Source organism: Loxodonta africana, chromosome 21, assembly GCF_030014295.1.
Source record: "Loxodonta africana isolate mLoxAfr1 chromosome 21, mLoxAfr1.hap2, whole genome shotgun sequence".
Classification (NCBI taxonomy): domain Eukaryota; kingdom Metazoa; phylum Chordata; class Mammalia; order Proboscidea; family Elephantidae; genus Loxodonta; species Loxodonta africana.
In genome coordinates, this window is record NC_087362.1 from 52,208,766 (window position 1) to 52,497,123 (window position 288,358).

Here is a 288,358-nt window from a genome sequence, read left to right on the forward strand (position 1 = left end):
GAAATAAGGAGTCTCTGGTGGAATATTGGAATCAACATGTTTCTGGAATTGTATCCAGCAAAATAGAGGGGGAGAACCTTTAAAAAAAAGTGATGCTCCCGGAAAGATGAAAGGTAAGCATTTACGTACAAGTGTATGTTTGCACACATGTTCAATCATTGCATCTACCCATTCACGCGTGTACCACTCATGACACACATTTCCAGTGAAGCCAAAGCACCATACCATGAAAGTGAGGTCTACTCATCTTAAAAATACAGTATACAAAAAAAAAAAACAAAAAAAAAACCCTCAAAACTCATTGCCTTAGAGTCAATTCCAACTCATAGTGACTCTATAGAACAGAGTAGAACTGCCCTATAGGGTTTCCATGGAGCGACTGGTGGCTTCAAACCACCGAACTTTCAGTTATCAAGCCAATGCTTTAACCACTGTGCCACCAGGGCTCCAAAAATATAGTATAGATGTAGCAAATTGCATGAGGAAAAAAAAAAAAGTTAAAGCAATTCAGAAAGGCAGTAGAACAGAAAAGTAGTAGTTAATTGTGATTTATAAACTTATTAACTTGCGATGCATTGTAACGAACCAAAGAACAAATTTAATTTTAAATAACATTAAAGTAGCAAAGTTGCTTAGATGAAAATACCAGCCAAGGGAATGTACTTAACAAGACTGAAAAATCACATTTTTTTAGGAAATAACCCAAATGTCACCTTTTAATCTGGCTTCCATCCATTTAGCATGAACACAAGTAGAACTAATACAGAATAATAACGATTCAATGTTTCGATAATTGTTATTAAGTGAAATAATGTGTGTATGTTTTTCATTCTTTGACACAGGTTGCATATTATTTGCAAAAACAAGTTACCACGGCAGCTCTGAACTGTAATGTTTTTCATGCACCTACTGTGTGCAAATACAGTCTATGTAATGGTCTATATAATGCCTCATGTAAAATTAAGCAGAAGAAAGCATCATATTCTCTACTTTGAAAGCAGAAAATATATATAAAATCATACAGAAATTGTGATACCAACACGAAAGAAATTGTGATATCTAAGAAATAACCTCATAAAATGAAATGACAAAAATAACTTGGTTATATTTAATATGTAATGAATATATAATGTATACATAAACCAAAAACCTGTTGCCTTCCAGTCAATTCTGACTCACAGCGACCCTATAGTGCAGAGTAGAAACGCCCCCTAGGGTTCCCAAGGCTGTAAATCTTTATGTAAGCAGACTGCCACAATTTTCTCCCACTGAGCGGTCAGTGGGTTTGAACTGCTGACCTTTCAGTTAGCAGCCAAGTACCTTAATTACTATCACCACCAGGGATCCTAATGTATATAAACCAAAACCAAACTCGTTGCCACTGAGTGGATTCCAACTCATGGCAACTCTAAACAGAGTAGAACTGTCCCATAAGTTTACCAAGGAGCAGCTGGTGGAATCGAACTGTGGGTGTTTTGGTTAGCAGCCGAGCTCTTAACCACTGTGCCATGAGGGCTCCCCTAACGTATATATAAGTGTATAACTTTAAAATTTAATATATAATAAATAGCTTATATATATTTAAGCTGAATTATAACTCTGAACATCTCTGGTTTTGCCTGCTAGCATGTGAAACAAGAGGAAAATTGTAAAAAAAAAAAAAAATTGTAGCAGGGAATAAATCAAAATGTACTTATTCAGGCACACCCTGCTTGCTAATGCTTTAGCACCTGGGAATCGGTTCTGTTCCTGGGCCAGTCACTCTACTGTTAATGTGGATTGATGATCAGACACAAAAGGAAGCAATGGTGTGTCTCATACACTTAAAAGTTTCAAGGGTACAAAATCTGTACATACCTTTGCTCTTTTTTTAATGATGAATAAAAAAGCTCTAGTACAGAGCACCTAGGCTGTAGGGTCACTTCCTCTTTGTTTTTCAGAACTCCCCAGGCACAGCTCATCTGTGCCCCAATTGATTCTAGCTCATTTTCTATAATAAAGTTATAAATGTATTCATCATTTTCTCTATCTGCATAAAGGGTTTTACAGAGATTCCCTAATTCCTCAAAAGAACCCGTTGAGATATTATTATCCATTTCACAGATGGAGAAACTGAGGGGTAGAAGAGTAGGAAGTTTTCCTAAACTCGGCAGGATTAAACAGTTGAGTTGGGAGTAGATCTAAAGCAGTCTGGCCCTGTAGAGTGTTTTCAGTCCTACCCATTTAACGTAATGGAAACTATTTGGTGGATTGTTGGTTGGCTGATAGGTTGGTTTGTTTTTTGGTTCATTGGTTGGTTGATTGGTTTTCATGCAAAAATCTTTTATGTCCTCACATTTTTCCACCATATCAAAGATTCTGCTTCTAGGTATGGCTGGCATCTGTCTTTCTCCCAATCCCACAGAACCTTCCTACAGAATCAAAATCCCCGACAGGGACAGATAACCCAGTAAGCAGGTAAGCACGGACTTACATGCGCTCACTTACTAATCTGTAGTGAACAATTTCACGTTTTTCACTATATGAAAACAGGGATTACAACTTCTTCATTCATTCTGGAAGCATTGATTGCCTAGTGCCTGCCAGGCAATGTTCTGAGTAACTGGGGCATAAGAACAAATCTGGAGCTTACTTTCTGGTGATGGAAGAAAGACAGATACAAATTTACAAATATATAGTGTAAAACCCTATGGGGCAGTTCTACTCTGTCTTATAGGGTCACTATGAGTTGGAATTGACTCAAGGGCAACGGGTTTGGGTTTTTTTTTTTTTTTTGCTGGAAAGTGCTATGCAGAAAAAATAGCCCAGGGAAGTGAAACAGGGAGTGCTAGGGGTTAGAAGGCGGGGGGTATATTTCATAAATGGTGGTCAAGAGAGGCTTCAAAATAAGGTTATATTAATTCCAGGCAAAGTAGCAGGAGTTAAAAAGGGCATGAAGCACAAATATACATGTATGCTATAGGAACATCAGCAAGAACAGGAGGGCCGGAGCCAGGTGGGCTTGTGCGCAGTGGTACCAAACAAGGTCAGAGATGGAGCAGGATGTGGAAGTACCCATCAAATAGGGCTGGCAGGCCACTGTAAGACCTTTGGCTTCGGTATCCAGCACCACGTATGGTTCCCATTCGATACATGATTGTTTTTATAAATATTTGGCCTTGATCTTGATCAGGTCATTCCTCTTCTCATTAATGTAAAATCATCACCAGATAAATGATAGGGCTGGTGATGGATTCCTTAACCTCTGAAAAGCTGACTTTAAGTTTCATAAGTAAATTCATTTTAGTTTAAATACATATTCCTTAATGACTTGTTAAAATAATTAATTTTCAACTAAGATCAATAAAGTCCTGAGACAGAGGTGGCCCTGGTCTAATTCTAGATGAACTCCCTTCAGGGCTGTGATTTTTAAGAATCCAGCTTTTTATGGGATAATTTAATGTGTTACATGAGGAATTATGCTTACTCAGTTGGCACTGGCTGCAAGGAACTCAGAGCCAAAGTATGTGTCAGTGAGAGAGAATGAGAGGAAGAATGAGAGAGCGAGACAGAGACAGAGAGAGACTGAGAATTCAATTTTCTCCATCAAATCCTTTTTCTTTTAACTTTAATGTAAAACTCTCCAATCCAGGGCTGTCCAATAGATATATATAATAATACAAGCCACACATGAGAGCCACATATGTGATCTAAAATTTTCTAGTAGCTCCAAAAAAAAAAAAAAAGTTGACATTATTTTTTAGTAATATATTTTATTTAGCTCAATATATATAAAATATTAAGGAGCCCTGGTGGCTCAGTGGTTAAGTGCTTGACTGCCAACTAAGGTAAGCAATTAGAACCCTCCAGTTCCCCTGCGGGAGAAAGATGTGGCAGTCAGCTTCTGTAAAAATTACTGCCTTGGAAACCCAATGGGGCGGTTCTACTCTGTCCAATAGTGTTACTATGAGTCAGAATTGACATGACAGCAATGGGTTTTTTATACAAAATATTATGGCACATAATCAATGTAGAATTAATTGGGTATTTTGCACTCTTTTTCCATTTTAAGTCTTTGGAATCTTGCATACATTTTACACTTACAATACATCTCAAATTTGACTACTTTTCAGTCCTTCTCCTTGGGGAAGAAAGATGATTGGTTGCCTACCTGCAGACATTTCTGCTCCCCATCTTCCTATCTAACCTTGATCTCACCCTTATTTTCTTCTAAATGGCTGTGTCCTTGGGGAGATTGAACCCACCTCAGCCTTACGATCTGAAACTTTCTTGGTCTAAGGCCATATCATGGTGGTCTTATTTAACTTGCCAACTGAGTGGATTAGAAGTGGGTAGAATTAAAACATAGCTAATGAGCCTACAGTCAGGATCTGCACAAGCTTCTGGGAAGGTTTTCCTTGTTCTTAAAGGGACACAGGGTAGGCTCTTCCCATAGTTCAGCCTATGTGCCAAGCTGCCTTATTGGGACAAGGTACAAGTTAAAAGTGACAAAAAGTGAAGCTGGATTAAGCCTACCTAAATTTTTTTTTTTTTTATAGGGATGTTGTTGAGCTATTGAATTAACCTGTATCAGATGTGATACAATACCATTTAAATTTAAGTCACTTTTAGGTGGGCTTTGTTCGTTGCAACTGAAAGTCAACTAAGTAATAAAATTCACAAGATACGTGATGTTCTTTCATCCACCAAAGACATAGTAAATGCTATGAACAATTCAATGAGTAGAGAGGACAATGGTGATCAAATTTCTCAATCTCATTGTCTACATGTAAAATGATGTTACTAATATGACCTCATACTCTTGCTATGAGGTCAGATTATTATTACTAATTTTGAATTAAGGAAACTTCAGGAAATCAGCTAAGGGATTACTATTGTGTTAAGCCCAATGGAGGCCTCTGACTAATAAAAAAAGGTTTCCATACAAGCTTCAGTAAATTAAAGGTGACCTCTCTTCAGAATATTAACACTAAATGAAGATGTCTAAAATGTATATGCATTTTTTACCCTGAAGATGTTAGGCAAGACCACATCAATGTCATGGAAAGAACACACTTTGGAATCTGGAATCCAGAGGGTTCCCTTATTTACTGCTATGTGAACTAGGGAAGAGATGTTGTTTGGTGCCACTGAGTCTCTTCTGACTCATAGCAACCCCATGCATAACAGAATGAAAACACTGCCTGGTCCTGCACCACCCTCGCTATCATTACGTGGGAGTCCATTGTTGCAACCAAGGTGTCAATTCATCTTGTTCAGGGTCTTCCTCTTTTTTGCTGACCTTTTGCTTTACCAAGCATGATGTCCTTCTCCAGGGACTGATTCCTCCTGAGAAGAGATCCAAAGTAAGTGAGACAAAGTCTCGTTATCCTCACTTTCAAGGAGTATTCTGGCTATACTTCTTTCAAGACAGATTTGTTCCTTCTCGCAGTCCATGGTATATTCAACATTTTTCAGCAACACCATAATTCAAAGACATCAATTCTTCTTTGGTCTTCCTTATTCATTGTCCAGCTTTCACATACATATGATGCAATTGAAAATACCATGGCTTAAGTTGGCATGCTTTAGTCCTCAAAGTGACATCTTTGCTTTTGAACACTTTAAAGAGGTATTTTGCAGCAGATTTGCCAATGCAATACATCGTTTGATTTCTTGACTGCTGCTTCCATGGGCATTGATTGTGGATCCAAGTAAAATGAAATCCTTAAAAGCTTCAATATTATCTTCGTTTATCATGATGTTGCTTACTGGTCCAGTTGTGAGGATTTTTGTTTTCTTTGTAGCTCTTCAGGTCCTTCTTCCCAGTCTGTCTTAGTCTGAAAGCTCTGCTGAATTCTGTCACCATGGGTGACCTTGCTGATATTTGAAATACCAGTGGCATAGCTTCCAACATCACATAATTTCTCTTAATTCACTTAGAAAATATAAGCAATATCAGAAGGAAGTTCCACTTGCTCCCATAACCAAATATACCAAAGTTCCTGCATCTATATCCACAAGCTGTGATTTGGCTCCTGTTATGATAAATGAACTCACCTTCTTTCAAAGGCCAATTGATGTACTTCCTTCATCTTGAAATACTTATCTTGTTTCTAGGACAACACTCTCTCAACTCTCTCCCTACCTCATTGGTCATCCCTTTTCAGTTATTTTCTCTGGTTTCCTCTCATTTCCCTACCTCTAAATCCTCACAACTGGACCAATAAGCCACATAATGATAAACAGAGAAAAGATTGAGCTTGTCAACGACTTCATTTTACTTGGATCCACAATCAACACCCATGGAAGCAGCAGTCAAGAAATCAAAAGACGCATTACATTGGGCAAATCGGTTGCAAAAGACATCTTTAAGGTATTGAAAAGCAAAGATGTCACCTTGAGGGCTAAGGTGCACCTGACCCAAGGTATGGTGTTTTCAATTGCCCTTTATGCATGGGAAAGCTGGACAATGAATAAAGAAGACCGAAGAAGAATTGACGCCTTTGGATTGTGGTGTTGGCGAAGAATATTGAATATACCATGGACTGCCAAAAGAACGAACAAATCTGTCTTGGAAGAAGTACAACCAGAATGCTCCTTAGAAGCAAGGATGGCAAGACTATGACTCACATACTTTGGACATGTTATCAGGAGGAATCAGTCCCTGGAGAAGGACATGATGCTTGGTAAAATAGAGGGTCACTGAAAAAGAGGAAGACCCTCACTGAGATGGATTGACACAGTGGCTGCGGTGATGGGCTCAAGCATAGCAACGAATGTGAGGAATACACAGGACCAGGCAGTGTTTTGTTCTGTTGTGCATGGGGTCACTATGACTCAAAAGCAACTAAAAAAGCAACTAGGTGGCACCTAACCTAACAAAAATAGTGAAGTGCCCCAGGACTGAGTTCTTTGACTTCATTCTTCTCTAAGTATACTTAATCCCTAGGTTATCTCCTTCAGTCCCCTGAATATTGACTCATATATTTATCTTTTTGACTAACCACCTCAAAATTATTCCATTCCAAACCAAATGCCTGATTTCTTCCCACCCCTCCCCAAACCAGCTCTTTCCACAGTCTTCTCTTCCTCACTAAATGGAAATTCTGTCTGTGAGTTTGTCAGTTCACAAACCTGGGAGTCATGATTGAGTTCTCTTCTTTTCTCATACCCCATTTCCAATTCATAAGCAAACACTGTCAGATTCATCTCTGAAATATTTAAAAACCAAACAAGCCTCACTTTTTCCACTGCTATTGCTGTAATCCCAGCCACTGGAATTTCTCACCTGCATCTGATTTGCCTACCCTGCACATTCCCCACGCAGCAGTCAGAATGATCCTTTTAAGATAGATCTTGTTGCTTCTTGGCTCAGAATCTTCCAATGGTTCTTATCTTCATCAGTTAAAAACCCAGAGCCCTAAAAATGACCTACAAGGCTTCCATGGCTCTCCTCTGCCACCAACCACCACCTCTCTGACCTTCTCTCACACCATCTTCCACTTCCTCAATTCATTCAAGTTCACATTTGCTTTATCCCTTGAAGACTCCAAGCAGGAACCGACCCCAGGGCCTTCCCATCCGGTCTTCTTTAGGCTCAAATGTTTGACCCCTGTTACCCACCTGGATAGCTTCCCCATTTCCTTCAGACCTCTGCTCAGCTATCGTCTTTACATAGAGGCCTTCTCTGACCAACATATATAAAATAACCTCTCCTCAACAGCCCCTTATTCCCTTATCTTATGTAATTTTCTCCAAAGAAGTTTTCACCAACTAACATATGTTATTGTGTATCTGCTTCTTGCATGCCTTCCTCCCATTATAACATAAGCAGCATGAGGCAGTAAGTAGCCTGGTTGATTTTATTCACTGTTTTGTCTAGAACTGTGTCTAAGATGTTACAGACTCTCCGTAAATATTTACTGGATGAATAAATGAATGAATTTAATAATCATCTATGCTCAGACTACATATACAAGTACTAACACCATATATGAGTAGATTTAGCATTTGTATACATAGATTTCATACATATTCCTACATAGACATTATGTTTGTTTGTTCTTATCTTTGTCTTATAGAGAGGAGTCCCTGGGTGGTGTAAATGGTTGAGAACTCAGCTACTAACCAAAAGGTTGGCAGTTGGAGCCCACTCAGAGGCAACTCTGTAGAAAGGCCTGTCAATCTACTTCCAAAAACTCGTAGCCATTGAAAACTCTATGGAGCATAGACACGGAATTACCAGGAGCTGGAATTGACTCAATGACAACTGGTTTGGATTTTCATTTGATCTTGGAGCTCTGGTGGTACAGTGGTTAACAGCTACAGCTGTAACCAAAATGTTGGCAGTTCGAATCCACCAGCAGCTCCTTGGAAACCCTATGGGGCAATTCTACTCTGTCCTATAGGGTCTTACAGAGTGGAAACTATATACTATATTCCATTTTTTATTCTAGCTGTTTCACTTAATATCAAAGCCAAATCATCTTCACACGTTATCTTGAATGTGTCTTTTGACAGTGGGGAACCCCTTCTTCAGACAGATAAGTCAGACTTTACTTCATTTCCCTATAACTAGACATACACGATCTTCCCTTTTTTTCCACTCTTCTTATTAACGGCATGATAAGTATTTATACCAAATTATTATTATTGTTTTTTGCTATTTCAAATAATATCCTTAGGATAGGGTAAAAACAAGATAGGACTGGAGGTTGAGTTCTCTGAGTGAGATGTTAAAGATTGTGTATACAGCCTTCCAGAAGGGTTAAACCTACCTGCACTCCCACACTGGATTTCCTTGGCTGGCCTGTGCCTTCATGCTGATATGAATGCATTGCCTTGGTAAAGTCTTTTTCTTGTATTATTAATGAATTTACTCTTATCAATTCTCTACTTCTAGACATTTCCAGAAATAAATGCTTTGGTTCTACTTTTAATGCTCCAGAAATGTCTTCCTTTTAAATTTTCTGTCTTGGAGGAGTTCGATCGTCCATTTTTTCATGGTCAGTGAGGCTCATGTGCTTCTACATGTGGAAAACGTGTGCTGTGGGGTAGTTTGGCTACTGCTGGCCATTCTGCCTCTGGAAGAACCCAACCGTTTCCACCAAGCCTTCTATCTGCCTAATCGAGTAAAATGTGTGTTTATACTGGGTTGTCTCCTTGAAAAAAACAGCTTGCACAAGAAATGCTTTAGGCATCACTTTGTCCACGTGTCAGTGTGAGAGTCATGATGTTGTCTTGGGAAGAGCAGCATGGGCTTTGAGTTAGTTGGGCCTATATCTAAACTCCAGGTTTAACATATACTAACTCTGTGATCTCAGGCATGTTACTGAGCCAGCCTGAAACCAGCTTTTTCATCTGTAAAAGCAAATACAACGGTGACTGAAACCCACCAGCCACTCAGCAGAAGAAAGATGTGGCGGTCTGCTTCTATAAAGATTTGTAGCCTTGGAAACCCTATGGGGCAGTTTTCCTCTGTCCTATAGGGAGGGTTGCAATGGGTCCAAATGGACTCGATGGCAATGGGTTTTTATGGTTGGTATCAAGACTACATGAGAATAATATATATAATATATAACATAATATATATAAATATATATCCCCAAAACCCCAGTGCCATAGATATAATAATATATAAAGTTCTTGGCAAACTGAAGAAACATTAGTGCTCTTTTCTTCCTTCAACCACCTGTACATTATATTCTTCTTTCCCAAATATTCCAGTTGGTGTTGTTGTTATGGGGGGTGGGGGGTGTGTGGAAAGGCTCTCTCCCTGCAGGAAGATTACAGAAACATACTCCATACTCTGTTGAACTTGAAGGATCCTGTGACTTGCACTGGCCAATGAAACATGGATAAAAGCGATGTATAACTTCCAAGTAGAAGAAGCCGTCTCACCATACCTTTTCGTGCTGTCAAGACAACCAGAGGAAGGTTGTCCTATCACACGGGTTCCAGGGTGAAGGTGGCAGGCAGAAAGGCTGACGTGCAATGGACAAGTAGTATGAGAGAAAGGAAACTCAATTTGAGCATTTGAGAGATGTTTATTGTCACAGCTTAATCTGAGCACCCTGGCCGATACTCACTCATACACACCCCTCACTAAAGAAGCATCTACTGTGTCTAAGTGAGAGAAAACATAAGACAAAGAAACAGAAAATCCAAGCTTATTTAGAACCTCTTATGGCCAAGTCTCTTTGAGAGTTCTTAAAATTATTTATAGATGCTGTCTGCCCTCAAAGAGATCACAGTCCATTATTTCAGCATATGTTGTCATAAATTATCTCTGCTCCATTCATGCGAGGGAGGATGTTCTCTGACCCAGAAACATGAAGGAGATGTCACAAAATGTCCTTCTGCCAAGAAGGTGTGGGGTGAAGAGAGATTTTCTCATTGTATCAACATCGGATGCCATATATGTCCCAAAGTGACTAGCTCACTGCAGTATCTGTTATTGTAGAAGGGCAAAAAGCAATTCCACAAGCTATTTTAGTTTTCCTAATGGAAAATCTAGATGCTGCAGATGAAAGAGTTATTAGAAAAATAATTCTTAGCTTTCCTGTAAAAGCACCCAAAATGTACTGCACGTCTTGACCAGCCCATCAGCAGCATCGTGACGGTGTGCGTTAGCAGGCTGGATTCCTAATAGCAATAAATCTCACACGTAAAGACTTTTTTTTTCCCTAGAAAGTTGCCAAAGAAGAAGTGCCAGAAAAGATACCTGAAGTTGAATGAACATGATTTGTGCCCCACTTGTTGATGACTTTTCTGCCTTTAAAAGGGTGTGGTCCACTGACACAGCCTTTTTTCCCATGACAGGTAAAATCCCTGCAGCTGGTCACCCAGCCACTCACCCAGTGCTCCACCTTCTCCTCTCTTTCCTAGCGTTCCAGCTCTCCAATTCTGCTTTTGACGACCTGCTTCTCTGTCCCTGGCACTTTGTACTTCTTCCTCTCAACTTTGTGTAGAATCTCAACTGAAGACAAAAGGAGTTTGCTCTTCCATCCACAGTCACATGTGGCCAGGGCAGAGAGGGATCAAAGAACAGCCAGAACTGGAGCGAGGGAGTGAAGGTATTCACCTCAGCACAAAATTTAAGAAATACCAAAACCTCAACAATCAATGTAAATAATATTTAAAGCACTCTTTTAAAATATCAGTATTAATGCAAAACTTCAAGATGAAAGAAATACCAAAATTTTAAATAAAGATCAATACTAGGTAGAGCCAGATTGGAGACTGAGAAAAAAAAAAAGGCAGTAACACTGATCCTGTTTACTAAAATTTTTGATATTTTGTTCATCATGTAATTTTTGCAATAATTGGGAGCTTTTAAAATATTGCATTAAAATATTTTATATTTGATTACTGAGCTTTTTAGAAGCCCATTAAATGTTGCACCTGTAATGAGTGCCTCACTCTCCTCACCCTAGCCCCAGCCCTGTTAAATAGATTAGAGTTAAGTGCTTATGGTTCCCATTGGCTTTTGAAAATCAGATGAGACCAAACAATAGCTCTATCACTATCTTTCTAAAACATAAAAAGCCTGCAAATCCCATAGCTTAAGTTCCTATCAATCCTGTCCTTGATTCTGCCTTATACATCATTCTTTAAACAATTAAACAACAACAACAACAAAAAACCCAAACATGTTGCCGTTGAGTAAATTCTGACACATGGCAACCCCATGGGTTAAAGAACAGAACTGAGCCCCACTGGGTTTTCTTGGCTGTAATCTTTATGGAAGCAGATCACCCATTCCTTCTTCCGTGGAGCCACTTGGTGGGCTCAAGCCACCAACCTTTCAGTTAGTTGTTGTTAGGTGCTGTCGAGTTGGGTCCAACTCATAGCTACCCTATGTACAACAGAATGAAACACTGCCTAGTCTTGTGCCATCCTCACGATCATTGTTATGCTTGAGCCCAGTGTTGCACCCACTGTGTCAATCCATCTCATTGAGGGTCTTCCTCTTTTTTGCTGGTCCAGTTAGTAGTCAAGAGCAAATTGTGTGTCATCCAGGGACTTATCATTCTTTAGAACACCCTTTTTTGTGAAAATAAATTTTCCACAGCCAAATTCATTTGGGAAATGGTCAGTTGAAGAACTCTGAACAGGACTGTTTACTTTAGGGTGTCCAGGAATATATGTTGAATGTACTAATGTACGGTGATATGCCAATGTATATTATATACAGTGGTTGGTGGTATTGTCATATTTCAGCAAGAGCTCCCCACCCACTTCTAGGAAAATCTTGCTGGATTCAGATCCCATGCAACATGTCCAGGGAAATGCCTAGAAAATCTTGAGGAAGAGCTCTCAATAAACTCTCCTTGAGAAGAATCCACACAGATTGTGAAAAGGTAAATTGATAATAGGTCTGCTGACACAACCTAAAGAATGGTGTCAACACAGAAAGCTGAAAATAGCTCCTTTGCTACTCTGGGGGAAGACAGTTTACGTCGTCACAGGATTGAACAGCCTTCTGTTGTTAGATAACACACAGCCTCGTGTAGGAGAGAGGAGGGGAGACATAAATATAGTTCACAACCCCCCGATGGCTGCCAGGCTTCCACTGACAGAAAAATGTCATTTTTCCTAATTGTATTTTAACTTCCATAAAATCATCATTCGGAGTTGAAAAATAGGGTCAAAGCTGGCTTTACAAGAAAGTGGGGAAATGAATTGAAATTGATTAATTTGAAGGCAAGGAAAAAGGTCTCTTGCTCAGCATAGAGCGGTAAAATCCATTTCTCTGGGCGAGGCAATGCAGGCATTTCTTTTTCTTACATATTGGCAGATCAGCAGTCTTAAAGACATCCCATTATAAAAAGTAGACAGAGTTGACTGTTGCTTTCCATATGCCAGACCCTGTGCTAAGCACTTACATGGATTCTCATTTTTAGTACTTAAGAAGGCCCCATGAGGTAGATACTATAATTACCCCTATTTTATTCAAAAGGAAATTAGGTTCAGAGAGGTTAAGTCACTTACCACACATACACACTTAGTAAATGATGGAGCTTGGATTGGAAGCCAGGCAGACCCATTCTGGAATCTACTCATAAACTCTAGAGCTTTATACCTTAAAACCTTTACCTTCTAATATCTTGGCAGGTGTTAAGTTAGAGTCTAGCTAACGGAAAGTTTAGCTGGGATGCTAACCATTCTGGCTAGGACCAACTTAATCCTTTTACGTTCCAAGTATTTCCTGCTTTGAATTTTTTGTTGATACTGTGTGTTTTCATTAACGGAAGCATGCTGAATAGTTAAGTGTGCCTGAATTTTGTGGATTGTTTTGTTCTTGCCCCCTTCCACAAGCCTACCCTAAGTGTTTAGTGGTACACATGAAGTACTACTGTTTATACCCCAGAGCCCCCAGCAGGGTCTGTTAGCATGTATGTGTAACAAATAAAAATTTTCAAAATTTCTATTTTTCCTACCAAAAATTCAGACACCTCATACAATACCCTGTAATCTGCAGCACACGCCCAATTTCCAGTTTCAGTCATAAAGGCTCCTGTCTTGTGGTGGCATGCACTATCAGTGGTACAGCAGCTTCCCAATAAACTTTTAGAGGCAGAAAAAGTACTTGGTCCATAGAGGTAACCATGAGCATGAAAAGGTTAAATAATGTTAACTAGAAGATATTAAGGAACCACCAACGGAAGTGGTGGCAAGGTGTCCAGCATCAATATAATAGCATCACACTTTGGATGCCAATATCACAGTAGCTAAAAGGAAGACAAGGAAAAGTACTGCATGGAAAAATAGAGTTATTCCCACGAAGGTGTTACTGCCTAGGAAAACAGAAGATGAAATCTGTTTATACCACAAGGAATCTGTAAACTTCCAGAGAAAGAAAGAAACTGTGAGGTACGTGATTCTCAAAGCTTGACTATGGCAAAGACATTCAATCTTCCCCAAATACAATGCCTCCTCCACATTTCTCAGCTCCTTTTCAAGAGATAGGGCCATGTGATGAGTTCTCAGGAGTGAGTTTTGCAAAGATTTAAGAGCTAGCGCATGACCTTCAGCTCTTCTCCTTTTCTGCTACACATATATGAACATTTCGATGGCAGAACCACAGACAGAGCATCTTAGTTTAATACTGCAAAGAGACAGCTTTTCTGGAGAGACCCAAGCAATGGATTTCTAAGTAAGAATGAACTTTAATGTGTTAAGTTTCCAATATTTCCTGATTAACTTGTTATCAAACATTACAGAGCCTATCCTGATTAATACACTCTGAGTATCAGGACCACTGAAAGAATATACGAAAAAATACAGATTAAAAGTCCACACTCCAGTCTACTAAACTAAATTTCCAAGATGGAGCTTGTGAATTTCTATCCTTACAAATCCATGGTATGACAATGATTAGTAGTTTTGTAAAACATTGTTGGAGGTCAGCTAGTTCCATGTAGCCTCTCATTCTGCTTCTTTTCCAAACTCTGACGTTATAGATATGAAAAACAAAAGAAAATCTACAGACGTTGAAACGAAGCCTTGAGAGACCCAGCATGGTATAGTGATCAGGAGCATGGGTTTGACTACCAGCTTTGCTATTTACTACTTGTATAGCTTTGGGGCAAATTATTTAATTCTACTGAGCCCAATTTTTTTTTATCTAGAAACTAGGGCTAAAATTAATATCTACTTCCAGAACGATGAAAATGTTCTGTATCTTGACTGGAGCACTGGATACACAAATGTATACATTTGTCAAAAAGTATGAAATTATACATCAAAGATAGGTGCCCCCCATACGTCTGTCAGTTTGTTGTACTGTAGGGGTTTGCACCTTGCTGTGATGCTGGAAGCTATGCTACTGGTATTCAAATACAAGCAGGGTCACCCATGGGGGACAGGTTTCAGAGCTTCCAGACTAAGACAGACTAGGAAGAAGAGCAGAGTGGTCTACTTCTGAAAAGATTTAGCCAGTGAAAACCTTATGAATGGCAGCTGAACACTGTCTGATATAGTGCCAGAATATGGGCTCCTCAGGTTGGAATGCACTCAAAATACGACCAGGGAAGAAGTGCCTCCTTAAAGTAGAGTCAGCTTAATGACATGGATGGAGTCAAGCCTTCAGAACCTTCATCTGCTGATGTGGCATGACTCAAAATGAGAAGAAACAGATGCAAATATCCATAAATAATCGGAACGTGGCACGTACTAAGTATGAATCTAGGAAAATTGGAAATCGTCAAAAATGAAATGGAACTCATAAACATTGATATCCTAGGCATTAGTGAGCGGAAATGGACTGATATCGGCCATTTAGAATTGGACAATTATATGGTCTACTATGCTGGAAATGAGAAGTTGAAGAGGAATGGCTTTGCAATCATTGTCACAAAGAACATTTCGAGATCTATCCTGAAGTACAACACTGTCAGCGATAGGATGATACCCATCTGCCCACAAGGAAGACCAGTTAATATGACTATTATTCAAATTTATGCACCAACCACTAAGGCCAATGTTGAAGAAACTGAAGAATTTACCAACTCTACAGTCTAAAATTGATCAAATATGCAATCAGGATGCACTGATAATTACTGGTGATGGGAATGTGAAAGTGGAAGACAAAGAAGAAGGACTGGTAATTGGAAAATATGGCCTTGGTGATAGAAATGATGCCAGAGATCACATGATAGAATTTTGCAAGACCAATGACTTCTTCGTTTCAAATACAGTATTTCACCAACATAAGCCATAACTATACACATGGACCTTGCCAGATGGAATACAGAGGAATCAAATTGACTACATCTGTGGAAAGAGATGGTGGAAAAGCTCAATATCATCAGTCAGAACAAGCCCAGGGGTCGACTGTGGAACAGATCATTAATTGCTCATATGCAAGTTCAAGTTGAAACTGAAGAAAATTAGAACAAGTCCACGAGAGCCAAAGTACGACCTTGAGAATATCCCACCTGAATTTAGAGGCCATCTCAAGAATAGATTTGAACGCGAATGACTGAAGACCAGAGAAGTCGTGGAATGACATCAAAGATATCATACATGAAGAAAGCAAGAGGTCATTAAAAAAGACAGGAAAGAAAGAAAAGACCAAAATGGATGTTAGGAGAGACTCTGAACCTTGTTCTTGAACTTGGAGTAGCTAAAGCAAAAGGAAGAAATGATGAAGTAAAAGAGCTGAACAGAAGATTTCAAAGAGTGGCTCAAGAAGACAAAGTAAAGTATTACAATGGCATGTGCAAAGACCTGGAGGTAGAAAACCAAAAGGGAAAAACACACTCAGCATTTCTCAAGCTGAAAGAACTGAAGAAAAAATTCAAGCCTCGAGTTGCAATATTGAAGGATTCTGCAGGGAAAGTATTAAATGATGCAGGAAGCACTAAAAGAAGATGGAAGGAATGCAGAGAGTCACTATACCAAAAAGAATTGGTCGATATTCAACCGTTTCAGGAGGTAACGTATGATCAGGAACCAATGGCACTCAAGGAAGAAGTCCATGCTGCAGTGAAGGCATTGGGAAAAAACAAGCTTCAGGAATTGACGGACTACCAAGTGAGATGTTTCAACATATGGACGCAGCACTAGAAGTGCTCACTTGTCAATACGAAGAAATTCGGAAGACAGCTACCTGTCCAATTGATTGGAGAAGATCTGTATTTGTGCCTATTCAAAAGAAAGGTGATACAACTGAATGTGGAAATTATTGAACAATATCATTAATATCACATGCAAGTCAATGTTTGCTGAAGATCATTCAAATGTGACAGGGAACTGCCTGAAATTCAAGCTGGACTCAGAAGAGGATGTGGAACCAGGGATTTCATTGCTGATGTCAGATGGATCCAGGGTAAAAGAAGAGAATACCAGAAAGATGTTTACTTGTGTTTTATTGACTATGCAAAGACATTTGACTGTGCGGATCATAACAAATTATGGATAACGTTGTGAAGAATGGAATTCTGGAACACTTAATTGTGCTCATGAGGAACCTGTACATAGACCGAGGCAGTTGTTCAAACAGAACAAGGAGATACTGCGTGGTTTAAAGCAAGAAAGGTGTGTGTCAGGGTTGTATTCATTCACCATATTTATTCAATCTGTATGCTGAGAAAATCATCCGAGGAACTGGACTATATGAAGAAGAACTCGGCATGTGGATTGGAGGGAGACTCATAATAAACTAGGATATGCAAATGATACAACCTTGCTTGCTGAAAGTGAAGAGGACTAGAAATGCTTACTGATGAAGATCAAAAACCACAGCCTTCGGTATGGATTGCACCTCAACAAAAAGAAAACAAAAATCCTCACAATTGGACCAATAAGCAACACCATGATAAGTGGGGAAAAGATTGAAATTGTCAAGAATTTCATTTTTCTTGGATGCACAATCAACATCCATGGAAGCAGCAGTCAAGAAGTCAAAAGACGCATTGCATTGGGCAAATGTGCTGCAGAAGACTTCTCTGAAGTGTTGAAAAGCAAAGATGTCACCTTGAAGACTGAGGTGCGCCTGACCCAAGCCGTGGTGCTTTCGATTGCCTCATACGCATGTGCAAGCTAGACAATGAATAAGGAAGACCAAATAAGTGTTGACGCCTTTGAATTGTGGTGTGGGTGAAGAGTACTGAATATACCAGTGAAAAAGAGGAAGACCCTTAACGAGATGGATCAACACAGTGGCTGCAAAATGGGCTCAAGTGTAACAACAATTGTGAGGATGGTGCAGGACTGGGCAGTGTTTCCCTCTGTTGTTCACAGGGTCACTATGAGAACAATCAGAAGGTAGGTGCATCTTACTGATTGTCAGTTTTACCTTCATAATAATAGAAATTAATAATAAAACAGTGCCTACTTTGCAGAGTTGTTTTGCAGATTAAATCAGAGAAAAATGGAGAACACCTAGCATGATTTCAGGCACAAAGAAAGCCCTGAGAAAACAGCAGCTATCATTATGTATTATATTAAGTATTGTGTATTATTTATTGTGTATTATTTATTATGTATCACCATCAGAATCAATTCCAAGGTTACACATACCTAAAGCCATGGCAGATTTGGGAAGCTGGGAGAAGATTCCAGGCTATTTTAAATTGTGAATTGTTTTCTCAAGGTGTGCTTCTTTATGTTTTAAGGGAGTAAATTATCTTTACCAAAAGCATTGCAAACAAAAAACAAAAAACCTCTATTTTCCCTGAGAGTTTCTTCCAGAATGTTTTGGATTCGTACCTCAGCTTACGTGTGACTCATAATTCCTGCAAATGGTGAATGCTCCAACACCAAATATACATTTTGTTATGCCTTTGCTATAATTAATCAAGCAAAAAATGAGTATTATATTTCCTAATGACAACTTTCTGCCTGTAAAGAAAAACCTTGCCAAAAGTTAATATGTCTATATGGTCTCCAGCATCAAAATGTACAATCCTTAATTTTAATTTCAAGCTTTAATTGCTATAGGCCACAATAATGAAAGGATTTTGGTTTTATAAAAAATACCTTTCCAGTAGGTTTTCTCTTTCAGAACTGCAACATAGTATAATGATCTATGGCACACACAGAGCAACAGGATAAAGAAGAGCAAGCGTTACAAATGCGTTTAAAAGACACAGAATTAAGTTGCTACCCATTTTAATTTATTGGAACCCAAGAAAGCACACTTAACAATAATAGACTTTAAGAATAAAGCAAAAGCTTTTGTTTTAAGAAATGGGTTAAATATAACATATCCTCCTCCATCAAGACGACCCCAGGAAAGGTCTGAGTGTTCTATTCTGTGCCTTGTTCTATGCTGAAAATTCTGAGCAATGAGAAAAACAATACTCCTTTCCTAAGAAACACACACTTTGTGTTGGGGATGCTGTCTATAGTTGGGGTTTTAATACTTTGCCAGCCTCCTGTCTCTGGGACACAGAAAAATAATAACAACAAGCTCTGATATCAAAAGTCATAAAATAAGCGATAAATATGCAACGTCGCCTTACAGAGACAAATGGCTCCTGGGCAACAGAAAGATTTAGGTGCAGAAAAATTGCTTATATTAACACATATGAAGAAATGTGTGACTACCAAAAGAGTGAGGAGCAGGAGATGAGAGAGATAGATTTACAGTGTGTCCCAGCAAGGTCTGGGGAAGGAGAGGTAGGACGTGCCCATGTGGGGCTCTCTCCCCATGGGCAGGGTTAGTCCTAGTGCAGGGATGATGCCCAAGCCCATCAGTCTGAGGCCACTGATATCTTGATCATCCCGAAACTCTCCTCCCTCATTTAGGAGCCCTTCCCAAACCTTATAACTGTTCTTTTCTGGAAGTCCCAACAGACATGTATGTGTACGTGGGCACAAACACACATCCACACACTCAGGCGTCTCATTGTTACCAACTTCATCAACATTTTTAGTCTCTCATGAGTAGTCTATGTAAGTTGGTTGTTCCATAACAAGATAGTAAGCACTTGTTATATATCTATCATTTCCATATACACATAGTCCCCAACTTACGACAAGCCTCGTTTACGACTGTCCGTTATTTTTTTGTACATCATATTGTTGGTAATATGTACTACATGCAGTGTTGCAGTGCATATTTGGCTGTTGTGATCATTCTCAGATGTTCACTTGCAGATGTTCAAAGATCGGCTATATAGGTACTGATAAAAGGCAACAACAATGAAAACCAAAAAATGGTATTGGACTTACAATGGAACTGCTGAAAACAGCACTCTGTACTAAGTCAAGGACTACCTGTAGTTCACACTTTATTTTTGTTTAGCCCTCTTAAGAATCCCTAAAGTTAGATATCAGTATCACAATTACACGTAACATAAATGTTCTCTCCTCCAGTTTATAAGCTGCAGGAAAAGTACTCTATTTCACCCACGGCAACCCAGATGCAGAGCTCAGCTCCCTTTTAATATCTCATCCCCCAAAACAATCCCGTGTCAAAAAATAACCACCAAATGTGATAAAACTTGCCAAAGGTGGTTGGTAGGAAAATAGAGGAGGCCTGCACTGAACCTATATGAAAAAGAAAAGTCTTCATTAGACATTCCTGAAATTTCAGGTACCACCTGAAACTGTGCAATATAACTCTAACTTGACTCCAGCTCCCAAGTTTTCATCCCCAACTGATCTACTGTATTTTACACAAATAACACACACCTTCTATGTTTGTTTGCCAACGGTTCCCTCCCCATCTGGAAGTGTTTTTGTAAGTGCTGCTATGTCAATTGTTTTTACATATTGCTGTTAAAAAAAAAAAAAAGCGTATCGGTGCTTATAAAAATGCCTTCCAGTGGGAGGGAGCGGCTGGCAAACAAATGTCGAAGGCTCGTATTATTTGCGTAAAAATATAGTAGGTGCTCAGTCAAAGCAAAGAATTCTCCTGGAGCTATGGTTTCCTTGTGAAGGCAATTTGGGAGCCATTTCTCTCCACTGGAGTGTCCTCTTGCTGCCTTGTCATCCACTCCACCTATCATATATTTCTTCAAAACATGAGGCTCCACTTAAGTATGAATTCTGGTACGTGACGTTGTCTTCATTGCCTTGCAAGTAGTTGGAATAGTGAGCTTCTGTTCTGTCCAGATCGCTGCCCCTTAACATGGGGGCAACACAAGCGTTAGGAAAATACACTAAATGCTCTCATCAGTCCAATTTCTGGGACTCAGGAAAGACTGAGTCCTTGGACTTGCAAAGCTAAAGGCCAGGCATTGTAATTTAGTGCATTCTTCAAAGTTGGGTTACCTTGTAAAGCCTCCTGAAGACCTCCAGCTGGCACTTCCCTCGTGATACTTTAACTCAACAAGTGCATTTCTTTCTACTTTCATAGGAGAGCATACGAAGAAGAAAAAAATACATATAGACAGTAGATCAATGCTTCCCACAATTTAGAATCTAATTTTGTGTGGAGGGGATAGCTTCTACAGGAGTTTAAGAGAGCCCCAGAAATTTGAGAAGTAAATGAAAGTTTCCTAGTTGTGTTAGGTCTTGAAGAAAGATGGATGGAGAATGTGTGCCATGTAGACGGAATGTCGTAAGAGAAGGGATAGGCATGAGCACTCTTTATACCCTTTCCGTGCATTTACTCCACTGAGACTGGCGTGTTTGTTTGAATCAGATCACCCAACCTGGGTTTTTCAATCCCTGGAGGGAAGAGACTATCTTCATCAAAATTGCTTAGAATCATCTCCTTTCAGATAATTTTTAATTTCATTATATTTGATATGCTAATGATATCTGCAAACCTTCTCACTATCTTTGGTCTTCTAATTACTATTAAAGTTCCTCTACTTACCCCGCCTAAGTCCTTCCAGATTTCTCTTCTTTGCCTGAAGCCATACACATAAATTGATCTGATTTCACACAATTGTGAGGCAGCTCCTCCTGTGAAAGGTGCAGTGGCCACAGGGTAAGATGGGTTCAGCTGAGAGAGAATCAAACAAAGGAATCCATTGTCAGTAATCAAAACCTATTCAATCAGTGATATAAAGATAGATGCACAGAAAGTTGGAACATTCCAGCAACTGAGTATTTTCTTTTCCAAATATAAATCAGCCATAAGCCTAGAACTATCTAGATTGTCTATTATACTTTGTTCCTCCCCTTCTCCTCTACTGCATCTTCCTTCTTCTCCTTCTCCTCCTCTTAATTCTTCTCCTTCTCCTCCTTTCTCCTTCCTCCTCCTTCTTCCTTCCTCTTCCTCCTCCTCCTTCTCTTTCTCCCTGTCTCATACTCACATATCAAAAGTACCAATTTTGTGGTCAGACAGACATGGGTTTGAGTGTTACCATGTGGCTACCTGTAAGGAGGTTGCTTCATTGTCCAGAGCTCAGTTCTTTATAACTGAAAAATGGGGTTGATAACGTCAACTATTCTGGATCTTTGTGTAGGTTAAATGACATGATCTTTGCAAGTGTCTAGCAGAGGAAATATGCACCTGTAATGTACAGCTGCCTTGCAAATAGTACCTATTATATGATTAGTAATAATAATAGTAGTAGTTATGGTGGTGGTGGTGGTGGTTTCAATATTAATAGAAAGCAGTTCACCCGCAGCCAAAGATTAGACAGGCCCATAAAACAAACAATACATGCAGCTCAACCACACGTATGAGACTAAATTGGCACACCAGCCCAGGGGCAAGGACTAGGAGACAGGAGAGGACAGGAAAGCCAGATGAATAGAAATGGGGGACCCAATGTCAAGAAGGGGAGAGCGTTGGCTTTTCATGGGGTTGGCAGCTAATGTCACAAAACAATACATACATACATTGGTTAATGAGAAGCTAGTTTGTTCTGTAAACCTTCATCTAAAGCACGATTAAAAAAATAATTCTACCACGGGGGAGGGGGAGGGTAGATATTAGGATAAAGAAACTTTTGTCTAAGGCATAGGCTACTCTAACTAGGTTTGTTACCGTTTTCACTAATATTTAGACTTAGAAGAGATCATGGTGGTCCTGTAATACCCTCTTGTATCCAGAGCAGAAGTATTCTGTGAAATATGACAATGCCTGTCAGAGGGACATATAGTCTATGTTCCTATACCTGAAGCGACCCCACGTTCCCTATTCCCAGGAGCATAAGGTCTAGTGGTGCAAATCTTTCTTGACAGAAATCTTTGCTTAGGCTGAGCAGCAATCTCCCTCCCTGGAGCTTCCATTCATCAGTCCCAGTTCTGCACCCCTGGGGCCAGGCAAAATGAACCTAATCACTCTTCCTCATGACAGCCCTTTAGATACTTGAGCAAAGTGATCACCATCCCCCAGAGCATTCTCTTTTCCAAGCTATACATCCTCAAATATTTCTATCCTTCTCCATGCAGCTTACATTCCAGACACTTCAATGCCCTGGATGTCAATGCAACACCCAGGGCTGAAAACTCCAACCCAGACCATCACAGAGTACAGAGGGCACAGAGCCACCTAGAAGCTGCATCTTATGTTGTGTCTAAATAAGTAACCCATTTCTTTGTGTTGAAACTTTCCAAGTTTACCATTAAGTGAAATATCCAGATCTAAAAAAAAAAAAAAATTATTATTTTTTTTATGATGTGTGTGTGTTTGGTACAGGTAAGTGGTATATGTACTTGTATTCAAATTATTGTCTTTCTCGTTGTCTTTTTCTCTCTGTCTCTGGGAAAAGGTCTTTAGCAATAGTTTATATCTCACATGTGTGTTGTGAGAATTAATGAGTCTACATGTAAGCTTCTTAAAATGATGCCTGCCCCACGTAAGCACTAAATAGACTCCATTATTTTTATTCTATCTTAACATGCGCTGATACAGTTCATTTGCCAAGGGTTGTGATAGATTCTGGGGATATACCGATATGTAAAATGTGGCCCCTATCCTTAAATAAATAAGAGCTTTGGGAGGGGAAAAATGTGGGTCAAGTATTGTATTAGAATTAGGCACAGGATACTGAAGCCACAAAGGTGGCACATTAAGTCCAGACTGGTGGGGGATGGCGGGGGGAAGGGGTATCATGGAAATCTTTCTGGAGGATAGGACACTTGAGCATGGAAGTTCTGAAGAGTAAGCTGGAATTAGCCAGGGCATGAAGCGGGAATCTTGTTTTAGGCAAAGGAAACGGCCTACAAAAAGATAATGATGTTATGCACTTGGGCATTTGAAGACAGGCAATTTGATAGATTTCCATTATTATGGCTTCAGGATATAGATACATTATAAGCTGTTAAATGTCCCGCTTACAGAAAGGTATCATCCCATCAGACTGAAAGCTTATCAGTTGACATCTGAGAACTATCAGGGGATACTGGAATCAGAAAGCTATATGTAGATACTCAAGCTCCACAATGTCTAAGCCATATGGACTTGGACTGACAACTTGTCACCTAGCGCTGTAATTTCTTCATCGATAAAATGGGCGTCATGATACTTGGCAATAATATTTGTGTATTTGTGAAGGCACCTGCCTTATAGTAACTGATTAGGATGCTGCTGGTGTTTTCAATTTATGACATGATATTTAAGACAGACATTGGCCAAACGAAGAAACAACATATATGTGTCAAGAAGCCACATTGTTAACAAGAGGAAAATTAAAGGTGTTTATCACAGAAAAGCAATTACTGGGTGATGGGCATAGGGGTGAAGAATAGGGTTAGGAGGAAGAGGATGGAAAGGGCAGGACTAATTTATATTTTCAGCTGCCTTTACGCAATGAAATCCTACCTCCTTTTAAGGGATGGTTTGGCAAAATGTCTTTATTTCTTCCACCAGAATCCTTTGTGAATACACAAACTTTTAGCTCAAAAAAGAGTTTTACTTCATTTTATAAATCTGCCACATCCAAAACAGTTTTATCTGATGATTGATCATTTTGTAGCGTATCTCCCAAGGCTTGCTTCTGTGACTCATCGGACTTAAAGGAATTAGACTGTCTGGGTGCATTTTTCTCCTCCCGTTGATGTAAGCACGGCTAAAGAAGCAGTCCATTTCAGACTGTACATACACATGATAACTTCTGCTTCTTTTGATAAACATTTCTTAGTCAATCAAGGATTGCTTGTACTAAAAACCAAATAATGACTATATGTCACATCCCAGTGCCGTTGACACATAGTGGAGAACTATTAATACAGTTTGGGCCAGTTAACAGATTCTGTTTTTATCCAAAGTTTCCTTTATACTCTACACCAACATCTCTTTTAAGGCGCTGGCATAACATATGTGATTTTTTTTTTTTTTCTCCTTTTTCCCATCTGTCTCCATTCCTCCTCCCCCAGGGTTCTGTCTTTGAGTATCCTCTTTGGCAGAAAAGTTTAGCAGACATTTATTGAACACCTATTGTATGCCTGCATGCTTAAGATACAGCAATGACATGACAAAAATTATTATCCTCTAGTTGTCTCTTAAGGAGAACTGGTGGTGCAATGGTTAAGCACTCGGCTGCTAACTGAAAAGTTAGCTGTGTGAAACCACCAGTTTCTCTTCAGGAGAAAGATGTGGCAGTCTCTTTCCATAAAGATTATAGCCTTAGAAAACCTGTGGGGGAATTTTACTCTGTCCTATAGGGTCACTATGAGTCAGAATCAACTCGACAGCAATGGGTTTTTGGTTGCATTTAGCTACATTTATACCTAAGTCTTTGTGTGTGTGTGTGTGTGTGTGTGTGTGTGCTATTGTAAATGTTATTTTTTTTATTTCTAAATTTCTAATTCCAGTTGTTCATTGTTGATATATATGGAATGCACCTGACTTTTCCATATTAACCTTGTATTCTCAAACCTTGCTATACATGCCTACTAGTTTCAGGAGTTGTTTTGCCAATTTGAGGAGATTTTCTGCACAGACAGAAAAGGAAGAGGAGGAAGAGTAGGGTGGGGGCAGGCGGGCAAACATTCACTGAGTATTTACTATATTCCAGGCCCTGTGGCTTATCACCTTTTTTTGTTGTTAGTTGTTAGTTGCTGTTGACTCTGACTCATGAAGACTCCATGGACAACAGAAGGAAACACTGCCTAGTCCTGCACCATCTTCATGATTGTTGGCATACTCAAGTCCATAGTTGAGGCCGCTGTGTATTTTGAGTGGCTTCCAAGCTAGGGGACTCATCTTCCAGTACTATATCAGACAATATTCTGTTATGATCCATAGGGTTTTTATTGGCTAATCTTCAGAAATAGATCACCAGGTCTCCCTAGTTTGTCTTGGTCTGGAAACCCTGGTGGCATAGTGGCTAAGAGCTATGGCTGTTAACCAAAAGGTCAGTAGTTCAAATCCATCAGACACTCCTTGGAAACCCTGTGGGGCAGTTCTACTCTGTCCTATAGGGTCGCCATGAGTTAGGGTCGCCATGAGTTGGAATCGAATCGACAGCAATGGGTTGTTGTTGGAAGCTCCACTGAAACCTGTCTATTGTGGGTGACTCTGCTAGTATCTGAAATACTGGCAGTATAGCTTCCAGCGTCATAGAAACATGCAAGCCACCACAGTAGGACAAATTGATAGATGAGTGGTGAATCACCTTTTTAACTCACAGCAATTCTCTGAAGTAGGTATAGATATTATGCCATTTTACAGACATGGAAAATGAGGCTTGCAGAGGTAAGTGTTTTTCCCACAGCAAATAAGGGACACAAAGGATTTAAACTTGGGTAGCTCAGTTTCCAAGCCTCAGCTATGTGTCACAGCACTCTGCTCCTTCCCTTGATAGGAGTAGAGAAACAGGATATAGGATGAGTGATGCTACAGACCTTTTAGGTAGGGCAGAGGTCAGTTGAAAATTCTTCGATGCCATGAGCAGCAACAAATCACTGACAAATGGCTCTGAGTGGCAACATTATGGGACCTAGCTGACCTCAGCACCGAGCCTTGGACAAATGGAATGTCTCTGTGTGTCTTCTGGCCATTACCACAGCCTACATCACCTGTGCCTACCTGTGCCTCGGGACAGGACTCCAACTGACACGGAATCAATATAAATGTATCCTTTGGATATAGTTTTGAAAAACTGTGCCCGAAGTGATCATAATCAGTAATCATGGGCTTTTAGAGGGATACTGGAACACAGAAGTCCTTTGGGCATACCTCCTCATTTTAGACAAGAAGAAATTATTGCTCAGAGAGAGGGAAGCACTTGCCCAAAATGAAGGTCCAGAATCCAGGTCTCCCGCCTTGCAGGTCACAGTGATTTCTATCTCTAACTTATTAAATGTGAGGTGACACTGTCTTCCTGACTCAGGAGGGCATCTCTGGGTGCGGGAAGGTATATACCCTAGTGTGCAACACAGAAGCCAAGTCCAAAATAATTTCATAAAACAACACGTTTGAGTAGATCCTCACCTTCCAATTCTCCCATACTCACTTGATCTTTCTCCCAGACTTCCCCAAGTCAATAATAATCATCTATATGTACCCTATTGTTTGAGTCACTCATATAAGGATCATCCTTGGCATCTTTCTGTCCCTAACCTGCTCCAAACAATTCAACACAATATCCTACTTCTATCTCCAAAACACAGCAAGGACCTACCTGTCCACTTCTTTGCTGCCACTGCCTTAGCCCAAGTCAGCACCCTCTCTCACCTGGTCACCTGTAACAGTTACACAAATGACTAAAAAAAAAGACTGAAATATTCACAACCCATGCTGGGCAAGTTAGGCTAACTTAAACTGGGGACATTCAACAAGAAAATTAAAAAAAAAAAAGTTTTTAGCTTGGGCAAGAATGATTTCTGCCTTCCCCTTCCCAGTACTGATAGTTAACCGTCATAGAAATCAGAACACGGCGCTCTCTTAAACCCTGTTGGCCAAATTGTAGACAATTTGCAAAGCAAGCCTGTACCAATCTTGAATATATTTCCAATGGTTCTCCTGGAGTGCAAACACATTTAAATGTGACTATTCACAAGTTTAAAAAAGGATGTAAATGTATGCACATACGAACATTGAAATAGCCTTCTGTGATGTGTTTTAATAAGCCAATCTCTTAGTCCATACAGTAAACAATCTAGAACTAGCAATCAGAAGCACAACTGCCATTACACATACCAGTATACTTCAGTTCAGGAAATTCACACGTTCTGGAAGATCTGTCCACATACCACCATTTTGTAAACTGGGTTATATTTTTAAAACAGTGAAGGAGGTAGCTATCCAAACTACCTTCGGGATGAAACCTTTGGTAAAGAGAAGAATCATTTTTGTAATGTGACTAACTGGCATCATTAAATTCACTTTGTCAACAAGGGACGCTTGCACCACGTTTAGATTCAAGGCTTTCTTGGATGATCCATCTACTCTTGGTTCTGGGTTTCATTCATTCCGCTAGCATTTATCAACCATTTACCACTCATGTATTCATTCTGCAAGTATTTACTGACTGCCTACAATATGCCTGTCACTGGGTTAGCCCAAGATTCAGAAGTGAACAACAGGGATTATACACTTTGCCCTCCTGAAGTTTGTATCCTAGTGGGGCGAGATGGCCAGCAAATAAGTAAACAAAAATAGGCAATACAATTTCAAGTATATACACACATACACAAACTATATATGTACACTGTTGTACTGTTGTTGTTGCATGCTGTCAGTTGATTCTGACTCATAGTGACCCTATACGACAGGTGAGAATTGCCCCATGGGGTTTCCTAGGCTGTAATCTTTATGGGAGCAGATCACCAGGTCTTTTCTCCTGCAGAGCAGCTGGTGGGTTCTAACTGTTGACCTTTCGGTTAGCAGCTGAGTGCTTAAACGTTGCATCTTTGGGGCTCTCTCTCTGTCTGTCTCTATATATGTATATACACACTCATACATACATATACATATGTGTATGTCCATGAGTGTGCGTGTGTGCATGTGTGTGTCTGTATATACACACACACACACATATATACATATACACCCATTGCCATTCGGTCTATTCTGACTCAGTGACCCAATAGGACTGAGTAGAACTGCCCCTTAGGGTTTCAAAGAATGGCTGGTGGATTTGAACTGCAGACCTTTAGATTAGCAGCCAACCTTTTGGTTAGGAACTGTAGCTCTTAACTACTGTGCCACTACTACAGGACAGATTAGAATCACCCCATAGGGTTTCCAAGGAGCGGCTGGTGGATGCAAAGTGTCAGCTTTTTCGTTACCAGCTGACCTTTTGGTTAGCTACTGTAGCTTGTAACCACGGTGCCATCAGGGCTCCATACATACATGTATGTATATGTTGTTGTTAGGTGCCGTCTAGTCGGTTCCGACTCAGCAACCCACAGAATGAAATACTGCTCAGTCCTTTGTCATGCTTACAATTGTCGTTATGCTTGAGCCCATTATTGCAACCACTGGGTCAATCCATCTCATCCAGGGTCTTCTTCTCTTCCACTGACCCTGTACTTTACCAAACATAATGTCCTTCTCCAGGGAATGATCCCTCCTGACAACATGTCCAAAGTATGTAAGACGCAGTCTCACCATCCTTGCTTCTAAGGAGCATTCTGGTTATACTTCTTCTAAGACAGATTTGTTTGTTCTTTTGGCACTCCATGGTATATTCAATATTCTTCGACAACACCACAATTCAAAGGCGTCAATTCTTTGGTCTTCCTTATTCATTGTCCAGCTTTCACGTGCATATGATGTGATTGAAAATACCATGGGCTGGGTCAGGCGCGCCTTAGTCTTCAAGGTGACATCTTTGCTTTTCAACACTTTAAAGAGGTCCTTTGCAGCAGATTTGCCCAATACAATGAGTCTTTTGATTTCTTGACTGCTGCTTCCATGGCTGTTGATTGTGGATCCAAGTAAAATGAAATCCTTGCCAACTTCAATCTCTTCTCCACTTAACGTGATGTTGCTTATTGGTGCAGCTGTGAGGGTTTTTGTTTTCTTGATGTTGAGATGTAATCCATACTGAAGACTGTGGTCTTTGACCTTCATTAGTAAATGCTTCAAGTCCTCTTCACGTTCAGCAAGCAAGGTTGTGTCATCTGCATAACACAGGTTGTTTATGAGTCTTCCTCCAATCCTGATGTCCCGTTTTTCTTCACATAGCCCAGCTTCTCGGATTATTTCCTCAGCATACAGATTGGATAGGTATGGTAAAAGGATACACCCCTGACGCACAACTTTCCTGACTTTAAACCACTCAATATCCCCTTGTTCTGTCTGAACAATATATAATATATATATATATACATATATATACACACACACAGACATATATAGCAAAAACCAAACCCGTTGCCGTTGAGTCAATTCCGACTCATAGTTACTCTACAGAACAGAGTAGAACTGCCCCACAGAATTTCCAAGGCTGTAAATCTTTACGGAATCAGACTGCCAGCTCCTGTTGCCCCTTCTAGGCTACAGAGAGGAGGTATGTGCAAGGCAATCGCTTTTAGCACCAGTAGGGAACAGGGAATGAGTAATAGTGTCCACGTCCTCAGCGAGTAAAAGGGATACAGCAAGAGCAATGAAGGAGCTGAGGAAATGTATAAGAACAAGTGAATGAAGCTTAGCTGATGGGGTGGGTGACGTTTGAGATGGGATAAGAAATATTGTATAGAATATATAATATTTTGGTGGAATGAAAAATTTACATGATTATAATGTATTACTAAGTACCTAAGAAATAATAAAGTTTCTGTGCAGGTTGGTCGTTACTCCCCTTTCCTAATATGTTTGTACTGATAGCAGTCCCCAACTTACAACAGGGTTCCGTTCCCATGACTCCATCTGCACTGGTGTAAGTCAAATGCCTCTTTTTTTTTTTTTTAATAATTTTTCATTATTATTATTTTTAATATCAGTGTTTTTATAAATCTGATCTTTGTCTTTGGGGGTTGGAAACATTACATATAAACTTAAGGATATGATGACATCGGCAAATTACGTGCTGCAGCACTGTACGTAGTACATATTACTAAAGATAAGATGCACAAAAAGACAGCAACAAAATGGAAGGTCGTAAATATGGTTCCTCGTAACTTGAATATGTCGTAAGTTGGGGGCTACCTGTATTACAGAGTTAAAACCTCCTTCTTCTCAAGACACTGCACCAGGAATAAAGGTTAACACATACTGAGTGCTTCTTACCTGGCAGATGCTGTGTCACGGCCTTTACAAATATTAGCCCACTTGGTGTTGACTACCCTATAAAGCAACTACTCTAATTACCCTCATTTGATAGGTGAGAAAACTGGGGCTTAGCAAAGTAATTTTCTAAAGTTACCAGTCAGTAATATAACCCAAATAACTGTGTGTATACATGTGTTTTCTGAAGTCGATACTCATTTTAACAATTAGGTTTTCTTTTTTAATTCCAGAGGGATATATTCATCATTTGAAAACAAAACAAAATTGAACACCTATTTGCCGGAACCTGAGCTGTGCACCAGGAATCTACTGATGGATAAACCATCTTCCCCGTTCCCTTTCCTGGAGGAACTTGGAGCCTGGAGACACTAATGTGAATATGAGTCTTTTAAAAAGCAAGGCTGGCTTAAAAGGGAAGGAGGGATTAGAAGTGATACACCAGAGTGCTTGCAACTAAGAACATGTAAGTGGGCCCCTGGGGCTTTTGGCCGGTAGATAGCTATCCCTTCCCCCAGTAATACCCCATTGTGCACCTTGAACAGGGAGGAAACTCTGAGAAGCTGGGCAAAGCCTCCAGAATTAAGGCTGAGAGGATCGTTGTTTCCCTTTGAGCAGGTGGTCTCAGTGATTGGGCCCCCATGTGCTGGACCTCGATCACTGCCCCCCCTCAACCCACTGTTGGACAAGTGGCTTTTAGGGAAAGCAAGTCTCGGAAACCTTGGCAAAGTGTCACTTTTTCTTCAATGTGTCTTCATCTCATGGCCCTTGGAATACACAAAGTTCTGGCCACCAGGTTGGTTTCCAAACAGAGCAATAGGCTTATATCTTCTTTCTTGCAGTCCTGCTAGGACCCCTCCCTCTTTTTCTCCCTTTCTTCCTTTCATCTTCCACCCTTCCACGGATGTGTGCCAGGCACTGTGCCTAAAGCAGGGCAGATTAACCAGTAAGCAAGTTATGCACGGGCTTACTTGTGTTTATTTACTAATCTGTCGTGCACAATTTTAAGCGGTTAATCTGTCTGTGGCCTGGGGCTCTGATGTGTGCTCCTCTGCCTTGGGTGGGGAGGAAAGCTCGCTCTTCTCTCCCCTGCTCACCCTAAACTATATCAAGACTGGATTGTGTGGCGTGCTCTTCTCCACTGAAAAGCAGGATAGCGGGAGAATTCATGAGTCAAACACACATACATTGGAATCCCAGCTCCACTACTTACCAGCTATACAATATTAGGCAGTGTGTATAATTTTCTTGTTGTCTTGAGTCTCTTACCTTAAAACTGGCATACTAATACAGAGTTTGCAGCAATGTTTTAAGGGTTATTAGTCACATATATAAAAGCTTCTGAAATATTTTTAAAAAAGACTGAATGATCTTTATTACTTTATTATTTCTACTTTTCTGCCTTTTGAAGTTGACTCTCAATATAGAGAAAGGGCATATTTACAATAACTTGGCATGAGGCTGAAATCAATGCCTAATTCTCTGCCCCACTAATGTTCTAAAATATTCTATCCACGATTATAGGATGTAACCCATGGGACCTGAAAACCCAAGCTGGCCCAGAATGGAGGCTTGATTGAAACCTGCTTCTGCCGGCTGGAGAATTCACTGATGTCCTCAACAATTCACCCTTCCCTGTATCTTCACCTTCTGCCATGCAGCTCTGAAGTTTCTCCCACTAAAAAGGCAGACTGTATTTCTCCACCTCATGGAGCATGCTCTGGCCAACAGAACGAGGTAGAAGTCACAGCTTCTAGTTTGGAGCCTAGGCCTCAAGGAGCCATATATGTTTCTGCTCGACTTCTGTGTCACTGTCGTCACCATGAGAACATGCCAGGCTAGTCATAGGAGATGGGTAAGAAATACGGAGAGCTGAGCTGAGTTGCTTCAGCCTGACCCAGTCTAGACCAAGCAACCCCTGCCAACTCACCAATCTGTGAGAATAAACAATGCTTTAAAGCTACTGTTTTCAGTGCTAGGGTCATTCATAGCATAGTGTTATCATGGTGATCTTTGACTTATCTTGGATTCCATTTACTCAAAAATATTTATTGGATCTCTATGGCTGATGTGGAAACCCTGGTGGCGTAGTGGTTAAGTGCTACAGCTGCTAACCAAAAGGTCAGCAGTTCGAATCTGCCAGGCGCTCCCTGGAAACCCTACAGGGCAGTTCTACTCTGTCCTATAGGTTTGCCGTGAGTTGGAATCGACTTGACGGCAGTGGATGGGTTTATGGTTGATGTGTCAGGCACTGCACCAGATGCCAGGGATGCAGACATAAACCAGAAGAGTAGCACCCCTGCCCTTCGGTAGTTCAGAGTCTAGGTGATGGGGAAAGACAAAGAAATGCCACTGAGAGAGGTGAAGAGGATGTATTTCATAGACAGGTAATCTCAGAGTCAAATCTTAGCCTGAGAGAATTGTTTGGTTACTCCTAGTGGCAGAAAGGGGAATTGCGCCTCTGTGATGCTTTCTTTTTGATGAAAAAACAACTCGTAGCGACCCCATGTGGTACATAACAGAACTGCGCTCCATAGGATTTTCAATGGCTGTGACCTTTTGGAAGTAGATCACCAGGCTTTTCTTTTGAGAATTTGAACTGCCAAACTTTTGGTCAGTAGTTGAGTTCTTAACAGCTTGTGCCAATCAGGAACTTAATATTTACGCAGATCCGAGGTCTTCTCTGGTGCCACTGAGTGGGTCTGAACCACCAACCTTTCCACTAGTAGATGAGCACAAACACTTTGCACCACCCCAAATCAAAACCAAACCCCCTACTGTTGAGTCAATTCCAACCCATAGTGACCGTATAGGACACAGCAGAACTACCCCATAGGGCTTCCAAGGAGCAGATGGTGGATTTGAACTGCTAACCTTCTGGTTAGCAGCTGTAGCACTTAACCACCAGGCCACCAGGCCTCCTTGCACTACCCAGGGCCCTTTTAATGAAGAAAGCAGTACTTAAAAATTCTAGAATTTCAGCTCTGGAAGGATCCTTCCCAGAGCTCATCTTAGGTGAGCTCTCCCTTTGCAGCTAAGGAGCTTAGGCTCAGAGCAAGGGGATGACTTACCTGAGGTGACTCATTGAACTTGCAGCTAATCTTGAAAATAACCTAGGGCCTCTGCCTCTGAGACTGGCACATCTCATTCCATGTGACCTTGAACACGTCTTACAGTGTCAGGAAATTGTGAATTGTCATACCATTCTTAGCCAGAAGTTTTATTACTAATCCTATTTAAGATTAATCTTCATAATTATCATAATTCATAATTATAACATGACTTGTCTCTTGCTCAGGTCTTTTAAGATGTGTTAATAATCAGACCTAATAATTACTAATAGTAATTAATAACTTTCATTCATTGAGCCTATGTTCCAAGCTCAGTGCTTTTTGCTGTAGGTACGTGGACACATTTAATCCTTGCAACAATCTAGGCACAGGTCATAACCTCCACTCTACAGAATTGGAAACTCACGGAGATCAAGTCTTTGTCTAGTGCAGCTATAACAGAAATTTATTTCCTTACAGTTAGGAGGCTAGACCAGCACGCATGTGTCAGTTCGTCGTACTGTGGTGGCTTGTATGTTGCTGTGATGCTGGAAGCTATGTCACCGGTATTTCAAATACCAGCAGGGTCACCCATGGTCCACAGTTTTCAGCGGAGCTTCCAGACTAAGCCAGACTAGGAAGGAAGAACCTGGCCGTCTATTCCTTCACCTCACATGCATGCGAAAGAATAAAGAGACCGAAGAAGAACTGATGCCTTTGAATTATGGTGTTGGTGAAGAATACTGAATATACCATGGACTGCCAGAAGAATGAACAAATCTGTCTTGGGAGAAGTACAGCCAGAGTGCTCCCTGGAAGTGAAGATGGCACGACTTTGTCTCATGTACTTTGGGAATGTTATCAGGAGGGACTAGTCCCTGGAGAAGGACATCATGGTTGGTAAGGTAAAGGGTCAGTGGAAAAGAGGATGACCTTCAATGAGACGGACTGACACAGTGGCTCCAACAATGGGCTCACCTAACAAGGATTGTAAGGATGGTGCAGGGCCTGGCAGTATTTCATTCTGTTGTCCTTGGAGTTGCTATGAGTGAGAACCAATTTGATGGCACCTAACGACAAGAACAAAAACAAGGAGGCTAGAAGTCTGAATTCAGGTGATGAGCTCTAGGGGAAGGCACGCTGGTACTGTGTTCATTCTCGGGGAAGATCCTTGTCTCAGCTTTTCTAGAGCCCTTCTCACTGTTCCTTGGAGATCTCCAGGTGGCATCTACCTTTCCCCAACTCCTCTTGCTTGTCTCTGTGCCTACTCTTCTCTTTTTATATCTAAGAGTGATTAGGTCTAAGACACACCCTACACTGATTATGGCCTCATTAACAAACAAAGACAACTCCATTCCCAGATGGATTGCATCCACAGATGGAGGGTTAGAATTCTAACACGTACTTTGGGAGAATACTATTCAATCCATAACAGCTAGTAGGTGCCAAACCAGGAATCAGACACAGGTTAAAGGCCCGCGGTCACCCCACTTTTCTTGGCAGAGGCAGCTGTGGGAGTGTTCCCCTGAAGTGACTGAGTCTGAAAGTGTGTCCTTGTTCCATCGTTCCCAATGTCTTTCTTTTGCCTGGGGAAGGCATGCTGGGAGGTCACCGCAGTGTGATGAAACCCACTACCTGCTTGGATCTTGCCTGCCCTTTACACCACTCACCAAAGGACGCCTCTGGAGCAGGATGCTTTGAGATGGCCTGGGGAGCCTGGAGTTTCTAAGTGTAAACAAGGAACTGACTCAGCAGGGCCTGGTTATCTTCAGAGTCTAAGACAGGGCACATCAAATGGATGAAAGCCTGGTAACTTTGATGAGGGAACCTACAGGAAATTATCAGCCTAGTGCTACAAGGACAAAGGCAACAAAGGGTCCCTTTGGGTCTCATCTTTGTCTGGATTTGGAAGCAGCAGGAAGTAGAAGGGGCTGTTTAATCCCCACTCCAGAGCAACTGTGAACCCTGGCTCCTTCTCTGAAAGAAGAACAAGGTGAAGGAAAGGTGAGGCAAGTTAAGATAAACACCCAAACTTTTGGCTGCCTGGTGGAACTGAATCTTTCAACTTAAGCTGTCAGTGGGATCTTTTTTTCTTTTCCTTTTTTAATCTAAACTGTAATCACACAGTACCCCACCCATAGTGCTTGATATGGATTTCTAAGACAGAGCCTAACATAGTCATAAAAAAAATCCCCTCTGAAATGTGCACTTTGTACTGTGTCTCTGTGTAGGTGTGTTTAAAATGTCACTAACTAGAATGCCTAACTCTAGTTCCCAGGAATTAATCACTTAGAAGAATGAAAGGAGGGAATTAACTTGCTTTAACACTTCCAAGACTCTCCAAAGCAGTTGCCAAAATAGAACTTGGTTATCGTTCCATAACAACCTGAACCCTTCCCCCCCCTCCATTTTTCTCTTTTTATACCTGCCTTGCAAAAATCTCGCCCTCCCTCTCCCCCAGGGCTTAGCTTCAGGTCCTGATACCCTGGGAATTAAAAAAAAAAAAAAAAACCTGGGAATAAAGTAAAAGGAATTTTTTTTTTTTGGTGCAATTTAATGATTTTTAGTAAATTTACAGATTCGTGCAACCATCGCCTGTATGCATTTTAGAACATCCCCACCACGCTACAAAGTTCCTTCATACCCATTTGTAGTCAATTCCTGTTCAAACCCCCAGCCCTAGGCCACCACTGATTTGCTTCCTGTATCTATAACTGTGTCTTTTCTGGACATTTCCGAGAGATGGAATCATACGATGTGTGGTTTTGTATATGGCTTCTTTCACTTACCAAATGTCTTTGAGGTTTATGTTATAACACGCATCAACACTTCTGTCTTTTTCATTGCCGAATAGTATTCCATTATATGAATATGCCATGTTTTGTGTATCCACTCATTTGGATTTGGGTTATTATGAATAATGCTGTTACGAACAAGCAGGTACATGTCTTTGTTTGGGCAGATGTTTTCGGTTCTCTTGGTTGGGTAGAACTCCAGGCTCAAAACTGCTGGATGTGCAAAGGAATAGAGCGGTGCTACCCGCTGGATGTACAATATCAGTAGAAAGCTTCCAAACAATTAACTCTTTTTTTTAAATTACCTAATGCTATCGTTTACAAACGAATGGTCCAAAAAAATTTGTTGCCATTCGATAAATTTTGAACAGAAAGCAAAGAGAAAATTCAAGACCAGATCATATGTTACCAGGCTTACCTCCACGATGGAATGAATGGAACTTTTTCTCAGGCATCAAGAGATGTCCTGAACATCACAGATCCTGGGCATCTTTGTGTCTGTGTAGTTACACTGGCGGTGGCTTCATGTTGCCCTTATGTCCACGTGGAAAGGACGAGAAAATCCAGACAACAGTGTGTAGCCAAACAAGAGCAAGTGACTGGAGTGTCTGAGCAACAGTCGGACTCTGTTCCCTCCTCTCCTGTGTAACTTCATCACAAGCGGAAATGGAGCGGTCCCAGTACCCCATCACCATCACTATGCCCCATTAGAGTGGGAACTTTCAGCAGTGGCCTGGGACACACCCAAAGTGGGAGTTTTCAGCTTTCAGCAGACGGAGGTAGCAGATGAAGAGACAAAGATTTTGAGAGGAAGCAAGGCGAAGGTGTGGAAAGGGCTGGGCCAAGGACCAACCCGCGGAGTCAGAAGAACGAGGCAGGCCCTGCGAGCAGCACACTGGGCTCTCCCGGGAACCCTCGGCGTTGGCGACCCCGAGCGTCCCCCGTCCCAGACTGCTGTGACTGGGGTGGGGGTTCGGGGGCCCAGAGGCCTGTCACACTGGAGGCCGGTGTTGGGGGCGGTGGGGAGAGGCAGGAGGTGGTGGAGGAGCCAGGGAACTGGGCATACGCAACTTGCTCCCTCCTCTCCTGGCAGAAGTAAAGCCTTGGCCACAGGGAGGGTGGCAGGCGCGTCTGGGCCGCCCGGTCCTCGTGCTGGGGCGCCGCAGGGTCCCGGGAGTCCCCAAAATAAGCTCCGACAGCAGGGCTTGGGGTGGCGGCGTAGCCCCGCCCCCCGCCCCCGCGCACGTTCCCCTGCGCGGCTCACAAGCAGGGGAAGCGCTGGCCGCAGGATATCCCGGGGCTGGCGGCGAGGGGCGCAGGGCGGGGTGGGGCGCCCTTCTCCTCTACCGCGCTCAGCACCCCTTCCGCCTTCGCGCCCCGTCCCAGGCTTTCTCTTCTTTCCTGGGCCTCTTTTCCGTTAACTCCTCAGCCCTCTCCTCCCCTCACGCTAGTGCCGAATGCTGCGCTCCAGCGCCCTCCTGCCCCTCCGCGCCCTCTTTCCACTTCTTCAGCCCGGCCCTGGCACTCACCCTCCTCCCTTCTCATCCCGGTCCTGATTTCTCTTGGCGGCCTGGCCTTTTCACACTTAACCCATTTGCTGCTTCACCTCCCCTCCGTGTCTTCTCTTTCCGCTACTCCTCCCACTCCCCGGAAACTTGGCCCAGCCCGGGTCCCCACGCGGGTCACAGTTGTTTCTCCATCTCTGGGACCGTGATGTGTGCGGGTCTGCCCCGCCCCCCGCCCCAACACATACACCACGAGCACCTCGTCCAGCCCCTGGCATAATTTCGAAGCCATGTCCCCTCCTGCCGTTTCCCAGCGGCCTCACGAAGGCACAGAGCGGGCCCGGGGCTCCTTCTCTGCAGTGGGTCCCCGATGGAAGAGTAACCGGGAGGACAGAGGAGGATGCAGGCACTGCGCCCCTCAGACCCTCCCTTCCGTACAAGGGCCTCCACACCCCGGGGTTGGTGATGGGTCTATGGTGAGGGGGTTTGGGGAGGCAACAAGTGACGCTGCCCGCGGGGGCCACCGGTACTTGTGTGAGGCAGCCACCAAGGCACCCCCGGGGAATCGCAGAGGCCGACCCTGACGAGGCCCCCTGCGCCCTTCTCCGTACGCTAGGCTTTTTTTCGGGGGGCGGGGGGAAGCAGGAGAGAACAGAGACTTAGCTGTTCCCAAGTTCTAAGTCCCCATCACGCCGGCTTAGCCATCGCGTCGCAAGCAGAGTTCGCAAGGGGTTGGGGGTAGGGCAGCCGCCGCCGACGTGGAGGGATTTTCGGAACGTGGGGTGAGATGAAATAGGATGCGCTTGCGAATTCTCGATTGCCACCCCCGCTGGGACAATCCTTTATCCCAACCCACTATCCGGGCCGGCAGGGCCAAGGCCCAGCCTGACCAGCTGGAGCGGGTTTGGGGGGAAGGAGGAAAAACGGGGTTCCAGCCCCTCCCCAGCCCCTCCGCTCCCCTCCCTGATTGGCTGTGCGTCCCTGGAGGCCAACTTCAGTCGCTCCAGACTCTGTCTGAGCCCCCGGCCAGCCGGAGCTCAGCGACCCGGGGCGGGAGGGGAGGCCTGGAATCCAGGGGTTGGCACCGCTGGGGCCCCGGGGGAGGAGCGTGGACCGGGTCGGCCTCCACAGCCTCCTCGCGGCCCAGCTTGCCGCCTCTCGCTGCCTCCGCTCCCTCCGACCCCCGCCCTTGCCTTCCCTCCTGGCGGCGGCCTCCCTCTTCCTCCGCCCCCCCTCCGCCAGCCCGCCACCTCCCCCCGGTTTCTCATTCCTGCCACTAGCGCGCTCCGCGGCTCATTCCGCGGCCGCCGCCAGCCGAGGGGAGCGTCGCAGGCCGAGGAGCAGATGCCGCGGGGGCCGCTCGCAGCCGCCGCCGACTTGTGAATGGGACCCGGACTGGGGCCAGGGCTGACACCGCTGCGCTCGCCCTGCGCCAAGGACCGACGGCCCAGTGTCGCGCCCACTCGCAACGGCCCCAGGTGAGCCGCGCCACCAGTCCCTTCCTCTCGCCTGGATGGGGTTTTGCGGGGGGGGGGGTCCCCTGGAAGGGAATGCCGGGGGAGGGAGGCTTGCTGACTGGAGAGGCTTCTCCATCCGAAACTGAAGGGGGTGGGGGGTGTAAGAGAAGATTTGTTTAAAAATCAGGGAAAAGGGAGCCAGCTGTGGGTGCGGGCAGCGCAGGGAGCAGAGGCGCCAGATGTGCGCTCTAACCTCTCGCCCGCTCGGGCCTTGACTGAGGTCTGCGCCAAGGCCGCTGAAGAGGAGTTCGTACCTGGGTGGGGCAAGGGGCTGCAGAGCTGAGCCCCGACACGCCGACTGCCCGCGGGCATGTCTCTGGGGAAAGTCGCCCCCGGCGCCGTGCCCGCCAGCCCGCCTGCGCTGCCTCTTTTCCCAAAAGCAGCGGCACGACCGCGCTCTGCAGGGGTTCTACCTCTTCCTCCCGCGCCCCACTGAGGGCTCCCCAGGGCTGGGTCCTCCGGTTGAGACCTCCGGGGAAGTCCCGGGAAACCGAAGAACCTGAGCTCTGGGCGGCAATCCCCCGCACTTTGATAGCGTGGGTTGGAGTCCGCCGACTGCGGCTCTGGGGCTGCCAACTGCGGCGCGCGCGCCAGCCTTCCAGCCCGAGTGTCTCCGAGATCCGGGGACCGCCTCCAGCTCCCGCCAGCCGTGGGGTAGGTCCGCGAGCGGCTCAGACTAGGGCTCGACTCGGCTTAGGCTCAGTGAAGCTGCCAGGGTCAGCGTTAACTTTGCGGACCAACCCCTCCCTGAAGCCTGCGCCTCCTCTCGGAGCGCGCCAGCCGCTCAGCTCCCCGCGCGCACGGCCTCTCTCCCTGAGCTTTGCCCCTGAACTCGAGCCGGGAGGTGGGAAGCGTGGAGAACCCGTCATATTGGGGAGGGTGCCAAGGTGGGCACCCCTTTCCCCTGCAACGCGGGCGGAACTGTAGGAGAGCCAGCGTCGCACAGAGAATCCGAGTCCCCAGAGAAAGTGGGGTGGGGGAGCCTAGCGGGTCCGGGCTCCTTGTCCCTTTCTTGCCTAGGCCCTGCTTTCGCCGGGGGCTCCGCGCGCTCCCTCTCCCCGGTGAAAGGTTTTCTAGATGCTCGAAGCCCTGTTGCTTTTGCTGGTAATGCAGGAGGAATTTCACGGACCGTCGTACTGCTGTGAAGAATTTTCACCTCTTAATTGTTTAATCCTGCCATCTCCGCGTGACGGTGGGTCGTCCCAAAGGACTGGGCGATTCCTCCTGAAACCCTGATGTATCCGGGCATAGATTCCCTAAAGTCTTTCTCCCGTTTCCCCCTAAAGAAATCTTGTTCTGATGGCTCTGCAATCTTGCTTTCTTTTCCTCTATCATTCTGGCTTAATACGGGGCAGTAAGTTTTCGGTTGAATCACAGAGATGTCACGATAATTAATCCGGAGAGCAGATACAGATCAATTTGTTTATCACTTGGGTTTGCAGCAGACATCGATGGTTTTGCGGGGTGTCTGGATTTCCCGGGGAGGGGGATGCAGATGTGTTCTCAGGAGCGGGAATCCGCTAGCATCGCATCACCATATTGGCGAGGCTGGGCTCCTAGCGCTAGAGCCTAATGCGAGGGGAGAGAAGGGAAGGGGCTGACCTGCATTTAATTAATCCTGGCATCCTTTTCCCTACAAATACGAAGGTACAGGCACCAGACCACAGAAGTAGTCGCTGCCCAACCCCAGCTGCAGGGAGTCTAGGCTTCTTCCAGTAGAACAAAGGGGTAAAAGTTCCCAAACAAAGGCACAGAGTTGTGGCCCATACCAGTGGGGCCCTGAAGCTCCCTCACTAAAGTCCCTTAATTGTAGCTCTGATTAAAAGTTTGAGAGTTGGCCAGTGAGCCCTGGAATTCGAACCTCTGCAAAACTGAAATCCTGCCTAACACAAAGGAATGTGAGTAGTTTTCAGTATAGACCGGCAAAGGGCATCTGAGATGCCAGGAGACTTTGCTTGAGTGAGAATTCTCTTTATTTGTGCTTTTGAAACATGGCAGATCAATAGATGAAGATGGCTGGCATTCATGCTTTAATATTAATAATAATTATTGTCATTATTTTAGTTATTATTTCGGAGGCTTCGTAAGCTGATCATTTCATTACATTGTTTAAAATAAAGAAATACGCCCAAACCACCACCCCCCACTCCCATTGCCTGGGGAAGGAAAGAATGAAGAGATGGTTTGAAAGGACCCAGATAGGTTAATCTATTGAGGCCTGGACATGTAGATTTGCTCAAACTGAGTTTATTGCTTACTAGAAAAAAGGCTTTCAGAATAGTTCTAATTGAAGCAGTGGACCATCTTGATAGCACTTTAGAACTTTCATTACGTTCAGTGTTCTTATCAGAACACTAGGCAGTAAAATTGCTAGGAACTCAAATTCTCTTTTCAATTAAGATCCAATCTTTTGTTAATTTGAGAATTAAAAAAAAAAAGTTATGACTCTTTTTTTTTTTCTTTTTTATGACCCAGAACTCCTATTTCCCCTTTGTAGTGGCGGCTTTGTATATGTTTGTTTGTTTATTCATGGGAGGAGGGGGGAGGGTTGGACAGCCATGCCATGATTTGGGGGAATACAGATCAATTTTCATGCTCCTTTGATGCACTTGTCTTCATAATTCATGGTTTTTCTTCCACTTTAAATAGAATTTCATGGCTGCTTTGTAAAGATTCTGGTTTGGGGACAGTCATATGGGACACGCCGTGACTTTGACCTGAAGGCCTGATTTACAACCCCCAAATGCACTCCCATGAGCATGGTGTGCCTGGAAACCTTGCCTGGGAATGCCTGTGTCCTAGGAAGTCAATGGTTCACATAAACTTAGATTTGTTATTTTCAAATCTATTTTTAGAATCGTCTAAAGAGATCTGCAATCCCATTTTAGGCTTTCGTCATTTTCAATACCTTTATGTAGGCAGCAGCTCAAGAAACAGAATTTTATGTAAGTTTATTTTCAATATTTTTCCTTTTGATCATAGGCATACCAAATCGTTAAATAATAGTTAAACGGCTGTGGTCTATATGGTTTGAAAGTAGGTACCAAATCTTCTTTCTTGACCTATCAAATTTACAGAATGACTACGAAAGCCTACACTTTTTTTTTCTGTTGATTTAAGGAATTGAAGTGAGTTGGGGATGATTCTTCCCCTTGTGATACTGGCCATCGTTCCATTAAAAAGTTAATTTGTCAAGTACCTCATTCTAGATTTATTAAGTATTGTGAGTTGTCAACCTTTCCAATACAAAGTTATTACTCCTGACGTGTATAAGGGTGGTTGATCTGTGTAAATGACTGATTTGATCGATTGGGGGAAAAAAAAATCAACAGGTCTGTTAAAAAGAAAAAAAAAAACTGGACAAAGTTGGACAAACCTGCGAACCACTAGGAGCAGGGATCAGCGTCTCCGTCAGGATTAACTGCGATAGCCATCCACAGCCTCCTCTGTGAGCAGGAAGGAGAAAGCAAACACTCAAGAAGGGTAATTAGGCATCTTTCAGCCATCATTTTATCCTGACATAGAGAGCCTTGTGCATTTCTGGAAATGGGCTCGGTCGCGGAAGATTGCACTTCTGGCCACTAGAGGGCAATGACGCCCTTCTCCAGCTTTGTGCATGGGGCCCATCTGCTTTTGAGGGCACCATGAAAAGCCGTTTTGTTACCACCAGCCTTGTCTGGCTCTCTCGGGAGAGACGAATTCAATCTAGCTGTGGCTCAGGCTACCGCTCGAGCAGTTTGTCAGGATTTAACATCTTTCAAGTCAGTGGATCCTCTTACCTTCAGCCTCTTCTTCCCACCTCGGAATTTACAAGAAAGTTGGGAAACCTTGCAACTTGAGATTGTCTGAGGAGAAGCAGGGATGGGAGCCCGGGCTGCACAACAAACAAGGTCAGCTCTCACCAAGCCGGTGATCTGGGTAGGATTTTCTGGCCCTTTTTTTTTTTTTTTTTTCTGGCAGAAAGAGCATCATTTCAGATTCCAAGGGGAAGGGAATGAATAAATAAGAGAATTACTAGTGAGACGACTGTGCTATCATTGCCTATACTGTGAAGAGGTTTTGAAGACGTCTGCCACGCATTTCTGATTTGTCCAAAAGAATAGCAGTTCGATCTTCGGTAAACACTTTGGAGCATGGAGCTTTAATGAACAGTAACTGTTTTACAATTACCTTTAAGCCATTCTTGATATTGCTGCATAAAACATAACTTTAGCAGAGAGTAAAATTTAATTCAAGATTGGTCCTCACGCGCTGGAGTTTAATCATTTGATTTTTTTTTTCCTCCTCGGTGATATGGAAATTACCGCTTATGATTAAATTGCATAGTTCAGGCTGCACACATTCGTATTTGTTACTGTTTGATAGTGTCATTATGGAAGTTCAGAACAAGAATTAAAAAAAACTAACAGTATATTATAATTAAGAGGAAAGCTCTATTAAAGAAAATAACTACTGTCTTAAGTGGGTACTTATTTGTATCTTTTTTTTGCACACTGAATACGGTTGCCTCCCTGGTGAATCAGCAGTGGTGTCCGTTCCTGTTCTTGCAACTCTGAGCTGCGTTGGAATGCATAGACAGTTGATAAAGAAGGAATCAATGCAAATAGATTACAGGAGAGTATTAAGTAACTCAGTGGAAAATAAGACAAAGTGTTTTGTAAACTGATGCTCGCTCACTGGACAGTGTATTTAACTTAGAAAAAGGAAGCCGCTTTCAAATTTTAAGTGCTTGTGAATAATACACGTTCTTGGAACTGGAGGCAAAATCTCACTGTTATTTGGTTTAATTAGTTGTCAGACAGTTGCAGAGTTCTGAGATTCTTATTGAGATAAAGGGTTGTTCTTCTCTCTTGCCCAGGTTTCTACTCAGGCTGAGAGTCTGGTACACCAAAATATTTGGATAGGAATATGTGAGAGAGAGAGAGAGAGGAACCCTGGTGGCTCAGTGATTAAAGCGCTTAGCTGCTAATTGGAAGGTCAGCGACTCGAACCTACCGGTCGCTTTGCAGGCGAAAGCTGTGGCAGCCTGCCTCCATAAAGACTTACAGCCTTGGAAACTCAGAGGGGCAGTCCCACGTTGTCCTGTAGGGTTGCTAAGTGTCGGAGTTGACTCAGTGGCAATGGGTTATGGTTTCACTTTATGAGAGAGAGGAGAAAATGGCGGGGGAGAGGAAAAAAAGACAGGCGAATGATGCTCTTTCTCATGGCAGGCAAAATAGTGGTCTCTCTTTCTCCCTGTTTTTTTGTTTATTATCCTTATTTAGGCCATGAGAGGTACAGGATCCAGAAGTGGGTATATATACACAGCTTTACAGGCCACAGAAAAGTGTGGCAGGCTCCTGTTGTGTACCTTCTGGCACAGCGCCATCCTTAAACAGTGGTTGTGAATAAACGTCATTCTGAGTTTTTCCTGGTTGCTGCAGGTAAAGGGAAACCTTCATTCTCTCTAAAAACAAAAAAGCCAAAAAACCAGCTGTTGCCAAGTCAGTTCCGACTGATGACAACCCCATGTGTGTCAGAGTAGAGCTGTGCTCCATAGAGTTTTGGATGCCTGATTTTTTGGAAATAGATTGCCAGGTCTTTCTTCTGAGGTGCCTCTGGGTAGACTCAAACCACCAACCTGTAAGTTAGCAGCCTAGCACTTTAACTGATTGCACCACCCAGGAGACTCCCTCATTTATTATTGTTGTAGGATTCCAACTCCTAGTGACCCTGTAAGGTAGAGTAAAACTGCCCCATAGGGCTTTCTAGACTGTAATCTTTACAGGAACAGATCGCCAGGTCTTTTCTTGTGTGGAGCCTCTGGTGGGTTCGAACTACCAACCTTCCAGTTAGCAGAGGGGCGCTTAACTATCGCACCGCCAGGTCTCCTTTCACTTCCTCTAAACCAAACCGAACTTGTTACGGTCGAGTTGATTCCAACTCCTTCTCCCAAACCGAAACCCACTGCTATCAAGTCAATTTCGACTCACAGCGCCCTTATAGGACAGGGTAGAACTGCCTCACGGGGTTTCCAAGGCTGTAATCTTTACAGAAGCAGACTGCCACACCCTTCACCCGACGGGCAACTGATGGGTTCGAATAGCTGACCTCTTGGTAAGCAGCCAAGTATTTAACCAACTATGCACCAGGGTCCTTATTGACTACCTCCACCACCCCTTTATTTGCCAGCCATTCTCCTGATGTGGTCCTTTGCACTGGTATGACTTTCTCAAATTGATGTACCTTTCCATATTTGGTTCTATTTGAAGAAAATGGCTTTGGCCCCGGGCTTGTCCCCTGCTTTGATCATCACCTGACAAACAGAGTGGTGGGTAGACTCCTCCTGGTGTTTGTTTAAGAGAAGTAGAGGTCTCTTTTCATCCTTCATTGCCTCCAGCAGTGGGAGCAAACAATGAGAATTTAGAGTCCCTGCTGTCTGTGCCTTTCATCCTTCTTCATAAGAATAAGTGCGAAGGAAGTCAAGGATAGGCACATTGGGTCAAATTATTATATAAGCCATTCATGGGTCTCTGGGAATGTCTTACCCACAGACACATCCCGGAATGTTCGCACCTGTTGCCACCATCCCTGAGGCTTGGATCAGTTATTTAAACTCAGAGTCAGTGCTGTCCCAGGGCTGGAATGAGGGTCAGGCAAGTAGGGCAGAGGGGTAGGTTGGATTCTGTATTTAAAATTTTGATATTTTGCTCATCATGAATTTTTTTTACCATTAATTTTGAATTTTAGGATGCTGCATTAGATCTTATTTATCTTGATTACTAAGTTTTTGGTTCCTCAAATTTTGCCTTCTAGGCCAGGTCCTCACCCATCTCACCCTAGAGCCAGCCCTACCCAGCAAGGCTTCTAACTTCCTTCTAAAATCCAGCTCCGATGCTTACAAAGCGTGTGACCAAGACTGAGTCCTATAACCTCTCTCAGATTCAGATGTCTTATCTGTAAAATGGATGTAATCGTAACGTTTGTGTTGGATGTGGGATGGCTGTAAAGCTTAAATGAGGGCACTGCTTGGTTCATGATATCAAAAAACCCATTGCTGGTAAGTCAGTTCTAACACATGACGACCCCATGTGTTACAGAGTAGAATTGTTCCATAGGGTTTGCATGGTTGTAATTTTTTTTTTAGCCAATTTGTTTTATTTGTTGTTGTTGAGACTATACACAGCATAATATATGCCATCTCAACAATTTCTATGTGTATAATTCAGTCACATTGATTACATCCTTCAAGTTGTACAACCATTGTCATTTTCCAAGTTGTTCCTCCCCAATTAACATAAACTCACTGCCTCCTCAGTTTCCTATCTGTCGAGTTGCTGTTGTCAATTTGATTTTATATAGATAATTCTTAAAAGAGCACAACGCTCAAGGTGGACATTCTCCACTAATTAGGCTAAACTGTTGGTTTTCGTGAGAATCTTAATGGAAGCAGAACTCCAGGTCTTTCTTGCATGGTAGCTCCGGGTGGGTCCGAACTGCCAACTTTTAGATTAGTAATTGAACACAAACCCTTTGTATGACCCAGGGACCTTGATTCATCACTCAATAAATGCTTGGACCGTTTGCCGTCTCTGAAACAGATATGGAGTTGTTTTATGGACTAATAGTAGCAGGTTGTTGCTCAGAAGAATTAGGCCAAAATCCTGTCTAAAACCTTTGCTTTGGGTTGGGGCCTCTCCCAATTAGTGAGGAATTGTTTATTAGTGTCTGCCAATTTTTTAATTATTTCCTAAGTTTAAGTGTTCCATCCCTCTTTCATGTAAAATATGCAAGAGCTAGTTGAGGTTTTAGAGATAATTATTGCCTTTGAAAGATGCCTGCCTCGTTCCTATCTGTGTTTCTTTTCCCTCTGTGCGTTTTACATCTGGGTGGCTGTGGTAAGTTACCCTCAAATCTTAATATCTGACTGGGGATGTTCTCTAAGCATTCGATGTTGAGATATTCATCACTGGTTTGCTTTCGTTCAAAAGGGGCTCATTGCCATTCCAGGCTAGCTTAAATGATAGTCTCTTGGTAAATCTCTATTTCAAGACTTTTCCTGTTTGTTTTTTCAGGTAAATGTACTTGGAGATTTTAAGGGGGCAGAGCAGTGACAATTTTAAGTCATGTGAGGACACAATTGAAGAAACCTCTCTTTCTCTTCTCTTGCGTTCTTCCTGAGGCCCAGGCAAAAGCACAGTGATTTGGCATCATGTTAAAAATAACAGTAACCCTGACCCTTGCACAGCCCATAATGGTTTTCCAACCCGACCTCGCTGGCAGGCTGGCCTTTCCAAGGCTCCTGGACCTTCCAGGTTGTCCTGCTGCTTCCCATCTGCAGCTCTGTCGTATCATCTGCTTCTGCCCCAGGCTGCCGCTCCCTCCGGAGTGCGTCTGCGACGAAAGGAAATGTCTGCCCGTAGTAGCTTGGGTAAGGGAAGAGGAGAGAGCCTACTTTTTGAGATTCTACCATGTGCCGGAGTCCCTGGGTGGCACAAACAGTTAAGCGCTCAACTACTGGCTGAAGGTTGGTGGTTCAAATCCACTCAGAGATGCCTTGGAAGACAGGCCTGGCAATCTGCTCCCGAAAACCCTATGGAGCCGTTTTACTCTGCACACATGGGGTCGGCCGCCATGAGTCTGGGCAACTAACAACAATCATACGCTGAGTTCTGTTCCAAAAACCAAACCTCTTCTGAGGTGCATCTGGGTGGGCTTGAACCTCCAACCTCTAGGCAGCAGCTAAGTGCATTATGCATTTGCACCACACAGGGACTCCAGTGCTGTACCAGGTACCCATTCATTCTCTACAACTACACCGTGAGGACAGTGTCATCATCTCCACTTTCCAAGTGGGAAAATGATTCTCAGGGATGATTCAAGACACTTGTCTAAGCTCCCAAGGCTGGGAAGAAGATCTCTACACCTTTTTGGACTTCACATGCTCCACAGTTTTCCACTGTCTGCAACACAGTGGTCTTGGGCCTCCCTACCTTCCGGGACAGAAGAGCTGAGCTGACTGTTCAACCTTGTACCCCTAAACCCATTGCCATCAAGTCAATCCCAACTCATAGCGACCCTATAAGACAGAGTAGAACTTCCCCATAGGGTTTCTAAGGCTGTAATCTTTACGAAAGCAGGCTGCCACATCTTTCTCCCACAGAGTGGCTGGTAGGTTTGAACTCTGACCTTTCAGTTAACAGCCAAGCGCTTAACCATTGCATCACCAGGGCTCCTTGTGTCCCTACAAGATCCCAATCTGGTCCACAAAAGGAGCCTCTGAGGTGTTCTGGTCCAGTGTCCCACTCAGCAGGTTGTGTCTTTGACAGTAATCCTACAGCTTCTTAAATGTCCTGATGACAGGCTGCTAACTACTTCTCAGGGACCCATGCCAAGGCGTATTCATTAACTCTGTTCATTAAAATGCCACATTGTGTGAGGAGCTAAAATGCCCCTCTTTTGTAACTTTCAGTGGTTCCTCTTTCCTCCCCGACCCCCACCATCACTTTTTCCTTCTCTTGACAGTCCTACAAATATTTGAAAACGGCTACCAGATGATAACCCAGCATTTATTGTGCACTTAGCTTTTTTCAGGCACTGTGCTAAGAACATTCTGTATAATATGGGACTTATCCACAACAACCCTAGGAGCTGATAAGATTGCTGTCAGCATCTTATAAACCAGCTGCCTGTGGAGCTGACTCTGACTCATGACAACCCCATGTGTGACAGAGTAGAAGTGTGCTCCATAAGGTTTTCAAGGGCTGATTTTTCTAAAGTACACTGTCAGACTTTTCTTCCGAGGTACCTCTGGGTAAACTTGAACCTCCAACTTTTAGAATAGCAGCTGAGCATGTTAACCAATTGCAACACCCAGGGAGTCCTGTAATTACATTAAACCAAAAAAAGGAAAACAAAAGGACGAAAAACTCACTGCTGTCAAGTTGATTCTGATTCACAGTGACCCTATAAGACAGAGTAGAACTGCCCCATAGGGTTTCCAAGGCTGTAAATCTTTACAGAAGCAGACTGCCACCTCTTTCTCCTGTGGAGCAGTTGGTGGGTTCGAACTGCCGACCTTTTGGTTCACAGCTGAGTGCTTTAACCACTTTGCCACATGGAGGGGGAGGAAACAGACATGACCAGTGTTCCACAGGTGGTGACTGGCAAAGCTGGGATTCAAACCCAGGCATCTGAACCAAAGCTTAATCAGCTGCTTCAGGCCGTTCCTACCATTCGGTTCACCACCTAATTTGATGAAATAGGTTTTTCTAGGCCTCTCACAATCCTGATCACTCTCTTCTGCTGCCCCTCCATTGTGTCATTACCCCATGTAACTTACGGCGTCTTACGTCAAATACCCTATTGGAGAGAGAGTCTGACAACTGTGCAGCAATTTGGAACCACTGTAATGAAGACCAGGGGCTCCGTTTTACACAACAGAACATCCAGGTATCAGATGTATAAAGTCATTAACTGGGGCATCAGATATGCCAGTCCACTTTGCTTAGAGATGAGGGCCCAGGGACCCAGAAGGAAACCACAGCTTGCCTAAGATCACATGGTAGTGTGGGGCCAGATGGAATGAGAACTGAGTGTCTTGGCTCTTGACCAATCTCTTTCCACTATCTTCAAGCCAAAGTGCTTTTTGTTTTTTTTTTAGTAGATATATCTGTGGCTCGATTTTTACTTAAACATCTCATTAAACTAAGTATATATATTAAACTAAACCCTGTTATGTCCTTGGGCGGTTAAATTTTGAGGTTTTTGTTTTTTTAAGTGCAGAGCTTTACTTGAATCCCTGTTATTTGGGAGTCCATATTCAGCCCATTTCGCGCTATTTGATAATATTTTGCGAGAGTGTGCCATTTAAGCCTGTCTTCAGCCCTATCTTACTTTATAGTCATCTACACCTTTCCATTCTGAGGTTCAATAGGTAACAATGTAGGGATGGTATTGACATCTTGCTCTTTCCAAGCCTTCCTGGAGGATTCAGTTTGAACTCCTTTTGTCCATTCCTTTATCATCTGTTCTATGAAAAACCCTGGGCTGGGCACACAGAAATGGCCAAACCACAGGACCTTGCCTTGGAGAGCTGACAGCATTAGCAGAGTGGAAAATACTAGGTCTGTCTGTAAAAAATTCACATCTGCAGACAGAAAGTTATTCATTGGAAGTATAACCAAATATGGTGGTGGAGGGGCACCGGGAGGAGAAGCCACATGGAGTTTAATAATCGACAGTGGTTTGGGGAAGGAATAAGAGAATTCCGTTCCTGCATGGCTAGTAGAGATCCTAGAGGCCAGACATTTAGACCAACGCCACCAGGTGCTGGAATCCTTGCTACCATGTCTTGTGATGGCTTGAGCAACACTGGTGACATGGAACTCATTACCCCTTTATGCACACCACTGAGGCCATGGAAACGTTCACTGTTTGAAATGCTTCTCATAGGTTGAGTCAAACTCTCTCTCCCCAAAGCTTGTGTTGCTTGATCCAAGTGCTTGATACCGTGCAGAAGAGATGTAATCCCGCCTCCACATTGCAGTTATTCAATAACTTCCGGGATGCCTTCTCCCCAGTCTCAATACCCCAGAGGGAACACCCCACCCATTTTTGCTTCAGCCCTCCTCAGGGGGAAGCACCAACGGCAGAAATCTAGGCAGCCAGACTCTCGAATACCAACTCCCTTCCATAGACTTCTTTTATTGCAGCCCAAGGCTACATTACATTAGCTTTTATTGCCAGCCACATCACCCAGAGGACTTCTGCTCCAGTTTATTTGTTTATTTGTTTTTCCTTATGTGCTGCCGTTAAGTCGTTTCCCCACCTGTCCCTGAGCACAGAAGACATAATAGGGCACCTTCAGTGGTGTTAGTACAGGCTCTAGAGGCCCCCTGTGTGGCTTCAAAGCTCCGCCCTGCCACTTACGGGCCCTGTGTGCCACTTTTTCTCTTTCTCCGTTTCCCCATCTACAACACAGTGTTAACAATAATATCTACCTTACAGGGTGACTCCGATACGAAATAATACTAACACATATAAAATGCTACAGCTACAGTGCAGGGCATGGACTTACTGCTGTCATTATCTGTTATGTTTCATAGTCTTAGGGTCAGTCGGTCTATTGATCTGATTTTCCAAAATGTTTTTAGATTTAAATCTTACTCTGTTATCCAGAATATGAGCCATCCCTTCTAGCCTCGAGTTATGGGTTGGTTTACTCAGTCACCCACCTTGTTGGGGAAAAACAAAACAACAACAGCAACAAAAATACCCAGAATAGGAGCAGGGCAGAGCCTTGTTAAACCATACAGGATTCTTCCATTCGGGTGGATCAACACCTTGAAAGACAACATTCTACACATGACTTATTCCTTGTGGTGCATGTTTGTCGTATTGTTTGATGGTTTGTTCATTTCTTTATTTGGCTGCGCAACATCAGATCTCCTTCTTGTGTTTGGGAAATAAGCCACCCTAAGATTCTCTACAGAAAGAGGAGCCTTCCTTATACTCCAGAGGGCTGAAGTTGCTTCCCCAGCTTGCCTGGAAGCTGGAACACCAATTCAATGCCACCGTCCCAGTGTGCTTTAAATTTGGATTCTTGGTGCTCCTTGGAAACTCTATGAGGCAGTTCTACTCTGTCCTGTAGCGTCACTAGGAGTTGGAATTGACTCAATGGCAACAGGTTTTTATATTACACACACACACACACACACACACAACCATTGACCATGGAAATCTTACTCTGAGGATGTGGCAGTGCCTGGAGAGCATCTGATTTCCAGGGGCCTCAGGATGTGGAGTAAGCCTTAGCCACCTACTCCCAGTGGGGCAACCACCTGGTGCCATGGTAGGATCTGGTCTGGTTCTGACTGCCCGGCCTCTTGTGGTCCCTGTTGGGCTTCCAAGCCTGTTTCTATGGCCTTCCTGCAAGTACTGGGCTACCCAGTAGCTTTCCAACAAATTGCTCCTTGGTTTCAATCAGCCAGACCCTGTTTCTGTTGCTTTCAACTAAGAAATCCGAAAGTCTCCATTTGCCCCCAAGTCCTTGCAAGACTGTCAGGAGAGATCTTATCATGTTTGACTCTGAGTGAAGTACTCGGCTTTTGCGTTCCTCTTGAAGGCTGAATAGAATGTCAGTCTTGAGATAGTCAGAACTTGGGGTGTGACATGCGGCAGAGGGAGCCTTGTTGAAACACGGAAGAGTCTAGTTTGGGTTGAGGAAGAACTGAGCGGGGTGCCAGGACTGGGGGCAGAAGCCTGGTGGTATACGGCTCAATATAAATCAAAAGGAAAAGTCAAACCTGTTGCTGTCAAGTCAATTTCGACTCGTGACAGCCATGTTTACCAGGGAGAACTGCCCCATAGGGTTTTCTTGGCTGAAATCCTTATGCAAGCAGATCACCAGGCCTTCCTTCTACAGCACCACTGGGTGGGTTTGAACTGCCACCCTTCAGGTTAGTAGTTGAGCACAAACTATTTGTGTCACTTAGTATAGGAGGGGAAACTGGTATCACAGTGGCTAAGAACGATAGCTGCTAGCCAAAAGATCAGTAGTTCCAATCCACCAGGCACTCCTTGGAAACTCCACGGGGCAGTTCTGCTCTGTCCTGTCGGGTCGCTATGAGCCGGAATCAACTCGAGGGCAGTGGGTAGCGTGGGAGGTGGGATTACAGGGCAGCTGTGGCAGGCAGCATAACAATTAGGCTAGTGGATGGCAAGTCGTCTCTTGCAAGGGACAAGGCAGGTTGTGGAGAACAGTGGCCCATGGATGCTAGCCGTGGAGCCAATGGAAACATCCCAAATGTCTTTTCCAGAGGAACCTAAGGGCAGATTCAGGGACAAAAGTCCAGATTGGATCCCTGATCCAAGGGGAGCTAGATAAAAAGTGTTCTGGATTGGAGAAGCCAGGAGCCTTGGAGGGAATACACAGGAATTCACCAGGCATTCATGGACCCATGAAGCATGCCCCCATGAGAATGCACAAAGGGCCCCAACTTTTCCAAGTCACATCCCAACTTCTGCGTAAGACAGCCCCATACCTTCTCCTGGTAGATTGGCTTCTGTGTTGGTCCAGGGACTGGGTGAGCAGGTGAAAGTTGTCAGTGCTTACAGCTGGGTGGGTTGGGGCAGCAGGAACTGACAGAAGCAACCATCCCCTAAAGCGGTCCCATATCATTCCAGTGCAGCTTTCCTTAAAAGGAATCGGCATCACCCTTCCAGAGAGCAAAGACTGTAGGGGAAGCTCAGGATTTCAAAGCTTCTGTGGACCAGGGAGTTCAACCATATGGGGACTTTGGTTTGGGGACTGACAGAGCTCCTTGCCTAGACCTGATCCAGTTGTTACTGAGCCACACAGGACTCCTGGAGCCGTGCCTTTCAGTGCCTTTGTGATATTCTTTGCCTGGTCACCATGGACACAAATCCAGACCACAAAGCAAGGCTGACTACCCAAACACAGGTGAGGCTGGCTGGGCAGCTTCAGGAAATACCAGCAGTGATCAGCTTTTCATTGTGTATGTATTAAAGGCAAATATCTGAAAGTTTTAAAAAAAACTTTCATTGTCAGTAGCAGCAAAACTGTACTTAAATCTCAAAGCCAAATTGAAAATAGGAGTTTACTTATGCAAACAATTCTGATTTGCAATACGTTCTCCTGAAATATCCTGATATTAGAGATCTCCCTTGAACTGCCTCAGTATAGACACAGCTGTAGTATAAGATACAATTTTCATTTGATTGTTATTTTGGGGAACCTAAAAGCACTGTATAAATGAAGTGTCACTATTAGCATTATTATCTTAGAGTAGGAATTGCGATCTAGCAGTTAGAGCTGGGCACTCTCGCCTTCAAAGTCGTGCATGGATGATTCTTGTGTTTTATTCATCACTGTTCCTACTGCAAACATCGCCAAGAACGCTCAACTTCAGCAAATCTGGGCAGTGCATTTGAAAACATTAGCCAGGAGACTAATGCAGCCTGAGAGGCCACGTCTTTGAAGTGAGGGGTGGTTTGTGCAGATGGATTTTAGCTACCCCCTCCTCAGCCCTCCGCTCCACCATGCTCTGCGTGGCAAGCCAGAAAAGCACCTGGCTTCCGTTTACTGAGAGGCGCGTCTTGTGTCCTTTCCTTGTTGGTTGCCTAACTTCTGTCCCACTTCTCATGAGTGGCGAAAGATCACCCGTCAGCAAGTCTGTGGTCAATTGCTGACAAATTTTCCTAAATAGGCTGCCCTGTAGCTCCCTCCCTTTGGGCAGAGCAGCCCCGTGCAGTGCTGGCTTTGATGATAAATAGCGTTGTGGCCTTGGGCAAGTAATTAACCTCAGTTTCCTCCTCTGTAAAGTGGGCTCTTGGGTCCTTTCCAGCTCTAAAATGGTCTGGCTTGCAAATCTTCCACCAATCACTTGGCATGGTGCTTTCCGACTGTCCAATCTAAGCACTTGGGAGAAGGAGCAGTGCAGCTCAGAACATCCGAATGTGAGTGCACAGATTCGGTTTGCCCGAGCACAGTACGTCTTCTAGGGATGTTGTTGTTAGTTGTCGCTGAGTGGGTCCCTCCTTATGGTGACCTTATGCACCACAGAACGAAATAGTCCCTGGTCCCGCAACATCTTCGTGATCGATCATTGGTATGCTTGCGTCCGTTGTTTCAGCTGTTTCGTCAGTCCATCTCATTGAAGGTTTCTCTTGTTTTCTCTGATCTTCTACCAAACGTTGTGTCCTTTTCCAATGATTGATCCTTCCTGATGACGTGTTCAAAGTAAGCGAGCCAAAGTCTCACTATCCTCGTGTCTTAAGGAGCGTTCTAGTTATCTCTTCTAGGACTGACTTGCTTTTTTTTTTCTGGCAGTCTGTGGTATATTCAGTATTCTTCGCCAACACCACAATTTGAATGCATTAATTCTTTTTAGGTCTTCCTTTTCCATTGCCCAGTTTTTGCATGTATATGAGGCAATTGAAAAGGCCATGGCTTGGATCAGGCACACCTTAGTCATCCAAAAGACATCTTTGCTTTTTAAAACTTTAAAGAGATCTATTGCAGCAGATCTGCCCAATGCAATATGTTGTTTGATTTCTTGACTGCTGCTTCCGTGGACAGCAGTCAAATCCTACTGCAGGTGGTAAAAAAAAAAAAAGGGGTCTCAAATTTGTGCCTGCTACCACCACCCACTGCAGGTGGGGTAAAAAAATAAATAAATTTGGGACCCTTTGAGGAACATCTTCAATGCCAAGCTCAGGAGTTCAGAATTCATCCCATTTCATTTCAGCCTTTGAAAGGTTTGGAGCAGGGGGAATGGTATGTTCAAAGCTTTATTAAAAGATTGCTGGACTAGCCTTGAAAAGAACTGATAGAAAGAGGCAGAAGCTCTAAGCTGGGGAAGCAACAGGGAGAAGAGTTATTATGGTAGAGATGATGAATCCAGGACTAGAGTAGTATCATTATTGCAATAGCTGATGTGTACTGAGTGTTTACTATGTGCACACACTGTGCTCAGCACTTTCTATGAATTATCTCAATCCATCCTCAAAACAACCTCAATGAGGTAGGCACTATAATTATCCCCCCTTATAAAATGTGGAAACCAGGACTCTGAGTAGTTAAATGTCTCCCAATGTTATATAGTTAATAAATGGACTAGCAGGGATTTGAACACAGAGAGAGCCTATGTTCTCCCCAAGCCCAGTGCTGTCAAGTCGATTCTGACTCATAGCGACCCTATAGGACAGAGTAGGACTGCCCCATAGAGTTTCCAAGGAGCACCTGGTGGATTCGAACTGCCGACCCTTTGATTAGCAGCCATAGCACTTAACCACTACACCAGCAGGGTTTCCGTGTTATATATAGGGAGACAGTTTTAAGAGGCTTCAAGGACTAGAATAATGGGATTTACTACTTGTTGATGAAAAGTGGGATACTTGTGAACTGACTACTAAGTGACTGTGATCGCGCCTTCCATAGATGCTCTTATTTTATCTTCCTGACCCAATAAATGGAGTCCCTGGGTGGTGCAAACTGTTAGGCGCTCTATTGCTAGCTGAAAGGTTGGCCATTCAAACGTACCCAGAGGCGCCTTGGAAGACAAGCCTGGCGGTCTGCTTCCTAAAGTCTCGAATGCCCTATGGAGCGATTCTACTCTGCACACATGGGGTCACCATGAGCTGGAATCGACCCGACAACAACCCAATAAATAGGAGACCAAGATTATATAGGTAGACAGTGGCAAAGGATTGAACTCAGAGTCTGAAAGATCCAGAAAGCTTTTTCTGTGAACCTCCTGCTGCATTCAAGATGGATGAATTCTTGGCGTTCCCCCTACCCGGGATGATTTAAGGATGACACAGAGTGTTATGTTTTCTGTCATGTGCTCGTACAACTTAAATATTTAAAAAGATGTGTCAGGCAGAAAGAGGTTGTGTTTCCAAGATCCATGGTCTCTCTTGAAATGTTGGATTCTGCCCAGCTCTGGCATAAATGAAGGGAAGATGCCACCAAGAGTGTCACATCCAAACATTTATTTTGCACCCAGGATTTGCAGTGTGATTCTAAGGGTTGTTGAGAGAAGGCAAGTAAGGCCAGTCTTTGTCCTTCCACAGGAAGTGTCCATTTTCTCTTGAGCAGCACCACAAGCTTGCATGGTGCCTGTAAAAGGTGGGAGAAGAGAGTCACTTTTAGCTGTGAAAATGCATGTTATTGAGGACCAAGGCTTCTGAGAGATAAATTGGTAATCTGCTTTGAATTCTAGGATGTTATCAAAAAACAAACCAGTTCCTACTGATTCTATTCCAACTCATGGCAACCCCATGTGTTGCAGAGTAGAACTGTGCTCCCTAGGGTTTTTAAAGTTGTGACCTTTCAGAAGCAGATTGCCAGGCCATTATTCCCAGATTAGTGGCATCACTGGGGAGTGCAGGGGGTGCAGACCACACCAGGTGACCCTGCTGGGGGGTGATACCAAAGTGACTGTGTATAAAATTTTTGTGCAGTGTTTCAGCAGAAATTTAGTATTTTTGTAAAATACTGTAGTTATAACAGCACAAACATTTTTTGTAAGCCCAGCTTACATGTATCAGTATAACTACAAGGATAAAGCTCTATGCTGATTTACCTTTTGAACCTTCTAATGTGCTCCAATCAGAGCTGTCATTATTACCCAATTACGATGACGCTTCGAATCACGCGGTTTTGTCTGTACGCACTACAAGCACCTGCTGTTTTTATTGCTGCGAGTGTGTATTGGTCACTGATTTTTTTTCAGATTTTCTGGAGTTTTAGCTACAATACTGTGGCAATTAGTATCTGTGGAACCTGTATCAATAACTTTTTTGAGGATGAAGTAGTAATTAAAGGAAAAGAAGAAGTGATATATGGGGCTTATGATTTAAGAGTTTATTAGTACAGAAAAACATTACTAAGGATTCTGTATGGTCTGGTATGAGAGGTGGTTCATGGGGGCAGTGACACCATGAGTTGCTGCACTGGGTGATACCAACCCTAGTGAAGCCAACGTCCAAGGTGCCTCCGGGTAGGTTCAAACCACCAACCTCTGGGTTAGTTGTTGAGTATGTAGCCATTTAGAGGCCTCAAATTTGATACTCCAAGCTAAGATAAAAACAAATTTAATTGTAAATACCAACATGGCAAGGTTTTGTTCATAGAGAGGTCACCAAGGTATCTGTGCTTTGTGTTTCTTTCTCAGCTCCAGGATTCTTGGATCACTTGGATCTGCATGCTCCATGACACATCCTTTCTTATTTTAACCAGGGCTTGGAGCTGGTTCATTCTGGTTTGAACCCTTGCTGAGAATTTGCATTTCTAACAAGTTGCCACGCGATGCTATTGCTGCTGGTTATGAAGCAATTCTGAGAACCACTAGTAGAGCAGTGGTTCTCAAAATTTGTCATACATAGAGAATCACCTGGGGAATCTTGTTAAAAATGTAGATTCTGGTTCAGTATATCTAGGGTGGAAATACAATATCTCAACAGGGGCTTGAACCAGAATGAGCCAGTTCGAAGCCCTGATTTCAACAAACTAACCGTGTGACCAGACTGAAGTCACTTCCCTTCTTTGGACTAACGTTTCTTCTTTTGTAGAATAAGGAGGTTAGGAAGGAAAATTGCCTCCCCACAGGAGAGATCTGGAAGAACAACTGAGGTCTTATTAAAAAGTCCAAGAAGTATTTCTGGTCACCCTACTTGACCCAGAGAATTCATGTATTATTCTCGTCCGAACCTAATTCCATGGGGGAAAAGATCTGGCGACATCCCCCTGTAAAGATCTCAGCCTAGAAAACCCTATGGGGCAGTTCTACTCTGTCCCATAGGGTCACTATGAGTCATAATTGACTTGAGGGTGCACAACACCCACCACAACAACAACCCAACTCCTGGGGTTCAGTTTTTTATTTTTAACGTGAGAACCAAATTGAGGGTAGACTCTCGGAACTCAGAACCTAGTTCTCAGTTCTGGCAAAAAACCTTTACAACCAGTTCCCCAACTCATTTAAATTAGCAATTATGGAAACAAAGCAAGTAAGAAAAGCTTGATGGGTAAGAATGTGAATTGATTAAATGCAGGGAAATAGCATCACTCTTCTTAATGTTGAAAATATTGATACCATCTTTCGTTTTGTTTCCCCTATTATTACATTTGAATGGGGAACAATTCGATTAGCGTTTTTCTGAAGCTGGTTTCCTTCTGAGAAAGTGACATTGATTGTGTCGCCTTGGCCCACTGAGCATGACTGCCCATACGGGACTGATTTGGATGCAAAGCTGAGCTATTTTGGAAACAGTAACTTTGCCTGCATTGTCCCACCTCCTTTTGAGGCTCAGTTGGGTTTCCTCTAAGGCTGCATTGAGGATGAAGTTCACATGCTCTCAAATGTGAAAAATTGTGCTAATACAACTTTAATTTTCATATCAAATTGAACAAGAAATGAGTTTGTCGGAAATAATCATGTCTATGGCAGAAGTGCCGGGTTGGATAGTAACTTATATGTGACTGTGGCTCGGTGATGTGACCTTGTATTGTGAGGATGTGTAGATGGAGGTCATCTAGCTTGCTGGGCCCAGTTACACCCCCTGGGAAACTTCTAGGGACAATTCTTGTCAGCAGCTTGTCCCAGTGGGGAACAGCCCCCAATCTCACTCTGCACCTGGCTCAGCCTCAGCCCAATTTCTAGTGCTCTGCTGGGCCTCTTAGCACAAACACACACACACACACAATTATTTATATAAATAGTTCACTTTATGAAAATTATAGTTTCCTTTAAATGAAGATATTGTGAGTTGATGTTGGCGCCACAGAAGTGGGCCTTGAGATTCAATGTATTTTGGGAAAAACTGTGAAGACACTGATTACATTAAACATGCAGGAACTAATTTTAAACTTATTAGTTATATGTGAGGCCAGAATTCTTTGACTTCATATTTCATAAATTAACTTTTTAAATAGATTTCCCCAACACACTGAACAATTGCTACAGGATCCAGGACAGTATTAATACATTCACAAAGTCAACTTAAGTTCATCCTAAGAGGGCACAGAATTATTTAAACCCTGTATTTTTTCAATGCCCTTTTAATGCATCCTCAACAAAAATGATAAAATTATTAGGGTCACTATGAGTCGGAATCGACTCGACGGCAGTGAGTTACCCTTCCTTGACGATCTTGGTATACGCTTTAAGTTCATTGTTTCATTTCATTCTCTCAACAGCAAAAGTCTGATCTGAGTACAGAACAATGGTTAAAAACTCAAGTGCTGAAGGGTTCAGACTGAAAGGGTCCAAATCCCACTGCCACCCTTTTTAACTGTGTATCCGTGTGTAAGTTCCTTGTCCATTATTGCCCTCCATTTCTTCATGAGTACTCTTGGGATGGTATAAGCATTTACAAAAATCCAGGCACATAGCCAGTACTCAATAAATGTTAGCAATAATCCTGTGAGATAGAAGCGTATTACTATTTCTGTTGTACAGAGAGGAAATATAGGTCCAGTGAGTTTATACATCTTTCATTGAGTCATCAGGCATTGAGTAGCATGGTAGGATTTGTATCCAAGTTCCCTCCATTTCCTTTTACTAAAATTTACCAAGCTCTTCTTCCACTCTTCCGCCCCAAACCCTCACCTAGATTTGATGAGGACTGGCTTTCTGTTATTGATGAAAGTTTCATGCTTTACTTTGGAAAGGAATTGACCAAAAAAATGCTCTTTTCAGCATGAACCCTATTTGTATAATTCTGAAGATGCTGAAAACTCAATTTTCCTCACCAAATCCTTTGTTTTTGAGCTTTTACATATTTATAATTGAAATTTTAGGATGCTAACTTTCTTTTTTAACTTTCTGATCCAGTGGTGTCCAATGGAAATATAATGCAGGCTGCAAATGAGAAACACATACGTAATCCAAAAGTTTCTGGTAGCCACGTTAAAAAAAAAAGTAAAAAAGGAATAAGTGACATTAATTATATTTCACTTAAACCAAAATAGCCAAAGTATCACAACATGTAATCGATATAAAATTATTAATGTAATTATTTTCCAGTTTTTGCATGTTGTCCTAGTCGTCTAGTGCTACTAGAACAGAAATACCACAAGTGGATGGCTTTAACAAAGAGAAGTTTATCTTCTCACAGTAAAGTAGGCTAAAAGTCCAAATTCAGGGCAACAGCTCCAGGGGAAGGCTTTCTCTTTGTCGGCTCTGGAGGAAGGTCCTTGTCATCAGTTTTCCTCTGGTCAAGGAGCTTTTCAGGCTCAGGAACACTGGGTCCAAAGGACCTGCTCTGCTCTTGGTGCTGCTTTCTTGGTGGTATGAGGTCCCCAACTCTCTGCTTGTTTCCCATTGCTTTTATCTCTTGGGAGATAAAAGGTGGTGCAGGCCCCACCCGGGGAAACTCCCTTTACATTGGATCAGGGAAGTGACCTGAGTAAGGGTGATGTTACAATCCCACCCTAATCTTCCCCAGCAGAAGATTACAATCACAAAATAGAGAACAACCACACAATACTGGGAATCATGGCCTAACGAAATAGACACATTATTTTGGGAGACACGTGCTAAGTCTTTGAAACAATGTAGTGTGTATTTTGTATTTATGTTGCTGTTGTTAGGTGCCATCGACTCGATTCCAACTCATAGTGACCCCATGTGACAGAGCAGAACTGCCATATAGGGTTTTCTAGGCAGCGATCTTTACAATTCTTCTTCCACCTTCCTTATTCCTTGTCCAACTTTCGCGTGCATATAAGGCGATTGAAAATACCATGGCGTGGTTCAGGCACGCTCTAGTCTTCAAGGTGACATCTTTGCTTTTCAACACTTTAAAGAGGTCTTTTGCAGCAGATTTTCCCAGTTGATGCCTTTGTATTGTGGTGTTGCCGAAGAATATCGAATATACCATAGACTGCCAAATGAACGAACAAATCTGTCTTGGAAGAAGTACAACCAGAATGCTCCTTAGAAGCAAGAATGGTGAGACAACGTCTCACATACTTTAGACATGTTATCAGGAGGAATCAGTCCCTGGAGAAAGACATAATGTTTGGTAAACTAGAAGGTCAGCAAAAAAGAGGAAGACTGTCAACGAGATGGATTGACACAGTGGCTGCTGCGATGGGCACAAGCATAGCAACGATTGTGAGGATGTCATCTAATTTCATTCTCAAAACAACCCTGCATGTTCACCCTTATTTTTCAGACAAGGAAACTTAAAACACAGTTCATTAAAATATATAGTTATGTCCTAAATGAGTCCCAACAGGATGCAGGTTATAAGGTTCCAAGCTAACCAACAAGATTTGATAACGCAATAAACTAAAATCCTTACAAACCCAAGTTTATCCAGGAAATCACATCTGAGGATCATACAAATTATGAACGATAGGGAGGTATGGTGGGTGTGTAGGTCATGATGATTGTGTATTTGTGTGCAAGAATGCACGTGCACAGGCCCTGGGGGGATGGAGAGAGGGCGCAGGCATGGAGCAGTGGGCTTATGGCCACATCTCATCCTCAGCTCCGTTAAGTCACAACTAATGGAGCCACCTTCTTTCACTCCTCTTAACTCCATAGTTGCTCTCTATACAAAGTTGGGTCTCAGCAGAGGGACCCTCACAGAGGGGCATGACAAAGACAGGATACTTCTTACCTGTAATCAGGGATAACAGTGACTTTCAGAGGTATAGGTGAGCTAACACTGACACAGCTTCACATTTGTGACCTGACGTTCAAACGTGGCACTTTTTTGACCAGCAAGTGCTTCCATTTCTTTTCATATTTAAAACAGGAAGAAAGGATGCAGAAAGGGAAAAATGTGATTCATGCATCTCAATCTCTCTCTCTCTCTTTTTCTCTTTGTGTCTTCTGTGCTTTCTTTAAGAGTTTCATGGAAATTTTATAATCCAATAGAGTCTGTTGTGTATGAAGAGCTATAAACAAACAAAGAATTGTAAAATATGCAAATATGTGTTAGGCAAACGATCATTTATTGTCAGATAAAACATTTAGTTCTTCAATATTTTATATCTCTGTAGGAAAATTAATATTGATGTCAGAATTCAGTTAGCAAATATTAGGCACCTATTTTTATAGTGTCAAAAAAAAATTTTTTTTTTTTTATAGTGTCTGGTGGTGTAGTGGTTAAGAGCTACGGCTGCTAACCAAAAGGTCGGCAGTTCTGATCCACCAGGCACTCCTTGGAAACCGTATGGGGCACTTCTACTCTGTCCTATAGGGTTGTTATGAGTCGGAATTAACTCAACACAGTGGGTTTGGTTTTAGTTTTTTTACAGTATATCAGGAGCCCTGGGGGCACAGTGGTTAAGAGCGCAGGCTGTTAACCAAAAGGTTAGCAGTTCAAATCCACCGGCTGCTCCTTGGAAACCCTATGGGTCACTTTTACTTATATAAGTATATGAATAATGAAGACTGAAGAGAAATTGATGCCTTTGACTTATGGTGTTGCTAAAGAATATTGAATATACCGTGGACTGCCAGAAGAATGAACAAATCTGTCGTGGAAGAAGTACAACCAGAATGCTCCTTAGAAGCCGGGACAGCGAGACTTCTCTTCATGTACTTTGGACATGTTATTAGGAGAGACTAGTTCCTGGACATGGATACCAGAATAGGCAAAATAGAGGGTCAGTGAAAAAGAGGAAGACCCTCAGTGAGATAGATTGACACAGTGGCTGCAACAATGGGCTCAAACATAGCAACAATTGTGAGATTGGTGCAGGACCACACAGTGTTTCATTCTGTTGTACATAGGAATGCTAGGAGTCAGAACCAGCTCGAGCTGGCTTGATGTCATCCAACAACAACAACCTAGAATATGAAGGGAGCCATGGTTGTACAGTGTTTAAGTTCTCTGCTGCTAACCAAAAGTTCGAGAGTTTGAACTCACTAGCCACTCTGTGGAAGAAATATATGGCAGTTGCTTTCATAAAGATTACAGCCTTGGAAACCCTCTGGGAGCAGTCCTACTCTGTTCTACAAGGTCACTATGATTCAGGATTGACTCAACAGTAGTGGGGTTGCTTTTTCGGGTTGAATAGTGTCTCAGTTATTTAGTGCTGCTATAACAGAAATACCACAAGTGGATGGCTTTAACAGGGAGAAATTTATTCTCTCACAGTCTAGGAGGCTAGAAGTCCAAATTCGGGATGTCAGCTCCAGGCGAAGGCTTTCTCTCTCTGTAGGACCTGGGGGAAGGACCATGTCATCTGTCTTCCCCTGGTCAAGGAGCTTCTCAGCACAGGGACCCTGAGTCCAAAGGACATGCTATGTTGCCGGTGCTTCTTTCTTGGTGGTGTGAGTACTCCTGGTGCTTCTTTCTTGATGGTGTGAAGTCCCCATGTCTCTCTGCTCACTTCTCTCTTTTATATCTCAAAAGAGATTGGCTCAAGACACAATCCAATCTTGTAGACTGAATCCTACTTCATTAACATAACTGCTGCTAATCCTACCTCATGAACATCATAGAAAAATAGGGTTTATATAATACATATGAAAATCACATCAGATGACAAAATGGTGAACAATCACACAATCCTGGGAATCATGGCCCAGCTAAGTTGACAGATGTTTTGGGGGGACACATTCAATCCATGACAGATAGTGTATGAAGCCTTCTACTAAAAATGGAGAGGTTTGATATACAAAAGATGTGAGAGGCATGATACCACCTACTAAGTGTATGGAAGCACAATTAGATTCCTGCTGAATAATTAAAAATATAAAGCATAAGTGTTGAAATTTGTCAAGGTATTTTGGCTATCTATTACTGTGTGGAAACCCTGGTGGTGGTATGGTTAAGAGTTATGACTGCTTACCAAAAGATCGGCAGTTTGAATCCACCAGGCACCCCTCAGAAACTCTATGGGGCAGTTCTACTGTGTCCTATAGGGCCACTACATGTCGGAATCGACTTGATGGTTTGGGCTTTTTGAGTTTATTACTACTGTATAACAACCCACCCCAAACTCTGTGGCTTAAAACAGCAACCACTTATTTGCTTATCATTATGCAGTTAAGGCAGAGCTTGGTGGAGACAGGATTCCAGTTCCAGAATGGCTTCATCATTAATGGCAAGCTAGTGCTGGTTCACAGTGGGAGATCTGGTGAAACTGAACAGGAAGTTCAGATTCCCCTCCACATGGCCATGGGACTAGGCTTGATTTCTCATAACATGGTGGTTGGCTTCTGAGAACACACATCCCAAGTTTTCCCAAAGGACATGCTCAATGTGCTTATGGCTCTGGTTGTGTCACACTGCCAATGACCATTGCCAAAGGCAGTCCCATTACCTGGACTAATACTTATGCAACCTCTGGTAGAACATATCTTGTGTCAGGGAGCTTATTACTCACCAAGGCACTCTTTTTGTCTCCAGATGTTCTAGACGTGTCTGTCTGCCAAAATCTGCCTGTCTGTAATATCCACCCATGAGTCCTAGTTATAGTCTTCAAACCTCCCAGAACAAATCCATTTCCTATTTTAACTAGCCTCATTTCAGACATTTCAAAACGATAGCCACCATCTCTGTCCATGGCAGCTGAGGAGTACTGATGAGGAAGGTGATTATAGAGATGATATTTACCATTATTGAGGCCCTGCAAAGTGATGAGTAGGGAGGGAAGAAGGAAGACAGAAGGAAAAATAAAGAGCAGTAAGAAATGAAGGGAGAAAGGAAGGTAGGGAAGAAAGGAAAGGAAAAAAGAAGAAAGAACAGATGAGATACTAATATCATGGTTGGCATTTTTCATTAATGATGACGAGGAATTTCTGCAATGGTCCAGAGAGCTGGATTCCCTGATGTTGAAGGAGAACCACAGGGAGGAAAAGGAACTTGACCAGCATTACAGTAAGGTCAGGGCTCTGCCCAGAGTTTTATTTGGGCCTTTTAGTCATACCACCTGCTCGTGCATGCTCAGCCCTCCTTACAGGTGTTATGTGCCTTTATGCCAGTGAAGGCCCATCTAGTGATGATGTATTTCTTAGAAGCCTTCGCTTCTCTTGGGGTTCTGGAAGGTCGATGAGTGTGGAGAATATGTTTTTGCAAGTAAGTAGTTGAAATGGGTAAAATATTAGTACATAGTTCCTTTGAGTAATGGATAAAAACTTCAAGATGATGCCTGGAAGAGTACAGCCCACACATACTTGAGGGATTGCTTTGAGGGAGGAAATTATCAGATTGCCATTTTTGGCAATATCAAAAAAAGCAACTATGTGTAAGTCTCAGGACGAGGCATTTAGATTAAATCTGAAATGCTTCCTCAGTGAGAGGTGTTAGCTGTAAGTGGAAGGGCGTGGGATTGTTTCCTCAGGGGGAATTAAACATAGCAATTGTCCACCTATCTTGGATATCACTAATAAATGCCGTTCTGGTGGGAGATACCTCTACTGCCCGCTCACTCCTGCTTCCTCAATTTCATCCTTCTCTTTGTTTTACTTCAGATGCTTCTCTTTCTTGGAAAGATAAACTTTTTCTTGGTTCTTTGATTGGCTTCTCAAAGAATATTGGTGATACATATATATTTTTTTCTTCCTTAGTATTTTCTTCTAGGCATCTTCTCTTCACCTATTACACTTGCTCCCTGGGACAATTTATGAACTCCCCTGACATCATCTACCACCCTAACTTTGGCTAATCCTCAGACGCATCCTGAACTGAACTTAGCAAACCCTTACCTAGGATCCTTGTCCTATGACCCATATTTCAGTGATGCCAACACCATCCACCCAGTTACCTAACCAGAGGCGAATGAACCAAAAAACATAAAGCTTTGTGGAGCCATCTTTTGAGACCGTATAAACAGTTCAATACCAGTTCTTATGGATTCTGTTTGACATTTCTCTCATTGTATGTCCCTTTCTCCAGTTCCACTGCCATTGACTCAGTTTGGTCCCTCATCATTCCTCTCCTGAGACTTGTTATTATTCTTTTGAAGTGGTTTCCCTGTATCATTTTTTGTTGTTAGAGCCCTCTGACCTTCCTCATCTCTAAGGCTTAACCTATTCTTCTCTACTTGAGTGTGAGCCTCATGATGACAGTGGCTTGGCAGGTCATGTTACTCCTGCTTCTTCAGTGTCTGGCACAGGTAGGCTGTGGTAGTTAGAGATTACAAAAACACAGCCCCAAATAGTTTCAGTAAAAAAGGGAAGTTTTCAGCCTTACAATTGGACAGTGTAGTAGTGGTCTAGCTTATAATCCAGGGTTTTAACAAAATCCTGTGAACTCTGTCTTTTTACATTTCCATGACATCTAGACATCCCCATCTCCTTCTCTCTGCTTCTGTTTGAATGTTGGCCTCGTGCTCTGTTGTTACAGAGAGGCTTTGCTGTGTGACAAGGACAATGCCACAGTTACCACTGGAAGTCTTCAGCATAGATCTTTTGTGAGTTAAGATTGCAAAAGCAAGAAAGAACTATCCTCCTGTCTCTATATCAGAATACTCCAAGTAAGAACTGAGATGGCCTTACTTGAGTCACAAGCCCATCCCTGGGGCTATTTGCTGTGGCCTAAGAGTACGGTGAAGAGCCCACTTAGGTTCATGTCCTCACCCCTGTGTTTGACAGTGAGGTTAGGGAGAAAAGCAAAATCTATCTACTAAGTGCTCGGAATTGTTGGATGGATGGACGGATGGACAGACGGATGGATGGATATTCAGTTTCTCCTAAACCTTTCATGTTTTTCAATTTTCTCTGTCTTCATTTGTTGTTCACTTTCTTTGGGAGAAGGAATTCATGGCACCCTCCCCACCCCCAACATAGAATTTAGTATGGTACATCTTTCTATGTGCCAGTGTAGAACTATGCTCCGTAGAGTTTTCAATGGCTGATTTTTCAGAAGTAGATCACAAGGCTTTTCTTCTGAGGTACCTCTGGGTACATGTGAACTGCCAACCTTTCGGTTAACACCCAAGTACGTTTATCATTTGCACCGTACAGGGACTCCCTGATAAGTGCCTGACAGCACACGCATCACATGCCTAGAGAAGGAGTGAAATTCCAGCCAGCTACCTTGGTATATTTCTCTTCTGTCTGAGTAGTATTTGAACATCTCCTGCACCTGGACTACCAGGGTGATTTTAAAGAAGCACCCAAAGCCATGTCAACTCTAGCATGTTGATTGCTCATTTTCTAGTATCCAGGGAGTTTTTTTTTTTTTTTTTAGGGAGCTTTAGGATAACAGGGAGAGGAAGTGATAACAGCTGGGGACAGTTTACTTATTGTTAAGCCCCTCATTACTCAGGTCCTCTGAAGATACACATTGGCCAGGTAGGTTTCTCCAGCTATTGTTCAGCCCAGTCTCATGGCCCTTCTTTCTATAGTGGGTCTCTTGACAATCTTTTTTCTCCACTGAGTTGAGAGTTTCTTCATTGAGTTGAACCAGATTAGTCTTCCTGTCAAAGGAGAAAAGAGCAAGAGTGACCATCAAGCTGTCTCCCCAATAGTCCAGGCAATCCTGGGCCAAGTTTGAGTGGCTCACTTCCTCTTTTGAGATGATTTCTGGTTAGATCATCATTCTAGCAGAGCTTTGTTGTCTGGGCTGCATCTTACAGGAAATCAGTTTATAGACTCGTAATCTATGAATTTCTTCCTGCATTTTAAAATTTATGGCTTAATTTCACTAACCAAAAATAGAGACCTCTGTAGTTACTGGAAGGACAGAATGTCAAGGACTTTCCATGGTGGTGGTAGAGGGAAGTTAAGGGGTTGGTACTGTTCTGTTCTTTGTTACAGGGGTTGATTTGTGAAAATCCACAGAGCTATGCTTTTCTGTCTATATTGTTGTTGTTGTTAGGTGTTGTTGAGTTTCTTATGACTCATAGCAACCCTACCTAAAACAGAGCAAAACACTGCCTGTTCCGGTGCCATCCTCACGATTGTTGCTTCGTTTGAGCTCATTTTTGACGCCACTGTATCAATCCATCCCCTCGAGGGTCTTCCTCTTTTTCACTGACCCTGTACTTCATTAAGCATGATGTCCTTCTCCAGGGACTGGGCTGTCTTGAGTCAGAATCGACTTGATGGCATTTTTTTCCCTGTATATATATATATATATATACATATACACATATATATGTATGTATATATCTTTAATTTTTTTACCCAAATTAAAAAGCAATAATAATAATTATATTCTTAGAGCAGTAATGATCAACCTAGGAGATTTTGTCCCCAGGGGACATTTAGCAGCAAGATCTGGAGACATTTTTGGTTGTCTTGACTAGGGTGGGGTGTGCTACTGTTATCTCTGGGTAGAGGCCAGGAGTGCTGCCAAATATAATACACAAGACAGCTCACCCACCCAGAAACAGTTATCTGGCATAAAATGTCAATAGCGCCGAGGCTGAAAAACTCTGCCCTAGAGAATAAGGCTCAATCTGAAAGATTCATCGTTGAAGGGCCATGATGACTACCATTTATAGAGGCTTATAAAGTCGATCATATTCATATCACAGCTGCAGGAACTGAGACTAATAGAAGTTCATTTGTCCAGAGCCACCCCGTTAGGAACCCAGGTCCCCTTGAAGCCAAAACCCTTACCCTTCCCGACCCGCATATTGTTTTGTCTTTGATCACTTCCCTAGCACACATTAATATTTTAAAAACTTACAGATATCATTTTTTTCTCAAAAGCTGAAATGCTTCTTGCATAAAACAAGCAGATAAAAATATTAAAGAGAAGAGGCTTTACAAAGGTAGCACCCCTGTGATCTTCTGCAATGATGCCTTTATCAAAATGCTATAACAGAGTATTATGAATTACTTTTGCCAAGATCTTGTCAGGGACCATTGAAAAGTGAACGCCTAGCATTCTAATTATTGAACTAGTTGACATGTGACCTTTGGATGCAGGTAAGAAGATAATTACCATTCAGGGAAGGCAAAATGTGTGCCTGGCTGCCATCAGGGATTGCATGGCCTCCTCTGTTGCCTTGAATCTGAAGTTTTCTCAAGTTGCCTCTTATAAATATCGATACATGTGTAGTGTGTAAGTCAGGGTTCCACCACAGAAAGAGAAATATATATAGAGACAGAAATTGGCAGGAATTGCAAGCAGTTGGCTTATGGGTTCTGGCCCAAGCAAATTTGAAATCCATTGGGAAGGCAATCAGGAAGGGTAGGCTGGTACCCTGAGGCATGAGCTGAAGCTGTAGTCAGCAGCCAGAATTTCTTCTTCCTCAGGGAAACCTCAGTTCTACTCTTATGACCTTTCGACTGATTGAATCATGCCCACCCAGTTATCTAGGATAATCTTCCTTACTTAAACTGGCTGTAGACTTTAATCGTATCTACAAAACACCTTCACAACACCACCTAGATCAGCATTTGAATGAGTAACCCTGGTGGCGTAGTGGTTAAGTGCTACTGCTGCTAATAAAAGGGTCAGCAGTTTGAATCCACCAGGCGCTCCTTGGAAACTCTATGGGGCAGCTCTACTCTGTCTTATAGGGTCACTATGAGTTGGAATTGACTTGACGGCACTGGGTTTGGTTTTTTTTTTATATATATATACTGTAGCCAAATAGACATATAAAACTGACCATTGCACATAGTAAATTTTTTTTTCTTTCTAATCCAAAAATTATTTTAGAGGTCGAGTTACTACAAAGTAGGATTATCAGGAAGTACAATGATTGTAAAGGAATATCGACGTCATTGTTTTCCTTAATGGGGTGAGGAGCTGGTTGGCCATACCCCATACCGCATCTCTTCTGCTGTCCAGGTATGGGGACATCTTTATATACAGCGCTCACCTGTGATTCAGTCCTGACACTCCCTCTAATGTCACGCTGCGAGGCAGCACAGGAACCTGGAAAGAGCTAGAGTGAGGCAGACCTAGAATCCAGCTCGGGCTCTGCTATTTGATCAGAGCTATAAAACGTGTCTATTACTTGACTGCGCCAAAGACAATAATACACTGCTTCAGAGGTTATGGTGAGATTTGCTAGAGAGACCCTTGTGCAGTGTGTATGTGGCATGTTATTGTTGTTAGGTGCTGTCAAGTCGATTTTCAACTCATAGCGACCTCATGGGACAGAGTAGAACTGCTCCTATAGGGTTTTCTAGGCTGTAATCCTCACGGGAGCAGATCACCAGGTCTTTTTTCTGCAGAGCTACTGAGTGGGATCAAACCATCAACTTTTTGGTTAGCAGCCAAGCACTTAACTGTTGGGCCACCATTGTTCCTTGTATATGGCATGTCTGCACATAAATGTACTTTATATATGGGAATACACACATACATGCGCTCTCTCCCTCTCTCTCTCTCTCACCGGTTATATTAGCAGGCATCCATTTATGCAACAGAATGCCTACTATGTAACAGCCGCAGGCTGGGTACTAGGCATGTAAAGAAGTTATCTTAGTCCGTATCCTCAAAGTGCTAATAGTCTGGAGAAGAATATAATTAAATTTCCAATTTCAGTATGTTGTGATACGTGCTATGATGCACATACTTAGAACCATAAAAAAAAAAAAAAAGGCCACCTTGAATGTTGACTAACTAAAAGAAACATTAGTTGGCTAGAAATCTACCCTTCGAATACATGCTCCTCAGATGGACATCAGAACCAAGTGTGCCTTAATAAGGAATTGCTGTTTCTTGGGGTTTAGCTAAGGCTCTGGGCAGGCAGCCAGGAGGAAGGTGATTGGAATCACAGCAGTTATCCACGTGAAGAGCTCCAACAGTCGGGCTCGTTTACTTGTCCATTTATTTATGGCCTTTCTTATTCATAAGAGGTGTTGAGATGGGTTTCATAAATATCAGCAGTGCACTAAGATTTCAACAAAGGAAATTTTTAAAGAAATTAAAGAAAAGAGTAAGATAATATAAGGTACAACAAAGGAGTTCACTGTAAAGCATAGCATAATATACGACAGAGAACAGTAAGTTTCCTAGCAGCCGAAGCAACTGGGGAAACACCTGTCCACCAAGGGTGACCTGCTGGTATTTTAAGCCACTGCAGTAGGACAAACTGACAGATGTGTGTGGTGGGAGGAAACACTAGTAGTTATTAAACCAGCACAAAATAAAAATGCAGTACTGTTCAGGGGAGACACAACATTTCTTGACACTTACGTCAGTAGAATTTCTTCCCAAGAGCCTTATAAAGAGGGTAGAGCTTTTTAGCAATAACCCAAGAATAAGCAGAAAACTACACACACACACACACACACACACATCCACACACTGCATATTTACATATAGATATGTTGTTGTTGTTAGTGGCTGTCGAGTTGGCCCCTGACTCATGGTGACCCCATACACAATAGGATTGGACCATTGTGATCCATAGGGTTTTCACTGGCTTATTTTTGAAAGTAGGTCACCAGGCCTTTATTCCTAGTCCATCTAATCTGGATGCTGCACTGAAACCTGTTCAGCATTATAGCAAACGCCAGCCTTCATTGACAGATGTTTAGTGGTCGCACTTGAGGTGCATTAGCCAGGAATCGAACCTAGACTTTTGCATGGAAAAGGAGAATTATACATAAAGTCCCTTAATTCAAGTAGAGGATCAAGCATACTGGTCCCGTTCAGTAAACACTATTCTTAGATAATGACTCTTCCATGGAATTTAGAGACTACTGTCTGAGTCCCAGGCTCCCCTCTGTCCTCATCACCTTGATCCTCCAGCACACTGACCTGTGGCCTCCTCCCAGAAGGAGATAAGATGACACTGACTAGAAACAGGAATATAACCAGGTGAGCCAGTGCTGCTGCTTGTTCCAGAACTACACCAATATCCAGCGTTTAGTGGTCTGAGTCAGTGAGAGCCCTGAGTTTCTAGCACCTCTGTTATTGGTAACCTTGGACAAGGCATTTACCTTTGTGGTCTCAGTCTTTGCATACCTAGGACAGGGTCACCTGACTTCTAAGATTCTTTGGGTCTCAGAGATAAATAGTGAAAAGATATAACATCTAAGGTTGGCTTTTGGCCTCTGAGCCCTGGTGGCATGAATGGTTAAGCCCTTGGCTGCTAACATAGAGGTTTGGTGGTTCAAACACACCCAGCGGCTGCACGAGAGAAAGACCTGGCAATCTGCTTCCGTAAAGGTTACAGCCCAGCAGATCTCCTTGGGCAGTTCTTCTATTCTGTTATATGGGGTTGCTATGAGTCAGAATCGACTTGATGGCACCTAACAACCACAACAACCCATTCATGAACTCCCAAAGAAAGGGGAGCATCTTTGCTTTTTTAATTAATGTAACAGACCTATTAAAGAATATATCATATTAATACATAAATATATTAAAGAATGCATCATATTACTACATAAATGGTATTAAAATAGGGTCCTTTTTATTATGGAGCCCTGGTGGTGCAGTGGTTAAGAGCTTGGCTATGAACCAAAAGGTTGGCATTTCGAATCCACCAGTTGCTACTCAGAAACCCTATGGGGCAGTTCTACCCTGTCTGAAAGGGATGCTATGAGTCAAAATTGACTGTATGGCAATGAGTTTTTTATTATATTTTTCCTCTAATGAAACATCTTGAAACTTTCTCCTGGGAAAGGTCTCTCAAGATGAGGAGAACCCACCATGTCCAAGTGGAGATTCACGGGTAATGGACCCGTGTATGAATGGGATGAGGAAACTGTGATTTGAGCTGAGTTGCAAGAGAATGCAGAATACACACCAGGGACCAGATGGATGGACATCTGGCACATGATCTGGGCTTGGTAACTGGACTGTGGTTGTGTTCCCCGGTTTCTTTTGCCCCAGGTGCCTCCATCAGAAAGCAGATGTAGTAATAGCTGCCCCATCTTTATTAAGGTTGATGTGCAAAAGACTATATAAAGACATACTTAGATAGGGGTCGGGTGATGCCAAAGACAGCCAAGGAGAGAGCTTTCTTCTCATTTGGCTCAAGGTGTGTCCCATCTTCCTGAGGGAGTGAGGACCCCTTTCTCCTCTTTTCCAGGCTCAGATGGGGCCAGCACTGGGAGCTGTAGAAGCAACACTGGCCTGGGAGTCAGGAATTTGGGAATCTCATCCAGACTCTGGATTTTTAATGAAACTTAGGGCAAGTCACTGTCTCTCTAAGGAACTCTATTTACACATTTTTAAAACAAGGAAGCTAAACTTAGCGACATCTCAGGACCTTTCCAGTTCCAGCCAATCACAGTGCTGGGGACAGGGACAACAGGAACATGAACAGAAGAGACCCTGCCCTCTGTGAGTGTTGGATTATATTGGAAGAGACTGACATCCATGATAAGACCATTTCAAGTTGTGATAATTGCCACAAAGGAAATAAGCAAGGTCATGTGATAGAAAGGGAGATGAATTGGGGCATGCTTGCTAAGGCAGGCCAGGAAGGCTCCTCTGAGGGGTGACATTATTTAAGCATTACGTCATGCTTGCTATCTGAACAGTTAAAATAACCTCTGGAAGAATAGGTTTGTCTTTTGCAAATTCCTCTCAGCAATGGCAGTAAAACACAGGATTGAGTTGGAGAGGTGTCTCCTGGATTAAATTCTTTGCAAGATGCATAAATGAAGGAAAATACAATGTTTTTTGCTTCTTGAACAAGAAGCACATTGGTAACCCTGGCGCAGGGATGGGGCTTGCTAAACAATTTTGCATTAATCCACTCGGTGAGCATTTATTGAGCCCCTGCTGTGTGCCTGGCTTTAAGCAAGGAACTGAGACTAAGATTTTTAATCACTTAGAATCTTTAGGAGACGTACTCTGGAGGGGGGAGGGTGGAGTTATATAGAAATAAGTCTCTCTTTCTCATTGTAACAAATGTGGTGATTGTAGTTTTTATAAAGAGCTAATGGACGTATAGGAGGAAAAAAAAAATTTCTCCATAACAGAACTAACAAAGGAGAATTTCAGAGAAGGGGTATTTTGACCTGAAGTGAAAAAAGGGAGACCAGAGAACAAAGAAGGACTAGGCAAGAAGATCGCGTGAATGGATTTGGAGGTGAGAGGGATAGGAGGTGTTCAAGGACATTGGCCATGGTGCTGATTTGCTGAGGTCTGAGCAAAACAGTTCATCATAGTGACCCTATAGGACAGAGTAGGACTGCCCCATAGAGTTTCCAAGGAGCACCTGGTGAATTCCAGCTGCTGGCCTTTTGGTTAGAAGCCATAGCGCTTAACCACTATGCCACCAGGGTTAAACAGTTCATAGAAAATGCTAAAGATGAGTATTTAGATGTCAAAAGAAATTCCCCAAACCATAATGGTACTATTTCCGTTGAGATTTTGCAACGTGAAATCAGACGTTTATATTCTGGAGCCCATTTATCTCACATTTTCTGGAATCCATTCCAAAGGGGTAGCTTGAAATACACGTTGTCCCTGACTTACAATGTACTGAAGTTATCATGAACCACACTTAGGACCTTTTTTTTTTTTTTTTGGTTTTTTAAATGAAATTTATGTAATTTTTTTATATATGTATGCATTAAAATATATCTGTAAGTTTATATGTAATGTTTCCAACCCCCAGAGACAAAGACAGGATTTATAAAGATATTGATAATAAGTCACTACTAATGAAAAAAAAAAAAAAACACAAGATATTTGACATTTAACTTAACGTCAGAACCAATTTAGGATGAAGTCATTGGAATGGAAACCCATTGTAAGTTGGGATTACCTGTATATATTTTTTGATTCATTAGATGCACAAAAATAAGCAAAATGAAAGAAAGAGGGAGGGAGGGAGAGAGAGAGAAAGGAAGGAAGGAATATCTAACAAGAGGGAATGGGTTTAGTCAATTATGGTATGATCTTATGATGGACTGTAAATCACTGGAAGTAGTAACAAAAGGATCTTGCTTCACGGACATATGCTTAGAATAAAATGTTAAGCAGTACAAAAATAGGCCATTGCATTATCTATTCATTGTGATTTCAACTTTCTACATACACACCCACACACACATACCCCAGATGGCACAGGAATCACCAAAATACCAAAGCTATTGTGCAGAGATCCTATGATTTATTTTTTAATTATACGCTTAAATTTTACTTGTTTTGTAATGTTTCAGCACCGTGCATCAGCACTTGGGTCAGAAACATTGAAAACTGCTCCAAACCTGGGGTATTTGGAGAAGAAAGGCACAGTGGTTCTTTCTAGTTCAGTCTGTTTCCCATGAATTAGTCATTATCCCTCTGGAGCATAAGCTGAACCATGAATTTAAAAATAAACTTTACATTTTGTGTTTAATTCTAAGTGTTTGTGATACTGCAATTATTTTTACTGTCCACATTTTTTCTCTCCAAATTTAAATGAAGCAAGAATTGAAAGGAAATGTGAGTTTAGAAAACCTAGTTTTACTGTGTATGTCTCTTGGCACCCTGGGAAGGGCTGAGGAAAAGACCACGAAACGATTGGAAATAAAAAGGTCCTTAACATAGTCATTGTATAGCTGAAAGATGAGATTAGATTGTCCATGGTCCCATGACTGGCATATGTCCTTATAAGGATATCATCCTGAAACAAATAGGGGAAAATAGGGGTAAAAAGGTTTTGCCCAAGACTCATTGTTTTTTGAGGTTGTTGATGGTAATAGTGATGATGGTACTTAGAGGTATAATGAGGAACAAGGCTCATGCTCACTTGGAAGATACACTACAGTAATTGTAAGAGTGGGTTGCTGTGTGCTGTCCAGTCAATTCTGACTCATAATGACCCTATAGAACAGAGTAGAACTGCCCCATATGGTTTCCTATGCTGTAATCTTTGCAGGAGCAGATAACTAAGTCTCTTCTTCCATGGAGCTGCTGGGTGGGTTCTACAGTTGGTTAGTAGCTAGATGAGCGCTTAACCATTGCACCACCATGGCTCCTTTTTAAGAGTGTAGACCCTTCATTTTACATTCTTTTAAAAGGAAAAGTACAATGTCAGAAAGGGAGTGAAGACCCAATAGTAAATCAGGTGGAACTGAAGGTCTAGATTTAAACCTTGCTATTTTTTTTTTTTATTCTGTGAAAACTCGGAATATGTCAGTTTTCAGAATGGAAATCTTTATCTCCCTATCTGAATTCTAAAATTTATTGTGCATATGTTCTGCAGTTTAAAAGTAACAGTCGTTTCCGTTTTTTTTTCTCATTCTATTGCAAATTGCAATTGCACCATGTCATCAAAAAGCTATTTAGTGACAACTTATGGGGAGCCAAAAAGTTTCCTGTAATTTGCATATATTTTCCACATTTGGAATGTTAGTGATTAAGTTTTTTTTTGTGTGTGTGTGCTCACTTAAAATAATATATTATTATTGAAAATAAATGTAATAATGAATGCAAAATGTTGGCTCTGATGGTATGTGCGAAACATTTTCACAGTGCCACACAGCATATGCTTCGTTCTTCATTAAGAGATTTTAAAATAACTCGTATTTAGCAGGAATACATTATCTTTTATTCAGAATTAATTATATGCTGTTTTGTGTACCATAATTTAAAGTGCTACCCACTTCTAATATGTAATACGCAAAAGAAACTATGGTTACAATTCATTAGAATTGGCTTCTTTCCTTGGCAGTTTAGTGGCATAATGAATGCACAGAGCCAAAATGCTACTTGTTACTTGAATCAAAAGTTACATGAAGTGCTGATGACTGAAAGTTACAAATTCTTTATGATTTTTTTTTTTTTATTTTTTAAGCACAGCATGCCTCAGGAAAATGGGCTCAATCACGAGAGGAATTTGTGCATAATTATTTTGCCATTTTTTTCATGGTTTTAAGAACAAGTTTTCAGGAGGAATTAGAGGGTAGAAGAGCATTTCAAAATCATTTTATATTATTCAAACACAGGGTATCATTAAATTGTTTGGATGCCCAGACAAACACTTCTTTGAAAGAAAAGTATGGCTGTTGTAAGGAGTTTGATTCCAGGTATCTAGATTTAAATAAATATAATATAGCTTTTTAAAAATGAAACCAACTGTGTTAAATAATGACCTGGAGATATAGTAGTTGTGTGCTTAAGTGCCTGGAACCTTCTTTTGATCATCTTTTAGTTCATCTTTTTTTTAAGTGCTGAGGAAAATGACGCCCAGAGAGATTAAACCCTTGCCTAGGGTAACAGAGCTAGGGAATGGGAAACCAGAGTTGGGAACCTCGTCCTTGGTACAGGGGATGCTGCTGTTGGAGCTGCCCGAAACGTGCTCATATGGTCTCATTAAATCTTAACTATTGCCGACAGATTCAATGAGGGTGGACCATTTGAGTAATGTCTTGCCTCAACTAGGCAAGAGAAGGACAAACGCAGTCAAAATGCATTAAAACTGAAGACCAAAGCCCTACATGGAGTTTCCATTTTGGAAGTGTAGGTTGACATCTTGACTGCTGCATTAAAAGTGACGGAACCTTAAGTAAAGATAACATTCAGTGCTGACCAAAGTGGAATGAGATGGACACTCTAATACTCTGCTGATGGGAGTATGATGGAAGTATAAATCAGTACCGTAGAGTATTTGGCCAAGTTTGTCTTGAACCTAAAACTATAAAGTCCCTTTGCCTCAATCCTTTTACTTCTAGATATCTAACTTTAGGAAATACTCTGAAATACAACAACTGAGTCAAAAAAAAAGGTGCATCCAGGCGAATTCTATGGTGTGTAAATTATCCCTCAAAAAAAGCTGTTGAAAATTGCTTATCACATTTTTATTTATTGGAGGCAAATGTTGAAATATGCTAAATGGTCATTCCTTTGAGGAGATCTTTAAATAGTAGTGATTCATTCATATGACTTAAATTTGGGAAGCAATGAAAATTATATTTTTGAATATATACTTAGTATTTTTATTATGGATAAATACTCATGCTATGTTTGTATAGCATTTATCAGAAGACGCATGATAAAAATTGTATGTAAAACATGATTTCTGCTTTGGGAAATAACGAACGGTTAAAATGATTAGTAAGTGATAAACCAGCCTGGTGACTAGCATTGATTATTATTGGGTGATAAGATTATCTACTCATTGTCCGTACATTTATTTATTCAATTAACATTATTTGATTTATTTTAAACCCTTGTATTTTCAAAGTGTTCTTCAATAAGGATTAATTACTGTTATAAATCAGGAAAAAACACATCAATGGAGGTCAGAGAGGGAGTCCTGGTGGTGCAGTGGTTAAGCACTTGGCTGCTAACTGGAAGGTTGGAGGTTCAGACCCACCCAGTGGTTGCAAGGTAGAAAAGACCTGGAGATCCCCTTCTTTAAAGATTACAACCTAAGAAACCATATGGGGAAGTTCTACCTTGTCACCCAGGATCGCTGTGAGTTGGGATCAACTCCATGGCACTTAGCAATACAACAGAGAAGCCTGAGGAGTCCTCATACGCGTGAGGCTTGGTTTTCTCAAGGCATTACCACCTGTGGAAGTCTTTTTCAGCAGAGTCAACTACAGTCCAGCTATACTTGTAATCGAAGTGTCACAACCACGGAATTTGCTCAGGACAGTGGCCTGTGGTGAACGATTGGTATAATAGTCCAGCCCTTGCTGCCTGATACCTTCTCATGGTCAGGTCCTCGGTTCCAGTCTAGGACGTACCTGGTTTGCCATACCTTGTTAACTCCATTACTCAGCTCTCTGAATTGCAACAAACATTTCTTAGACAAAGCCACTTGCATCACTGTATGGTAGCTGACACTTCATAATTCCTAAGGGAAGGCATGTAGAATTAGGCTAAATTTCCTGGATTCTGAAAGAAATGGAGAGTGATTAAGACGTTGAAATGGCTCAGGCTCTGCGGCTGTCGTTGTTGGAGGAAGAGATACCTGTGTCAGGTGCAAAATGTAATAGCCCTGCTTACCCAGTCCCTATCTTCTGGGACATTTCTAATTCACACCTAACTCAGAAACCTGCTCTAAATTGAAAGATTCCAGAGTGTGCTGGTTGAGGATTTTCTTTCATCTCAAATGATATCATTTTTTTCTCATTTAAAATTCACTCTGAATGTTCTAAAGCCGGATATTGGGCTTAGATGTTTCCATAATAAATTAAAAAAAAAAAAAAAAGTATTTACTCTCTGCTACTCTCTGTTCTGGAATTTCTAAATGCTTAATTCTGTGGATGGCTGGAAGGCAGGCTGTGGAGCCATTGTCTTATATATCTTGGGGCTGGTCTTTGTTTAAACCAGAGTTTCTCTGGAGGTAGGCTGCAGACCATCTGCCTCAACATTACCTGGGGGCCTTATCTCAAAGGAAGCTTCTGGGGTGATAACCCAGGCCTTCTACACCTGGGGACAGGCTCTGAGAAGCTGTCCTTGTAAATAGCCTCATGGCGATGTGAGGCTCCCTACAGGTTGAGAAGCACTGGATTCCATCTTCCCCATTTTCAGATTGTTTTCACTCACTAAGGAGTCCCTGGGTGGGGCAAATGGTTAAGCACTCATCTACTAATGGAAAGGTTGGTGGTTTGAATCTGCCTAGAGGTGCCTCAGAAGAAAGGCCTGGTGATTTACTTCTGAAAAATCATAGCCATTTGAAAACCCTTTGGAGCGCAGCTCTCTCTGACACACATGGGGTGTGGCGTGCTGACTTGATGGCAACTAGTTTGTTTTGTTTTCTTTTTTTTTTTTTGGTTTTTACTCCACTATCCCTGTTCTTTGCTTCTTAACAGCTTTCTTGACAGATAGTCACATTCATATTCAGAAAGGCGGGTACACATTCTGTCATCACGGAGCCAACAGACGTGGATGTAGATTTGGCTTTCAAAGTGTGATTCCTGAACCAGAAGAATCACCTAAAATATGTTAGCAATGCATTCTCCTGGGCCTACCCTCAGACTTTCGGGATCAGAGGCTAAGGGTGGGGCCCAGCAGTTTGTGCTTTAAAACCCATCCGGATGATCCTGAAGCATTCTGAAGTTTGAGACTCAGTGTTGTAAAGTGTAAGTTTTCAGCCTCCCAGCCCTCGCTATGTATCTCCATTTATTTAAACTCTCCACCTTGCCACTTGCTATAAAGGATGAGACGGCTCTTTTCTGCAGACCACAATTCCTTTTACAGAATCTCACTGACCTAGAGATCCACAAGAGATTTTGAAATCAATGTCATAGGCAAATGATGTCTTTAAAACAGGTAATGGTCCTACCAGAAAGGTGTCTGCTCTTAAAGAGCACCATCGCAATAGCACCAGACCCACTGGTCTTTAAATTAGATGATTGGTTTCTAAGTTAAATCTAGTTGAGAGAATGTTGGTTTTGCCATTTACTAGCTGTGTAGTTTTGGGCAAACTAAAGAATATCTAGGAGTCTTCCTTTTCATATCTGAAAAAGGATATAATGATAGCACCTTCCTTTCACAGGGCGATTTTGAGCACTCATGAAGCAATGAATAGAAAGTGCTTTGATGAGAGCCTGGTACTCCAAGCACCAAAAGAATGTTCTGAGGATAGGGACTGAGGTTTTCTGACTCTCAGTTCCTCAGTTTAAACTGGGATTCATTGTAGTGCCTAAAAGCAGCGAGGTTCAGCAATAAAACAGAATTGACTGGCTTTCTGTAGCCATAAATCTAATGTCCTCCTATGGAAGATGAAGGGAGGCAGACTGGACCTCCCACCAAATGCCCAGCCTCTAAAGCTGGGTTTAGAGCATATTAAGTCCTCGATGAATAAATACGTGTGCCATTGATCGGTAGCCAAATTTTACAAAGGGAGCTACTTTCAGAGTCCAGTTATATATATGTTGGTAGTTTGTGTCAAGTCAACTCCGACTCATGGGAACCGCACGAACAACAGAACAAAACTTTGCTCAGTCCTGGGCCGTCTCCCTGATCGTTGCTGTGCTCGAGCCCATTGTCGCCGCCACTGTGTACTTTGGATGCCTTTTGACCTCGGGGGGCTCGACTTCTAGCACTGTATCAGATAATATTCTGTTGTAATCCCTAGGCTTTTCATTGGCTAATTTTCAAAAGTAGATCTCCAGGCCTTTCTTCCTAGTCTATCTTAGTCTGGAAGCTCCACTGAAACTTGCCCACCATGGGTGCCCCTCTTGGTATTTGAAATACCAGTGGCATAGCTCGCAGAAGCACAGTGACACACAATCCACCACAGTGCAACAAACTGACAGACAGGTGGTAAAATTGCATGTGTATTCCTTGTTCAATGTTCCCAACAATCCCATAAGGAAGATCTAATTATTCATCCCATTTTACAGAGCAGGAATCTCAAGCTCAAAGTGAGAGTAAATGGACTAAGGTGAACGAGGGTGGCACATTCAGGTTATCTGACTTCAGTGTTTCTATGCTTAATTACTCTGCTGCTGTAGCCTCTATGTGACCTTGGCTGGTAATTTCTAGCAGTAAGCAACTGAGATGGGGAAGGTTAGAAATAATTTTTTTTAACACCTATGGGAAACACAGAAAAAGGACTTAGGCTCCTGGATGAATCAGTGATACTTTTTTTTATTCAGTAACTGCAAATGAATAAAGTCCTAGCCAAGGTGAGGGAAGAAGAGGCTTTTTATTTGGTTGTTAATATTATTTTTAAATGATTTTCTTGTTAAATATAATACCGAATAACACATAGAGCAGTTGTGCTGCTCAGTGCATTACAGTAAGGGGGACCCTCTTAAACCACCATCTCTGTGAGAAGGTAGGACCTGGCCAGTCATTTGGGAGCCCTTTCTAGCCCCTTCCCTCCAAATGATCATATCCACTCTCCTGGCTGGTACAGCGACCTCGTTGCTCTGTGTGCATCCCTGTGTTTATTTTGGTAGGCCTTTCACATATCTTATAATCTATAGGTAGCCCCATTACACCTGCTCCTTAAAGAAACGGGCTCATTTATCCTATAATACGGGGTTTCTCAACCCTGCACTCTTGACATTTCGGGCTGATAATTTTGGCTCCGGGAACAGTCCTGTGCATTATAGAGCATCCCTGGCTTCTACCCACTAGATGCCAGGAGCAACCCCGCCCACCCCAAATCATGACAATAAAAAATATCTCCAGAGATTGCCAAAAGTCTCTTGGGAGCCCATATTGCCTCCAGCCAATAACCACTGCCATAGAATTTCCCACAGTCTGGATTGCAGCCCTCCGATGTAGTCTGACATGTTCCTCTATTTCCTTAATTTTCTGTAAATGTGATATTGTATCAGAGACTTAATCAGAATCGGGTTCAATTTTTATTTTATTTATTTATTGCTAGGACTACTTCCTAGGTGGTGGCATGCACTTCCCTCTGGAGGAACGTCATGTCAGCGATTTCTCTTTTTGTGTTGTTAGCTGCCATTGATGCCTAGATCCTTTGTTAAAAAAATAAAATAACATTGCCTTTGAGTCAGTTGCCACTCGTGGAAACCCCACTTGTTACAGAGTAGAACTGCTCCATAGGGTTTTTTTGGCTGTAATCTTTATAGAAGCAAATCGTCAGGCCTTTCTTCTGTGGTGCTGCCATGGGTGGGTTCAAACCAGCAACCTTTAGGTTGGTTAGTAGTCTAGCTCAAACTGTTTGTGCTGTCCTGGGCCCTCCAGATTCTTTGTTAGTGGGCTGCAAAATGCTAATATTTAAATCCCATCAGAAACTCCAGTGGCATATAGGTTAAGAGCTATGGCTGCTAATCAAAAAGGTTGGCAGTTCGAATCCACCAGGTGATCCTTGGAAACCCTATGGGGCAGTTCTGCCCTGTTCTGTAGGCTTGCTATGAGGCGGAATTGACTCGACGGCAACAGATTTGGGTTTTTTTTTTTTTTTGGTTTGTCATCATTTATTTGTGAAAACATTTGAACAAAGAGAAACCATGTCTCAACTAGTATTGTTTGAATGGGAAAGGTAAGATACATGTTTTCCCTTTATTTATCAGTTTTTTTTTTTTTTTTTTAATATTTCCCTGGCATCTTCAGAAGGTAACCAATCGAGACTTTTTAAAAATAAAAATAAGAATTCATAGCTTTATTGATGTCCGGATTATCCCATTTTTGTCAATGAATGCTCCTTTGTATTCACTCCTGAGCCCTCTTGACAGGCCCTGGTAGTCTCCGACAGCTCCTTCTTGCTCTCTGTTGGTGCCATGGTATTTATTCTAGGCTCTTCTACACATTTCCTTCCTCAGGCCTGGAATCAGCCATTTCTCCCAGAAGCTGTTTTCTTTTGCAGAAAGTAGTATTTCACGACTGCAGTTTGTGTGCCAGGAAGAAAATTCCTTTAGGAAAAAAAACAAAATAAGTCTCTTTCATTTCCTTTTCACCTTGTGTGCCTTCTCATTTGATCCTCCGAACATGCCCATTCCTATGTTACAGGTGAAGAAAGCAAGACTCACAAAGGTTATGTATCCTGTTAAAAATTTCAGAGCTGATGTGGTTTGACTCTGGACTGAAACTCAGACCTCCCTGATGCCAAAATCCATTTTGTTATCCACGTTGTATTCTGTCTTTAACTGGGTGTTAATTCAGTTTTGAATGGATGGACATAAAAAGATGATGCTAGAAGTTTATTAGTGAATGAGTCTCTCCTTCCAGGAAGCCTCGTTCTCCTGGAAGTCTATTGAAATTGGACCTCGTATATCACATTCAGGTTGAGGCAAGAAACGGCAGAGCCACGACTTTGGTGTGGACTGCAGGGGTCTAGTGGGATGCCAGGCGTCCAGCCTGCCTCCTCGACTGGCTGGTGATCTGGTCTGCGTTCTCTTCACTTGTGCCCAAACTCTGCTTGACAGCTGTTTCTCACAAGCCTACCTCCCTGTTCCCATGATGAGGGGTCCACTGGTCCTCCTAGCCTCATGGACAGTATAGTGGCCTATGGGACTCTTAAGTCTCAGCCTCTTCCTCTCCACCCAGCTGTTACTGGTTAAAGCATGAGCTTCCCAGTTGGCACTGGCAGAGAGAGCTCTGCTGGGCCCTGTGGTTGGCACCATGTCAGAGAGCCACTGGGAGGAATTTAACCTGGCAAAGCCCAAGAAGCCAAACTCTCATGAAAGGGATGTAGGAGGACGAATGGTTTTGTGGTTTACTCCAGGAGGGTAGGGGTGAGGATCTCCTGTCCACGGATTCCCTGTGGGCCCTTATCCAGGTGAGAAGGGGAAAGACTGTTGAATGAGGTGTGACTGAGAGGGGAAGCAGCAACACTGGCGAGGTACTTGGTACGGAGCTTGGACCAGCGTAGGTTGTCAGTACCTTCTCTCCCTCTTGCTCAGCTCCCCTCAGGCCTGTGATGTAGACTCTGTGTGAAGTTTCCCTGAATTTATTCTGTGTTCAAACTACAAATCACATTGATGTTTGCAACACAAATTGACTTGAGGACACATAAATATACTATATAGCTATTTGAAATTGGTAAGTTTATTTCAGAAAATATTCAGAGTGAACATTTTTGAGTGATGGGATGCCCTTGTAGTTTGCAGTGCACAAAAAATACTGGGGTTCTCTTAAGGGATTCTGGGTTTTGATACTAACAAATAGCATTCTGCTTTGATAGATGGCCTAAGTTATCTACCATTTGATAGACCCTATTGCATTGCAAGGAGCCCTGATAGTGCAAAGGTTAAATGCTCGGCTGCTAATTGAAAGGTTGGCAGTTCAAACCCTGGCAATCCGCTTCCATGAAGGTTACATCCTAGAAAACCCTATGAAGCAGTTCTACTCTATCATATAGGGTCGTTATGAGTTGGAATCAACTCAACAGCATACAACAACAACATTGCTTTGCATTCAATAGCAGATGCTACCTAGCCCATTAGGTGTGCTGTCATATGACTGTCACTATACTGAAAGACTCATCCATGGACTCCCAATAGATTTTTATAGCAATTTGCAGAAGATGTAGTTTGATGGCTAGATTTAAATATTTACGATGAATATTTAAATACCGAATATAGAGAGGCATATATATATGCACATATATGCCTTCTTTTGTGCAATATTAAATATGTTCAACATACATAAATTACATGAATTTAAATAGGTAAAGTCAAATGATTCGAGGGTTTATTTTTACTAAGAAAATACAATCCCATCCAATTCGGCAAAGATTTACTGAGTGATGACTGTATTCTCATCACTGCCATTGCATAAAATGCTGGAGGTACAAAGATACATAAAGTAGGACACTGGCCCTGACAGAAGTCTTGGTACATCAGGGAGCCAGGCATGAAAGAAACAATCATAAAGGAAAAAAAAAAAAAAATCACAGAGAAAAGAACAGACAAATTAAATTGCCAGCTTTGTTCCAACAAAAATATCGTAAGCAAAATTATGACTAAAGAACAAATCTGGGATATACAAAACAAATATGACCTGCAGATGTGTCTGAATATCTGAATATATAAAGAACTCCTGAAAATATGTGAAAAAAAAATTTCTCTAATGGAAAAAAAGGGATGGACCTAGCCATACAATTCCCTGACAACCAGTAAATGAATATGCACACACACACACACACACACACACACCATGCTCTCATGAAGAATCCAAATGTGTTAAAGAGAACTTCAATCAACAATGTGTGTATCCCGCTTTAAGTTAATAATGTGTGTATCTGTGGGTATAAAAAAAAAAAAAAAATTTTTTTTTAGGGGACGCTATATGTCTCTTGGTGGAAAGAGGAGGGTATAATGGGCATTCTGCTTTAATGCTAGTGAGTGTGTTAATTAAAACGTCTTTTATGGAAAATAGTCTACAATTTGTACTTAGAGGTTTACAATTACACTGCTTTTGACCTAGTAATTTTACTTCTAGGTGTCCATTCTGAAAGAGTAAGCAGGTATATGTAGATAGAGATTAATGCAAATTAAGTTTCCTTCATTGTTATTTATGATAGGAGAAATATAAAATTACACAGTAGGCCAGTAGTAGGGGGATGAATGGTTATATAGCCATACATTCTGACAGGCAATTACGCAACCATTAGAGGCTGGATTTCCAAAGAAAGTTTGAAATTGTAGCTAAGCTTGGAAACCAAGAACAACTGGATTACACCGTGCTGGCGCAGATGATTAAGCGCTTGATTACTGTCGTGGGTTGAATTGTGCCCTCCCCCCCCAAATTTGTGTCAACTTGGCTAGGCCGTGATTCCCAGTATTGTGTAATTAGCCTATGTGTTGTAAATCCTAACCTTTATGATGTTAATGAGGAGCCTTGGTGGCAAAGTGGTTAAGAGCTGGGCGGCAAAGGAAGGTTGGCAGTTCGAACCCACCAGCCACTCCTTGGAAACCCTAGGGGCAGTTCTGCTCGATCCTACAGGTTCGTTAGGAGTTGGAATCGACTCCATAGCAAGGAGTTTGGGTTTTTTTTGTTTGTTTGCTTATGGTGTTAATGAGGCAGGAGTAGAGCAGTTACGTTAATGAAGCAGGACATGATCTACAGGATTAGGTTGTACCTTGAGCCAGTCTCTTTTGAGATATAAAAGAGAGAAGCAAGCAGAGAGGAGAGGGACCTCATTACCACCAAGCAAGAAGAGTCAGGAGCAGAGCGTGTCCTTTGAACCTGGAGTCCCTATGCTGAGAAGCTCCTAGACTAGGGGAAGATGGATGACAAGGACCTCCCCCCAGAGCTGACAGAGAGAGAAAGCCTTACCCTGGAGCTGGCACCCTGAATTCAGACTTCTGGCCTTCTAAACTGTGAGAGAATAAATTTCTGTTTGCTAAAGCCATGCACTTGTGGTATTTCTGTTATAGCAGCACTAGATAACTAAGACAACTACTAACCAAAATGTTGGTGGTTCGAACCCACCATGAAAATGCTCAGAGTATATTTTAAGGCAGGGACCATAGATGAGAGAGAGATCTCAACTGTTTTTAAAAATATGAAATAAATTGGAAAGAGGAATTTTTTAAAATATTTTTTTCCAAACTTTTGATGATAACTATGTATTATTTGATTGGAAAATATGGATAAATAAAACCTGAGAAGTATACTGATAACCATTATGCAGTGTGAGATAATTATACAAAAGGAAGAGAAGTTTCCTGGAGATTGATCAGTTAACTCTGCTTGATGAATCAGGCAGAGAAAGCTGGAGAAGAGAGATGTATTTTAATAGAGAAGAGAGATGGATTTTAAAGACTGAGGCATAATTTTCCAGTGGACAAGGAAAATAGGGTCCTTTCAGGACCTTCGGAAGCCTGGGTTGTGCAAATGACTGAAACATAAACATAGCTGGCATGTTCAAGGCAGGAGATGGATCTGGTGTGACGGGGCAGGGACTCTGAGGGCAGAGGGCTCAGAAGAATCCAGGAAGGTCCAAGCATCAGGCTGTGAAAAGCTTTCCACTTTCAGGGCATGCTAAAGCGTTTGGATCAAGTGACATTTAAGCATCAAAACCTAACCACAGAATCTGGGATACTCACAGCTGAATGCTGATTGGAAACACCCACACACACACACACAGCGTGCACACACACAGTGTAAGATAAATTCCATCACAAGAATTACACGTATACATATAAATAGATGCACAAATAATTTTTAGAAAACATCTTGAAAAAAAAAAAAAACTCAATGTTTTTCCAGTGATAAAATCCAAGGCAAACCATGATAGAAAAAAAAATTAACTTACATAAAAATACTATTTACTTCCTTTCCTATGGCCAGCTCCTTCTTGTCCTTCAAGTCTTTCCACCCTTAAAAGATTTGTCGAAGTGGCGTTTCCTGACCAAGCTTCCCATAGAAGCTATTCTTTCTTACCCGCTATCTATTAGTAATCACGACTTAGATTGTAAGTTTCATGCAGACAGAGAGAAATCCACTGTATATGCCGTTGTATCCCCAGCACCGGGTATGTAGTACATGCTCATTGAATCACTGCTACCTGAATGAATCTCATGATACCTGTGTACATTAATGTTGTTGTTGTTAAGTGGCTGTCCAGTTGGTTCCGACTCAGCGACACTCTGTGCGCCATGCTCATAATCGTTGCTATGACTGAGCCCATTGTTGCAGCCACTGTATCAATTCATCTCCTTGAGGGTCTTCATCTTTTTCGCTGACCCTCTACTTTACCAAGCAAGATAATCTTTCTCCAGGGACTGGTCCCTCCTGATAATGTGTCCAAAGTAAGTGAGACAAAGTCTCGCCATCCTCACTTCTAAAGAGCATTCTGGCTGTACTTCTTTCAAGAGAGATTTGTTCGTTCTTCTGGCAGTCCATGGTATATTCAGTATTTTTTGTCAACACCGTAATTCAAATGCATTGATTCTTCTTCAGTCTTCCTTATTCATTGTCCAGCTTTCACATGAAAGATTGAAAATACCATGGCTTGGATCAGGCACACCTTAGTCCTCAAAGTGACATCATTGCTTTTTGACACTTTAAGGAAGTCTTTTGCAGCAAATTTGTTCTTGACTGCTGCTTCCATGCAGGCACTCCTTGGAAACTCTATGGGGCAGTTCTACTTTGTCCTATAGGGTCGCTGTGAGTCGGAATTGACTTGACGGCAGTGGGTGGGCTGCTTCCATGGGCACTGATTGTGGAACCAAATAAAATGAAATCCTTGAACTTCGGTATTTTCTCCATTTATCATGATGTTGCTCATTGGTCCAGTTGTGACGATTTCTGTCTTCTTCCTGTTGAGGTGTAATCCATCCTGAAGGCTGTGGTCTTTGGTCTTCATCAGTAAGTGCTTCAAGTCCTCTTCACTGTCAGCAAGCAAGGTTGTATCTGGGTAACGGAGGTTGTTAACAAGTCTTCCTCCAATTCTGATGCTGCCTTCTTCTTCATAGAGTCCATCTTCTCAGATTATTTGCTCAGTGTACAGACTGAATTAATATGGTGAAAGGAATATAACCGGGGACAGATTAACCAGTAAGCATGGTGTGCACGGTTTACAATAACCATAGTAAGCACAGTCTTGATTGTGTTTAGTACTAATCTGTAGTGCATGTGAAATTAGTAACCGAACACAATTAAGCCCATGCGAACCTTGCTTATTGGGCGATCCTTCCCTGAATACAACTTGGATACCTTTCTTGGTTTTATACCACGTGGTATCCACTTGTACTCTTTGAACAGCTGCCTCTTGATCTATGTACAGGTTCTGCATGAACACATTTAAGTGTTCTGGAATTCCCATTCTTCACAATGTTATCCATAATTTGTTATGATCCACATAGTCGAATGCTTTTGTATAGTCAATAAAACACAGGTAAACATCTTCCTGTTATTGTCTGCTTTCAGCCAGGACCCGTCTGACATCAGCAGTGGTATCTCTTATCCCATGTCCTCTTCTGAATCTGGCTTGGATTTCTGGCAGCTCCCTGTCGATGTACTGTTGCAGCCGTTTTTGAATGATCTTCAGCAAAATTTTACTTGCCTGTGATATTAATGATATTGTTTGATAATTTCTGAGTTCTGTTGGTTTTGTCAAAATTCATCCAGTTATTTTCTATAACTCCCCATAACTCAGACTACTCAGGCATATTGAGCTGGGGTGATGTCACTTTTCATATGTAAATTGTTCGTTTTGGAATTGTTACTAAGTTTAAAAAGACCAACTGGATTACAGTGCTTTTGTAAATGGTTAAGCACGTGACTAACTAAAAGGTTGGTGGTTCAAACCCACCCAGAGGCAACTCAGGAGAAAGGCCTGGAGATTTGTTTTTGAAAGGTTGTTTCTTTCGGGTGCCTTCCAGTCGATTCTGACTCATAGCAACCCAGTGTGACAAAGTAGAACCGACTCACAGGATTTTCTTGGCTGTAATCTTTATGGGAGCTGATCTCCCATTTTTTTATGAACTACCGACCTTTTGGTTAGCACCCAGGAGCTTAAACTTTGTGCCACCAGAAAACCCTGTGGAGTGTGGTTCTACTCTGCAACACATTGAGTCTCTGTGAGTCAGAATTGACTTGATAGCACCTAGTCTGGTTTACTAGTTTCAGGTCAGGAGGCCGTCAGGGTCCTAGTTTACCCTCTACCACACGTTCCCAAAGTGCCATTAGTTCTGCTTTGTTCCTGCAGTTTTCTTCCCTGTGAAATGAGGACCTGGAAAGTGTCTGGGTTGTTGATTCCAGGATCCTGCCAGGCGAACCTCTATTGTTTTACCTGCTTCATGATATTTAACGCCAAGTTCAGCAGAAAAGCAACACCTGATAAATGCTTGATGGTTTATTTGTTAACATGTCTATTAGATTAAAATTTATTATATTTTCAGAGGAGAGCACCATCCTATAATGTTTCTGGAAGACTCTGGAAGAAAAATCAGCTGCTTCCAGTGGAGGTGGGGGGCGTTGTTCAACTGTATTTAATGTAGAGGGTGTGTGTGGTGGTTTCTTTGGGGGACTCTGTAGGTCTCTGCTGGGGGAATGTTGGTGGTGGTGTTGGGTGCCTTCCAGTTGATTACAGCTCATAGTGACCCCAGGAGACAGAGTAGAACTGCCCCAGAGGGTTTTCTAGGCTGTAATCCTTTTGGGAGCCAATAGCCAGCTCTTCCTCCTGAGGAGCTGCTGGGTGGGTATAAACCCTTGACCTTTGGGTTAGTACCGAGTCCTTAATTGGTGTGCCACCAGGCATCTTTCTGTTGGGGAAATAGTGTAACACGGAGTCATGTCTTCACTGATGACGATACTGAAGTTGTCCAGTCCCCCTGGAATAGTAACCGTGTCTGCTGTCACCAGGAATAGGAATGTGTCACATGTCTCCAGCTGAAGGTAGAGGCTTTGGAGCTCAGTAAGTACGTGTGTATTTACCCTCCAGGAGAGATCCGTGAATTGCTTTTCTATACGTGCAAGCAGCAGAATGAGGGCAAGAAAGTGTAAGGTCTTACAAGCAAACCTCACCAGAGATTGGCCTTTCCAGATATTACCACCAGTGTCAGTGAGATTTCTTTGATTTTTCATGTTTCCAGAATATATAAAGACAATTTCCGGAAGGATGAACAGACAATGCCATGATTTGCTTTCAGTGATAATGCATCTCATGAGGGTAAAGACGAGGCTTATTAGAGCCAGTGATTAAACCAAACCAAACCCACTGCCGTGAAGTCAAACTCCAACTCATGGCAACCCTGTAGGACAGGGCAGAACTGCCCATAGGGCTTCCAAGACTAAATCTTCACAGAAGCCGACTGCCACATCTTTCTCCTGCGGAGCAGCTGGTGGGTTCAAATTGCCAAGCTTTCAGTTAGCAGGAAACACTTCAACCACTACACCACTAGGGCTCCCTTGAGCAAGTGATTATAGTCCACGAATCAAGGGATGAACCTAATTGCCACCTTCTGCTTCAGAAACACCTCAACTAAATGCCCCTATGTTTCCCTCTCTATGAACGAAGTCAACGTGGGTGTTAAGCACACAGAGAACGTACAGGCGCATTTCTGGCTGACCTAAATTGAAGGGAAAGTATTTGAGAGGAGTCCACTTTATCCTTGATGTGACGAGGTGAGATGCTGCAAAGTCTTGAAGATGAGCAGAATAGCAAACTGGGTAACGTTAAAGTTGTTTTATACAGTCCATCTAATATTTGTGAAACTTGATCTTGCTGAGTTCTTTAGCTGTGTAATGACTTAATATGTAATTTTAAAGCATGTCGTGTTGATTGTATAGTCCATGCAGTGCCTTTTAAGGTAGCTCGTAATTCATTTTATTCACTGCCTTGACTACAAGAAATATGTTAGAATAACGTGTGGGTGAGATGTAGTATTTGTTAATTTTATTTTTTCTTTTTCTTATCTCAGTTGCCATTGTGTTTTGGTACTAGAGTGCCGCTTTTATAATTAGGCTATGCAATATACCCATTTTCATTAGTATTAATTATCTTCTTTACATCAGATTTTCACTTTTCTTCCACATGTACCTTACAATAAAATATTTGTCTTCTGGAGTTGAGAAAGGAAGATACACACATGTAATGCACTTGTATGTCATACTAGGCTTTTTCTTCCATAATCTCATTTTATCCATGTGTAATCGGCCCCGGCTGACAAAGGCTAAGTGCTTGCTGCTAACTGAAAGGTTGGTGGTTGAAACTTACCCAGTGGTTCTGTGGGAGAAAGGCCTGGCAGTCTGCTTCCGTAAAAGATTACAGCCAAGAAATCTTAGGGGCAGTTCTACTCTGTCACCTGGGGTCGCTATGAGTCGGAATTGACTTGGTGGCACCCAGCAGCAACCATCCTCAATCAAGATACTTATGCCCATTTTTGTTGGATAAGAAAACTGACATTTAGAGATCCAGGGATCTTCAGGTGTTCCTGCATTGGAGTAGTGGAGTAGGAAGTTAGGTAAGCTGTTGTCTTTACTTCTCAGTGAGCTTTACATGATGGGTTTGGTAAGGGATAAAAGCCAATAGAATTTTTGTTTTTCCTTTAGAAATAACATGATGCAATGGAAAACATGTAGAGTATGCGCTCAGGCAGATTTGTGCCTCTGCTACTTGATACAAGTGGCTTGTGTGCTACTAGGATCCTAAAGGTTGGTTGTTGAAACCCACCTAGCGGTGCTGTGGAAGAAAGTCCTGGCAATCTACTTCCATAAAAATTAAAGCCAAGAAAAGCCTGTGGAGCAATCCTACTCTATAACACATAGGGTCTCCAAATGAGTCAGGATTGACTCGGCAACAGGTCGCTCCCTAGAGGTAGTCCCTGCGTGGTGAAAACAGTTAAGCACTGGATTACTAACTGAAACGTGGGCAATTCAAATTCACCCAGAGTCACCTCGGCAGAAAGGCTTGGTGATCTGCTTCAGAAAGGTCACAGCCTTGAAAACCCTGCAGAGCAGTTCTACTCTGAACACATAAGGTCGCCATGCTTCAGAATCAACTTGATGGCGACCGGTTTGTATTTTACTTTTTACTACCTAGATCGCTGTTGGAGCGGTTACTTAGACTCTCTTGAGTTTCAGTTGCCGCCCCCCAAAAATGCAGGTGACATGAGCTATCTTTGCGAATGTCTGTAGAATTAGGAACACCGTACACTCCCAGGATGGGGTGTCTTTGCCTTCTTCTGCACCTACCTTGGTGTTTTCCGATGGTGAGCCTCAGTGGAGGTTGCTGTGGCTGCTCCAGGTGGGGGCACCGCTCTGGAGCTCAGGTGGGAGGGCTTTCTTTTGGGCCTGTCAGCATCACCTGTGAAAGAGAAAGGAACAAGCAAAGACAGCCACACCTTTCAAGCTGAGATGCAGGAATTGGAAGAGTTTTGTAGGAAAGGAATCAAAGGAAATCTTCAGGAATTGGTACAAAAGACATTTGAGCTTAACAAGTGCTGGAGTGGTGAGGCAGTCTCCATGTTCCTCTCCTGAAACGCAGTTACTGCACCTCGACGGGGAAGGCAGCTGGTTGGCAAACTCTCCACGGCACAAGCACCCTCATCTCCTACTGCCTGGGACCAGCGACTCTCAGCGCTTCCCAAAGGCGGAGCACGAGGCAGCCAGTCAGCGGCACGTCTTTCTTCCCAGACCCCCTTGATAAAAAATAGTAATAGTTACCCTGGATTGAGCCCTGTCCATAAATCAGATATGGGGTATACCAGATACTTGATTACAATCACCAATTTAACTTTAATGACAGCTCCAAGAAGAAAACCCCATCTTTTACATTACACTGTATAGATGATGTGGTTGTTAGCTGCTGTCAAGTTGGTCCCCAACTCATGGTGACCCCATGCACCATGGAACAAAATGCTGCCAGGTCCTGTGCCATCGTCATGATTGGTTGTGGAACGGACCATTGTGATCCATAGGGTTTTCGCTGGCTGATTTTGGGAAGTAGATCACCAGGCCTTTCTTCCTAGTCTGTCTTGTATGAAAGCTCCACGGAAACCTCTTCAATATCATAGCAACACACAAGCTTCCACTGAGAGATGAGTGGTGGCTGTACATGTGGGCATTGGCTGGGAACGGAACCCGGGTCTCCTGTATGGAAGGCAAGAATCCTAATAGTGAGCTACCACACCCCCTATTTATAGATGAAACAGTTTTTCAGAGAGGTTACGCAGCTGCTCCAGAGTCACACAGCCTTTGGGGCAGAGCTGGGATATGAATTCAGGCCCATCCAGCATGAGGCCATCTACACTGTCTGTGCAGCAGCTTCGTATTCAGGGCCTGCATCCTGGGAGCATGAGGCTGTTCCCATTTCACCGGTGGAGATAAATCTTCAGGGCTGTATTGTTTGCTGGGGGTAGATTCTCCTGAAATACTCTTTTGGCCATACTGTGAAAGCCAGTGATTTAAAGATCCCTGCCAAGGATCATCATAAACCCTGCTGAGACAGAGAAGTCCCTAAAGAAAAAGGATTCTTTGCAGTGGCCCACAGCCTTGAGCAATAATGTCCAGAAAAGGACAATTTGCAACAATGCTTGAGTGAGAGCCAAGGGGCCTGTTTACGTGGGCAGGGGCACAGATGGTCCCCTAAGCAGGATTTGATGGAGAGAGCTTCCTCACCCCACATGGAAGCTGGAAAAGGGCATTAGGGAGTGCTGTCTGAGAGGCCACTGTCACATGTGGGTTCATCTAATCCTCTGCCTGAGTTCACCAGTTGCTCTGTCTCTTTCAGAAACAAGAAAGCTTGTCTGATATTCTGTCTTGTACCATGTGGAGATGAAAGGCACGGCTGACAGCTATTTCTCTCTAGCCTCTTTTCCCCATCCCTGTATTCGAATCAGGCTGGCAGGCCAGTCTGGCAGTGCACACCCACACATGGTGGAGAGAGGAGCAGATTACCAGCCATACAAGCCTTTCCTTCTGTGCAGTCAGCCTGCTAATATTAATATTTGCCAGGACAAGGAGCCCTGGTGGCATAAAAGTTAAGCACTCGGCTGCTAACCAAAAGCTTGACGGTTCAAATCTACCCAGTCGCTTCCTGGGAGAAGACCTGGCAATCACCTTCCATAAAGATTGCATACTAGAAAACCCTGTGGGGCAGTTCTACTCTTGGTGTTTCTACGAGTCACAAATCAACTTGGTGGCACCTAAAAAGAATAACAACAACCATGTGTAAGACACAGTTCAATGTGCCAGAGAATGCAAGATGTGAGGGAGAAGGAAAAAGTGTGTGTGTGTGAGTATGCAGGTTTGTGTTTATGGATGCATCCTTCCTTACATAAGGATATTTCTGAGTACTTACATTTTTATCGAAAACATTTTAACCGTATCTTTCACGCATGGATGGAAGATGATTTAATATTGCCCTTATAATTTTTGCATTGTTCTGTACAATAATTAATAAGTTTTATAAAGAAAAATGGAGTCTCTGGGAGGTGCAAATGGTTAACATGCTCAACTGCTAACTGAAAGGTTGGCGATTCCAGTCTCCCCACAGGCACTGCAGAAGAAAAGCCTGGCAATCTACATCTGAAAAATCAGCTATTGAAAACTCTTCGGGACATAATTCTACTCTGACAGATACAGGGTCACCATAAGTTGGAATCAACTCAATGGCAACTGGTTTTATTAAGAAAAATACTAATTTGAATCTTGGACTTTATTACTCAGCTTTTACTTTTTGTTACAACGTTTCCATATCTCTCTCTCTCTAGACGCACACGCACACTTAGAAAGGCTTGGATGGGGATACACCCATGAGAGCTTCATATAAATGTTCAATTTCTTAGGTGCTTTTTTGGTCTTTGCAAAAGTAATGTTATCACTCATGTGTCGTACACATGTGTATATGAATTATATCCCAGCAATAATCCTATCAGGTAGGTGCTATTGGAATCACATTCCAGATAGAGAAACTAAGGTTCAGAGAGGCTAAGTCACTTGCCTGTGGTCACACAGCTAGTAAGTGGTAGAGCCTTAATCTGAACCCCTGGTTCCTAAAACCAAAGCTCTGAGCTCTTGCTCATCCCCGACATTTTATTGAAGGGCAGTGAAAGACAGTTAATTTGGGCATATTGGTCTGATCCTGTTTTATTCCTCTCATCAGCAACTTGTTCCCTTTGGAGCTGGGCTTTTTGCAGTACTAACTGAAGCACGGTCCTGTCCTCTGCGGCATTCCCACCCCTGCTTCCCCAGCCTGGCAAAGGAACAGGGGAGATGTAATGTTAAATGAACTCCCCAAAGGGCTGTCACCAGGGGTCAATGGGTATTTGCTTTATGCTGTTTGATTTAGAACAAAACAAAACAACAAATGTTCCCTGCCTCTGGGTCCAAGGACTTAGCCACATATTTAACAACAGCAGCCTCCATGAATAACAAAGAGTCTCTGAGTTGTCTGAAAACAACCAGGACATCAAAGCAACACACCAAAAGGAAACTCAGGTGTTTACTTTGCCCTCCCCAGGGCCTCCCAGCGCTGTCCATGGGCCAGCAGCATCCTCCCATGCATCACTGGGCCCTTGTTGGGCAAGCAGGACCTCAGCCGCCTTCCCCAGACCTGCTGAAGCAGAGCCTGCATTTTAATAAGGCCCCCAGGTGACCTGAGCATTGCAGTGGGAGAAAATGCCTTCAGGAATGCTGGGAAAGTGGGGAACTTACCTGCCCCTCAGGGCCAGGCTGGGGTAGATGAGTGAGTCATTTGCCTCAGGCCCAGTTTAAGAGGGCTTCAAAGATGCAGTCATCGACATAAGAAATATTTAATGCAGTGTTTAAACATTTTTTTAAAAACATGTACCTGAATAGCTGCAGCCTTCTGCCTCCTGGACCCTTTGGGGAGAGGGCAGAGGAAGCTGGTGGAGGCCTGGGAGGTTTAGCTTTTTGTTTTCTCTGCGTTATCTTGATTTTCAGTAAGTGAAATTGCATTGAGTTGTTTTGATTTTGGTCTCCGTATCTCCATATTGTTGATTTTCCAGAACTTCGGTTATGCACAAAGAATGTCACGTTATAACTTGAAAATTTAAGCTCTGAGTTCAGGCGGACTGGTTAACAAAGATGGTGCTCAGGATGATGATAGTACTCGAAGTAGCTAACAGGTATCAAGGGCGTGTTACCTGTCTACTGCTGAGTGTGTTACATGAAGAAGCTCATTTCATTTTCCCAAGAACCCTATGAGCCAGGTACCATTTTTATCTCCATATTGGAGGTGAGGAGACAGAGCTGTAAAACGGTGGTGAGGTAACTTGTCTAAGGTTATCCAGATTGTCACTGGAGGAGGTAGAATTCAAATCTAGACAAGCTTGCCCCGGAGCCTGTCCTCCTTTTACCAGTTACCAGCTCCCCTTGAGGTGACATGTGTCGGAGTAGAACTGTGCTCGGTAGAGTTTTTAATGGCTAATTTTCCAGAAGTAGATTGCCAGGTCTTTCTTCTGAGGCATCTCTGAGCCTTCAACCTTGAGGTTAGTAGTCGATCATATTTACCTGTTTCACTGTGTCACTAATATGCAATAAAGGTCCCTGTGTGGTGCAGCTGGTTTGCCCTCTACTATAACTGAATGGCTGGGAGTTCAAACCCACCCAGTGGCTACATGGCAAAAAGGCCCAGTGAGCTGCTGCTATGAAGATTACAGCCAAGAAAACCCTATGGAGCAGTTCTGCCCCGTAATACGTGGGGTCACCATGAGTTGGAATCAACTCAACGATACTGGGTTTGGTTTTTGTCTTGACTCTGCAATATGAGAGTGTAAAGTAAATTTACATTATTCACAGTTCTAAAGCCTATCTTTGCCTTCCTCCTTTTCTTCATCGCTGTGTAAGTATAAGGTTGTCAAGTGTCTTCTTATGCTGAAAATCTGTCCCTTTTTACATTTTCACTTTAAAATGCTCTTTCAAACAATGAAATAAGAGTAATCATTGATGGTAGTTGCTTTTTAAAAATGTCTATAAAAATCGGACAGCTATTTTCTTTTTAATTGGGAGAGGAGGGGAGGGGAGGAGATACCATTGATTCAGGGGAAGACATAAAGCTCAAGGTCCTCCCTCCTGTGTTAGGGTCCCATGGGCCCTGTGGGCTGGGGTTACCTCTGAGCCCAGGTGCCCGATGTGGCCTGGCCCCTGCGTGCACGCCCCGTGCCTGCCTCTGTTCTGCCTGTTTTGTGGCGGCCCCTGTGCTCCTCTCTCCTGCCTGTGTCTCTGTAGGACTCATTAGCAGTGGGTGTGTGTCTCACCACAGTGGCTCATTCACAGGGCTGCTAGCAGTGCCAGGGATCCGGGGCCGCCTCTCAGGCTGTCCTGGGAGGCCGTTGCTCTCGGCCGACCAGGCCAGCACACTGTCCTGGAGGAGGGAGTCCAGAACAGCGCCAGGCTGCCGCTCTCATGGCCTGTGGCCCTTTGTGTCTCCATATAAGGTGTCCCAAGATGGAAGAGAGAAGGTGCCACATGGAGGAGATAGTCTTCTGGCTGAATCTTGCCTCCCAAGGAAAACTGTAGGCGGCTAACTACAGCACTGTGACCTTCGATGGTGGAGTGAGTAGGCACTGGATTTCCTAAGCCTGGCCTCTTGTCTGCCAGCCTCAATGCAGGTGCCAGTGGCATTGCCCAGGGCAGACAAGGGACAGGAATGGTGGCGCGTAGATCTTGGCAAAGGGGGCTTGCTTCTGTGGGCACAGGCGTTGGGTTGCCAGTCCCGTTTCATTTGTGTTCTGCCCGAGCTGTAACAGCTGTCCACCCTGCACGCTTTCGCTGTTTCTGTCTTTTCTGCACCGATGTGATCGTCCCTGGGTCCAGGGTTTGTCTTTATTCCGGCTGGGCTGCTGCTGCCAGAGCCATGGCTCAAGCACTTGGCCCGGACTGCGGATACTTGTGTTAGGACTTTCTGAAGGTTTGTTCTGGTTTATCTGAGAGAGAAGTGGCGGGGACTGGGTCTTACTGCCAGATTGTTGTGTTTGGGGACATGTGTTTGGGGCACTATTTCCATCTTCTGTCTTTGTCTGGTCTCCTCCTCATTAAATCTTCCTGGGTGTGTAGACTTGACTACCAATTGCTGCCTGACCTAATTACAGAGACCCTCTTACTTATTAGGATAAATAGATCATAATGGTTTGTTCACTGGGACTCAAAATGGACTGTGCTATTTTAGAGTTATTTGTACCTCCTTGGAGTGTGTGCATGTACGTGTGTGTGTATATATGTATGTGCATGTGTGTATGTATATATTGCATGTGAGTGCATGTATGTGTGTGTGTGTGTGTGTGTGTGTGTGTTGAGCAGCTGCCTAACCGAAGGCTGACATTTCCCATCGTTATATTGAGGCGTTGCTTTCGGAAAATAGTCCTGTGGTTTTTGTACAGAATGGTTAATGGGTTTGCTGGTTTCGCCACCTCGGTCTCCTTTCATTTTCCACTTGGAACGGTTTCTCTTGAGCACTGGTTCTCACATTTTCTGCTCTGGGTGTCAGCTCTGTTTGCCTCCCTTCTGCCAAAGGGCATCAGGGAGTTGCTCAAAGGACCTTTTGGACTGTTTGCTCAATGAATGAAGAGTCCAGTCAGGCCAGTTACGAGAACAGCCCATGTCTCCAACTGGTTCCTGCTGCAGCGTCACTGGGCCATGACTCACGCACTTGGCTTTGCCCTGCCAATCTCAGAAGGCACGTGGGAGGTTGATGTCAGTGGATTCCAGAGGCTGTGACCTTTTCATCACCGTTTTACCCTGTACTTTGAAAGGTACTCTGCCCAAACAAACTATATTTTAAAGTAATAACCAATCCATTTTCCCCTTTTTAATTAATCATATGTGCATAATTGCCAATCATAGCTTCTAATCAGTATGAGTTAATCAGAGCCAGCATTTTTTTGTTTTTTTATTTACTGAGTACCTTCCATGTGACTGGCCTATGCCAGGTGCTACAGATAGGAGAGTGAACAAGATTCAACCTTATCAGGAGTTTCCAATATATAATATTCTCATCAATGGATCATTTTAATTGGGGTAAAATTTACTAAGCACCCACTGTGTGTTTGGAGTGGTGGCAAGTACCTTGCAAATATCAGCTCCTTTGACCTTTTTTTTTTTGACCTTTAGAGCAACCCCGCCCCTAGAGTTAAGTATTTGAGATGTCGTTTTCCAGATGAGGAAACAACCTCACAGGGGTTGAGTCACTCTCTCAAAGCATGCATTTAATTACAAGGCAGGATTTGAATTCGGGAGTATCTGACTCTTGGGGACCCATGGGATTATAGACGCCAACTCCCTACATTCCTTCCATCCCCTCCCTACTGGACAGCTGTTTGCTTTGTGGGCAGGGGGAACACCCTATGTTCTTGCCATGTTCCATGGCTTCTGTTGGGTTTAAGGTCTCTGGGAACCTTGGGTGCAGATGAGTCTTTTGCCTTGTAGAATAAGGGTACTCTAGCTTTCTAAGACATTAAGCTTACTTAACCTCCTGATATTTTTAGGTGGGAAAACTGAGGCTCTGAGTGGCAAAGAGAATTGCTCATAGCCACACAGCAGCAAGGCCTGGTCTTGAACTCAGCACTCTTCATACATAGGCTGGTGGTTTTGGTCATGAGCTTGTTATTGGCTAGATGACAAGTCTCAAGCGGTTTTCTGGGTCATTCTACCCAGGCTTGATGTAAGAGCAGACAAACTGAGACACAATGCAAGCTCACTAAGGTCGAGGGTCTAGTCTTGTTTACTGCCGTGCCACTAGTCCCTAGCAGAATCCCAGGCTCATGGTAGGTACTCAGCATGTGTGTGTTGGATGAATGTCATGGACAAAATGAAGGGCCTTCAGAGGTAATCTTCTCGTGCTATTTGTGTGGTAGTTGCTGGTTTCCCGTCTTGGATTCTCCAACACCAGAAAGTATTTTAGACTCAAATTGAAGGTATCAATATTTAATTTGACACTTCGGTCATTCGGTATCATAAACTATTTTCCTGTTGCTATTTTGGCATAAATTGGCTGGGTCTTTTGGCATCTCCAGGCTGAGTAGTTTTTCCTGGCCATACAGGAAAGCAAGGGAAAGTACGCTGAAATCAGCCTCCTTGTTCACTTTGATATCTACCCTGAAAAATAGCTATTTCCTGTTTCATGATAAGACCTTATTAAATTAGCTATTCTTGTTTCTAGGATCCCTAAAAACCCTGTTGCCTTCGAGTTGATTCCAACTCACAGAAGACAAGAAATGTTAAACAATTATTTAAAAAAAAAAAAAACTGGGAAGGAGAGAGAAAGAATCACCCTTAGTTCTTCCGCTCTGACTCATAAATCGCCCTTATTCTCCTTCTCCTTTCAGGACTTCACCTATTCAGGGATAGACATGCATTGTTGTGATTGGAGTAGAGATTTTATTTTGTAACGAACAAGCTTGAAATATTCCAGCATATTTTTCTGCATTGCTTTACAATGTTCATAATTACAGCTTTGGGAAAGGGCTGCTATCCCATGTAGGGCCCGTACCTTGTTTTATTTAAACATTATCCTATTACAGCAATGCCATTTAAATTTACATGAATGTAGGGATGTAAGTCTTCTTGGGACTCTGGGTGAAATTGAATGGGATTGTAAAAGATTTGCCAATACCTAGAGTGTCCATTTTTCAAGTCATTTTTTCCATTTGAGGCAGCTCCGTAAAGTGCCAATGCTCCATTTCCCTAATGAAAAAAGAATACTTGAAGCATCATGGAGAAACCTAGAACTGGTCAGTATCAGAATTCTTTCTTTTTCTCTGTTTTATAATTTAAATAAGTATGATGGCTTTGAAAGCAACTATGTTTATTAATTGCCAGGAATATTTTTCTCATGTCTGCAAATGGGTGGCATTTAACTGGAAGACAAAAATAATAAAAGGAATAAAAAATGAAAACTGTTTAGGAAAGCTAACCTGATCTTTGCATTTCTTTATGAAAAAACAGCCTAGAAAGGTAGAAAACTGTTCGAGTAAATCTATCTGCTCACTTTCAAGTCAAACCTGTTAGGATTAGTCCTTTAATGAAGTTTCAGGGTTTTAGGCCATGAGTCTGCAGAAAGGACCTGGTAATGAGCTGACTTGGAAGAGAAGGCTAAGAGAGCTTTCATTAACTCTGTTTGCATCATAATTTGGCAAGGTCACTGGAGAGACTCTTCTTCAGGCCACTAAAAATAGACAGCCTCATAGATCCAATCATGTCATCATCTCTCCTTTTCTTCAGTTACGTCTTCTTTTGGGATCGCTTTTCATTTCTTCTCACCACCTCTCTCTTCTGTAATTCTGCATTTGCTTTGGATAAGCCACTGCCCCCTTGTGTGTTGTGGAAGAGTGGTAGGCAGGGAATTTCAGGACCCCCATTACCTGATCTCTTTACCTGGTTAGTATCCCTTCCTGCCTGCTTGCCCGCCTTCCTTCCTTCTTTTTTTCTTCCCTCCCTTCCTTCCTCCCTCCATCTCTGCTTCCCTTCCTCTCTTCCTTTGTTCCTCCTAAACACGGCCCCTGATTCCACATGCTTTAGTGGGTTTAGCTCTGCAAAGACACTGGTACGTAGAATTCCTCAATACACAATTGTTGAACAAGTGAGAGAAAGAATAAATGAAGGAATGAATTAATGGTCAAAGCTGTTGTTAGCTGCCATTGAGTCGTCCCCCAACTCATGGCAACCCCATATACAAGGGAATCAGGCCACTGTGATCCACAGGGTTTTCGCTGGCTGATTTTCAGAAGTAGGTCACTAGGCGTTTTTCTTCCTAGTCTCTCTTAGTCTGAAATCTTGGCTCAGACCTGTTCAGCATCATAGCAACGTGTAAGCAGCCATCAGTTATCTGTTAGCAGAGGTGCCTTGGCTGGGAAACCCCGGTCTCCCTCTTGGAAGGTGAGATTTCTACCACTGAATCATCACGGCCTCCTGGTCAGAGCTGTACCAAAACCAAACCAAACTCCCTCCTGTTGAGTTGATTCCGACTCATAGCAACCCTTTAGGACAGAGTAGAACTGCCCCGTAGGGTTGCCAAGGCCATAATCTTTACGGAAGCAGACTGCCACATCTTTCTCCTATGGAGTAGCTTGTGGGTTTGAACTGCTGACCTTTTGGTTAGCAGCTGAGTGCTTAGCCACCACGCCACCAGGCCCCATTGGTCAGAGCTGTAGAAAGGCAAAATTCTAGTGAGGAAGTGGTGAGGCTGAGAAGCCCTCCGCCTTCCCAGAAACACTGCTACTTTAATACCTGCCTCTTCCTCCCTGCCCTCATACATAACTGTCCACTTCTTGGGTGTGTTCTGTCACTGTCTACTCACGTGTCTGTTGTTTCATACCTCTGCCCACATCTAAACCTGCACACCTGTTCAGAATCAGGCTCTGTAAAAAGCTAAGGAATCATTTGTCTTCCCCCGGATTCATTGTTTCTATTTTTTTTCCTCTTGATTCCAGGAATTGTATGTAGATTTTGGTAAATGAAACCCTAATACATATACAATGAATAGATCATTAAATAGAAGAAAGGAGGAAGAAGTGGGGATTCCAGAGCCCCCAAGCTGCCTGCCCCACCACAGCCCTGCAGCAGCCTCCAGGGCACCCCAGGAATACCAGGGCTCTGCCAAGCACAGTGATAAAATCAGCGGATTAGCTCAGTACTGAGTTTTTTTTGGCGCTTCCATCCTGTGATTTGTGATGTCTCTCAAACGTCAGGTCAGGGTCTCCATGTTTATGGTTTGCAGCAAATGCAGATGATTGTGCTGTAGGGGCTATAAAAGCTGAGGGTGATAGTGCTTCTGCTGTTTACGACCCTACAGGGCTTGGAGGTAGTGAGCACACAGGGAAATGGGGTCCTAAAACAACACGGCATCCCAGGACTTAGGGCCCAAATGGCAGACAAAGGTTGTATGCAGCGTGTGTTGCCTTTCACCCCATCAAATATTTAATGAGCATCATCTATGTACTAGGCACGTATATGCTGGTTTAAAGGAGTCCTAAGAAGAAGAATTTTTTTTTTTTTTTTTTAAGAAGACGACAAAAACCCCGGTGTTGTAGTGGTTTAAGAGCTACCTCTGCTAACCAACAGGTCAGCAGTTTGAATCCACCAGGTGCTCCTTGGAAACTCTATGGGGCAGTTGTATTCTGCCCTATAGGGTCATGATGCGTCGGAATCAACTGGACAGCAATGGATTTGGTTTTTTGGTTAAGAAGGAGACATGATCCAGTCTCTATTGTATTAACCTGTTTTAATGGTTGTGTAGTGGAAACCCTGGTGGCGTACCGGTTAAGTTCTACGGCTGCTAACCAAAGGATCAGCAGTTTGAATTTGCCACGCGTTCCTTGGAACTCTATGGGGCAGTTCTACTTTGTCCTATAGGGTAGCTATGAGTTGGAATCGACTCAATGGCACTGGGTTTGTTTTTTTTGGTTAATTACCTATGTATCGTTGGTCACTGTCTAACTGGTTGTTCTTTATTTTTCTGTTTACTTGCAAACTCTACCACTGGATGAGGCTCTGTAAGAATAGTGACCCTGTCTATTTGGTAGCCTAGTGTCTTGACCAGTGTTGCTTAAGAAACATTTACAGAGTGAATGGTAGGCAGAGATGATGGCACAGTGAGGTATGTGTGTGGAAAGTTGGAGAGCAGAGTTATTAGGTAGCAGTATTTGGTCAGGGCCTTAAAGGGCAACGGGCATTTTATCGGGAGATGAAGAGGAAAGGGTATTCCATGCAGAGGCAAAAAGTAGGAGCAGAGGTAGGAAAGAGTGAAACAAAATGGTAAACTGAAGAAAAACAGTTGGTCTTGGAAGGGGCAGCCCCAGGTAAAACTGAAGGTCAGGTGAGGCTTCCTAATGAAAAGCCTTCCCTGGGGACAGTGTGGGGTGGTGATTAGGAACAAAAGCTCTCGAGTCAGATTGCCTGGGTTTGAGTCTTCTCAAGCTGAATGACTGGGGTAAATTACTCATCTTGTCTCTCTTAGATTTCTCAGCTTTCTCATAGGGGTGATCTATGTGAAGATCCATGACAGCACAACACCTAGAATAAAGCAGGACTCAGCTGTTGTTAAAAGCCGAAGAGGTCAGCCCAAGGAGACCTTCAATGCTTTCAAACCAGGAGCGGCATGGACAGGCCCATGGCTGAGTGAGCATGTGGCAGCCGTGTGGAGGATGGGCTAGAGGGTCACTCAAGACAGGAGGCTCTATGTCCTCCAGAGAGAGGTGCTGTTGTGAGTTGTCCCCCAACTCCTTCCCTTACCTATTGTTGTTGATACAGGTCCTGGAGTCTGCCCACCAACTCATGGCAACCCCATGCCTGATGGGATCATACTGTCATGAGCCATAGGGTTTTCACTGGCTGATTCTTGGAAGTAGATCACCAGGCCCTTGTTCCTAGTCCATGTTGGTCTGGAAGCTCTGCTGAAGTCTGTTCAGCATCATAGCAACACGCAAGCCTCCACGGACAGACGGGTCGTGGCTGTGCGTGAAGCGTATTGGCAGGGAATAGAACCCTGGCCTCCTCCATGGAAGGTGGGAATTCTACCACAGAACCAGCACTGCCCAACTCCCTATTAGAGGCTCTGAGTGTTGTCAGTGTGCCAGGTCCTGTCCTGAGCTGCTGAATAATCTCAGGATGTTGTCCACCACCTTACACAGGATTGTCTCTGTGAGTACCATTGGGGTAAATAATCCTCTGCCATCAGTTTCTGGAAGATTCAGCTGTGATCTTCGCAAGAAACAGGTCTAACTTTCTGGGCAGTGTCTTGAACCTGGCCTGGTGTCCGCAGCCCCTCTGTGGGATGCACCCCGTAAGAGTGTTGGCTTCTTAGACTGGGTTTTGAGTATGGACCTTCATTCATATTGTTCTCTCATGCCATCATGTCTCTTCTTCTCCATTTTAATATATGAAATTTTAGTACACTTTGTATTATATACATCTTTGTAGTCCAATGTGCAATCATTCATGGGGATGGGACTGGACTGGACAGCGTGTCATTCCATTGTGTATGGAGTGGCTTTGAGTCGGGGGCTGACTCCCCAGCAGCTAACAACAATGCATCTTTTTTCAAAAAAAAAAAACTAAAACCGTTGCTGTCAAGTAGATGCCGACTCATAGCGACCCTATAGGACAGAGTAGAACATAAAACTGCCCCATAGGGTTTCCAAGGATCAGCTGGTGGATTCAAACTGCCAACCTTTTGGTTAGCAACCGATGTCTTAACCACTGCACCACCAGGGCAGCCTTAAATCCCTTTGGAATAAAACAAGGCATGCATAAAATGCATGGCATGAATCCTAGGGACAGGTAGAAGGTGGAGCCTGTGCTCAGTGAATTTTCAACCTAGTTTCTTCTTCATGGAGACCCAGATTCCTAAAGAGTTATTAGGCTCTGCTCCCGCCTCCACCACCAAGTTGAGACTGACATTTGTCTCTCCGTAATTCCTCCTCTGTCCTTGGAAGAGAACAGGGCATTCCTCTCAGGCCTCTTATGCCCCTAATCTGACATGTGGTATATTAATGAGGACACTACAGAGACCATGGGTGCGACGGCAGAGTCTGTGGCTGCTGGGGGGCTCTGAGGTTTGAGGTTGCTATGAGCTCTGCTTCTCTCCCACTTTCCACTCGGGGCCTCAGCAGTGCCCCCATCCCTAACACCACGGCCGTGGGGTGAGTCAGTGTTCCTCACCTTCAGTCGTTCATGCTTTATCTTCACCATATCTGATCACCACCCACACTGTTATTTACTGAGTATTTTCTTTTGAGTCATTCTGCTTTTCTTAAATATTTTTTAAAGAATATTCTATCACTATCAGTGATGGAAACCAGGACCTCTTTTCAGACATAGGAGATAGCCCCAAAATAAATACGACTAAAGGGAGACAATAGAACCGAATCCACTCTGAGCCTGAGACTGCTGTCACTTTTTTAAAAAGATTTGTTCAGGAAGAGCTGAAAATGATAGAGACATTCTAGTTGCTGAGATCAGGACTGAAAGACAATTGAAAAGGGACTATCCCACTTCCTGAATCACTGTCATTTAATGCCAATAAAAATAACAATTTGCTGGGCTCTTATTGTGTCAGACATTGCACTAATATCTTTACATTTCTTCTTATTGAATCCACTGATAAATTCTTCGTGAGGATGATGTCAGCTGATATTTAGTGAACAGTAAATCTGTGCTAGAAACAATAGTGCATTTTACTTGCATTATATCATTTATCCTTACCACAACTCCGCGAGGTGTTATATGTCCATTTTACAGATAAGGAAACAGTCTTGATAAAAGATAAGTTACAAGGCTAATGAGTAGTACAGCCCCAAGTGGCAACAGGCCTGCAGGACATGAATCAGTTCCACACCCTAATAGGGACTATGCCTCCTGCCGACATCTGCCTGGCTCCACAGTTTGGCCCCTCTGCTCACTGCCTGTGTGGCGGGTGACATGCCCATTTGGGTTGGATAATGTACAGGGTCCTCTGGGCTTTCTCCAAGATAACTACTCTGCCAGGTCCTGGGAAACCTGGCTGTGTATAAACAGCACCTCAAGAGCTAAAGGGGCTCCTCTTTGCCCTCATGGTCTGCTGCATATGCGGTAGTCCTCATATTGACGCCTTCATCATGGCACTGAGTCTGACCTGTGAGGTCACAGCTCATGCAGAATCCTGGAGAGGGAAAGACCCCTCGAGATGTTCTAGTTCCATGTGTCTCAGAGTGTGGTCAGATACCATGGGAGGTAGGGGATATTTTTCCAATTCCAGGATTCTCCAGTATCAGAATGGGAAAAACTTGAGCTGTCCAGTATGTCACATAAAAGCTCCCAGAGCATTTGTGTGTGTATGTGTGTGAATGCACATATAGGGAAATACATGTATATATAAAACCATATATGTATGTATATGTGTGTGTCTATGTGGATATTCATATGTATATATAGAGACAGAGCGCCCTGGTGGCACAGTGGTTAAGTGCTCGACTGCGAACCCAAAGGTGAGCAGTTTGAACCCACCAGCTGCTCCATGGGACAAAGATGTGGCAGTCTGCTTCCGTAAAGATTACAGCCATGGAAACCCTATGGGGCGTTTCTACTCTGTCCTGTAGGTCACTATGAATTGGAATCAACTTAACAGCAACAAGTTTATATATATATACACACATGTGGGTACATACATGTGTACATACTTATGTCTACACACATACACATGTGTACATATATGTGCATATATATGTGTACATAAATAACAGGGAGATTGTATATGTGTATAGGTATAGATATATAGATACAGACAGATAGATATCCCTGGGTGGTAAGAATGGTTAACCTACCTGCCTGCCAACTGAAATGTTGAAATGAAGGTTTACATCCACCCAGAGGTACCTTGGAAGAAAGGACTGGCACAAACTACCGAAAAATCAGCCATTGAGAGTGCACTGATACACATGGGGTCACCATGAGTCAGAATCAACTTCCAGGTAACTGGCTATATATATACACAAACACACACATATGTATATGTATAATGCACACAAACAAATATATATGTGTACATATGTGTGCATGTATACAGAGACACATGCATATATCTGACAGCTGCAGGTAGAAAAGACAAAAAGGGATAAATACAACTTGCTTAAAAATCCAGACCACTTTTCTTGGCTGAAGCCGTAAGGTAGAGAGAATTAATCAGTCGCTGTAGCTGTGGAAGACCTCACAGAGCCTCTGATTTGAGTCCATTGCTCCAAGTACAGGACCATTTGTCTGTCACTTCTACACTAATGATCTGAGCCCGGTCTGGTAAGATGACCTGACTCTACACAACTGTTGACAAGGTTATTTTCTTCTTCTTCTTAATTTTCAGTTCTTGGCAATGAAATTAGTAAAAGTAGACTTCACCTCTCACCATGTGAAAAATTAAAAAAAAAAAAAAAAAAGATGAAAGTAAATGAAAGAAAGGAGTACTGGCCTTGGGGCCTTTGAGGATGTGTGTTTGTGTGTGGATACACTGGTAGATGTGCTTTGGAGGTGGGAGGTGAAAGAACAGCCTAGACAAAGCTTCATAAGACAGTAATGGATCCTAGGTATTGGCGAGGTATTTCCCCCAAGATCTTTAAGACTGTCAAAATGTGTGCACACCAGTGAAGAATATAATTCCACCAATAAAGTGCAGCAAACTATAACTGAAACATCCTAATAGCCTGCTTCGCGCCGCCCCTGAATGAGTGCTGTGTACTTAATGAGCTGTGATGAGGATACAGAGAGCCTGCTAGACAGCTCCCGGGCTCTCCCCCGCCCCTGTGCGGCCAAATGCAACTCTGTGCCTGAAGAAAATTACAGATCACCACCATTGTGGGCCTTCAGAGGCTCTTGCCTGTGGGTGACACCACCGTTCCAGGGCCTCGTTCCCTTGTTTACTAATTCGTTCATTCCGAAGATACTTGGAAGCATTTAGTTTTACCTTTGTATATGCAGTATACAATGGGCAAGAAAATAGACAGGCTCCTTTCCCTGGTGGAGCTTACGGACGATTCAAGTTTGCACAGCTTGTGTCTTCAGACTAAGTGTCTAAGACAAGGTGAATAACAAAATGACATTTTGGTCTTAACTCAGTTTTACGTTGCAAAAAGCCAGTCCCGATTAATTTTGAGAAACGTTGCCCTTGTTTATTTCTGAGCATAATGGCCCCAGAGATAACCATCTTCTATTATGTCATAAATCCATTGCATTGCTTTTGACAGGGAAGTCTGCTTTTGTTACTGCGGGAAAATAGTAGCAGGCTGTGACTTATTGCTGGCACACAGCAAAAACTCTGCGTGTGTGTGTTTGTAAATACTTCTCTAACTTTGTGAATATGGAGATTTGCCTCTTCCAGAGGTTTGCAAATAAGTTGATTTCTTAGTTCCCCCTAAGTTGCCCAGCTTTGATAAAATGTTAGAGATACTGTCTTGGGCCTTGGCTTGTGGTCCAAGTTCTTGGCCATTTGTCATGTCATCTGGGGCTTGTCTTTTCTCAGGGCTGCTCTCTGGTTTGGAAGCCTGGAAAAGTGATGCAATCTTTTTCCTTTTTTTTTAAATCATTGGACTACTTCCCTAAATTAGTGCCCTACATTAGATTTGGGGAAAGCAGTTCAGTATAGCTGTTAGATGAATTGCCATAAAGACAAATTGCCTGTATCCAAATCCTGGCTTCACTGCTTAGTGGCTTTGTGACTTCGGGCAACTGTATTTAACCTTTCTGTGCCTTAGTCTCCTCTGTTATGAACTGGAGAAAATCGTGTTGTTGTTAGCTGCTGACTCACAGTGACCCCATGCACGACAGAACGAAATGGTGCAAGATGGGACATTGGCGGATTCTTGGAAGTAGATCACCAGGCCCTTCTTCCTAGTACCTCTTAGTCTGGAAGCTTTGCTGAAACGTGTTCAGCGTTATAGCAGCACGCAAGCCTCCGCTGACAGACAGGTGGTAGCTGTGCACAAGGTGCATTGGCCAGGAATCAAACCCAGGTCTCCCGCATGGAAGGCAAAAGTTGTACCACCGTACCACCACTGCCCCCAGAGAAATCATACTACCTGATTTATAGGACTGTTGTTAAGTTATATATTATGGTAAAATACTTAGCTCAGGACCTGGCACCTTGTAAACTCTCAATCAGTGTTAACCGTCATTGCCGCTTTGCCTGCATTAAGCTGTGGCTACAAAGCATCCAACTCCTGGGAGTGTAGAAGAACTGAGATGGTTAGCATCATGCGTGCATAACTGTAATCGTGCCCTTAAATCCCCAGCAATGATTAAGTGCTTCACGTGGTACGTGAAGTATTTGGGAAATAGCCATTATGTCTTTCACATTCAGCACGTCCACAAACACATGCGTTTAACATTAGTTCAGGCAGTCAGGCAGTACCTGTTGGTTACCTAGTCTTTTCTTGTTAATAGTAATTGTTTGCAGAATGATAGCCTCTTTTACGGAAGTTAACAATCTTAGAAAACAAACCAAGCAGCTTGACATTGCTTTTATTAAAGCTGAATAGTTTGGGCCAGGGTGGAAACATCATTACAGTCCTTGAAAAATATTACAAATTACACCTGTCATTAGACATCAAGTGGATAAAACATGACAGATATTTTCAACCTTTTAAAATTCCTATATATATATACACACACACACACACACACACACACACACACACTCTTATGGTTAGTGTCTATTTAACTGGAGCCCCTGGGTGGTGCAAATGATCATTGCATTCTCTGCTTACTGTGAGGTTGGTGGTTTGATGTTTTGAGTTCATCCATAGGCACCTTGGAAGAAAAGCCTAGTGATCTACTTCCAAAAAATCAGCGACTTTAAACTCTATGGAGCGCAGTTCTATTCTGACACACATGGGGTCACCATGAGTCAGAATCAACTCAGCGACCATTGGTTTTTACTCATCTGTTTCTTCAACAAGCCAGACCTTACAGGGGTTTGCAGTGGACCGACTCAGGCCAGACAAAGATGAGTCAGCTGTGATTTCTGTCCTGAAAGGACGCACAGCTTCCCTGCCTGCAGAGTTGGGAGGGGCCGAAAGCCATAGTAACAGAGAGCTCAGCCAGTGAGAGAAATCCAGAAGCAATGTGGTACGCTGCGGGAATATCGAAGCCCCCTGAGTGGACACCAAGGAGACAGAAAGTTCCATGGAAGTTACCGTAGCAGTGAACGGAAAGAGGGTTCACAGTGTGTGCAGACTTACAGAGGAGTGTAGCTACCAGGACAGGGAGCAGCGTGCTTCCAAGGCCGGAGGTCAGGTGGGTGGGTGAGGCTGGGAGCAGAACTTTGAGAGATGCATAAACGGTGTTTACAAGTGTGGGCATCTCCTCACCCAATAGGAACCATTCAGAGTCTTAATAGGAACAGCTTTTTTAATGCAAAGATCACTGTGCTTCTAGTTGGTGGCATCCAACAAGAAGAGAGTTTCTATTTTGTCATGTGCGTTGACTTTCAGATATTTAGATATATGTTCATTGATGACAAGAGGACAAGTACGCAAAATAAAATCAACTAGAGAAAAAGATGCAAATTTGTGATTGAGTTTACCTGGTTGTTTTGTTTATTTATTCATCCCAGTAATTCTTGCGAAGACTTTACCAACTAGCACTAAAGACATCCTGAAACTCTTCTGAAGCTTGGTGAGATGTATTTCTGTTTGCTTGCTTACAAGAAAGAAAAAAAAAAAAAGAAAGAAAGAAAATCGCTTAGCATCTTAGGGTAAAAATAAAATATACTTTCTTGGAGAAAGGTTTTTTTCATTTTCCTTCTATTCTAAGCCTTCTCAGGTTTTACAACAGCATAAATAGTTTCCATGTGTATATGTGACTTTCATAGTGGATGTGTTTAGATTTTTCTCCTTTTTCTGACTTTTTATTCCTTTTTTCCGGTTGGGAATCATCACAGGAATCATCCAGTTGGGAAGGTCAGAGCCTTTGAAGCAGAGAAATCTAGACCAGAATCCCTATTCTGTTGCTAATTACCTTTGTTATCTTGGGCTAGTCACTCAACTTCTCTGTGGCTTAATTCCCTTCCCTCTTGGGACGTAGGAATGGAATAAAACATGCCCCTCCCTGTAATATTGGGAAGATTCATTGGGAAAAACAAAAATCACAAAGAACCATCCATGCGATAACATGGAGCATATACCAAAACCAAAAACCAAACCCAGTTCCGTCGAGTCAATTCTGACTCCTAGCCACCATATGGGACAGAGTAGAACCGCCCATAGAGTTTCCAAGGAGCGCATGGCGGATTCGAACTGTTGACCCTTTGGTTAGCAGCCGTAGCACTTAACCACTACACCACCAGGATTTCCAGTACAGTAGGTGGCAAATAAAACTGTAGTTTCTGGTATTGCAACTGTCAATATGTGGAAAGGACAAAGTGAAACTACATTAATTTGGGTGAGAAATAAGGATGAAATGCGGTGCGTAGCAGGAGATTTGCTCATATGCTAGATGACTGTTTGTTTATTCATTTCCCAAAGATATTACAAAGGCTGTGAATATTTATTTAGTTCTGCTCCCAATAGCCGTTCTAATAGGGAATTATTTGGGTACAACGAAAGACATTTGTAAATGCGGCTGATAAGACTGGCAGTGGACAAAGAGTGTTTTGTTGGACACAAGAATTCTATTGTCCCCCGCTTCAGTTGTCAAGTGCCCGGGGAACCCAGAATTTATGGTGGTAGCACAATGGGCCTTTCAGGGCCCGGCGAAAGAGCTGTGAGATCCCGCTCCCCGGCTTTTCAGGGCCTCTAATCTTTTTATCGGGCCCGGACAATGCAGGATTCAGCCGCTGCCTAAGCCTCCTGACTGTCCATTGGCCATCAGGTATTGTGCGGTAATTACCATGGTGACAATGGCCTCTCTCTACGCCCGTCCATCCGTGCTTTGGAAATCGGCGAAGGTTGTCACTTTGTATTAGGTGCCTCTAAAGGCATGGCTTACCTAGAAAAACTATTAAAGGGAAATAAAGACCATCATGTTAAGAGTTTGATTTAAAGGGCCACTGTGTCAAATCCATTTGGAGCCGGGGAACTCTTTATGGATGTTTTCTTGTAATTACAGTTGGACTTTGGGCGTGATCCCCTGTGCAGGCAGGGGTAGCCGGCCTTGGAGATGCTGCAGGGAGGTGTTGGCTACAGACAGCTGGCAGCCCTTTACCACGCAGCGGGAGCAGAGGGCTATGATGAGCCTGTGAATTTATGGATCACTGAGATTCTTGGAGACTCAGTTTTCTCATCTAAAGATTAAAATAAGGGTGGAAAATGCTTATAGATTAATATGAGCTCTAAGTGTTAGGACTATTATATGTGTAAGGAGCCCTGGTGATGCAATGACTATGTGCTTGGCTGCGAGCTGAAAGATCAATAGTTCGAACCCACTCCTGGCTCCACAGGAGAAAAGACCTGGCGATCGGTTCCCATTAAGACTGCAGCCTGGGAAACACTATGGGGAAGTTCTGCTCTGTCAAATAGTATTGCTATGAGTCGGAATCAACTAGATGGCATGCAATGACAGCATGATATTTGTAAATCTATTAATATTCTGCGTGAATGCTTATGTATCTACCATAAGTCTCCGTGAATAGCATATATGTAATAAAAGATATACCTAATTTTTTAACCAATACAATTGAAAAAGCACAATCTATATTTTCATAATCACAGCTACTAACTATCGATTGAGGACATTGTTGGTTTGGTGGTGAAATTCTCATCTTCCATGCAGGAGACCTGGGTTCAATTCCCGGCCAATGTACCTCACGCACAGCCACCACCATGTCAGTCACTGGAGGCTTGCATGTTGCTATGATGCTGAACAGGTTTCAGTAAAGTTTCCAAACAGACTAACAAGAAAGGCCTGGCAATCTACTTTCAGAAATCAGTGAATGAAAACCCTATGGATCACAATGGTCCAATCAACGACTGATCGTGGGAATGGCTCGAGTGGGCAGCACAACAACATGTTCTGTTGTGCGTGGGTTGCCATGACTCGGGGGCTGACTTAATGGCAGCTAACAGCAACAACAAATAATTGAACGCCTACTGTAAGGGAGGTATTGCATTTCTTACCCCTATTCTTTTCAGTAACCCTACACAAGTTATTATTATCCCCATTTTGCAGGTGAGAAAACTAAGGCTCAGAGGGTTATCTGCCCAAAGTCAAATGAGCTTGTTAGAGGCAAAGCCTGGATTTAAGTCCTGTTCCCTCAGACTTGAAAGCTTTCTGCTTCTCTCATTTTTAAAATTCATGGTCTGCAATCCTATCTTACAAAATAGGCTTCACCATATGGTTTTGCAACTTTGGCAATAACAGGAAATAAAAAGTCTCAGTGGCGATTATTAATGAGGATTATTGGTCCCTTCAACAACGTCAGACACACGTGACATACAAAGAAGGAAGAAGCCCCTGTGTGCAGAGCCCCAGGATCTACTGCGATAGGGCCGTGCCTTCTTTTCCCTGCACAACGAGAAAAGCAAAGAGCGCCCTTCAGCAAGGCAGCTTGGTATTTCTAGACCCACAGAGAAGTATATGGCCATTGCTGCTGCCTTTTTTGCCCAGGAAAAGTTTCAAAACGCTGACATTTCACTGGTTAGTTGCTGTTGAGTCGATCTTGACTCACAGTGATCCCATGTGTGTGGAGTAGAACTGCTCCACGGGGTTTTCAAGGCTGTGCTACTCTGACATACTAAGTACAGTAAAAGCTTCGAAAGCCAGAGTCTGTGTAAGGCGGAAATCTGCCAGGGAAGGAAAAAGCCAATATTTTTCCACTAAATAGAAAGCAATAGAAAAGTGGGGGCTACACTCTGTCAAAGGCAGAACACTTGCAAGACCCAGAAAAACAAGGCAGTACTGTCGAGTTCCAGCCCTCACAGGTTTCACTGTATTGTATTTAATTAACCGTGACTTGTTTTGGTCAGCTCCCTACCAAAATATCGGCAATTCCCTGTTGTGTTGCTCTACCAGAGCTAGAAATTATCTGTGTGGACATGCCAGAGGAACACGCATGATTTGCCCTGGGCAGTGAGTCTCCTGTGAGATCTAAAGCTAGTAGGAAGGGAACAGACTTGTTAGTTACCCAGCCCAGCTTGCTGCTCCCTTGCTTGATGCACTTGGGTATTTACTGCTTAGCCTCAGTCTCTTCATCTGTAAAATGGAAGTGTCACTACCTCCTAGAGCTGTGTTGAAGATTAAATATATTTGACGCACAGAAAACTCCAGTTCATGGCAACTCTTTCCCTTTTGATTTATCACTCATCTGCAGTGCCTATCCCGTTGTTTTGCACAGAGCAGGTGGTCTGGGATTATGGGGAATGCACTGGTGAAGCAAGTGGGAAGGAAATTATTTTGTTTTAATTGACGTACACTTTCAGCCCTGTCCCCTTCCCCCAGCACTGCATGGTGGTGTTTTTGTTGTTGTGCTGTTGACTGTAATCCTGGCGCTTCTCTGGTCTGGCCAAGCTCACAGCCTAGAAGACGATCCATGCATGGAGCTCTGTTAGCCAAGCCATTTGATTTGAGTAGAGTTCTTCCTTTTTTTTTGGATCATTTATTGTGCTTTAGGTGGAAGTTTACACAGCAAATTAGTTTCCCATTCAATACTTTATACATTAATTGTTCCATGACAATGATGTATCAGCAGTCTCACTGTTGACACCCTGGGTTTACTGTTTCCATTCATCCAGTTTCCCTGCCCCTTCCTGCCTTCTCATCTTTGCTTTTGGGCAAATGTTGCCCTTTTGGTCTCCTATAATGGGTTGTTCTAAAGACCACATTTCTCACAGGTGTTATTTATTTTATAGGCCTGTCTGTTATTTGGCTGAAAGGCGATCTCCGGGAGTGGCTTCAGTTCCAAGTTAGAAGGGTATCCTATGGCTGTAGTCTCAGGGGTTCCTCCAGTCTCTATCAGACTAGTAAGTCTGGTTGTTTCTTTTGTTTTTATAAATTTGAGCTTTGTTGTACATTTTTCTCTTACTCTGACCGGGACCTTCCACTTTATTCCTGGTCAGAGTAGTCAGCAGTGGTAGCTGGGCACCATCTAGTTCTTGTGGTTCCAGGCTAGTGGAGGCTGTGGTTCATGTGTGCCATTAGCCCTCTGGATTAATTGCTTCTTGAATCTTTGGTTTTCTTCACTTTCCTTTGCTCTAGGTGGGAAGAGACCAATAGTTGTATCTTAGATAGCTGCTCACAAGCTTTTAAGACCCTGGATGCTACTCACCAAACTAGGATATGGAATATTACCTTAATGAACTATGTTACGCCAATTGACCTAGATGAGCCCCAAGACTATGGTCTTTAGCCTTCAAGCCCAGTGACTCAGTTCTGTGTTTGGATATGTCTAAGAAGTATCCATAACTGTGCTGTCTATGTGCTCTAATATGTATATGAATATACATGTACCACATACAAGTATGTATGTAGAAACATCCACAACTATACCTATATATGCACACAGGTACACTCCGGTATGACCTCCCACTCCTATTTAGCATACATATCTACCTGTGTATCCTCTCACCAATTATTCTGTATTGCTGTTGTGGCAGGGTTGTATATGTTATAGTATTAACCACCAAAAAAAAACCCAAACTCATTGCTGTCGAGTCAATTCTGACTCATAGCGACCCTATAGGACAGAGTAGGACTGCCCCATCTGGTTTCCAAGGAGCGCCTGGTGGATTTGAACTGCTGACCTTTTGGTTAGCAGCTGTAGCACTTAACTATGCCACCAGGGTTTCCAGTATTTACCACAGTTGCCCTTTATTCTTGCGTATCTCTCAGGTTCTGTCTTTGCCTTGGCCATGTGCTAACTTTCCTCATATTGTGTATTGCCTTTCCCTTCACTTGTCTACTATCTAGTTAGTGATTCTCCCTCCCTCCCCCTTCCAGCCCTGGCAACCATCAAAGAATGTTCTTCTTTCTGTGTTTAGACCTATTCTTGCCTTTTTATAATAGTGATATCATATAGTTTTTTCTTTTTGTGATTTACTTATTTCACTCAGCTTAATGTCCTCCAGATTCATCCAAGTTGTGAGATGTTGCACAGATTAATCATTAGTTTTTATTATTGTGTAGTATTCCTTTGTATGTATGTACCACAGTTTGTTTATCCATTCGTCTGTTGATGGGCACTTAGGTTGTTTCCATCTCTTTGCTATTGTGAATAATGCTGCAATGAACATGGGTGTGCATATGTTTATTTGTGTCACAGTTCTTATTTCTCTAGTATATACACCTAGGAGTGGAATTGCTGGATCATGTGGTATTTCTATTTGTAGCTTTTTAAGGAAGCACCGTGCCATTTTCCATAGTGGTTGTACCATTTTATGGTCTCACCAGCAGTGTATAGGAGTTCCAATCCCCCCACAACCTCACCAATATTTGTTTCTTGTTTTTTTTTTTTTTTTTTTGATCAGTGCCATTATTGCTGGGGTGAGATGGTATCTCATTGTAGTTTTGATTTGCATCTCTCATAGCTAATGATTGCAAGCATCTCTTCATGTGTTTGTTAGCCGCCTGAATGTTTTCTTTTTGTACTTTAGATGAAGGTTTACAGAGCAACAATTAATACACATATTGTTTTGTGACATTGGTTGTCCACCCCACATCATGTAAACACTCTCCCCTTCTCGGCCTTGGTTTCCCCGTTACCAGCTTTCCTGCCCCTTGCTGCATTCTCATCCTTGCCCCTGGGCTGGTGTGCCCATTTGGTCTTGTTTTGTCTTACAGGCCTGTCTGATCTTTGGCTGAAGGGCTAAATGTTTTCTTTGGTGAAGTGTCTGTTCATGTCCTTTGCCCATTTTTTTAATTGAATTCTTTGTCTTTTTGTTGTTGAGGTATTGAAGTTTTGTATAAATTTTAGAGATTAGACCCTTGTCAGATATGCTTTTGCCAAGATTTTTTTCCCAGCCTGTAGGTTCTTTTTACTCTTTTGGTGAAGTCTTTTGATGAGTATAAGTATTTAATTTTTAGGAGGCCTCAGTTGTCCAGTTTTTCTTCTGCTGTTTGTGTATTATTAGTTATGTTTCCTGATCTATTTATGCCATAAATTTGGGTCCCTAGCTTTTGTCTCTGTGCTTTTTTTTTCTTGAACAGTTATAGTTTTAAATTTAACATTTAGGTCTTTGATCCATTTTGAGTTAGTTTTATGTGCGATGTGAGGTATGGGTCTTGTTTCATTTTCTGCAAATGAATATCCAGTTTTGCCAGCACCATTTGTTAAAGAGACTATCTTCTTCCTCATTTAATGGACTTTGACTTTTTGCCAAAGATCGGTTGTCCATAGCTGGTGAACTGAGTTCTTGAGAGACTGAACCAGAGTTTCCTGCATCAAAGAGAAGGTAGTGGCCCCTGTATGTACGCAGCCTTCTGCACAATCAGAGCTCTGCAAAGAGGAGCTGCCACAGTCACACCTGCATCCTTCTGTGGCTTTCCTCCTTAATTTTGGTATGCCCTCCAGGTACTTTCTCCATCCCGCTTTACACACTTGACTTAATGGTCTCCTTTTTCCTGATTTCTCCATCTCTTTGAAATAATACGTGACATGTAGTGTCTATGCCCCTAAGAGGCTTAGTGTTGTGGACAGCCAAGCACAGAAATGGCAAGGGGCTGCATGGGCAGGGCATCTGTGCTCTTAAGGGGGCCTGTGATGGCTCGCAGCCCCTTGAAAGTGACGTTGAGAAGCCTTGAGAGTGGGTAGAGAGTAGATACAGTAATGTATCTGGCTCAGCAGGGAACACATGATTTCTGGCCTAGGAGAGTCATGACATGTGGGGTTGTTGTTATTAGTTGCCGTTGGGTCGCTTCTGACTCATGGCAACCCTATGTGTGCAGAGTGGAGCTGCTCCATAAGGTTTTCAAGGCTGTGACCCTTCAGAAGCAGATCCATAGGCCTGTCTTCCAAGGTGCCTCTGGGTGAGTTTGAACTGCCAACCTTTCAGCTAGTAGGGGAGCACTTAATGATTTGGGTCACGCAAGGTAGAGGAGAGAAACTAAACATTCCAACCAAAAATGCCAATCCAGAGACAGAAGACCAGCCATACACCCACACAGCCCTCCCGGATGCAAACAAAATTTTTTTTCCCCCATCAATTTTGCTGAAAGTATGAAGAATAACTTAAATTTCTTATGTTCATTTTTTTTTCCCTTTTCTAAGAAACATGGTACAGTTGTATACCAGCGTTTTTCACAGGATCTGCAGCCCCTCTTCCCTAAATGTCCCTGGAATTCATAGACAAGTCACCCATCTACTTTGGCTTTCCCTCCAAAGCTCTTAATTGGTTATGCGGGCTTCAATGAAAGGAGTTTTTTGGGAAATATTTTGAAGGGAGGTAAAGAATACACGGCAAAGTGAGGCTCGGTTAGTTTTTATCAATTGGAATAGTGATCTTTTAAGAAACATACCACCCATAGATACAGCTGCATAGTAACAGACTATCTAGAGACTGGAGGAGGAAAACAGAAGGAGTGCAGGCTGTGGGTCTGTAGTGTTGGATCCTGATCCTACCTCAGGCGTTATTGGCTGTACACCTTGGGCATTAATCTTACCTTCTTAAGCTATAGGGTCAGGTGGGTACATGATACCCATCAAGGAATGGTTATGAGTGTATGAAGAGAATGCATTCCAGAGACCCCTGAATATATGTTTATGCATTCCTTTTTTTTATAACTTTCTGGTGCCGAGTAACTTAAACCCACTGCTGTCGAGTTGATTCCGACTCATAGCGACCCTGTAGGACAGAGTAGAACTGCCCCGTAGGGTTTCCAAGGAGTGCCTGGCAGATTTGAACTGCCAACCTCTTGGTTCACAGTTGTAGCACTTAACGACTATGCCACCAGGGTTTCCAATCTGAGTAACTTAGCACCCCAAAATTTAAGAGCTTATGTTGTTAGTTGCCATCAAGTTGGTTCCAACTCATGGTGACCTCATATACAACAGAACGAGGTGTTGCCTGATCCTGCATCATCTTCATGATTGTTGGAATGTTTGAGTTCATTGTTGTGGCTATTGTGTAGTTGTATCCAACCTAGGGAGCCCATCTTCTAGCACTGTGTTGGACAGTAGTCTGTTGTGATCCATAGGGTTTTCATTGACTGAGTTTCAGAATTTGATTGCCAGACCTTTCTTCCTACTCTGTCTTAGTCTGGAAGCTCTGCTGAAACCTGTCCACCATGAGTGACTCTTCTAGTATTTGAAATACTGGTGGCACAGCTTCCAGCATCATAGCAACACACAGCCACCACAGTATGACAGATGGGTGGTGGTAGTGGCTTATAATAATAGTTCATTACTATCTCTCCTGGCTATGGAGGTTGACAGGACTTCTGGGTGGTTCATACGTGGGGAGTATGACATCTAGACAGTGTTGGATTCCAAGATGATATCTATACTGAGATGTCTGGCACCTCAGGTTGGATGCTGGAACAGCTGGAGATGGTCAGGCATCTCAGCCTTTATCTGTGCAGCTTCTCCACATGGCTAGCTGGAGCTTCGTCACAGCATGGTGGTCTCAGAGTATTCAGACTAATGACATAGCATCTGACTCCTCCCAGGGCAAGCTTTCCAAGAACACAAGGCAGAGTGTACAAGGTTTTTTAGGACTCAACTTCTGAAATCGTTCAGTTTCGCATTTGCCGTATTGCATTAGTTACCTGGAGTCAATTCAGATTCATATGAAAGGGGATTGTAGAAGACCATGGATACCTGGAGGTATGGTTCATCACTGTGTTGTTGTCTTGTGCCATTGAGTCTATTGCAACTCCTGGAGACTCCATGTGTTCACTGGGGAGCCATTTTTGGAGACTGACTATCACATGTATCATGGTTGCAAAGTAGGGTCCTTCCTCATCAATTGTACATTGTGTGATCTGCCCCCTGTGTCTGTTCCTCCCTGACTCCATGCCCATTTGGGAATAATACCACTGGTGCTCTGTCCTTGACATCCTGGGAACAGCACACGAGAAGACATTTTTATTGTTCTTGCTCACATCACCAAAACAAAGTGATATGAACAAATTCTAGAAGATACTTCACTCAGGAGGGTTTTTAATTTTTGGAGGAAGTTGTGTAGGGGGAGCAGTTAGGTGGAACTGGGATGAGACAGGGAAAAGTGGATCCAGAAAGAAATTAAGTACAATAAACAAAGTCAAAGTACGAAGCTCTTTCAGCCTCCGTTGCAGGCTGAGTTTGTCCTAGAAGGTAGACGCTCTAGGGATGAAGGACGTTGAAGAACTCCTTTATGCTGTGTGTTCAGGAAGTGATGCCAGCCGGCACCTTCCTTGGTTCAGTGCCTCCGTTTTTAAGACGACAGCTGTTCAGACACGCCGTATTCTTCTCTTCATTCACTCAACAAATATACATTGAACAGCTGCTCTAGGCTAGGAAATGTGTTAGACACTGGGAAATGTGGAGATGAATCAGATCAGGATCCTGGTGGAATGCAGCCCCCACAGAGAAAAGCCAGTGCATGATCTAGTAGGGAGAACTGTAGCCTTTGAGAAGAGTTACAGCTCTGTCAGCCCAGTGCTTTGGTCTGCTGGCCTGGAGATGGCATCTCCTACCACCACCGCCACCACTGTCCTTGTTTGCCCTTGAGCCTATCATTTCACAAGGGTCTGGCAGCACCCGAACAGTGCTTCTCGCTTTAGGAAGGAAGGCACTTACTTGCTTTGCAATCAGACAGAATGTGGGTTCTATCAGAAACTAGCTCTACAGCAGATTTGCTGTTAGTGTGAGTTAATGCATGCAAAGCGCCTACCCAGCATGTTGTAAGAGGCTAAGTATGATTGCTGTCATCTGTGTTATCAACGTGCCAAATGCAGGTGTGGTTAATTCCGCCTACCTGTGGTAGCTGTAAATCCGTGTTAAATTTTCCTCAATTTACACATTGTAATAATTTGTTTATATATCTCTCTCTACCTCTGGACTGTGATCTTATAAGGGAAAAGCCCGTCTTATTCAATAGTGTATTCCCAGTGCCTAGCAGGGTCCATCCCTGGCAAATAGTAGATGAACGGTACATGATTGATGAAAACATGAATGAGAGAAAAGACCTGGCAATCTTGTCCCATAAAGATTGCAGCCTAAGAAACTCTGTAGGGCAGTTCTGTTCTGTCCTATAGGGTTGCCGTGAGTCACAATCAACACAATGGGACACAACAACAACAGATCAGTGACTAATTGGTAGTTGTAGTTAGTGCCAAAAGAGAAATGACATGGGAGTTTGGCGTCTGAAAGAGGTGATTGACTTCAGGTAATAGGGAACTAGGGAAGGCTTCTGAGAAGGAATATAAGTTAGGTTGTCCTTGAAGAACAAACAGAATGGGGACTTTCAGAATTATCGAAGGCATATCTACTTTGGAGTGCTCATTTTGTGTTTCATTGTGTTGAGGGAATCCTTGTCTGGCTGTGTACATATGTGGAAATTTCCCCCATAAGCCACTCCATAGCATTGTATCACTTTAGTGGCTCATATCATCTCTAGGGTTACTAATAATTCTTTCTCTTTTTGTCTTTTGCAGAAATCACTGTGTTCTTGGCTCAGTGGCCCTGTGACTTTCTTTTCTGTTGTCATTTGTTGAGTGACCAATCAGATGGGTGGAGTGTATTATAGAAATTGGCAACAAGTATCCAATGGGTAAAGAAGGTAAGATGGATCAACGTTACTGAGCGACTCACATAGGATTATTACGTATGTGGAAAAAAAAGTATGTGGAGATGGACCTATATGCACCAGGGCCATCTCCACAAACTTGACTTCATTTGGATCCTCACCAAAAAGCTAAGTAAAATTGAAGAGGGGAGGAAAGGCTTGTTTTCTTGGGTTTTGAAGAATGTGACTCTTCATGTCTCTTTATTGAGTACTGACTATGTGCCAATACAAGAATGATCATCTCTTTGGCACAGATTCAGAGGAGAAAAAAGGAACGTTTGGAGGTTATGTCTTTAGCAAAAACTCAGCTAGACAGATTAACAGAGGACTGCCATGTTGGTTTTTTCTTCTTTTTTTCTTTTGAAAATAACTCATTAAATACGAACAAGATGGCTACTATCCCAAGAGGAAGAGGAGTTTAGGAGGCTGAACCCTGTAGACCTCAAGAGCCAAAGCACTAGATCATGGGCCAGGAGGTCTGATTGCAAGTCCCAGGCCCAGTTCTGCCATCTGTTTGTGTACCCTCACACAAATGAGCTGTTTGCTGGGCCATAAGAGTGGTTGGATCTAGGATTTCTAACAGCTCTGACATCTTGGGATTCCAAGAATCCATTTACCTTCTCCATCTACTTGGTAGTGACTGGAGCTGTTTTTATAGGATTTCCAGATATCCAGATAGAATTTTAAGAATTATTTCTACCAGCATGGCTGTCCATACTTTGGAGTTCTAGACCTATTTATCCAAGTGTCTATGGGTCATCTCTGTGTGAATGTCTGGCAGATGCCTCAAATGCAGAGACCAAACAATCATTTTATCCTTTAAACCTTCACTCCCTAGTGAGTGAAGAGCATCATAATCACCCAGACCAAAAACACGGGAGGAATCCCTTATGCATTTCAGCCCCTCGTCTCCAATGGCAGTTTATTCATATTGATTCCTATTGACTGTCCTCTCTCAGTACCTCTGAAATCTTTCCACCTTGCTCCATTTCCAAATCCAAATCCAAGCCATATTCTTCTTCTCCTAGATTATTGCAGTTGCTACCTACTAGGTCTTTTTGCCTGCTGTGTTACTTCCTGCAGCTTCAGTATGATCCATTTTCCATGCACGTCCTAAGCAATGTTCCTACGTGCAGATATTATATTACTTCTCCACTTAATACATTTCAATAATAAAGACCTAAACTCCTTAACAAGCTTCTTGGACTCTTTAATGATGGAGCCCCTGGTTTCACCATCCAGAGTCATCTCTCAGACACTCCCCTTTCCCACTGGCCCTCACTGTACACGTCCAATCTAGAAAGTACACACAAGGCACAGCTTTCAGTTCCTCAAAGCCCCAACATCTCTCTTGTCTCTGAACCTTTCACAGGTTGACTCTTACTCATCCTTATACCTTAGCTTGGCTATCATGACCTCTATAAAGAGTTCTTTCTGATCCCCTGTGATTGAGCTACGAGTTGTAATTGTCTATCTTTTACATTCTGTTCTATTTATTATTTTCAATGTACTTTACTTTTTAGAGCATTCTTAGGTGAACAGAAAAATTGTACGGAAAGTTCAGAGCTCCCACATACTGTACACAGTTTCTCCTGTTATTAACATCTTGCATTAGTGCAGTATACTGAGATATTACTATTAACTGAAGTCTATAGTTTACGTCATGATCCACACAGTGTGTCAAGTTATCAAGGTATTTCGTTTTACTTGGATCCACAATCAACAGCCATGGAAGCAGCGGTCAAGAAATCAAAAGACGCACTGCATTGGGTAAATCTGCTGCAAGGGACCTCTTCAAAGTGTTGAAGAGCAAAGATGTCACCTTGAAAACTAAGATGCGCCTGACCCAAGCCATGGTATTTTCAATCACATCATATGCACGTGAAAGCTGGACAGTGAATAAGGAAGACCGAAGAAGAGTTGACGCCTTTGAATTGTGGTGTTGGTGAAAAATATTGACTATACCATGGACTGCCAAAAGAATGAACAAATCTGTCTTGGAAGAAGTGCGACCAGAATGCTCCTTAGAGGCAAGGATGGCGAGACTGCATCTTGCATACTTTGGACGTGTTGCCAGGAGGGATGAGTCCCTGGAGCAGGACATCATGCTTGGCAGAGTACAGGGTCAGCGGAAAAGAGGAAGACCCTCAACAAGGTGCATTGACACAGTGGCTGCAACAATGAGCTCAAGCATAACAGGGTTTGTAAGGATGGCGCAGGACCGGGCAGTGTTTCGTTCTGTTGTGCATAGGGTCGCTATGAGTTGGAACCGACTTGATGGCACCTAACAACAACAACAACAACATGGTTTACCTTAGAGTTCACTCATTGTGTTTTACAGTACTATGGCTTTCAACAACTGAATTATGCCACTTATCCAACATTACAGTATCTTGCAGTATAGCTTTATTGCAGTTAAAATGCCCTGTGCTTCATCTATTCATGCATAATTGTCTATTTAGTTGTCTGTCTTCCCAGCTAGACTTGGAGGCTCTTGAGGGCAGAACTAATTTTGAGAACACCATGGTCCCAGTTGCGAACACTGTGCCTACTACAAAGTTGGCTCTCAAGAAATATTTATTAAATATATGAATAGAGACTGCCTTCAGTATATTTTGAATAGAAGATAAGGAATGGGGGTGGGGAGCAGGCTAATGTTACCATAGAGAATAAAGTCAGAATAACGGCCGCTAACAGGTTTTGAGTGCTTATTATGTGCCAGGCACCATGCCAAGGTCTTTAGATATATCCTCTCCCTTATTTTTTGCAAAAGTCTTATACGTGGTAGGTACTATGACGGCACAGTGGCTAAGAGCTCAGCTGCTAACCAGAAGGTCAGCAGTTCGAATCCACCAGCTGCTCCTTGGAAACCCTAGGGGGCAGTTCTACTCTGTCCTATAGGGTTGCTAGGAGTCGGAACAACTCGAAGGTAACTTTTTTTTTTCTTTTAATTAATATGGAGTCCCTGAGTGGCACAAATGGTGAAGCGCTCAGCTACTAACCAAAAAGTTGATGGTTCAAATTCACACAGAGGTGCCTCAGAACAAAGACTTGGCAATCTACTTCCAAAAGCTCACAGCCATTGAAATCATTATGGAAGTACAGTTCTACTCTGAAGCTGATGAGGTCACCGTGAGTCAGAATAGACTCCACAGCAACTTTTTTTTTTTACTATTAATATTCAAAATTTTATAAATGAGAAAACTGAGATTTAGAGAAGATAAGTAACTTGCCTATGATCATACACCTCGTAAGTACAGAGCCAGGATTTTGAAACCTGAAGAGTCTGACTTTGTAATTTAAGAGCTCAGCTGCTAACCAAAACGTTAGCAGTTCAGATCTACCAGCTGCTCCTTAGAAACTATCGGGGGCAGTTCTCCTCTCTCCTATAGGGTCGATATGAGCCAGAATTAACTCAACAGCAATTTTTTTTTTTTTTTGTGTGTGTGTGTGTGTGTGTGTGTTTAATGTCTTTTACCAGGGCCTTCTTCTGCTTGTCCCTGGCGTGAATCTGCTACGTTATGGACAAAAGACATTTCTTCTGCATGAGGCCAGAGGCTTTTTCTATAGCCCAGACAAGCCATTTTTAGATAGATGGTCCTCCCTGTGACCAAACACAAAAACCCATTGCCGTTGAGCCAATTCTGACTTACAGCAAAACTATAGGGCAGAGTAGAACTTCCCTGTAGGGTTTCCAAGGCTTTGAATATTTATGGAAGCAGACTGCCACACCTTTCTCCTGCAGAGCAGCTAGTGGGTTTGAAAGTCGACCTCTGGGATAGCAGCCAAGCTCTTAACCACTGTACGACCAAGGCCCGTAACTCCTTGGCTATTTCCCAGGTGTTTTACACTGGTGTATCAGTGTCGGTCTGCTTGGGGACAACATTTTGACTCGAGGAGCCCTCCGTTCTTTTTCCCATGCTCTGGTCAATATTTTTATGGGTGGAAACCAGGTAATGAAAACAGTCTTAGTGGAGACAGAGCTGTACTTCCCTGCCAAAGCGCTGATAGGACTTGGAAATCGTATGACGGACTCTTTTCTCATTCACATATTTTGCACTCAGTTGCTCTGAAGCCCGGCTTAGCAGACAGAGTGCATCCCTCCTGTGGAAACGTCCGTGAATGATGACCACCTCGTTTCTGCCAAACCAAATGGGTCTCTTCATTTCATCGGCCCTTTGAATTCTTTAATAGGATATGCAACTGACATTTCCTATTTTTCTTGATCATGGAACAATTAGGATGCGGTATCGATGAAGCAGAATCGAAAGTTAAATAGAAAGTACTTGAATTTAATTTCTTTTCTAGGAAATCTATTGGACTTTTTTAAAATTCTTATTCCCACATAGACATTCAGAACAGCCTATGTTGAAGAGTTCTGCATAGCTTTTATTTCCAAGGAGAGGAAAGGTGAAAATACTCTAATGTATGTAGCCATCTTAAAGAACTGCAGCATGGCTACAATAGAATAGCCCTTTCATCTTTTAGTATAAGCTTCTTGTTTTAGAGATAGGAATTTTTTTGTGCCCAGAGGAGGATGGAGAGAGAGGTTGGGGAGAGAGAGAGACACAGAGAGAAAAATTTTTAACAAATGGTGGTGAAATGGCCTACAGGATCAGCTCTTTGGCTGCCTGGCTGACTTCCAGAGAAATCCATTTGAGCTTCTTTCTTACACCTGTCTTACTCAGGTACCTCCTCGGAGTAGGAAGGACTTACCTGGGTAGCTAGAGGATAGGACTTCTCAGCCCTGCTGCCTGGCTGGGCTTTTAGCAGAGCACTTAGTACAGAAATTAATGTCTTGGAGAAGTGAAAGGGACTTGCTTTTATGCTCATGAAAAGCTTACACACATTGAGAACCTCCTGAGTGATATCAACAGGGGGCACTGGTCACAGGTCATCCATTACCCCTCATTTGCATAGAAGACAGTTCCAAGGAGCTGCTTGGGGGCAACTCACCTGTGCTAGAGAATTCATCAGGCTCTGCACTGTCTCTGACATTTTGAAATGTTGGCAGCCTGCTTGCTGCTCTGCGCTGGCTGGGCCTGTCTGTGAACGCACATTTCCTGTTTCAGGATCTGGGCCACTGTGGAGAAACAGGCCCTGTATCCATCTGTAGCTAGTGTCACTGGAACCATAAACAGACACGAAGTTCACTTGGGACTGCTTTGCAGATCTTGTACAATGTGACTGCCACCACTGCAATCAACTAATGATTATATAAAGCACTTGTAGGCGAGGCAACGTGAACGTGCTGCCTCTGCCCAGAATCAATATTAAAGGAAACATCTCAAACAAGTTGTGGGTCTTCCATCCTGCCTTATTTAACTAATGATGGACAAAAAGCAAGACCACTACTGATGACAACAATGATTAAAAAAACAAACAAAAAAAAAAACTTTGCCATCAAAGTCGATTCCAACTCATAGCGACCCTATAGGACAGAATAGAACTGCTCCAAAGTGCTTCCAAGGCTGTAATCTTTATGAAAACAGACTGCCACGTCTTTCCCTCACGGAGTGGCTGTTGGGTTCATGCCACCAACCTCTGGGTTAGCAGCCGAGCTTTTAACCACTGCACCTTATAACAATGATAGTCAATATTTTCTTGAGAACGCCCACGTGCTTCACGTTCATTATTGAATTTGACGTCACCAAAACTGACTGGTACATGCGGTTATTATGATCCTCTTATAGAAGAGGACACTGAGGTTCAGAGAGGCTAAAGAGCTTGCCTAGGGCTGCGTGATTAGCAATGGGTAAAGCCAGGGCTTGAGTGAGGTACAGCATTGTAGTACCTCCTATTGGCCAATATGTCTCCTCCAATTCTTTTGTACCCTGGCTTTCAGACCTGACCAAGTTGTGGTGGGGAGGAGGAGGACAGTTATTACTACAGTTATTTTGCTCTGCCTACATCTGACATCCCCACTGGAGTTTTAATGGAGGCTAAGCTCCAAGGAGCCCTGGCAGCACAGATGGCTAAGCACTTGGCTGCTAACTAACAAGTTGGTGGTTTGGACCCGCCCTGCTGCTCTGAGAGACAAAAGACCTGACGATTGACTCCTGTAAAAATTACTGCATAGGAAACTTTATGAAGCATATCTACTCTGTCACATGGGATCACTATGAGTTGGAATCAACTCAACGGCAACAACAACAAGCTGATTCTGGCTAAAGCAGCAGTATGCCACTAAATGTCTACATGGGGAGAAAAAAAAACAAAAATCTTGAATATAGTCACTTATTAATCATCTCTTAAGAACCATCCTTATTTTAGGCTCTGGACTAGGTACTGGGGATACAACAGTGAACCAAATACATGTGTACCAATACACCAATGAAACCTAAGCCTCACCCTCAGAGAGCCTCCCTTCTTGTGATAGAGCCTGGCCTGCCAATAATGACACAGTTACTTATGGACAGCCCCATGGGTCCCTTTTGATAACAGACTTGGAAGAGAAAGCACTGGCCTAACAGAGAGTGCCTGCCACAACCCTCAGTAGCAAGAGGGGCTGACTCTGCTGGAGGAAATCATGGAAGGCTTCAGTGAGGAGGTGACCTGAAGCATGAGCAGGAATGTACCTGGAAAAGAAGATTGGGAAGGATTTATCAGGCAAAGGGAACAGTACAGAAGTTCTAGAGCCAATGTTTGTCATGTTTAGGTGGGGAGTCCAATAAAATGTTTGCTTGGTTTTATTTTTATCTTTAAATAGATAAGAAATAAATTATGGTGTAAAATTCAAAAAAGTGAAAAAGGTCTGCAAAGAATTAAGTCTTCTTCAATTCATAGTCTCTTCCCCTTCAATTTCGCTCTCTGGAGGCAACCGTTTCCAGTTGTATGTGTGTGACCTTCCAGAGATTTTCCTGGAGCCCTGGTGGTACAGTCGTTAAGAGCTCGGCTGCTAACCAAAAGGTTGACAGTTCAGATCCATCAACCACTCCTTGGAAACCCTATGGGGCAGTTCTACTCTGTCCTATAGGATTACTGTGAGTCAGAATCAACTCAATGGCAATGAGTTCGGTTTGTTATAAAAACGCATACATCTAAATAGTTGCTTCCTCCACATTCGTATCTGACTATAAAAACTGTTCTACACACTGCTCTTTACCTTGATTAAAAACAAAAACACAAAACCTTTACTAAGTCTTTCTCCTTTCTCATTTTGCTTATGCTTGATTGATTATATATGTATGTGTATATATCTATATATATTTGGAAACTTTTCAAACCTACAGGAATGTTGCAAAAGTAATGCAATGAATTCTTATGAATGCTTCATCTAGTGTCACTGATTTTTTTATTTTCAGTTTGTTGTGTCCCATGCAGTGATTTTACTAGTTGAAAAGTTTATTCCCAGTCAAGGTACGGCTTGGATGTCGGTTACTTAAAACTTCCTCTTCCCAGCACTTAGAGAGATAAACCAGATTAACTTGAAACCGGGAGAACATGTTCCTCTTGGTATCAGTGTCCCTACAATGCCATAAGGGCAAATTCATCTCAGGATGGAGATGACAGGAGGAGTCCCTCTTTGCGCCATTTGATACCTACCTCCAGCTCATCTTTGGGAAAGGGCCTTGCCCTGTCTCATCAAGTGCTCAGGAAAAAGCAACTGTCTCCGGCAGGTAAGCACACTCTCCAAGCTTCCTCCTGAGTCCCAGGTCCAGGGTGGGAACAGACAGCCCAGATGAAATCTAATCACTTCATTTCAAACAGCTGGCCATTGAGCCCCTGACTCCCCTGTTCTTATCAGAGCCCCCAGGGCCTCTCAAAGGCTGGTGTAGGATTCCCACCTTTTAAAGATCAAAGCGGCTGAGCACTGCTCCAGTGATCTGTGCACTTCCTGTGTGCAGCATGGCCAGGGGTACTCTGTCCTCAGCCTGGGAAGGACTTTGAATGCTGACAGGCAGGAAGTAACCTGGTAAGACAGTGTGGTATGGGTTTGCACCATGTACTTCTGCGCCTCGGGGGATTGTTTTCAGGTATTCATTTGTTCATTCATCAAGTAACTCCCAAAAGCCTTCATGGCAGCCTTGCATGCTCTCCGCCAAGACACGTGCGTACTTCCTGCAGGTTAAGGCCTCCTGATTTCTGGGGTCCTAGACATTTAGACAGGTCTGGGCTGAATAAGGAGTCCTTGGGCGGTGTAAACAGTTAATCCACTTGGCTGCTAACTGAAAGGTTAGAGGTTTGAGTTCACTCCAAAGTGCCTCAAAAGGAAGGCCTGGTGACCTTCTAAAAAATCGGTTATTGAAAACCCCATGGAGCACAGTCCTATTCCCACACACATGGGGTTGGCATGAGTAGGAATCGATTCAATGACGGTTGGTTGGTTGGTTGGTTGGTTGGTTGGTTGGTTGGTTGGTTGGTGTGAATAAAGCAGTTGAACCTGATTGTGATGAAGTAGAATCTCCAAGGAGAAACATTCTGGCCATTCATTAATTCACCCATTCATACATTAAACACATATTTATTGAATGCCTACTCTGTGCTAAGTTCACTTGTGCAGCTGTGCATAAGATCACTGAGGTTCCTGTTCTCACAGAACTCTTATGCCAGTGGAGGTATTCTCTGACCCTGTCTAAGTCTTACTCCTTAAAGAGGGTCCATCAGGAAGGCCTGGCTGCCCCCAGAGCGTTTCAAGAGAAAATCAGACCACTGCCTCTCTGCCCTTTGTGGCCCCACGTGATTCCTAAAGCCACAGAATCACCATTTTCTCCGGAGGCTACTAACTCCATTTACCCCTTGTACTATGGGAGATTTTGGGCCCAGGGTGGTTTAAGAGAACAGGGAAGGAATAGAAACAAGTCATTCTAAAATCTGCCACCAATTAATTGTGGATGGAGAAAGCTGTAGCCAGACACCTGGCGATGCCTTCATTTGGAAGCCTGAGAGAAATTGCAGAGGGGCCAGGAAGTTCATCTTTTCAAGAGGCGCTGAATTTTAGAATCTAAGCACCCTTCCAAATGCTGTTAGGTTACCATAGCGACAGTACATATACCGTTTTCTTTTATATGTATATATAAAACAAATTTTTAAGAATTCAGTCACGTACTTGCAAGGGCTACTGAGAAGCTGCCTCTCTAAATTGCTGATACTTCAGCAAGTTTCCTGAAGTATCACGGCTCTGTCCATCGTAGATACTGTTTCAGATCACTCAGCACTCCCAACCCCTCTTCAGAATTTCCACTTGAAAAATGGACCCAAGAAGATTGTTATTCACTGCCCTAAACCAACGGTTTGGGCAAGGAATAAAAACTCCTTTGTTGCTTGTGTAGTTTCACCCTTGTTAAAGGTCTGAGCTAAGTCAGACCTACCCACCACTCCTGCGTCTACACAATGGTGGCAAGCACCATGTGTTCATGTGTGAACTAGTCAGGTGACTGGTGCTCAGGGCCCTGGGAGCATGCCCAGCTCAATGCTCTCTTCACCAATCCATTTTTTATGAGCTGCAGCTTGATTTTTTTTCTCAAATCCGAGTGGTATCAAGCTGCTTAATCTGACACCTTCTAGAAACTTTCCATCCCTTTCAGGATGGAGTCCAAAGATCTTTGTCTGGTTTCTAAGACCTGCCATGACTGAACACTGATGCTCTCTCATTTCCAGAAGCTTCTGATGGCATCCTCACACTTAATCCCTCATCTGTCCCATATGACTGGTCATTCATGGACTCAGCTGTGAGGTTTTCCACCTCCACTCCCTTGCACAATTTTGCTTTTCTTGCTGCTCTGTCCCATGTGCCTGGGGACACAGAGATGGGACCTCTCCTTCAGGTGGGATTCCCTGACCCCACGACCTAGACTTTGTCACTTCCTCCTTTTTGCAGGGGCCTCTGCTCCTCAAGGTCTCATTATGACTTCTATGGGCCCTAGGTACCTTGATGGGCACCTTCTTCCATAAAAACAATATTAAAAAACTTATATTTACAACTGCTTTGGTGCAAAGATGAATGCAACCTTTTACTCTAATGGTCTTTTTTTTCTGATTTTAAAAGAAATTAAACATTTCCATGGGCCCCTAAAATATTGTGGGCTCTCAGTACTGTGGAAATCCTGGTGGCATAGTGGTTAAGCACTATGGCTGCTAACCAAAGGGTGGGCAGTTCGAATCCGCCAGGCGCTCCTTGGAAACTCAATGGGGCAGTTCTACTCTGTCCTGTAGGTCGCTATGAATCGGAACCGACTTGATGGCACTGGGTTTGGTTTTGGGTTTGCTCAGTACTGTGCCTATGGTGCCTAAAGGACAAGTTCACCCAGCTGTTTCTCTGTCACCACCACAGGTTGCCATTTATTTGTGTACAGTCTGTGAGATCCTTGGGGACGGAAGCTGGGTGTTTAATGCTGTCTGCTATCACAGCACGTGGGCACACACACATTCTTGGTGATTGTACTGGCCTGAACGGGCTCTCACGTGAATGGGACATGGTTTCCATCTATATGCGCCTCTCGCTGCTGAGGGCAGTAGCAGGCCCCCAAGTCCATTATCAAAAGGAACAAACTGTTCCCTGGCCACTGTCTACATACTCTTTAAAGTTTGTACAGAGCTTCCTTTGAATTCTCTACTTTGATCCCTGGAGATGGACATTGTCCATCCCATTCCACAGAAGACTAAAAAGAGGTTCAGAGTTTGTCACAGTCTAGAAAACAGAGTTGCACTCTACCAGGGTCACAGGTAATATATGGCAGAGTTACTATTCTTGTCTTTTTTTTTCCCCTAACACCAGCCATATCCATGACAGATCAGTAGGGGCCTGGCCATCTCAGTTCTGCCTGGTTCTGAGGACCATGTGGGGTGTGCTGAGTTTGGTATTGGGTTTGCATCACATCTTCTATGTCCACTCCATCCTTTTACTAGTATTGTTCCCAAGGGCACTCCTTAATAAACACCTCCCATGCTAAACTCCAGAGCCCTGGTGGCACAGTGGCTAAGAGCTCAGCTGCTAACCAAAAACGATGGCAGTTCGAATCCACCAGCTGCTTCTTGGAAATCCTGTGGGGCAGTTCTCCTTTGTCCTGTAAGGTTGCTATGAGTCCAAATCAACTGGATGGCAATGGGTTTTTCAGGTTATGCTAACTAAACTCCATCTCAGAATCTGCTTCCCAGAGAACCCAGCCTGCCACAAACTCTTTTGAATATTTTGCAACAAACTGCCTTGTGTCTGTGCGTGAATAGACCCGATTCATTTGTCCCTCCTCCATTGTTTTCCCTGAATGCTTACTCATTGAATGCTTAGCGCTGTGCTAAGTACGAAGATTTTGTGGAGAAGAAGACAGAGGAGGACCTCTGGTCACATGGAACTTCCATTGCTTTTGCTCTGAGGATAGATTTTCATCCTGATTCTGCATTCGGACTGCAGGAGCTTCTTCCAGAGAATTCAGCCAGCCCCAGCACTTTTGTGGAGAGACAGAAGTCTCGGGTTGACTGAGCCCTGCTGATGGCTTTGCAGAATAAGTGCCGCTTCAAAGAAATTGGTACCAGTGTCTGAGTGGCCTTCCCCTCACTCATCATGGGACTCCATGATTCTCTTCTGTTAGCCCAATTAATGGCTCATAGTGAAGTCTGAGGTCCCTCAGAAGAAAGGCCTGGCAATCTATGTCTGAAAAATCAGCCACGGAAAACCCTTTGGAGAACATTTCTACTCTGACACACATAGGGTCACCATGAGTTGGAGTTGACTCCACCACAACTGCTCTTCATTTTGGTTGGGCTGGAACAGAGAACTGGTATCCAGAATGGGTTTTGAGAAGAACAGAGGTGCAGACAATAGGGAGAACTAAATGTATGAGGAGAAGGCCAGTGAAAGCCAATGTCAGGGTCATATGTTGAACAGAAGAGATAAGATGGGGGCAGGTCTAGATTTAGTTTGCAGCAGGGTCCTGTACGGGGCGTGGGGAGGGAGGTCAGGATTCTCTAGGAATTGTCTCATTTGTTGCTGTTGTTAGTTGCAGTTGAGTTGGCGTCCACCCACGGTGATACCGTGTACAACAGGATGAAACATTACCAGGTCCTGTGCCATTTTCACAATTATTGGCTCTAGTCCATTGTTGAGGCCACTGTGTATTTTGAGTGCCTTCCAACCTCAGAAGCTCATCTTCCAGTATTGCGTTGGACAATATTCTTTTGTGATCCATATGGTTTTCATTGTCCAATTTTCAGAAGTACATCTGTAGGCCTTTCTTCCTGGTCTGTCTTACTCTGGAAGCTCCACTGAAACCTGTGCACCATGGGTGACTCTACTGGTATTTGAAATACCAGCGGCATAGCTTCCAGCATCACAGCAGCACACAAGCCACCACAGTACGACAAACTGACAGATGGGTGATAGAATTGCCTCATAGCCCTTACTTAAAACTGTCTAATGGTATCCCATCTTAATCAGAATAAAACACACACTCTGACTAGGCCGTACTGCTCTGCTTACCTGGTCACTCCCTTCTTCCGTCTACTCCCTGCTCTGCCTCTCGCCAGTCTGCTCAGCCACAATGTCACTCTTGCTGTCCTTTAAGTAGGCCCAGCTCCTTCCAACCCCAGGGTCTTCCCATCTCCTTACACATCTGGCTCCTTGTCATCATTTAAGTTTCAGCTTAAATGTTGCCCCTTGAGAGGCCTTTCCTGACTTTATAACCCCTGAAGCCACGCCCTCCACCTGCCCTGCAGTTACTCAGTTATTTGACATTTCATGATTCTAATCCTTCATAGCAGTTATCACTCTCTGTGAATACCACACCTATTTCTTTTCATGGTTTTATTTCTTTGTTCTCTGTTTCCTCCTGAGAGTCTGAGTCCCCTGGAGTTCGGAGACCAGGTCTGCCCTGCCCACCCCTTCTCCTCAGTGTCTAGAGCAATGACATCCATACTAATGGTAGCTCAGTAAATATTTCTTGAATGAGTGATTAAGCCAATACCTAATTTTCAGATGTTTCTTTTATAGGTTGAAAGGAATATAATGGTTGGGATTCCTGCCTTAGAAAACAGGCCAGAACAGAGGGCTGGGGCTGGGTTTCTTCACACTGCTGGAATGAGCAGAATCTGACATCTCTCTCTGTCTCCTTCTCTCTTTGTCTCTCTGTTTCTTTCTCCCTGTTTCCCTCCCTCTCTTTCTTCCTTCCTCTTTCTCCACTCTCTATTCCCCTCCTTCTCTCTCTTTCTCTCCATGCCTTTCTTTCTCTCTTACTCTTTCCCCCGTCTGTCTGTCTCTTTGTTCCTCTCTCTCCCTGTCTTCCCTCTCTCTTTTTCTGTCTCCCTCTCTCTCACTGTCGCTCTCTGTCTCTCTCCCTCCCTCTCCTCCTCTCACTTTCTCCTGGCCCTTCATTCAGATTTGAGTGGCACCTGTTCCAGGCACCCTCCACCCTCGGGCAGCCGACCACTGCGTAATGGCTTCCCTGCGTATGCGTCTGTGCGCTAACATGGCCGTTCAGGCCTGCTCTGGCTTGTCAGACCCATCTCCTGATAGGAAAGACTGTGCATCTGTAATCCTCTGGGAAATTGGAGCTGACATGGAGCTTGGTACCCAAAGTGGTTTCACTCAAGCAAACACAGAGAATAATAGCCACGCACTTAAATGCTTGAGCAGGTATCACTCGGAGGAACATGCCAATAACCCATGTTTATAAAGCCTGTTAGTATGAATTTCTGAAATAGCACTTATTCCACTTTATCCTTGACAAATGGCGTTTGCAACCATCAAGATATTTTATTTCAATTATCTGCCCGTGTTGTGGGGTAAAGGTTTCTGACAATAGCCAGGCATAAGCCATTTTCATCATGCTTCTATCACTATTCCCGTTGCTAAACTCAACCGGACAGTTCATTAAGATGAAAAATTAACAGCACATGCTTTGGGGAGAATAATCATGGGAAATGACAGCTTGCAGAGGCATCAGCATTCGAGCAGCAGGCAGATGACAAACGTGCTGGTCTTCGGAAGAAGTGGCAATTGGCCAGTTGGTCAGAAACCGAGCTTTTACATAGCTCGTACTTGTGTGTCAGCCTTGAGCCGAGGTGCCGGGGAAGAAAGAACATGTAGGAAGCATGGCCTTTGGCCTCCGAGAATGTATCCCCTATTTGGGAAGGCTGGGGAGGTTCTAGCTGACAGGGAGCCCAGGAGGGTGTGCCTGACGTGCCTGGCGTGTTGGTGCTGACTCTCACTCAGTTCATGAGGAATTCCATGTGGACTTGCACGAAGATTCCTTAGATCTTCAAGAGTAGCAGAAGTTTGATTAGTAAAACATGTTTTAAAATAGTAACTGCTAATGGACATGGAGTTTCTTAGTGGGGTGATGAAGAGGTTCTGGAATTAGTGGTGATCGGTGAGTATGCAAAAAACTACTGTATGGTACGCTTTAAAAGGGTGAGTATTGCGATATATGACATGTATCTCAGTAAAGGTGTTACCTTTTTTTAAAGTACAAACTCTACAGAGCTAAATTTACAAATATGTTGTTAGTTGCCACCGAGTTAGTTCTGACTCATGGTGACCCCATATGTGCAGAGGAAGACTGCTCCATAGGGTTTTCAAGGCTGTGACCTTTCAGAAGGGATTGCCAGGCCTTTGTTATGAGGCACCTCTGGGTGGGTTTGAACCGCCAACATTTTGGTTAGTAGCTGAGGGCTTAACCTGTTCAAAGAATTGGGCCTAGACGGAATAGAGAAAAGGGGGGAGGCAGACTGACATTGACTCAAGACTTTGTCTACGGTAGGGATATTACCGTATCCCCATTTTACGGCTGAGGAAGCCAGGAGTCAGATCAGTGTGTGCCTTGTCCCAGAAGCCACCGAGGCTCTGAGGCCCAGATGCATCCCACTTTACTCTGCTGCCACTGGGAAAAGACAGATCCTGGAAGGTACTAGTAACCCGAATGATAACAATTATTTGCCTCTGCAGAGTATTTTAAAGCTGGGGAATCCTTGCCCTCTTTTCTCCTCTGTTCCTATAGCAGGAGACCATGGATGATGCAGATGGTTACATACTGGGCTACTAACTAAAAGGCTGGCAGTTTGAACCTACCCAGAGGTGCCTTGGAAGAAAGGCCTGGAAAGCTGCTTCCAAAAGGTCACAGGCATGAAAACCCTATGGAGCACAGTTCTACTCTGCACGCATGGGGTCGCCATGAATTGGAATCAACTTGATGGCATCTGGGTATAGGGTCACTATGAGTCGGAATCGACTCGACGGCAGTGGGTTTATTTATTTATTTTTATGGGGTTGGTTTTGGCTCTTACAGCATCCCTGTGAGTTATGATCAGTCTGTGGGGCTGTGAACAGCAGACCTGAGGTCTGTCTTGGGGGAAAAGACGGATGAGGGACAGAGAGAGGAGACCAAGCACACCCTCCCAGGCTGCATGAAGAACGCTGCACTCACTTTTCCAGCATTTGAGATGTTTCCTCTGGGTTTCCATCCCCATTTTTAGCTTTGTCTCTCCCTAAACTCTTACTTGCACCCTATTTCCCCATGCAAGTGGGTTCCTAAGTGAAACCACAGAGATGTGGGATCCACGGATATCTGGACACCACGGCTTGGAATTAGGTGTCCTGACTGTTAGCTACAGAAGTCAGCACTGTGTCTTTTTTTCCTTTGCGGAAGCACTTTTCTGTTGTGAAGTGCCTGTCTAGATTAAAGCCAGTAAAATCATTATCTCCCCTGTGGTTAACAAGAAAGCTTTTGATGTCATTCTCAGCTTACGAGTGTAAATAGTGAGTCAAATTCTCATCCTGTTGGGCAGGATGGAAACCAGATTCAGGGTTTGTAAAGACAGCTGCATTTCATTTATTTTCACAGGGACATTTTTCCCCCAGCAGACCGAGGTAACACAGCATACAGGCAAACAGCCCGTGGAGGAGTCAGGACGCATTAACCTAAGCAGTGAGATCAAAACAAAAGCTCTGTTTGCCATCTCCCACTAGAGCCCAAATCTCGCCAGGCCCCACTGTTTGGCTGCGTTCAGGAGGCGTAAATAAAATTAGATATCAGCGGAGTAAAAAGGAACTGGGACGTATGAAATAGAAGTCTTTCTCAAACAGCAGCTATCCGCTTTCCCTATTTCTTTGCAGTCGTGCTAGCTTTAAAGGAGTTAAAAGAAAAAAAAAATTGTTTTTAAAAAGAGGATTAACACCTCTTGAAATAAATTCCTACATATTTCTGAGTGTTTTTCCCACCTCCTGAGGGGCCTGTTCATGGGGCCTGACTCAGACTGGGAAGGCCTGGGTTCCAGTCTTGTTTCTGCCACTTGTTGGGCAAGAGGCTGCTCTGTGCTTCTCTTTGCTCATTTGTAAGGTGTGGTTACCCCATCGCCTCTTTGTGCTGACTGAAGGAGACGCTCTCTCTAAAGTCCTCAGACAAACGTTTGCCACAGAAGTAAAAAAGAAATTGCTGTGGAGTGGATTCCCACTTGTGGTGACCCCATGCGTATCAGAGCAGAGCTGTGCCCCGTAGAGGTTTCGTTGGCTGGTTTTCCAGAAGTAGTTCCTAGGTGGCCAGGCCTTTCTTCCATAGTACCTCTGGTTTGACTCCAACCACCAGCCTTTCGGTTAGCAGCTGAGTGTGTTAACTGTTTTCCCCACCCAGGGACTGTGTCACAGAGAAAAGACCCCTAAACAAGACTTAGGGTTGTGGTGACGACGATGGGTGAGTCTAACAATTCCAAACATCCAGGTATTTCCAAATGTGGGAGTGTGTAGACAAACAGTGATTGGTGGAGTCCCAGGCTTTTACAGAATGTGCGGGCAGTCTTATGCTGGAGGCTGTCCTCCTGTGGACATGGTATGAGTGTCGACTTGTGAAGGTGGCAATAGGCAGGGCCTGGCCCCAGGGGCTCTGCTGGGCCACCTGTTGGGCAAGAGGACAGCTGACCCCCCACACCCTGGTTACCAGGGTGACAGTCGTGCATGGGCGGTGCTCCGCTTTGCAGCGGGGCAGTGGCTGTGAAAATGCCCTGCTGGATACAGAAGAATGTGGGGGCAGGAGTGGTGTCATGGGAGGAGTCGGCCGGCAGACCTGAGCCTGCCTCTGATAGCTGTGTGACTTTGCACAGAACAGTGACTGTCCTGTGCCCCCATTTTCCTCTTGGATATGGAGGGGAAAACATTGACTGTCTATACTATCTCAGAGGACTGAAGGAAGGGTTTGCATTTCTTACAGTGTGGAATTGTATTGAGGCTCCTCCTCCTTCCCCAAAGCAATATTAGCACAGCAAATAGGAGCAAAAGAGTCCTGGAGACCTCTATGTACTAATTTCAGTTTCTTTGTGTGCTGGCGGAAACCCTGCTGGCATAGTGGTTAAGTGCTGCTGCTGCTGCTAACCAAAGGGTTTGCAGTTCGAATCCACCAGGCGCTCGGGCAGTTCTACGGCATCCTGTAGGGTCGCTATGAGTCGGAATCAACTCAACAGCACTGGGTTTGGTTTTTTTTTTTTTGGTTTGTGTGCTGGCTGCATGACTTGGGGAAGTGATTTGACAAGCCCCTTGAAGCTTCAGGTTTCTCATCTGTCAGATGGGTGTATTAGTTTTTTTTTTTTTTTTTTTTTATTGCTGATGTAACAAATTGCTGCAAACTTAGTGGCTTGAAACAACTCAAATCTTCCATTTTGAGGGGGGATCAGCAGTCTGACATGGGTCTTGAGGGCTATAATAAAGGTGCCAGCAGGGCTGCATTCCTTTTAGAGACTCTAGGGACTTGCTGGTTTTCTTGCCTTTTTCAGATTCTAGAGGCCTCCTGTATTCTTTGGCTTCCTTCCTCTATCTCCAGAGCACCTCACCCCAGTCTCTGCTTCTGCTGTCTCATCTCCTCCCTGTCTTTGACCCTCCTACTTCCCTCCTATAAGGACCCTTGTGATTACATTGGGTCCACCTGGATTATCCAGAATGCTCTTGCATTTCAAGACCCTTAATTTAACCGCATCTACAAGGTCCCTTTTGACATGTAGGTAACATATTCACAGGTTCCAGGCATTAGGACATGGACATCTTTGTTGTTGCTGTGTGCCTTCAAGCGGATTCTGACTATCTCAATCCCATGCGACACAGTAGCACCGCCCCATAGGGTTTCCTAGGCTATAATCTTTACAGGAGCAAATTGCCAGGTCTTTTCTCCTGCAGAGCTACTGGTGGGTTCGAATAGCCGATCTTTCAATTAGCAGCTGAGTGCTCAACCGTTGTGCCACCAGGGCTCCCTTGGACATCTTTGGGGGAACGTTATTCTATCACAATGAGAATACTGGTAGTACCTTCCCCCTAGGACTGTCGCATGGGTCAAATGAGGTGTTGTATGTAAAATACTTAGCACAGGTTCCAGCACACAGTGATAATACAGTAAGTGTTTATCCTCCTCCTCAGAATTCCTAATAATGACATCTGCCTGCTTACCTCCAGGGGCTCCCGGGTCTACCACTCTTGTAATTCCCACAGCTCGGCACTCTGGCAGGGACCAGGTCATGTGGCCCTTGTGCCTGGAAGGAAGCCTGTTGGCGGTGATAGTTTTGTCTGGATAATGCTCCCTCCAGCAGTGTTAGATTGGGCACGGTTTTCGTCTTTACTGAGCCTCAGCTTTCTTATTTGTAAACTGAAGCCGGGAAAAGGAGATTGACTGTGGGCTTCTTACTGGCATTGGAAACCTGTGAGCTATTAATAGTTGATCAGAAGTGAGTCAAAGTATGTGCAAGTTGGTGTTCAGGTATCGTCTTAGTTTCTTACTGCTGCTGTAACAGACATACCGCAAGTCTAACAGTCCAAATTCAGGGCACCAGCTCTAGGGGACTGCTCTCTGTCATCGCTGCAGGAAGATCTCTTTCAGTTTCTGTAGACCCAATAATCCTTGAATCCTTGCCAATATCCATGTGGCATCTGTCTTCCCCTACATTTGTACTTGCTTAGACTGTGGTGGTGTAGTGGTTAAGGGCTACGGCTGCTAACCGAAATGTCGGCAGTTCGAATCCACCAGGTGCTCCTTGGAAACCCTATGGAGCAGTTCTACTCTGTCCTATAGGGCCACTATGAGTCGGAATTGACTCGACCGCAGTGGGTTTGGTTTTGGTTTTTCTGTGTGCCTAATCTGCTGTTTTTTAATCTCAAATTGAGTAGGTTAAAGACACATCATGCATTGATGTGGCCTTACTGACATACCAGAGAAAACTGTAATCCCAAATGATATTACATCCACAGAGGTTAGGATTCCAACACATATTTTGGGGGGGGGAGTGGGGAGTTGCACAATTCAATCATAACAGGTATGTTTACTGACTTCTGAGGGAAAAGAGCCCATTACAAAACAATGACAACAGTAGAAACGACTGTAACCTTCTCCAGCCATCCCTGAGGAGGTTACTAAGGGTTCCTAACTAGGGGTGTTTTGGGCCTCAACGATGCCATGACATTGATAGAAGGCTGGCATCCAGATTGGGTATTTTCTGTAAAGGTGGGTCAGCAGACAGTTGAGGATGTGGGCTTCAAGTCGCCAAGCTTAACACTGGGGCTGATGACTTCTCTTTAGAAGACAGATTACTCACAGATCAAGGATTGAAGAAGTCAGTGAAAGGGAGCCTACTGTGTGTCAGGCACATGCTGGGCACTCCATTCCTACCACTTAATTCCCACTTTGTCGCCCTGTGCAGTGGGGCCTTTTATTTCCATTTTTCCAAATGAGAAAACAGGATTTGCCTGATGCTGCACAGCTGGTAAGTGGCACGAGAAGAAGGAAATTGAACTAATACTTCAAATTCATAATGGAGCATCTTAGCTCTAACAGCGGCCCTTCTATGTCTGCACTGTCACGTTCTCTGTCTTGTATGATGACACACAGAGCAGGCTGCTGCGATGGGACTCCATCAGCCCTTAAATATCTCCACTCTTTCCCTGTATGACGGAAGCCCAAGGCCACAATATATTCCATTTCAGTGGTTTCTTTCTTACCCAAAATCCTTGAAAAATACACCTCCATCCACCCTGCCATCTTCCTTTTCAGCACTTTGTCTTCCCATTCGCAAATTTCTTCGTTTCTGAGTTATTACAGGCAGAGAGAAAAGTGCTGGATGTTAGCAAACAGACCGGAGCTTAGGGGTCCAAGTGATCCCCTGGCTTTCTAAGGCAACCTCCCAGTGGGAGCTGGTCATAGTAAACCGTGGCATTGCCTTGACTGATAATATCTTCGGGAACTCCTTTTGGGGTCTGGGCTTTGAATCATCTTAGAAATATCCAGAGCCCTGTGTTGGGAGAATGTTGAAATTCCTCAAAGTTACCAAGAGAAAAGATAAACTTAGTACAAAAAAAGATCATGGCAATTAACGTGGGTTGTGGTGAACAGTGATTTGTAACTCTAACGCAATGGGTCTGCATTTATTTTGTGACACAGAAGGTGGCTCTCCGGGGACATTTGGATTCATGGCTTCTGGTGTTTGCACAAAATCAATCTCTTTAATTGTAAATCAGAGTCCTTCTGGAAGAGGAACATATCAGGGACCTACAAGTAGGGGTGGTATCCAATCAGGTGCCTCCAAGAGTCCTGAGCAGAATGCAGCCGAGCCTTTGAATGGAGCCACAGGCCACGTTCTCACCTGAAGCCAAGGTCACTGCCACCCCAGCTCTTGACTAACCCTGCCAGCCTCTAGGCCTCCAGGGTCAGCTCCAGAATGGCCAGGTCTTTGCAGATCTCAGTGCCTCCTCTTGGTAACTCTGTACTCTCTGTGTGTGCACGCTTTGGAGGTGGTAGTGGAAAGGAAAGGAAGACCACCTGTTAAAAGCAGTGAGAAAAGTCTAAATTACTGGCCATACCCCTCAGATGCTGAGGGTCCTGCATAGATTCCAAGGACCCTTCTCCTTTTGGACAGTCCAAATACAGCCATGTCCACACTGCCTTGAGGACAAGCCAGAGAAAAGTAAAATTGACTTCAATGCCCTTAGGTTCAAGGTGCAAGGTTTTAATGCTGATAATGATAATGTTGTTAGCCGTTGTTGGGTCGACTCTGACTTATGGCAACGCCATGAACAACAGAAGGAAATGTTGCCCGGTCCTGTGCCATCTACACGGTCATTGGTATGCTCTAGTTCATTGTTGTGGCCACTGTGTGTTTTGAGTCCCTTTCAATACAGGGGGCTCATCTTCCAGCAGGATACCAAACAATCTTCTCTTGTGATTTGTAGGATTTTCACTGGCTAATTTTCAGAAGCAGATTACCTGGCCTTTCTTTCTAGTCTGTTAGACTAGAAGCTCCCCTGAAATCTGTCTACTATGGGTGACCCTGGAGGTATTTGAAATACCAGTGGCGTAGCTTCCAGCATTATAGTAAAACACAAGCCACCACAGTACCACAAACTGACAGATGAGTGGTGGGATAATAAGAATAGTTAGTGTTCATTGCACACTTAGTGTATACACACTCAGTACAGAGTGCTTCGCAGGGATTATCTCATTTAATATTCAGAGCAACCCAGGGAGAGATGTGTTTTACTATTAGTTACCCCCATTTGCAATAACCGTCTTGGGAGGAAACCTGGATGAGGCCACGTGATAAGGAAGAGCAGAGGCAGTGTTTGAACCCAGTGCTTTTGGCCTTGGCTGTACCTACTGGCTTTCAGGGGGTAAATGACCAATGAGGAGGACCACTGGGAGGTAACTGACATGACAGCAAAGGGCAGGTCCTGGAGTCTGACTCAATCACTGCTTGCCCTTTCGCATCCAAGCCTGTTTCCAAGGTTACCACTCTCACCAGGCTTCTGCCCAGTTTAACATATGTATTCAACAAGTATTCACTAATGCTTTTTATGTGCCAAATAGGAGTCCCCAAGTGGTGCAAACAGTCAACTCACTCTTTAACCAAAGGGCTATAGGTTCAAGTCCACCCAGAAATGCCTCAGAAGAAAGACCTGGTGATCTGCTTCCAAAAAGTTAGCCAGTGAATACCCTATGGAGCACAGTTTTACTTTGACATGCATGGGGTCACCATAAATTGGAATGGTCTCAATGACAACTAGTTCTGTTATGTGCCAAATATCAGTCTACCCCCTGGAGATAAGATGCTGAGCAAAACACATACGATCCCCGTCTTTGTGAAGCTGGAGCATTCTTGGAGAATATCAAATCACTGGACCTTCACAGAACTAGCATCGAATCTTTTATCGGTAATTCCAAATGTGACCCATTTAAGGGGACAAGCGAATGTTGCTTCATCCTTCTGAATAAATCCAAGGAGAGAATCACTGGGAGACAAATATTAAAATCTGATTAACTTTAGTTTGCACGAGCACATCTCCAATCTGTCCATTGCGTTTGCAAAGTGGCGCAGGATCCCTTAAAGTCCCTACGTGGGTTTTCCTTGTTTAACGATGGAGCGTAATCACCGGCGTCCCAGACAAGCCCTGGAAGCGGGGTGAATTAACCAGGGTGCATCACTTATTAGATGGAAGAACTATTAGCCTGTGCTCTGTTTAATTAAGCCTCACTTAAAAAAATTTTTTTTTTAATGGGCAAACGTTTCCTTTAACAGGCTTGCTGTCACCTCATCAGTTATTTAAGGCAGTTCATTTCACAGCAAGGTAAAAAAAAGAGGGAGAAAGAGAGAAAGAAGGGAAAAATTCTCATTTGATCAGACTCGGTAGGTCTGAGAAAAGCACGGCTGTCTAGAAGACGCCTAATTGCCGCCGTGATGGTGTGCTTATTCTCTATTTAGTCCTAGGCTTCTTATTGAAACGCTAATCAGAGTTGGGTCTCACCTCTTGATGAATGATTTTGTAAAAACTTGATATTCTTCAGCTTAGCTAGGAATGTCTGCATGCAAGTATAATATACTCGGGCTGAATGGGAAGATAACTAATGCCCTTAATTTTGCAAAGAGGGCTGTGATTTGGTACATACTGTACAGATCAGGGGGAATCAGAATGAAATTAATTTCCTTCTTTGCATAGACACCGTCCCTGTTATATTGTGAGCTACTTTCTTTAGCTGTTTTTTTACGGGGGATTTAGAGAACATTTGGCACGTGTGTTTGGGCTTTATTTCCTGTAGCCCGGGTCAAATTCAGGTTATGCCATTTTATCAGAAGTTGGAACTTGGGGAACTTAAGTTTCTGATTCTTTGTTTCATTGTCAAGTAGGAATCATTACCCCTACCTCACAGATTGTAAGGGTTACATGAGGTCTTGCCTATCAGGCTTCTAGCTCAAGGTCTGACAGTGTAGAAATGCAATATGACATCATCCCCCTTTCCTTTATTTCCTGTCGATTCCCCCATCCACCAGTCCTTGTAGGTGGGACAGAGGCATTTGTTTCCACCACAGCAACACGCTCACCTCAATCTAAGTCTTGGGCCCTCTGCTGCTTCTAAGTTCTCTGTTACTTGTGTTTAAGGCATCCAGATGCAAAATGAAAACCCGAAGCAGGCATCTACTTATTTTGCCTACGGGACACTGAAAATACGGACCTTTGGCTCTTTCTGTACGGTCAACTGACTTTCTACGGGCTTTCCATCTTTGCATGCTCAGGGTAGTTATGAATCCAAGCATTTTCTTCATCTGCATTGACCAAAGAGAGTAAAAAGCCTTGTGATTATGATTGTTATTTTATTTATTGTGTGTGAGGGGGTATGTGAGTGTGTGTGTGTTGTGCGTGTGTGGGGTCTACCACCTGCCTGCCTTCCCGGCTTCACCTCCTTCCTCTTTCCTGGGCAGACCCCCTGCCTCCATATCCCATCCCTGAACACAGGTCTTAATTTCAGACACTTCAAGACTTAGTTCAGGTTTATCCAATAAATCTTCCTTGACCAACTACCTCCTCCTACCAAGGTTTACGTGACTCCTCTGAGCTCTTTCAGTACCTTAATGGAGTCCCTAGGTGGTGCAAACAGTTAACAAACTCAGCTGAAAACTGAAAGGTAGGAGATTTGAATCCACCCAGAGGCTCCTCTCTCTCAGAAGAAAAGCCTGGCAATCTACTTCCAAAGTTAGCCACTGAAAACTCTATGGAGCGCAGTTCTACTCTGACACTCGTGGGGTCACCTTGAATTGGAGTTGACTCGATGGCAACTATTGGTTTTTGTTTTTAATCCCCTCCTCAAAACACCTGTCATGTTATAAAGGTTATATTTACCTATTTTTGGAGCTGCCTCCAAGCCTACCACCCTCACCGTTTGACTATGAGTGACTTAAGAACCATGATATCATCTTCTTGTTACTGTCTCTGCTTAGGTTCCTAGCACACGCTCAGGGCATGTTTGGGGAATGTATTATTATTGTGTTTATGTGTGTGTGAGTGTGTGAATTGACATCCGTGAGTGCTGAATCTGAAAAGACACTTGAAAGTTGACCACAGATTCAGATGTTACGTGCTCCTAATATAAAGAATCTGACTCCAGGACTTGGGTGTTAGCTGTTTCTGAGAAGAGCCAGTGTCAACTCATAGGATGAAAGAGAACATCATTTCTAATTCCCCAATCAATTAGCACCAGAGATAACCCTTTCATCCTTAGGCCTTTTACGTTGTAGGTCACCTGTCAGTATTGAAGGGGCCTCTTTACATTCTCCCAGTAAATCTGAGATCCTTCTTTGGATTTCTCTGACCTCAGCTAAATTGATGTTAAATAAAAGTCTCTAAACTGTCAAGATTTCCCCAAATGTGATCTTGTCTGCCCAGTAATGTTGCTTTTGCAGTGAGGACTAGGCAAGAGAATTCTGAGTTCACGGTCAAGACAGTTAACGACAAAATACTTCTGGAATTTAGAATACAAATAACTTGGAGATTTCAAAATGGCTTACATGGTCCAGTTCTTTATTTTTCCAGATGAGTTAACAGTAGGGGTGCCCAAAAAAGAAAAAAACAGAACTCTAGTTAAATTTGAATTTCAGATAAACAACAAATGATTGTTCTAGTAGCATAACTATGTCTCTCAGAGGAGCCCTGGTGGCGCACTGGTTAAATATTTCAGTCTTAACAGGAGGATCTTAGTGGTTATGCAAGCACTGAGGGCCGGGCATCTGTTGGAAGGAGAACTGCAAGCTAGTGAAATATTGACAGTAATGTTGGCATAAGAAAAGGGCTTGAATTATGTAGCAGCTGAGGGCTCAATTCATTCAGTGCCCAGTAGAGTGATATCCAGCAGCACCTTAAGAAGGCTCAGCCCTAGGATCTGCTGAGATATCTTAGTTGCATAGTGGGGGAAGGGAAGGAAGGTGGGGCATGTACTGTGTGTCTGTTTAGTGGGGAGTTGTAGTTGGAACAACTCTTAAGGCAGTGGAGACTATTAAAATCCCATAGTCCTTGATCTGGCTGGTCCAAAGACTGTCCGCTGGGGAGAAGCATAGCCACCCCCAGGGATGCACAGATATAGGCAGGAAGTAGCATCGTTTACTGTTTTCTCTGCCCAGATAGGAGTCCCTGAGTGGTGCAAATGGTTAAGCACTCAGCTGCTAACCAAAAGGTTGGCAGTTCAAATTTACCCAGAGGCACCTTGGAAGAAAGGCTTGGCAGTCTACTTCCAAAAAATGAGACATCGGAGGCAATTCTACAGCAACTTTTTTTTTTTTCCTGCCCAAAAAGAAGTGCAACCTCAATCAGTACTTAAGAATGCTAGAGGCAGAGGCAGTCCCCAAGGAGAAACCCTGCACAACCTAGGCAGAACCTCAAATATCTAGATAGTCAAACTGGATTTCTCAGCAGATAAGCAGTCGTGGTGAGGACTAGACAGTGGGTTTCCTAGGAAACAAGACATAAACTTGTGATACAGAGAGCATGGCCACAAAGGAGGGGTAAAAGGGAGCCTACAAAGACAACGCCTTCCTTCCACTTCTACCTTTCAGAATTCTACCTGTCTTCCAGATCTAGGTGCCAGCTCCTCCTCTTTGTGATTTGCTATGCCATCTTGAATGTATTTTCACCCCCCACCCTTAATGCTTGTATTTATCATTAATTTTATCGAGGTAACTTGATCTGGAGTTGTAAGTTATCTTCTGTGTGTGCACATTTGTCAAATTCAAGTGCTGAATTCTCCCTTGTGAGTTCTGAGTAGGGTTGATTAGGTTGCTGGGCTTTAGATCCAAGAGAGATCTTAAGATGTCTAGGCACGGGAGAGATGAGGATGGAAGCCGAGACCTTGGGATACCAGAGGGCTCAAGCCTGGGATACCCAGTGTTGTGGTCTCATTCTGAAGCAGGAATAGACTCTGAACTGTGCTTCTGTGGCTTCATGGGAAGCCATCCTTGAGATGTCAGTGGACATTTCTATCTTGGATGTCTTACCATAACAGACAGCAGTAAGTCCTTGATGGCAGGGTTCATAACTTAAAATTAAACCACTAAGAGTTTCTGTCAAATCAAATCCGACTCATGGCAACCCCATGTATTTTCTGTGTAGAACTGTGCTAGAAAGCAGATCATTAGGTCTTTCTTCTGAGGCATCTCTGTGGGTATGCAAACCACCAGTCTTATGGTTATTAGCCAAGCGGTTAACCACCCAGGGACTCCTAACTTACACTAACTCTACTTTCTTGCTCTTTCTTTATCTGCACCTTGCTTCACTGGGGCAACTGTGGTTGGAAAGATCTTTCCCTTAGGGAGTGATGCTAGAGGATACTTTCTACCCAACCAAAGTGCATGGATTGCAAATTTAGCTTTGAATCATGAAAGTCATGGTTCACAACTGTCTTAGTTATCTAGTGCTGTTATAGTAGAATTACAATTGTTCTTTCACAGTTTAGGAGGTTAAAAAAAAAAATTAAGTCCAAATTCAGGGTGCCAGCTCTAGTGGAAGGCTTTCTTTCTCTGTGGACTCTGGGAGAAGGTCCTTGTCATCAGTCTTCCCGTGGTCTAGGAGCTTTTCAGCTCAGGGATCCCAGGTGCAAAGAATGCTGGCTCCTGACGCTTCTTGCTTGGTGGTAATGAGGTCCCCCTCATTCTCTCTACTCCCTTCTCTCTTTTATATCTCAAAAAAGATTGACTCAATATAAACCATAATCTGGTAGATTGAGTCCCGCCTCTAATCCTGCCTGATTAACATCATAGAGGTAGGATTTACAACACATAGGAAAATCACATTAAATGACAAAATGGTGGACACTCACACAATATTAGGAATCATAGCCTAGCCAAGTTGACACACATTTTAGGGGGACACAATTAAACAACAGCTTTCTGGGAGGAGACATCTTATCTACAGAATATGAGGTCACCAAGAGCAAGGACAAAACCCATCCCTAGTTATATCTGCTCTTCCAGGCCATGCACTGCACACTTGGGGGAACCCATTGGCTTTGTCACACTGGTGCTCTATAAGGCAATTAAAGTTTTCATTATTTTATTTGTTCATTTATGTATTTTGTAGGTCACTGTCACCTCCTATCCATTTTCTGTTAAGAATAGTATGTGCTTCACAGTGTGGGTATAGATGTTACCAGATGTATGAGAGTGATTGGGTAACAGAGGATAATTCTAGGCCTCTCCTTAATGCTCTCAATGGAGGCACTTGCCTCTAACATCGCATAACATCTCCTCCGATAAGGAGCATACCCAATCTTTTTGACCAACGCAGTCCCCAGGGAAGAGAGAGTGTTGTGTGGCTAGCGAATGAGATCTCACAGAGGTATTTCCTGTTGGGATAGTTCCTTTTGTTAGAAGATATTTATCGTCTGGCTGTTTTCCTACAGGTTCCTGCACTGCTTGTATTTTGTTTCTCATTAGCACCTTCTTTGGAGACTTAGGCAGGGAAGGATATAGAGCAAAATTTTGTTCTAACATGGAAAATGTTCTGGGGGAGCAGTTTGAAAGTCATGATTCATTCATGCATTATTTGGAAGAGTTGGGCAGGCTGGAGGAGAACCTCTCAGAAAAAAAAAAAAAATTTTTTTTTTAAAGGATGGGAGCAATTCCCATAAGGAAGTATTGAAGGAACTGGTGATGTTTGAAGTGGAGAATATAAGACCCTAGGGGAAATGCTCACTCTAAAAATTCCATGAACCTATCAGTCCCTTGATGACAAAGAACATGTTTTACTAAATTCTTAACACTTAACAATTGCAGAAATCCTGCCCTCTAAAAATATTTCTTAAGTCGTTGCTGTGTGGAACAAGGACTAGCTGAGTTCTGAGCATCTTTAGAAAGCAAATTTAAGATGATCACAGGAGAATCACAGAGGAATAGGTTTCAGTTAAGGGGCAAAGGATGGAAGGTCAAGAGCTTCGGCATGGGCCGTACCAACCAGTTGCTGTCTAGCCAGTTCAGACCCATGGCATCCCCATGTGTATCAGAGTAGAATTGTGCTCCACAGGGTTTTCAATGACTAAATTTTCAGCAGTAGATTACATACGTCTCTTTTAAGATATCTCTAGGTGAACCTCCAACCTTTCAGTTAGCAGCCAATCCTTTTAACCATTCACACCACACAGGGACTCAAGTGGCCATGTATGTCTCCAAATCCCATTCCCATCATTAATTAGCCATATCACCTAAACTGAAGTGCCTCAAGCCCTTGTTTTGTTCTCTGGGAAATAGAAACATGAAGATGGTGGAGGGAAATTAGTTATAAAGAATGTGTACCATTCAGCCATAAAGAGAAAGTTCTGATACATGGATGAACCTTGAAAACGTTACGCTGAGTGAAATAAGCCAGAAATAGACAAATATTGTATGATCCCACTTACATGAAATATGCAGAACAGACATGTGTAGAGACCAAAGTGATTAGTGGTTACCACAGGTGGGTGGGAGGGGGAAATGGAGTGGTGCTTAAGGGGTATGGAATTTTCAATAGGGGTTAAAATTTTTGGAAATGGATAGTGGTAATTATTGTACCACATGGCGAATATAATCAGTGTCACCGAATTGTACATGTAAAAATGGGTGAAAAGAAACAGAAAATAACAAATGTTGGAGAGTCCGAGGGGAGATTGGAACTCTTACGTACTGCTGGTGGGAATGAAAAATGGTACAATCATTTTGGAAAACAATACGGTGCTTCCTTAAAAAGCTAGAAATAGAAATACCATGCTATCCAGCAATCCAACTCCTAGCAGCATATCCGAGAGAAATAAGAGCCGTCACACTAATAGACATATGCGCACCCATGTTCATTGCAGCATCATTCACAATAGCAAAAAGATGAAAGCAACCTAAGTGCCCATCAACAGATGAATGGATAAACAAACTATGGTACATATGCACATTGAGATACATACTACGCAACAATAAAGAACAACGATGGATCTGTGGAACATCTCACAACATGGATGACTCTGGAGGGCATTATACTACATGAAATAAGTCAATCACAAAAAGACAAATACTGTATGAAGCCACTATTATAAAAACACATGAAAAAGTTTCCACACAGAAGCAATTTTTGATAGTTACAAGGGAGGGGAGGTGAGGAAAGAGAAAAACACTAACTAAAAAAATAGTAGATAAGTGGTAACTTTGGTGAGGGGTAGAACAGTACACAATACTGGTGAAGTCAGCACAACTCAACCAGGGCAAGGTCATAGAAACTTCACAGATACATCCAAATGCTCTGAGAAATCGAGCTACTAGGCTAAGGGCTGGGGACCATAGTCTTGGGGGACATCTAGCTCAATTAGCATAACAGTCTATAAAGAAAATGTTCTACATCCGACTGTGGTGAGTAGCGTCTGGGGTCTTAAAAGCCTGCAAGTGGCCATGTAAGATACATCTACTGGTCACATCCCGGCTGGAGCAAAGGTGAATGAAGAAGACCAAGATAGGTCTATAGGACCAATGATAACACACGTGAGGGACATGCTTCATAGTTCAACCACGTATACGAGACTAATGGGCACACCAGCACAAAAGCAAAGACAAGAAGACAGGAAGGGACAGGAAAACTGGATGAATGGAAACGGAACCTGGGGTAGAGAAGGGGGAAGAGTGTTGACACATGGTGGGGATGGCAACCAATGTCACAAAACAATTTGTGTAGTAACTGTTGAACGAGAAACTCATTTACTCTGTAAACTTTCACTTAAATCACAATAAAGAAAAGGCAAAAAGAAGTTGAAATGGCAAATATTTTGCTATATATATTTCACCACAACAAAAATTTTTAAAAAACGTATGTAAAGCACCTTGCCCAGTGTTTGCCCCACAGTGCCAAACCAGTTGCCATTGAGTCGATTCTGTGACAGAGTAGAACTGTGCTCCACAGGGTTTTCAATGGCTGTGATCTTTTGAAGACAGATTGCCAGTCCTTTCTTCTGTAGAGTCTCAGGTGGATCCAAACCACCAGCAGTTTTTATTTTATTGTATTTGCTGGACGTTTAACTGTTTGTTCCACCCAGGTTTTAGAAGTCACATGCTAGGTGTTCAATAAAAGCTAGTTGTAGGTGATAACTCACCAATAGACACACCTGCCCATGGGCTGGACTGTTCAAGAAGAGGCTGAATGGAGAATTGGTGGTTTGACAAGATGGCTTCTTGGAACTCATCCAGTTAGAAGAGCCCTGGCCATCTGCCTGAGCCTTTGTCCACACTCTCTGTGATGGCTCCCATCTTATTCCATATCATGGATAATTGAGAGCCTCATTATTTCTGCAGAGAGACTTCTGGCCTGTATCTCCATTGAATCTGTGTGTCCTCATATATTCTAACAGCTTTCCTTGTTGGAACCAACGATCCCACCACCTCCACCCCCGCCACAGCCAGGGAGCTACAGCTGAGGTCAATGTCCTCAATTACAATCAACGCTACAGAATCCCTTTGGATTCTGGGAAAAGCAACGGGGTGACCTGTACATGAAAGGAAGCCATTTGTAGTGTCTGGGAGATGTTATATTCATATCAGGAAAAAGAAGAGGAATCACATCTCCTTTCTGTACTAATAACAGATCATTTACATCCATCTACAACCTCACACAACTAAAGGTTAGAAGCCAAAACTTTTAAAATTACCCAAAGAAATGGAAGTCGCCACTGCTGTCAGCGTTTCATCATACTTCTCCTCACCTGTGTAGCCCGCATTATGCTTTTACAAAGAGCTTACCAATCCATTATCTCATTCTACTCTCAAATTAACTCGGGAGCAAGGGAGGTCAGGCATCATTCGTTCTTTTTTTCATAAGAGAGAACTGAGAGTCAGGGAGGGGAAGTGAGTTGTCGATTGTCAGTGTTTCTACAGCTTCCTGAGCAGGGGTCGTCTTCCTAAAGCAGGAGATTATGGGCACTGAAGCAGGAATTTTCTAACTGTCTCGTGGACTGAGACAGGGAGTCTGCTAGTTAGCAAGATATCAGAAGTGGTTTCTTTTTTTCTTTAATGTGGCAGAACCACTTTTCAAAGAAATGTTTTGCTGTATTTTTTTTTTTTTTTTAATCTAGCTATATGTTTGGGAGTCCCTGGATGGTGCAAAAGGTTAACCTGCTGAGCTACTAACCAAAAGGTTGACTGTTTGAGTCCTTCCACAGGCATCTCAGAAGAAAGGCCTGGTGGCCTACTTCCAAAAAGCCAGCCATTGAAAACCCTATGGAGCAGACTTCTACTGTGGCACATGTGGGGTTACCAGGAGTCAAAATCAATTCAGCAGCAAATGGTTAGCTGTGTGTTCTGTTTGCTGTGAAATGTAGAGCCAGTTGGTTCAGCTTTCCCCATCCCTTGTACCTTAGTTTTTTTCAAGGCATTCTGTTGAGCATTATTGGAGAATCACCCGTCTTAACCCCTTCTTTTCCCAGATACAAAGCCTAGAAGTAGAAGTCTAGAAATTGGATGTGACTTATTACAGTGAGTTAGCAGCAGATCTTTGGATGCCTAGTGCAGTGTTCTTTGTATACCTTCATTCATTGAAAATGTAATTATTGAGGATGGGTTAGTGCCTCAGACCAACACTGGCTCATAGAACTTGTGACGATGAAAATAACTATTGAACACTTGAAATGGAACTAGTACATTGAGGAACTAATATTTTTATTTTATTTAATTTTAATGAATACAAATAAAAATAGCCACATGTGGCTAGCTGTTTCCATACTGGCTAGTGCAGCCATCTGTGGTTCTCAACCTTCAGTGTACATTGGAATCATCTTGGGAACCTTAAAAAATACTGATTCCTGAATGTCATTAATTTTAACTGATATAGAGTAAGGCCTAAGAGTCCCTGGGTGATACAGATGGTTAGGCACTCAGCTGTTAACCAAGAGGTTGGCAGTTCAAATCTACCCAGAGGAGCCTGGGGAGAAAGGCCTTATGAAAGGTTGAAAACCCTGTGGAGTGTGGTCTTACTCCGAATTATGTGGAGCCGCCATGATTTGGAATCAACCTGACAGTAACTGGTTTGGTTTTGTTTTGAGAGTAAGGCCTAGGCAATGGAATTTTGAAGACTCCCCAGCTGATTGTGATGTGCAGCCAAGTTTGAGAGACACTGGTCTAGATTCTAAGCTCCGTGAGGACAGTGACCTTGTCAATTGCATACATCCTTGTACCCTGTAACAAGGAAATCAGTGAAGTGTTAGCTATGGTCCCAAATCTTAAGAGGCTTCATATATCTTGGGGAAAAGAAAGACATATAATCAAGGCAAAGAACTGTTAACTGTGCCCTTATTCGATTGTGTTAAAGGAAACACGACCCTAAGGAAGAGAAATAGTCACTTCTACCTGGAGGAGGGGGAGATGAGGGTCTCTGTGTAGTAATGGTTCTGAGTGAATTATAAATAAGGCTTTTTTTCCCTTTTTTTTTTCCAGAAATGCATTTGCGGCAGTAGTGGTTTCTGCCAGGCAACTCAAAATTCATGTCTGTAATTCACAATAGGATTAACCTGGGATTATGGAAAATCTAATTAAGTGAACCATATTATCTGAGACCCACAAAAGACACTTAACCATGCCATTGAAAGCCCTGTCTGTCTGACAGCATTCAGCATACGCTTCCAAAAAAATGCTTTACACACGTACAAGGCACTTGACTAGCTTTCTGTATCCCATTACTTTCCTTTTATCCTCGAGTTTTTTTTTTTTTTAAATCCCATTACTTTTGTTAAATGACGTTGATACACCTGAAAAGAAAGAATGGGGCTTCAGAGATTGGATTATTTGAAACAACAATGAGGTCATCATGAGGTTCCTTTTGGTGTCTGCTTTCTAAAATAACGGGGAACAGTACCCTCTGTGGTGTATGTAGGTATACAAAAAAGCCACTTAAAATTGAGACAGTTTAGTCTACTCTTAGGATGATGGTTCTGGAGGTAGTTTAGGAAAGAGACCTCCAGAGCAGCCCACCCACACTCTGAAAAAAATCCAGCTTCCAATAGTTGGAAGCAGCTTGATTCTCGTGTTCCTCCCTTGGGCACGGTGGCATCAGCTCACTCTGATTAAGCTGGAAAGACGTGCGCATGTGCACTGCAGTGTATTGGGGTCACAGGTTGGACTTAGTGGAATTCTAAAGGCTGTCAGCAGCGGTGATTTGAGGAACTCTATGCCTTCGCTTTAGAAATTATTTCAAAAGACCTCATCAAACCCTTGTTGGTTATTAAGACCACCTTGGGATAATTCCTCCCCCATTGTTTATGCTTTTTAAAACAGACTGTGGAAAGTGGTTCTCTGCAGGACAGCAGATTCCAGCTAGAGTTTGTGGATTGTTTTCTCTACTGACAGTCTTTCCAGAGCTTTCCCAGGTCCTTATTTCTGAGTGTCTGTTCCCTTATAGGACCTAGGCTGGTTGTTGATGTAGACATGGGTAGAAAGGGAGGACTGTTTATAAACCACGTTTGGGGGGAGAAGGCAGGGTAGATGCTATAAAAAGTGTCTTGTAGTCATTGATCCTCCTCCACTCACTCTCTTTTCCTTCTATGGAATTAAGAGTTTAGCTTTTGTTCACTTTGCCTTTTTATTTCCTATAAATCACCTATCATCTCTGTAACTCAGTTTCCCCATTTGCCTATTGAAGTGAAGGACTAATAGTTGATGGTCTTTAAGTTTTTACCTAACTCTGAGCTCCTGGAATTTAATCATGCAGCAAAATGTCCCAGCTTAAAATGGAAATGGTATTTGAAAGAACTCTTGAACCTAACTTTACTCTGAGCTTTGCGCTTGACATACATCCACTGGCCTCGCCGGCTTAAAATGTTTGAAACCAAATTCATGCTGTTTATCCTCAAACCAGCCCCTTCTCCTCTTAAGGCCAGGAGCAGCACCACTGCCTTCTCAGTCTCTTGGGCTGTGACCTCCTCTGCTCTCCGTCTCTGTCTATCCAGTCCCCAAGGCCCTCTACCCCTGCATGGTTTCTAGAATGGTATAAATAAGTGTGTAAGCCCGAGGAGTCCCCGGGTAGAACAAACGGTGGAGCACTCAACTACTAACTGAAAGGTTGGGGGGTCGAACCCACCCAGGGTCAGCTCAGAAGACAGGCCTGTTATCTGCTTCTGAAAGGTCATAGCCTCGAAAAGTCTACATCAAAATATCCCAACTTAAAGTTGGGATCAATTCTAGTCTACATCAAAACATCCCAACTTAAAATTGAAATGGGCTTATTTTTCTAGTTTAGAACCATGTTACCTTTTACCTGAACCATTGCAATGGCTCCAGGAAGTCTTCATTGACCACTTACCCTTCTCTCTCGAGATACTTTAAGATATTCTACTTCTGCGCTGTCCTATATGGTAACACTGGCCACAGGTGGTGATTGGGCTCTTGAAATGTCGCTACTGTGAATTGAGATGTGCAATAAGTATGAAATCCACAGAGGATTTTGAAAAAACTGGACAAAAAAGTAAAATATCTTGATAATTTTATGTGAAGTACGTATTGAAATGATACAATTTTGGATATACTGGATTAAATAAAATATATTGTTAAACTTAATTTCATCCATTTGTTAAACTTCATTGTAATGTAGCATATAGAAAATTTAAAATTATGCATATGGCTTGCATTATATTTTTATTGGATAGTGCTGGCCTACTTTATCGTATTCCTCTCGTGTTTTTCTGTCACTGCGCTTAGCAATTCCTATTGTAAGTATTGGTTTGTTTATCTCCTGAACAGACAGTGGGCTCCTGAAACCCTTCCTGAGGCTTGCACCTTATTCTAGTCTGTATCAGTGTACCTTATCCGGGGCTTATTGCTGTTGTTGTTACTTGCTATTGAGTCAGTTCTGACTTATGGCAACCCCATGTGTGCAGAGTAGAACTGCTCCATAGGGTTTTCAAGGCTTCAACCTTTCAGAAGCAGATCTCCAGGCCTGTCTTCGCAAGTGCATCTTGGGGGCTTCAAACCGCCAACCTGTCCACTAGTAGTTGAGCATTTGCACAACCCAGAGACTCCTAAGATTTATAGTATAAATCTGAAAAGGCTGGAACCTGTGTAAGGTGGAAACCTGTCCGAGAAGGAAAACTGAAATATTTTCCACTAAAAGGAGAGAGAGAAAAGTGGTAAGACTGCACCCTGTCAAAGGCAGAAAGCTTGTGAGACCTGGAAAAACAAGGCAATCTCATTGAGTTCCGGCTTTCCCAGGTTTCACTCTACTTGTATATACTTGTCGGAGGAAAAAAAATCCCTAGCTTAACTTCTTGATCACCCACTATGTGCCAGGCCACGTGTTGTCGTGCAATAGTGAGCAGCAGAGAGATGGCCCCTACCTTCATGGACATTTTATTTTTTTTCAATTGTTTACAGTGACAGGTACTACACAAAGTTCTCTCAATGCGTCATCTCATGTAATCTTAGCGTCCTCCCCATGAGACTGGTCCATTTTTTTTTTTTTTTTTTTGCATTTTCTGCAGGTTAGCATGGAGACTCAAGAGGCTTAGTCACACATCCGGAGTTGTGACTCTAGAGTTCTAGCCTCCTAACGCCTTCTGACCCCTGAGCCCATGGTTATGACCATTTTATCAGAGGTGCCACTCCTCAGTTCAGTCTTTCCCACATGCCTACACAGCTTGGAGCCCACCATTCTCCTGACCAGTTGCTCTTAATGGATCCCATTGCTGGTCAGGCAAAGGCCTGGTTCTTAGTGTGGCCACTTAAGGGCCCCTGAAAGATGTGGCAGTCTGCTTCCATAAAGATTTACAGCCTTAGAAACCCTGGGTGGGTAGTTCTGCTCTGTCCTGTAGGGTTGTTATGAGTCCACAGAATGGACTCAGTGGCAATGGGGTTTTATTTTGCATAGCCTGGGAGGGCAAAATTCGTATCATATCCTATGTAAGTGGAACCTCCTGGAGTTTTGCACCGGGCATCCTTGCTAATGGGGACCCCAGCCCTCTGAAAGAGATGAAAACCTCCATGGGAGGAAGGCTGCCCGTCTTAACACAGCGCAGTCTCACAGGCTCCCACGGATGTGGGCGACGCTTAATAGCCTCTTTCCAATGACCTTTGTAAGCCTCTGCTGTATATTTTGCAACTGAGAATGAGTGATTCCCGCAAGCTTATGCCTGAACGCAAGTTTAGAAGTCAGGGAAAAAGAATTGTGATTCAATAGTTCTTGTAAAACTTCCTCTCCCGTTCCCTATGATTTCCACAGAAAGGCATAATTCCAGTGATTTGATTTGAAACTGGAGACCAGCTCAGTGCTGAGTGATGAGATCTGAACAGGGAATAAAATATGCTTGAATGAATTTGCATAATAGAATCTGATTGGTTACAAAGCTGTGTTTGTTGAAAGGGAGGCAGAACCCCTGAGCTCAGCAACTAGGGGACTTTGCAGATGCAGTATGGAGTTGTGAGTTCAGGTGTGTGCCTCTGTAATGTTCTTAATGTAATGATAACCTGTCTTTAACTGTAAATTAGCTACCTGGAAACGAAAAGAAGGGGTCAACCTGCCTGATCCTTCCAGCTCTGCGGGAAGGAGAAAGCTGAAAAACCAAATCCGCTAAGCGCTTTCCTCTTCTTTCTCTACCCGATAACAATTTCCAGCAGGAGTCCAAATATACTTAAACACCCCTATATGTCATTTTCTTTTACGGAGACAAAAGCAGGCACAGTGAGAGAGTTTTATGCTCAAGGCGCGGTAGCTTATGACGGGCTATCGGCTCTCAAGATAGAGGGGCGAGCCTTCCACTTAGAGCTGGGGGTTTTGCAAATCCATTTTCCTGTCATGTTATTGCTCTTGTGACTTTCAACAGCGTTTATTTTTTTCCTTCCAAGCAATATGCTCCCGTCATAAAATAAAGTCCTTCTATATGTTGTAGTGGAACCCCAAAGCTTAGGCATACTGGCTTACTGCTAGAAAGTTCTTTAATGAAAACATTCTTCAAGAACTGCCTTGGGGGTCTTTATTGAAACCAGTTAGAGCATTGATATATTTGTCTAATTATCACCAGTGCCAAGATCTTCTTAGGAGGGCGATCTCCTATTAGTTTTCATGTAAGATCCCTGTATACTCTCTACTATTGAATACACCAATTAGGTCTCTAGATTCTAGAAACATTTCTCAAAAAAATGTATCTCTCTGATGCATCTTTTTTAAAAACATGTAAACTTAGAAATTCTGAATCGGGATTAAAAATGAAAAGCAAAGATGAACTCTCTTGTAAGGGCATTATTTAAGGACCTGGTTGCACTGGGGTGTTTAAAGATTTATGGAGTCACCTTCTATTCATCTTCACTTTGGTCATTTCTACGAAGTACTCCATCTTTCTCTTTCTGATTTGGTTAATATTTCTGTTACAGTCCACCTCCCATTGCTACCAAAAATTGAGTTATTATCACCATTCGATTACTGTGTATGTATGGGGAATGTGTGTCTATATTTTATTTGCAACTTAGAGAGGCAGTATCTTGTAGGATTGTATGGGATAAGAATGCAGGTCCAGGAGTCAAACATCCAGGGTTCAAATCCCAACTCCTCCATTTGGTGGCCATGTAACCTTGGGCCAGTTACTTAATCTCTCCATGCCTTAGATTACTTACCTGCAAGGCCTGGATTACTCAATAAACAAGGTATGCACGGGCCCAGTTGTGCCTTCCTACCAATCTGCAGTACACAATTCCACCTGTCCCCAATGTGTGAAACCCATGTGAAATTGTGCACCACAAATTATACAATTAAGCCCATGTATATACCTTTTTTTTTTTTTTTAATATACCTTACTCAGTGCAAACCGGTGCATACCGTGTTTACTGGCTAATCCCCCCTTGCTTACCTGTAAAATGGGAATAACAATAATAACTAATTGGTAGAGTTGTTTTGAAGGTTTAATGACTCAGACACTTAGAAGGTATTAGGCAGGAGAGTGTCGTTGTTGTTAGATGCTGTCAAGTCAGTTCCGACTCAAAATGACCATGTGTACAATAGAACAGAACACTGTCTGGTCCTGTGCCATTCTCACAATTGTTGCTATGTTTGAGCCCATTGTTGCAGCCACTGCATCAGTCCATCTCATTGAGGGTCTTTTGTTTTTTGCTGACCTGTACATTACCAAGCAGGAAGTCCTTCTCCAGGGACTGGTCCCTTCTGATAACATGAGTAAAGGGAGATATAGTCTCGCTGTCCTCTCTTCTAAGGAGCATTCTGGCTGTACTTCTTCCAAGACAGATTTGTTCGTTCCTCTGGCAGCCCATGGTATATTCAATATTCTTTGCCAACACCATAATTCAAAGAAGAGTCTTAACAGCTGGCAAATGTTAACCGTTACTAATATTTTCCTCATGGTCCTATCAGTATTACACATGAAGTTTCAATGTTGGTTTACTTCCCACATTCAGGTGGCTTCAGCACAGGTGGCTTCTAGGTTACTGTTTTTATGACAATGTCCATATCACTTCTTGTAGATTTCAAACAGGTGGCAAGAGTTTGTTATTGCTTGGTGGCTGAGAACACAGAGTCTGGAGCCTGTGCTGCTTCAGATCCCAGCTCTGCTATTTATCAGCAGAATATCCTTGCACAAATTGCTTAATTTTTCTGGGTCTCTGTTTCCTCATCCTTTTATATAGTGATATTCATAGTACAAATTCATGATACAAATTAACTGATGAATTACTATTTGTAAACTTATTAGAACAGTGGCTAGAAAAAGCATTTGTTGAGTAAATGTTCATTCTGAAAGAGAATAGAAAAACCCATTTTGAAATTCATCATATAAACCAGAAAACCAAGAAATATATCATTAAAATAGCTTCATGTGTTATGTATAGTTATATAAACATTTAAAAATAAGAGGTCCAATGAATTACTTTTAAAAGCAAATTGGTTTTGCTATTTTTTTCCGCAGAAGAAAGTAGGTATTTGCCTCTTTTTAACAAGAACAACAACAACAAAAAAACATTCGCATTGAGTCTATTCCGACTCGTAGTAACCACACAGGACAGAGTGGAACTGCCCCACAGGGTTTTCAAGGAGCGGCCGGTGGATTTGAATTGCCAACTTTTTTTGTTTAGCAGCTTGAGTTCTTTACCACTGTGCCATCAGGGCTTCCTTTTTAACAAAGGGTGAAGCTTATTATTTATTGGTCATGCAAAAGCTCGTAAATTCATTAGTATTAAGCTCAAATGTTTATAAAGGGAAAAAAGTTGTCATCGAGTTTTAACACTTCTAGTGTCAGAAATAATTGTGTGCTTTACAGCAGAATGGCAGCCTGAAGAAAGAGGTACAGAAATACCAACTTTAATTAAACCCTTTCTTTCAAATACACTTCACAGTTTATATGCAAGAAAAATTTATCACTGTGTGAACGAACACTTAATACTTGGCATGGTACGGAATGGGCTGGGATCTTACTGCACCATATGCTCTTTCCTTTCCATTCTTTTCTTCAGTTTCTATGTAGGTGACGTCAAGTGTGATGTTGAAATATGTACTCCAAATCATTTGTTCCTGTAACTTGTACTGAGGCCTACTTTGAGATCAGCATTGGACGTACAACTGTGATTATGATAGAACCGCTGTTTAGGGATCACTGAGAGGATATTAATGGTGGTGGTGTAATTTGGAAACAGATAGTTAGAATGGTTGCAAAATTTGAAACATGTAATCAATGCTACTGAAATTTTGTTGTCGTTAGTTGCTGTCGAGTTGATTCTGACACATGGTGACCCCAGGTGTGTCAGAGTAGAACTGATCCATAGGTTTTTTTTTAAAGCTGCGACCTTTCAGAAGCAGATCACCAGGCCTGTCTTCCGAAGCACCTCTGGGTGGGTTCAAACTCCCAACCTTTCAGCTAGTAGTTGAGCACTTAATCATTTGCACAACCTACAGACTCCCTATGGAATTGTACATGTAGAAATTATTGAGATGGTGTACACTTTGCTATGTATATTTTCACCACAATAAATTGTTTTAAAAAGATAATTCTAACCATTCAGTGAGTCAAGTGAGGAGACAGTGTATGAACCAGGAGAAATACCCACCATATCTCCATGAATGGCGATGGAGGCCACCTTTAGAAAATTTCACCCAACTGCTTCATCTTAGAGAGAATGGGACAGATCCTCCAGGAGGGGAACTAATGGGATCCCATGACAAGTCAGGGGCAGATTCTTGACCATACCTCGAGCTTCCTCACTTCAGCCCAGAGATCTTTCCATGACTCCACACCACCTCATATTAGGACCTAACCCATCCTGGGGACCTCTCTGTGCTCTTTCCACATGGTCAATTTAGCTTGTAATACACAACACTTGATCTATTATTAAAATGCCCAGGTTCTGAGGGGTGAAGTTGTTAAATGACGATGCTGCCTTTTGAATCTTTCTCTCTCTTCCACACAGCCTTTAACATATCCCAAAGTGTCTGTCTACAGGAAATATTAAAGGCTTAAACTCCCCATTCCTTGAAATGAGCCTAACCTGAAGATAATGTGGTATTGAGGGCAGTAACAGACACCTGGGGAAGTAACCATACACCTGTGCCTCCCCAGATGCCATTTTGCCAGATTACAAAGGCAACAGAAAAGCTTGGGTTGATGAAGTCAGTCCAGCAGAAAGGAAAAGGTCCTGAAGCAACAAATTAAAAGTTCACCCATCCCCTTATTTTCTAGACTCTACTAAGGCCAGAAATCTCTGATATCTTACATAACTGCTTTGTTTCTTGATTCCTTTCTTGGAAAATCATCTCACTGCCCTCTTTGGAGCATCTCCATCATCAAGGCAATATCCCCTCTTTCTGTTGTGTGAGACCTGTAGGTTTGGACTGTGGCATGCTGGGGAAAGAGGAAGAGGCCTAGTGCTTGCCCAGTTCCCTGATCGAGTGCTCAGTCCTTTATGGGCAACAATTCTTATTATCCTTATTATTCAGATGAGAACATGGAGACTCTGAGTGATTCACTGACATGTCCAAAGTCACCCAGATTATAAAATGTAGAAGTGATATGCAGAGTCAAGTCTGTCTGACCCCCAAATGGCCCACTATACCAAGATCCATGCCTCTGCTTTCCTGATTCCCTCCTTCATGTAACCAGGTATCAAAGAATTAGACAAGGGTTGTTATTGTTAGTTACTGTCAAGTCAGTTCCAAATAATAATGTCAACTCCATGTGTTCAGAGTAGAACTGCTCCATACGGTTTACAAGTCTGTGACCTTTTGGAAGCAGATTACCAGGCCTGTATTCCCAGGAACCTCTGGGTGGGTTCGAACTTTCAACTAGTAGTCTAGTGCTTAACCATTTACACCACCTAGGGACTCCTCTAGACAATGCTAGTCATTTCTGTAGTGCTCAGGAAGCTTACAGTTTCATTTAAACCCATCAGTATTGAAAGGAAGTGTCATCTTCATTATTAATATGTCATCCTCAGAGAACAACCATTTTCTAAGATCCCCCTCACTTTGGTGGCGGCGGGGGGGTGGTCTGGTTTTGGAAGCCCAGACTCCAGCTGGAGTCTAATGGCACTCTAGGGAGAGAGGATGATACTCCAGAAGACAAAATGAGGTGCTAAGATAGGAGAGCAAGCCAGGGAAGTTCCTTCGGGGAGAATCGAGTTCCCAGCAACAGACAGACTGAGTTCAGTGAAGAAATCCTGGAACCTGCAGCAGGAATTAAGGACAGGAGAGAGGAACCAGAATGCTGGAGGCAAGCTAGAAGCAACTGCAGGTTAGAAACCTGTGAGGGGTCTGGAAAGGTGTTGGCAACTTGTTCTTACTATTGATGAGTAGCTGACCCAGAGTAGGTAACAGGAACAAGACCTTTGAACCAGTTGATGGGGTATGCTATTTTATTTTATATTGCTTTTCCTGGCTGGAGAGACCTTGAAATGTATCTTTTATGAGACTGCCGGGCTAAGGTAGGGTCTTTGGTTTCTTGAGTAGAGCTCTGACCCTACAAGAGCAAACCTTTCTTACTGAATAAATGACCCACCAATGAGAACGTGACTCATTAATTTACCAGCAAAGTTTATGGTGACTGTCAGTGGTCTCTTGGGCATCTTCTCCCAACCTCCCTTTCTAGCTGTATCCATGGCCCCCTTTCCTCCTTGATTACACTTTCCAGACATGCTGAACTTTTCTGGACATGCTGTGCTGTTGACTACCTCAGGCCTTTGGGGCATGCTATTCCTTCTGCATGGTCATCCTATCCTCTCTATTCTTATCGCAGTGATGATCACTTCGGGATTGAGCCCAGCCATCACCTCCTCTCCCTCAACTGCCATTGCCATCCCCCCTATGGATCATATGTCCCTCCTCTGCTGCCCCATAATGTCCTAAGTTTCCCTATTATAAAACATATCAGAACACAGTTATGCTCAGTAATAGTGATAACAGATGAATACAGAACTGTGCTAAGAGAACTACATGCATTACCCATTTAACCCCAGTGCGTCCGTATAGTAATACTATTCTCATTGCATAAATGAGCAAGCTGAACTCAAAGAAGGCAAAGCTCAGAGCTAGCAAGTAGTAAAATTGACACCCAGACCCAGGTAGGCAGATTACATAGCACACACATGTTGTCCTCATATTAGTCCTTGAGGACGGTCTTTGTGCACGTATTTGTCTCACCGACCACATGATAAGCAGTGAGAGAGCAAGGGCCTTTTCTTACTTATGCCTGCCTTCCTAGTACCAGAACAAAACAAAAAATGGGTAAATGTTTGCTGAATGCAATTGAAATGAAATGGGATGGAGCCTGCAGCTAATATGAGCTCTTTCTCTGCTTCCAGAAGCCAACTGGGGAAGTGGGCAGCCCTGACGTGATGTGTTCAGTGAGCGGAGACATTCCATTACAAGAGAGGTCTGCGTGACGCATCTGGGAGACCACCATTGTGAAGGCCACCACACGGTTGGTGGAAGGGTTGACAGTCACATTCTCCTGTGCCTACCACATAACCAAAAATGAGGGAGAACTACTGTTTACAAGCCGCCCTGGTGTGCCTGGGCATGCTGTGTCACAGCCAGGCCTTTGCCACGGAGCGGCGGAGCCACCTGCGGCCCTCATTCCACAGGCATCATGAGAAGGGCAAGGAAGGGCAGGTCCTGCAGCGCTCCAAAAGAGGCTGGGTCTGGAACCAGTTCTTTGTGATAGAGGAGTACACCGGGCCTGACCCCGTGCTTGTGGGCAGGGTAAGGCTGATCTTACTCAATATTGACATCTATCTATCTATCTATCTATCTGTCTATCTATCCATCATTAACCCCATTGTCATAGAGTCAATTTTGACTCATAATGAACCTATAGCACAGAGTAGAACTGCCTCATAGGGTTTCCTAGGTTGTAGTCTTTACAAAAACAGCCAGGGCTTTTCTCATGCAGAGCAGCTGGTGGGTTTGAACCACTGACGTTTTGGTTAGCAGCCAAGCTTGCTTAACTATGGTGCCACCGGGGCTTCTTATTAGAATAGCCAATTTAAAAAAAAAAAAAAATTCTAGTAGAGAAAACACATAGTCAACATCTAGAAAAACATCACAAAATCCATCGTTCATAAGTCCCTCCCATCCTTTTTTTTCCCCAATGCAGAGTTATCCACGTTGAGAACACTTCTATTTTCCACTTAATGTTTTACCATAAGAACTATTTTTAATGGCTGCAAACTACTGAATGGAAACGATGATAATTTATTTAAACATTCTCCAATGGGGGGCCACCCCCAGCTTGAATGCCCCCTCCCAGGTGTTCTCATTTTATCATAGCTTTCTTCTTTGTATTATATATATCTATTTATTCATGTCTCCCCCACTAGACACCAGACTCTTTACATCAGGGACAGTGTCATTGTTGTGCCCTAGGCCTTGATAGTAAACCTGGCTTTGGGGAGGCCTCCATGAGTATTTGATGAGGTGGATGAACGTGAGTCATAGGGATGGTGTGTTTTTACCTGCTCTGGCATAGGGATGGCAAAACCTAGTTGGAGTGATTTAAGAATCCTAGCAGTACTCAGGTTCTGAATACTCTGGTCAAGCCCCTCCAAAAAAAGTACAGGTTTAGAAAAATAGTCCAAAATATGATTAAAAAACTGACAGCCTACTATCACGCAGCTGTCTTTGAGATGATAGTGATATGAACTACAAGGAGATAAGTGTTCATATACATAAGAACTGAGAGCCTACTATGTGCAGGTGCTCTGCTAGGCAAATGGTAATTAGGTCAAAATAGTCAATGACCTAGAAGAGTTAGAATCTAGTGGAAAGGAGGCATGTACCTGAGCAATGAAAAAGTGATTAAATGAGCAGTAGGATAATGAATAAATTCAGTACAAGTGGTTATGAATTTACATTTAAGGTTTGGGAGGGAGAGCAAGATATTAACTCATGACCTGACTGAAGAGCAGGAATTACCCATAGAAGAAGAGAATGGGCAAGGGTAGATTTGAAGGATGCTAATTTCTGAGCCCCATGGATTCCTACACTTATTTGGTCCTTCACCTTTGAGAACAGCACTCATGTTTATGTAGTTGACATTTTGGAAGAGGTTCATGTTAGATTCTCAATACTATTGCTCAGGGTGGTGAAAGTGTCTTTTGGAAGAGATGTACCAAAGGCGTTTTCATTTATTTATAGCAGAAATAGAAATACACTTGGGAAATGGAAGCACAGAGAAATGATGAGCACGTAGGATGCCCTAAGTAGAGGAGATGGACTCTTGTGCCCACAGAGGCTAAAGAGGCTTCAGCCAAGGCAGAGCTTTTGAGCTTGAACAATGTGGAGAGGTTCATGAATTATTCAAATGATATAACACAGTCTGCCTTGAAGAATTCCTCAGTGTGAGTAGTATGTGTTTTAGGATAAGGGGTAGCAGAAGGGATAGCATATGAAGAGCCATTTCAACAACTTTGTAGAGCATGCTATTGGCATGCCTACTAAGAGGGAGCATAGAAGAAGAGAGGGAAAGGCCTAGCACCATTCGTTGATAGTGACCTTCAAAACCTAGGCTGGAGCTCTGATTGGATGGAGGGAAAGAGAAATAAAATGGTTGGATCCTGTGGGTCTTTCGAGATAGACCCATAAGTAAATGAGCAGGCTAGATGACTTGTTCCCTTACAACCTTTGATTTGATGACCTTGAGGTACTTTGACATGCCCTCAGAAAGTGAAATTTGGCAACCCATAGACTTTCAGATTTCTGTAGGAAACACAGTGTGTATTGTGCTGTCTATGAGAGGGAGAAGCTGTCTGAAGTTAGGGACTGACTGTATAACCCCAGCATCTGGCTCCCTGATCCCAGTGAATGGTTTACAAACTGTTTTTTGTATATAACCTAATAGTAAATATTGTTGTCAGTTGTGTAAATCATCTTTGTTGGAGGGCTAAAAAATTTATGTTCAACTTTCAAATCTGAAAACAAAGTAGAAAAAATAATGAGCAGTACGTTTTATTAATTTCTAGTCATTTGGTTGATCATGACAAAAAGCATTTAATTCTCATAAAACTTGCCAAATTTATGTATAGTATGTGAAGTCCTCAGAAACCTTAGTTATCTGGGCATTCATATCAAAGGAAGTATTTCATATATTTCCTTGTTCTAGTCCTTACCTTTTGTCAGGCACAACGGTTAAGAACTTGGCTGCTAATCGAAAGGTTGGCAGTTCGAATACACCAACCACTCCTTGGAAACCCTATGGGGCGGCCCACTGTGTCCTATAGGGTCGCTATGAGTCTGAATTGACTCGACCGCAAAGGGTTTTTTATAGGAGGCAGAGAAAAGGAGCCTTGGTGGCGCAGTGGTTAAGCGCTTGTCTGCTGACAAAAGGTAGGTGTCTTGAATCCACCAGGTGCTCCACAGTAGAAAGATGTGGCAGTTCGCTTCTGTAAATATTTACAGGCTTGGAAACCCTGTGGGAAGTTCTGCTCTGTCCTGTGTCCTATAGGGGTGCTATGAGTTGGGATTAACTTGACAGCAACAGCTTTTTTTAAGGCAGAGAAACAAACACACACAGGTCACCTGGGGCACGGGTTCTGCCCTCTCTGTGGAAAATTGTATGAAGATTGGGGCCATTCTCTTCATCCATTGGAGGCCATCAGCTGGCTCCATATTTTACTCACAAACTGCTTTTCTCATAAGAAACGTTTTTAGCAATAATTTCAGACCAATTCATAGCTTGTTATGAATAACAAGTTCTAAAGGGTTTCTTTCTCTTTCTCTGAAAAACACTGTGGACTAAAAACAAAGTAGTCCTGTAATTTCTACCTACAGGTACAGGTATCCCCCTGAGCTGAAAGAGTCAGTGGTTCACCGAAGCACTGCAAACCAATTAGACTTTGGGAAATGGAAACAATATGAAAAAAAAAAAATTTTTTTTTTAATGTGTTCAATTTGCTTTTGACAGTAGACAAGTTACTTAAGCTCTCTGGGCCTTGGTTCTAATAATAATAAAAGTATCATTATATATATATATAATAATTATTATATAATGTATATATTCTTCATAATTATAGAATAATATGATTATATAATTATTACTCTAATGTTAAATGCTAGTGAATAAAGTTTTTTAGCTTACAGTGGGTTTTCTTATGTAGTAGATAGACCCAAGGGTTTATCTCCATTTGGCTATTCTTGAAGCCTATGGGAATGGTGAAAGTGATGCTCATCTTTTCCCACAAAGGACATAATGAGGGCAGAGGAGGTCAGGTGAGGATGATAGCTGCAGAAATTGAAATTGGACATCAGGGGAGGGAGAGGAGTTCCATGCTACAAATCACAGAGCAGAATCAGGGCAGAAAGGCAGAGGGTTGGTAGCTAAGAAACTTGGATGGTTTTCTGGGCACTGCTGAGTATGGATTAGGCAAGAGCCATCTTGTTCCTGGGCTTTGCCAAAAGAGGATGAAGAGCTCAAGAGTATGTAAGTTCTTTCTGTGATCTAAGGAGTTGCATGTATGTTGACCCCTTTCGTCCTTTATAATTAGAATGGTAGCCTCTTCTGTAAGGCCAGATCTCCAGCTCCTCACATCATGTGTGTTGAACAGCAGGTCTTCTGGAACCATCCAGTCAATTGAATTGTTTGTAGTGTCAAAATCCTGGAAACAACCTAGGTGTCCTTTGGAAGAGGACAGCTAAAATAAATGGTAATAACATCCATGTAGTAGATGAAGCAGAACTATATGTACAGATAGGAAGGAAGCCCCTGAATTTATTGTTATAGAAAGAAAGATGAAGAATGATGTCTGCACTATGCCCTTAACTGTGAAAAAATAAAGTAGTCCATGCATGTATCTATATAGGTATTTTTGCATATGCATAGAATATCTTGCAGGAGTCATGGAAAACTGGTTAACAGTGGCTACCTCTGAGAGGGGAAAATGAAGGACTGGGAGTCAGAAAGGAGAGTAAGAGTTACTTATTGCATAGATCTTTGTTTATATTTTTACAATAAGCATACATTTCTTTCAAAATAATTCTATTTATATATATGTATATTCTTATCTATTTTATGTATATATATATATAAAAACACATATATATATACATATATGCACACAAACATATCTACACATATATATTTATATATGTGTATATATGTGTGTGTGTGTATATATATATGGAGCCCTGGTTGCACAGTGGTTAAGAGCTATGGTGAACTACCACTGCTAACCAAAAGCTCAACAGTTGGAACCAACCAGCCTCTCCTTGGAAACCCTATGAGGCAGTTCTACTCTGTCCTACAGGGTCACTATGAGTCCGAATCAACTCGACGGCAACAGGTTAGGTTTATATATATATATATATATGTATATATATATATATATACATATATATATATATTTTTATGTGTGCTGGGGACGAGAGAGCATAAGATCAAGAATTTAAAATAAAAAAAAAAAAGTTAGAATCCTGACTTCATTGCTCGCCAGCTGTTTAACCTTGGCCAAGGCAATTATCTTCTCTAAGATTTCATTTCTTCATTTGTAGACTGGGGTGAGAAGTCTCCGTGTGTGTGTGTGTGTGTGTACAGCATATTGTGGTTATCAGCATGTAAGTGAACCTCTAGCTCCCCAGTACATCTGTCAGGGAATTACAGTTCTCAATTTCTCTTTCCCTAGCTTCATTCCGATATTGACTCCGGTGATGGGAACATTAAATACATTCTCTCAGGTGAAGGAGCTGGAACCATTTTTGTGATTGATGACAAATCAGGGAACATTCATGCCACCAAGACATTGGACAGAGAGGAGAGAGCCCAGTACACGCTGATGGCTCAGGCAGTGGACAGGGATACCAACCGACCCCTGGAGCCACCATCGGAATTCATTGTCAAGGTCCAGGACATTAATGATAACCCTCCTGAGTTCCTGCATGAGATCTATTATGCCACCGTGCCAGAGAGGTCCAATGTGGGTGCGTATAGCTGCTGACGTCTGGTCTACCTCCAGGCCTGGTATCTCTGTGGATAGTTGGGCCATTACCCATTTTCCCAAAAGTTGAACTTATGCTGTATTTTGTAAGGCAAAAGAAACAACAACAATTTAGTTGTATAGCTGAGCTCTCAAATATTTGAAATGAATTTGAAGTTTTTAAAACTTAAACTTATAAAATATGAGGAAGTATGACAGAGTGGGAAGAACATATTAAATCCAGGTAACCTTGGCTTTTGTGCTTATTAACTATATGGCTTACAACCAGCCACATCTATTCTCTTAGGCTTCGGTTCTTCATCTATAAAATGGAAATACTAATTTGTGGTTTTGCAGAATTAGAGATAATACATGTCCAGTCACTGGTGCATATTGATGTTCAATGAGTATTAATAATCGTATTATTTGTTGCATGTAGGTACTATGCTAATTAATGATTTATATGTATTATTTCATTTAATCTTTACAACGATTAATCTTTGCAATGAGATAGGTCCCTGTGCCTTGTTTTACGATGAGAAATCCAAACTAGAAAGAGGTTAACTAATTTACCCAATGTCATCAGAGCTATTACGTGGATCCAGAATACACTCTTATTATTGTGAAAATAAATCAGAAGTAGATATGTGTTTTCATCATACGTGAAACACATTGTGTTGCCAAAGGGCAATTCTCTATAAGATTTCTTCAACTAGCCTCCTTCTGCTGGTAGTACCATTTGTTTGGGTTTAGAGAATACACGTACTTGTGGTCTTTTGAGAAACATCTCATATTTTAAGAATGATTTGTCCTTGAGACAGTAAGTAGGGCTATTCTGATCAGGGAGTAAGTCTGGTTATATGAGTCTGAGAATTAGCATTCAAATGAATTTAAAGATCATCAGGCCTAAACCACCCCTTTCGTGGATGAGAAAACCAGGCACCAGGGATAGAAATTAACTTGCTCAAGAAAGTTAGATGCAGACTGAGTTCAGCACAACTAGATGGTGCCTGGCTACCACTGCTGACTGCTCTGACAGAGATCACAATAGAGGGTCCCAGACAGAGCTGGAGATAAATGTAGAACAAAATTCTAACTCACAAAAACAGATCAGACTTACTGGTCTGACAGAGATGGAGAAACCCCAAGAGTATAGCCCCTGGACACCCTTTTAACTGAGTACTGAAGTCACTCCTGAGGTTTACCCTTCAGCCAAAGATTAGACAATTGCATAAGACAAAATGAGACTAAATGGGCACACCAACCCAGGGGCAAAGACGAGAAGGCAGGAGGGGACAGGAAAGCTGATAATGGGGAACCCAAGGTCTAGAAGGGAAGAGTGTTGACACATCATGGGGTTAGTAACCAATGTCACAAAACAATATGTGTATTAATTGTTTAACGAGAAACTAATTTGCTCTTTAAACCTCCGTCTAAAGCACAATAAAAAACAGAAGAAAAAAGATGCAAGAGTGATTCTAGAATGCTAAGCTCCTTCCACTTTGCATATAGAGCCTCTTATGCAAGAAAACAGTTTCTTCCTCCTCCTCCTTCTTCAGGAAAAGTTAAGCTCTTCTCATTCTTTGTGAAAGCCAGGCTGAATCATTTCTTGCCTTCATCTCTTCCACTTGCCCTGCCTGGTCCTTCAGGCTCTCAGTATTCACCCGGGGATTCTAATGAGAAACAGATACCAAAAAATCCCTAAGTAGAGGACAGCAATGTCAGGTAAGACCTGAGTCCGGGGGAAGGCCAGTCATCAAAAAGTGCAATCAAGGGGAATATTCATTGTTTCCACATTTGGGGATTCATTGTTGCTTAGAGATAGCATCCAGGCTTTTTATTCTGGCATTTGAGAGTATGGTCTTTGCTGTCAGAAAGTATGGGTTTGAATCATGGCTGTGCCTCTCACCAGCCCCATGAATCTGGATAACGTCTATACCTTGCTAAGTTTTCCTTCTGTCATCCATAAAATGAGGACAATGCAAATTATGGTGAGGGTTAAATAAAATAGATGTAAAAACAAAGAGTTGTAATGGATTTAGCAGAGCTGTAGAAACAAATTAAGCATAAAAAATGAATCATTTCCCAATGGTAGCACATAGAGCTTATTCAGGGTTATAAATCTCTAGTGCCTAGAATAGAGCCTGGCACCTGGGAACAGCTCAAAAAAGACTGTTTGCATGAAATAGTGAATTACTGAACACTAGAAAAAATATATACTTTTTTTTTTTTTTTTATGCCACGTGAAAATAACTTACAACTCTGTAAATTAAAGGCTAGTCAGAGGCTCCTCTGCTGATAACGTCATGGAAAGAGTTTTGGTTTTGTGGATTCCTGGATTGGGGTTGTACTCCTAAATCTGGCAACAGCCGACTTTATGAAATATATTGCAGAATTTTAAACCTCCGCCACTCAATTCCTCACAAGTACAATGGATATAAAAAACATGCCAGCAAAAAAAATGCCAGCAGATGGATGCTGGCAGAATACATCTCTGCGATGAAGTATGTGCCCAACACAGTGCCCGGCACATTTGAAAAAAAAAAACCGGAAAGCTGTTCCCCACAAGTGATTCAGACTCGTGGCAATTGTGTCTGTATCAGAGTAGAACCGTGCTCCGTAGGGTTTTCAATAGCTGTGATCTTTTGGAAGCGGATCTCCAGGTTTTTCTCCTGAGGCACCTCTGGGTGAATTCAAACCTCTAGCCTTTTCATTAGTAATCGAATACTTAATTGCTGGCCCGTCCTGCTTCCTGTCTCCCCAACTCTGAATCCCAAACACGCCCTGATTACTTGTGACCAGAAAGGAAGAGAGGTTTTTAAAGAAAACGGGTTCCCCATTTACCCTTTAGTTCCCAGTTGCCTTTCCTTCTGACCCATGAATGCTCACCTTATATTTCACCACCTTTCCACTGGTGGTTTCTGTTATATGGTTATAGACCTATCGGAGGTGGGAAGATGCAATTTTCATGCCAGTAGGGAACAACGTTCTGCCAAATATTTATAGCCATAAATTAATTCAAACGTAGTATTAGCAGCCATTTGATTACATACAAAGCAACAATAAAATGATGTATTTATTGCTGTACTACAGATGGAAGATTGCACTCTGTCCTTTCCTGAAAAGCAATTTATCATTAATTGTCATTTATTATACTCTTTGGAAAGATTCTTATTTAATTATTTGATATACTGAGCATTTTAATTGCATGGGCCTTAGAATGTTTTTGCAATAATGTTCATATTATTATTTTAACTACCAAGCATAGCAGGGTAGACATGAATATAGAAAGCTCATTTTTAAACTACAGAAGTTAAGGAAAGAAAGGAAAAAAAAAAGATTTTTTTTTTTTCCTCAATCCCAGGAAAATGAGAGCATGTCGAATAATTACGGGGCTATACTCTCTCTGATTTTAACTTTAAAATGAAACTTTGCAAACCAGAATGTCATTTGAGAAGCTGAGAGGATACTGCTAATTCATCTATCTCTCTTTTAAGGCACGTCGGTAATCCAGGTGACAGCTTCAGATGCCGATGACCCCACCTATGGAAATAGTGCCAAGTTAGTGTATAGTATCCTGGAAGGACAGCCCTACTTCTCAGTGGAAGCACAGACAGGTACCGTGGAATGTCATTGTGATCTATGACACATTGTAATCAGGAGTTTGGACAGTTTACTCAGCCTGTTTGATTTTCAGTTTTCTCAAATGCGAAAAGGACATAATAAGGCATACCTGACAGGACTAGTGTGAGGATTGGATACTATACATGTGCCTGGAATATAGAGATGGCATTCAGCAAACCATATTTATGATTGTTTCATCCATTATCTCACAATGTCACAATAACAAATATAATCCTAAAGTTCAGCTTTTATGCCAGAAGGACTTATCTGTGGATCAAAATTAAGAGGCCATAGAACTTGGGGGCTTATATGAAACTGGCAGCTTTCAGAGCATGCTTTTAGACTGCTCTGCAGAGCTCAGGTGGTGGGTATTAATGGTAAAGTATACTTATGAGGTACCACGTTTCTAATCACTTCCACTGTGTTTATAGATTCCCAACGGACTGCCCCTGGTGGCACAGTGGTTAAGAGCTCAGGCTGCTAATCAAAAGGATGGCAGTTCGAATCCACCACCTGCTCCTTGGCAACCCTATGGGGCAGTTCTACTCTGTCCTGTAGGGTCACTATGTGTCGGAATTGACTCGATGACAACGGATTTGGTTTTGGTTTGGTTTAGCGGACATTAGCATCCAGAAAGAAGGTGCTGCGAATTTGCTACTGAAAACAAATGCAAACCAAAAAACATGTAACAACAAAAGCCAAAACAATTTAACTTAATTTATCCCAAATCTGACCAAAGAATCCTCTTAGTGTAGTGAAACTGCTAGTCTACAATGTTATCTCAAGGTCCTGTTTCTTTTTTCCACAGTGTTTTTAAAAGATGTTTACAAATAATGTACATTTATTTTTATAATTAAAAATTATCAAATGCACACACACAGTTTATCAATCAGGTATTTTGTTCATTTACTTGAGTCGATATAATGTTCATTTACATATATATTCATTTATTTGTGGTCACTTTGTTTCAAAACATATTTTATGGAGAAAATGTGGTGAATGACTACTTGCCTCTGTGAACAACTGTCTCCTTTGCCATGAGACTGGAAGAACTGGATGGTGCCAGGCTACCATTACTGAACATTTTGATTAAAGATTCTCTAGAAAAAATTTTTTAGAAGAGTCTTGATCAAAAGGAAATGTAGAACAGAATTTAAAATTTAATGGAATCCGGACTTTCTGGAGTCATTGAGGCTGGATGAACACCTAGAACTATTGTCCTAAGATAATCTTTAAAACCTTAAACCACAAAATGTCCCCTGAAGTCTTCTTACCCACCCAGTGCCATCGAGTCAATTCTGACTCATAGCAAAGTCTTCTTCAAACCAAACAATAGTTTAGCTTAGGTAGTAAGGATGTCTGCCTTGAGCATTGTGTGTTTTCAAAGAACTATCTATATAGGATCAAAATGACAACAGCGACTTGAAAGATTAGGTAGGAAGCTTATGGGGCAGCGAGTTTATATTAATGGTGGAGGAATAATTCAGAAAAGGAGGCTGAGAATGGTTGTACAATTAAGAACGTAATCAGTGTCACTGAATTGTACATGTAGAAGTTGTTGAGTTGCTGTATGTTCTGTTGTGTATATTCTCAACAATGGAAATAAAAAATAAATTATTAAAAAAATAAGAAACATGATTTATGGAACTACTTGCTTTGATTTCATCAAAGTCATTAGCTATTTAGCCTTTCCACATTTACCAAGGGTAAATGTTAGATTCATCTAGACTTTTGAAAAATTAAAAATTGGTAGAGGATTCTACTTGCAATGTTTTTGTCTCAGAGACTTAAAGTCAGGAATCACTGGTGTAAGTCTATCGGACTATTTAACAGATGAGGAAAATGAGGCCCACTGAGTTCAAGGGTGTTGCTTAGAGTCATACGAACATTAAGGAGTGAGAAAGGGCTAAGGGATTAAGGTTTCTATAGTCCTTTTTTTATATTGCTAGTATAAACGCTACTGTACCTACAGAGAGAAAAAGCTTATATGTGGCAGGAATCTAGCCAGGCTCCCACAATCATATGGAAGTCAGTCATTTATCCTTGTTGTCAGTGATAGGTGATACCAGACAGTAAGATTTTTTTTTTAAAGCATTGTATATATTTTTAACCCATTTGGCTTATTATTTTTAAAATTAATATTAAAATTATAATGTATTGCATTAAATATATGCCTACAACTTTTAATCTAATAAGAACCCTAGAAATGCTTCTAAGAATAGCATGCAGTGATAGACTTCTGAAAGATCCTGCTGGCAGTCCAAAAGCAAGGATTTAGTCATGGAAATCCATGCAGTGGACTCTCATGTATTTCAATCTTTGGGATCTTTAAGTGTTACATTTGAGTTCAGTGAGGTTACTTGTATGTACAATGAAACATACAAAAAATTAAATTTTAATGCTATGTTAATAATTATCAATATCTGCTTAAAAAGGTATATTATGAACCAAGTATAATTACTTTGGATCCCTGGTGGTGCAGTGGTTAAGAGACTGGCTGCTAACCAAAAGGTTGGCAGTTCAAATCCACCAGCCACTCCTTGGAGACCCTATGGGGCAGTACTATGCTGTCCTATAGGGTCACTATGAGTTGGAATCGACTGGACGACAATGGTGTGTTTGTTTGTTTTGTTGACTGCTTTTTGGTTATAATTATCTGTAGAAGTGTCTTTTCTGTAAGGGCAAAATGAAAACCCAAAGCAGTTGCCATCGAGTCACCTCTGACCCCCACGACCACACGTGCATCAGAGTAGAACTGTGCTGCGTGGGGTTTTCAGTGAAGCATATTTTTCTTAGTAGATTTCCAAGCCTTTCTTCCGAGGCACCTCTGAATGGACTCGAACCTCCAACCTTTTGGTTAGTAGAAAGCTTGTTAACAATTTGCACCACCTAGGAACTCCTTCTGTAAGAGTAGGGGCTGTTTTATTCATCTTTGCCTCTCCAATGCCTAGAACTTTATTCATTTATTAATTTTTTGTATAGTGTTGTCATAAATGAACACTGATGGACCAAAAGAAAACTTAAAGATTTTTTGTTGTTCCTTACTCCCCTGTGCAGGCATCATCAGAACAGCCCTTCCCAACATGGATAGGGAAGCCAAGGAGGAGTACCATGTGGTGATCCAGGCCAAGGACATGGGTGGACACATGGGTGGACTCTCAGGGACAACCAAAGTGACGATCACACTGACCGATGTCAATGACAACCCACCAAAGTTTCCACAGAGTAAGTAGGTGGGCTTGGCTTTCACTTTCTAATGGTGCCATGGCCTGCTCTCTGTCTTTTCTGCTTCGTTCCTGCCACACTCAGGTTCCAAAAAGACATCCGGAATAATGGAGACACTTTTTGTCATTCTCCACAAAACAAATCAACAACAACAATAAAACTTAAGTGGAGTAGAACTAGGAGAAAGGAGAGCAGTAAAAAAGTCCATGATGTTGAAAATAGAAAATCTATCTTGTTAGACACTTTACACAGTACTAGCAATGTCATACTAGTAATTAATTATCCTTTCCTTGTCTCAGTTTTCTCATTCCTAACCTGAATGTAATAACCAGTACATGAATCAGTAATTTATTGCTATGTAACAAACTTTCTCTAACTCTAGTGGCTTAAAACAATAATAGTCATTTCTTTTTACCATGAGGCTTTAATTTGGTCAAATCTTGGAAAAGACAGTTTGTTTCTGGCCCTAAAGCATCAATAGGAGCAGCTTTATGAGAGCTGGATGACTCACTTCCAATAAAGCTCACTCAAGTGGTTGGCAAGTTGTTGGTGGCTCTTGGTTCTTCTCCACGTGGGCCTTTCCATGGAGTGAGTTGGCCTCCTTATGAAATGATGGCTGGGTTCCATTTGTGAGATCTGCAAGGGTGCCAGGCAGAAACTTCATTGCATTTTGTGCCCTACCTTTGGAAGACATGGAGTCCTGGTGGCACAGTGGTTAAGAGACTGGCTGCAATTGTGTCCTCCAAAAATATCTGTCAACTTAGCTGGGCCATGAGTCCCAGTATTGTGTGATTGTCCACCATTTTATGTGATTTCCCTATGTTTTGTAAATCCTATCACTGTGATGAAATGAGGTGGATTAGCGGCAGTTATATTGATGAGATATACGAGATTAGATAGTGTCCTAAGGCAATCTCTTTGAGATATAAAAGAGAGAAGTGAGCAGAGAGACAGAGGGACCTCACACCACCAAGAAAGCAGCACCGGGAGCAGAGTGGGTCCTTTGGACCTGAGGTTCCTGCTCAGAGAAGCTCCTAGGCCAAGGGAAGACTGATGACAAGGACCTTCCTCTAGAGCTGACAGAGAGAAATAGTCTTTCCCTGGAGCTGGCACCCTAAATTTGGACTTCTAGCCTACTAGACTATGAGGGAATAAATTTCTCTTTGTTAAAGTCACCCACTTGTGGTATTTCCGTTATAGCAGTACTAGATAGCTAAGACAGCTGCTAACCAAAAGGTTGGCAGTTTGAATCCACCAGCTGCTCCTTGGAAACCCTATGGGGCAATTCTACTGGGTCCTATGGGGTCACTGTGAATCAGAATTGACTCAACAGCACAGGGTTGGTTTTTTGGTTTGGGAAGACACATAGTATCATTTCTGCTGTAGTCATAAGCCTGCCCAACTTCAAGTAGTGTGAATGTAGACCCCATCTTTTGATGGGAGGAGTGTCAAAGTCATGTGGCCACTTTTGGAAAATATAACCTGCGATGGTACCTAATTAATAGGATTATTACTAGAATGAAATGAACAGTGTAAGGTCTTACAATGACACTTGGCATAAGTTGTCAATAAATGTTGTTTATTATTATTATCTGGGGTAGTATGATACTTTTCCAAAATTTATACTATTGTTGCAGAAATTAAAAGAAATAATGGTTTCAAAAGGTTGAGGGAACAAGGAAGGCAACTAAACATAGCTCCAAGAAGGCATCATGGTCACACAAAGGTATCTAGAGAGAAGCATTAAGATGAGGCAACTACCAGCTCTTACAATGTCCCAGGAGAAATGGAGAAAGAGTACTTTGCCTAGTGAGACACAAAATTGACCATCCCCAATAAGCTTAAGGCTCTCATAACACTCTGAAAAGCAGCATATTCCATTATCCACACTGTGAAATTGTCTGATATGTAGAAGGAAAAGACCAGGCATGATTATCAGCAGGCAACTATTATTGCTCTTGCTCATACGCTATTGATCATATAGTAAAGTTACATTGCTGCTGTGCAGATACCAGTTTCATAGCCTTGAACTTGAATAAGATTTTGAGAAAATCAGCTTTAATGCAGGATTTTTCAAACCTTCACGTAAGTTGGGAATTAGCTGCAGAGAGAGAGAGTCCCACCTCCCATTAGTTCTTTAGTATGGAGGGCATGGCAAGATTAAGTTGACTATGGATCCAAACTGAAACTATTCGAAATTAAATAATATACATAAATTTTGACAAAGTACGAGGACTGATAAAATCTATGTAAGTGGAAACTAAAACTTAAAGGATTAAGTAACTTGCCCAAGACCACTTAGCTTGGACAGAGTAGAGGCAAGGTTTCTGGCCCTTGCTTCTCTATATTCTGTTTCATACTGAATACTTTTAAAATATGGAAATGAGATTATCTTTCTCCCCTGCTGAAAACCTTCCAATGGCTTCACACCATGCTGAAAAGAACCCAAAGTCTTTTCCATCTCTGACAATGCTCTTGTTTACACAATCGGGCCCCAAACTGCATTTGCTCTCTCTTTTTTACACAAGGTTCCGGTCACACTTAGCTTCTTGCTAGTCTGTGAAATCACCCAGTGTGTTCCCACCTCAGGATATTTGCCATTTGCTATTCCTTCTGCCTGTAAGTTTTATCTCCCAGGTAGTCACATAATTGTTTTCGTAGTCCCATCAGGGGAGTTCAGATGCCTGCCTCTGAAGGATGTTGTCTTAGTCATTTAGTGCTGCTATAACAGACATACCACAAGTAGATGGCTTTAACAAAAAGAAATTTATTCTCTCACAGTCCGGTAAGCTTCAAGTCCAAATTCAGGGTGCCAGCTCCGAGAAGCCTTTTTCTTCTCTGTTGGCTCTGGTGGAAGATTCTTGTCATCAATCTTCCCTAGTCAGGAAGCTTCTCTGCACAGGAACCGCAGGTCCAAAGGATATGCTCTGCTCCTGGTGCTTCTTTGTTGGTGGTGTGAAGTCCCCAGCTCTCTGCTTGCTTCCTTTTCCTTATATCTCCTATAAGATAAAAGGTGGTACAGGCCACGCCCCAGGGAAACTCCCTTTACATTGAGTCAGGAATGTGAACTGCACAAAGATGTTATGTCCCACCCTAATCCTCTTTATCCACAGGCAGAGATTATGATTTATAACACATAGAAAAATCACAAAATGGAGGACAACCACACAATACTGGGAATCACAGCATAGCGAAGTTGACACATATTTTTGGGGGGGCACAATTCAATCCATGACAGATACCTTCTCTGACTACTCCCTTCAAAATCGGTCTCTCTTCCTTTCTCTCTCCTTCCCTCTCCCTCTCACACATACACACACACGTTTAACATAGACATTCATGTGCACCCATGCACATACTCACACATACACACATCTCATACATTCATACACACACTTTCACACACATGCAGTCACAAATATTCAAACATACTCTATCACCCTCATACACTCAGATGTCCACACACATTCACACACACTCAGACACACATACACCATCACACTTGCGGTCATACACTTACACACATACAATCAAACACTTACTCTCTCTCATTACCCTCTACCCCTTGTTGGTTCCCGTCAAGTCAGCTCCAACTCATGGTGATCTATGTGTAACAGAACAAAACCGTGCCCAGTCTGGCGCCAGCTTCTGACCACTTTCCTTCCTTTATTTTTCTTCTTCCTCACAATGACATCAGGTGTGTATCCTTTTGTTTGTTTATTTATTTTTCTAATGTGCCTCATTACAAAAGGAATCTTAACTATTTAATTTCCAACTAAATCTCCAAGAGCTGGATCAGTGTATGGCACATAGTAGATTCTTGACAAATATTATATATATATATGTGAAATATTGGTTAAGTGCTACAGCTGCTAACCAGAAGGTCAGCAGTTCAGTTCCACCAGGCGCTCCTTGGAAACTCTATGGGACAGTTCTACCATGTCCTATAGGGTTGCTATGAGTCAGAATCAACTCAACAGCAGAAGGTTTGATATATATATATATATATATATATATATATATAGAAGGGCCACACTGTGGGAGACCTTTCCAGATAAAGTGATGCTAGTGGAGTGGTAAAGGATGTGAAATAAGAGAGAAGTCAAATACAGAAGTAGAGGGAGCATGACCTTGAAAGACATGATTTACATTTTATCTCAAAGTTAATATAGAACCATTCAAGGCTTTTGAACAGAGAAGGGTTGTTCCGAGTACCTGGCAGTGTCATAGGAGCCATGGTGGCACAGTGGTTAAGCACTCGGCTGCTAACTGGAAGGTCACTGGTTTCAACCCCCCAGCTGCTCCATGGGAGAAAGATGTGGCAGTCCACTTCCTTGAAGAGTACAGCCTTGAAAACCCTATGTAACAGTTCTACACTGTTCCATAGGGTCACTCTGAATTAGAATTGGCTTGATGGCAATGGGTTTGGTTTTTGGGTTGAAAGTGCCATAGTGGGTGTTGGAAATTAAGTCTTGAACCATCCTAGAGGCATGGAAAGAGGTCTCAACTATTTGAACATATGAAAGCATACATGGGCCTCCATCTTTTCCTGCTGGGGAATGTGCCTAAGCATTGTTTTTGTTCTGCACATGTGACAGGTGACCCCACCATTTTACCTTAGACCCCATTATTGTCTCGTCACCCTTGTAGAATGCATTTCTTTGACAAGCAGGCCATGTGGGATCTTCCTCCCATCCATTCATTTCTTTCATGTTTTCAATCAATAGAAAGTTGAATTTCAAACCCTTTGAGAAATTTATTGGGATTCAATGACGCCTAAGGTCTTACAGCTGCCAAATAAAAGGGAAAATAAAAAATAGATGTCTTCTTCTTCTAGGCGTATACCAGATGTCTGTGTCAGAAGCAGCCGTCCCGGGGGAGGAAGTAGGAAGAGTGAAGGCTAAAGACCCAGACATTGGAGAAAATGGCTTAGTCACATACAATATTGTTGATGGAGACGGTATGGAATTGTTTGAAATCACAACAGACTATGAGACCCAGGAGGGCGTGGTGAAGCTGAAAAAGGTGAGTTAGGGTAAGGAGTCAGACCTGTCAGTAACCTTGTCTGCTCTACCAAGGGGATGCTGCAGGTGACAGGGAGCTAAAAGTTAAGAACTGGGTCTATGGTACCTGGCGGCTTATCTGGCTTTGCAGCAGAGCTCTGGTGAGGTAAGGGAATTGTACTCCTCTCTGTAACTGCACAGGGACCTGGCCAAAGGTGTCGACCAGGCCTGGCTGAGATTGCTGTTTAGTGCTTGTATGTTCTGCCATGGATTTCCCATGGGATGAAGGACAGCTAGATAAACCTGGATTTTTGGAAAAACAGCCCTGACTGTCTATGGAGTTCCCCCTTTAGCTCTGCCAAGCTGAGTCTGTTAATGTAAGCTACTCAGAGCTTTCCCCATCTCAAGCATTCAAGGCCTATTACATTGCTGGAACCTCTGTTCAACATAAACCATATCTTTGCATGCTTTTCTCTAAAATCTGAACCTGCGGAAATGACAATAAGAAACCTTCCTCCACAGGCAGCTAGACCGTCACTGTAAATGTGTTCCTGGATTTAATGCATCGCAAGGAAAAAAAAACAAAAAACAACAAAAAAAAGAGTTTCCTATTTGCTATTGTTTTGTTTTAACATTTTATAGAGACCAAAGTTTATTAGTGGTTATCAGGGATGTGAGGGAAGCAGAAAAAGGAAGCATTGTTTACGAAGCATTGACTTTCTGTTTATGGTGATGGAAATTCGGCAGAAGATATTGGCAATGGTTGCACATGATTAATGGAATTGATGTCACTAAATAGTAGTGAAAAACATTAAATTGACAAATGTTGTATTATATATGCGTATATTCTTACAACCATTAAAAAAAATTAACGTTTACTCAATACTGGCTATTGGCCAGGTACAGCCTGAGCCTCTTACAAATGTCCTCTAATTTATTTTTTTTATAAAGATTATATAAAATGGATTTTATTATCTCAATGGGCAATAATACCTCAACTGAGTTATGAGGAGATTGGGGCTCAGGCAGATTAAATAGTTTACTCAGTCACAGCCAGAGAGCTAACAATCCGCAGGCATGGAATTCAAACCTAGGGTGTTATGGAGCAACTTCTCTATCAAGACATTTCAGAAACAGCTGGGGCAGTAATGGTTTATAAAGGAGAGCCAGCTAGGATTCGCTTTCAAGTGGAGAAACAGTTATAGGATATTCGCGAAACGGCTTTCCCACCTGATTCGCCACTTGAGAAATCAACACCTCTCCATCATCAAAGTGTATGGAGCATTAAATCTGAATCGGATGATGGGATTACCTTGGTTTTAATCAAGCATTCATTTTCAACTTGGTTTTGTAGCATGAATATTAAGCTCCTTGGTGTGATGGAAAAGATTGGACTGTAACACTGATAAAATATTAATTTGAAGAATCAGTGAAGGGGCCAGGAGCTGGAGAGGAGGCTGAGGGTGAGGTGGAAGGAGGCAGGCCCTGGGAGGAACATTTCAGGGAGGGGAACGGAGAAATGTATTCTCGGAAGCTGACCTTTTAGACCGTTTTAAAGCTATGTTGCGTTTGGGAGAAATATTATGGGACATGGAACAGAGAGAAGGTCAGGGTGACACTGTTAGGAAAGAATAAAGAAAATGAAGGATATAGAGGTTGGGGTGAACTTTGGAGACTTAGAAAAGTCAACATTAGTGACAATGAATGGTCAGATGGAGGCAACCTGATCATGAACGGCGAGGGACTGGGTAGTTATTCCTTCTGGTTTCTCCTCAGGAAAAGTAGCTGTGAATCGTGTGTAGCATTGAGCTGTCAAAGTACCTCATTAATTAATATTACTATCCCTCCTGCTTGACATTGACATATGAGCATTGACACCAGCGACTCCTGCCTCCCCTCCTCTGCTGATGGCGTAATTAGGTAGTTGGTTATGCTAAGGTTGTCACTTGTTTTCAGTGCATTCAGGGCATAAACACACACTGTGTCTCTAAAATCCTGAAACATTTAAATCACTCCGTGGAACTCACACATCACAAATGAGCTGTCTGCATATGATTAGTTTGCACATTTCCCCCCTAATTCAGTGTGTTTATTCCAGGCGAAAGAATAATTCTCTGTAAAGCATTGATGTTTAGGTTTAAAGCAGGAGTAAGATGTTATTTCATTTGTAAAACATTGTAGCACAAAGTTCCAAACATGCCCCCCCAAAAATTGAGAGGTAAATTTAACAGAGGAAAGTGATGAATCCTTGTGGAAATCATTATATACAGCTTAATAGCAAAAGAGTATATAGTTATCGTGGAAGTATTTCTTACTTTTTAAAAACAGTCTTTAATATAATTTTTCCATTGATATGTTAATTCATTTACCTATTTTTCAAGCAAGAGTTGTCGAATACTTATTTATCAGGCAGGCCCTTTTTGAGGTCCTGGAAATCTGAAGTTGAAGAGACAGTCCTGGTCACAGGGTGATCTCTACTTAGTGGGACAATTAAGTGAAAAGAATGAAAATAGAGCAGGGTTTTTCAGCCTTGGCAGTACTGGCATTTCAGGCTGGATAATTCCTTATTGTATGGGGCTGATCTGTGCCCTCTACTTGCTAGATGACGGTAGCATGGACTCCTTCTTAGATGGGGCAATTCTTGAGCTGAATCTTGATGGATGAGTAGAGTTTTGCCAGATAAGTAAGGAGAAAAAGGGTAAATCAGCCAGAATAAATGAGCTCATGAAAGACTGGAATCAATGGAAATAGGACTCATTTAGGAAACTGCAGTGTGTTCAGTCTTGAGGGTGATGAGATGGCTGCCACCAGGCCAGCTGGGAACTGTTGTTGAAATTCAAGACAGAAATTACAAGGAATTGAGAAAAGTAGTAGTGGGATGGTAGTGAAGAAGAATAATTCATGAGATAATTAGGAAGTAACATCATTCATTTATTTCACATTTTAGTATACCAGGAATATGATGGTGAACAATATAGAGACAACCTGCCCTTGGGGTATTCAGACAATCTCTATGTGTTTAGCTGAAGAGGAACCAGCACAAAATTAATATAAGACTTTTAGGGGGCCTGTGAGTAGTAAGGAGCCCCGGAGGCACAGGGGTTAAGAGCATGGCTGTTAACCAAAAGGTCAGTACTTTGAATCTACCAGCCACTCCCTGGAAACCGTATGGGGCAGGTCTACTCTGTCCTGTAGGGTTGCTATGAGTAAGAATCGATTTGACAGCAATGGGATGGGGTTTGTGTGTGTGTGGGTGTGTGTGTGTGAGTCGTAATTGACTCCACAGCAATTCTTTTTGTTTGTTTTTTTTGCTAGACATGGAGAGAAAAATTCAGTCTGTTCACTACCATACCCTTGATCAAGTAGGATACCCACCTATTCCAGAGAAATCACTAGCAGCATACTCTCTGAACTATTTATTTTAACCAAATAAACTGTAAAGCAGTGTGAAAGCTCATTGGAGGGCATTTTAAAAGAAATATTCTGAAATTCCATATTTGAATGAAACAATTTCTATGTTTGATTATTTCCTTGTATTCTCTGTCCACCTGCATATAGATGTAGCCACATAACATTTCACAGGGTTGCCATCGTAGGGCGATCTGATTTGTCAACATAATGTCACATCATAAACATTTTACGTGCCGTTACATAAATACATAAACATTTTTAATGACTACATAACATCTTATCTTCTTGATGAACCATTATTTCCTTAATAAAATCTCACAGTTGGATTTTGTGTCTGGTGTGTACATTCCCCCTGATTAAACAGAGCCCTCTATTATATCTAACAAACATTATACATTTTTGAATATTGTTTGTTTTGTTTTTCTGTTGAGCTAACCGTTCAGGGAGAATTTTCAGAGGTGGGGTTAGTAAACTAGGGGGGGCATTAAGATCTTTATGACTTAGGCAGTGTATTGCCTCATTTAGCTTTATTTCAACTACAAGCAGTCCACAGGTTATGAAAGAGATCTATTCTGTGTCGTTAAGTTTTCAAGTTGAATTTGTAGGTAAGTCAGAACAGGTGCATACAGTTCTTATTTAGCCTTACTTTAGTGGTGTAATGGTTAAGAGCTACGGCGGCTAACCAAACGGTCGGCAGTTGGAATCCACCAGGCACTCCTTGGAAACCATATGGGGCAATTCTACTCTATCCTATAGGGTCGCTATCAGTTGGAATCGACTCCATGGCAATGTTTTTTTTTAGTGCAAGAGGAGTCCTGCTGACGCAGTGGCTAAGAGCTTGGCTGCTAATCAAAAGGCTGGCAGTTCAAATCCACCAGTTGCTCCTTGGAAACCCTATGGGGCAGTTCTACTCTGTCCTATAGGGTCACTATAAGTCAAAATCAAATAGCAACAGGTTTGATTAGTGAAAGAAAATGCTCAAAGCCTTTTAAATGATTTAGAAGCTGCATGTGTAGCAAGTGAAGGTGATGGTGACGAAGAATTCATTGTGAATAGAGGTTGATTCAATCCTTTCAAAGTGAGGGCGAGTTTATGTAGTGTTAAAGGGCAGGTGCGAGCTGTCCATAGTCAGCGTTGGTATCCCAGGGCCTGTCTGTACTCATAACATGGGTGTAAGTGGTCACACAGGAAACTACCTCAAATCATTTTTTGGAAGGAGGCGGGGAATAAATTGGAGGTAAATGTTTAAATGTTATCTATCCATCAGCCCTGCTCCCCACTCAGTCAAAATCATGGATGCGTGTGACCTCTCCCCCACTTGTCTGTCAGTTTGTCGCACTGTGGGGTCTTGTGTGTTGCTGTGATGCTGCAAGCTATGCCACCAGTGTTCATATACCAATAGGGTCACCCATGGTGGACAGGTTTCAGCTGAGCTTCCAGACTAAGACCAGGAAGGAGGACCTGGCAGTCTACTTCTGAAAAAAAAATTGGCCAGTAAAAACCTTATGAATAGCACCAGGACACTGTCTGATATAGGGCCAGATTATGAGCCCCTCAGGTTGGAACGCACTCAAAAGGTGACTGGGTAAGAGCTGCCTCCTCAAAGTAGAGTCAGCTTTAAGGAGGTGGATGGAGTCAAGCCTTCCAGACCTTCATTTGCTGATGTGGGACTACTCAAAATTGGAATAAACAGCTCCAAACATCCATTAATAATAGGAACATGAAATGTACAAAGTATGAATCTAGGAAAATTGGAAATCATCAAAAATGAAATGGAACACATAAATATTGATATCCTAGGAACAAGTGAGCTGAAATGGACTGGTATTGGCCATTCTGCATCAGAAAATCATATGGTTTACTATGCCAAAATGACAACTTGAAGAAGAATGGCGTCCTGTTCATCATCGTGAAGAACACGTCAGGATCTATCCTGAAGTACAACACTGGCAGTAATAGGATAATATCCATACCCCTGCAAGGAAAACCAGTTAGTTGAATATTACTCAAATTTGTGCACCAACCACTAAGGCCAAAGATGAAGAAATTGAAGATTTTTACGAACTTCTATAGTCTGAAATTGATCAAATATACAATCAAGATGCATTGATAATTACTGGTGATTGAAATGCCAAAGTTGGAAACAAAAGAATTGGTAGTTGGAAAATATGCTCTTGGTCATAGGAATGATGCTGGAGAGCAAATGATAGAACTTTACAAGACCAATGACTTCTTCATTGCGAATACCTTTTTTTAACAATGTAAACAGGACTATACACGTGGAATTTGTGACATGGAATGCACAGGAATCAAATCAACTACATCTGTGGAAAGAGATGGTGGAAAAGCTCAATTATCATCAGTCAGAACAAGGCCAGGTGCCCGCTGTGGAACAGACCATCAATTGCTCATATGCAAGTTAGAGTTGAAATAAAAAAAATAAGAACAAGTCTACAAGAGCTGAAGTATAACCTTGAGTATAAAAAAATTGAGTATATACCACCTGAATTTAGAGACCATCTCAAGAACAGATTTGACACATTGGACACTAATGACCAAAGACCAGACAAGTTGTGGGATGGCATCAAGGACATCATACAAGAAGAAAACAAAAGGTCATTAAAAAGACAAGAAAGAGAGAAAAGACCAAAATGGATTTCAGAAGAAACTCCAAAGCTTGCTCTTGAACTTAGAGTTGCAAAAGCAAAAGGAAGAAATGATAAAGTCAAAGAGCTGAACAGAAGATTTCAAAGGGCAGCTCAAGAAGACAAAGTAAAGTATTATAATGAAATGTGCAAAGACCTGGAATTAGAAAACCAAAAGTGAAGAATATGCTTGGCATTTTTCATGCTGAAAAACTGAAGGAAAAATTCAAGCCTCTAGTTGTAATATTGAAGAATTCTATTGGAAAAATACTAAACGTTGAAGGAAGCATCAAAAGAAAATGGAGGGAATACACAGAGTCACTGCACCAAAAAGAATTGGTCGATATTCAGCCATTTCAGGAGGTAGTGCATGATCAAGGACCAGTGATACTGAAGAAAGAGGTGCAAGCTACGGAAAGCGTTGGTGGAAAACAAGGTTCCAGGAATTGAGAAATACCAATTGAAATGCTTCAACAAACAGATGCAGCCCTGGAAGCGCTCACTCATCTATGCCAGGAAATTTGGAAGACAAGTACCTGGCCAACCGACTGTAGGAGATCCATATTTGTACCCATTCCAAAGAAAGGTGATCCAACAGAATGCAGAAATTATTCAACAATACCATTAACATCACACCCAAGTAAAATTTTGCTGACGATCATTCAAAAGTGGTTGCAGCAGAACATTGACAAGGAACTGCCAGAAAGTCAAGCTGGATTCAGCAGAGGATATGGAACAAGGAATATGACTGCTTATGTCAGATGGATCATGGCTGAAAGAAGAGAATACCAAAAAGATGTTTAACTATGTTTTATTGACTATGCAACGGTGCAGATAATAACAAATTATGGACAACATTGTCACAAATTAAAGTTCCAGAACACTTAACTGTGCTCATAAGGAACCTGAACATAGACCAAGAGGCAGTTGTTTGAACAGAACAAGGGATACTGCGTAGTTTAAAGTCAGGAAAGGTGTGCATCAGGGTTGTATCTTTTCACCACACTTATTCAGTCTGTATGCTGAGCAAATAATCTGACAAACTGGACTACATGAAGAAGAACTCATTGGAGGAAGACGCATTAACAACCTAGGATATATAAATGACACAACCTTGCTTCCTGAAATTTAATAGGACTTGGAGCACTTACTGATGAAGATCAAAGAGTGCAACCTTCAATATGGATTACACCTCAACATAAAGAAAACAAAAAATCCTCACAACTGGACCAATAAGCAACATTATGATAAACGGAGAATATACTGAAGCTGCGAAGGATTTCATTTTACTTGCATTCAAAATCAGCACCTGTCTTAGTTATCTAGTGCTGCTATAACAGAAATACCACAAGTGGATGGCTTTAACAAAGAGAAATTTATTTCCTCACGGTAAAGTAAGCTAAAAGTCCAAATTCAGGACGTCAGCTCCAGAGGAAGACATTCTCTCTCTGACGGCCTTCTCATCAGTGTTCCCTAGGACTAGGAGTTTCTGCACACAGGGACCCCAGGTCCAAAGGACACACTCTGCTCGCAGTGCTTTTTTCTTGGTGGTATGATGTCCCCCTCTCTCTGCTTGCTTCTCTCTTTTATATCTCAAGAGATTGCCTCAAGACACAGTCCAATCTCGTAGACAGAGTCCTGCCTCACTAACACAACTGCCGCCCATCCTCCCTCATTAACATCACAGAGGCAGGATTTACAACACATAGGAAGACCACACAATACCAGGAATCATGGCCCAGCCAAATTGATACACACATTTTGGGGGGGACATAATTCAATCCATGACAGCACCCATGGAAGCAGCAGTTGAGAAATCAAGCACTGTGTTGTGCAAATCTGCTGCAAAAGATCTCTTTAAAGTGTTAAAAAGCAAAGATGTCAGTATGAGGACTAAGGTGCGCCTGACCCAAGCCATGGTGTTTTCAGTCGCCTTGTATACATGTGAAAGCTGGACAGTGAATGAGGAAGACCAAAGAAGGATCAGTGCCTTTGAATTATGGTGTGACAAAGAATATTGAGTCTACCATGGAATGCCAGAAGAAGGAACAAATCTGTCTTGGAAGAAGTACAGTTAGAACGCTCATTGGAAACGAGGATGGCGAGACTTCATCTCACATATTTTGGACCTGTTATCAGGAGGGACCAGTCCCTGGAGAAGGACATCATGCTTGATAGAGTAAAGGATTATCAAAAAAGAGAAAGACCCTCAACCAGATGGATTGACACAGTGGCAGCAACAATGGGCTCAAGCATAACAATTGTAAGGATAACACAGGACCAGGCAGTGTTTCATTTTAGTGTACATAGGGTCGCTATGAGTCAGAACTGACTTGACGGCACCTAACAACATGTGATCACTTGGTGCAGTTTATCGTTGGCACTTGTTGTTAGTTGCCTTTGCGCCCTATCCAACTCATGGCACCTACACGTGTGCAGAGTAGAACTGTTCCATAAGGTTTTCAAGGCTGTGACCTTTCGGAAGCAGATTGCCAGGCCTGTCTCCCAAGGAGCCTCTGGGTGGATTTGAACTGCCAACTTTTTGGCAAGTAGTCAAGAGCTTTACCATTTGCTATACCCAGGGACTCATTTCCTTGGCATTAGGGAGGCAAAGATCATCTAGACTCAGTGGAGTCCTTTGTGATGCCCCCAGCCTAACAGGAAGTGAAATGAGGGGCTGAAAAAGGGGCGCTGAGGAGCTGCAGAATTCTCTCTGGTCAAGTTGAGGACTTTACAAGGTAGTAAGGTTTGAGCTGACCACCAGATGGCTTAGTAGAATCTCACCAAGCTGGGAAAGATCATTCCAGACAGACAAACATTGGCAAAGACCTAGAATTTCTGGCTTGGGATCAGGAACATATCAGAAGGAAACATGACTGTACTTGCCTGAGCACCAATGGGGCATTCCAGTGGGAATTTTGCTCTTAGGCTTATGGCTACATCAAGTTCAAATGTTCTGCTCTAGTGGCATCCACAGACTAGCTCAGATTGGAAAGTTGCTCCTTTTCCTGTTACAGGTTACCTGGTCTCAGAGCTGTTATATTCTAGGTTTTTGATCCTGTGTAATAATTGCAGAAACTCTTGAGAAATTGCAGCAATCTCAGGCCTTTAGCCTGTAAATATCACCCCCTTTTGCTGCTCAGTAACCCAGCCAAGGATAAAGGAGCTGGTGAGTTCCCGAACGATGGAGCGGCTGGGGAGAGATTTTGTTTTGGGAATAGGAAATACTCCCTGGCTCTGGGGAGATGGGAGTGGGAAGAGGATAGAAAAATTGTCAAGGGTTTTGAATACATTCAAGCTTCCTAAAGCTTGAATCATCCTTAGTTTGGAATTCTCTAGAAGTAGGTCAGAACTAAGTCCCATCATTATATCCCCATCTGAAATAAGTGTTTGCCAGGCAAGTTGAAACGACACCAGTGTGGCAGGCAGATGCTCGACTTAAAAGATCAAGTTCTTTCCGAATATTTGGTAGTTCAGCAGCAACCAGAGTGCTAATTAGAAAGTTCTGTTTCCTAGGCATTAGGGCTTGTTTCTCTGCTACAATTTTATTTTTCACTCTTTGCTGACTGTCTAAGGGTACCTCCTCACATTCAGAATTAGGAAATATTTGCCATCAATTTCCAAATAACTACAGTCATTCAAATACTACTTTTCAAGTTTTTTTTTTGTGTGTGTGTATTTGTGTAAACCCTGTCCTATTATACTTGTTTTGCTTTAAATGGACCTTGTTTATATATATATGCATTATTTTAATAAGGAAGCATTACTGTTCTCATTGTCTTATCACTTGCCATAAATGGAAAGTAACCTAAAATGAATACATTCGAAACAAAATAATGTCGTTGTATTCTAGCTAGAGACTTGTATCATTGTCTCTCAAAAGGGAGATTATCTGAAAGACATGCTAAAAATTAGCACTGTAGCGAGAAGTTCTATTTAATGTGTTCAGGATTAAAAGACTTAGGAAAGAAATAACTCTGTTGAAAAGTAAGTTCAGGTTATTTAATAATTACCCTGCTCATCAAAATTTCCCATAAGGCACCTCAAATCATATTATGAGCCACCGTCCCTAAATGCCTCAGACTTTGGGACATGGCTACAATATCAGATTTTGGGTGGGGGTGGGGGTGGAGGGGGAGCAGTTCCTTTGTTCTTATGGCTGAAATTCAATCGGTATTTTTATTACCAAGATTCCTACTACTTTATGGAATGGGCTACAGATTTATTTTTGTAGAGTCTCTCTTTGGCACCCAGTGGCTCTCTCTCTCTTTGGCAGCTTTTAATTTGGGCAACCTTCATGTTGCTCTGTAGAGTGAGGTTCTTTCTGAACACTGTGGCCCTCTGCATCTGTTATGCTCCTAGAATTACCCGCTAAGCACATTCCAGGTTTCAGCAATTTATTTGCCTGATTTTGTGGCCAAATGGCTCAGGTAATTGGATATTGAATAGACACCGATTTTTTGTCTTTGAGGAACTATTCACTGTGCGCTATAAAACATTCGGGTCTTTCACTTCCATTATTCTTTCAAAGCATTGGTTGTCAACCTTCTCTTCATTCTTGTCAGCCTGTAGACTTTGAAACCAAAAGAGCATACAGCTTGAAGGTAGAGGCTGCCAATGTACACATTGACCCGAAGTTCATCAGCAACGGGCCCTTCAAGGACACTGTGACGGTCAAGATCGCAGTAGAAGACGCCGATGAGCCCCCCATGTTCTTGGCTCCAAGTTACATCCATGAAGTCCAAGAAAATGCAGCTGCTGGCACTGTGGTGGGAAGAGTACATGCCAAAGACCCCGATGCTGCCAACAGCCCGATAAGGTACAGATTGATTTTAAGAGACTCCATGGGGAATTTTAGAGGCGAGAGTTTTTGGGAAAGCCCTGCAGGAATCACATCCCTCAATTACAAAAAGGGTTCAAGTTTATGAGGTTCAGTGGAAAGCAGATGGAATTGAGGTTTAGAAGACATGAGCTCTAGCGCATCTCTACCATGAACTTGTTGGATAGGCTTATTCATGCTGCATAATTTCTCTCTCAAGCAGATTCCCTAAGGAACACAAGGGGATATAAGCCTTGGCTGGACCTCTCTGACTCAGGGAACTGTAGTGAAGAATAAATAATAATTGCAAAAAATTATAGTAATTATGTTGAACAGCTTCCTATGCTTCAGTTTACTAGGCGTTTTAGACATTCAATCTAATTTTTCCCCTCAACTTTATTGCTAGAGGAATTATTATACCTTAAATTAAGGGGAGCTTGGGAGTGTGCAAGGCAAAGTGACTGACCCAGAGTGACAGAGCTGGTGAGCAGGAGGCTAGGAAAGCAAGATCTGTCCCTGTAACTGCTGCTGAGCACTTGCTAACCAAGTGCCAGACAAATTTAGGGTACATTTATTATTATGAATATACAATGGAATTCGACAGGACTGCCTTGTTTTTCCAGGTATTGCACGTTTGCCACCTTTGACAGGGGACCGTCTTACTACTTTTCAATTGCTCAGTTTAGTGGAAAATATTGGAGTTTTCCTTCTCTGACAAGTTTCTGCCTTACACAGGTGCTGGGTTTCTCAGATTTAACTGTCGTTTTGTAACCTAGTAAAGCAAGCTGGATAAGCAATGAGAACCCTGCCTGCCCCCCAATTTGAGTTGAAACTGATGAAGCTGATGGTGAAGATGAGAGGGAAGTGAGAAAGAGGCTGAAGAGACCTGAGTTATGGTTGCAAGACATTTATAGGGTGGAAGTTTCTAGTTGCCTGAAACCTGCCCTGAATGGAATTTTACTAGTTGCCATCAAGTCAGTTTCAACTCATGGTGACTCCATGTGTTTCAGAATGTAACTGTGCTGCATAAGGTTTTCAATGGCTATGATCTTTCAAAAGTAGACCTCCACGCCTTTTTTTCAGAGGCACCACTGAGTGGACTCGAACTGCCCAACTTTCAGTTAGCAGCTGAACAAGTTAGCTGTTTGTGCTAGATTCTATTCTAGCAGGCATTTATTTCTCCATGGTCACTGCCTTAATCCTTTTCTTGCCTGGATTCCATCATCTGCCTTCTCATGGTCTCCCTGCCTCTGATTTTCCACCTGCCCTATTATCATCAATCCTGCAGTCAGAGTGATCCTTTTAAAATGTAAGTCCAGCTATCACATCCTACCTAAGTTAAACAAACGAACAAAAAATCATTGTCATTTTTGTTTTTTATCCACCTAAATTTTTTTGTTGTTAGTTACTAATGATGCTGAGCTTCATTTTTGTGCTTATTTGCTTATTGGCCATTTGTATATCTTCTTCTAATAGTTTTACAGTATTAGTTTTTACATTTAGGTCTTTGATTCATTTTGAGTTAATTTTTTATGTGTGGTATGAGCTAGGGGTCCAACTTTATTCTTTTGCATGCTGATTTCCACTTGTCCCAGGACGATTTGTTGAAAAGATTATTCTTTCCCCAATGGTCTTAGCACCTTTGTTGAAAATCAGTTAACCATGGATGTGTGGGTTTAATTCTGAACTCTTCAGTTCTGTTCCATTGATCTATATGTCTATCGGTATGCCAGTATCACACAGTAATGATCACTATAGCTTTGTAGTAAGTTTTGAGAAAGTGTGAGTCCTTCAAATATTTTCTCATCGTCTATTTTTGTAAATAAAGTTTTATTGGAACACAGTCACAGCCATTTGTTACATATTGTCTATGGCTGCTTCCATGCTATGAGAATAGAAAGAGTTGAGTAGTTGCGACAGAGACCTCATGCAAAGCCTACAATATTTGCTATTTGATATCTGGCCCTTTTCAGAAGATACTTGCTATCCTCTGCTCTAGTTCATCACTGCATCTCCCCTTTTAACAGAGTACTCAGATGTTGTTGTTGTTGTTAGGTGCTGTCGAGTCAATTTTGACTCCATGTGACAGAGTAGAACTGTCCCATTGGGCTTTTCTAGGCTGTAATCTTTACAGGAGCAGATCACCAGGTCCTTCTCCAGTGGAGCCACTGGGTGGGTTTGGACTGCCAACGTTTCAGTTAGCAGCCAAGCACTAGATGCCTAATTAATATTTATTTCATGAATAAATGAAATAACCCCAGATTCTGCTTAGAAATTCAAGTTGACAGATTTTGAGTATAAAAAGTTAGAAACATGATAAAAGTGATGATTTCTCATTAATGCATTTATTCAACAAGACTTTGTTGAGCACACATTGGGGGTTCCCAATCTAACCTTAGGTACCTATAACTGAGTAAAGGGATCTGAGTATTAAAAGAAAATACCATGAACAGTAGAGTTTTCACTTTATACCAAAGAAAATGGTGGCAGAGCAGAAGGAAGTCCCAACTGTAAAGAGTTGTTCAGTTGCCTTTGGACCCTGGAAGATTGCCTCTTTTCTAAGAGAATTACCCTTTACTGTCTCAGTCCTGGACAATTTGTTACACTAAGTTATTTAAGTTAATCCTCACAGCTACCCTTAAAGGCTGTGACTGCTCTAGAATTGTGTAGATGGGAATACCGAGGCTTTGGGATAAAATGATTTCCTCAAAGTCACATGGCCAGTTGGTATTGGAGACTGGATTATAGCCCAGATCTGCTTGAATCCATTTTGAGCTTTTTACTGTAACCCAGCAGCCACTAATGAAAGGATTTCCTGGTAGAATTTGAGTACTTGTATTCTCTCTGTGTAGGAAAATGGGTTACATAACGACTGGGGACCATTTTAATACTTTTCAACTACTCAAAAATGTTCATAGTGTGAATTTTAAATGAGGCAGGTTTGGCCTAGAGTATCAAGGCACACTAGCAACTTTCGGAAGAGTGATGGTGTAAAGATACATCGAACAACCACTCATTTCCTCTGAACTACATTGCCTCCAAGGATCCGTATCTGCAATTAGTTATGTGGGTCAGCATTTCAATGGTAGCTGTTCTGTGCATATAGGCAATTTCCATGTCTCTAGGATTCTCAGTACTGCCCTTGAACCAAACCTCCTCACCCACTCAGATCCCTGTTCTTAGAACTGTCACTTCAATATGGAAGAACATCCAGAGCTTTTCATTCAATGAGCCTCTTATCCTCACTACCTCCTTTCCTGGTTGTTTCTCCTCACCTAGAAGGGAATATGTGTCCTTGAACATATGAGTCAGGCCTCACACTTTCATCCAAACTCTCAGCTGCCTTTTATAGATCTTCCTTAGACTCTGTGGCATTAGAGCTGTAACACTTTGGTTCACTATTTCCTTCCTGAAACCTTCTCTTCCTCTCCCTTCACTGGCAGTAACCTTTTTGTGCCTCAAACCAAAAACACCAAATCTATTACTGTCAATTCCAACTCATGGCAACCCCATGTGTGACAGAGTAGAACTGTTCCATAGGGCTCTCTTGCCTGTAATCTTTATGGAAGTAGGTTGCCAGGCCTTTCTTCCATGGGGCCACTGGGTGGGTTTAAATTGGCAACCTTTAGGTTAGCTGTCAAGTGCAGACATTAGCATACCTAGTGTTCTCACTATTTTTTTTTTTTTTTGTCTCTGTCTCTATCTAGATAGTGGGGACTCCCTAAGTCTCAGCCTTTTGACTTTAGCACTCCTCTCTCTATATCACTCCCATGACAAGGTCAAATTGCATTAATGCTTTAGGTTTTCTGCCTCCAACCTGATCTTTCTCCCCGACTCTCAGTATTTATTCTACTATCTGTTGTGCATCTCCATTCATTAATTTTCTCTGCATTGGCTCATTCATTCATTCAAAATAAATGTTATCTACTTGCTGTACCATACTTAAAAGAATAGGAAGGCTGCTTCCATCCTTGACTTTATGAAACCTATCATCCAGTCGAGTCTTTGTTCTGTTAGCATAGAGCATCATCCTAGTTGTATTCCAGTCTCTCCTTCATGCTATATTGACCTTCCTTATGTGTCTCTGAATATCTCCCTCTCTAAGACACTCAGTGTAAAAATTATCTGAGATTCTCCCAGTCTCCGACAGATATTCAAATATTCATCAAGTCCTTTTGGTGCTTTCTTCATCACATAGCTTCCCATTTCCCCTGCCACCATATACCTAAGTCCCTTATCAACTCCTGTCTTAAAAATTGCATCAGATCCTTACATTTCCTCTGCTCCTTCCTTTACTCTCTCTTCCTTGGACCAACCTGTCCACCCCACTGTATTATTCACCCTGATAGCCTGATTCCATTTATTTGTTCTTCTTCTCAAAAGCCTTCTGTGATTTCTCACTGGCTACAGGATAAAGTTCACACTCTGTAGATTGACATTTGAGAGTTTTCGTGATCATTTCTCAGAATGGAACAGCAGCAGCAGCAACAGCCACAGAAATAAAATAATAGCAGCTATTGTGTGTTTTCTCCTCTTCATGTGCCAGGCACTATGTTATGTCTTTCAAGCGTCTGTTCTTTCATTTAATTCTCACAGATAACCCCAAATTTGGCATTATTAATATTCAAATGTGAAAGATAAACAAACTGAAGTTCAGCGAGTTTAAGTGGCTTTTTCAATATCATTCAACTTCTATGTAATACAGCATGACCGTGTACCTAGGTATTTCCAGAACCAAAATCTGTGCCCTCAACTTTTACAGAATAATGCCTTGAATAGTCACTTGTCTTTCTTGGGTTTCCCTGTGATGTTAACTAGGTAGTAAACTCTCTGATGGCAGGAACACCATCTTTTATTATTTTTTGCCTCCTTTCCACATAGGGCTCTTTGCTCAGGGCTCAATTACTGAGCCCCTACTCCGACATTTAAGAGGTGTATGATTCTTTGTCCTCGTTTTCCTCACTGGGGAGGGGGACTCCTCATTCTGTCCCCACAGCATGCTGTGAAATCCAGTGAGATCAGAGTTGAGCCAGTTTTGTGTGCTATGAAGTGCTGTGTGGCTCACTGGGCAGTCCCTCACTCCTGGAAGGGACATGATCTGGAGCTGGAAGATCTGAGGTCTGAAATGGCTCCCAAGGAACCTGATGTGGACCATTTGCACATCCCACCATTTGTAAATCAAAGAGGTTAAACACCATGGTATCCGTGGTCTTTCCCACCTCTAATATTTTTTTTTTGAGTCTGCCACCCTCAATGAACACCTTCAGACATATGTATTCTGTAAATTCTATGAAAACACAGCTAAGCCCTCTAAGAACAGATAACCACTCAATTATGAAGCTCCACATGATACTAAGTGAACACGACCTATCTTTGATCTTCTTCTTTTCAGAATTAGTATATTTAAAACAAACAAACAAAAACCAAAGCCATTCACCGTTGAATCAATTCCAGTTCATGGCATCGTCATTGTAGGTCTGTGCTCCACAGGGTTTTCAATGGCTGTGACTTTTCTGAAGTAGATCACCATACTTTTCTTCCAGCACACCTCTGGGTGGGTTTGAAGTCCCAACCTTTCTGTTAGCAGCCCAGTGCTTAACCATTTCCACCACCCAGAAGTCAGTATGGTGGAGTGAGGCGGGAAAGGATTTTGGAGTTGAAGAGACCAGTAAAAGACAGGGATCCAATGCTCACCAATTCTCTGGGTACCTCGGATAAGTTATTTTACCTTTCTGCACCTCAGTATATACCATTCCTTTTTCCCATCTCCCTCCTCAGCTTGCCATAAATGCACTCCAAAAATATTCTGGAATTTTCTTTTGTTGCTATTAGAAGAAAACAAACAAACAAAAAAAGAAATCAAGCTTACTAATGGATAGGAGCAGCTCACACCTTGCAGCTCTGCAGTTTGGCACAGCCCCAGATCATTAGGGTGCAGGGAGAGAGATGTATAAACCAATTGTCAGCCTGCTCTGCATATTGTACCCTGGAATTCAGAACCCAGCTACCTGAAAACCCCTAAAATTACAGAGTATGTCCTCAAAATATAGTTAGTATGTTTCTTTCAATAAGAAGAAAACTGATTTTGGGGGCCATAAATGATCCTTGATGATAAATTTAGATAAACTTGAAACCATTTAACATTTCATATGCAAAAATCTGGCAAAGGTTTGATAAGTTTGTGACTTTCTGAGTATTTGGGAGCAAGATAAACCCACTTCTCAAATGCAACTTCATAAATATTCAGATGGTGGGTGATTGTAATAAATATGGAGAAATATGCAACTCTTATTATACTTCTCAATCAAATATGCTAAACAGTTATTTCATTCATTGTGCTGAATAAAGAATTCCAATGTGGTAAAATGAAGTTCGAAAACTAAATTTGATTAAAAAACAACAACAACAACAAAAAACCCTACCTCAAGTGATTCATTGAAAAGTTGCTTTAAATACAACATGGAGAAAATATTCAAATATTAAGCTGCTTCCAACGTCTTGGTCTAATTGCCTCATTTGCATTCTGCTTAGATATTCAATCGATCGTCATACTGACCTCGACAGGTTTTTCAATATTAATCCAGAGGATGGTTTTATTAAAACTACGAAACCTCTGGATAGAGAGGAAACCGCCTGGGTCAACATCTCCGTCTTTGCAACAGAAATCCGTAAGTATTCTCCTAAACATTTTGATTCTACTTCACCAAATATTATTCCTTCAAACTAGATAGACAGGCAGGCAGACAGATAGATAGGTAGATAGATGGATTGATAGATGACAGATATGAGGAGCCCTGGTGGTGTAGTGGTTAACTGTTCGGCTGCTAACCAAAAGATCAGCAGTTCAAATCTACCAGCTGCTCCTTGGAAACCTTATCGGGCCATTCTACTCTGTCCTATAGGGTCGCTCTGAGTTGGAATTGACTGGACAGCAATGGGGTTTTATAAATATAGTCCTGTAGTTATATGTGTATAACTATATATACATATACAGCGGAAACCTGTCAGAGAAGGATGCTGAAATATTTCCGGCTAAATAGAGAGCGATAGAAAAGTGGTGAATGCACCCTGTCAAAGGCAGAAAATTTATGAGACCCAGAAAAACAGGCTCTCACAGATTTCACTGGGAAGTGCCAGACAGGTGAGATAGATTTTTTTTTTCTTTAGTCAGTAAGCATATTTTTCAGGCCAAAATAATTATTTTTGGTTTTTTTTTTACTTACTTAGGAAGACATAGAGACAAACAGGGATGTTTTCATTTTCTTTGGCAGAACTGATTTGGCAAGACAGCTGATAACCCTCAGCAGTTCCAAACCCCGTGGCTGTCACAGAAGACTTCCCCACTCTGTCCTATCAGCCATCGCTCCTTTGGGTTAAACAGGGGGCAGCAGCATCCTTAGAACCAAGATTTGTGGGTTCTTGTTTATTTTCAGACTAGAGATTCTCAAACTTGATTGTGCATTGCAGTCTCATGGAGGGCTTGTCATCACACAGATTTCTGGGCCCCACCCCCGGAGCCTCTGATTTAGTAGGTCTCGGATGGGGACCAAGAATTTGTATCAAAGTTCCCAGATGATTCGGATGCTGCTGTGAACTGCTGCTACAGACTGTGCTCAGGGGGCAGGCTCCATTATGAGGCTTTAGAATTAAACCTCAGCTTCAGAATCAATAGAAGTGGAAAAACGGTTTAGTTCTTGTTTTTGTTAGCTGCTGTCAAGTCAGTCCCTGACTCATGAGGACCCCATGCACCATGAGATCAGACCATTGTGATCCATAGGGTTTTCACTGGCTGATTTTTGGAAGTAGCTTGCCAGCTGGTCTTAGTCTGGAAACTCTGATGAAACCTGTTCAGCATCATAGCAACAGACAAGCCTCCGCTGACAGATGGGCCGTGGGCACCCATGAGGTGCGTTGGCCAGGAATCAAACCTGGGTCTCTCACACGGAAGGCGAGAATTCTGCCACTGAAGCACCATTACCCCTGGTTTAGTGCTTACAGGTCAATACTTGCATTTATTCCAGGTTAGCCCCCTCACAACGGACCTAGCCCATTTCAGATTTTAGATTTTACCAACGCCTTTCCCTGTCCTGCTCAAATGGGTGGCTAGAGCTTCCACCTTTCCAAGGACCAATGGAAATTCCTCCGTGACATTGACTATCTGAATTCTCTCCTTCCAGACAACCGCCATCAGGAAGCCAAAGTCCCTGTGGCCATTAGGGTCCTTGATGTCAATGATAACGCTCCCAAGTTTGCAGCCCCTTATGAAGGCTTCATTTGCGAGAGCGATCAGACCAAGCCACTTTCCAACCAGGTAACACCTTCCTCCCTGGCTATGAGCAAGGCATTTGGAAACAGAGTTTATTTCTGAAAGCATCACCTGCAGGTATCTCCCAGTGTTCACAGGGGCCTCAGAGCCCTCGTTTTGCTCTGGAGCTATGTTTCTAATTAAAATTGGCTTTTTAGACAGCTAGGAATTTTTGAATAAATGATGTGCCAATATCAGCATGATTTATTCATGGGCCACCTTTCTCTTTCAGCCGATTGTTACAATTAGTGCAGATGACAAGGATGACACAGCCAATGGACCAAGATTTATCTTCAGCCTACCCCCTGAAATCATTCACAACCCAAATTTCACAGTCAGAGACAACAGAGGTTCGTACCAAGGTTCCTATGCATTCAGAGAAGTAGAAATGGAAAACGAATGGCTTTTACGTTGCAGAGCACACGCATTTTTACTAATCTTAATAATGCCTTCCTGTTGAACCACAAACAAGAAATAATGATGCCACCTCAATTTTGAACCATGGGCTTATTTGGTGCATATGAACAAGTGAGTCTAATTCTATTCCACATTTTTTTGTTGGCTTTGATATTCATGAAGCAGTGGGAAAACCAAGTGGGGAAGCTTACAGGGTCAATATGCAAACAAGTTCATTTATCTTTTTTTTTTTCTTTTTTAGAGGTTGATAAACCCTTGGGGAAGAGCATGACTCTATGAATATTGATATAAGTAAAGCATTAAAAGAGGTTAGCTCAACTTTGTAAGGCAAAGTAATCTTTCGGCTGGCCTCCCCTTCCAAGCACAGTTTTAGTGCAGTGTGGTTGGGGATAGAGCTTGATATCTAAAGGTGGTGGCAGAGTTGTTCCCTGAAGGGAGCAAATCAAAACATTGTTTGCGTGCTATAAACACCGCAAAATTGATTGTGACTTCTGCTTCTCATTTGGTTGGTCAAGGAGGCTCTAGACTTGCAGAGGGTTAGACACAGTTGTTCTTACGGTATAAGCCAGACTGATGAAGTCCTGTGATCAAATGGTGGCAGAACTAGGGACAAAAATGAGTTTCATGACTCCCAGCCAGAGTGTTTGGCTCTGCAGCTTACTTCTGAGTGGAACTGCTCTTGTAAATCTGGGACACTGCAGGTCAGTGAAAACAGGAGACAAATGCCATCATTTCACATGGAAATAAAAGGTAGTCCTTCTGAGTATGGATGTTTTCATTAACCCTGCTATCCATGAACTATGTTATAGGTTGATTGCTTTCCCAATGACTGAGGTCAGGCTCTTAGGATCTTAAGCTAACCCAACAAGTATTATTATTCCCGCCATCACTGTTGCAACTATCTTCTAGACCGTGATTAACAGTAGCTATGTTCAAACACCATGACAAGGTCCTTCCCATACTCAATCCAGCTAATTCTCTCAGCAACACTGTGAGATGAGAATGAGGTACAGAACCATTAAGTAACTTTCCCAAAGTCCCGCAGCCAAATAAGAGAGCTAGGTTTTAAACCCAGGCACTCAGAGGCCAGGGACTACAACCTTAGTCACTGCACCCTACTGGGTTGATGATCAAAACAAAGACGTGTTTGTTACCCATGCCACTTGGATGGAGGGAGATGAGATCTGACATACTTTTATTATTATTTCTTGAACTGATTTGGACATTCAATTATGAATCTTATAAATCAAGCATAAAGCAAATGAGACTGTGGATTCAGATGCCCTAGGTGCTATGACAAGGACTTTTTCTCCCAAGGCCTTGCTTTCTGCAGTGGAATTGTTCTTGAGAGCCTGGATATGAAGGAAGTTATATCAAAGATAACCAGGGTCCCCCGCATTTTAAAGGAACCCTACAAAATAACCCCTGATTCACTTTATAAATGATTCTCATCATTTTGGAACAGATGAAATTACTTGAAGTTCTTTAAGTTTGTATTTAAGTTTATATTTTAGCTAGGATTTTTCCTTTACCTGACGACTTTGGTTAATGTGTATGTATGAACACCTCAAGCCCCTTAAAGAGAGACATTTGCAGAGCACCAAGGTAGAGCCTTGGTGGTGCAATGGTTAAGAGCCATGGCTGCAAACCAAAAGGCCAGCAGTTTGAATCCACCAGCAGCTCCTTGGAAACCCTGTGGGGTAGTTCTACTGTGTCTGATAGGATTTCGAAGGAAAGGGTCTTTTTTTTTAAGGTAGGTGAGCAGTTTCCAGCTAGGCGCACATATACTGCTGGTAGTACCCGTGTGTAATATAGCAATTTCCTTTTCTAAAGGCATGGAGACCCAAATCAGGGAGATCCTGGCATATAGTGGACATTTCATAAATGTTTACTGAGCTGAATTGAGCAAGGTTTTCTCATAATGCTTTCTAAGATGTGTGCATATCTTTGAATTAGTGAGAATCCCTGCCTCCATTCTTGGAATTTCCTCAATTCCCAGATCAGTCGCAGATCCCACCCTGGGTTGATAAACTGCTGTATTGTTTCAGTCTAGGCTTTGTCTATTTTTGATGAAGAAGATTCTCAAACATTGTATTTCAGTGTGTATGTAGTTTTACCAATAGTCAGATGTTTTCCTCAGTTATCCAGAAAATACTGGTGTTCTTTGGTTGGAGGGATGCCTTCTGTACATTCCAGGGTGCTGCAAATGGTTAATGCGCTCAGCTGCTGAGAGGTTGAAGGTTCAAGTCCACCTGGAGGCACCTTGGAAGAAAGGCCTACTTCTGATCTACTTCCAAAAAGTCTGCCATTGAAAACCCTATCGAGCACAGTTCTGCTCTGATACACATGAGAATTGCCATGATTCGGAGTTGACGGCGTAGCAACTGGTTTGGTTTTGGTTTTTTATGCAACCACTTCTTTTTGTTGTTGTTGAGACTATAATAGCAAAACATACAGCAGCTCAACCATTTCTGTATATACAATTCAGTGACATTTTTACATTCTCTGAGTTGTGCAACCATTCTCACCCTCCTTTTCTGATTTGTTCCTCCTCCGTTAGTATAAACTCACTGCCCCTAAGCTTCCTGTCTAATCTTTTGTGTTGCTGTCGTCACTTTGATCCCTCATAGATAGTTCTTCAAGGAACATAATGCTTAAGGCAGACTTTTTTTTTTTTTTTAAACTAGTTAAGCTAAACTACTGTTTGGTTTTAAGAAGTGTTTAGGGGATATTTTTGGTTTAAGTTTTAAAGATTATCTCAGGGCAATAGTTTCAGGGATTCATCTAGCCCCCATTGTTCCAGAAAGTCTAGAGTCCATGAGTATTTAAAATCTGTTCTGCATTTTCCCCCTTTTGATCAAGACTCTTCTATAGAATCTTCTATAGATCACAATGTTCCGTAATGGTAGCTGGGCACCATCCAGTTCCTCTGGTCTCATGACAAAGGAGGCAGTTGTTCATGGAGGCAAGTAGCCACAAAGTCCATCTCCTCCTATTCCTGACTCTCCTCTATCCTCTATTGGCAACCACTTCTTTTTACTATCTGTTTTCTCAAATATTTGAGGTCAGATGCTTATCTGCATTTTGCTATCATCGCCCACTTGCATTTGAGGTCAAACTCTTGGGTATATGTCTGTCATGTTACACATCCTGCAAACAACAGACTTTTCTAGGCTTTTCTCACTGCGCCAGCTCTGCCTCTGCCTCCCGCCTTGTCTTTTTGGTTTGCATATATGCAATAGTATTTAGTTTCTGTTAACCTCTGAAAATATTATATGAAGACATATTTTTCTCTTGGGAGTAGTGCGTATTTTACTTTGTCACACTACTTCGGGGATGCCTTCTATATTTTCAAGGAGATTATATTACTGTGGGTAAGCCAGCTGACTGCACAATCCATCTCCCGCACCCCTCCCCTGTAAAAGACTAATCTAACTATTGAGTTACCACTTTTGCAGGGAATTGCTGCTTTTTAAGAAAAATGACTTTATTAGCTGTGGCAAACAGTTAATGAAAACCCCCATGCTTAGAGCTATTACAGAACCTTAAAGCAAATACAGTCCTATAATTATCATTTAATAAAGTTTCTGCTAGCTTCTAAAAGTAATTACATATTTGAAGTAATCTAAAAGGAATAATCACGTTCCACATCCTATTAATAGCCTACTGAGTTACCAAATTTCTCGGCTGAGACTGTTTTCCACAGAAAACATGAGATAATGGTTTATATCATGCTGAGTCAAAGCATCCAGTCTCTTTCTCTTTGAGTGTTTACTTCCATCATGCCATGTAAATAATCAGCATTGTGGTTGCCTAAACTCTGCTAAACTTTAAGCATCTTTAGCAATATAAGAGGGAAAATTATCTCAATACACACAAGCCTTTTGTTTCATTTTGTCTTGCTCCATTCTCCTGCCCAAGCTTCTCAGTGACTCAGCGGGCAGCAGGAAACCAGAATCCTGGATGACTCTTCAGCATTTCAATCCATTTTGGACTATTAATATCAGGAATGGTGCTCTTTGGGCAGATGAAGACCTGCCCTGTCCAGATTTTGAGATGCATTTACTTTGAAAGTATTGAACCTATGAAGTCTCTAAAAGCATAAGAACTGTGTAATGGATAAGAAGAGGGCAAAGAAAAAAAGAGTAACCCTCACCTCTCTGCATTGGTTTATAAAACCTTTCCGTGCTGTTGTTAGCCAAATTCCTCAAACAGCCCCATGAGGTGGGCATGTTGGATATTTTCACCCCCGTTTTCTAGATGAGGAAGGAATACGAGCCATCAGAAGCTTCAGCGACTTATCCAAGGTCACACTGCTAAGAAGTGAAAAAGCTAGATGTGAAATTTGAGTGTTGGTGCATATAACACACTGTGTTATGAATACAGAGCTCACTGGATGTGCCTTTTCTACACTGTGTTACGAATACAGAGCTCACTGGATGTGCCTTTTCTACACTGTGTTACGAATACAGAGCTCAATGGATGTGCCTTTTCTATTTAATTCTTTCTTAAACCTTTTCATTTACTCCAAATGGTTGAATAATAATTTTCAGAAGAGGAAATATCTGAAATCCAATTCATAAATATAGAATCCGAGAGAAAATGAGAATAGAGGACAAACTAATTTCAATTCTAATCACAGCCATAATTTGGCAACAAAATGAAACTAATATATTTGCAAAGCATTTTATAATTTTCTTCTATTATATATTTAATACACACATTTGTAGGAAAATTAGAAAATACAAACAAGCAGAAATAAGATTAAAAAATAGTAAAATAACCTGATAATGTACTACGCAGAAATCACTACTGCTCTTTTATAGTCTTCCAGATTTTTTTGCTTATGTTCCTTTTTTCTTAAAGAATGCGATCATAAAATACGTGTCCACGTTTTTCCCATTTAATATGTGATGCACATTTTCTGCCTCAATAGATGCGTATCAACCTTTTCTTCTAATTATCCTCTTAATTCCAACAAGATGGATTATGTTGTCAGTTGGCCTTATAAAAGAGCATTGTTTTTGTTGCCAAATATCTGATTATTTTTTAGCATAAATTCCTAAAGTGGAATTGCTGGACCAAAGAGCCTTTGATACTTAATTGGCAAACTGCCCATCAGAAATGTTATACCAATTTATAATTCCATCAGCAAAAGAGGAGCGGTCTCATTTTCTCACATCCATGTCACCTCTAGATATTATTATTATATTATTATTCTTTTTCATCATTGACAAATTAATAAGTGGAATATAATCATATTTAAAATTTCAATTTCACTGCTAGTGAAGCTGAGGTTTTTTTTTTTAATAATTATTTCCTTTTTTGCTTTCATGAATTGACGATTCATGTCCTTTGCCCATTTTTTAAACTGTGTATCCATCAATTTTGCAATTGATTCATGAAATCTCTTCATCTTTTTAAGCTTCACCTTTGACCTACCATGTTGTTATTGTGGGCCATTGAGTCGATTTTGACTCAGAGTGATCCCATGTGACCGTAAAACTGCCCCATAAAGTTTTCTAGGCTGTAATCTTTATGGAAGCTGGTCGCCAGGTCTTTGTCCCTTGGAGCCACTAGATGAGACTGAGCTGCCAACCTTTCAGTTTGTAGTTGAGTGCTTAACTGTTGCACCATCAGGGCTCATTTGACCTATCGTACCTATTGCATATATTTTCCCAGTGTTTTGATATCCTTCACATTGTCATCATGCTGTGTTCTTAGGTATTGATGCTACATTTTTGTTGTCAGGTTTTTTTTTTTTTTTTTTTCCTGTTTAGTATTTTCCTTAGTGAGGCTTTCCTCACTCCAAATTGATACTAATATTTAGCTATATTTTCCCATTTCAATCTTTTATCCCTGTGAAATAAATATACCACTTCCCATTGACTGTTCATTTTCTAAATATCATTTATGATAGCCACTCATTTCCAAGTGCTTTTTAACACTTTCTTTTATATACATATATATATAATTTTTTAAAATTGCGCTTTAAGTGAAAGTTTACAGTTCAAGTTAGTTTACCATACAAAAATTTATACACACATTGTTATGTGACCCTAGTTGCTCTCCCTATAATGTGACAGCACACTCCTCCTTTCCACCCAGGATTTCGCATGTCCGTTCAACCAGCTTCTGTACCCCTCTGCCTTCTCATCTCACCTGCAGAAAGGAGCTGCCCACATTGTCTCCTGTGTCTACTTGAGCTAAGAGGCACACTCCTTACGAGTATCATTTTATGTCTTATAATCCAGTCTAATCTTTGCCTGAAGAGTTGGCTTCGGGAATGGTTTCAGTTTTGGGCTTACAGAGAGTCCAGGGGGACATGTCTTCCTGGGTCCCTCCAGTCTCAGACCATTAAGTCTGGTCTTTTTACTAGAATTTGAGTTCTGCATCCCACTTTTCTGCTCCATCACGGACTCTCTGTTGATAACACTTTATTATCTTCTACGTTATATACAATTTAGATTTTTTTCCTGAACTTTCTTCTCATATATCTGGCTGTTTACTTTAGTGCTAGTGTCATTTTTTCTTCACTGGCTACATAAATACACACATATATATGTGAAAATCTGACAGATACTTTCTATGCATAATTTGGATCTTATTAAAATATTTCTTAAATTCGATACGTATTTTGGTTTGTCTATTTCTCCATATATAATTTAGAATTATTTTTCAGATGCCTGATAAGTACCTTTGTGAATTTTATTGAATTAACTTTAAATTTATAGATTAAGAAGAACTAAATTTTTTAAATAGTCTTCCTGTCAAGAAGCATGACCTGACTTCCCATTGAATCGATTCTCTTTTTATTGCCATCAGTGATGTTTTGTGGTTTTCTTCATTTTTGTCCTAGGCATTTCTTGTCAAGTTTATGGCTAAATGTTTTATGCTTTGGATGCTGTTGTGAAGTGGATTTTGAAATTATATTTACTAAGTAACTATTTTTAGTATAAAGTATTAAAAAAAAACCTGCTGTCAAGTCAATTCCAACTCATAGTAACCCTATAGGACAGAATAGAACTGCCCCATAGGGTTTCCAAAGCTGTATATCTTTACGGAGGCAGACTGCCACATCTTTCTCTGGTAGAGTGGCTCGTGGGTTCGAACCCCTGACCTCTTGGTTAGACAAGGGCTTTAACCACTGTGCCACCAGTGTTCCTGTAGTATAAAGCCACTCTCTTAACTGCTGCACCCCAGGGCTCCAGTATAAAGTATAGCTGTTTTAATTGGCTTATTTATTATTGGACATTGTTCTGAATGATATAAACTTTTACTTGAGTTTCTTGAGTTTTCTAGGGAGACAACCACGTCAAAATTAAATAATAGTAATTTGCTTCATCCTTTTAAATTTGTTTTCTTGTCTAACTGCATAGATATACACTTTTAGAATATGTGCTAAGTATTTTTTTTTTTAATAGCAAAGGTAACGGCTATTCTCACTTTACTTGCTACTTTAATAGGGATGTTAGTTCCAGAGTTTCACTATTAAGCCTTTCCTTTTATTATTATTTTACTAAAATCATGGATGTTCAATATCACATGTTTGACTTCTAACAAGAAGATAGTATGATTTTGTCCTTTGACCTAATGGTTTGATAAAGTAGTTAAATCAGAGTTGGTTGTCTTGAGTCTGAATTGACTCAATGGCAACTAAGTTATAGTTAATATTGAACCTCATATTTTAATTTCCAAACCTCTTTTCATAAAGTAGACAGGAAAGAGCAAGGATCAGTGATTAAGTGCTCGACTTTGTAACTCATCTTTAAAATGGGGAATGGTATCGATACTAATAGCTTGAATAATACTACTTAAAAAAAAATGATCAGTTATTATACCACCCCTAATTCATGGATTGAGAGTAAGGGCACCAAAGTCCAGAAAGCTAGCGGCGGAGCTGGGACAGATTCCAAGTGCCCAAGCCTCAGGGCTGCATGCTTTCCAATGGGCCATCTCAACTAAAGTTGGAAGCATATCGGATCATGGGGTTACTTAGCTATTAGAACATCGTTTTGTCATTTGAGCAGCAGAGAATAATTTTTGGAGCTTGTAATACGTGCCCGTTACAACAAAAACAAAAATGTTCTTAGTATTTTCAAGTCCGCAAATTCAAAGAGTAGCCCTTTGTTGTTGTTGTTAGGGACCACTGAGTTGGTTCCAACTCATAGCAACCCTATGCACAACAGAACAAAACACTACCCGGTCCTGTGCCATCCTCACAATCATTGTTATGCTTGAGCTGATTGTTGCAGCCAACGTGTAAGTCCATCTCGTTGAGGGTCTTCCTCTTTTTCTCTGACCCTTTACTAACCATGATGTCCTTGTCCAGAGACTGATCCCTCCTAATAACATGTCCAAAGTACGTAAGATGAAGTCTCACCATCTTTGCTTCTAAGGAGCATTCTGGTTGTACTTCTTCAAAGACATATTTGTTCATTCTTTTGGCAGTTCATGATATATTCAGTATTCTTCACCGACACCACAATTCAAAGGCATCAGTTCTTCTTCAGTCTTCCTTATTCATTGTCCAATGTTCCGATGCGTATGAGGCGATTGAAAACACCATAGCTTGGGTCAGGCACACCCTAGTCCTTAAACTGATGTCTTTGCTTTTCAACACTTTAAAGAGGTCTTTTGCAGCAGATTTCCCCAATGCAATGTGTGTTTTGATTTCTTGACTGCTGCTTCTATGGGTGTTGATTGTGGATCCATGTAAAATCAGATCCTTGACAACTTCCCTCTTTGTTTATCATGATATTGCTTATTGGTCTAGTTGTGAGGATTTTTTTTTTTACTCTTTCAAATTGAAAGAGTAGCCCTTTAGCCACCATGAAACACTTTCTCTGTTTTATTTGCCCTTCTCCATCTTTAATGTTTCTCGTCAGTATGAGGCTAATGAAAAACTAGGAATTTCCTAGTCCCCCCCCCCGCCCATAACCTCTTGTTTCCACCCTTCCACAATCATGGAAAGATGAGCTGTTCTCATGTCCTTTGTGCCATGTAGTGTCCGAGGAGTAGGGCTTCCACAGTGACTAAGACGCGGCCCCTGAAGTCGAGAAGTTCTGCAAAGCACGTTCAGAAAAGTTAGTTACATTGTGAAAGACAGCCAATTTTGATAGTAGCTGTTAATGACTTTCCCACCAGGAAGCTGTGGCTATCAAGGTGGCCTCCAAACAGTTCTACTTGACTCCAGCCTTAAAAAAAAAAGACTTAATTCAGTTCTTAATCATCAACATGTATCTTTGTCTTCTTAAAGGAGAAAAAGTCTCCATTGCCTATAAAGTTAACTAAAACGTCATAGCTAATGAGCAGGAAATTATATGATGTAGCCCCTGTAAACTTTACCTCTATCAGCTTCCATCTCTTGCTACCTTAAACCTGGTAAGCTCCAGAAATTTCAAGCCCTCTCTGGTTCCCCAAACATGCCACACCCTCACACCTCCATGTTTTTGTTCTGCCTGTAATATCCCTGGGTGGTGCAAAGTTAAAGCTCTTGGTGGCTAATCAAAAGGTTGGAGGATCGAGTTTACCCAGAGGCACCTTGGAAGAAAGGCCTGGTGATCTACTTCTGAAAACTCAGCCACTGAAAACCCTCCGGAGTACATGGGCTCGCCATGAGTCAGAACCTACTTGACAGCAGCTGGTTTGGCCTACTCCTCCTCCGTCAAGTCTCTCCTCAAATGAAGTTTTCTTGTAGTTGAGACTTTGCCAGGTAACCCTAGGTCATCTTGGATGCTTCCTCCTCTGAATTCCAGAAGTGCTGAACTAACCTCTGTTATTTTCCCTATCACTCTGCATTGAAAGCATACATTTCCCTGTGTGTCTCCCACTTGAAATGTGAGCTCTGTGGGGCAGCAGCCCAACATTTAAGAAAGATGGGCTCACTAAGGAGATCAATTAAAGTGAATGAATCGATGGGAAAACACTTTGTAGTATGTAAAGTGATTAAGACATTTCAAGAATTAGCTATTTTTATGGAAAAAATTGATTATATGTTATGAGATAAGCCTCAGGCTGCAAAGGAATATTCTGGAATATTCAGGAATACTGGAATATTCTGGGGGAGTTAGCCTCCCTTTCCATCCATTCCTCCATTCATTCATTTTTTATTCCACAAATTTATATTGGACACACAGGATTTGGATCCAGGAAGAAATGACCTTCAAAAGTGTTTGTTTTTCAAGCATAATATTATATCCAAGATGAGTCAAGTTGCACTTTTATTTTAAATGAGCTCTGAGGCATTCAGAGTTAAGCCCACACTGTCTGAGAAATATTTGTACTGAAATTAAGGATAGTCAATACAGACTCACCTAGACTAGACCACTTGGCGACCATCTTTCTTTCTTTGCTTTTTTAAATTTTGTTCCCCAAACTAGGAACATTTCCTTTTCTATGTGCAGTATCAAATAACATCCAAATAGGCTTCTGGTTTTCATTTGTGTAATTCGAAGATAGCCAAACAGATTTTCGTGGAAGGTTTTTTTTTTTTTTTTCTCCCTTAATTGCTTCAATCTGGAAGATTCTTTGTTGGCAGATCAAAATGGCAGATGTCTTTTAATGCCCTGCCATTTTCATTTATGTAAATAATTATGCTCCTTTTCTGCCTGAAATTCATTTCTGCAGTTTGTCCCACACAGATTATCCGAGACACTTCCTTCCCCAATACCACTAAGTCAACAACGACAGCAAAAAATAAGTCTTCTTGGTGGATCAGAACATTATTCTTTTAAGGTTCTCTCTGGTCACTGGCTTCACTAACTCCTGGACTTTCTTAACTGTCTTAAAAATCCCAAATGTTTATCTCCAACTTCATTCCTAGGTGGTGGTGGTTGTTAGGTGCTGTCAAGTAGATTTCAACTCATAGGAACCCCATGTGACAGAGCAGAACTGCCCCACAGTGTTTTCTAGGCTGTAATCTTCACGGGAGCAGATCACCAGGTCTTTCTCCCGAGGAGTCCCTGGGTGGGTTTGAGCCGCCAATCTTTGGGTTAGCAGCCAAGTGCTTCACCATTGCACCACCCGGGCTCCTAATTCCTGTGTGCTTTTCTTTAAATGTCTTTATTTCTTAAAATAAGAAATACTCTTTCTCGCTTTATACTGCATCACCAAGGAGAATATTATCCTCAAATAAAGATGATTCTAAGGGATGTAATAAAATATAGCAATGAAAACATTTATTAATGCCAGTGAACACCGCACACATACATGTCTCATATACACATGCTTGAATTTCACACCTACACAAGGCAATTTTTCCTACTGTATTATTCATTAATCTACTCCATGTTTGCAGATCTCTGACTATACTCAGAATCAGAGGCTTTTATTAAAGATCATGATCACCTTCTCCCCCGATAGGGTACAGGTCCTTGTTTTAGCTGGGAGACGTTATACCCATAAGAATCTTGGTTTGAAGCTTTTTTTTTTTTTTTCAGTAGTATTTTGATAGTAACATTTTATCAAATTTACCTCATTGCAGCAAACGGAGAGATTATTTTTTGCCTCATTAGTTTGTTTTTGAGGTGTGTGTGTTTCTAAAAATGCTGTGGGCATGGAGGTGTTAAATAAGGACTCGTTCATAGGTTTTTCTGCCAGAAAATTCCTAGGTTCCTAAGAGGCACTCTTTATCTGGGACCTGCATCTGCCCAGATTTAATTAGAGGCTATGATGGGAAAGAAGGTCTGTCTAATTAACCAACCACATTGGAGAAATTTGGTAAAAAGGAAGCAAAGTCATCGACATGCAATAATCCTAGGGCTCCAGAGTCAGCTGTGTGCTAATAGAAACACGGTGAAACCTAGAGGAGCCTGAACCTAGCCATGTTTGTATTTTCTGTGTGGTCTTCAGCAAGTCTTTGTTTCTCACTTTCCTTCCTATGAAATAAGAGTAATCGTACGTTCAGCTCAGTTTGAAAAATGGCCTGGTATAAGGTATGTGAAGGTAACAAGGAAGAGGGCTTCCATATATTACCTGCTCCATAAATATTGCTTAGTTGACTCAGACTCAACATAGATTATAAATAAATAATGACATAAAAACGATGAAGCATTGAGCAGCAAGAAAATCCACAATATAGATACACGCAGTGTTGATTGGGCCAGGTTCAAAAGTGAGGAGTAGAAGAAGATGGAGATGGGAGAATGGACTGCAAGCTGATGAATCAGTAAAATCTGACTGTGGTGGAAACGCCAGGAGGATGCTGAGATGTATTGAAAGGAATACCATTCAGGCAATTATTCTGTCAATGCGTAAAACACCATTAAATATGCCAAGATGACTGAGACACAGGCCTCGCCCTCAGGAAGGTTACCATCTGGTGGAGAACACAGACTTTCAAACAATTGCCAGGGACTGTGATAAAGTGGTAGTCCCTGAGTGGCACAAATGATCACGCACTCAACTACTGACTGAAAGATTGGTGGTTCAAACCCACCCAGAGGCACCTCGGAAGAGAAAGACCTGATGATTGTCTTCCTCAAGTCCACAGCATTGGAAACCCTTTGGAGTGCAGTTTTACTCTGCACATACAGCGTCACCATGAGTTGAAATCGACTCACAGAAACCCACAACAGCAATGCTTCCAAAATTATTGAAACTTAAATTTCTACTAAGACTTTTAGGATACACTATATACGTATATACATATTTCACATAGGTGCATACATATTTTTTCTTTTCTCCTGATAAAGCTATTGTCACATTTCTAGAGAAAGTGGAGTAGACCCAGGGGAAAGTAACCAAATAATGATTATTCTGCTGGTGACTGGGTGATAGTCTTCAAATGTGTAGGAGCTTGTGAAGAAGTAGCTAGGTCTACACTGTCTCTGAGGTTTGATCAGAAAGGGTAGAGTAGGTAGATTTGGGTCAGAAGTGAAGAAAATATCTCCCTGGAAGCAGGAAGCTATCACTTTCATTGTTGTGCCTCATTTCCTTATAGTTGGCATGTGTTTATTGAACAATTAGAGAATATCTTACCTGCCAGGACTACAGACTCTGACCCTGAGGGCATTCACAGAGTGGCTGGCTTGCCTACATTCTCTAGATCTTCAACAGTCTCAAGAGAGGGGCCCAAAACCGATGTATGCATGGCTCATCCTTCTAGGCTAACGTGTCTCTGATCAAGTGAAGCAATAGGGAATCTTTAGACAAGCAAGGACATCTTAAGGGCTGTTGGGAAGTGCTTTGTTGTTGTTAATTGCCATGGAGTTAATTCCAACTCATGGAGACCCCACGGGTGTAGAGTAGAACCTCACGCTCTAGGATTTTCAAAGTTGTGACCTTTTGGAAGCAGATCACCAGGTCTTACTTCCAAGACACTTCTGGGTGTGTTTGAACTACGAACCTTTCGGCTACTAGTCCAAAGCGTAATCATTTGGGCCACCCAGAGACTCCTAGGGTGACTGATTTCCTCACCCTGGGTCAATCTTCTTTCCTGCCTCTATGCTGAGAGCTGAATGCACTAACTCTTTACTGCAGTGCTTCCTGTTTTCAACGTATATAGGTGATGGCTTATGCTACCATGTTGCTTTTTGCCCCAACTTTCTTTTTTTGGGGGGGGTGCGGGGGTGGGTTTTATGCAAGGTTGGCACACAGTGCAGCCTACAGAGGGATGTTTCCCCATCAGAATGTTCCCTTTTGGTGCTGGTTTGATGTATCCTTCCATTGGGCTACATCATCGTCGTAACCTACATTCTTGCATTCCAAAACTGGTGCCATGGAGAAGACCATCGGGAACCTTTACGTTTTGTTAGTACAGTGGGAAGGTATGCAGGTAAAAACAGCAGGTGATTAGGAATGCATGGTATAAACATAAAAATTCAAATCCTGAATTTATTTTTCCCACTAATAGACACACTACAATTTTTGCATGACGTACACTATTATTAATGGCCTCATTCGCAAGTTTTTGCCTAAGTGGGGAAAAAACGGAACTAGTTTCATGTCTGTGGCTGGTAATGAGACTGTCTGGTATCAGGATGAAAAACCAGGGTGCTTGAAAAACATTCTTTTGTGTATGTTGCCCAGGACTGAGGAGAATGAATTATTTTTCTACCTCTGAACGATAAGCCTTCAGCGTAGGCAATTTTGTTCGAATTGTGATGACATTTCCAAGAATTCGCTTTTCTCTCTTTGCCAATAAGCTTCTCTTCTTCATTAGTCTCCTCCTCAAAGAGGGAGCTTCCAGAAAAGAATTAATATTTACTGAGCATCTCCAACAGGCTGGCTCTGTGCTAAGTACCTTCATGAATGGAATCAAATTTAACCCTAGAAGTCATTAGTTTCATAGTTGAGACTATAGAAACTCAAGACATTTACTAAATATGTCCACAGGCAGGTAGTTAATATGTAGAAGACTCAGGATTAAAGTGCAGGTTGGATTGACACCAAAGACTAGAAAGTTAGCTCTTTGGAGAAGGATCTGAGAAATCTATTGATGGAAATTTTTAAATCCATGGAATATTTATTTTCCACCAAATCTGACACTTCCCTGGAAGTGTGTCCTTGTCAAATCTGTCTTTTCCTGGGATCACCCAGAAGCCTCGGTCATGTGGATGCCCAGAGTGAGGCATCCAGCTCAAAGATGGGAGGGGAAGGCCAGTCTGGTTAAAATGGGAATCAAAGAGAGTCTTTAGTCATATTTGGGATACAAATTTGATTTCTGCTAAAGAGGGGAAAGGAGCCTTGGTGGCACAATGGTTAAGCACTGGGCTGCTAACCTAAAAGTTAGCAGTTCAGACTCACCCAGCAGCTCCGTGGGAGAAAGACCTGGCGATCTGTTCTGGTAAAGATTACAGCCTAGAAAACCCTGTGGGGGCAGTTCTACCTGTCCTATAGGGTTGCTATGCTTAGGAATGGACTCCATGGCACACAACAACAACAAAGCGGGGGAGGCTGTTATTGTTAGTTTGTTTCTTTTTCCATTTGTTGAATTTTGTTTTTCATGAAGTTCCTGCCCATAGTGCCTCTATTTATTAGTGAAAGATCGATAATCAGGATGGAACTCAAGAAAGACCATCACAGGCCTAGATACCGAATCTCTGAAATGCCCTTTCCAGAAGAAACCTCCCACTCCCACGGGTGCTGAGGCGACTTGGGTCTGGAAGAGAAACACCTTCTTTCATTTATTTACTCAAGCAACAAAGACCACTTGAGTGCCCAGCCAGGCTGGTTACACACATTCCTCATTCTCAAGGAGTTCACTAGTTCACCAGCCCTGGAGGATCTTAATGCAGGTGCTTAGTTTTCTGTAGAAGGACCGCATGAGCTCTCTGGAGGGACAGTACAGAGGACAATTATTTGCTTTCATTATGTTATGTGGCTCCAAAAACAACGCCGAGAAGCAGGCTTGACAGCAATTTATCTATGCCTTTATTTTACAGATGAACAAGTGAATCTCCTAACAGGCCAAATGACTCATTCCAAAGCATACAATTTGTATCTCCCCAAGAACAGACCCTCAGTTCATCATCTCCTACCTTTTAAACTGGTCTTAAAATCCATATGTAAAACATGTTTTGCTAGAAGTGATTAAAAAATAAAAGTCTTGAGATTTCTGCTGGATTGCAAATGGCTCAGTCAGCTGGGTACTTTGATATGCTTTTATGTAATGGTTTCAGTGTGTCTGAGAGGACTCAGCTGTTTGGAATCTGAAACATCTTGAATTCACATACTGGTGGTGTGCTGTGATCTGTGTTTTCCATTACTCTTTGGTTTTCAGTTACCTTCACATGTAAGTCAGCCGGCTTGCTCTGGAGGTGCCATCTTAAATGTGGATAGCACATTGAAGAATAGATTTTAAATGATGGCATCCACAACTTAAAGTAAACAAAACACTCAGTAATTTACCTCCTTTCCCACCATACCACTGTGGGTAATAGAGTAGGACCCAATAGATAAACAAACTCTGAGTAAGTAAATGACCTATTGGGGATGCCATCCATATTAAAGAGAGGTGTATTTGACCAAGCAATTTGATGAATTTGCTTTTCTTCTTACATGTTTAATGTTCATTTGTCTTCACGATGGCATTGGTGACATTTTGGATCTTTAAGATGGTGGTACACGTTACTTTTTATTTGTGAAAAAAATTTTTGAACTCAACAATTTATAAGAAGAAAAAAATAACTTATTTTGAAATAATGTATTATAGGTCTGTAAATTTTTATTTTGATTTTATTTTTTTGCTTATTTTTTGCTAATTGCTAAGTATGGAGCAATGGGATAACCTAGAAAGGGGAGAATAGTTAAGGAACTGAATTTTCAGGCAACACTTAATTTGATTGGTTTGTTTATTTTTTAAACTATTTTTCATAGTATATGTAATTATCTCCATTAAGAGCAATAAATGTCAAGCATGCAAAAATCAGAAAATACAGAAACAAGGGCTAGCTGTTCTGCCTTGTTTTGATCAAGGTGTTGCAGAGAATCAATGGCTATGGGGCCAGCCCACCAAATGCCACGTTACCATCTGAAGTTCCTAAAATGTCTGCTCACCCCTACACAAAACTCAATCTGCCTTTTCTATATCTATTTTGGGTCTCACAGAGAAAATACTACCTTTGCTTTAATCTAAAAAATATCAACTTTTATTTGGAAATTCTAAGATTTTTTTTCCTACCACGGGCACTAATTCATGGTACTGTCTACCTGTTGAAAGCCTACTAGCTATTGGGTCATCATGTTGGCCAGTACATTGAAAAAAAAAACATTGAAGCTGCTGTAAATTGCTGATTTTTATCCCACAACTGGACACAGACCATACCAGGGGATCACTGTGTGTATGTTTGTGTGTACATGCACACACGCACACACACACACACGCAATGGAACCTACTCAAAACGTCTACTGCTTTATCATACCCAGTGTTTTCCCCAGAAACAAAGAGCCAGGAAAAATATCTTGGTGGGTGGAGTTACGCAGAGAACATGATGAGGAGGCATTGTGGGGAGATAGGTTACAAAAGATTGAGAACACTGCTGTGCATGAAAACTAACATCTGGAATTTTGGTTAAACCTTTCCCAGAATATAGTTATGCCATTGTTCAATAAATATTTATTGAGTGCCTGCTGTGTGTCAGGAACTGGAGAGAAGGAAATGAATCAGATAAAACTCCCTGTTCTCAAGAAGCTCACAGCCTGGTAGAGGTCAGGGTGGTTATGTCAACAAATAATGACAGACTAGTGGAATAAAGGTTTGTATAGGAAAGTACAGTGTCACAGTCACAAAGAAGATGGAGGGAGAGATCCAGGAAGGCCACACAGAAGAAATGACTTTTGAGTTCAATTGTGAGGCTTGAGAAGCTCACCTGTCATGACAAGAGGAAGAGCTATTTTGGGCAAGAGAGCAGGGGATATAAGGCACATGGAAGAGTATGGAGTGCTTGGGGAGCAGAAGTGAGCTCTTCATGTCAGGCTGGATTGGTACCTGTGGGAAGGGCAGGATGTGACCCTTGAGGGCAAGGCAAAGTCTGTTGCTGTTAGCTGCACTCAGGTTGGCCTCTGACTCATGGCAACCCCATGCACAATGGGATCCCATGCACAACAGGACCCCATGCAAGTAGAACAAAATGCTGCCTGGTCTAGCACTATCCCTGTGATCAGTTAAAAATTGGACTGCTGTGATCCTAGGGTTTTCATTTGCTGGTTTTCAGAAGTAGGTTGCCAGGCCTTTCTTCCTAGTCCATCTTAGGCTGGCAAAGCTCTGCTGAAACTCACTCAGCATCATAGCAACACACAAGCCTCCACTGACCGACAGGTGGTGGCCGAGCTTGGGGTGCGTTGGCTGGAAATTGGATTCAGCTCTCCTGCGTGGAAGGTGAGAATACTACCCCTGAACCACCACTGCACCCAAGGCAAGGTCTAGATGAGGGAGATGTCTGGTGGGCTACTTTGTAGGGGTGAGGCTGTGTCATGTAGGCAGCAGAAACACTTGGAATCATTTTAAGCAGAAGGGCTGATGTGGTTAACTGGTGACTAATGGTTTTGAGTTTCAAAGAAAACATAAATCGATTTTTAAGCTTATAAAATAGTCCTTCTTTAAATAAGATATTTTCCTTTGCTACTCATGAGTGGATCCATAGTTTGGGCAAGGTTTGAGTGTTGACTTTGAATCCCTTAAAAAACAAACAAAACAAAAAACTGACCAAAGACTTATAGTGCTGTAGGGGAAGTGCTGACGTGAAAAAGCGTCTTATTTTTTTTTATGGTTGTAAATATATAGACATACCCATTTGCCATCCAGTATTTTTCACTGTACAGCTTAGTGATCTCAGTTACGTTAATCACATTGTGCAACCCTCATCAGTAATTTTTGCCAAATTTTCCATCATCATAAACAGAAGCTCACTGTTTCCTAAACAAAGAAGGAGTCAATGTTTTAGGAAGAAACTTTTTTTTTTTTTTTAATTCCTCACATCCACTTATATATTTAATTATAGTCTATAGCAGCATAGATTATATGGTTGAAGTCCATACTTTCTTGTAGGATTTGATTAAGGGGCAACGCCCTGGCAGAAAATGGCATAGTTAGCTTGCCAATAAAGGCGCCAAGCCAAATAGAAAGGGATGAATTTCTGAGTTTTATTCTAAAATGGAGAGAGATTAGTCTGTGATCTTACCCTGCCAAGTGAGTGCGGCTTCTCTGGATCCTTAGATTAAAGAACAAGTGGGAAAAATTTGGGTTGATAACCGTTGCGATGAGAAGTGCGCCCTCAGCTCTGCCCAACGGAATGCAGAAACGCTAAGGCTGTGATTCCCAAAGGTCTCGACACAAGAGCGCCCACTGTCTTGTCTCCCAACAGATAACACGGCGGGGGTGTACGCCCGGCGCGGAGGGTTCAGTCGGCAGAAGCAGGATTTGTACCTCCTGCCCATCGTGATCAGCGATGGTGGCATCCCGCCCATGAGCAGCACCAACACGCTCACCATCAAGGTCTGCGGCTGCGACGTGCACGGGGGGTTGCTCTCCTGCAACGCCGAGGCCTACATCCTCAACGCCGGGCTGAGCACCGGGGCGCTGATCGCCATCCTCGCCTGCATCGTCATCCTCCTGGGTAAGGCATCTCTCTGCTCACTGCAGAAGGGGCTTAAACTAGACCCCCTCCTTGGACCACAGACATTTCTCTAGTACAGGCTGGTTACCAGGGACTATGCCGTTTAGTATGGCTACAGTTTGAGACAAAGAGGTAGTGCTTGCTTTCATGCATCTTCTGGTTAGTGGGGCAGGGAGAAGAAGTCCTGGTGGCCCAGTGGTTAAGCGCTCAGCTGCTAATCCAAAGGTGGGTGGTTCTAACCCACCAGCTGGTCCTCCACGGAAACCTGTGGAGGTCTACTTCTGTGAAGATTACAGCCTTAGAAACCCTTTGGGGCAGTTCTACTCTGTCCTGTAAGGTCACTGTGAGTTGGCATTGACTTGACAGCAATGGGTTTATGGGTCTGGAAGGCGATTTAACAAGCAGTTATGACAGAGTGGGGTCAGGGGGTTATAATGAGCAAATTATTGAATATCACTGGACTGAATAGCTGAGGCCATCTGCTGGACGTTGGGCAAACATCAGAGGCAGTTTTGCAGCAGAAGAATTTAGGTAATGGAGAGCTGGTGTCTGAGCAAGAGTTTGCTCCGAAAGAGGAAGGAGAAGGGGTACGGGCAGAAATAAGCATGAGGCAATAGAGAGCATGTGAAGGATCTGAGCATCTAGAAGTTCAGCCTGAGCAAAAGAGAGCCCTGACCCCTCCTCTCCTCATCCTGTGTGATATCTATGTGGATGCCTGAGCTCATGGGGACCCCAGAAGCTTCTCCTGCACTTTCCAGCTGGGCTAGATGCCCATCTTCTGTGCTTTCATCCCATCTGTGCTTCTACCTGTAATAGCAGCAAAGCTCTGATGCTAATGAACCTACCATTGCTGGACCTCAGGAACATTGATCATTTGTCCTAGTGTCACAGAGCTAGTCAGTGACAAAGCCAGGATTCAAAGCCAAGTATCTCTGACAGCAAACCCATGCTGTTCCCACAATGTTTAGTTCTTTATTGAATGAATTAATGTAATCTGATTCCATAGGGAAAAGTCAATAAGTTCGGTTCAACACATTTTTATTGAGTGCTGTCTGGACATTAGACCCTAAGGCTATGAGGGATAAAGAGAATTCTACATGATCTCTGTGCTCAGTAAGCTCACAGTCTATCAAGGAAAAGCTGTAGGACAGATGGACTGGAGAGGAGCACGGTGAATGTTGTGATGGGGCCATGGACTACATGTGGTGGGGCACAGAGTGGAAAGAGCCTGACATTGCCTAGGAAGGTAAGAGACATCTTCCTAGAGGAGGTAACATAGGTGTTGGATGCTGAAAGATTTTCTAGCTAGAGAAGGGAGCTGGGATGGATGAATATTCCAAGTAGAGGGAATAGAATAAGAAAGAGCCCAGAGAAATTAATAATATAGTGTTGCTGTTGCTAATTGCCATCAAGCCAGCTCTGTCTCTTGGTGACTCATGTACAACAGAACAAAACCTTGCCTGGTCCTGTGCCATCTTTTTGATCATTGGTGTGTTTGAGTCCATTATTATTACTGTTGTGTCAGTCAGTCTTATTGAGGGTTTCCCTCATTTTTGCTGAACCTCTACTTTACCAAACACAATGTCATTTTTTAGGGATTGGACTTTCCTGATGATATGTTCAAAGCAAGTGAGTCAGAGTCTCACCATCCTTGCTTCTAAGGAGCATTCTGGTTGTATTTCTCCTAAGACTGATTTGTTCACTCTTCTGGCAGTCCATGGCATATTTACTGTTCTTTCCAACACCACGGTTTGAATGCATTGCTTCTTCTTCTGTCTTCTTTGTTCATTGTCCATCCTTCACACACGTATGAGGTGGTTGGAAAGACCATGGCTTGCATCAGGCGCACCTTAGTCATCCAAGTGACATCTTTGCTTTTTAAAACTTTGAAGAGGTCTTAGATTATGTGATAAGTGTTGTGATGATAGTAAGACAAGGGCCAATGGGTGCCTGGAGCAAATGCTTATAGTACTGTCAGGGGTCAGGATGGGACACCAGGGAAAGCTTCCATGACAAAAGACGAGAAGGTGTCAGCCAAGCAAAGAATTAGGAAAGAAATGGACCAGACAGAGGTGATGCCAGGGACAGGGTCCAAAGGAGGACCCTGCTTGGTGAGCACCAGGAACCACATGCAACCCAGGGAAAGCCAGCCCTCATCCCTGCATCCCGGAGTGATGGTTCCCACTGGGGAACCCACTGGGGCTCTCACTCTACTTGCTAAATCCAGCTACAACCATTTTCTTCAATCTAGCTGAGTGTGTGGGAGAGGCTTCTAATGGATAACATTGTAGAAGTCCCTGATGGGGAGGGGAAGGAATCAATAAAGAATTAAGCAGAGCCTGAACTTTCCTTATAAATGACTCTTCTCACTCCTGCCAGATTGCCCAAGCTTAATGGAATCCCCTCTCCCAGGGAGGAGATGGCATTGCTTCATCTGGGGTTTCAGCTGATGCTATTTTCCTATGTTCAAATAAATGGGGGATTTGTCTCCTAGGAGTCTTTACAAACTTCCCCTCATCTATGCTGTGGTCCAAAGAGAGTCCAGTCATGTACTGGGTAAGATTTCTTATTAAGGTGGAATAGGGTCATCGAATCCTTAGAGAAGGACAACATGTTTGGTAAAGTAGAGGGTGAGTGAAGAAGAGGAAGACCCTCAATGAGATGGACTGACATAGTGGCAGCAACAATGGACTCAAACATACCTACTATTGTGAGAATGGCACAGAACTGGGCAACATTTTGGTCTATTATACAGAGGGTTGCTATGAGTCGGAGAACGACTCAACGGCATCTAACAACAGCAACAAGGGCCATTGCTGGCCCTTCAGGCCTGTGGGAGAAGGCTAGGCATCACCTCCTATAGAAAGTGAGGCTCGGGTCTCTCAATGTCCTCATTCGTAAAATGTGAAGAGGCAGCTGCCTTCCTTTGCAAAAAGGAAATTCTATAAGTCACTTTTAAAAGTCTGAAGACCAACATATCAAAACCTTCCTAATTCTTAGGGAGGTTGGACCTTGAAATGATTTCCAAATCGTGTCTGGATTCATTTGTAAAAAATTCAGAATGTCTCTAAGCTGCCTCTTCGTGGGACGGGATGTTCTGACAGCAGCGTTTTGTAGGAAGAGGCAGATGGAGGACAGTTGTACACATCTTTGGACATTCTAAGTAAATATCTCATTTTATACACTGGTTCCAATTCTGAGGCATGTGTACACCAGGATTCACGTTAAGCAGTTCTTTGGTAAAAGAACCCAGGGATACTGGGCTTAACCCACGCTTACTTTCTTTTTCTTTCCCTCTAGTCATCGTTGTGTTGTTTGTGACCCTGAGAAGGCAGAAGAAAGAACCACTTATCGTCTTTGAGGAAGAAGATGTCCGTGAGAACATCATTACCTACGATGATGAAGGGGGTGGCGAGGAAGACACAGAGGCTTTTGACATTGCCACCCTCCAGAATCCTGATGGTATCAATGGATTTATTCCTCGCAAAGACATAAAACCTGAGTATCAGTACATGCCCAGACCTGGGCTCCGGCCAGCCCCCAACAGTGTGGACGTGGATGACTTCATCAACACGAGAATACAGGAGGCAGATAATGATCCAACGGCCCCTCCTTATGACTCCATCCAAATCTATGGTTACGAAGGAAGGGGATCGGTGGCTGGGTCCTTGAGCTCTTTAGAGTCTGCCACCACAGACTCAGACTTGGACTATGACTATCTACAGAACTGGGGACCTCGTTTTAAGAAACTAGCAGACTTGTATGGTTCCAAAGACACTTTTGATGATGATTCTTAACAATAATGATACAAATTTGGCCTTAAGAACTGTGTCTGGCGTTCTGAAGAATCTAGAAGATATGTAAACAGGTATTTTTTTAAATCAAGGAAAGGCTCATTTAAAACAAGCAATGTTTTACAGAGAGGATACGTTTAATAAAACTGCAAGGACATCAAAGTGGTAAATACTGTGAAGTACCTTTTCTTACGAAAAAGGCAAATATTGAAGTTGTTTATCAACTTCGCTAGGAGAAAAAAAACCACTTGGCATACAAAATATTTAAGTGAAGGAGAAATCTGATGGTGAACTTACAATGAAGGGAAATCATTTCTGTGTTATGAATATCAAAGTCTTTCTTCTTCTTCCTCTTTTTTTTTTTTCTTAATTTGTCAAAGAAGCTTCCACAAAATTAGAAAGGACAACAGTTCTGAGCTGTAATTTCGCCTTAAACTATGGACACTATATGTAGTGCATTTTTAAACTTGAAATATATACTATTCAGCCAGCTTAAACCCATACAATGTATGTACAATACAATGTATAATTATGTCTCTTGAGCATCAATCTTGTTACTGCTGATTCTTGTAAATCTTTTTGCTTCTACTTTCATCTTAAACTAATACGTGCCAGATATAACTGTCTTGTTTCAGTGAGAGGCGCCCTATTTCTATGTCATTTTTAATGTATCTATTTGTACAATTTTAAAGTTCTTATTTTAGTATACATACAAATATCAGTATTCTGACATGTAAGAAACGTTACGGCATCACACTTATATTTTATGAACATTGTACTGTTGCTTTAATATGAGCTTCAATATAAGAAGCGACCTTTGAAATAAAAGAAAAAGATTCTTTTTTAATCCTGGTTTGATTCTTAATGTTGAAGAACAATTCTTTAGTCTTTCTAATGCCCCATTTGTATTTCTAATTTAAGATAATTGTGATCTTTGAATAACCCTATTTATGATCTGTTTGTAGCCTGTCCATTGCTTTTATTGTTTATTTAAAATCAAGTATGTTTTACAAATGCTTTTTCAGACAAGATTATGTAAACATTGTGTAAAGCTTTTTTGTACATTTTAGGTGTTAGGCTCCCGGCTCCTTTCCACACACATCTTCTAAAAAAGAAGGATGTTAAGATCTAGGTCAGTCTCTACTTTTGCAATATATGTTCTATAATATGCATTTATCTTGTATATCAGTGATGCTGTGGTTATTAGAGACGAATCCATGGCAGAATGAAACTATCAGGACTCTCGTGCTCACGGTATAAATGTCATACCCTGCACTGAGCATTTGGGGGTGGGAGGAGTGCAGATTCGAGAATATGAACTTGCCCCATGTAGCTGCCAGCCCTCCCAGGCGATTCCATTTTTCCTTGTATTGATCTTGCCAGACTGTCATAATGGCTCAGACCCTTGAAACTGCTTGTTTAGCTTTCCTCCTGTAATTTTAACTCCTCTTGAATTAATGTGACTTGAAGTTTTAATAAGACAAAAAAAGCTTCATTTCATCACCTTTGTTTTAAAATAAACTTTGGGCCATTAACTCAGAATAAGGGCAGGGACCATGTTGGGGGCTGAGGGTCAATACCACTTGATCTGTGAGTTCGCCTGTAAAGCCTTACGCAATCCCACCTAGCTTCCTGGGGATTGGGGCTTCCTGATGGATATTTCACCTGCTCCTTTGGGCCAAAGGTCAAAACGTAGCAATACTCGGGGAAAGACCACACAAAGCCCTGCTGCAAGCTCTTTCCCTCACTCAGTCACAGGGCACACATTTTCTCTTGGATTGCGGACAATTTTTAGATTATGTTTTTTTCTGATTTAGGAAAGTTTGTTTCAGGCATTTCTTGATTTCCTGCTACATACTATTTTTATGACTCAGTCAAAATGCATACAAAGAGAAATGTTTCTGTGAAGTAAGTGCTCAGTACCATTTTACTTTGCATTTCAATCAAATTGGGTTGAACACTTCAATGGAATAGATTCTGTGGACAATGTCACTTTAGAATATTTCATTGCAGTGAAAGATTGTACATTCTCGATGCTTCCATAATTGCAGGTTTTGTTCATTTATATATATATTTTTTGTAATCCAAAGAATATTTTGCTAGATTTGCACAGACCTCCACTGAATTTGAAATGAAGAAATAACTCAAAAGGAATGTGAATAGCCCTTAAACAACTCTACAGCTGTAAGTAACCCTGTCACCATGGATGATCCATCCCTTTTTTCTAGAAATGTATTTGGATTCGATTTGACAAGTACATTTTCACATTTTTATGTTTAAGTTAAAAAAAAAAAAGAAAGGGTGTCTACTTTTCAATAGTTAAAAATATTTGTTTTTCTTTTTTTATCTTTCCTTTTATACTTTAAGACTCTGTTGTTTGTAGAACCCTCTTAGAAGCTTGGAAATAAAATGTCTTTCCCTACTAGCAGAGTCCTTTTTCATTTGGAACACATTGCCTTAAAAGTAATCTTAGTTTAAGAGGTCCTTCCTTATTTCAATATAATCACTGCCTTGTGAGGGAAGGCTGTTCTGTTTTTCTTGTCCTTGGGTAATGGGTATGGTTTGCATGCATGCGTTCATTCATTCTTTCATCAAAATCTCATTTCATAGACCCTGTGGTAGTCATCTGTGGATCCAGCCAGAATCAATCTTGTCATCTTCCTTGACATCTTTCAGGCCTCCCAAACTGCATACCGAAAAGTACCCACTGCTTTGAATCACCTATTTAACTATACGTCCACCAGGGAAACTTTGTAGGACAATGATGGGGTGGCGGTGGTCTCTGAGCAGCCAAAACCAAAAAAAAACCTCTTGCCTTCCAGTCGATTTCGACTCATAGCAAACTTTTCAACTCATAGCGACCCTATAGGACAGATTAGAACTGCCCCATAGAGTTTCCGAGGAGCACCTGGTGGATTCAAACTGCCAGCTTTTTGGTTAGCAGCTATAGCTGTTAACCACTATGCCACCAGGATTTCCTTCTGAGCAGTACAGTGGCCAAATTTGTCTGGCAGGCATTGTGGAGGGGGACAGATGAGGAGCAGATAAACCTAGAGGTATGCTAGGAGGGTTTTTTGTGAAAGTCAAAATGAGTTAAGACAAGGGCCTGAAATAATTCAGTGAGTTGGGGATGGAGAAGAGGAAAAGGCCTCTCTGCTTCCGCACTGCCAGCAGCCTGGTTTGGGTCCTCATCTCTGACCTAGGAGACTAGAACAGCCACGAGGCCGTTCTGCCCCTCCCAATATTTCTGCTCCCGCCCCCAGCAAAGAAGCCCAACTCAGATCACATGACTCCCCAGCGTAAAGCTCTTCACTGGCTTTCCAAAATCTTAAAATCCAACCCTTGTGCTTTTTTACATTGTATGGCCAGGTCTCTGCAAACCTCTCCGACTTCACCTTGCCCCATTCTCGTTTCAGGGCTAGGCTCCAAACACACTGGCCCTCTTCCCAACTAAAGGAGCTTACCATTTGTTTCTTTACTTCCTAGCTACCACAACTCTTTAAGATGACTTTACTTGCTATTTTGTGTATGCATATGTGTGTGACTGTGTGCCCACTCCCCTATCTGAATGTCAGCTCTAAAATGGCAGGCATCTTGTTTTCTTCTTCTTGGTTCCTTGACCAATTTCTAACATTGTGCCTGAAACATAACAGGTGTTCAATAAGTATGTGCTGAATGAATAACTGTAACACCAGTGAGGCAGATCTGCTAGGATTTGATGACTGATTGGATAAAGTCAGCATGATTTTCAGGTTCTTCACCTGGAAAATTAAGGAGCCTGCTGGCACTGTGGTTAAGTGCTCGGCTGATAACTAAAAGGTCGGCGGTTCGAATCCAGCAGCCACTCCGTGGGAGAAGATGTGGCAGTGTGCTTTCATAAAGACTGACAGCCTTGGAAACCCCATAGGGCAGTTCTACCCTCTCCTCAAGGGTTGCTATGAGTCAGAATCAACTCAACAGCAAAGGATTCATTCGGCCTGGAAAATTGAGTTGTGATTTTAGTATCTGGGATTGTGAACTCAAAAGGAGACGTGGATTTAGGGAAAGAAATTGAATTAAGTTTGGGTTGGATGTGTAAATTAGAGGGACTTGTGTGACAGCTAAAGTCCCTGAGTTGTACAGTTAACAAGCTCAAAATGTTGGAATTTCAAGCTCACCCAGAGGCATCTCAGAAGAAAGACTTGGCAACCATCTACTTTTGAATAATCAGCCATTGAAACCCCTGTGGAGCATGTGGGGTCACCATAAGCTGGGGTCGACCTGCTGGCAGCTGGTTGTGTGAGAGCTAGATGGAACTGCCAAGCAGGTAATCAGATTTGTGGCTTTGCAGCTATCTCACTACAGAAGTGCGGGCTGGGCATGTAGAGTAAGGATCATCAAATGGTAGTCGAAGCCTCCTGAGGACTGTGTTTCTAATTGGGCTTCCGCTGCTCTCTTCCGACTTTAAAAGAGTATTTCAATGGTGAAGTCCCTCTGGTGTTGAAAAGTAATGCTGATTTTAGTTTCATTAATTAGCGTAATTAGTAAGCAAAAACCTTATACTTGTATGTCAAATGCTTTGAAAAGTAGGAAGAGAATATTAATTAATTCACTAATTATTTTCTTCAAGTAGTGGGCATTTTTTTGAGCACATCCTGTGTGAGAAATTAAGTACTAGACATGTGATGACGTCCCATTCCTATGGGAAGACAATGTGCTGCGTAGTCCATGATATACGAAGGAAACTGTGGACTAGAGAGGCTAAGCATCTCTCTCAAGCACACGCAGGAAATGATTGTCAAAGATGGAAGGAAAGGAAGGGAAAAGGCCCTATTTCTACCACTTTGCTCAGAGAATATATTCTTTAAACTTAGAAAGAAGCCAGTGATAATGCCTCTTTCTCACAATCAGTGACTTAGCTGAGGCGTTGGCGATTGAAGACTTGAAAGAGGATGGAAGCTCCCCAGCCTCCATGGTTTTAGTTGATCTTTTTTCTTTTTTTGTGCAGCTATTGTCTATGTATCTTGACAACATGATCTAGTCATATCTCCGTACGCCCAGTCCCACCTTCTAAGTCCAAAGTGGCACACAAGACAGAATTGTAAATTGTTGGGGTTTGTCTCTTTCTACAACATGAATTTAGAAAACCAAATATAAAAGCATTTTATAGCTGTTTGTATTATGTTTCTTCGTGAACTTTGATATTTCATCCTCTTCATGGGATTAAAAATGTATCAAAAAACAGCAAAAATTGTCAACGTCTAGCGCCTCTGTCGGAAACCCTGGTGGTGTTGTGGTCAAGAACTACGGCTGCTAACCAAAAGGTCGACAATATGAGTCCACCAGGCACTCCTAGGAAACTCTATGGGGCACTGCTGCTCTGTTCTATAGGGTCATTATGAGTGTTTTTTGGTCAGAGCTTATGTCAGTTCTCAATGACCTGGAAGTAAGAGTTGAATTTCCATCTCAACAACTAACTTATGTAATTGTTTGTCATGATCCAGAAGTACTATCTTCTTAAAAAGACCACCTTCATTCCAGGTGACTTAAATTGATTTTATCGCTCTTTGCCACTTTGAGAAACTGATACCAGCACTTGGTCCTCTCTCACAGATGTACAAAGAAAACCCTGGTCTAAGACTCAGTTTGAACAGAGCTCAGACCTTCAGCTCAACAGTACAATCTGCACCCCTTATTGCAGTGGCATTCAATAAAATTCTGTGTTTGACACCTGACTTACTAGCTGTGTGACTTTGGGCAGGTATCTTGACCTCTCTAACCTTCATTTTCCACAGATGTGCAATGGAAGTAACAATTCCTACATTGCCCGTGGTGGCAAGGGGTAAATGAGCTCATGTATCAAGAGCTACTAACAGTTCTTAACACAGAAATTTACATTGTGAATGTCTGTATTATTTTCCCAATCCCAGATTCTAGAACAATGTAAGGAAAGAATTGGATACCTTATGTCTCCTTTTTAACTCTTTCTTTGGAAATCAACTCACTTTTTTGTTGTCTCTCTCATGAGCAACAATAGAGTGTATGTGGCTTAGCACGCCATAGTTTAGTACCCACAGGGAACTGGTAGAGAGTTTCCCTATCACCAAATTAAAAAACAGAAGTAACAATATAAGACCAATTTTCTGGTCAATGACTTCACCTATGTTTAATTACAGTCAATAAATAATATTGACAAAGCAACAGGTAAAGTAGCTTTAAAGTGTTTTCTTACAACACAATAAGCAAATTGGCATGATTATGAATTGTATTTAATTGGATGGAAACTATATATCAAAAGATATTTGCAATTTGGATGAGCTTATTAAGAACTGCATAAACTTTGACATTTCCAATGTAAGGAATTACATATTTGATAGATTGTCACTCATTTGTTTAGACAACGGCACTGCTTTTTTTAACAGATATAACTCTTCTCTGAAAATATTTAGATTTGAAGACATACAATTTCATTAGGATGCTTTTTTTTTTTTTTCCCAATATCGACTCTGATGAGTTTAATTTAGCCACATTTTTTACTACATTTAGCACTCAGGATATTGGAAATTATTTTTTGATATGGTAACTTTCTCCCTCATTTTTTCCAAACGCTAACTAGGATGTGAAAGAAAGATTAGTACTTGGAAATATAATTAATATCAAATTATCTTCTCTTATGAGTTAGTTGATTGTGGGCTTTGAATACACAATTAACGCCCATGGAAGCAACAACAGTCAAGAAATCAAACGACATATATTGCATTGGGCAAATCTGCTACAAAAGACTTCTTGAAAGTGTTAAAAGGCAAAGATGTCTCTTTGAGGACTAAGGTGCGCCTAACCCAAGCCTCAGTATTTTCAATTGCCTCATATATACGTGGAAGCTGGACAATGAATAAGGAAGACTAAGGAATTGAGGCCTTTGAATTATGACATCGGCAAAGAATATTGAATATACTATGGACTGCCAGAAGAACGAACAAATCTGTCTTGAGGGAAGTACAGCTAGAATGCTCCTTAGAAGCAAGGATGGCAAGACTTCATCTCACGTACTTTGGACGTGTTGTCAGGAGGGATCAGTTCCTGGAGAAGGACCTCATGCTTGGTAAAGTAAAGGGTCAGTGAAAAAGAGGAAGACCCTCAATGAAATAGATTGGCATGTGACTACAATAGTGGGCTCAAGCATAGCAACAATTGTGAGGATGGTGCAGGACTGGGTAGTGTTTTGTTCTGTTGTACACAGGGTCTCTATGAGTCAGAACCAACTCGAAGGCATCTAGCAAGATGAAACAGTAAAGAAATGGTTAGTTTGATGACGCCGATCTAGCAAACTAGCCCTGGGTCTCCAGATTACAAATGAGCTCCCGTGGGACATCCACCTTTTCTTTTTTTAACTTTGGATTCCCAGCCCAGGTAGGTGCCGCGTCAATGTCAGGGCCAGAAATATAGGGATGGATGGATGAAGGAAAATTAACTCTTCATGTTATGTTCTAGAAATGGATATTTGAGAATTCATCTATGTACCTTTTTCCCCTTGTGTTTTGACTGTAGCATTACAGTGCTTTGTTTTCCACAAAAATCACTAGCCTCCTAAAAGGGATTTAGATTTGACATGACTAGAGATTCCTAGTGGAGACCCTGGGTGTTGCAAACGGTTAACCACTCAACTACTAACTGAAATATTGGTGGTTAGAACCCACTCAGAGGTGCCTCAGAAGACAGGCCTGGCAATCTGACTGTGAAATCCTATGGACCACACTTCTACTCTGCAACACCTGGGCTTGCCATGATGGCAACTAACAACAAAGAGATTTCTAGATGCCCCTAGGTGGCACGAATGGTTTGTGTTCAACTGCTAATCTAAAGGTTGGCAGTTCTAACTCACCCAGTGTTACTGTGAAAGAGAAGTCCTGGCGATCTGCTTTTGTTAAGAGTACAGCTAAGAAAACCCTATGAAGCAGTTCTACTGTGTAACACACGGATCTTCATGAGTCGGAATCCAATTCAGCAGCAACAAACAGCAACGGCAGAGATTCCTACCTGGCTTTCACCTTGTACATATGTTGCAGGGGAAGGCTTCCCAGCTCGGGACTAAGCTCTGCCTAGATTCTTACCTTCTTCTGACCAAGAATGACCAGGAGAAGCTCAGAGGTTCCACACCAACACAGGTTTATTAGAGACAGAAAGTCAAAGGCTCACAAGGGAGAGAGGGAGAGGGGTTTCCACCTACGCTAGCCTCCAACCTCTCACTCAACAAAGGATTCCCCAGAGCTTATAAAAGTTTTTAGGGGGCTGGGGGAGGGCGTTATCTTTATTCTTTAGATGGGTAGAGATTTCCAGAAGGAGGGGTGGGATTATTCAAATCAAATACGCACGCAGTTAGAATTCAAGATGGATTTCCTTGCAAGGCTGCTGGAACCAAGATGGATTCTGACACAAAGGCTGCCGGGATGTCGAATAGGACTCATTCTGGGATGTTGTGCATGCGTGATGCCTCTGGATCTTGGTTCGAGCCCTGGCGAGGGGTCCATGCTCATGTTTGTCTCATGTGGAAGGTCATTTGTAGGCCATGTTGATCTTTATTGCACACACTCTGTACCTGGTGAGGCCTTGAAAAACAGCTCAGGAGGATTATCAGCAATTTATAGCTGGTCAAGCACACAGGACCTTGAAATGTAGCCCCTTATCTTGTCAAAGCACCTAGTTTGCTAATCACAAGTAGTTTTCAGGTGCCTGCAACATAAGATACCTGGTGGTCAGCACTTAGGTTTAAATTCCAAAAATACTGAGTCAGAGGCTATTTAATTATAGCTGGTCAAGCACACGGGGCCTTGAAATGTAGCCCTTATTTAATTCAGCCAGCCTGATCTCTTCCCCATCTCACATACTGTGGTCAGATTGGAACCCAATTCACCGAGCAAATCGCTGAAGTAGCGTCAGTCGACTTGGGTGACTAGCTAACCCTAAGAAAGCCGCTTAATTTCTGTGAGTCTCACCTTCTTTATAGAGTGGTGATACGTAATATCTTTCTGGCCTATCTCCAGCAATTCTGGAGAATGTCAATCTAACCTCCCCCCCCGCCAAAAAAAACAAAAAACCCAGTGCTGTTGAGTCGAATGTCGATCTAGACTAGACTAGGGAAATAAATGTGTAACCTGCTGCTCAAGTAGTTTTATTGTCACTGTTTGTGTTGTTATTTGGGCTTTTTCCTACTGTACATCGGATTTTTTGAGTATCTGCAAAAGATTCAGAAAAAAACCTCAAACTTAAAAGCGAAGATGAATGGACCCTTTGGCTTCTCTCTTGAGACTTCGATCCAGTAGCCATAGGGCAGGCTTTGAACTGCCTCTAAAAGATGGACACTGCATCTTTGTTGTTTAAGGATTGTGACCCCAGGGTCTCCCAGCCCAGCCTCCCAACTTCATGGCAATTACTAGAAGGCTGAAGCTATGAGAGACCTTGGTCATCATATCAGTGTTTTCGATTTGGGAATATACATCTCTGGTGATTGGAGAAGATGATTTTAAGTGCCAGTTAGACAAAGATGTGTCACTGAATAACAATAAACCTCAAAGGAGAATTGAATTCCTTTCTACATTCCTAAGCACTTAATTTGTACACAGTTGTCCCACTGTTTACAATCCACCTTCTCCTGATACCCTCAACTCTTTCTCTGACCACCCAGTCTAAAACAGCCTCCCAATCACCATCCGCCATATTGCCCTTCTATCATTCTATGTAGAGCACATATCATTTTCTGAATGTTTTCTCTTTTCTATGCTTTCTTGTTTATTTTCACTCAGTCTATTTCCTCTCTAGATTGTAATCTCCATGGGAGTAAAGGCTTTGTCCTTTTCACTATGTACCCCTGAGCCTAGAACAGAGCTCAATAATCACTGACCTGGTCAGGTGTTGGTGAAATTCCTCATTGATCATTCTGATGAGGTAGCTCCCAGTTTGGGATTATAGATCTAAAAAAAAAGATCTAACCACTGTAAAATCCCTTTTTGAAAGTGAGATAAGCCTTCATGTTTAAAGCTTTCCTCAGCAAATATGTCCAGCTACAATTTAGTAAAGTGGTTTTCTTTCAATGTATATATTTGTACAGTTCTCTCCCAATGCCAACAGAGAGTTTTCTATCCGTGTCAATGATACCACATTTCCTTTTAATGTACATTTGTTTAGTTAGAAACTGAGCTTTTTAAAGATAAATGTATATTAAGTAAATAGTACTTGTCTTAAATATGTTGAGGGGCAGGGAGAAGAGTGACATTGAATTCAACGGCACCCTGAGAGTGTCCAACCAGGCAAGTTATGGATGAGGGAACTGAGGCTCTAGAAGGAAAGTTAACTTGTTTCAAGAGGCAGAGAACCAAGAAGAGGATCTGCAAAGGAAATACAGGTATCCTGCTGGTGACCCGAATCTCAGGTCTAGGTAAACTTGAACTCCAGACAGGCTTACAAGCCACTGAGTCAACCCCACCCCCCACACCCACACACACACATATTGGCATGCTGTTCCCCACATAGCTACCATTGATTTACTTAAATGTCCCCTACTCAGAGATACCTCCGCTGACCACTTTATATAAAATAACAGCCCTCCTCCCTGACCCCCTTTGTAGCTGCTTATCCCATTTTTTTCCTTTCATTGTACTTACCACTACCTGACCTTATAATTAATGTGATTTTTATTGTCTGTCTCCCCCTAAGGAAAATACCATAAGGACAGTGACTTTGTGTTGTTCATCTCTGTATAGCCAGAACCCAGAGCAGTGTCTGGTATATTTGGGGTCTCAAGAGATATTTTCTGAAAGAACAGAATGAGAAAAAATAAGCATTATCAACACTACACTTTTCATTTCTGGTTTCAACTGAGTGGGGTTGTTCCATTCAACTTTTTTCTTTCAAGTGCAATTGTTAACAGCAATGGTGATGTCAAACCAAATGAGGACCAGAGGAGATATAGTGTGAGTAAGTGCATTCTCTCTCTGAAATACAGACATTTTAGATACTCAAGGGCTGAGAATTGTCAGCAATTATTGACTCTTATTGGGAGTTTCCCTCTAGCTTTTGCAAGCAACCCAAAAGCTAAAACAAACATAAAAACCAAATCCATTGTCATCTAGTGGATTCCAGCTCCTAGTAACTCTACAGGACAGAGTAGAACTGCCCCATAAGGTTTCCAAGGCTGTAAATCTTTATGGAGGCAGACTGTCACATCTTTGTCCTATGGAGTGGCTGGTGGGTTTAAACCACCGACCTTTCGATCAGCAGCCAAGTGCTTAACCATTGCACCACCAGGGCTCCCTTCCAAAAAGCTAGAGCACCAAAAAGCTTGGCCTCTCTGTGCCAAAGAAGTGACTATCTAAGGAGGAAAACAGCCTTAGGTGAGTTGTACAAAGAGCTGTTGCAGCCATTTTTCCTTGAGCTCTAATGTTTACATGAAAGAAAGCTTCAAAATCCCATTCTAGTGGCCCATAGAATGTGGGGAGCTTTGCCATGAACTTGTTAGTGTTAGTTACCGTGGAGTCGATTCCGACTCTTGGCGACCTCATGTGTTACGGAGCAGAACAGCACGATAGGGTTTTTTGGCTGCAATTTGAATGGAAGCAGATCGCACGAACTTTATTATTATTATTATTTTTGCAGTGCTTCTGGGTAGGTTCGAACTCCCAACCTTTAGGTTAGCAGTCAAGTGCAAACCATTTGTGTCACCTAGGGACCTTAGCCATGAAGTTAAAAAACCATAAACCAAACCCATTGCTTTCTAGTTGATTCCGATTCCGATTCCGATTCTGACTCACAGCGACTCTGAAGTACAGAGTGGAACTGCCCCATACAGTTTCCAAGGAGCGCCTGGTAGATTCGAACTGAGGTTAGCAGCCACAGCTTTTAACCACTACACCACTAGTGTTTTGAGTGAAACAGGCCCATAAGGTTTCCAAAGATCAACTTCACACTGCCGACTTTTGGTTAGGAGCCTGAGCTCTTAACTATTGTGCCACAGTTTCTAGTTAATGTCATAGATTTTTGACCAATTGTTGGAAGGGGGAATAAAATAGTGCTAAACATTCTGCTAAATATTAAACATCACCTCCTGCCTACAGTGGTGTGCAACATACATATAATCCACACTCTGAAAGCTCAGATGGACGATTTATTGACTGCCCACTCTATTCTTGAAATTGGGTCCACTTACTATTTGTAGTGATTTCCTTTTTAATTGCTCAGTGTTACAGATAACACTCCAAGTAAAGAATATATTCTGGAAACCACTGACCATGTGGGAACTATTTCTTTTGTGATTTTCTGGCAACATGATTAAAGCCCTGGGGATCCAAACATCTCATAGCCGTGCAATTTTTCACTTGTTTTTTATTAGAAATGAACAAGGGCAGGGCATTTCTTATGGGTGTCACCAATAACCATGGTGACCACATGTCCCAGTTTTCCCCGAGACAGCCCCAGCTTCTGGTGATGATTCTAGAGTACTTTTTAATAGCGCCCCTTCATTCTCCAAAGTGACCCATGGTGGATAATAATTTATATGGTCATCCTACCAATAATTTTATCCCACACTGTGTTGACAGCATAATTGGTTTTCAGTGGCCTGTAGAGACTTTTCCCACAACTGCAGAAAGGTGATTAGCTAATTCTAAGAAGGAAAGAAAAGGGAGGGGACATAAAACTTAATCTCATTAATCTTAGAGAAGTACTCCAACGTATCCCCTTCTCCTATCTTTGAGGCTTGTGTTTCCAGACTTATTTTTAAAAAATAATTTTAACTCCCTTCCCTAGGATATAGAAATATTGAAAAAAAAAAAAGATTACTGGGTTCATATTGTTTCCATAGTTTTATATTCTGTATATATCTTTCACTATGAGTCAGAATTGACTCGACGGCACTGGGTTTGGTTTTTTTTTTTTTACTCTTTCACTTAACATAGGAACATTTTTTTAAATATCAAAGTTTTTTTTTTCTTCACTTGAATTACTGCACAATATTATACGGTATGCACCAATCATCACTTATTTGATCACTGAATTAGCAAATAGTTATTAAACACCTTATTACAAGCTGGACATCCTACAGAGCCCAGTGAAAACAACAGTAGCAAAACGATCTGTATCCTTGACTTCATGTAGGCCAAGTTCTAGTAGAGATGTTCCGAGAGTAATCAAATAGGGACACAGGTGTATAAATAAACATGCAATTACAAAGGACAGGGAAGTAAGCAGTTATAATGGAAAATAGACTGCTTTGTCATAGTGTTAAATATAAAGTGGTTAAATGAACATATCTGTACCTGAAGTGCTGTCTGTATCTCTAATTACTTCCTTAGTTTCCTCTAGATTCCAAGAAGTCAGATTCTGAAAAGTAGAATTGGGAATCAAAACTTAATTTTTTTGTGTGTGTGGACTTTGAATACATATTTTCAATTATTTTGTAGAAGTATTTCCCCCATTTCTACCTTCACCAGCAGTGTACATGCCTACATATTCCAAGGTGCTCTCATATTTCTGGAGCCTGAATTTTTAAAAGTATCATATATCTTTCATGTCTTGGATTCCTAGTGAAATTTGATATTTCATGTTTATTAGCACTCAGCAATCATCACCTGTGAAATATAAGCTCATAATGTCCTCTGGCCCTTTTTGAGGCATCCTAGAATATTTTAGATTTATAAGAGTCTTTCTATGTAAAGATTATGAACATAAAGTTTTGCATTTGCTAAAAACATTCTTATGTTTGATTTTAACTTGTGCTTTTAATAATTTTTTTAAGTTATACCATTGAATCTTTTGCCATCTTTCCTTGTTGGTTTTATGTTAAAAAAAATCTGTTTAATTTCTGCATACAGTGTGAGGTAAGTGTTGAAGTCTTTCCATATGCATATCCAACTGGTGCAGATCCACTTATTGAAAATACTGTCCTAAGCAGTCATCCTTAAACATTTTATCCTTAACAAAGATTTTATTTAAAATGCTATCTTTTCCTATTGAATTACTTTGGCACCTTTGCTAAAAATCAGTTGACTATCTATTCTGTCCCATTTGATGTATATGCCTATCCTTATACCAAGACCCTGGTAGTGTAGTGGTTAAGTGCTACCGCTGCTAACCAAAAGGTCAGCAGTTCGAATCTACCAGGCGCTCCTTGGAAACTCTATGGGGCAGTTCTACTGTGTCCTATAGGGTCGCTACGAGTCAGAATTGACTTGATGGCAATGGGTTTGGTTTGGTTTGATACCAATACAATACTGTCTTGGTTACTGCAGCTTTATATTAAGTCCTGAAGTCAGGTAGTATAAGTGTACCATTGCTTGGCTTTCAAACATCAACCATTTATATTTCTTGCACCAGACATGTGACCCATGGGTTAAACCATTTCTGACCAGTTGACCCCACATGTTGTAGAGTATAACTGCTCTATAGGCTTTTCAAGGCTGTGACCTTTCAGAAGGTCACCAGTCCTTTCTTCTGAGGCACCTCTGGGTGTATTCGACCTGCCAACCTTTCGAGGCTTAACTGATTGCGCCACTCAGGAACTCCTAGATGGACATCACTCCTCCCTATCCTAGTTGAGAGTGGGGGTGGGTATTAGTAGTTCCCCCTCTCACTGCCATTATCTTTCATTGTGTTTAATCTTTTATAAAAGGGTTTGAAAAGCTATTTGACTTCAGGCTACGTTTGCTTTCTCCAGGGCAGATATTCTTGAGGCTAGATGCACAAAACATCCTGACAGCCTTTTTAAAATGGAGCAGAGTGGGACAGAAAATATAAGGGGAATCAACTCTAATTAATGTTTAGCAAAACTATTCTGCCATATGATTTGTGTGCATGAATGTGTGTTTGTGTGTGCATGTGAGTTGGGGGTAGGAGGGACAGAGAAGAGTGTGACAAATAAGTAAAATGTATAGTTTGTCTCATAGCGGTAAGAAGGAAAGTAAATACAGCAGAGAAATTGGGAAGGAATGTTCAGTAGGAAGAAGGTGCTCAAATTTTAAATAGTCTGGGCAGGGAGACCCCAAGTGATACAAACCATTAATGTGCTCTGCTGCTAACTGAAAGGTGCCTCAGAGGAAAAGCCTGGTGGCTTACTTCCAGAAAATCAGCCACTGAAAATCCTACGGAGCACAGCTCTACTTTGACATACACAGGGTTGCTATGAGTCACATTTGACTTGATGGCAGCTAGTAACTGGCCCAGGAAGGGCCTCAGCGAGAAGGTGATATTTGCATAAAACCCTAAAGGAAAAAAAAAAAAAATTTTTTTTTTTTTTTAAAGGAAGTGAGGAGTTAATCATGCAGGCATCTGGTCCAAGAATATTTCAAGCAGAAGCGACAATGACAGCAAAGGCAACTGAACAGGGAGGCAAAAGAGAAACAAGGGAAAATACTTGCATGAAACGTGGCAGGTAAAGGGATACGATCTTTAAAAGTTGAATGGCTCATGTAAATCAATAAAATACGAATATACACATGAGTAAGGATCATGAACAAATGACAAGAGTAAATGCACCTCGCTAAGCAGCAGCCAGAAAAATCATGTATATATCGCCACCCTCTAATTATCAACGAAACACAGGTTTAACTAAGGCAGCATTTAAACTGCTGTATTTCAATTAAACAGGGATAAAAACAAACAAAAACATTTAAAACTATAATAGCAAAACTGGCAGGAGTACAGAGAAACAAATACTTTCATGCTTTCGTAGCAGAGTGTAAATTGGTAGACTCCTTGGGGAAATGAATTTGGCAGCGTGTATCAGGAGCCAAATTGTCACAAGAGCAGTCATTCTGCCTCTGAGAATTTATCACAAAGATGTAATCCAAATATGGGAAAATATGTGAACGTGTATATCTACAACGGTGGGCAGTGGTATTACCAGTGAAGTAAGAGTCCAGCAACCCGGTAAGAGTGAAGTGATTATGGCACATTCTCTCCAAGGATTACTGTCTAGCTATTAAAAATCATGACTCAAAAATGATTGAGTGACATGATGACATGGAAAATACGATGTGTTGTTAAATGGGAGGGGAAGGAGTCAGTGTAGAGCTTTATATGTGTACCATGATTACAGTTTAAGTTTATAAACTGCTTTCATGAGTGCACGTGTGTGTGTGTGTATGTGTGTGTCTGTGTGAGATTTATTCCTCATCTATGAGGAAGAAATGATGGCCTCCAAGAGGACCAGGTTTTCATAATGATTCAAGTCCACAATGCCAGACAAAAACAGAGCATCTCTGCCTTCCTAAAAAAAAAAAACAAAACCAAACCCACTGCCGTCAAGTCAATTCCGACTCACAGCGACCCTATAGGACAGAGTAGAACTGCCCCACAGAGTTTCCAAGGAGCACCTGGTGGACTTAAACTGCCGACCTTTTGGTAGGCAGCCTTAGCACTTAACCACTACGCCACCAGGGTTTTCTCTGCCTTGATGGTTCTAGCAAAATTCAAGAGAATACTTGGGCTGGCTTAGAGTACATGGCAGTCCCCAAGCCATTTCCTGTGGGCCTGACACAAGGAAGAGATCGGGCTGGCTGAATTAAATAAAGGCTACATTTCAAGACCCTGTGTGCTTGACCAGGTGTAATAGTCTCTGAACCTAAACCTAAGTGCAGACCACCATACAACTTTTGCTGCTGGCACCCAAAAACTACTTGTGATTAGCAAACTAGGTGCTTCGACAAGATAATTGGCCACATTTCAAAGCCCTGTGTGCTTGACCAGCTATAAATTACTGATAATCCTCCTGAGTTGTTTTTCAAGGCCTCCTCAGGTGTAGAACATGCACAGTAAACATCAATGTGGCCTATGCATGACCTTTCACAAACATGAGCAGGGACCCCTCCCCGGGGCTCAAACCAAGGTCCAGAGGCATCACGCATGCACAACATCCCAGAACAAGTCCTGTTCGACATCCCAGCAGCCTTCGTGACAGACTCCATCTTGGTTCCAGCAACCTCTGTGAGAAAGTCCATCTTGAATTCTAACTGCTAATGCATTTGATTTTCATAATCCCGCCCCTTCTCCTGGAAAGCTCCACCTATCTAATGAATAAAGATAATGCCTCCTCCCCCCCTAAAAACTTTTATAAGCTCTGGAGAAATCTTTGTTCAGTGAGAGACCAGAGGCTAGCGAAAGTGGAAACCCCTCTCCTTCTCGAGCCTTTTACTGTGTCCCTAATAAACCTTTGTTTATGTGGAACCGCTGAGTCTCTCCTGGTCATTCATAGTCATAAGAAGGTAAGAACCTAAGGAGGGCTCAGTCTCGAGCTGGGAAGCCCTGCCCCGTAACGAGGGTGACATATTTTCGTTAGACAAACCTAAATCACACAGCATGTGGGAGGAAGAGGTAGCCATATTGTACTAAACAGAAAGCGTTTCTTAGAGAAAAGAGGGATACAGAGGAGACAAGACAGGCACCTTGAGCAATAGAAGCTCTGCCTGCAGTTTACTGCAGACAACTGTCACAGAGCTTTCAGTATGCATTAACATCTTCTCTTTATAGTCTTCCAAGAACAATCCTTTATTTGTCCAGAGGAATATAGAAGGAGATATTAGCTCTCTGTGCCCTGGCCACACCACAACTGAAGAATGAATTCTAGGTATGAATAGCTGTCAAAGAAGTATCGATGAATTAACATTTCACCTAAATGGTAAGGGGCCTCATTTTACAAGTGTAAAGGCCAGAGGCCTGACTAGAAAATAAACCTGCCTAACAACAATCTCAAAGATTATCCTCTGTGTTGGGGTTAGGCTTCCTCCAGGTGGTCCCACAGGACTACTGGGTGGGAGTGGTAATAAGATAAATTCATCCTCAGTGTAAGGTAGAACATATAAGACATAGGATTTATGTCTTTGTAAGATAATAAGCTCCCCATAACTGGAGGTAATCAAAGAGATGCTGTATAATCACCGATTAGGGATGTTGCTTATATGTATTGTGGGGAATTAGACTAGAATCTAAGGGTCCTTCCATTTTCTTTCCAAATCTACATATTCTCACCAAACCCAGCAATGTTAGGGTTGAGGGGGTTTATTAAAGGCCTAAATACCTATATTTCTTAATGTCACAATTAATATTTCATTGTAGCCCTGTTTTAGGAGAACCCGGTTTTGTTTTTCCTTCCGCTAAAAAAAGAACCAAATGGGACTTTAACATCAAAATTCTTAATAGTTTGCCTTTTTGCTTCTCTTGCAGAACATATTTGATTATTCAACCCCGCATTTTTAGGAGGTGTTGCTCATTTTTACAAATCGCCATAAAAGGGGGAAATTTGACAGCTACCATTCAACTCGTCTTTCCATAAGGTCTGCCCCTGTAGCTGCTCCGTGACTTCATCTTGTGATTTACGAGAGGAGGTAACTCAGTAATGTTGGCCACCTAAGTGGTAGTTTCTCATACATTCATTATCTTACAAATTCCTTCGAAACTTATGCCTTCAAGTCTTCACATTTGTAAGTGCTAAAATTATATTCCTGTTTTAAATTGAAAACTCTAGGCAAACAAGAAACTGAAAGAAAAGGAAACCACAAAAAAAAAAAATCAGTTTACAGTGTATATGAAGTTGTTAAAAGTCATTTTGGTAAGAAGGGACCTCCCAGCTTAACAATTATTGTTTTGTAGGTTAGAAGGGCCAAGTATTTGTGATTTCTTATTGTTCAATGTAGTAAGAGGAAGAAGCAGGAGGAGAAGGAGGAGGAGAAGGAGGCAAAGATGAAGAAGAAAAGTAACAATGAAATTAAGTGTTAATAATAGAAATTAGATTAAATGATAAATTTTTTCAATGAATGAATAGAAACAATGACAGCAAAATCAAGACCTCAGTTCTAACAAAAATATCCACACACACACATACAAATGAACTTCAATCCATACTTAATACCTTAGGCAAAATTAACTCAATGTTAATAACTGACCTAAATGTAAGACCTAAAACTATGAAATGTCTAGAACATACAGGAGGAAATACTGTGACCTCGGGTTAAGTAAATATTTTTTAGCATGATCCTTAAAAGGAAAAAAAAAATGATAAACTAGACTTCATCAAAAATTAAAAATTTCTGCTCCTCAAAAGAAATTGTTACAAGAATGAAAAGACAAGCCACAGGCTCACAGAAAAGATTTGCAATCACTTGCCTGATAAAGAACTTGCATCATCGCGAAACCCTAAGGCACAGTTAAAACTCATCAATTAGAAAACAAACAACCTGATTAAAAATAGACAAAAGATCTAAAGGAATACTTCATTAAAAAAGATACACGGATGGCAAATAAACACATGGAAAGATACTTAACAGTATTAGTCATGAAAACTTCTTGCCATCGAGTAAGTTGTGACTCACAGAGACCCTACAGAACAGAGTAGAACTGCCCCATGCAGTTTCCAAGGTTGTAATCTTTACTGAAGCAGACTGCCACATTTTTCTCCCAAGAAACAGCTGGTGGATTTGGACCACTGACCTTTCAGTTAGCAGCTGAGCACTTTAACCATTGTGCCACAGGGCTCCTCCTTAGTTATTAGGGAAATGCAAATTAAAACCTCAAAGCGATGTCACTACAAACCCATTAGAATAGGTCATATAAAAGAGTAAATAACAAAGAATACCAAAAGTGTTGGTGAGAACCTGGAGCAACTCAAACCCTCATACAGTGCTGGTTGGATACAAAACAATACAACCAGTTTGGAAAAACTTTTGACAGTTTCTCATAAAGTTAATATACTCACTCCTAAGCATTTACCCAAGAGAAATAAAAACCTGTGTTCACACAAGAAACTGCGGGCAAAGGTGCATTGGACTTTATTCATAATCACTAAAAATAATCACTGATATCACATCACCGCTTTAAGCAGGCTTCACCCAATAAAAAGAATAAATTATTGATGCACTCCACATGGATGAATTTTAAATATAATTGTTCTCATTGAAAGACGCCAGCCTCAAAAGTCTACATGCTGCAGGATTTCATTTATGTGACCTTGCAAAGACAAAACTATAGGCACAGTGAGCAGACCAGTGGTTGCCAAGGCTTGGGGTAGAGGGAGGAATTGACCACAATGCGGTATAGGGAACTTTGTTTTTGTCTTGACAATGGGGGTCCTTATGCAACTGTCTATTTGTGTCAAGACTCACAGAACCATGCACTCAAAAGTGTAAAATTTACTGTATATAAACTGCAGATCAATAAAATAAATTAAAAAAAAAAAGGTTTTAGGTTACAAAGCCTTTTAGACATTAGTAAACACAAGTGTCTTCATCCCATGTTATCCTCCCAGCAGCCTTCCTGGTCTCGATCCTAAACCCCAGAAGGTGGGGACTTAGTCTCTTGGCACACCTATGTGTACTTAACATAGGGAGGGCCTACTGCCAAGACCAGGCAGCTTCTCAAGCTGCCAGAATGCAGTCCTCAACTCCCATTAATCCCATTAAGAACAAGCCAATGACTTTAATTTGGATTCCTGATTGAACCATAAACTACACTCCATCTACTTCCTACTCTAAGCAACAGATAGGCCAACATATCCTGGAGAGGAATTTGCTTAAACGCTTGAATCGCTTAAATGGGCAAATGAAGGTGTTGGTGCCAAAGTGCTGGCCATTAGGTAGCTCTCCTTCAGTCCGAGTGTGAGAGGGCTCATTTTCTTTATGTACGCATTCATCACTCTTAGGCCCACCTGGCATTTGAGGGGGGCAGAAAGGTTACTGCATCTGTTGATACAGATGATATGAATGAATTTTCATCACCTGTTTGTGCTATTTTACTGAGTTTGGCAGGCTTGACCCCAGCAGTCCTTGCGCAAGGAAAGCTCCTGACGTAGACAGAAAGGGATCTTCTTCTATCAGTGCCTGTAGTCTCGTGCTTTTGTTTCAGTTTATCTTAAATTTAAGGAAATAAATTCTTCCAGTAGGGCTGGGGACTTTGCCTTGTGACTAGAGCAGAAACGCGTTTAGAGCCTTGCACCGTAGTTGTTTGCTGCCATCGATTCAATTCCGACTCTTGGCGACTTCTTCTGTGTAGAGTAGAACTGTGCTCTGTAGGGTTTTCAAGGCTGTGACCTTTCCAAAGCAGATCGCCAGGCCTTACTTCCGAGGAGCCTCTTGGCGAGTTTGAATTGCCCTCGTTTTGGTTAGTATCCCAGGACTTAGCCATCTGAGCCACCCAGGGACTCCTTAAGAGCCAGCCTGGTCAGTACCGAAGAGCTAGCTCCAGGAGAGAGGCTAAAACTGAACTCAGAAGCCCAGAAACCTGTGTGATGAACCACAGATGATAGAAGTGATTGACCTCAGCTCAATAGATTCTGCCTTTACCGTCTCAGTTTCATCACCAATTCCACCCTCCAAGGAACAGCCTACATGGCAAAACTGGTTCTTTGGGATTTTTGTGGTGGAAAATAAGGAGGAGAGTGGAAGGCAGAAAAGAAAATGAAGGTCTTAGGATGGGACTAGAGAAGAAATATTCAGGGTTGTGTTGAAGAGAGAGATGTAGTTATAGTGGTAAAGAAGAGAAAAGTGGTATTTTAAGCTGCATTGTTGTGGTCTACATGCAAGATATGTTAGAAAGGACTTGCGATAGTTTGCAATTAATTTGGATTGCTCAGTTATTGTTGCTTTTAATTCTTTTTCTTGTTTGTTCCTAAATTTTACCAGCCCTCTGAGCCTGGGACGCAACTTTGAAGAAGTTTTTTTTTTTTCCCGTGGATCTCTTTCTATTTATTTGTTGTTGTTGTTAGGTGCCGTCAACTTGGTTCCAACTAATAGCAACCCTATGTACTACAGAATGAAACACTGCCAGGTCCTGTGTCATGCTCACAATCATTGTTATGCCTGAGCCAGCCCATTGTTGTAGCCACTGTGTCAATCCTACTCATTCACGAAGCACGATGTCCTTCTCTAGGGACTGATCCCTCCTGATAATATGTCCAAAGTATGTAAGATGTAGTCTTACCATCCTTGCTTCTAAGAAGTATTCTGGTTGTACTTTGTCCAAGACATATTTGTTCATTCTTTTGGCAGTCCATGGTATATTCAATATTCTTCGCCAACACCACAATTCAATGGCATCAGTTTTTCTTCGGTCTTCTTTATTCATTGTCCAGCTTTCCCATGCTTATGATGTGATTGAAAATACCATGACTTAGGTCAGGCGTGCCTTAGTCTTCAAGGTGACATCTTTGCTTTTCAACATTTTAAAAAGGTCTTTTCCAGAAAATTTGCCCAACACAATGCGTCTTTTGATTTCTTGACTGCTACTTCCATGGATGTTGATTGTGGATCCAAGTAAAATGAAATCCTTGACAACTTCAACCTTTTCTCAGTTTATCACAATGTTGCTTATTGGTCCAATTGTGAGGATTATTGTTTTCTTTAAGTTAAGGTATAATCCATACTTAAGGCTGTGGTCTTTGATCTTCATCAGTAAGTGCTTCAAGACCTCTTCACTTTCAGCAACCAAAATTGTGTCACCTGCATAATGTAGGTTGTTAATGAGTCTTCCTCCAATCCCGATGCCCTGTTCTTCTTCATACAGTCAAGCGACTCGGATTATTTGCTCAGATTAGAGATTCAATAGGTATGGTGAAAGGATACAACCCTAATGCACACATTTCCTGACCCCTTGCTTTTTTCGAACAACCGCCTCTTGATCTATGTACAGGTTCCTCATGAGCATAATTAAGTGTTCTGGAATTCCCATTATTCACAATGTTATCCATAATTTGTTATGATCCACACAGATGAATGCCCTTGCATAGTCAGTAAAACACAGGTAAACATCTTTCCGCTATTCTCTGCTTTCAGCCAGGATCCATCTGACATCAGCAATGATATTCCCGGTTCCATATTCTCTTCTGAACCCAGCCTGAAATTCTGGCAGTTCCCTGCCGATATACTGTTGCAGCCACTTTTGAATGATCTTCAGCAAAATTTTACTTGCATGTGATATTAATGATATTGTTTGATAATTTCCACATTAGGTTGGATCACCTTTCTTGGGAATAGGCCTAAATATGGATCTCTTTCAGTCAGTTGGCCATTTGGAAGAAATTGCTTCCAGTGATGCGCCCCTTTTCAATTGATACTCTATCAATTCCTGGAGCCTTGTTTTTCACCAACACCTTCAGTGCTGCTTGGACTTCTTCCTTCAGTATCATCAGTTCTCAATCATATGCTACCTCTTGAAATGGTTGAACGTCGACCAGTTATTTTTGATAGGAGTCTGTGTATTTCCTCCATCTTCTTTTGATGCTTCCTGAGTCATTAGATGTTTTCCGCATGAAAGTCTTCACTCTTGCAACTCGATTCTTGACTTTTTCCTTCAGTTCTTTTAGCTCGAGTAATATGTGTTCTTCCCTTTTAGTTTTCTATTTCCAGCTCTTTGCACATGTCGTTATAATATTTTACTTTGTCTTCTTGTGTCACCCTTTGAAATCTTCTGTTCAGTTCTTTTACTTCATCATTTCTTCCTTTTGACATTCAAAAGCAAGTTTCAGAGTCTCTTCTGAAATCCATTTTGGTCTTTTCTTTCTTTCCTGTCTTTTTAATGACCTCTTGCTTTCTTCATGTATGATCTCCTTATGTCATTCAACAGCTCATCTGGTCTTTGGTCATCAGTGTTCAACACATCAAATCTGTTCTTGAGATGGTCTCTAAAATCAGGTGGGATATACCCAATGTTGTTCTGTGGCTCTCGTTGACTTGTTCTAATTTTCTTCAATTTCAACTTGAACTTCCATATGAGCAATTGATGGTCTGTTCCACAGTTGGCCCCTGGCCGCCTTCTGCCTGATAATATTAAGCTTTCCCATCATCTCTTTCCACAGATGTAGTCGATTTTATTCCTGTGTATTCCATCTGGCAAGGTCCATGTGTATAGTAGCCGCTTATGTTGGTGAAAAAAGGTATTTGCAATGAAATCATTGGTCTTGCAAAATTCTACCATTTTGATCTCTGGCATTGCTTCTATCACCAAGGCCATTCTTTCCAACTTCCAATCCTTCTTCTTTGTTTCCAACTTTTGCATTCCAATCACCAGTAATTATCAATGCATCCTGATTGCATGTTCAATCAATTTCAGGCTGTAGAAGCTGGTAAAAATGTTCAGTTTCTTCATCTGTGTCCTTAGAGGTTGGTGTGTAAATTTGAATAATAGTTGTAGTAAAACTGGTCTTCCTTGTAGATATATGGATATTATCCAATCACTGACAGTGTAGTACTTCAGGATAGATCTTGAAATGTTCTTTTTGACAGTGAATGCAATCCCATTCCTCTTCAAGCTGTCATTCCAGGCATAGTAGGCCATAAACTTGCCTGATTCAAAATGGCCAATACCAGCCCATTTCAGCTCTCTAATGCCTAGGATATCGATCTTTATGCATTCTATTTCATTTTTGACAGTTTCCAATTTTCCTAGATTCATACTTAGTACATTCCAGGTTCCAGTTATTAACGGATGTTTGTAGCTATGTCTTCTCATTTTGAGTAGTGCCACATCAGCAAATGAAGGCCCCAAAAGCTTTACTCCATCCACATCATTAAGGTCGACTCTACTTTGAGGAGGCAACTCTAACCCAGTCATCTCTTGAGTGCCTTCAAACCTTGGTGGCTTATCTTCTGGCACTATATCAGACAATGTCCTGGTGCTATTCATAAGGTTTTTACTGGCCAATTTTTTTTCAGAAGTAGACCGCCAGGTCCTCCTTCCCAGTCTTAGTTTGGAAGCTCAGCTGAAACCTGTCTGTCATGGGTGACCCTGCTGGTATCTGAATACCGGTGACATAGCTTCCAGCATCACAGCAACACACAAACACCCTCAGTACAACAAAACTGACGGACACGTGGGGGTTCCATTTATTTAGGTCTTCTTTTTTTTGTTGTTTTCTGCAATATTTTATAGTTTTCAGCGTACAGATCTTGCATTTCTTTTAAGAAATGTATTTTTAGTTATTTTATTCTTTTTGATGCCATTGTAAATAGTTTTTTTCTCTTGATTTAATTTTAGAAGTGTTCATGGCTAGTGTGCAGAAATACAATTGACTTTTTGCATTGATCTTGTACCCTTTGACTTCACTGAATTGGTTTATTAGTTCTAATAGTTTTTAGTGGGTTACCTAAGATTTTTATATACAAGATCATGTCATCTGCAAATAGAGATACTTTTACTTCTTCCTCTCAAATCTGAATGCCTTTTATTTCTTTTTCTTGTCTGTGTCCTGGTTCCCCAGGGGTTGTCTCTGAGTCAGAGTAGCTTATTGTTGTCAGTGTTTGGTCAGAAGTTGAGTTGAAGGTCCTTGGTCCTATGAGGCTTCCACCCTGTGTTGATGGATCAATGTGTGGATTAGAGACTGCATACAAATCTAGCACACATCCAGCTTTGATTATTCCTGAGTGAGTGCAGCCTAGCATTTACTGTGATCCCCAGCGTTGACCATGATCCTGGAAGGACTCTTCTTAGTTATCTTTTTCCTTGATTCTTGCTATTAAAATTCTGGCTGCTTTGCCATTATGCTTGTGTCATGGAGCTACCAGCCTTCTCTTAATTGCTCTGCACCAAGACCTCCAGCATTCTCTACAATACCCATAGGAGTAGAGTTATCCACACTCTGTGCAAATAAAGTCAGAAATGCAAAGCTCTTGGCCCTGAGGCCTACATTTCCTCTTGGTGGTACTCTCACACCGTGGCAACAGAACTGGTGGCAGGAGCCTACTTTTCCTGGATGAACACTCCTGCTCAATAAATGGGCACTACCCAGAGTGGAAGGCTCTGATTTTTACAGCTCACCCCTCCTAGTATGAAATCTCCACCCTCTGAGCATGCTGGGGCAGAGGTAATAGGGCCTAGCATTCTTGGCTCTTGGTGCCAGGAGTGAGGCTGGATGGAGGATGAGAGCCTAAACCTCTTAGCAGCTCTTGAGTAGAAAGAGCCTTTGCAACCTGGGGCTCAGGGGTTGGGGGTGTGGAGATGAAAAATTCAGGCAGCCTACCTGTCCTGAAGTGAAACGGTATTCCCAGACTGTGAGCTGGGGGAAAAGGGAACCTCCATCTTCTCAGCCGTATCTGCCCACGCTAGAGTGTCCAGGATAGAGTTTCAGTAACGTGGAGCTGAATCGAGGCTGGAGGTGAGGTGGAGGGTGCAGTGGGGCCAGGGAGCAAGTTGTGGCTTATTTGCCACGGACTCTTATTTTTCTTACTGAAATTTATCAGATTTTTTGAATGAATGTTTCTTCACTTCAATATGTCCTCACAACAATTTCCAGGTACTTTAAATGATTGTTTTTTTTTTGTTTATTTGTTTGTTTTATAATTTTCACGAGTTAAATTGTTCTTTGCTGGGGAAAGGGTCCACTGAGCTCCTTATTCCACCATTTCAGACAGCCTTGGAATTATTTTCTTCCTAGAGCAAGGGCATAGTATACTGAATCTGGGGATGAGTGAAGGCTGTTTTCCATATGTGACCTCCATTAGCTTACCTTATCGCTTTGATTTTATCTACATAAACGTCTACTCCTTAAGCTTAAATTTTGGAAATTCTGCTCCAAATCCACCCCTCCCCCACTGCATTCAGTTTTCATTTATCTTTCTGAGCTTTCTATACAAATAAACACAGTTGAGAGTGTTTACAGAGTTCTTTCCAATCCTTGGCTTTATTTTTCTGTAGCAGATTTGTACGTGCCTAGTTTTTTAGCATTTTTTTTTTTTTTTTTTAGCATAGGTTTGGGACTTAATAAACGCTACTTTCCTTACTTCCTGCCTCTGCATCCCTTATCATGCTATCCTTTTAGTATAGATGCTGCTCAAGCCTGTCTTCTCTTCCTTGCTAGACTATTCCATCTCTGGGGGGTAAGGACACCAGTTTTCCCTTCTCTGAATTTCCCATGGAGTTGACATTATATTTTTCATGTGGCAGACACTCAATACCTGTCTGTTTAGTGGCATCTCTGGAGGATGGGGTGTGGACCACACAAGGTGACACCGCCAGAGGAGAGTGACACCAAAGTGACTGTCTATAAAAATATCCCTGTACTTAGTTGTAACAACAAAAACATTTTTCATAAGCCCAGCTTTCATGTATCAATATACCTACAAGGGTAAAACTCTATGCTAATTTACCTTTTGAACCTTCTAATGTGCTCCGGTCAGAGCTGTCATGATTACCCACTTGTAATAATATAATTGCTTCGAATCACGTGGTTTCCTCTGCATACACTAGGTGCTATTGTTTTTGTTGCTTCCGGTGTTTTTATAGTTACTGATTTTGGACAGTTTTCTGGTGTTTTAGCTATAGTATTGTGGTAATTAGTATTTGTGAACCTATATCAATAACTTTTGAGAATTAAGCAGTGATTAAAGGAAAAGCGATGTATGGGACTTACGATTTATGAGTACCACGAGTGCAAAAAATATTACTGAGAATTGTGTATGGTCCAGTACGGGAGGAGGTCCACGGGGTAGAGAGGGGGGATGACACCATGAGTTACCACACTGGGTGGTACCAACCCTACTGACGCCACTGTGTCTGTTAATTGATTAATTGTATAACGTGCAATTGCCCATACTGGAGTTCTTCCTGTGGAAGAAAAGGTAGAGAGAAAGTAGCAAGAAAGAGACCAGCACCAGGTTATGTATGTTTTAACAGCAGACAAAGCTGTGGAGGAGACTTCTGGGTGATCTCCCATAATTTCCTGGACTAAACCTCATGCTGGATTAGATGGTCAGAAGTACATGAGAGGTTGGGCAGTGGAAGACCTGGATAAAAATAAATATGTCATCATAACAGGTGAGAAAGAGGCTGTCTTAGTTTCCTAATGCTGCTGTAACTGATATACTACAATGGATGGTTTTAAGAAACACAATTTATTTTCTCACAGTTCAGGAGGCTAGAAGCCTGAATTCAGGGCACTGGCTCTAGGAGAAGGCTCTATCTCTCTGTTGGCTTTGGGGTAAGTTCCTTTTATCCTTCAGATTCTGTAGCCACAGTGTTCCTTGGTTCCTTAGCGATCTTCATGTGGCAATCTAACTTCCTCTCTGCTTGCTTGTCTCTGTCTATGCTGTTCCTTATAACTCAGAAGTGATTAAGTCGAGGACACTCCCTACAATGACATGGCCTCCTTAACATAACAAAGAAAACTCTATTGCCAAATGAGATTACATTCACAGCTGTAGCGGTTAAGATTCTGACACATTTTTTTTGTGGGGGTGGGGGGACACAATTCAATCCATAAAAAATGCTATCTAGGGTTGGAAGAATATGCCGGCATTGCTAAACATGGATTGCAGGAGTTTATGGAAATCTTTCAGCAAAACTTTGCTGGGATAGCAGAAGGCTTTCGGTGCGAAGTGGGGAGAGCCCTTCCAAAAGGAGCTGATAATGGCACTTGAGGAGTCCTGGTGGCACAATGAATGGTTGGTGTAAACTGAATGGTTGGTGGTTCAAACCCTGCTAGCAGCTCTGCCTGAGAAAGACCCAGAAATCCACTCCCGTAAAGATTACAGCCTAGAAAACCTTATGGGGCAATTCTACTCTATCACATGAATCACTATGAGTGGGGATCAAATCAAAGGCACCTAATAACATTTTCACTTGTGAGAAACCAAGCCATGAGATAGGAGTGACAGTTGGATCAAGAATAAAGTTTGTATTGGAAAAAAACAGCACTTTTTCGTTGTGTTTTAGCATCATTTGGGGTAGGGAGCACCAGACAAGTTACAGAAATATGTATGTTTATCATATATCAAAGTAGCCAGACTCTGTGCTCTGTGGGTGGGCAGGGTGGAACTGACCTTGATAAGGGAGGGAGAGAGTCTGTCTTTGTGTCTGATGTTGCATGTGTGGCCTGAGAACCCTCAAACACACAGGAAATTTATAAGGGCCAGTGTCCAATAATGGAGACAACCAGGCTGTGTCACTACGCAGAGAACATTGCCCTGGTAGGGGGGCTGGAGGGGAGTGGGAGCCTCTTTGATTAAAAAGTGCCTTAGCAATTTTTATCTCAAATATTGTACGTTAAAACAATAATGTCTATCCATTCAAGAGCACCTAAAATATTTGGTAAAGTAGAAACAAAATGTGGGTGGGTGAAAACAGCCCACACAGAATTCCGCTGTCATCATCTCCAGTCCCTGGGAGGTGCAGTCAGTTAAGCACTCTACTGCCTGCTGAAAGTTTGGCAGTTTGAACCCAACCAGAGGCCCCTCAGAGAACAGGCCTACTGATCTGCTTCTGAAAGGTCACAGCCTTGAAAACCCTATGGAGCAGTTCTACTCTGCACACATGGGGTCTTCATGAGTAAGAATCAACTTGATGGCAACTAACAATGACAACCTTTTGATTTACTTCTTTTTGCTTCTAGCCTATTTTCTATGCAAGTTTTACGTGGTCATGAGCATATTCTATGCACAGTTCTGCAACTTGTATCTTTGTCTTAACAATACATCATACATATTTCTTATATTACCAATTTACCATAAGCACCATTTTAATAGCTGTATAACAGTCCATCATAAGGATGTGTTATCATTTAATAATTTTTTTTATTACCTATTTAGTTTTTTTAAAAACCATTTCAGCAAAATTGGAAACTATGGTGTGATAAACATATTTCTGCAAATATATTTATACGATTTATTTTCCCCTATGTCTTAGATTATTTCCTTTGGATGGATTTCTGGGAGTAGAATTGCTGTCTTGTAATAACCCTATATGAACATTTTTAAGACTCTTGATCCATTAATGCCAAATTGCTTTTCAAGATTTCTGCATCAATTTACATTTCCGTGCAGTGTATGGGAGTTCTTAGAAAGATAAATATTAAGACACTGAAAAAGAGTATTCCAGAGTCTCTAGTAAGAGTTAATGAAATGAGCTGTAGGGTATAACCCAAGAGATGAAAAGAAATCAAATCATATCCAAAGATGTATAAATAGGTAATATTCTTGGCATATATCTCAATAATGAGGGAGTCCTTGTCTTCAGATTATCACTTATTCAAGACCTAACTCACATGGTACTACCTCCTTTACGCCTTTCCACATTACCCGTTGCCTTCAAGTTGATTCTGATTCATGGTGACTGCATGTATTACAGAGTAGAACTGAACTCCATAGGGTTTTCTTAGCTGGAATCCTTATGGGCACGGATAGCCAGAACTTTCCTGCATGGTGCTGCTGGGTGTGTTCAAAATGCCACAGTATGGGTTAGTAGCCAAGCTTAAACTGTTTGCTACACCCAGGAACCTATATTCCCACATTACTCCAGTCAGATGGATTACTCTTTTTTCTCACTGGTATTCCTTCAAAACTCTTCCTCTGATCCCTCTTATTAAAGTTAGTTTTGCCCGTAATGCTTACTCAAGTTCAGCTTTATCACAGATGCTTGCTGAATTTACTTTGCATGTCCCAAAGCCACCAAAACAAAACCTGTTACTGTTGAGTCACTTCTGACTCACAGAAACTCTGTAGGACAGAATAGAACTGCCCCATAGAGTTTCCAAGGAGTGGCTGGTGATATCTCACTGCTTAGATAGCTAGAAATCCGAATTTAGAGCACCAGCTCTAGGGGAGGGCTTTCTCTCTCTGTTGGCTCTGGAAGAAGGTCCTTGTCTCCTTTCAACACCTGTGGGCCCAGTGTTCCTTGGAGATCTTCATGTGTCTTGGCATCAATCTTCGTCTGGGTCTAGGAGGTTCTCAACACAGGGACTCCAGGTCCAAAGGATGCACGCTCTGCTCCCGGCTCTTCTTTCTTGGTGGTAGTCAGATCCCTCCCCCCTCTGCTCCCTCTGCTTTTATGACTTATAGGATGTTGAAGGGTAGTGACTCAAGATACCTAATAATTCTACCTCATTGACATAAGAAACATAACTTAATCCTCATTAACATGACCTAATGCTGCCTCATTAACATGATGGACAGCTCTCTCCAAATGAATCATAGCGTAACCAAGTTGACATGTATTTTGGGGGGACACAATTTAATCCATCACAAGGCGATTAAATCATTTTGTTTAACGTTGATTTGATAAGTCCATTGCTAATGAGATGTTTTCAAAATTAAAGCAAACTATCTTGGAAGAGAAAGGCAAAGGCAAACTTGGAGAAGAAAGACCTTCCAAAACATCAGAAAAGCTGACATTTTTAAGTATGCGTGGTAAGAGTGGGAGGTGATCCATTCAGAGGATACAATGCACCTTGTGGAGATAAGAAGGAGAAACATGGAGAATAAAGCTTCAATAAGATAGGGCTCATAAAAAACTAGTAACATTTATATTACAGCTTGGAGTCCCTGGGTGGTGCAAGGAGTTAAGCACTCAGCTGCGAAACAAACGTTTGGCAATTTGAGCCTACCCAGGGCTGCCTTGGAAGAAAAGCCTGGCAATCTACTTCCAAAAGATTAGCTATAGAAAACCCTATGGAGCACATTTCTACTCTAACACATGGCTTGAAGGCAACTGATTGTATTACAGCTTATGTTGTTGTCTTAGTTATCTAGTGCCACTATAACAGGAATGCCACAAGTGGATGCATTTAATAAATAAATCTATTTTCTCCCAGTTTAGGAGGCTAGAAGTCTGAATTCAGGATGTTGGCTCTAGGGGAAGGCTTTCTCTCTCTGTGGGCTCTGGGGGAAGGTCTTTGTCCCCTCAGCTTCTGTTCCTCAGCAGTTTTCATGGGGCTTGGCATCTCTCCTCCCCCATCTCTGCTTTCTTATCTGTTTGCTTAATCTTGCTCTTTTGTATCTTAAAAGATTGATTTAAGACACACCCTATATAATAGTGCCTCATAAACATAACAAAGAAAACCCATTCTCAAATGGGATTATAACCACTATATGGGTTAGAATTTACAGCATAATTTTAGGGAACACAATTCAATCCACAACAGTTGTTAAGACAAGAAATATAAATGTTTTAATAAAAATTATTAGAATATAATTAAATGCCACAAAAGCATACAAAAGGTATGAAATTAATTTGAGAAGTTGCTGTCATTACTAATATAATTTAGGTAAACATACTACCAGGTGAACTGTTCCATCTATCAGGAGGTAGTCTCTATTTCTGCATCTACAAATGCCATCAATCTCTGTCAGGTTCCAAATCAAAGACCCCCTCCCCTCATTCCACAGTGCTTTACATTCTGTGTTACCAGCACTTCATCACACTAGTTTCTTTTAGACAGTGGCAGTGTCTTCTCTGGAGACTCCTATTTTAGTGTTTCCATGTTTAGTGGGTGTTTGGTAAAAACAAGCCAAATGAACCAGGAGAAAATCTTGTCAGTTCAAAGAGTTCTTCCTGAATTTTAGCTTCAGTATGTATTTGTTGTGAAAGCCTCATTTGTAAATTTATACTAAAGCAGAATTACCTTGGTCTCCTTCAACTTCAATATCTGATAGCCCTGTGAATCAGCCTGAAAATAAATAGCCCCACTGGTGAGTTTTGATTGACACAGTCCATCTATTCTGGGCTAAGTTCTGTGCTCAGCATGGGGATGGCTGAATCAATAGAACACTAAAGCCTCAAACCCATTTTGGAGATGTTTGAATGCCCGAATGGAAATGTTGACCTTTTCTTGTTGGAAACTCACTCCCCCATTTAATGAAGTTGCAGCTGCAAAGAAAAATGCCTGGTCAGCTGGAGTCAGAAAATAATTTCATACTGATTGGATGTTGATAGTTCCTGACATCAAATCTCTACCCCAATCCTAGTACTCCAGACCTCATTAGAGGGCATAACCTTGAATGGCCTTCTCCCTGGCTCCTTTCTCAAGCAGAGCCAAGAGAAATGAGATTTCAAGCTGACTGGCTGAGGGACAGGTCACCCATTCATTCTCCAAGGGACTCGAAGGTGGATCAAACAAGACATTGAAAAGTTGTAGTGACAGTGACCGGAGAGGTTGCAAAGGAGATAAAAGAACAACGGTTAAAGGTGCTGTTTCCCTCCACTTTACAGGAAACTAGAAGGTGACAGGTTCCTAAAACAAGCAGATCTTAGAAATGGGTGCTGAAGACACAGCTTCCCCTGGGCTGAGGGCAAAGTTCATTGATATTTCAGTGACATTCTTGACTGTTGGGAAAAAAATCAGGCCCCCGTGACACCTCTAGTCATGAAGGATGTGGTCCCTTGAAGAAGAGACACCACCCCACGTTAGGTCCCTGTATGTGAGGGTGTAGAGCTGGAATCAATTTCTCTGTTTCGAGGAATGCCAAGTTTGTCACTTAATGGCAACTCACAGTGATTAGCCCCCGTGAGTTGTGCCCACTGAGGAAGTCAAGCAGAGAAACAACACCCTTTCTCCATGATTTCAGAAGACTCAAGCAGAACCTACAGGCAGAAATTGGGGGAAAACATGATCTACTTTGATATAAAGAGTTTTTCCTTTTGTTTGTTTTTAAATAGTCAGTCCAGACTGTGGAAGGAGAGGCAGTGAGCTCCTCAGAGCATCTGAGTGCCCTCAGAGATGTCCAGTCAGATGTTCGAGGCACTTCTCTGGAACAATATCGAGCTATTAAAGATGCCAGGGAGCAAGGAACAGGCAAGGCAGTAGCTGGGGTTGAAGGTTCACTTCATCCTTAAGAGTCTGCAACTTAACTTCATCATCTATAAATAGGGATTTAAAAACATCTCTCCCCACATACACCCAGGTGCAAAGCTTATAGCAGCTTTATTCGTAATTGCCAAAAATTGGGAGCAACCAAGATGTCCTTCAGTAGGTGAATAGATAAACTGTGGTACGTCCATACAATGAAATATTACTCAGTGATTAAAAAAGTGAGCTTTTAAGTCATGAAAAGACATGTAAGAACCTTGACTGCATATTGCCAAGTGAAAGAAACCAGTTTTAAAAAGCTACGTACTGTGTAATTCAAACTAGATAACATTCAGGAAAATGCAAAACTACAGACAGCAATATCAGTGGTTGGGGGGGTAAGGGAGTGGGCTGAACAGGTGAAGAAGGGGATATTTTAGGGGCAGTGACCCTGCTCTATGTGACACTGTAATGGTGCCTATATGACATCATGAATTTGTCAAAACCAACAGGACTGTGCAACACATAAAGTGAACCCTAATGTGAACTATGGACTTGAGTTAGTAACAATGCATCAATATCTGTCCACCAGTTGTAACAAATGTACAACAGGGATTCAAGATGTTAATAGCAAGAGAAATAGTGTGGAGGGTGAAGGGGGAGATACAGGAACTCTCTGCACTTTCTGCACAGTTTTCTGTAAGCCCAGAACTGCTTTATAAAATAAGGTCTATTAAAATAATAATAATAATAACAGCAACCACAAAACCCCTTCCTCAGAATTTTCATGAGAATCGAACATGGTGCCACATAGTGCCTAACACAGTGCCAGACCTATGTTGTTGTTGTTAGGTGCCGTCGAGTTGGTTCCGACTCATAGCGACCCTATGTACAACAGAACGAAACAGTGGCCGGTCCTGTGCCGTCCTTAAAATCGTTGTTATGCTTGAGCTCATCTTTGCAGCCACTGTGTCAATCCACCTTGTTCAGGGTCTTCCTGTTTTCCGCTGACCCTGTACTCTGCCAAGCATGATGTCCTTCTCCAGGGACTGATCACTCCTGACAACATGTCCAAAGTATGTAAGACGCAGTCTGGCCATCCTTGCCTCTAAGGAGCATTCTGGCCGCACTTCTTCCAAGACAGATTTGTTCGTTCTTTTGGCAGTCCATGGTATATTCAATATGCCTTGCCAACACCACAGGTCCTATAGCAGGACCTCATTAAAGTTACTTCTCTTCCTATTAACAATTCAGCTCTAATAGAAGCATGATTGTTTCAGGTGCTCTGCTTAAAATTTAAGTGTATATTGTGCTCCAAGGTGTCCACCTGAAGTGTCTTAGAAAACCTAAGTTTTAATAAGTATGCATGCTTACGGTGGTGATATGCTGACATTTGAAAGCAATAATATTTGAACTGAGCAAAGAAAGAGGCTGGCACCCCAATGTGACTGCCCTGCAGAATCACCTCGGCACTTTCCTTGTTCACAAGGCAAGACTACGCACCCAGGCTCAGCATGGCACTTCTTGCTTTGTTTGCAGGTGAAATCTAAATCCAATGCCTGGCATTGATTTGTTAGCGCTCTGTTTGCTTAATGTTGCTTCAGAAAGTACAAATAAAACTCTCTGATTTTCTCCATAACTCTCAGACCTAGAGAGCTGGTAGGCAAGAAAGTCAGTCCTAAGAGGATGTATCAAAATTAAGCCCTGAGCAAAGACACAAGGTAACAACCCTTTGCTTTGATCCCTAAGGGGTGGCTGTATTAAGAAATCTCAGTGAGTGGTCAAAAAGCCATATGTTTAACATGTCTTTTAGCCACAAACTACTTCATGGATTTTATGTTATCCTAAATAAAATACCAAAAGAAAATGGCTTACAAAAAAACTAAAATTATTATAAGACATATTTGGGCATACAAAAACCAAAACCCGCTACTGTTGGTTTTGATTCATGGTGACCCTATACGACAGAGTAGAACTGCCCCGTAGAGTTTCCAAGGAGCAGCCAGTGAATTCAAACTGCCAACCTTTGGTTAGCAGCTATAGCTCTTAACCACTGCACCACCAGGACTCCAGATTGGGGCACATACATGTCAAGTGATATTTTACAGAATTACAGGACACTACTCTTTGGGAAACTTTGGTGGTTCGGTGCAAGAATTCTCACCTCCCATGTAGGGTACCAGGGTTTCGTTACTGGCCAATGCCTCATGGGTGGCCACCACACACCTTTCAGTTGAGTCTTGCATGTTGCCATGATGCTGAACAGGTTTCAGCAGAGCTTCAAGACTAAGACAGACTAGGAAAAAAGGGCTGGCAATCTACTTCCGAAAATCGGCCGGTGAAAACCCTGTGTATCACCACAGTCCAATCACGAGGACAGAGCAGGACTGTGCAGCATTTAGTTCTGTTGTGCTTGGGTTCATCACCATGAGTCAGGGGTGACTAAACAATAGCTTACAACAGCAGCTCTTTTGAATATAAAAAAACCCTATACAGTACCAATAGCACAGTGTGGTGCTTGTACAAAATTAGACAGCTGTATCAACGACATCCCCCTCATGTCTGTCAGTTTGTCATACAGTGGGGGTTTGCGTGTTGCTGTGATGCTGGAAGCTATGCCACCGGTATTCAGATACCAGCAGGATCACCCATGGAGGACAGGTTTCAGCTGAGCTCCCAGACTAAGACAGGCTAGGAAGAAGGACCTGGCAGTCTACTTCTGAAAAGCATTAGCCAGTGAAAACCTTATTAATAGCAGCAGAACATTGTCTGATATAGTGCTGGAAGGTGAGCCCCCCAGGTTGGAAGGCACTCAAAAGATGACAGGGGAAGAGCTGCCTCCTCAAAGTACAGTTGACCTTAATGACATGGATGGAGTAAAGCTCTCAGGACCTTCATTTGCTGATGTAGCACGACTCAAAATGAGAAGAAACAGCTGCAAACATCCATTAATAATCGGAACCTGGAATGTACAAGGTATGAATCTAGGAAAATTGGAAATCATCAAAAATGAAAAGGAATGCATAAACATCGATATCCTAGGCATTAGTGAGCTGAAATGGACGGGTATTGGGCATTCTGAATCAGACAATCATATAGTCTACTATGCTGGGAATGATGACTTGAAGCGGAATGGTATTGCATTCACCGTCAAAAAGAACATTTCAAGATCTATCCTGAAGTACAATGCTGTCAGTGATAGGATAATATCCATATGCCTACAAGGAAGACCAGTTAATATGACTATTATTTCAATTTATGCACCAACCACTAGGGCCAAAGATGAAGAAATAGAAGATTTTTATCAGCTACTGCAGTCTGAAATCGATCGAACATGCAATCAAGATGCATTGATAATTACTGGTGATTGGAATGTGAAAGTTGGAAAAACAGAAGAAGGATCAGTAGTTGGAAAATATGGCCTTGGTGATAGAAACAATGCCAGAGATCGAATGATAGAATTTTGCAAGACCAACAACTTCATTGCAAATAGTCGCCGTTTATGTCACCAACATAAACGGCGACTTATACATATGGACCTCACCAGACTAAACACACAGAAATTAAATTGACTACATCTGTGGAAATAGACGATGGAAAAGCTCAATAACATCAGTCAGAACTAGGCCAGGGGCCGACTGTGGGACAGACCATCAATTGCTCATATTCAAGTTCAAGCTGAAACTGAAGAAAATCAGCAAGTCCACGAGAGCCAAAATATGAACTTGAGTATATACCACCTAAATTTAGAGGCCATCTGAAGAATAGATTTGATGGATTGAACACTAGTGACCGAAGACAAGATGAGTTGTGGAATGACATCAACGCCATCATACACGAAGAAAGCAAGAGGTTATTGAAAAGACAAGAAAGAAAGAAAAGACCAAAAAAGATGTCAGAGGAGACTCTGAAACTTGCTCTCAAACATCGAGCAGCTAAAGCAAAAGGAAGAATTGATGAAGTAAAAGAACTGAAGAGAAGATTTCAGAGGGCGGCTCAAGAAGACAAAGTAAAGTATTATAATGACACGTGCAAAGAGCTGGAGATGGAAAACCAAAAGGAAAGAATACGCTTGGCATTTCTCAAGCTGAAAGAACTGAAGAAAAAATTCAAGCCTCGAGGTGCAATAGTGAAAGGTTCTATGGGGAAAATATTAAATGATGTAGGAAGCATCAAAAGAAGATGGAAGGAATACACAGAGTCATTATACCAAAAAGAATTAGTTGATGTTCAACCATTTCAAGAGGTGGCGTATGAATAGGAACCGATGGTACTGAAGGAAGAAGTCCAAGCTGCTCTGAAAGCATTGGCGAAAAACAAGTCTCCAGGAATTGATGGAATATCAGTTGAGATGTTTCAACAAACAGATGCAGCGCTGGAGGTGCTCAGTTGTCTATGCCAAGAAATATGGAAGACAGCTTCCTGGCCAACTGACTGGAAGAGATCCATATTTATGCCTATTCCCAAGAAAGGTGATCCAACCAAATGTGGAAATTATAGAACAATATTATTAATATCACATGCAAGCAAAATTTTGCTGAAGATCATTCAAAAACAACCACAGCAGTATATTGACAGGGAATTGTCAGAATTTCAGACCGGTTTCAGAAGAGGACATGGAACCAGGGATATCATTGCTGATGTCAGATGGATCCTGGCTGAAAGCAGAGAATACAAGAAGGATGTTTACCTGTGTTTTATTGACTATGCAAAGGCATTCGACTGTGTGGATCATAACAAACTATGGATAACATTGGGAAGAATGGGAATTCCAGGGCTCTTAATTGTGCTCATGAGGAACCTTTACATAGTTGTTCGGACAGAACAGGGGATACTGATTGGTTTAAAGTCAGGAAAGGTGTGCGTCAGGGTTGTATTCTTTCACCATACCTATTCAATCTGTATGCTGAGCAAATAACCTGAGAAGCTGGACTATATGAAAAAGAACGGGGCATCAGGATTGGAGGAAGACTCATTAACAACCTGCATTATGCAGATGACACAACCTTGCTTGCTGAAAGTGAAGAGGACTTGAAGCACTTACTAATGAAGATCAGAGACCACAGTCTTCAGTATGGATTACACCTCAACATAAAGAAAACAAAAATCCTCACAACTGGACCAATGAGCAACATCATGATAAATGGAGAAAAGATTGAAGTTGTCAAGGATTTCATTTTTCTTGGATCCACAATCAACAGCCACGGAAGCAGCAGTCAAGATATCAAAAGACACACTGCATTGGAGAAATCTGCTGCAAAGGACCTCTTTAAAGTGTTGAAGAGCAAAGATGTCACCTTGAAGACAAAGGTGTGCCTGACCCAAGCCTTGGTATTTTCAATTGCATCATATGCATGTGAAAGCTGGGCAATGAATAAGGAAGACTGAAGAAGAATTGACGCCTTTGAATTGTGGTGTTGGCGAAGAATGTTGAATATACCATGGACTGCCAAAAGAAGGAACAAATCTGTCTTAGAAGAAGTACAACTAGAATGCTCCTAAGAAGCAAGGATGGGGAGACTGTGTCTTTCATACTTTGGACATGTTGTCAGGAGGGATCAGTCCCTGGAGAAGGACATCATGCTTGGCAGAGTACAGGGTCAGCGGAAAAGAGGAAGACCCTCAACGAGGTGGATTGACACAGTGGGTGCAACAATAAGCTCAAGCATAACAAGGATTGTAAGGATGGCTCAGGATCGGGCAGTGTTTCGTTCTGTTGTGCATAGGGTCTCTATGAGTTGGAACTGACTTGATGGTACCTAACAACAACACAATCAACGACATAGGATGGAAAACGTTCTATACACTTGCCCCTATGATTACACCTATCATTGTGTAATGAGAAGGAAAGGAACTATTTTACAAATGGCATTTGCAGAATTAGCTTATATTTAGGGAAATCAAAATTTCAATAAATCTTTGGCTACTATACACCAGTATATCTCTGACCAATAAGGAGGTTAAATATAAAATAATCTAAGCATGGAAAAATTTTTAAAAATAACACATTATGAGCTCTTCAGAGAAGTGAATATTTATAAATTTTGAAGTGATAAAAAATCTTAAAGATGCAGCTGTTTTATTTCCCATAAAATGAAAAAAACTTGTCTACAGTAAAATAAAAAAAATGTAAAAAGGCAGATTCAGAAAAAATTTGCTTAAAATCATCAACAAAGTGATGATCTTTAAAGTATCTGTAGAATTTATTCATATTTATAAGAAAAATCTTCCTAGATTATAATAGATAAATTAGCAAAGAAAAATTCTCAAGTAAGGAAGAATAAATAGTAATTGGAAGTAGGGAAACAGATGGAACATTTTCATCTATTGTAATAACCAAAGAAAGGCAAATAGAGTAATTTCATGTATTAAATTTGTAGTGAGCTGGTAAATTGATATGTTATTGGAAATAATGAAATTTCGTGGAAAATTTCTAGAAAGTAATAGACAAAACATCAAGAGCCATAAAAATAGTCAAGCCCTGTGAAGCAATAGCCAAATAATTAATACTAAGGATGTCATGTGATGGAATAAAAAGTTTAAAATCTCATGATATTCTTTGAAGCATTATCTGATAGATAGGGTTTTCTTGGCTATAATCTTTATGGAAACAGATTGCCAGACCTTACTTCCATGGTGCCTCTGGGTGAGTTTGAACTGCCAAGCTTTATATTCGTAGTTGAACGCAAACTGTTAGCACTACCCATGGAGCTTCTCTGCCAAATAAGTAACCTCAAACATACAAAAGTTCTGAGAAGCTTAAAGGTAGGAGGGACCTTTAAGAAATCCCAGGGTCAGTACTTTTCTTTTTATAGATGGCTAAGAGATGAGGAGACTAAAGTCATAGGAAGCACTAGCAAGATAGACAAATAGAAAGACAGATTTACACCTACGCCTCACTTATCAACTCTCTTCTTATCTGCCATTTTGCAACAACAATAGTGAAAAACCCACTCTCTGACTATTTTGCACATCAACAACATACGCCTGGCATTAATGAATGCCGAGGTGTGAGGCGAGAGTAACTCTGGCTGTGATGGTTAAGGTTATGTGTCAACTTGGCTGAGCCAAGAGTCTCAGTGGTTTGGCAGTTATGTAATGATGTAATTTTTGCAGTTATGTAATGATGTAGTCATCCTCTATTTTGTGATCTGATGTGGTCATCCTTCATTTTCACGTAACATTGATTTTCACATAACAGCCTGGTGTTTGGAAACTGATCATGTCTATAAGTGAGGAATGAGTGTACTCTCTCTATATTTATAGCAACACATTTACCTATAAGCACAAACACATGTATGCTTACATACACTTTGTGTGTGTGTGTGTTTAAAACACTGATTCACATGAATTTTGAAGAACACTCATTGAATGCTACTCACATTGCTAACTTCTGAGAATCACTGATTTTAGAGACTAGCTATGAGGAGACTAGGACAGAGGCCCGTGAAGCCAACCAGAGGCCCACGTGTACTTCAGGCTGAAAGTGACAATGGCTTAGGCTAAGGCAGCCTGGAGAAAGGGATCTGATTGGAGAGGTATTCAGGAGGTGGGATCAATGAGCTGAACTTTTTTGTTCCTCCTCTTCCAGGAGTTGAGTGTGCCCTTGAGTTTGTTCAGTTATAAGTCTGTGCCTGACTGAAGTGCTCTCTGTGAGAGACCTGAGGGGTCTTCCTTGGTGAGGATACACATCATGGAGAATAAAGTTACCAGCTACTCAAAGCTTAGAGCTTCAGTTTGTCGAAAAGCCCTGCAACTTGAGGTGGTCCTGCATTGAGCAGATTGCACACCCCATTCCCACCAAGTGAGCAGACCCAAAGACTAGTGACACAAAACTGTGCTTCTTCTGATAAATGAAACTGGACATTTCAGAACAAATTGCTGGGCACCTTGTGGCCCAGCTATCTGTGAATTATTTCTATTGTCTTCGGTTTCCCCTTTAACATCATCTGTCTTGTCTCTTGTTGGTCTTTGAGTACTACAAAATAATCTTTTGCTCTTGTCCTGGCCTTTGCAGACCAACACACTGCCCCAGAGAACACGGTGCACCTTGCATCCCGGTGGACTTCTTCATTGCTTCTGACCTGGGACTCTCTCCTCTGAAGCTGGGCTCTCTGGCAGCCTTGGCCAGGCTCTTATCTCTCCCATCCATAGAAGGGTGTCAGAATGTCCCAGGGAATCATTAATCAAGGGCCTCATCCTGACATCAGCTCTTTAGAAGCTCTCTGGGTTCCTTGAGTGCATTTGAAGGTTTGACCCGACCATGCTGGGTGGCTTTTCCTTCCCAGAGCAGTGCGCTGATTGATAGCAAAATGGAGAATTAAACATTTATGCATGGAAGACCAGAAAGGTACAGGAAGAAAGGAGCTTCAGTGCCTGTGCTTTTGCAGAAGCAGCAGTATCTTTATTTGGACAGTGGTTCTTCTGAACGCCAGTTTCTCTCATCACTACATGCTTGAAAGGAAAACCACCCCCATGTAACGTCTGTCTTGGGGTTGACACATCTTTTTAGATAATTGAGCTACTTCCTTATTCAAACAATAGTGAAAGACCTGTATCACTTTCTCTTCCTTTAAGGTTTTGGGAAGTAATATCTTCCAAACTGTGAATCACCAATCCCTTCTCCTTCTCTAACTCCCTAATGGGCCTCTTTTTCCCAGAAATAGTTGAGAACCAGCTACCTCACATCAGAGAAGACTCTGGGTACTGGGGGAGGAAGTACGATGCCCATCTTGTTTTACTGAATGTGTGTCATGATGGAGAGTGGGCACGCTGATTATAGGGAAGGTTGGAACTGGGAGAGGCAGAATGTATCTCAACAGAAGCAAAAACTTTCTAACGATGATTCTGACAGACAAATCCAATGTACTGTCTTGCGGGGTGACGGAATGTTTTAAGAAAACGATAGATAACTATCTTAGTAACAATCGGGGTAGGCGACATTCCTGGGTGGTACCTTGGAAGTAAGGCTTGGTGATCTACTTTTGAAAAATCAGCTATTGAAAACCCCTTTGGAGCACAGTTCTACTCTCAATCTAAATCTAAATCTAAATCATGTTAGATTTAAATCTAAACCCTGTTGGCCATGCAGTAGGCATTACACGCTGTTCTTGGGTCTTAAACATGATTCCTTGTGCTTTCACAATCGCTCTGAGAACTCGGTGCTATTTTTATTAAGCTTTTTCTATTTTCAGGAAGAGTCGTATTTTAGAGCAAATAATTTTCTCAAAATTCCTAGCTGTTTTGTGACATATGCTTTCCTTTTATATGTCCTAAAATATTTCCATTGAGCTTCTTTGTGTTGATGTACTGAAGTTTCATTCTCTCCAGCCAAAACCACAGTAATTTTGCAGTTTGGGATCTTATCTCTTTTATCTTTGCATGTTCAAATAAACCTTATCATTCTTATCAGATATGTGGACACTAAAACGCACACATATTTCGGAGCTAATTGCACTGCGTTAAAACTGTCACTTTGTGGGTCTGTCTTTCCACTCTTCAAGAGGCTAAACTATGCGTTTATCATCATTGTATCCCTAGCTCTTAGCAATGTTGTTCCATACAGGACATATTCCAAGTGTGAAGGAATGACGGAATTTATAAATGAATTTCAACTTCTCTCCTTGCATCTTCTGTGCAGTGATAATCTTCAGTGGCAGATGTAGATTACAAAATCTAACATTCCACACCAGGGTTAAGCGATTTTTGAGCTTTTTTAGACTCTTCTTTTAAGGAAGCAATCTCAGATTAATGGAATACTTTTCTGCCAGTTTATGTACATCATAAAAGAAATCAGAATCACTTATAAAAATTTCATCCCAGCTCCTAAGCAGCCATCTTGAAGCAATCAAACATGAAGGCATTTCTTGATGATAATGAGTATGGATGAAGTTGAAAAACTGGGTTTCTGTAACTCAGGCTCTCTCCAGGATAAAGTAGTATCTCCCTTCTCGGAAACTCCATCAACAGCATTATCATGGGGGTACCCCCACTCACACACACCCGTAACGAAGGGGCCTATTCCATTCTGCTGTCAGATGGGATAGTGGTTAGCCATTTCAGTCTTAGTGAAAACAACACTTTAGTGTGTGATCTCATATACAAATGGCTATTTGTGCTGGGCTTTCCTCTCCCCAAACCCATCAAATCCAACCCCTTAGAGACTTCTCATTGGATTTTAATGTATTACCAAAGCATAAGTTATCACATGACACAGGAGTTTTCCTTTGTAAGTTGCCCTCTCTCTTAATATACAGTCATTCCTTTCTACATAACAAGCTACTCGGATAAATATCATTGCATCTTGAAAAGTCCTGACACAAAGGCTACATTTGGAAGATTTTTTTTTTTCTTCTTTTGGAAAAATTAGCATATGAATTCAAAGAGAGGGATGTGGCTAACAGGGATGACCAGGGGCTGGTTTAAATGTTTGGTTCTTGTTCTTCTTTTTCCTGAGTTTTTAATCAAGGACTGCATTGGATATTTCCATCTCAGAATCACAAAAAATAGTCAACTTATGTAGGGATAATTCAGAGAGGTGGTAAACTTTACAATTATCAGTCCTGGAAATCTTGGCTCTATCTTCACCTCTAATAGTAACTAGTATATAGTAAGTGTTCAATAAATGGTAAGTGATGTTATCATTGTTGTCAGGTCCATTCAAGGCTTGACAACATGGTCATGGATCTCAGCCATCCCATATTCCGAAACCTGACTTATGTTCTACACCCTCGTTGTTCGATTACCTCTGTTTAGGTCCCACTATCTGCTGTTGTACTGTTTTATTGCATTATCCCAATAACTCTGAGAAGTAAGTGCTATTTTTGCAAAGCTTGGTCTATTTTCAAGAAGCATCACATTTTAGACCAAAGAATGTTCTTAAAGTCTCTGGCTGTTTGATGACTTATGCTTTCCTTTCCTGAGGGTCCGTCTCTTTTGACCATTTTCCATATTGCAATGCAAAGGGTAACTTTCGGTACTTGGCTTCAGCCTACCTTTCCTGTTTCAACTATGACTTCCACTTCCTCCTAGTTTGTACACCAACCATGCAGAACAATTAATGGCTGGGATGATCTTAGACTATTTAACTTCTCTGGGCCTCCTTACTTCTGAGATTGTGATAATCATGGTACTCATTTGAGGGTTGTTGGAAGACTAGGTGAATCCATCCATGAAAAATATTATTAGCATTTCAAGCCTAACTAGAGTGAGGAGACACTGACTGGACAAAGAGGAGAGCACAGGTTGGAGGACACTAAAACTGATATGATGAAACAAAGACTGGAGCAATGAAAACACCTACCATATTCTCACACAGAAATAACATGCTTTCTAAGTTTGTTTAACAACCGCGCCCTCCCCGTGTGTGGTATTTTTGTAAGCACACTATGCTTTTTTTTTTTTTTACGGCAACATGTGAAAAAAAAAAATTGGCATAGCTGTGCTTAGGAAAGTACCTTGAGGGGGGAAGGGGCAAGGATGTGGTTGGCAAACAAAAGTAGAAGGCACGCTTTAGCTTTATTTGCATAAAGATAAGGTAAATGTGTGTTGGCAGTTTACCATACCCAGGGTAATAAGCTAAGTATTACCAGCTTTAATCTCTGGAGAACCCTGAGATAAAGACATACCCATTTCCAGAATAAAGTGACTAAGTTTCACGGAGATAAACAAACAAACAAACAAACAAAACCTACCTTTTCATTGGTAGAGCCAGAATTTGATCAAGGTTTATGTAAAGCAACCCTGGTAGTTGTAGAGGTTAAGTGCTATGGCTGCTAACTAAAAAGTCAGCAGTTTGAATCCACCAGGCGCTCCTTGGAAACTATGGGGCAATTTTACTCCATCCTATCGGGTCTCTATGACTAGGAATTGACTTGACGGCAAGAGATTGGGTTTTTTTTATTATTATTTTTTGGTTTTAAGTGAAGCAAAAGTACCTTGCTGTTTTAGAAATAGAAAAGAAAGAGAAAAAAATCATAGTCTGTATAGTGCTTATGTCTTACAAATGGTTTCAAATGTTTTGTCTAATTTGCTTCCAACTCATAGGGCAAAATCACAAAGAACTATATTTAAAGTCTGGTATAAACAGGGCTAATAATGTGGTACAGTGGTTAAGCACTCAGCTACTAACCGAAAGGTGGACACTTCGAACCCACCAGCCATTTCGAGGAAGAAAGATGTGGTAGTCAGTTCTGGAAAGATTATAGCCTTGGAAACCAAATGGGGCAGTTCTACTCTGTCCTATAGGGTCGCTATGAGTCGGAATTGACTTGATGGCAACAGGTTTGGGTCTCTTTTTTTAAAGATGCTTCAAAGAGATAAAGAGCTTACAACCAGGTAAAATGATTCATTTGTGCAATGAGATACCATGCAGATATTTAAAAATGGTGACACAGACCTGCTCAGACATTGGAAACTGCCCTGCACTTTGTTAAGTGACACAAGCAGGCGAGAGAGCAGCATGCGTGGCATGAGCCCATGTTTACAAATGAGCAAAAAATAAATGCACTATTTTGAAAAAACAAACTTCTTTACCCACATTGGAAAAAAAAAGTACAGAAGTACAAAAGCAAAACCAAAAATACCCTACTATAGAGTTTAGGAGCCACCTGGATGGGTGGTTGTGACAGGGTCTTTCATGAGCTTGCAGACAAGCTATCAGCTGGAGCTGCTGGCATCTCAGGGGTCCACTGTGGCCGGAGGATCTCTTCCAAATTCATATGGTTGTTGGCAGGTTTAGTTTCCGGCCAAGTGGGCTCTCCTGGCAGCTGGCTTCTCCCAGAGTAAATGATCTAAGAGACGTGATGAGCTCAAGATGAAAGGTTTTTTTTTCAATCCAGTCTCACAATGACATACCATCACCTCTATCACATTCCATTGGTCACATAGATCAATCTTGGCATAATATAGGAGGGCATTACACAGGATGTGGATACAAGGCACTTAGGGTCATCTTAGGACTTATCCACTTTATCATAAACTATCTCACAAGCTAAATGTGCAACGTAAGCACAAATCCTGTTGCTGCCAGGTTCTCCGCTAAATCTCAGGACCTTGTGTGGTGTCAGGAACATGAACCAAAACTGAAACCAAACTCGTTGCTGTAGAGTCGATTCCAACTCATAGCAATCCGATAGGACAGAGAGAGTAGACCTAGGGTTTCCAAGGAGTGGCTGGTGGATTCAAACTGTTCACTTTTTTGGTTAGCAGCCAAGCTCCTAACCACTGTGCCACCAAGGCTCAGGAACATAATATATATGCTAAATGCCCCCCCAAAAACAAGCTCACTGCTGCAGAGTCAATTTGGACTCATAGTGACCCTATAGGACAGAGTAGATCTGTCCTATAGGTTTCCAAGACTGTAATCTTTTTTTAATCTTTATGGAAGCAGATTGCCAAGTCTTTTTACCCGTGGGGCAGCTGGAGAACTGCCGACCTTTCTGTTAGCAGCCGAGCAATTAACCATTGCACCACCAGGGCTCCTTAGATGCTAAACAGGGTTTTTTTTTTTTTTTTTTTTTAATGAATGGATAAATGAATGCACTTATTCAGAAACAGGACAGGTTGACTTTAAAAAGTTGATGTTAGGGAGGCAAAACTAGCTGGGGACAGGAAAATAGTATAGGGAGAGGTGGGAATGGTAAGAAAAATAATTTAAGATGTGGGCTCAAAGGTGAAATTTGAATATATTCACTTGGGCTCTGGGGTGTGGAAATGGGGGTGGCCTATGCCAAGTAAACAGGGAAAGGAGTGAGGAGAGAGAGAAGACAGACAATGCAGGGCCTTAGGAGCGGGGCTTTGAACCAGTTCATTCTGGTGCCATCCAGGGCTGAGAATTTGCATTTCTGCCCCCAGATATACTGAATCAGAATCAGATTAGATTTTGATTCAGTATATCTGGGGTAGAAATGCAGAGTCTCAGTAGTGGGTTGAACTGGAACAAACCAGTTGAAGACCTGCTTAAGAGTTATAGGAATTTGGAGACTTTTATTAAAGATAGACAGAGATAATGGAGAATTCTCCACTGCCTTTTTTTCAGAGAAGTATTTCCAAATTTCCCCCACATTTTCATGAGTTTAGGCTATACATACATATATATATTATCTTTAATAACTTAATGTAGTTTTAGTTTTATGATCATCATTATTCCTAATAAACTGTAAGCTCCATGAGGGTAGTGGTCATATCCTTCTCGGTATCAATTTATACCTAGCGCCTAGCACAGGGACTGGCACAAAGTAAAATCTCTCAAAAAAAATTAAAAAAAAGTTTTTTTTGTTTGCTTCTTTTATTAATGGCCGTGTGTATGTGCAGCATAATTCACAGTGGAGGCCTCATCACTTAGACATATTTGCCCTTGGTTTTCCCAGCTGTACAAAGGCAGATAAGAGTCTTTCATTTTCCAGTTTGCAATCCATGGGAAACATTTGCTTATCAGATCACATTTTATTTTTGATTACAGTAAGTCCCTGGGTTACCAACATCCGACTTACAGACAACTTGTACTTGCCCTATAGCATTATGTAAATTTGCCCACACTTTGAAATGACTGAATCAGCTCTTATTCGCCACAAGCTCTTCATCACAATCACTTTCACTTGCTGAATGTGCAGCTTTCAGATCATCTCGCACTAAAGTAAGGCTAAATAAGAACCTAATCCTTCTAACTGGACCAATAAGCAACGTCCTGATAAATAGAGAAAAGATTGACGTTGTCAAGGATTTCGTTTTTACTTGGATTCACAATCAACATCTATGGGAGCAGCAGTCAGGAAACCAAAGGACATATTGCATTGGGCAAATCCGCTGCCAAAGACCACTTTAAAGTGTTAAAAAGCAAATATGTCACTTTGAGGACTAAGGTACACCTGACACAAGCCATAGAATTTTCAGTCACCTTATATGCATGCAAAGGCTGGGCAATGAATAAAGAAGACTGAAGGAGAATTGATGCCTTTGAATGATCGTGTTGGCGAAGAGTATTGAATATACTTGGACTGCCGGAAGAATGAACAAGACTGTCTTGGAGGAAGTACAGCCAGAGTGCTCCTTAGAAAGCTAGGATGGCAAGACTTCATCCCACATACTTTGGACGTGTTATCAGGAGGAACCAGTCCCTGGAGAAGACATCATGCTTGGTAAATTAGGAGGTCAGTGAAAAAGATGATGATACCCAATGAGATGGATTAACACAGCAGCTGCATCAATAGGCTTACACCTAGTAATGATTGTGAGAATGGTGCGGGACCAGTGTTTCGTTCTGCTGTACATAGGGTTGCTATGAGTTGAAACCAACTCGATGGCACAAAACAACAACAAATAACCAGATATACCTGTTCCATCTTACCCATAAATTAGACTTAAAGACACAGTTAGGAGTGGATCTCGTTCATAACCCGGGGATTGCCTGTACTTCTTAAAATGAGTCAATAACAGAAATTGCCCAATGTCCCCACTGCAGAGAAGACACTCCACTGCTACTCTGCTAAAGCACATGGCAGAGCCAAATGTCCCATCACACTGGGGCAAGGAGTGTCATGCTCTCCCTTTGATCCCAATTTGTAATGAGAGGGTCCTTGGGTCCCAGTCATCAGTTTTCATCTCTCAGAACTGTCTTGCCCAGCTGACCCTTGTCCTTGCTGTCTGTTAAGCCTCTCCTCCTTACTCATCTGTTTTGACTTATCTCTCCTCCACTTCCAAAGTGGGTGAGAACAGACTTTGTTTTAACTAATCCTTGAATGATTTTATTCTCTGATTAACAAACCAGAGAAAGAACTTTTAAAGAGATGTACAAACATCCTAGCAAAGCAAGGGCAGGGCTTTTTACTCAGAGCAGCTAAGAGCAGTGGAGTTAAGAGGAGACTCTTCATCTGGAAATGAAGCAAGATATCGTAGCAAAATTAAGAAACAAATTGTTAGACAACACACACACACACACACACACACACCATCAGATATTGGGATGATTGAGAATAGGTTTGGAAACACTGTGTGGATTAGGCCAAGCCAAATAGTTTTACATGAAGGCTGTACAAAGTCTGCAGTGTGCATCAGAGGTCTTTTATTTGATGCTCTCAGGAACAGACCTGATAGTTTAAAGATTCAGTTAGAAATAAACAAGAAAAGCTAAGGCCTTTTTGGCAAGTGCTTTGTGGCAGACACAGCCTCTTCCCCAAGTCAACTTCTGATATGTCCAGCTTCCTAATATCCCTGTTTGCTGCACATGGTTAATGCGCTTGGCTGCTAACTGGAAGGTTGGCAGTTCACTTCCACCCAGAAATGCCTCTGAAGAAAGGCCTAGCAATCTAATTCCAAAAAATCAGCCATCGAAAACCCAACGGAGTACAGTTCTATTCTGACACACATGGGGTCTCCATGCATCAGAATCAGCTCAAAGGCAACCGGTAAGCTTCCCGATGCAGAGACTCAAATATTGGTGTTCAGCTTTCATGTCACTCCATCCTTCTTCAGGTTGCAGGGTGTGGGGAGAGGGGGAGATGGAATGTCTTCAGGTGGAAAATTCTGGACTAGAATCCTTCTAAGATACTTTTTACTCCCTTTTATCTTGTCAAGTCACTATCTTTAAAATCCACATAATTTTTGCTCTTAAGTTCAAAGCTTTACAGCAACGGTGCCCACTCCAGTATTCTGGGTTGGCCTCAATTTCATCTGTGCTCCACTTTGCTAAGCTTGCACATGTCAGTTTGGGGACATTCAGTGGGAATGCAAACAGGCGCCAGGACTTTTATTGATCAAAAGAATGCCTTAAACAATCCTCAATAGATTTACAAATTTGAGAGCCCCCATGTTAGAATTTCATTCTGTGAGCATTTCCTTCTCTTTAATTGCCCACTTGCTCCGTCATTACATTGGCGTTCTCCATCAGCGTTTAAATGCCACAGCTGTTTTTCCGCGGTGTTTGTATCTTTTAGAGTAAGCCATTAACTTGCTGTTTCAATCTTCTGAAAAATGCTTATGATTGACAAAACTTTATGAAACAGTGGCAAATTGGAAGAAAATTTGTTCCATGAACAAGGAACAGCTAAGTGGTATTCACAAAGAAATTTGTTATTGTGGGCTAACAGTGTAATTGCTAGTTAAATATCTTATAAACAGGTTGAGCCTACTACCCCATGCCTTTCTCTCACTCTTTTCTTCTTTTTTTTTTTTTTTTGGTTTGTTCTCTCAAGACTTAAAGTTGTACAGTTTCACATTAGGCTTTGCAAGGGTTTCTTTGATGTGGTGAAAACCAGATGAAATTGTTCACCACAGATTAGTAAATACACTCAAGTAAGCCCATGCGTACCCTGCTTATTGGGTAATCTAGCCGTGGGCCTGGCAATGTACTTCCAAAAGGTCACGGCCTTGAAAATGCCGTGGAGCAATTCTACTCTGTACACGTAGGGTGTCCATGAGTCAGAATTGACTCAAAGTCAACTAACAACAACAATGTAATAAAACACATTAACATAGACTGGGGGGACAGATTTCTAGATGAGCTGGATTTCTCCCCATATTCATTGATTCATAATTGAGCTATAATTTGCATATAATGAAGACACAGGTTTTTCGAGTAGAGTTGAGTGACTTTGCATAAATGTCTGCACCTCTGTAAGCACCACCCTAAACTAGAGAGAAATGAGACATTTCGAAGTAGGCTTTCGAGAATTATTTTTATAGGTTTTCTGATTCCTCTCCCTGCCCCCCAAAAGGATATTGAAAAATCCCTCTTGAAGCATGCTGTCTTAATTCTTTGTAAAGAGACCACAATCCTAAATTCAAAATATGCCTTGTCGAGAAGGCCTGATTTCTGAAACACCAGATGGATAAATGAATGAAGGAAATTCAATGGGGTATGATGACAAGGCTGAAAATCAGCCACTTTTTCTTTTTTTTTCCTGGCCTGAAGTTTAAGTCCTCTGAAAGGTGCCGTTTTTAGTCTTTCTATAAGTACACTCCGAGCCCCAGATCTCAATTTGGTATTCTGAAATAGAACATTGCCATCAGATGGAGCTGACAAATCACCCATGTGCTTATTTATTCACTTATTGATACATTTATTGTGTCTACGGCAGCATGACTGCTAAACGGCTGTGTAACAGCTAATTAAAATAGCTTTTAGACATTATATTTTCCAATTAAGATTCCATTCACCGAGCCAGTCAATGATGGATTTTTTATAAAATTTCAAAGGTGACTTAAAAATGCAATAGCACGAAATTAAGAAACTGTTCATAATTTGCTTCCAAGGGCCACCTTGATTTTAAAGTATCAACCAGCAAATTGGGTACCGTCTCCAAACGTGCCAAAATTGTGCCAACTCCACCCCTGTATCTGATTAATACACAAAAATAAATTAGGAGGGCAACTTCAAATTATGCTTCGTAAATTGCCCCCACACTATTACTACATCAAAGACAAAAAATCATATTCATTATGTCACTTTGCCTGTGATTTACACTGCCCTTGAGATCAACGCAAAACAGAAAGAGCCCAAACCCATCAGGTTTTGGAAAAGAGGCATGTGTCGTGATGAAGACTTGTCCTTTCAGCTTAGCTGATACACCCCTGTATGCACCCAGATGTCAGACACACATTAGCCTGGTGCATTCTTCTCCTGACAGAAGCTCAGCGCAGGGGAAATTTTCATTAGGCAAGAGCTGTGGGTGTCATTAAAAAGGAACCAGGTTAGTATTGACTGTGGGAAGCAAAGGTCAGAGAGGGGCCTGCCTTTCCCATTACAGCCCCTTTTCATACGTATCTAATCATTTCAGGTCCCGATGAGCCCTTTGTGTGTGGGATTCCCGCTTTAAGTGTTGTCAGACATCAAGCCAAGCTTCATCTCAAGAAATGTGCTTTGACGGCTCTTCCAATTTTGCTGCCATAAATTTATTATTTAAAGAAAATACTGTGATATACAGTATTTTGGTATCTTAAACAGGCAAGAGGACTAGACTTACTGGACTGGTAGAGACTGGAGGAACCCCTGACCCTATCGTCCTAAGACACTCTTTTAACCTGCGACTGAAGCCACTCCTGGCAGTCACCATTCAGCCAAATAATAGATTCACCTATAAAATAAACAATAACGCCTGTGAGGAATGTGCTTCTCAGAACTGGGGCAACGCCCAACATTTGCCCCAAAGCAAAGATGACAAGGCAAGGAGGGGCAGGGAAACTGGAGGGACAGAAACGGGGAAGGCAGGGTGGAAACTGGGAGAGTGCTGACACACTGTGGGGATGGCAACCAATGCCATGGAACAGTCTGTGTATGAATTGGTGAATGAGAAATGAGTTTGCTGTGTAAACTTTCACCTAATACACAAGAAATAAAAAAAAATTTTTTTTTTTTTAAATGGAGGAGGGCTAGCACAGAGGGCAAAGAGGGAAGGGAAAAGAGCAACAACTTTTACCAGCTGTTTTTGGAGCTGGACTTCTCGGTGTGGTCAGAGGGAGCCAAAGTGGTGGAGGACCCCGAAATAACCAAGTGGAGCTGAGAAGAAGGGCTTCTTTCTGTGCTGCCCCTCTCACCTCTCTAGATGGAATATTTAAGAAAATTACCAGGATCGATAGCTGCAGGGAAAGATCTACAGCAGAGACCTCCAGAGGAAGGGGCGGCCATACAACACCTGATAGAGTTTTTGGGAACCAAGGAATTCAAAATTAATTCTGCTCTTTCCACTAGATGGTGGAAGGTTATATTCCCAGGGCTACCGCCAAAGTTAATGGACTGGATCATAAATAAGTTAGATGAGTAATAACAACGAAAACTGAGCTCTTTCTCCAGTATGTGGCATTAACCTCATCTTTTCTGTAAAACCACTCCCCTATCTGAAAGTGTAAGTAAAACGCTCGGACATTTGAAGAACGATGCGCAGGAACATCAAGAATCTTTCACTCTATAAATACCTCTGGGACTCATCTTATTACTCCCACTTCATAGATGAGAGAACTGAGGAGGGGATGGTGAGTCGCCTGAATATCACCCAGAAGGAAAGTGGTAGGTCCACTTGGGGATCAAAGTGATCTTTCTGGAGCTCAAAGGTGATACAGCAGTTAAGCCCTAGACTGCTGACCGAAAGGTTGATGCTTCAAACCTACCAGCTGCTTCGAGTGGGAAAGATGTGGCACCCTGTTCCCATAAAGATTGCAGCCTTGGAAACCCTGTGGGGTTTTTCTACTCTGTCCTATAGGGTCGCCATGAGTCGAATCAACTCGACGGCAAAGGTTTTGTTTTTCTGATTTTCTGGAGCTCACTTCGTGTGATATTTACTCATTTTTTCTTTTTTTTTTTTTTAAGCCTAGTGCCGTATGGCTTAGTGGCAGGCTGCGAGCCTCCAAATCAGCCAGACCCTGGTTCTCATCCCAGTCTCCCCTGACTATGTATATGACATTGCTAAGCCCCGTAGCCCCTCTGGGCTTCAATTTTCCCATCTGGAAAGCGAGAATAACTTGGTTTGCCTCGGAGGCTTTGTGACTATTAGATTTGATAGTGTTTGTGAAAGTCCGTTTTGCCAATCGTGGCAGACGCTCTATGCTTTTAACAAATGCTCCTTTCACTTTTCCCCCCTTCAGACAGGCCTGTTGATAAATAAAGTAAACCTTACCCTGGTTCTCAGCTTGGATGCCTAGGCCACAGCTGCTGACAGCTTGCATGGCTTTCTGTTCGATAAAGATGCACATGGAAGATTTATCACCCAGATGTGACAAATGGAACCCTTCTCTTTTCATTAGCTGGTGGCAGGCCATATAATGAAATTACAGCCTGTCATCTCTCTTGATGACCCTTGAGCTATCGATCCTGGTAATTTTCTTAAATGAATATTCCATCCATAGGACAGGTACCTGACAATTTCAGCGACCGATGCCATCCCTTTTCGTGGCCATTACCGGAACTTACAAATGGTAGCCCTCAAACAGATGCTCGAGTCAGAGGGAAGCAATTCATTCTGGCCGGTGCAAACAGACCTCAGTAGTTTTGCTGGGAAATGCAACAATCTCAGAGAATTACTTTCTTTAATGAGCAGTTCTTAGTGGCAAGGATGCTACACTCCTGGGGAATTGAATCAGTCCTTCATAGGTCATTAAACATTCTTTTATTTCTTTAAACACCAACAGTGTGTCCAACTTAGCACTATGCACAGTGCCCATAATGGGTACTAAAGGATACAGACACACACACACACACACACACTATGTACATCATATGTATGTTGTTGTTGTTAGTTGCTGTGGAGTGGGTTCCGTGTCATGGCAACCCCATGTGTACAGAGCAGAATTGGTCTACACAGTTTTTAAGGCTGTGAACTTTCGGAAGCAGATTGCCAGGCCTGACTTCTGAAGCACCTCTGGGTGGGTTTGAACTGCCAAACTTTCAGCTAGTAGTTGAGTGCTTAACTGTTAGTACCATCCAGTGACTGCCATTGTATGTATATACACACCTATATGTGTTTATTGGAAACCCTAGTGACATGGTGTTTAAGAGCTATGGCTGCTAGCCAAAAGGTCAGCAGTTCGAATCCACCAGGAGCTCTCGGAAACTGTGTGGGGCAGTTCTACTCTGTCCTATAGGGTAGGTATGAGTCGGAATTGACTTGATGGCAAGGGGTTTGTTTTTTTTGTTTTTTTGTTTTATGTATATATATGTATATGATGGGGCCACTGATTTGCAGAGATGACATGAACATAAATAAGTACTAAATGATCAAGTATAACATATGTCAAAAGAGAGATGTGGGTAATATGCTATGAGAATTCAGAGGAGAAAAACCAAACGCACTGCCATCCATTCCAACTTATAGCAACTCTATAGGACAGAGTAGAACTGCCCCATAGGGTTTCCAAAGCTGTAAATCCTTACAGAAGCAGACTGCCGCATCTTTCTTCTGTGGGGTAGCTGGTGCGTTTGAACTGCTGATCTTTCGGTTAGTAGCCAACTGCTTAACCACTGTGCCACCGGGGTTCCACCAGAGGAGAAAGGAAAACATCAATTCCATTTTGGATGTCTCAGAGATGACTTCGTACATTGGAAAGTTTAGGAAGGATTTGGGCACAGGCTTATGTGGAAATGGAGGATATTGAAGGTAGAGGAAAAAGTATAAGAAAAAAATGTGACGGTGAAATAGTAGGCAGACTGTACAAACTTTAAATAAAGGGCAGGGGCTGTGTCTCCCTTATCCTTATTTTCCTCATCCCTTGCATGGTGTCAGCACACAGTAGACAATTATTAAGAGTTTGTTGAATGAGAGTAGCTATGGATAGATTGAACAAGGCTTGGGGACAATTTTCTACAATGACGTAAGTGTTACAGATCTAAACTCAGGCAGGTTAGAACAAGGATAAATACACACACACACATATATGTATAGATGCATAATATATATTATATAAAACATCTGTCTATATTAAATATATTTATATTTACATTATAATATCTAACCATACAAATATAAATTACATATAATTTTATATATTTATATATAAAACGGGGCCCTGGTGGCACAGTGGTTAAGTGTTTGGCTGCTAACCCAAAGGTGGGCAGTTCGAATCCACCAGCTGCTCCTTGGAAACCCAATGGGGTGGTTCTACTCTGCCCTATCGGGTCTCTGTGAGTTGGAGTCAACTTGACAGCAATGGGTTTTTTTTTTTTTAGTATATAAAATAGGAGCCCTGGTGGCACACCAGTTAAGCACTCTGCTGCTAACTAAAAGCTTAGCGGTTTAAACCCACCTAGCAGCTCCATGGGAGAAAGACCTGGATATCTATTTCTGTAAAAATTACAGCCAAGAAAACCCTGTGGGGTGGTTCTCCTGTCACAGGGGGTCATTATGAATTGGAATAGATTTGACAGCACTCAACAGTGACAACAACATCTATACAATTATCTATACCTGTTAAAAAACTGTTGCCTTTGAGTTGATTCCTACTCTTACGACTTTATAGGCTGGAGTAGAACTACCCTATAGGGTTTCCAAGGCTGTAATCTTTACGGGAGACAATTGCCATATCTTTCTCCAGCTCTATATCCATATCTAAATCTATGCCATGCACAAATTTATCCCCCTTTGCTAAAACATGTGCTTGTCAAAGCTCATAAACGTTGTGCTAATGACTGACCTTGAAAATACATGGTAGGTGAGTAACAAAGGTTGCTTCATTCCGTTTGAAGTACAGTCCAAAATTCATTCTTATGTCGTCGAAGGAGAACTGCCAAGAAGGTCTACCTGCTTCTGGAGGAAGAAGCCTTCTTCTGAGCTGTAAATCTAGCTTGTAGAACTTGATGACTTGGAAGAGGTTTCATCTCTTTCAGGCAGCACCAAGCTTGGGCACTCAGCATTTGACCAATGTTCCCTGAGACTGTAATGGGTGCAGCCCGTCTGCGGAGCTGGTGATGTTATTGTTGACGAAAAGGTGGGAATTTGAAAGGAGGCATGATAAAAGGGATTGAAAGTAAAAAGGAATGGAGAAGAAATCTTTCAGTGGCAAGCAGAAGAAATTTGACTCAAACTAACCTAAGGTGGAAAAAAGTATTTCCTTTCTTCTATGATGATAAAGTCTGAGGATGACGCCAAGCCTCCAGTAACTTAAAGGGTATTGTCACCTCCTCCTTTTTAACTTTGCTGCTCTCCTCCTTTTCCCTCTCTTTCTGTCTCCTCCATGCCTTAGCTCTGGTTCTGTCTGTAGGTTGCCCTTGGTCTTTCTTTCCATATTCAGGCACTCTCTATGCAGCTGGGAAGGTGGGTCGCAGGCTTGTCCAGCTCCAGGCCTACATTGGCATAACTTTCTGAGCCTGGAGGAAAGAGAGAACTTACTGAATACCCAATCTAGGGGATGCGTCTGATTGTTACAGGTTGAGGAATCAACTCATCGTGGTACAATCACAGTGGCCAGATGGATGGGGTACACTGACTCACTGGTGCTGGGTCATGTGTTCACAACTGGGTGGGCAGGATACTGTGACTGGCAGCCAGAGCAGAGCCAAATTTTGTGAGGAGGGGCAGGTTCCTAAAGGAATGTCTGGAGTTGGGGGCTGTAGGTGGGGGTTGTTACAAAGCCCAAGGTGAGAAGGAACCTGCCATTTTAGTGATGGGGGAAGAGTCTTCTAGGCAGTCCTGCATACTTCACAGTGAAGTCAAAGACCACCTCTCCAGAGTCTGGATTAATGTAGTATGGTTACCCATTGCTGTTGAGTCCATTCTGACTTATAGCAACCCTATGGGGCAGGGTAGAACTGCCCCAAAGGGTTTCCAAGACTGTAAATCTTTAGGGGAGCAGGTTACACATCTTTCTCCCACACAACGGCTGGTGGGTTTGAATCACTGACCTTTAGGTTAGCAGCTGAACGCTTAACCACTTCGCCACTAGCGGTCCTTGTGGTATGGTTAGCAGGAAGCAAGCAGATGAAGGAGGTAAAGATCTGGGTATACCCAAAATACTCCAGCATGTGTTAGAATGGCTTCATTCTAAGTGAAACCTTTTGAAATGTTGTAGCCTGTCCTTGACGTAAAAACTTATTGTTTTTTTAAAAGTCAAACCTGATGAATAAAGTTTTTGCTACAGACTCTTTTCTTTTTTTACAGACTTGTGTTTGTTACATAAATAATAATAATAATATTTTCAGGTTAAAAGTATGCCATAAGGCAGATGGGCTCAGCCATTAGGCCTGCTCATTCTCAAACAATATGGGGGCCCAAAGAAGTAGGTAAAGGGCTTAGCCTGGTAGAATCCGTGTCAAGGGAATTGATTCGGCTCTTAGGAATGACACTCAAAATATATTACTGAGCATCAACTATATGCCAAACATTGTGCTGTTTATTTTACTTTCTCAATCAATCCTTCAGCAAGTCTCACACACACACACACGCACACAACAAGACAGTTGCTGTTGAGTCAATTCCGATTCATGGAGACTCCATGTGTTACAGAGGTGAGTGGCACTCAGTAGGGTTTTTAAGGCTGTGACCTTTCAGAAGCTATTCTCCAAGACTTTCTTCCAAACCCACTGCTGTTGAGTCGATTCCAACTCATAGCAGCCCTACAGGACAAAGGAGAACTGTTGGTGTATTCGAACAGCCAGCCTTTTGGTTAGCAGCTGAGCTCTTAACCACTGTGCCACCAGGGCTCCATGGTGCCTCTGGCTGGGTTCAAACCACCAACCTTTCAGTTAGTACTAGAACATTTAACCTTTTGTGCCATCCAGGGACTCCGAACTCCTACCAGGGAGAAGCTGTTATCATTCCTTCGTTCAGAAGAGTTTGTTGTACAAGGTCAAATGGTGTCAAGGTTAAAACCTGTTTTTGCTATGGTGCCACAAATAAACAAAAGCCAACAGCAGTAACACGTTATGTCAAGACACTTTTTTCCAATACAGGTAATACTCTCATAATGGGAAGACAAAATTATTTAGGAACACAGTGGTGTGCACAACAAACCCTGCAGGTCTTGAAGGCTAGGTAATGTTAGCTAGAATGAGCAGAGGAAAAGGAAAGCCCCCCCCCCCATCCCCACAGAGAATAATATTGAGAAGGTTTTGGAGTTCTTAAGGATCGAATATTTGCATAATGAGCACCTGATATGACCACTAAAATAGTACCTGGGAGATGTACATCAAGGGAGTAAATGGGTGATAAATGAATGAATGTTCATTCATTTGTTCAGCATTTTTTACTTATAAACCTTCATTATTAATTCACATGATATATTATGCCTAGTTGAGTCTTTGAGGAATTCAAGAAATCATTTCATTTTTCCTCATTTCATTTCCACAAAGTTTTCCACAACATGAAGGTGGTGGGGGGGTGCTTTTTTCCAGCCCCCACCACCATTCCTTACCCCCAGCTGGGCCTTCCTAAAGGGATTGGAAATCTTTGCCTCTGCACCAAAATCCTGGTGTCTGACAAAGAAAACCTACCATGAAACACAATTTGGATTTTTTAAAAATATAGGACAATCAAAACGAAGGTTGTGGTAGCCGCTTAATTTTAGAGGGCATTATTTTTAGCCTTGTAAAGGACCAGTGGCATGAAAACAATTAGGATCTTTTGTCAAGTTAATTAAATTTTACTAAGTGAAGTAATCTCAGTGGGCTTCGTACACCAGAGGTAAAACTAATTAAAACGCAAATTCTTCCTAGTCTAATAAGGAGCCCTAAGTTGGGTAGCTAAGGAACGTTGTGCATACTGAGAGATATTCAAAACTAATTTATAAGGAGATGAGGGCAAACCCTTAAATGGCTGCTTGCTGTTGAAGGCTCACTTTAGAGTGCCAATGAGTATGTTAAGTTGGAAGTGGCTACTTAAGAGGAGGAAGGCAGGCTGGCAAACCTTGCTGGGCTTGGAGACAAATGGACCCAGCTTACACAAGTTAGGATGGGAAAGCCAGTGGAAATGAGGTATCCAGGTTTTCTCTGAAAAGTGCGCTTTTCTCCCCAGGTGCCTTCTCTTCATTTACATTCTCTGAGAGCAGGCTGAGCTAACAGCAACTGTTTTTTGCGTACTAGTCTTTTCTTGGAAAGTTACATGGAGCAAGAATGTCTTTAGTTCACAAGAATTCAAATTGGTAGTTAATTGACACCATGGGCACCTTCAGCTCCATTTTTAAGATGAGGCCATTGAAAGGCTAAAAAATTCACTCAACTTTAGAAATCAGCAGATATTGAGATGACATTCCAGTCTGAGCCTTTTCCTTAGGACCCACTGACATCAATTTCTACCTCCTGTCAAATGCATGGAAATATTTGCAGGTGAGAAATTTGAAATGATTGTTGAATCACAACGACAACCTTCGTATAAACTTGGGCACGCTTCAGTTGACGTGCTATTAATCTCCCGTTGAATGAAAGTGGCATCTACCTGCTGATATTTTCCTCGTTTCTCTGTCTCATTTCAAGCCCTGTGGTCTGGCTCTAAATCCTGATAGGTCACTGGCTTCAGCACATGCTGCCCATACCCCTCTAATCACCAAGCCTAAAGGCTTTTCTTTGCTGCTCTTCCCTTCAGCCAGATTGGATCATTCCATTCGTCACATTGCATGGCCCCGCCCTCCTGACCCAGTCTGCTTTATTTCCTTTCTGTGATGCTGCCACAAATACAGCAGGACCTCCTGGCAACAAGCAATATGCAAGCCCCTGTCTGAGAGAGGGCTTCTTGCCTTGTCTTGCTTACTAAGTACAACAGGATTCTTCAGGAAAATGACATGTGGACACTTTCCTATTTGGGTATCTAAATAAAACTGAGTATTTTATTTTTCTATATTATCTCAATATTTGCAATATGTAAGTAATGTCTTCTCTTTGCAAAACATTTAGGAAGAACAGAAGTATAAAAATAGAAGTTGCATCTAATCAAACCATAACTAAATTAATTCTTTCTTGTAGGAGTAAAACCCTCCGTTCTTGAAAAGGAGCCCCAGTGGTGAAGTGGTTAAGGTACTCAACTGCTAACCCAAAGGTCGGTGGTTCAAAACCAACAGCTGCTCTGTGAGAGAAAGATGTGGCAGTCTGCTTCTGTAGAGATTTACAGCCTTGGACACCCTGTGAGATCGCTATGAGTTGGAATCGTCCTAACAGTAGTAGGTTTAAGTTTTTGGTTTTATTCCCTTCAACTTCTTAATGCAATTCAATTTCTGTGATCATTTTTGTCATGTAACACTGTAGCCTAAGAATTTCCCCATGTTATTGAAATTATTTTTATAGGCAATTGAGGGGTTGAACGTGGATGTTTAAATTTGGCACATCGGGTTTTATATCCCAGCTTCACCTATTAGCTTCACCTATTAGCTATGTGATGTGAGGCAAGGCTTTACATGTTTTTTAGTTGAGATTCTTGTCTATAGGATAGGGATGATAATAACTGTATCATAATTTTGAAAAGAAGATGACGTTGCTAATGTTTAAAACTTGTCTAGCTGTGGTGGTTTTTGTTGCTATTATTATTACTGTGAATTAATAAATACAGTGTTTAATGGTTCCATAATTCACTTAAATTAATCTCTGTTGTTAAATATTTAGTTTTTTTGTTAGTTTACTCACAGCAATAATGCTAGAATGAGTATTGCCTTATCTTTATTAATAAGATTTTCTATATACATGCTGGTACACACAAGTTACTCTCTAAAAAAGTTGAACTATTTCTTGAGTTTCCTCTTAGCCACCTGCTACCTTGGGGCCTTCAGCAGGAAGGGGGTGTATAACTCTAGCACCATAAAAAAAAACAAACAAAAAATTTGCCATCATTCTAATCTGACTAATGGCGATCCCATGTATGTCAGAATAGAACAGTGGTCCATAGGGTTGTCAATGACTGGTTTTG

The 288,358-nt window shown here is 42.0% G+C and overlaps 1 protein-coding gene across 2 annotated transcripts; it reads left to right on the forward strand.

The window, feature by feature from the left end:
* Positions 1–39,164: 39,164 nt before the first annotated feature.
* Positions 39,165–227,396, forward strand: CDH11 (cadherin 11). Of its 2 annotated transcripts, none has more exons than XM_003417081.4 (13): positions 39,165–39,342; positions 123,529–123,653; positions 166,644–167,043; positions 171,957–172,251; positions 175,745–175,864; positions 178,929–179,096; positions 183,934–184,121; positions 194,721–194,974; positions 201,506–201,642; positions 203,152–203,285; positions 203,512–203,629; positions 222,504–222,755; positions 226,056–227,396. In XM_003417081.4, the coding sequence occupies exons 3-13, from the start codon at positions 166,816–166,818 to the stop codon at positions 226,550–226,552; spliced, it is 2,391 nt and encodes a 796-aa protein (XP_003417129.2). In that variant the 5' UTR covers positions 39,165–39,342; positions 123,529–123,653; positions 166,644–166,815; the 3' UTR covers positions 226,553–227,396. The 2 variants fall into 2 exon arrangements, with proteins under 2 accessions (XP_003417129.2, XP_010595001.2); XM_010596699.3 differs by lacking the exon at positions 39,165–39,342 and adding an exon at positions 98,938–99,063.
* Positions 227,397–288,358: the final 60,962 nt, after the last annotated feature.

Excerpts from the sequence above, each read along its gene's own strand:
- CDH11 (XM_003417081.4), top strand. The coding sequence starts at position 166,816 with ATGAGGGAGAACTACTGTTTACAAGCCGCCCTGGTGTGCCTGGGCATG. Across the intron at positions 184,122-194,720 it reads GCGTGGTGAAGCTGAAAAAG|CCTGTAGACTTTGAAACCAA; the intron begins GTGAGTTAGGGT and ends CATTCTTGTCAG. Across the intron at positions 194,975-201,505 it reads GCTGCCAACAGCCCGATAAG|ATATTCAATCGATCGTCATA; the intron begins GTACAGATTGAT and ends CATTCTGCTTAG.